The following is a 288,358-nucleotide window of genomic DNA, read 5'->3' on the forward strand; positions in this document are numbered from 1 at the left end:
GTGTGATGTAAATCCTTTTCCATTTGTACAGGTTATTGTTTGCACATATTTTAGACATACTCTTCACCAACAGATATTTTGTTTTACAATAGCGTTTTTCCTCTTTGTAAAAATGCCTCTATTCTCCTGTGGTTACCCCTCTGGAGGTATATGGGAAATGCTCCGCTTGCTCTTAAAGGAGAAGGAAAGTTGAAAGCACTCGGGGATGAGCCTGTGGTGCATACAGGCAAGCGTTCCTCTTCCTTCCTTCTCCTTTCGCTGCAATCCCTCAATGCGAATAAAGGAGATGGAAGACGATCACTCACCACTAGTGATGAGCGAATCTGTTCCGTTTCGCTTTGCCGAAAAATTTGCGAATCTTTCAAAAGATCTGCGAAAATGTTGTGCGACAAAAAAAATTGTTGCCCGTGGCTATTATTTTATCGCGCGGGTATTGTTTCGTCGCCCGCGGCTATTATTTTGTCGCGCAGCTATTGTTTCGTCGCCCGCAGCTATTACTTTGTTGCGTGGCTATTGTTTTGTCGCCCGCAGCTATTATTTCGTCACCCGCGGCTATTATTTTGTCGCACGGCTATTCTTTTGTCGCCCGCAGCTATTATTTCGTCGCGCAGCTATTCCTTTGACGCCCGCGACTATTCTTTTTTGACGCCGGCGACAATTTTTGGACGTGCGGCAAATTTTTTTTGCGAATTTTTTCATCCGTTTTGCGAAACAATCCGCCAATGGCAAAACGTGGAAATTCGCCACGAATCCATGCCGGGCGAAACATTTCGCCCATCACTACTCGCCACCATGTACCCCAGGCTGGTGCAGTTTTTTGCTTACAGGAGCACCAGCCTGGGGTATCAGGTAAGTGAATACAATCACTGAGGGGTGTGTAAAATTTTGTCACCCCCAGTGGTTAAACAAGGGACCAGAAAATTCTACCTGCTGATTGGTTGCTATATATTAGTGCTCCTGAGCAAATCTAGTGTATTTTATTACATAACCCCTTAAGTAACCCAGCCTGTCTATAGAACAAAAATGTTCTGTATCCCTTATGAATTATATGCATGCCTCTTATAGTTCCAGGATTTGCTATTCATAACCTGGAGTCCAAAATGTGTTTGCTTAATAAACATGAGACTTGTCTTGCTCTTTATAAATGTTTGAAGCTACTATTTTGTAACTTCTTATTATTATTATGTTAATGTGCTAATATATTTCCTAGTTTATTAATGTATCTAATGTACATGACTTACCAGTCACTTAGTTGGGAACAAGGTGTGGTTGTGTGTGCCAAGTGGATTCAATTAAGCCTGTTCAATATTTCATCCCATTGAGGGTATGATTGGTTAATAAAATTAATGTACACTTAAATCTTTCAACACAGAACTTCAGAGGAGCTGATTAAACAAATTACCATTCCACTGAGAAGCCCCTGATAATGATCCGCTCAAAGGCTGCTGATTGGAGAAGGGAGATGTTTGTTTCTTCAAGGTAGATAGGGAGCTCTGAACAAATTGCTCTGTTTATAAGGGAGAGGAAGGTGAGTTTAGGGACAGATATACTAAAACTGTCTAATTTTTTTTAATTTTAAAATTCAACTAAACTCTTTTCTTTCAATGTCTGACATTTACTAAAAATCTGATATGAAAAGTCAGTGTAAGAAAAACTGCTCGAACTCAAATTTTTCAAGTTGTCACACCAAACCTCTACTATATCGAATTGTCGCACAAAAGACCAGCATCAAATATCAGAAACCTTTAAAGTTTCAAGACAAAAGCTGGATCTTCAAGGAAAGGGAAGGGACCTCTGCCATTGACTTCTACGTGATCTTGGCAACTTTAGCTGGCAAATTGTCAGATTTTTATCTGTTTGGATGCAAAGTTCAATGGTTAGTAAGAGGGCCCCTGAACACAAACCAACTTTCAAATTAGTGCTTTATAATAGTATGGGCTGGTGAGGGGACTGTTGGGGCCTCTGTGTATTTAAAATACCTACGCCTATTTTGAATTCCAGTTTACATATGTTTTCAGGTAGCTGGCCTGTGGCCTGAACAACACTTTTTTATTATTACCTCCAATAAAATATTTCCCCTTAGCCTAGTTTTAACTTTTAACTTACTGACTGAACTCTAAAAGTTTTGATATACGAAAATCTCTACTAACTGCCATGTTTTCCTTTCAAAGTCTTTCCCCTGCTCTGCTTCCCTTCTACCTTTCTACCTCCTACCCACAACTTTTACTTCTACCATTGATAAAAACATCTTTAACTCTGTTATATTCCAATTAGGTCCCTTTCTCTAATCATCACAAGGCAACCTATAAAGCAGTGACATGCTTTTAAAGATAAATTGCTTTTCTCTATGGGAAGTAGAACTTAAAAAATATAAATTCAAAGCTATATTCCTCATTTTCTCGTAATGTCATGGAAAAGCTGAGTCATCTTCCTTGGCTATATCCATTTTTTATCTAAAATGATGTTTCCGCTATTTCTGAATCAATCAAGGCTAACACTATTAGTGCTGTAAAATTGCTTAGGTTGTATATGAAGAAAGGTTGCCATGTCATAGCAAATGGGCTGAGATATGATGGTAGAATCGGTACATTAATTTTCTTAGATTTTTTAATACGTATCTTACATTCTTTGGCACAACTTTTCACTTTGCAGTTTTCCATTTTATTTCTTAGCGCAGTGAATGACGTGGTTGTCTCCAGCAGTTCAGGTCATCTATAGTTTTTATTATACCTGTGGGTTACTGGGGCTCCAGTCAAACATTCTGACAGGTTTTGTATTAGAAATAGAAATAAAGAAACGAAATGGAATAAAAGAAGGAGGATAACTCACATACATTTGGAATTATGAGCCTCTGCAATAGGAAAAATAGACTTGCATCTTAACAATTCTCAGTATTTATAAAAACCCTTTTTTCCATGATAATGTTTTATTATTAAATAAATCTAAAAATTATAGAAAATGTTGACCCTAAATAAAACCTCTGCCAGTTAATTTATAGTGTTTCTCTTCACAATCTGTCCCTGGTTATTCAAGTATTTAACAGACAGTAGTTGGGACAAACTTCACAAAAATCTCCAGACACTTTCTCTCATTTGTGTCATGGGATCTGAAATACGGGGCATCAGAATTGTAGGGGAATGGGATCTATCGAAAATGATCCAGAAGTGAAAAGTCTTTTAAATCATTACTGTAACTACTAGAAAACCTACAGGTATGAATTGTGCTACTATGAAACAAGCTTTTATCAGAGAGGCCCATTTATCAACATAATTTTAGTGGTTTTAGAGTTTTTCGAAACTTTAGAAAAAAAAAAAAGGAATTCTGGGAATGAATTCCAAACAAGCTCCAAAAAAAATCCCATTTACATGGGTTTATCCTATAGACTAAGCTCACCCACTGGGTTTTTAAAGCAGAAGCCAGGATAATAGTTGATCAGATTCCCAACTACAGACTGGTTTCGCCTTTCTTGGGTTCATCAGTGTAGTGCAGGGTTTTCTGGTCAGCTTAGGTAGAGTCACCATGTGGTTTCACAAACAAATCATTAGGGTTGAGGAGACTGCCTCATATGGTCTGGGAATGAATCTGGGAATGAATTCCCTTTGTTTATTTGTATCTGTATGAGGCAGTCTCCTCAACCCTAATGATTTGTTTGTTGAAACCTTAAATAAACTCATTTCCACTAAAACCAGGACTGTCTAGTCATTTATTAAAAGATCCAAATATAAAAAGCACGAACAAATTAAAATGCGTAACAAAACCAAAAAAAAACACGAAAACCTAAATTTGTTTGCTTTCGTAAGAATTTTCGTGCGCTTACAAGTGAAAACTAAATAAAGATTGTTATAATTTGCCAAGGACAATTCCCATTGAATACTACATGACCCTGACAGCTTTTATATGGCATATTTTTACACAACCATTGGTAAATCTTCCCCTAACACTCATGGGTGACTTAGGTAGTTATGTAATAAGAGGCACTTAGTTGCCCAGGAGCAGTAACCCATAGCAACTAATCAGAAGGTAGAATTAACTGGTCACCTGAAAAAGCAAGCATCTTATTGGTTGCTATGGTTTACTGCTCCCGTGCAAACTAAAGTGCCTTTTAATACATTTGTTGATGCTTCCTGATATACTGTATTTTTACATCTTAAATATGCTATGTACATATTTGTACCCTTCCATATTGTGTTTTGTATGTTTTCGTTATAATACTTTTTCTTGTATATATATTATCAGACAGGGACACTGTCTCTTCAAGGCTTAGTCCCATACATTTTTCTAATCTGTTTCTTATTGGCTGTGCACCCTATAAATGCCAATTTTCTGTAGTACAGATTTAGCTCATGACTAAGTACCTCTAGGGCATGAAACGCATAGGGTTAATAGAGATATTTACTATTTTAATATTTATTATTTTATTAACGAATCTACTTATCAATGTGACTCTTATTGAATCCTTCGAATTCCTGGATGCCCACAGACACTGATGAATTATGGTTGTTTTAACTACACTGTGAAATTGTTTTGGAAGCACAAGGAGCACAAGAGTAGAAGTGTTCATAAGTTATGGTTCATTGCTATGTCTGGGTGTACACTGAGCTGGAGTGTACATATTCAAAAGTATCGGAGCTCTATAAGAAGCCCAACATGTGCTGTCTGTCAGGTGTTAGCCTTTGTACCCATCCCCTGGCTGCAGTAAATGAGTGCACACAACAAAGAGGTAGGGCTTCTACATTGGTGGATTCAGCTTTTCAGTGCCGGAAGTTACAGTACATCCAATTATTACTTTTAATAGTACAGAAAAGCAACAGTGAATGGGATTAGTTTGGAAAGCTGTCAAAGAAAGGCTCAGAAATCAAACTGCTCACACCTGCATGGAGAGATATAAAACGTACAGTAAGTAAAAAAAGGAAAGTATAAAATGAGAGGAAATACAATGAGGGCACTGCTGAACTTAGAAAGCTGGATTTAATTGTTAAATACAAGAGCCTGACTATAAAAGTCTCAATATAATAAAGTCGCAACCCTATTCCTACAAGAATTCAAGTTGGAATCTTTTTATTTTTAGGTCTTCCAGCCACAAGTTTCCCTGCTGCAATCTCTTAAATGCAGCTGCGTAGATAATATTGCAGACTGGTAAGCAATATCCCTTCTGCTAAAACCACTATCTTGGCTCACAGGCATGTTATAAATAAATTATATTTTTTGTCGATTACTGGTCTTTACTTGCTTGTTTCTTGCTCTTGGTTCTAATCTTTGTTGTATGAGAAGATAGTTAATATCATTTATGTTAGGTGAGGGCTATTATTTGTTTCCTATCAAATCAGTTATGCTAGGCTTTTTTTGTTATAAGGAGACCATTTTTGCCCTGAGGCAGCAGAGCTCAAGGATCACTAGTGTAGGGAGCACTACTGTATTCCCCTGTACAGGTATGGGATCTCTTATCCAAAAAAACATTATCCAGAAAGCTTAGAATAATGGGAAGGCCATCTTCTATAGACTCCATTTTAATCAAATAATTCAAACACATTTCCTTTTTCTCTGTAATAATTAAATGATACTTTGTTCTTGATCCCTACTAAGATTATGATTAATATTACAGAAAGACTCATTATCAGAAAAGACCCTACTTGAGTCCACCCAAGACAGGTTCTCACTGTGCCTTATAGCAAAAATGCCCAGGGCCTTCTTTCAACTTCTGCTATGATCCTATTCATCCCATAAACATTTTCATTGCTCCCCTTCATGCATTTTGTTGCTCAGTGAAAAGAAAATGCCATATTTGTCAGTAGTTATCATAGTTTTTCTTGATGATTTATCACAGAAAGAATCTCATGAGTAGGCATTCTACTTGTTGTGCCATCTGTCACAAATAATTCACACACACACAAACACACATATATATATATTAAAATATTGCATCTTTTGTATTTATTTTCCAGTCAAAAGCTCTCTTTAATTCCATGAAAATTTCTTCTCTTAATGGTATTAATGACACTTTGAATTATAAACAGATTACATTTTGGAAAGAACTGTTTGACCATAGTTAATTTAGTGAAATATATTCATGTATTATGTATGGTAACCTTTTCCTGTCACATCATGCAATAGCCCAAGTCTTAGTTCCTAATTAGTAGGATTAGTTTAGATTCTATTTATCACATTAAATCTGTTGATGGTCACAAAGATCACAGCTGAAATGAAAGGTCAGGCGGATGTGCTTTGCCATTTAATACCAGAAAGCTATCTACTTTGATGCCTCTGTGAAACCATACATTCAGAGGGGAAAATTAGGCACCAGGATAGATAAAAGGAGCTAGAGAATTTACACTAATCAATAGATGTTTCTTCACATACAAATCATTGCAAGAAAGCATCTGATTCCTAGTGAATTTAATTTTCATAGGCATAGGCACCAAACCAACAGAACTCAGACATGGCACCCATTATGTAAAATTTGGCCTCTTTGGCAACATTAATTTTGGTAGATATCATGGTTTTAGTGCTCCATCCCAATATTTTGCTTGTGATTTATACAAAAAATGTATTTCCATATCTGCCTACTTTATTATTATTAGTATCAACTGAAATAGGTTCACTGTGTGTGCCTCAATGATTTCTAAGTGAGAGAACTTGCAAAATGGCAGGGTGTTCAAATACTTATGTTCCTCACTGTATAGTATATATATATATATATACAGGAATGAGATTCCTTATTCCCAAATCCATTATCTAGAAAGTTCCAAATTACGAGAGGGCCGCCTCTCATAAAAATTCCAAGTTTTAAAAATTATTTCCTTTTTCTCTGTAATAATAAAACAGTACCTTGTACTGACAACATAGCAGTCTTAATGTATAGTGATATAAATTATGGAAAGAACCCTTATCTGAGATCCATTATCCCTAGGTTCCAAGCATACTGTATAACAGATTCAAGGGCCAGTAACACCAAAAAAATGAAAGGGTTTTATATGAATTATATGAAATATAATGCAATATTACCTTGCACTGGTAAAAATTGTATTTGCTTAAGAAAAACTACTACAATTTATAAGGATAAGATGCCATGGGGGCAGCCATTGAAGCTGAAGTGTTTACAGTGTAGATAAGCTGTTATAATAGAATGCTTCATTTCTTACACTGAAAGATGAATAGAGTTCAAATGCCATTCATGGATCTCTATCGGCTATACAATGAAAACCTTCATATAAAATAGGGACTTTGTTGCCAAGAATTATTGTATATGCAGGAGCTGGATGAACAGACTTACAAAAAAAATAGTTTTTAGTTGATGGCATTACTGGTTGTTCAGCTAAAGAGATGCATTGTTGTATTGTGGTTCTATGAATATACTATTCTGGGATAGCTTACCTTTGTGGAAATGAGGCAGCCCAATTAACTTTATGACAGCTTTAACTTAAATACTACAGGAACGCAAGCATTATAGTTGGCATGGGTTGTACAGTGTATATGTACTTTGTGCTGAAATGTCAGATTTCATATTGAGCAAACTACCCTTCAGCTATTCACCGCACCACTGTGACTTACATAAAGGTCAAGGGCAGTGCATACTGCTGTAAGGAAAACTGAATAAATCTCAGTTTTACCATCCTAAAATGGGTTAAACAAAACAGATGAAGAGTGTAGCAGCTTGTCTGGTTAATCATATTTGGCACATACACTATCAGTATAGCAATGTAAAACTAGATGCAGCATAAGCTTGGAGTCAGACTGCAAGTTCTCATTTGTTAAACTATAAACACCTCCGTGGACAAACAAATCCAGATTTGGACGTTCTCATCTACAAACCACCATCAGTATTTTACATACAGTAAATATAAAAATCAAAATATGGATGCACACAAGGTATACTTACTTACAAAAAACACCACTTTTATTCAGCATTTAAAAAGAAAACAGACCGACGTTTCGTTCCCCATCGCTGACCTTTTTCAAGACAACAATTTGATTTTTTGTACTATTGGCATGGATAGCACCCAGGTTTAATGATTAGTTTGCTTTTTGTTTGGCTTGAATCTTCAGATTCTCTCTCTCTCTCTCTCTCTCTCTCTCTCTCTCTCTCTCTCTATATATATATATATATATTACATTATATATACACTGCAGCATCCCCAACATATAGCATCTTCTATTTAAAAGCCCATCTCAATATGCAACTGGAGACCCTCCTTCCCACTACCCAAGTAAGATAAGTTTTTCCCCCCACAAATCAGCCTGAGAACAAAAAAAGTAGTAGAGAGAGTTAAAGGGAACTACATTATATAAGTAACTGCCGATACTGCAGAAAAGGAGCATGTGTGGCTGATACCAAGTCTGCTCATGCCCCATGTCTTATTGCGATTGGGATCTTATTGGGGAGCAGATTCCCTCTAAACCTGCTTTGCTGTTCTCCATGGTCTCAATAGGTAAGAAAACTGGGGGGCAAACAGTTTAGGTGGAAGTAGGTTGGGCTGTCTGTGAATTGAAAGATCCATTAAGTCTACTCAATAATCTTTTGAGTTTTGCCTCTTATAAGAGTTAATGATATCTTAGTTAGGATCAAGCACAAGGTACCTTTATATTATTACAAAGAAAAAGGAAATCATCTTGAATTATTTGATTTACTGTACTTGGAGTCAATGAGAGACGGGCTTCGTGTAATTTGAATAAAGAATCCTACACCTGTATTATAAAAACAAATTACATAATGCTTTTAGAGTTGCCATTGTATTACCCAGTTTCACCACAATACTTAGATGAATCATCTTCTTTGCTCCTTGCAGGATGTTTAAACTGTATAAAGCATCTGGCTATTGGAGGCTCCTCTGCCCTCAAGTGACATTTTTCCAATCTTCAAAGCATTTTGTAGCGCTTTGATTCTGCTGTCATCTTTGAATGATGCCTTAGGGAGTCATCCTTTGAGAAAAACAAAACCGCAATTAAAAAGTGAATTGCTTATTACAGTTATAGTGCACCCCCTGATCTGATATCTATTCCCCTTGTTTAGAAGCAGAAAGCTGACTCTTTGGAAGCCAGGTTGCACTGGTCACACCTGTAACATCCAGACTTAGGTACACATTTCAAGGGTTTTTGAACAAGTTACATAGTTACATTGGGTTGAAAAAAAAAACAGAGTCCATCAAGTTCAACCCTTCCAAGTAAACCCAGCACCCACAAACCCATACTGACCTATCTATACACTGACATACAGACCCACACTGACCTATCTATACACTCACATACAGACCCATACTGACCTATCTATACACTCACATACAGACCCATACTGACCTATCTATCCACTCACATACAGACCCATACTGACCTATCTATCCACTCACATACAGACCCATACTAACCTATCTATCCACTCACACACAGACCCATACTGACCTATCTATACAATCACATACTGACCCATACTGACCTATCTATACACTCACATACAGACCCATACTGACCTATCTATACACTCACATACACTCACATACAGACCCATACTTACCAATCTATACACTCACATACATAAACTATATATACAAACATTAATACTAACTGTAGATATTAGTATCACAATAGCCTTGGATACTGTGCTTGTTCAAGAACTCATCCAGGTCCCTCTTATAGGCATTAACAGAATCTGCCATTACGACATCACTAGGAAGGGCATTCCCCAACCTCACTGCCCTCACCATGATAAACCCCCTACGCTGCTTCAAATGGAAGCTCCATTCTTCTAATCATGCACCCTCGCAAGCAGCTTTTTCCAGAGAAACGCATAGGACCAACCTCAATCAAATGTGACTTTAACTCTTTTTATGATGGTGAATGGCTTTTTTTAATTTATGCCATTCATTGTCATGCAAACATCAGCACAGATTAGATCAAAAACCAAATTTAAGAATCTAGGGCACCAGCATTATGGCCTTTTTATGTATATTCTACACCACAAGCCACTAAAAGGGTCACGGTCCTCTTCTTCATATACACATATTAAAGAGGCTTATATATATAACTCCCAGAGGGGCTGGTAGTCCACAAGGGGCCCAGTTTAGTGAAGGAACTTATCTAATGTGTGAAGGTAGTGCCCAGAGGGCAGGATTTACTTTCATGATTTATGTTTTGTATGCTGAAATGGGTGCCCCCGTGTTAAATAAACAGCCTTAAAGTGAAGAAAGAATAGAGAGAGAGAGTATGAGAATAAAAGTCACGTTTTCTATTATACATGCATGGGATCCATAATCTGGAAACCTGTTATCCAGAAAGCTCCAAATTACAGGAAGGCTATCTCCCATAGACTTAATTTAATCAAATAATTCAAATTTAAAAAATGATTTCCTTTTTCTCTGTTATAATAAAAAAGTACTTTGCACTTGGTTTCACCTAAAATGTAATTACTCCTTAGTGTAGAATTAAACAAAAAAAAATCAAAATTACAGAAAGATGCCTTATCTGGAAAACCCCAGGTCCTGAACTTTCTGGATAACAGGTCCCATACATGTACCAAAGGAATAAAATAAAACATTTGTTTTGCAGAAAGCTATCAGCAATGTATACTGTATAGTGAGAGATACTGACAATCCCAACGCTATTTACTAGCAGTAATAGACCCTAAAGGCCCTTTGTTAATGCAATGGACTTGCTTTTGTTTTATAAAATTAATTTTATTGAAGATAATAAAAATATTTTGTAAGTCTGTCTAATCATATTTTAGAAATTAATGTTGAAAACATATTCCAGCAGCAGTATTTAAATAATAAAAGTCTAAACTGTTCTTTGGCAAATGCAATAATTGAAACAAATAAATCATCAGTTCTTAGTGTTTCTGAGAAAATGATCTCCTCACATGCATTCATTGGCAGCCTATGACTCCTATGTGTTCTGCTCACTGTTAACCTCATTTAACTGGCTAATGTACAGCTAATGACCATGTATATATATTTATACTGTGTCACAGCAGCTTGGAAAGTTCTAAAGGGAAAGTATATTCTATAAATGTGTACCATGAATCACTGTATATATATTATAATGTACCCCCTGTTGTAAATATAGGGATATTATAAGTCACCTCAAAAGTTCTATGACCTGTATAAAAGCAACAAACTCTTTGGGGTACATTATTCTAAAATATGTCATTTAGAAAATACCAAAAGCTTGTAAATAAAGTTAATTACATGATGACTGTATCCATTAGCACAAGTTATACCATGCTTAATAAACCCATGTCTTTACAAATGTTCCATGTTCCTTCTATGGGTACCTAAGGACTTTTCTCTGTAAAGGTATTAATTTATTATCCAGAAACCATTAGCCACCAAGTTTCTGAAATACAACAGTGCCATTTCCCATAGTGACCAATTTAAACATAGAACTTTTTATTTCTGACTGATTTGTTGTTTCTTTGTAATACTAACCAATAGGGGTCTTTGACATATGCCTTGAACACAAAAGTACTAAGAAATGCAAAATGGTGCCCCTTTCCGCTCACTTGCACAACACATGCTGACACTCATTGACATGTAAGGTAGCCACCTGTCCAGTTTTGACTTGGACAGCCTGGTTTTTGGTAGGGCTGTCTGGGTCAAAACTACCTACCCGGTTTTCCCAATTTGAAAAAACGGGCAGGATTCTCTAAGATTAATGTGGTATCATAGCCCTGCCCTTCGTGATGGGGCGACCTGCTCCTGTGACATCACTCCCCGCCTCCCTGCCCGGAGTTACCGGGAAGCTGAGGTGGCAACCCTACTGACTAGGCAGAAGAGTTGATGCCTATGAGCCACACACAATGAATACAGCACTACATAACAATCACAGGTAGTGCCCCATCCATGGAGGAAGTACAGGAATCGGCTCTACATTCTAAAGTACAAAGAACTTTGCCCAGGGTGCAAAATGTGGGACAGGGTGAGAAAAAGCAAAATGAAATGGCATTGTTAGTCTGATTTTTGCTCTTTGCAACTGACAGCACTCCATAAATGAGCCCTTTTGTATATGGATTTATGATTCCAGCTTATATTATAATATAGACTTTTAGTAGGCTTTAGGTATTGTATGTCACATTTCCTTCTCTGAAAAACCTGAGGTGTGCTTTATTCTCCTTACTAATACAAATTAGGCTTAGTTTTATACTGATTTAGCATAGATCATATTCCACTCAAACCCACCCAATTGCCAGTAATAGGTATAATATTTTTAGGAATTAGTAGCTATGGACATTGCTGTGTATCAGCACAACCTTACACAGAAAGTATTACTGCGCACCCAGAATACTTATAGGCTAGTACACTAGCCTATAGGGATGCTGATACCCCTTGTCTATTTCTGTTACAGGAGGCAAATTCCTATTACAAGCAAATGTACTGAACTCAAAGACCCAGTCCTGTGTTTTATATAAAATGACAGAAATAACTATGTCTAATAAAGAATGATACATATAAAACATTATACTAAACTTAACATACATATAAATGTTTATATATAAATGTATGAAAAGGTTTATACCAAACTCATAACAGTGGATGTGATCTGCTTAGACTTAGACTGTTAAAGCATTTGATACATTACCACACAGAAGGTTACTGGTTGAATTAAGGACATTGGCCTGGAACATAATATTTGTACTGGGATAACTGAGAACTGGTTAAAGAAAAAATTACAAAAAAATGATCATCAAATGGAACTATTGTTGTCAATGGAGTACCGCAGGGGTCAGTCCTTGGTCCTTTGCTATTTAACTTGCTTATTAATGACCTGGAGGTGGACATTGTAAATACTGTCTTTAATTTTGCTGATGATACTAAATTGTGCAAAACAATGGGGGTCATTTATAAAGTTCACGCAGCATATATTTTTTATTTGCAAATGGTTGCGCATGTTTTCCCCTAAATGCTTACATTTTGCACTGCTGCGTTCATTTTGCTTTTTTTGCGAACCCAGTGAAATGCGAATTGTGCACAAAAATTTTGCAAATGAGATTGTGATTTGCATGAGCATGCCCTCTGTGCACATTTAATAGGCGCAAAACTATAGCAAACATAAATTTGCAACTTGCGAAATCGGTTTAGCAAATATTTTTCCCTCCACTAAAGCCGTGGCGTAACTCGGACGCAGAGTGTGCGCATAAACATTACCAATTTGTGAATATGCCACATTTAAAAAACTTTAAGTATAATCACACTGTGAATGAAAAATTTGCAATTATGTTTGCACATTAAATGCACTTATCTTGTCCAGCTTTAAAAACACAGGCAGGGCAAATATGTTTACCGTGCAACTAATTCTGTGCTGCGTGAATTTTATAAATAACCCCCACTTTGTTCCATGCAGGATGTTGTTTAACTAAATTGGAGAACTGGGCAGCAAACAGCCAAATAAGGTTCAATGTTAATAAATACAAGGTTGTGCACTTTGGTAGAAATAACTTATATGCAAGTTAAAATGAGTAAAATGAGTAAAAGGTACAGTAGAACTCACCATTTGGTAAATACACTTCTAAAAATCCCATAGGAATGAATAAAACATAGGTGAGCTTTTATGTATTAAGCTCTAAACTCTCATGATAAATCTGCCATTAGATGATTGTGTTGGGGCCTCCTGAACTGAAGATTTGGGGATTTTTGTGGATAACAAGCTGTGTAACTCTAAGCAGTGTCACTCACTGGCTACGAAAGAGTACTGTCTTGCTAAAAACAGTCATTAACTTATGGAAACATAATTTTTCCTCATTATAGGTCCCCGGTAAGGCCTCACCTTGAGTATGCGGTGCAGTTTTGGGCTCCAGTCCTTAAGAAGGATATTAATGAGCTGGAGAGAGTGCAGAGACGTGCAACTAGACTGGTAACAGAAATTGAAAAATTAAACTAGGGGGCTGATTTACTAACCCACGAATCCGACCCGAATTGGAAAAGTTCCGACTTGAAAACGAACATTTTGCGACTTTTTCGTATGTTTTGCGATTTTTTCGGATTCTTTACGAATTTTTCGTTGCCAATACGATTTTTGCGTAAAAACGCGAGTTTTTCGTATCCATTACGAAAGTTGCGTAAAAAGTTGCGCTTTTTTCGTAGCGTTAAAACTTACGCGAAAAGTTGCGCATTTTTCGTAGCGTTAAAACTTAAAAGGTGCAAAGTTTCGCGTAAGTTTTAACGCTACGAAAAAAGCGCAACTTTTTGCGCAAGTTTTAACGCTACGAAAAATCGCCAGATTTTACGCAACTTTCGTAATGGCTACGAAAAACTCGCGTTTTTACGCAAAAATCGTATTGGTAACGAAAAATTCGTAAAGAATCCGAAAAAATCGCAAAAAATACGAAAAAATCGCAAAATACCGATCATTACGAAAAAAACGCAATCGGACTCATTTCGACCCGTTCGTGGGTAAGTAAATCAGCCCCTATGTCATTGTTGGGACTTGCAAAGGGACATGGTTACTCTTTGAAACTTCATTAGAGGACATTATGGACAGATAGCAGGAGATTTTTTCTCCCATAAGAAAGATCAAAAACTAGAAGCCATCTATTTAGACTTGAGGTACTGAACTTTCATTCTAAGCAGCAAAGTTGGTTCCTCACAATGCGGGAGTGACTTTGTTTAATGCTAGGTGATGTTGTGATGGCAGATTCTGTTAATGCATGTAAGAGTGCTTGGTTGATTTCTTGAAGAAGCATAATATCCAAAGCTATAGTTATCTTGAGAACTAGAATTGGTATATATAGGGGTCCATTTACTTACTCACGAACGGGCCGAATGCGTCCGATTGCGTTTTTTTCGCAATGATCGGTATTTTGCGATTTTTTCGGAAAATTATCGCAACTTTTTCGTTACCAATACGATTTTTGCGGAAAAACGTAGCCATTCCGAAAGTTGCGATTTTTTCGTAGCGTTAAAACTTGCGCAAAAAGTTGCGATTTTTTCGTAGTGTTAAAACTTGCGCAAAACGTCGCGCCTTTTAAGTTTTAACGCTACGAAAAAAGCGCAACTTTTCGCGCAAGTTTTAACGCTACGAAAAAATCGCAACTTTCGGAATGGCTACGAAAAACTCGCGTTTTTTCGCGCAAATCGTATTGGTAACGAAAAAGTCGCGATAATTTCCGAAAAGTCGTAAAAGCGCCGAAAAAATCGCAAAAAATACGAAAAAGTTGCAAAATGTTCGTTTTCCAATCGGAATTTCGTGTCTTAGTAAATCAGCCACATAGTGTAAATATGTGAGCATATAGATAGGTCTGCATAGGTATGTGTATTTATGTACACTAGGGTTCATTTGGAGGGTTTGAACATGATGGACTTTGGTCTTTTTCACACCTAATGAAAGTAACTATAGGCCCTACTCATTAAACCTATGTGGAAAACCAGTTATACTTCCCCTTTAATGAGAAAGGGTAGGATGAACAAATCATTATAAATGGCCATAACTTGGCTTTAAAGAAATGATGTGCACATTAGATAATGTAATGCAAATGCCAATAATGTGGGAAAAATGTCACACTGCCAGCAGGTGGGGAACTATTTATATTTTAGAATTTAAATCTCACAAGGATCAACAGGGAGCCTTGCCTTTTGCATAAATAATTCCAAGCAAACAAAGGAGCAATCAGTTCTTTGGAGAAGCTGCTGTACCGCCAAGTGATTTCATTATCGATCTTAACTGCAAGCCCTAAAATAAAAGTAATATTAGATTTTAAAGGGGAACTGTCAAACAAAGTATTTGATCTCTGTCTGAAATGCTTTTAGCATAATCACCATGATAAACCTTACGTAATAATTAAGGTCAAGTATACCTTTTTTTGTAATTGTTCTCTATAACTGTTCTATGGAAAAGATCTACTTCCTGTTACTACTTTGCAATAATTCTTAAATAAGGTGATACATCCCCAGTAAATAATGCAATAAAGCTTTTCAAATAGTGTATTTACTTTGTATGTTTACATGTGGGGACCCAATAAACCCTAAATTAGTAAAACAAGCGAAAGTAGCCTAAACTGCATAGTTGATGTCATAATAGCAGCCAAAGCTTCAATAAGGAGAGGTAGTCAAACAAGAGAAACAAAGTTTCAACAAAGTATAGGGGATTAGAGATTAGAGCTCACTACAGAAAAACTTACCCACTTATTCATTCCTATGGGATTTTTAGAAACATATTTAAAAAATGGTGAATAGTAATGAGCGAATCTGTCCCATTTCGCTTCGCCATAAAATTTGTGAAACGCATTTGTTGCGCCATTGTTTTTTGTCATCTGCGTATTTTTTGTCGCCTGAGTCTATTTTTTGTCGACCGTGCTTTTTTGACGCAACTGCGCCCAATATTGCCCAAGATCATTGCTCCTGAGGAAGCGTGCCGTCAGTACGTGAAACGCGTTGAGTTTGACTACTTGATTTTATTCTTCTGTATACTGATCCAGCTCCTACTACAATTAAAACCAAAAGTCTGGTGAGCATATATTGGATCATATGTGCAGTTATCACACTTGGTTATACCCTTAAGTTACTTAGCACTATTTGGTGTTGGTCCTACCTAGTAATTTAAGGAAAAGCAAAAAAAAATTTATTTTGCACTAGATTTTGTTTTTTATTTTTACATGCGCTTCCATCTACTTGATTGCACGCCCTTTTTTTAAGTGTCCGTGCCCAATTTGACACGACCGCGCCTGTTTTTTTACACGACCCAACAAAAAAAATGTTTTCAGCAGCGAATTTTCACGAAGTTTCGTAAAACAAATTTCTCCAATGACAAAATGTGCCAATTCACTGCGAATCCATGCCTGCCGAAAAAAATCGCTCATCGCTAAGAGTGAACTCTAACTGCAGATTTCAGGTCTTGGCCAGGGCACTCAAGGTATTCTTGCTTAACAAAACCATTGGGTTTTTGTGTGTGTGTTTGTGTGGATTGGATGAAATATGTGAATTTTCTTTCTGGTACCAGATCTTTACTAGACAGGAATAAGGTTTTATTTCAGAGTTGCTTCAGATTAAAGTAATCATTTTCCCTTTGACCGTCACAGGGGGTCTTTGCTGCCACTTGAAACTGTTGAAAAATTACATTATTTCTCAGCCAGAGCACTCTGTATTGTATAGTAATCTTAGCTATACAGTGATTTCCTTTGCACTTTCCTTATTCCACTGCTTCTGCATTATTAAGACAGTTGATTATAGTTATTAACTGAACCCCATTGTGTGCACTAGAAAAATATATCTTCAAATGATCTGTTTTGTCTGCAACCAGGTCCTGTCTCATAGCCTTTTGCTCACAAGGTAAGTTACAAAGTTAGCCACTAAGAAACAAGAAGGGTCTTTAATAGACGTTTGTAGTAATAAATGTTGTTTTTATCAAGTCTTTATCTAATTTTTCTTAAGAAATTTAAGAACTCTTGGCGCTATTTTTTCTTTTCAACATTCACATTATCAGCTTTGTGGGGTTATAGATTTTTTTTTCCTAAAACTAAGCAACATGAATACTGGATGAAGGGTTGAGAGCAGCGGTGACCAGGTATGGGACCTGTTATCCAGAATGCTCTGGACCTGGGATTTTTCAGAGAATGGATCTTTCCATAGTTTGGTCATCTTTTAAGTCTGCTAAAAATTCATTGAAACATTAGATCCATATGAAATTATAAATTTAAATGTAAAAAAAAAATCTGTGTGCGCTTTTGAAAAACAGGATTCTGCTGGAGAAGAACTCAAATTACCCATTTATGGATTCACTTTTTATCCAAGTATAGTATCCTAGTAACGAAAAATCTGCTTTCCTTCATCCATGTATAGAAATACTTTTTAATGTTGTATAAGTACAATAGTATATATTTGGACGTATGATAACCATTTATGATAACACTCACATACATACAAGAATGTGCCATGTATCCATAGTTACCTTGCATGTCATTCTCTTTTAGATAGCTTGTTACCATTTTTTTTACATTGGTAGAAAGCCCCAAGCTGAAATGTATGCAAGTAATAAGAAACCTGCACATTTCTGTTGTCTCAAAGCATAAACTTTATTATTCGTCAATGTCATCTGAAATGTTTTAGTCCAGTGCTGTCCAACTTCTACGGTGCCGAGGGCCGGAATTTCTCTAGCATACATGGTGGAGGGCCGCTAATGGAAGCCAGTTTTGACCACTCCCCTTTTTGAAACCACACCCACTTCAAACCACACCCATTTTATCACAATGGTGGTAGCACAGCAAAATCCCAAATGCTTGGTCCTTACTGTGGGGATATCAACCATCATTCATATGTGAAAGAATTACGTCATATTAAGATATACCCTTAAATTCCATATGCCTCCTCCTCCCCTGTGGATAGCAGAGCAACCCCCAGTACATAATTACACACCTTAGGGACCATTTAATGGCTATTTCCAACTGCTAACAAACTCCCACAACAAACCCCTGCCAGGTTCACCTCCCACAAGCAGCATAGGGCAAGCAGAGTATTGCACACACAGACAGCACTCTGCCTGTCCTATGCTGTCTGTGTGTGCCATACTCTACCTGTCCTACCCTGCCTGTGTGTGCCATACTCTGCCTTCCCTATGCTGCCTCTGTGTGCCATACTCTGCCTGCCCTACCCTGCCTGTGTGCACCATACTCTGCCTGCCCTACCCTGACTGTTTGTGCCATACTCTGCCTGCCCTACCCTTCCTGTGTGTGCCATACTCTGCCTTCCCTATGCTGCCTCTGTGTGCCATACTCTGCCTGCCCTACCCTGCCTGTGTGTGCCATACTCTGCCTGCCCTACCCTGCCTGTGTGTGCCATACTCTGCCTGCCCTACCCTGACTGTTTGTGCCATACTCTGCCTGCCTACCCTTCCTGTGCCATACCCTCCATGACCTATGCTGCCTGTGTGTGCCATACTCTACCTGCCCCATGGTGGCTGTATGTGCCTTACTCTGCCTACAGTACCTATGTCTGAGGTGTGAAGAAGTGAACAATGGGAGTGATTACAGTCTGAGCCTGAGGTGTGAACACTGCAGGGGGTGAACAATGCAGGGATTAAAAGGTGTGAAAAACACAGGGGATTACATTTTTAAACAATACAGAGGGATTACAGCCTGAATCTGAGGTGAGAACCATGCAGGGGGCCAGTTAATCTCAGTACTGATACCATTTAATGCTTACTCAAAGGTAAGCCATCAAAGCAGCCAGACAGGTGGGGGGCCACACAGAGGGGGGCCGCCAGTTGGACAGCACTGTTTTAGTCTATTAACCTATTTTGCATAAGGCTTTCAGTGCTAACAAAGGTTAAAAGCATAGTTTCATAGGAAGCTGAACTAAAGAAAACTTTATTTATTAAAAAAAAAGTCACAATTTTAAAATATAATCTTTTTACTATATGCCCTTTATCATTTTTGTGGCCAGATAAAAAAGTCTGAAGACACTGAATTAGGTTAGTAACATTAGATTCAGGGGAATATATTGGAATGCTCAGGGCTCAATATGTTTCAAGCAGAGATGTGTTGTGGAAATATTTCCTAGGTCATTTAAATCGACATTCTGTCAAGATATTAGCCAGCAATATATGCTTCTGTAACATAAATGACAGGTTCTCCAAAAATTTGGACATATGCAACATCTCAGTATGATATATCCACAGAAGAGTGACACCTCAAATTATAAGCCAAAGGTCCCCAACTATGTTGTGCCATTGCTGAAGTGGCCCAAAGTAGCAGATGGGAGGCCCAAACTAAAGGGGACTTAGGAGAACCTTTGAAGAGAAGAAATATTTGCTATACTGTTCACCTGAGTTATTACACTGTATCAGCATTTGATTTCAAAGCAGCTAAAGTGAGTGATGGGTAGTGGCATCTAAGCTTTGCAACGAGGTCTAGGCTGCTTTGGGTATTATATGTCCACCACATTATTGGTCTTAAAGTCAGACACAGTTTTCACACCACTGCAGAGGGTAATTTAGTTTGCCAGGGTAATAAAACTGGTAAGTACCTGGTTTATACTAAATAAGATATACTGTATAAATATGTGTATTAATGTTATTTTGCAGCAAGTGTTTTTGCTATAGGGTTATACTGGCATACAATAATGGCATAAGCTATAAGGAAGCCTTAAAAGTTGTCATTGCTATAAAAAGTACTATTTTCTGTGAATCTGGCTGGTCACACCACCAATGACAACATGGCACATCTATGGACTGCTAGTCTAACCCCCAAGAGGATAATAACACAATAAGAGACTTATGAGAGGTGATAAGCTTGCCTTATGGCCATCCTTCCAGAGAGGCTGTTTAGACAAAAGCTTAATTTTCAAATTGAGCCAGTATCACCACCAGTAAGCTGAGCAAAGAACGCAAATAGAAAATTAATGTACATTAATATATCCATTTGACAAATTCATAAGAAAAATTAAGAATGAAGGTGACCCTTCTGTCAGTCTAGACTTTGGGGCTGATTTACTAATCCACGAATCCGAATCCCGAATGGGAAAAAATCGGATTGGAAACGAACATTTCACGACTTTTTCGTAGCCATTACGACTTGCTCGTAAATTGTCGCGACTTTTTCGAAGCCATTACGACTTGCTCGTAAATTGTCGCGACTTTTTCGTAGCCATTACGACTTGCTCGTATATTGTCGCAACTTTTTCGTATTGAGCGCCGTAAAACCTTTGCGACTTTGCATGATTTTGGAAGCCTCCCATAGGACTCAATGGCACTCTGCAGCTCCAACCCGGCCCAAGGAAAGTCTCCCATAGGGCTCAATGGCACTCTGCAGCTCCAACCTGGCCCAAGGAAAGTCTCCCATAGGGCTCAATGGCACTCTGCAGCTCCAACCTGGCCCAAGGAAAGTCTCCCATAGGGCTCAATGGCACTCTGCAGCTCCAACCCGGCCCAAGGAAAGTCTCCCACAGGGCTCAATGGCACTCTGCAGCTCCAACCTGGCCCAAGGAAAGCCTCCCATAGGGCTCAATGGCACTCTGCAGCTCCAACCTGTCCCAAGGAAAGTCTCCCATAGGGCTCAATGGCACTCTGCAGCTCCAACCCGGCCCAAGGAAAGTCTCCCACAGGGCTCAATGGCACTCTGCAGCTCCAACCTGGCCCAAGGAAAGCCTCCCATAGGGCTCAATGGCACTCTGCAGCTCCAACCTGTCCCAAGGAAAGTCTCCCATAGGGCTCAATGGCACTCTGCAGCTACAACCCGGCCCAAGGAAAGTCTCCCATAGGGCTCAATGGCACTCTGCAGCTCCAACCTGGCCCAAGGAAAGTCTCCCATAGGGCTCAATGGCACTCTGCAGCTCCAACCCGGCCCAAGGAAAGTCTCCCATAGGGCTCAATGGCACTCTGCAGCTCCAACCTGGCCCAAGGAAAGTCTCCCATAGGGCTCAATGGCACTCTGCAGCTCCAACCCGGCCCAAGGAAAGTCTCCCATAGGGCTCAATGGCACTCTGCAGCTCCAACCTGGCCCAAGGAAAGTCTCCCATAGGGCTCAATGGCACTCTGCAGCTCCAACCTGGCCCAAGGAAAGTCACAATACTGAAGCGTACTCGGCGCGACGGCTACGCGACAATTTACAAAAAAATTGCAAAATACCGAACATTACGAAAAAAACGCATTCGGACGCTTTTCGGACGTTCGTGGATTAGTAAATGTGCCCCCTAGTGTATGTTCTCCTTAAAGCACATGTCAACGCAGAATTGCCTAATGAAAGAAAACAATTCGAAGCAACTTTCCAATATGAATTTATTACAAATTTTTAGTGCTATAAAAGTTATTTGTGATTTTGCTATTGATAGCAGCACTTGCTTAACTCCTGGTTCTGACTTCTTAAACAAAAGCAAAAAGTCAGTCTCTTTTTTATATAAAAATGCAGTAGGCAGGCAGATGATAGATACAGTATATACCAGTATACTATAGAAAGAGTAGTGATTGTTGTAGGTACAGTTTCCAATTCATACTGAACTCAGTTAGAATTATGTACATAAACAGGATTACTTAGGACAGAGTGCATGGGGTATTCAAGGCCAAATAATAGCAAGGAGCAGGGCTAAACAGCAAGCCATAGTAGAAGAGGTTGGCACAGATTCCCATTTATTGCATCCTGTTATTAAAACAGTGAAGAATCAAAATCAGAATCAAATCCAGAAAAAGTCCTTTAATGCTGTGTTTGCTTAGCGTTCAGAAAACACATTTGTAATGCCTGTACAAAGTGTTGGCAGGCTGTAGGTAGGCAGAGTTTCTCTCTCTCAGTGCCTTCGTGAATATGGATAACTGGCAGATTTCCAGACATTTCAGCATTACATTGATTATTTCTTTAACAATGGAGAGCTCCTGCCCAAACCCATTTAATCGAGAGGAGAGTTTCAATGTTGAATGTTAATAGGACAGTGTTATTGTTCTCTGCCTACGTTATTTCTTATTCCAGGATTTTCAAAATTACAGCCAAGAGTCTCATTCACAAGCTTCCTGTGTTTAATAAGGAGTTTAGCCCTTGCTAAGCACCCACTGAAGCAAAAATGAAAAACAAAAAATGTAATTGATGTTGTACAGAGGAGTATTTACAGTCTTGTTGAGTTTATTCCATATTCTATATCAGTAAGACTGAATAAGCATGCACTAATATTACAAATTATTAAGGTGAAAGACTAAGCATGTGCTATTATTAGAAGGTCAACTTCAAGTGCGATTTGCTATAGAACAGTAATTAACCTTTTACAATAGTCAATAACAATTAAATAAGGTGCATAATTATTTTGAAACTATTTCGTTTGGCTTGTCAAGCTAAGTTCCAAACTTAATTTGGGTCGTCTTAGAAAAAGGCTAAGAAATCCTGTCAGTCAAGAGTCCCAACTCTTGATCAACTAAAACAAATGCCAAGGCAACAAACTATTCAATTGTTTAAGTACTTTTAGTTGAAACATGCATTCTGAACCCAGTTTTCTTTACTAAAATTACTGTACATATGACACCCCCAGATTTGAGGAGATCCTATGAGGCCCCTTATGATGGCACCCATTACTAGAAAACAGATGACTGGGAAGTACATTCACCAGCTCTACATCAATCCCGTTAAATTGAAAAAGTTTGTTGGAGCCTTGGAAGCTAGGTGTTCCAAATGCCAACAATCAGATGCCACATTCCCCATATGTTTTGGAAATGGCCACTAATTCCTTAGTATTGGAGAGAAGTAGTGGACTATATGAAGGAGCATTTGGCTTTCCCAGGCGCCTGTATACAAAGAATATGTTTCCCAGGGGCCTGAATACAAATATGTTTAATAAGCAGAATCCAAAAAAATTGATTGCAATGAAAAGAATGGGCCCCAGAGCCCAACAATTCCTACTTGGCTTACACTGATAAGTATAGTACTTTTTCAGCAAAATAAAATTGACATATGAAGCGAGAGGCATCCCAGCTAAATCTGACAAGGTTTGGTGCCCAAGTACACCCATGCTGTGCCCCTTAACCTGCTACTGGACCCATTTGACACTTAGAAGGACAGATTTTTTATTCTAATTGATTACAAATGATTACTGTATCAAATGTATGTGCTCTGCTGACAGAAGCAACTTGGTCTGACACCAAACCCTGATCTATAGGTATGGAATTTGCTATCCAGAAAACCCACAGAAAGCTCCAAATTACAGGAAGACCATGTCCCATAGACTCCATTTTTATCAATTGATTCAGTTAAATTGATTCTCTTATTCAAAAAAAATATTTTTTTTTCTATGTAATAATAAAGCAGTACCTCAGTGATCCCAAATAAGAGATACTTAATCCTTAGTTGAGGCAAAATAATCCTATTGGGTTTATCCATGTCTAAATGATTTTTTGGTTAAGTTGTGGAGATCCAAATTAAAGAAATACCCCTTATCTGGAATATCCCAGGTCCCAAGCATTCTGGATAACAAGCACACTGTACTATAATGTCACACAGGGTGGGCACTTCCTCTTTTGAGCAGAGGGTTATGTTCCAGGGAGCCTGTACCAATTAGGCCAAGAAGCTAAGAGCCCTAGAGGAAGCAACCACTCTAGAGATATACTTATATGTCTAGAGTGGTATGAAGGCAGAGTGGTATAGCACCACTGCAGAGACAGATGTGGGAAAGTAGACTGAAGTCCCAAGGGTTTCCACATTAAATGGCACAGATCCCTACTGTCGACTTGAACAAAGGAGTTTACAAGGGAGCAGGGACTCCGTGAATGAGGGTAAGTCAATGTGAAAATCAGAAATAGAAAAGGCAGGCACTCCGGATTTTATAAAAAATGTTGAAAAATGCAGCAACAAAAGTAGTATATATTAAAAACGTATAATTTTTATTGGATCCATATGTAAAAACAAGAAGGCTATACATTTGTAAGAGCATGTTCTAGGAGTGTTCTCCCAAGGCGCCTGCTGCCTTAGTGAAGGGACCGCAGTAGCGACAGGGCTTGGTGTAAACTCCCTTGTTCGACACTAGGGATCCGTGCCATTTAATGTGCCATTCAAGTACTAGTTATTTGCATAGAGCCTCTAGTGTCCCAATTTTATTACTACAACCTTTGGCAGTGGAGAGTTGTAGCTACGCAACATCTCTCAAGTGCATTCTTCCCCTTTGTGAAGGCCAGTCCCAAGTGCTAGAGTCACGTGTCCCCATGCTTTGTACCATCTAGCTGGACATTGCTTTAATATCAGTCAAATTACAGTTACAGCAGTCAAGTACTGAAAGGTACTGATTTGGACGCGACTGACCATAGCTGACAGTTGCAGGCCAGACTAGCCATGCACCGTAGGCAACCCAGCTGCATTAGCACATGCGCACGCATGGTGATGACGACAGGTGGGGGTGTAGAGATGAGTGAACACTGGAGGAATGGCGGTGATCAATCACAGGACTGTAGGGACTCAAGAACCTGGATTAGGGGTAGGCAGATAAAAGGTACATGCCTAGCACGCCCCCCCCCTAGAGTTGTGTCCTAGGCACGTGCCTCTTTTGCCTACAACTAGTTCTGACCCTCATAGCTGAGCTGCTTTAGAGGAAATAAGTGAAGTGTATCTTCTGTAAGAAATATTTCCACTTCAAAGCACTTTATTTTAAGCAATGTCTACTCTAAATATGATTAACTATGGCAATGAGAGTGGCAATATATTATAAGTTAGTATCTTCATTATTCCTTCATAGCTAATAAACCTACTCCCTAAACTCAGCTTGCTGAAGCGTTTCTCTTTTTCAAAACTACTGCATGCTGCCCTCCCGAACCTTATTGCTCCCAAAATATGATCGATAAACCAACTCACTTTGTAGAACAATGGATCAATACAATACCCAGCCTTCTGTGATGAAATGTGCACAAACTGAACTTACACTTACCTAACAGGACTTTGTTATCTAATTCTTAGCTAAAAATATATTTAAATCTGAAGCACATATACCAGAGTACACGCACAATTATAGAATATAATACATGTTCCTGAAAGAATCTACGCTATTTGTAAATTAAATTTCAGTGCAGACAACACTACTGCAGGACAGATATAATATTCATAAGAAAAACTTTCCACCAGATTCAATAAAACAGGTGATTAGAATTTGGTACCTGACTGCATTTGCCCAATAATATTTTTTTCAATGTGAAATTACCTTCTTCTCTCAAAACGAGCTATAAAACAACACAAATAGCTTCCTGCTGTCACCCATTGATGACAAAGTGATTTATGACTAAAAACACATGAGAACTCATTGACATCAAAGTCAGTCAGTTTGCAATATTTTATTATCACACACTGGGGGGAAAAACATGATGGGCAACAAACCTCAAATTTCTTTTTTCACATATTTAAGTTTATTGCAGCTTCCATATTTAGAACATGCACTTTATGATAATATATAACAAATTCAAATACAAAATTTGTTGGGTATAAAATACGGTTAGGACTGCTACTTAGCTACAGGTACCTACAATATAACCGTCATGACTACCACCAATAGCTATGCCAGGGTTATCAGAGTAGTTTCTGTTAATTACTTTACTACTTATTTATTTCCAATAAATTGCATCCAGAAATAACCATATTGCTGCAAACTTATCAAGTTTGTTATTGACAGAGGATCATCAAGTAGATGTCTATGCTGTACCATTCTTTTCTGATTGGAGGGGTTGTACTCCCCCAGTGGATTGATATCAAGTAGGGATGCACCAAACCCACTTTTTTGGGTTCTCCCGAACCCCCAAACCCACCCTGATTGATTCTGCTGAATCCCAAACCGAATCCGAATTAGCATATGCTAATTAGGATTGCGAAGGGTTAAAATTTGCCCCCCTAAGGCTGATGCCACACGTGGCGTTTTTACGCTGCGTTTTTTCTCAGCCTAAAAACGCTGCACAAGCCACACAGCCCCTGACTATGGCGTTTTTCAGCCTAGTACTGGTGACGTAGCAAATCCCGTTTCCATGGTGCTAATAGTGCGAAATAGTAAAAAACTCTGCGTATTTCCGCTAGGTCTGGCAGCTGCCTTTGTGCATACATAGGAATAGCTTGCTGTGCAAATACTGGCGTATTTCGGCAAACGCTTGAAAAATCTGTGCTAAGGCGTTTTCTAGCGTATTTATGCTTTGTGTGGTTTGCTTTGAGTCTTTTCAAGTTATTTCTATGGATGATGATATTGTGCGTTTTTCAGCCGCCGAGAGAATTAGAAAATACGCAGCGTGAAAACGCCACGTGTGGCATCAGCTTAAATGTTAACCCTTTTTGGATGCTAATTAGCATATGCTAATTTATGCTAATTATGATTTGGATTCGGCCAGGACCGTGGATTCAGTGGAAACCGAATCCATCAAAAAAAGGCTGGATTTGGCCCAAATCCCGAACCGAATCCGGGATTATCAAGGATTAAACCTCAAATTTCTATAGGCAACGCAACCTTAAATGTAGACGATTACGAGTGGACATTATTGAAAAGATATAGTTTACATTATTGAGTAGAATAACAAATGACTAGCACTGTGTTCTGTTAGAGGAAACAGTAAGCCACAAAGGATTCTTACTCTATAAAATATGCTGCTTTAGACCCAGAAGGAATATCCCTCTGGTACATGAACTCAGTAGGCAGCTTCTGGCATAGAAAATAGTTCCTTATATAAATGACAAGGACATGTTCAGTAAAGGTGGTAAAAGTCAGTTGGCCAAGTAATTATCCATAAAAAGACAAATAATAATTTCCTTAGCTCTTTACAGCTGCCAGTAAATACCAGAAAATAGTTCTGAAAATAGCAGATATGAATATTTATTAACATTAATATTGGCGCTATGGAATCAATTACATGGAAGAAATGGTCACCTTCAACCTGTATATTTCTCATTGTAGATTAAGCAATAAGGGAATACAGATGTGAAAAAAGCAATAAGGTTTCCAAATAATTTCTTTTTTCTCCTAATCATTGTTCATCTGTGCCTGTAACTACAAGTCACTTCCTGTATGCTTATTTGGTGACCCTGGTAACCCTATAGTAGCTATAGTTCCAAACTGGAGAGTAAACAACCACAAAAGATGACATCAAGCTAAAATACAACAATGGCAAATTGTGCTCCTATTGTGACTGTTATACCACAGCCACAGTCCCTTCCCAGAGGCTATAATCCCAATGCTACTATAGGCACCATTTCTCCCTACTGTACCTGCTATCCCACAGCCCCAGTCCCTTCCCAGAGGCTATTATCCCCCCACTGCTACTATAGGCACCATCTCTCCCTACTATACCTGCTATCCCACAGCCACAGTCCCTTCCCAGAGGCTATTATCCCCCCACTGCTACTATAGGCACCATCTCTCCCTACTATACCTGCTATCCCACAGCCCCAGTCCCTTCCCAGAGGCTATTATCCCCCCACTGCTACTATAGGCACCATCTCTCCCTACTATACCTGCTATCCCACAGCCCCAGTCCCTTCCCAGAGGCTATTATCCCCCCACTGGTACTATAGGCACCATCTCTCCCTACTATACCTGATATCCCACAGCCCCAGTCCCTTCCCAGAGGCTATTATCCCCCCACTGCTACTATAGGCACCATCTCTCCCTACTATACCTGCTATCCCACAGCCACAGTCCCTTCCCAGAGGCTATTATCCCCCCACTGGTACTATAGGCACCATCTCTCCCTACTATACCTGCTATCCCACAGCCCCAGTCCCTTCCCAGAGGCTATTATCCCACTGCTACTATAGGCACCATCTCTCCTTACTATACCTGCTATCCCACAGCCACAGTCCCTTCCCAGAGTCTATTATCCCCCACTGCTACTATAGGCACCATCTCTCTCTACTATACCTGCTATCCCACAGCCACAGTCCCTTCCCAGAATCTATTATCCCCCCACTGCTACTATAGGCACCATCTCTCCCTACTATACCTGCTATCCCACAGCCCCAGTCCCTTCCCAGAGGCTATTATCACCCCACTGCTACTATAGGCACCATCTCTCCCTACTATACCTGCTATCCCACAGCCACAATCCCTTCCCAGAGGCTATTATCCCCCCCAATGCTACTATAGGCACCATCTCTCCCTACTATACCTGCTATCCCACAGCCACAGTCCCTTCCCAGAGGCTATTATCCCCCCACTGCTACTATAGGCACCATATCTCCCTACTATACCTGCTATCCCACAGCCACAGTCCCTTCCCAGAGGCTATTATCCCCCCACTGCTACTATAGGCACCATCTCTCCCTACTATACCTGCTATCCCACAGCCACAATCCCTTCCCAGAGGCTATTATCCCCCCCAATGCTACTATAGGCACCATCTCTCCCTACTATACCTGCTATCCCACAGCCACAGTCCCTTCCCAGAGGCTATTATCCCCCCACTGCTACTATAGGCACCATCTCTCCCTACTATACCTGCTATCCCACAGCCACGGTCCCTTCCCAGAGGCTATTATCCCCCCACTGCTACTATAGGCACCATCTCTCCCCACTATACCTGATATCCCACAGCGAGCGACAGTCCCTTCCCAAAGGCTATTATCCCCATTGCTACTATAGGCACCATCTCTCCCTACTATACCTGCTTTCCCACAGCCACAGTCCCTTCCCAGAGCCTATTATTTTAACAATACAGTGAAACTAGTAATAACAATACTTTATAAAAGGCAACTTCTACAATATGTCTAATGGCAACAAATCAATCTACAGAACACAGGTTATAATACAAAGAATCAGGCCAAATGGGTTTCTGTAAAGAATCCACAGCCATAATTCTTTGCTATATAGGCCATCAATTAGCAGAGACAATTACAGATGCAGAGTAAAACCCCTGCAGTCACCTCTGCTGTAAAAAGGAATGTGGCTGAGTCATTGCACAGAATTTTCATTCTGCTTTAGGTCCTTGTCTTAAAGATTAAGTGATTTGTTCTGGATTTGGAATAGGTTAAGAGCACTTTATCCTGAAGCACAGCTGCACTATTAATACGTGAGATGGCCGAAAAAAAACAAAAAACAAATAAAAGATTTTATCCTCTGTGAACCAAAAATTTACAGTCGTTTCATTGCAATTTTCCTAGCAATGGTCAAATCCTTTTCTTAAAGGTTTTAGCAAACACATCATTTTTTCTCCACTATGTAATAGTCTTAGGAACAGCCAAAAGTATTAGTGTTGGGAAAGATTAATGCTGATTTTGTAATACTTTTGCAAGGTCATATAAGGTAAATTGCTGAACATATTTTACCATAGACATATTGTCACACATACTACAGACTCAAAGCATTATTTTAGGGCAATTCCCCTGGACTTCAAAGGGCAGATTTGAAAAATGTCATATTATTCTTGGTTTTCCAGATTCAAACATTTTAGCGTTAAAATTACTCTGGATCTTGAAAACTAATATTTATTAGTGTAAAAACATTTGCACAAAATTCTTGGGAAAACGAAGATTTTGAGGATTTGTATTCGTATTCATACTCGTTCCGCAAGTTTATTTTTTTGCCCTTTTCATATTCGGATTTTATAATAAATGAGAAGTTGCTCAAGCATTTTTAAGTTAAGTGAGTTTAGTTGTGGCGTTCATAAATGTGCCCCTAGTGTGCCATTGGCGCTGTAACTAGAAGGTTCAATCAATTTTTAGAATGGAAGGAATTTACTTGTTTATCTGAGTACTATATTTATTTATTTACTTATTTATACCATATTCATAACACTATAAGATCTGCTTGTTTGGTGAGGTCGGCAAACAAGTGGATCTTGCCACTGACATGCTCACCTAAGGTGGGTGATATCGGAGTAATTCAATTATTTGGTGATCGTGAGGGGACATGAATACTCTGTACAAGTACATTAGAGGGGATTATAAGCAGATAGGGGGTGTTATTGTTTTCTATAAAAATGATCAGCGCACCAGAGGCCTCCCTTTTCCGTTAGGAATGGAACTTTTATTTAAAGTGTATTTCACAGTGAGGGCAGTGAGGTTGGGGAATGCCCTTCCTAGAGATGTGGTAATGGCAGATTCTGTTAATGCCTTTAAGAGGGGCCTGGATGAGTTTTTGAACAAGCACAGTATCCAAGGCTATTGTGATACTAATATCTACAGTTAGTATTGATGTTGGTATATATGTTCCTGGTCGTCTCCTCTGCTCCTCCCAGAGCTTCTGCCTTTTTACCCCATCCACACCCACTGCACTCTCCCATCTTAAACCTTTCTATCTTGCTGCTCCTTACCTCCTTACCTGGAACTCTATCCTTGAATCCCTCCTTAGGGAACACTCACCCACTCTCTTTAAGAAAAAGCTCAGTTGTTACCTTCTGGAGCACTAAAACACTACTTTGCTTTGTCCTGCGCTTAAGGGCAAATGCCCATACCTGGTGCACTCTTACCTTCCAATTTGTGCCTGTATGTTACCCAACCACTTAGATTGTAAGCTCTACGGGGCAGGGACCTCCTTCCTACTGTGTCTCATACCACATGGCACTTATTCCCTGTGCATTTATATATATTTACTGTATTTATTTATTAACACTTGTCCTCCCTGTGTGTAATTTGTAAGATTGTACAGCGCTGCGTATCCTTGTGGCGCTTTATAAATAAAGTTATACATACATACATATATAGTTTATGTATGTGAGTGTATAGATAGGTCAGTATGGGGCTATGTGTGTGCGCTGGAGTTCGTTTGGAAGGGTTGAGCTTGATGGACTCAGACCCACTGGACCAGATCTGAATCAGTCTGATGCGTCCGAATTAGCAGCTAAAATCTGAATGTGTATGGCCACCTTTAGTCAACTGCCCCTAATATTACAGCCCTGTGTGCCATAGCCCTTAAACAATTTTAATCTTCACATTTGTGAAATAGCAAATTTGAAATTATATTATGGACACAACAAACATTCACATTCAAGTAAATGAATCTCTTAGCTGCATGGTATTTCAGACTTGAAAATACAAATGATAAATGGTACTCCTTAAGTAGCCAGTGTAAAGAATTGCACAATTGATCCTGCACAGCCCTAAAAATGATTAATCCTACATGTCATGTGCACCTAAGGGGTTAATTAGAAGTTTAAATAGGCAAAAGAGATGGATGAGCCAGTTGGTTCCTTTTCTTAAGAGGGAATTGAAGTTTTATACTTGCAGAAAAAAAAGAAGTAAAAAAAATAACTTTAATGGTTATGAATGCCTTTTATTACTATTTATTTAAACATGCCCCTTATTGTACAACTTATTAGTTGCCCTGAGAGGTTTGTCTGTAGGACTGTGTTCTTTTAAATAACTTCAGGACTAATCAGTTCCAATGTTTAGTTGTTTTTAACTAGTACCAGGTAGTACTATTTTCTGACATGGTCCCCTAGGTCCGGTATTGTGTAAAATTAGCCAGAGCCACATTCCAGAGTATACCCAGTTTTACTCTTTAACATAAAGGGATAGTAATGTATAATTGGACAATATAATATATAGCTCAATTGGTAATGTGTACTAACCATGTGTCCCTCCATAAACTTTTACTTGTATGAATAATTGTGAAGATCAACATAGAAGTCAAATACACTCCCACCCTATAGGACCATACTTTAGCTAGTGCACTTGGTTCACCATAGTTGCCAACATCTGAAATTAATTTCCATGGTAAGTAGAACACTGAGCCACTGCGACAAATGAATGATGCACAGAAAGGCGCAATTTTGTGTTAAAGTTAAGCCCTAACTTAAGCCAAATATGTCCACTTCTTCTGTAAGGTTAACAAGAGATCACACTAGAGCTATTTTACTTGATTCATAATTGTCAATACCTGAAAATGATTTCCAGGGATAGTATATTAGGGACCATTGTGCCATACAAAGATACATGCAAATTTGGTATATTTTGCCATGTCTGGCTTATTAGACATTCTTGATGGATATGGTTTTATTAATACTTTTGTGTGTTAGTCTTATCCTTATTACGTGATAGCAGCCACAGGGAATTTAGCAGAAAACATGAACATATGTCCAGGCACAAAAAGTAAAACCAAAGAATAATGCTGGGATTTATAGACAGCTGGCAGCTATGAGTTCACTACCTGCCCTTTCCTGATGTGCCCTTAGACCTACAGCAGCCATATTTTCTTTCTTTTGAGCTCTTCATTACAGCTCACTGATAGAACTTACTGCAGAGAAACTGGCATATCTTCAAGAATGTGTTTTTATGATTATAATATGGATCTGGAACACTGAAACACTATGACCCTGCTGTACTCTGAGTTGTGACTTTGCTTTTCACTTAATACTTACCACTTAAGCATACAGCTCAATGCACCTTTACAAAGTTGCAGTGTGGAAATGTTTACTGACAGTAGCTTCAGAGCATGGGTCTCTATAGTTCATACATCACTGAGTACATGTTCTACTGAGATCTTGGATAAATAAGAGAAGAGGCCCACAGCAAAGTGGAGGCAAAATATATGTTTGTCTGGCCCAGGAGAAAACAGGAATAGTGATAAAAGTCAAGGGTCCAAAGTAGTAATTTAAAATAGGATCTGAATATGGCATGGAAATCTATTTTGAGCCAGCTATGGCAATGGGCATGCACTGTATATATGAGGGGTGCCACTATAATAGTTAATTATATGGTATATCACTGACCTCTTAACTCCACCCAGTATCCCCTTGCATTTAATACTTATTTAATACAGTTTCTGGCGGAAACCAGAATATATAAAACATTATTTAAACATAAAATTATACCTGATTATTTTAAAATCACTCCGAAAGCTATTCAATTGGCAGGGGTAGTCTCTAGTGATGGGTAAATCTGTCCTGTTTCACTCGGCAAGGGGTCACTTAGTTATGTGCTGTTAGTTAATTCTGCATATCACTGTACAGTAATCTTTCTTTGCCGATTGATTCATGAATCCCCTAAATACTGTAACTCGCAATGTTCACAACCATTTTCTCACATTCGCCGCTGCATATTTATTCTATAACAACTTTAAAGCGAGGTGATTCTTCGGGATTCTATTTGGAGGAAGTTCCTTCACACTTTCTTCTTTTGGGACATTCAGAAATAATGCAAATGAGCAACAAGCGAATCTTGTTATAAGTATAATGATTACGCACTTCATTTTCTGGTCTTAGAAGCAAAACATGGCTGCTCAATGATAACAGTTTGTAAGTTATCTACAGGGAGTCTCCATTCAGCCTGAAAAGGAATTCAGAGAATTGGAAAAACTGTGTTCTCTGAGAGGGATCTTACTAGCAAGCAAGAAGCTCTCTACCAAGACTAATAAAAATAAAGTTCCGGTTATGAGATACCATGGCTTACTACAATGCTGTAAAATTGTACACCTGTTTTGTGAAGTCCCTATTAGTGTTGCATCACAATTCCACAAACCAATAAGTGAGAGAAGCACTGGGTATCTGAAATCAAGAACATCCATTCCCATGGTCACAGTGAACACTTTTAAGCAAAATAAAAAATGACTACAATCACTGTGTCTTTTTAATTGCCTGCTCAGCTATAATGTAGCACAATGCAACAGTGACTGCACTGTATATGCCTTTACACCAATATTATAAATATATTACATGAAATCCTATATAGGACATGGGGTTCTCACATACACCTCTGCTCTAGGCAATCAGTGATATAACCGTGAATAACAGGTTAAATTGGAGCAGATGACCTCTGCCACTTTTAAAGGTCATTGATGGACCCTCTACACTAATCTAATTGGAAGACCCACCTACTGCACAATTTGAAAGAATACTAAGTTTTTCCAGCTTCTATGTGTAATTTATAACCATCCATGTAGTTATGTAAAGCTCTGACACTTAAAGGAGAACTAAAGCCTAACTAAAGAAATAGGGCGGAAATAGGGCTTCTGTACCAGCCCACGGCAACCACAGCCCTTTAGCAGGGAAGATCTGTGCACCCAAAGATGCCCCAGTAGCTCCCCATCTTCTTTTCTGCTGATTAACTGCCCATGCTCTGTGCTGCTGTCACTTACCTGAGCTTTGGTACTGACTCACAATATACTGTATATATTTATTTATTCTGCTTAAATAATATGCAACAATATGCAACAAGCCCTAAGCTTTGCTTCTCAATGGCTGTTTGGAGCACACTGAGCATGCGCAGTGTACCAGACAGTTCTAACAGAATCCAAGATGGCAAGCTCCTATGACAACTGTAAAGACCAATTTCATTACTGCTATAGAGATGCTAAAAATTTAAGCTAGTGAAGTCAGTTCAGTATATAAAATATGGCTTATAAAATATGGCATTTCTAGCCATATTAATATATAGGCTTTAGTTCTACTTTAAGCCCCAAGCTCCTTTATAAATTTATTTTTCTATTTTTTAATGGGAATTAGATTCTAGAACTGACGCAACCGGCAATACTTCAGTAACATCAGGTTTTAAAGAGCAAGAAAGCTCAGTGAGAATATCATCATTCTTGCTTGAGACAGGAATCACTGTAGCATCACTGCAGAAGGCAGATAAAATTGGCAACACTGAAGCAATTAAATGTTCTATATCCTAAATTCCATTAAAGGAGTACTTGGTCCAAGAAAAGAAATAGTAAGGGGGGTGATAAACTGTTGAGATAAGTGTTGGCACCATTCAGAATGATAAATTAGCCACCACATGTTGTTTCACTCACAGTCATCATAATCAATATAATTTAAAGAAATTGTCTGTTGGGTGAAAGATGCATCTTTAAGCTAACCAAGCATTCCTTAAATTTTTTTTAATGATAATCTGGCACCAGAACTCACATTAGAGCCTATGGATGGGTTTTCCATGATAATTAATAGCTATTAGCAAACACAAAGCTTGCAGGACTGTACACCTACAGATACTGTGGCTGGACACAAGGTTTAACATGATTTTTGGGACGTGTTTCCAAGACGTATTTAGAACAGACACCCTCATGGCAGGGATATTGCTTGTTTTGTCATTCAGGTTGATGAAATAAATGGCAATATCAACTTGTGTAGAATCAATATGGATATAATGATGGAGCGATAATGGTAAAGGAAGATATTCCTGACAGGTAAAATCTACATAATATAGCAAGGAGGAATGGAGAGTTTATGTATTATAATAATACTACTTGGTCGGGATTTTAGGAGTTTCAGTTCAATGAGACATCTTAACACTATGTAGGAATGAAGGCTAGGAAGAGCATACATATAATATATATTCCCAGGTCCCAGGTGTCATTTATCAAGTGCAGGGCAGGGTGCAAAGAGCAAAACAATAACATAATTAGCCATGTTTTCTGCACTTCGTGCCCTGCCCTGCAGTGTAAAAAAATGGAGCACAAAGACCCAAGTCCCTCCATGCTGCAGCATTGTATTGATGAGAGGTGGCCCCCTACCCAGTGTCAGCAAGTCTCTGGTTGTGCCTCTAGATGGTGTTCCCGCAAGTCTTCACGTGATAAGTTGTGTGCATGTACTTGTTGCTGAAGCATGGGTGTGTACATGGGTGTGAATGCACGTTGTGCACATGTTATGGTGCATGCTTGCATTTTGAAGTGCTTGTATCTAGACGCATTCATGATGTTTTTAAAAAGACGCCAAGGCCTGCAGTCCTTTGTGGAGTGATCTGCACTTGTGGGTAAAGGCTCATAGGGGTATATTTATCATGTTGTGTAAGAAGTGGAGTAAAACATTACAGGTGATGTTGCTCACAGCAGCCAATCAGATGCTTTGGTTTTCTAACTGTTGAAATCTACTTGTTGATTGGTTGCCCTGGGCAACATCACTCCACTTTTTACACAGCATAATGAATATATCCCTTAGTCTTCATAATCTGCCTGATATCCGTTACTGACCTCTGCCTGTGTAATCCTTGTGTCCTCTGGTCGTCCTTCATTTCACTCCGTCTGTGACCTTACACAACATCACTTCCGAGGCGTAGGGGGCGTAATTATGTCCTGTGCCTAGTGTGGTGGTTCACTCAAGTGTGCAAATTATGAGGTGGTAGCAGCACATACCGCAATGTAGCCCTGTACCATACTATGGGGCTTCATTTTGCCCATGTCTCTGCAAGTGCTGCTCCGTGAGCTGCATGGTGCACAGCATAGCCAGACCCAAGTGCACCTTGAAAAAGTGATGCACTTTGCTTCCCATTGGTTCTCTTGCACTTACTTCCAGGGTCTCTGTAAATGACCCTCATAATCTACACAAGTGCAGCACAGATGTACAAGAAGGTTGTAGGGTAAAAACACAAAAGGAAAATGCTTTTAGTTAGTGGTGCTAAATTAAAACTATGTAACTAAGCTCACAGGCAAAAGCAGAAATTGTAAGACACTAAAGCAGCTTGGGGCAAATTAGGTTATTTTGAAAAAAATATAAAAATGCAAGTAATTTTAGGTTATTAGTCTATAACACATTATTATTGTTAGTCTGTAAATGAATATTATTGTTGGTAGCCCATGTTTTATTCCACAATTTGTCAGTTGTAGTCTATAAAGGATAAAGAGATAACACTTTTCATTATCTTCAAACTCCTTAGAAAAAGTCATTGGAAGACTCATACAAGACATCTGAGTAGATTAGTTGTACATTAAAAAAATAAAGTCAATAACCTTGCTTTTCTTTTTGCTCACCACAATATTTGAACTTCCCAAACAATAAAATTGGCTTTAGACGTTTACTTGAAGAAAGTAATGTCTGTAATTTTAGTTTTGTTTAATAACCGGTTTTAAAGTCTCAAGGCAGAATGAATTCTCCTATTCTGCTGCTCACAGGAAAAGACAAAAACTGCTATTAAACTAGAATGCTACTATTATAACTCCTGTCCGGTAAAAAAAAAAATGTGTCCAACCAAACCTTTAATTTGCAAAGGTACCTGTATATAAAATTGTCTCAGCTGTCTGCTGAATCTTTCCTGAACACATGAAAAATAAAATTGCTATTCTCAGTCTAACAACCGGTCTTCAATGCTAAATTACTTGGATTCACTTAAACCAAACTTGTGAGCTTTACAGCTTAGTTTAGCCATTGAATTGAGATATTTGTTGTTTAAACAAAAAAAGATGATTGATTAGATTTTTCTCTTAAAGCCATGTTGGTGGCAATGGGTAAATGTTTTATACCAACCCTATGTTATGGGGTATGGTGCTCCCCATAATGGGATAGAGCAGTGTATAAAGTCCATTTATGCATGTCAGATGCAGTTGGATATTAAAAAGGATAGTATCTGCCTCACCTTGTCCAACTTACATTTGTGACTACTCGCTGGTGGAACGCCTTTACATTGGTGACCCTTTTTCTCAGCTGAGCCCTACAATGGGGATTGAAGGAATGATTAATGTTGTTTCATTACAATTAAAGATATATGGGTGCCAGCGGTTCTTAACCATGAAGTAGATATTTATTCAACACATTTGAAGTAAATACAGTAAATGATTGATATGAGGTAGCTAAAATGTAGGGATGTCCATATAAGACATGAACATGCAATCACAGGGGCTTTTCTGTCACTAATACCTTGTTCAAAGCGTTCTTGCACCCTGACTTCACTAAGGGGTTGGTTCCCAAAGGCCACTTTTTTACTGGGGTCTTCTGCTCAAGACTGCCTCCCATATTAAAGAAGTTGCTCACCTTTAAGTTAACTTTTAGTAGAGTGATATTCTGAGACAATTTGCAATTGGTCTTCATTTTTTATTATGTGTGGTTTTTGAATTACAGATATAGGACCTTTTATCCAGAATGCTCAGGACCAGGGGTTTTCTGGATAAGTGATCTTTCCATAATTTGGATCTCCATACCTTAAGTCTACAAAAAAATTATACATTATTTAAACCCAAATGGATTGTTTTGCCTCCAATAAGGATTAATACCTTTGTTGGGATCAAGTACAAGGTACTATTTTATTACAGAGAAAAAGGAAATTTTTTAAAAATTTAAATTATTTGCTTATAATGGAGTCTATGGGAGATGGCCCTTCTGTAATTTGGAACTTTCTGGATAGCGGGTTTCTGGATAAAGGACCTGTGTTGAGATTTATGTTCAGTGGGTCTTCAGTTTGAGTGAGAAATTGGAAAATAAATAGTGGAGGTCTGAATAGAAAGATAAGTAATAATAATAAACAATAACAGTAACATTGTAAGCTCTACGGGGCAGGGACCTCCATCCTCTTGTGTCTTTGACTCTTAACTTACTGCAACTGTATCTTGTATTTATTTATTTGTATTTATTTTTATACTGTGTATTTATCTGTTATTATCTTAATAACCCCGTTTGTATTAATATATTCTACTGTACAGCGCTGTGTACATAAGTAGCACTTTATAAATAAAGATATACATACATACAACATTGTTGTGTCAGTGTCAGTGACCCCCATTTTAAGGCTAGTAAGAGTTTGAAGAAGAAGGCAAATAATTCAAAAACTATAAAAGACAAAATAATACCAATTGAAAAATTGCTAAGAATTGCTCATTCTATAACTTACTAAGGGTTAATTTAAAGATGAAGAACCCCTCTAACTATGGACAGGAACTTATCGTAACATCCGTGAACTAATTAGGAAAACCTCCCTCCTAAAGGACATAGGTAGCAATTACTGGGACTTCCTGAGCCAGTATGGAAATTTAATCCCTACAGAAGCAAATTAAAAAATATCATGAATCAAATACATAAATTAAAATACATAAATTTGATTAATAAATACACTAAATAAAAGTGTTGAATTGATCCTATATTGATCCTGCAATGATTAAACTGAAAAAAGTTAGTTCTTAATTTTAAGTTTCTTAATCATTTTATGAAATGATCTGATTGCTACAAATGTCCTCAAATCAAAGTTCCATAAGTTCTTGCTTAAAATAAACAAAGTTGAAATATAAGAGCTTGGAAAACCCCAAGAGCTAGGCTCACTTCAATTATCCCTCTCTGTTGACCTCAAAGATGGGTAAGGCAAGCAAATAACTGCTCCCTAATGTCTCTTTAAAGGATAATGGATAGACCTAGAGCATCTAGAGCAGTTACAGAAGCAAAGAAAAATGCTGATGTTCTTCAAAAAGGGTTCAGATTGGTTGCATGTTGTTTGGTAACTATTAAAATAGTAACAGACCCTCATTTCACACAGTACTTTCTATTACCTTACCATTGTACGTTAATACTTTTAAAAACTTTAATTATAAATATGCATTATAAAATGTAACAGAAATCACACAAACATCGGTCAATGTCAATACAAATTTGATTCTAGTAGAATCTGTCAGACCCTTATTTTTTGAGCATAAACTAATTCTACCTGTTGAACAAAAAATGGGACTCACAAGAGCTGTCAAAGATGCATACTTTATATACAGCTGTGTGGTCAGGCATGAACATTATCATGTAAAAATTCTATTAAGCTATTGAAGTCCATTGAGAATTCAGGATCTGAAAAAGATGTGTATTTCTCATCTGATTGAATCTGGCCCAGTGTTAAAGAAGCTCTAGCATTAAAAATAATGTACAGGTATGGGATCGATTAACCTGAAACCTGTTATCCAGAAAGCTCTGAATTATAGGATGGCCATCTCCCATAGACTCCATTTTAATCAAATAATTCAATAATTTGTTAAAATTGATTTCCTTTTGCTCTGTAATAATAAGACAGCACTTTGCACTTGAGTCCAACTAAGAATTAATCCTTATTGAATGCAAAACAATCATATTAGGTTTAATTCATGTTTAAATAATTGTTACTAGGCAAAGTATGGAGATCCAAATAATGGAAATATTCTTATCCGTAAGCATTCTGGATAACAGGTCCCATACCTGTTTAACATTGTTGCTTTCCACAGAAGGAAGGTAGCAGTTATGTTACCCTAAGGGGCTGATTTACTTACCCACGAACGGGTCGAATGGAGTCCGATTGCGTTTTTTTCGTAATGATCGGTATTTTGCGATTTTTTCGTATGTTTTGCGATTTTTTCGGATTCTTTACGAATTTTTCGTTACCAATACGATTTTTGCGTAAAAACGCGAGTTTTCCTATCCATTACGAAAGTTGCGTAAAAAGTTGCGCATTTTTCGTAGCGTTAAAACTTACGCGAAAAGTTGCGCATTTTTCGCGTAAGTTTTAACGCTACGAAAAATGCGCAACTTTTTACGCAACTTTCGTAATGGATACGAAAAACTCGCGTTTTTACGCAAAAATCGTATTGGTAACGAAAAATTCGTACAGAATCCGAAAAAATCGCAAAACATACGAAAAAGTCGCAAAATGTTAGTTTTCAAGTCGGAACTTTTCCAATTCGGGTCGGATTCGTGGGTTAGTAAATCAGCCCCTAAGAGTACATGCCTTCCAAGATTATATTTCATTTTTTCAAATTCCAGTTTGTCTGGAAGTGGTGCATAAAAGGTTAAAAGAGCTGTAGCTTTCTGCCAAACTAATGCTGAACTCATGCATATAAATGCTTTCTATGCTGTTTTGCAAATAGAGAATATTAGTGGAAGAATTCTTTCCTAGTGAGCATATTGCATGATGTATCGGCTGCCTTTTGCAGAACATGCAACCTTGTAATTACTCTGCTTAAAGAGGGTCATTAATGGCTTCATGTAGAAGGGGATTATGAGAGGTCAGTTCTAGGAAAGCATCAAGGTTTCAGAGAAAATATTACTGAATCAGGATATTGGGTTTTTTATTTTCTAGATTTATCCTCACACAGCTTGGTTTTTGGATCATCCACAAACATTTAGGAATTAGAGATTAAAGCATGTCTAGACATAAGAGGGCATAACAATTCAATGCTGTCACAAAGTGCTGTTTAATATAGAATCTATGGTGCTGGCCCTAAATGATGGTACAAGCATAGTAAAGCTACATTTTTAGTTTACTTTGATCTACAGTATCTTCCACCAATGTTTACAAAGCAACACAGATCAAACATCACCTTTGGAGGCTGCTCTGGGTCAATAGGCAAGATTCAAAAGAGGGTCAAGATGGACTGAGTTAAAAGGAGCACCTTTTGATGCAAGTAAAGGCGGCCATACATGTTCACATTTTAGTCTACTTCTATCGGTCATTTGTTTAAATGCAACAATCTGAAACTAACATTCAGACTGAAATTGTAGGATAAGCCCTTAAAATACAAATCGGAGGATGTTCTGAACATGTAATAGATATCAGACACTAATTGTAGGAAAGTGGCTTCAATTGTAGGTCCCCCAAGGATATCGTCCGATACACAATACATGTGCAGATTTTGTCTTTATCCAACCAAAATTTTCTAACCTGACCTATCGACATGTAAGTCGCCGGCGGGATGACAGACGCGGCGGGGCGATTTGCGCGAAATCGCGCCGCCGCGTCTGCCATCCCGCCGGCGACTTACATGTTCGCCGGTGGGATGGCAGGGGTAGGCAACTCTGGGAGATCAGTCGCCCGCGAACAGGGAGTTTTGCCGCGGGCGACTAATCTCCCCGTGTGCCAGAGCCCTAATGGTGCTTAAAGCTCTCTCTGGGACTGTTACCTTGCTCCCCAAGCACACACAAATGACCACTTAGTATTCTAATTCTTATTAAGGTGCACTACTGTTAAAATGTAAAATGACATAACAGTCGACGTCAGAATACATTATTCTCTTTAATGGCATAGAAAATCTTAGTTTGATTTTGAGTCTATTTGCATTAATTCCAAAAACCAATAAAACAATTAATTAAAACCCATAAACCAATAAAAACAATTATTTTATTGAAAACTCCATCAGAAAATCCTATAGACTTAATGAAAAAATTGACTGGCTGTATTGCTTAGCTAATACACAGCTATACCACCTGCTATATCTTGCTTGTAGGTTGAATTCTGGCTATTTTTGAGAACATCTGGGCTTTGTTCTGTATATTGTTTTATTGACTTATGGACGTTTCATGCATCAGCAGCCAAAAAAGTTGAAAATTACAACTAATAATATCAAACTTAGTGAAAGTTCCCTCATTTAGGACATGAGCTCATTCAATTAGGTAAAAAAGCACATTAACACTATCTGAACAGCCAAACATAAATATAAATGTATTTTTTTTACATAGATAACTGATTCCATAAATTGAAACAAAAGGAGAAAACTCACACCTCTAAACTAAAACCATTGTGTTCAGCTCATGTCTTCCTTACTGCTGTGGCGCAAAACAAACCTGGTGCATTTGCCCATAGATTCCTTGTCTCTGCAGAATGTCAGGTGCTAGAGCTCTGTATTATAGACTGCTTATAAGTGGCACTTAGCTCTGACACACAGGAGGCACTAGTGTACCTAAACTGCAGTTCTTTGCTTCTGCCAGACCTGAGCACCTGCAACATACGATGCAGAAGTCACTACTAATGTCCAGGGAGTTACTGGGGTCCTTGCCACCCTGAGGCAGCCTTTTGGATGCCGCCCCCTTTGCACCTCACACTGAGTGTCAAAGAGGTGCAGAGGGGGTGCTGCACTTCTAATGCAGACAGTGCAACTGTACTCTCTACACTCACTAGCAGAGCCAAGATTTAAAATTGGAATTTCAGCTCTCAAAGTTACCAGATGAGGTTTTTAAAAGGAAAACTTGAACAATGTAGGTCTCTATAAAAATGCATTGTATCAAACAGACCATATGTAAAACCTTGCTTCATCTAAATAAACCATTGTCATAAAAATATACTTTTTTGGTAGTATGTGCCATTGGGTAATCCTAAATAGAAAATTGCCATTTTAAGAATTAAGGGCCACCACCCAGGGACCATACAATTCACGGTGCACACAAACAAATCAACGTGTGCATGCACGATCAAACCACCCCCCCCCCCCGTGCCAATGCAACATTTAAACTCCCATACGGATCAGTGGGGCTAAGTCCCCATTGCTCCGTATGTGTGCAAAATGTAAAAATTTGTGCCGCCCTAGGCCTTGCCACAAATCTGGGACTGGACAAAGCTCTGTCTTTTGCTCCCACACTTCTTGTTACAATTAGAGCTGCATTATTTCTTGTCAGGTGATCTCTGAGCCCCAGACCCTCACAAAATGGTGGATCGAGGTAAATATGTAAAAGGGTAATATTTACTTATATATATGTTCCTTCTTTAATGGGTCACTTAACATAATATACAGTAAGCTATCTGTTGGTTAAGTATTCATTCTGGGGATATAGTTTTCCTTCAATACAGTAGGATTTGTCTCACCGTGTGCATTCATTTTCTCTTGAACAACCAGGCTTTATAATCCTTTATCTAATCATACTGTAGGGTTGAAAAGGAAGGAGAAAGACAGGAAAGCACTGGCACAGTGCTTAGATATTGGAAGCAAACCATAAATATGATACACAAAGATTGGTAAGGTAGGTAAAACTGACCGATTCATTAGTGTTACAATAACCTCATTTATGTGCAATGTACTACTGTTTGTCAGATTTGTATTATAATTTACTTTTACTTGGAATATGTTTACCATAAAAGTTATACCTCAAAAGCAGAAAATAATGTATTCTTCTGCAGTCAGAACTGAAAATTCGGACCAAGATAAAATAGACAGTGGGGCTTTATCAATCCATTTGAAATAATCGAAATGGCTGCACTAGCTACTACCAAGTTTCCCTACTACTATCACCCAACAAGTGACTATAGAGGAGGTTTGAGGTGATTATAATGTCACTGTGAAGGTGCTTTCAGGCTGCTTAAAGGGGATCTAAACCCAAACAAATAAATAAATTAATCTAAATTTACAGTTTACATTGATTTTCTGTTTTTAGTAGTTTCTGAGATGTTTGCAGTTTTGAGTGTTAATACCAGGGTCTAGGCCCAATAGCATTCTCACAGAGAAAGCAACTCTAGGACTATACCAGAAGCACATCAAAAGTGTTGCTGATCTTTAAAGAGAGTCATTGAGCTAAAAGTATGGTATTAGCAGTCTAAAACTAAAAAGTGATATTTCACAAAGCTCTTAAAATAGATAGTTCTAGTAAGAAGACCAATCAGAGTAAATTAACATTTATTGTTTGTGTTTCGATCTTCTTTAAATCACCAAGGAAATAACCCCATGTGCCATTACCCTTAAAGCAGGGGTCCCCAACTAATGGGCCGTGGGCTGTGTCGAACTGGGGTGGATCCCAGTTGTTGTTACATGAGACATTCACACATCTTCATGTGCAGCGTCATACACATACAAAGCATCATTTGCTTCATACTCATCATAAAGGCAAAGAAGTAACTTCTCTCGATCTGCAGGAAAACCTGGTTAAGACTGAATTAATTTCCCCAATACATGGCATTCCAGTTCTGGTTATTTATCTTTCTGTAAAAAGGTATGTAACGATATTCCTTGCAGTATTTTAGTAGTTATATTAGGGTATGCCTCTGTGGATAGGTCCCGTCTTCTGAATAGGCCCCTATAGACATTTCTCATTTAAAAAAATCCATCTTAATACTGCAACTTCTTAAAACTATACCCCCTACAAAACAGTTTCTGGAAGCCACATCAGCTTTCCCAAAGCGCAGGCTTTAAATGAATCATCCTGGCTCACATTAAGCAGTGTATTTGGATCCAGAAACTCTCCCGTGTACTCTTGTTAATCACAGAAAGCAATAAATAAGGAAATGTTACTGTATACAGTAGCTGACATTTTCACAAATCATGACATTCGGCATTTAAATGCTGTTTTTCAGTTGCCGTGTTTGATGGTAATTTATAAATAAATGAAAGGTGGCATTTGAAGAAGAGTCTTAAATGCCGCCAATTATGTTACCTGCTTTAAAGGTAAGGAATTGATCTCATTCTATAGGAATATCAAACAGAATGGGAAATTGGCAAATGGGTCAGTGCTGTCTATAAGAAGTTTCAAGCAGTAGCACACATTTACTAAATGGTGAAAAAATATTGTCTGAATCAATATGGTTTTATCACATGATTAGCATTTTTTCCCATCATGCCTCAGGTCGGTTTTCAGTTTTCATGATCACTACTTTACCACAATAGGTGTTAATCTAGCAATACATGGTGAGATCTGCTTGTTTCTTGACAAGACCAAATGAGCAGATCTTTTCCCAATTTGGCCACTAACATGGTGGGTCAAACGGATGATCTAATTGTTTATTCTTGGGCAAAACAGTCAGCTCATAATGAAGGCCTACAGTGATGTTTCCTCATCCAATGGTTTTTCAAATCTGCCCAACCAATAGCTGTCCATTTTTCAGCCAGATATCAGTCAGACAGGACCTCCCAACACATAGCCCAATAAGTTCCTTACTTGGTCTGGAGGAGCAAAGTCAAAAGTTTTATCGGTTCATGTATGGGCAACTTTAGGAATGTAAAAACTGGTGCATTACAAACTACATACATACACAGCCGACAGGCAATAACAAATACTATGATGAGAATGTCAGAAGTAGTTAGAAAGAAAGTAGATTGAAAGAAACCTCAGCGTTTCAGCTGACAAGGACATATAATGGCACATGGCCGCATGTTTATTGAAGATTCCTGTTGTATCTGTGAGTCATTGGACACCACAAAGGAGAAGATGATGCCTTCTTGCTAGGAGCGACAGCAAATGTTTTTCTAAGACACAAAACCATCACATTTAGAGAGAAGCATTCTTAGAATAAAGAATCTTTTAGCATTATACCAAAACAGTGATAAAAATATGAAGGTTATTTTGATGTACTGTAAAATCATGAACAGAACATGTGACTACAAGAAAGTTAAAAACATTGTCTTGTACAACATCTCAGTTTCTTCAGTTCGAAGAGTTTATTCGAGAGGTGCATACTTGGTAGGACTAGAAGCAATGATATACTGTACAAGGCCTCTTATTTAGAATAGATGATCCTAAAGCATGAGAATCTCAATGATGGGGTATAAGGTAAGACTACAAGCAAGGATATACAAGGACTCTTAAATAATACAAGGTCTCTGACTGTACAGGACAAATGCAGTGGGAGATGAAGCAGGACAAACTTGGTTTAAGACCTCCTGGAAGACTAGATATGAACTCGGAGAACAGCATAGGTGCAGGCTCTATGCAAAGTCCAGGGCAGAGTATTAAAGAGCATTATTGATATATCTGTCTGCAGAAGGTACAAGCATATTGATAAAGCAACAAGAAGAAATGTTTACATTGATCACCAGTCATCCATGTTGTTCACAAATTCAGCTTTTTTTGGCAGTTATATCTTCACTAAAATGAATTTTCTCATAAACTTCAGTGATTCCAAGGGCCATCTGGTTATTGGTCAAAGCTATGTCCAACGCCTTAAACGCAAACACATACTCATGTGTACACATTTCACACAATTCAACCATTCTGGTAACTTATTTTCGGTTGCATTCCTTGTGATTTGAATTGAATGCAGGTGTCAGAACCTATTTTCTTCTGCCCAATAACACAGGCATACTTGTGGTTTCAAGCTGAAAATGCAAAAGGCAATGTCAAGCCAAGCTGGTCCGACGGGTAATGTCACCCACAAGCACCTCGCACTAGGCTGGAGGCTTAACCTGGAGATGGGACAGGAAGCACAGCAGTGGAGAGAGGCTGGAAGGCCGAACAGCGAAGTACCAAAGGAGTAAACAGAAGGGTAGTCAAACGGATCCGGGTCAAGGGCAGGCAGCAGAGGTTCAAGACGAGGTAACAGGCGTAGGGTCAAATTCGCAGAAATATTCAGAAGTAACAAACGCTAGGCACACCGAAATGATAACCGAGCACTGATGGGCTGTTGCAAAGGCTATTTAAGGCGTCCCGCGGCGTCATGATGCCGGCGCGCGGGCGTCAAATCGTGCGCACGTTGCGTCAGTCGCGCACGCGTAATGGCGCGGGCGTCAAATCGCGCGCGCGTCGCGCAACCGCTCCGCGCACGCCGCTTGCGTGAGTGCGTCAGACACTGCGCCGTTGCGTGCCGGGACGCAAGGCGGCCCGTGCGCTCCACACAGACCCGCCGTACACTAGGACCCGGGACTCGGCGCTGGTGAGTAACCTTACAGGCAAGAAGCAAATCTCCCAGAAAAGTAGGGATGGTGTATAATGTGTATCAGGTGTATCAGGTAGCAGCAGAATGGTGTGAAGAAGACTTTGGGTAACCCACGAATTCGAATTTGAAAAGTTCCGATTGGAAAACGAACATTTTGCGACTTTTTCGTATTTTTTGCGATTTTTTCGGCGCCTTTACGACTTTTCGGAAATTATCGCGACTTTTTCGTTACCAATACGATTTGCGCGAAAAAACGCGACTTTTTCGTAGCCATTCCGAAAGTTGCGATTTTTTCGTAGCGTTAAAACTTGCGCGAAAAGTTGCGCTTTTTTCGTAGCGTTAAAACTTAAAAGGCGCGATGTTTTGCGCAAGTTTTAACAGTACGAAAAAATCGCAACTTTCGGAATGGCTACGAAAAACTCGCGTTTTTTCGAAAAAGTCGCGATAATTTTCCGAAAAAATCGCAAAATACCGATCATTACGAAAAAAACGCAATCGGACGCATTCGGCCCGTTCGTGAGTAAGTAAATGGGCCCCATAGTGTGATGACAATAGTGTTATTTGGTTTCATTAAAGATCCACACTTGAACCATGAAGCTGCCTTTCCCTCTATGACAGTTATATTTATGACCAAACATCATATGTAAGTGGTGCCAAAAACAAGGTTTGGGTGAACTTTTGGCAATTGATTCACTGAAAATGTCATATAATTTATTGGCACATTATTCCCCCCAGTGTTCCAGAAAATTTCAGAAACATAGATGCATACTTCAAAGCCTATTAACTTCATCGTTTCCATGATGTCATTCCTTATAGACCATTTAAGGGTGGTTAATTAGTCCAGGGATATTATGAAGTTCCTGTCCATAGTTAAAGGGGTGGTTTAAGTTGTCAGGCCCAAGACTGAGTTGAATTACGTAAGAACAACACCCAGATCTGCTAACAGAAATCAGATAAGCCTTTATTACATCGGTGGGGATTCAACGTGCAATACAATGCTGTACATTAAACTTCCAATGTTTACATCTTACCATGCCTATTTATAACCCTCCATGGGGAATCCCCAACTACTCCCACTGCTCCCCCAATAAGTTGCCCAATCAATGTTCAGTGTTCTTTTTGATATCAGTTTATCTTCTATGACGCATGTTTTGGAGCATGATTTCTTGTGATAACAATAGTCTGGATTTTTCAAGACATCCTTTGACAGGGGTGCTTTGATAACATGGGGTGATGATGAATGATTCAGCATGTCCAAAACAAGTGCAAAACAGGCATTTCTATCTGTAAACAACTTATATAGCATGCCATAAACAACTTGAGCAAACTTTAGTCAGCTTAGGCCTAGGATGCCTAAGAAGGCCCCAGCATTAATGAATGTAAAACTTGAACCTAACCTAAATCTGTCCTTACATTCCATCTTCTTGAACCTGATCAGGGCCATACCTACATTTCCTAAGGCACCTATTTTTCTCTGCCTATTCTCAGAAATATGGACCTTTAGTATACAGAATGGCAGATTCTTAGTAAATTTGAATTGATCTTCATTTTTTTTCAATCATTTTTTTTAATTTGCTTTCCACTTCTGACTCTTTGCCAGATTTCAAAAGGGGGTCACTGACCCAGAAGCCAAAAATCTATAGCTTTTTGGGGCTACAATTTTATCAGTCATTGTTACTTGTTATTACTTATCCTTCTATTCAGACCCATACCTATTGTATTTCAGTTTCTCTTTTAAAACGCTGCCTAGTTGCTAGGGTAATTTGGACCCTAGAAACCATATAGCTGCTAAAATTTCATACTGGAGAGTTTTCGAATAATGAAAAATAAAGACCAATTGCAAATTGTATCAAAACTCTTCACAACATACTAAAAGTTAATTTAATGCTGAACGACCCTACAACCTGCTACAGTTCCCCACATCAAAAGAACCCTTTGCCACCACTATGACAAAAAGAACACAAGTCTGACATGGAGAAGTGACTGTTCAACAAGCTTATCAGTGATCTGGATTTGCATAAAGCCACATTCCAGTTTGACATTTCTCTCTTCCTTTATTGAATTACTCCTTAGGAGCGGAGCAAAACATCATTTAAAAATGAGCGGAAACACTTCTGTAAAGGCCATGAAATGTGTATTATCAGTGGAACAAAAACAAAACCAACTGCATCAAATAATATTAATCACAATATTGGACTTGTGATTGCTTCCGCATGTCAAGTAGGCTTTAAAGCGCTCTTAATATTCAGCTTCAAGCATTCCCAAGACTGCTGCAATTGCAGATGTTATACATTTCTCCGCATTAAGCTGCATTATGGAGTCATCAGCACTCTTCCCATGCATACCAGCTGGCACACAAGGAACGGGAAGGCACTTTTAAAATGCAATTCATTGCTACAATCACAGTGGCAGCCTGATGACTGCCTTATTCCAATATCCTTTTTTTCTGAACACACGCATACTTCCTAGAACTCATATCTGACAAGTGTATCCCCTAGGTGCTTTAGCAACAGTATGTGCTGTCTCCTTTCACTATACAACACCAAACTTGACTAATCCATCCATGCTGACAGCTGTCTGTTCTAATCCTATCAAATATCAGAAATTTCACTAGACTTTAAATTCATCTCGGGCAAATTCCAATGTGTAGATATTAAAGCCTTTTTATCTGCATGCCTATTGCCCAGCCTTCATAGTGGATTGACTGCAGAGCAGATGTTCTGCCATTTGTACAGTTTCCTGGCTAACTCTGCTCATTAGACTCCTCTCCCCTCTGCTGAAATTCAAGGTTTATTATTCTCTACATCAAATTCAGTGGGGAGAAATGTTTTTAAAGTAAACTTTGTTTGCTGCTCTAATATCCATAGGGGAGGAAAATGTAGAGCATTTAAACAAGACTTTTTAACTAGCTGATTATGTAATTTAAATGTCCTGTACAATTAAGCACAGCTTGAAATCTCTTTGCTTCTGCATATAAATAACACACCTTAAGGTATTAGGATATCCCAGGGGCTTGTCTGGATAATTTAGGATACAGAAAAATAAACATGCTTGCCTATCTCGGCAATGTAATAGGAGGCAATTTAACCCTTTAAGTGCCAGCCGAATTCGTCATTTCGGTTCCCCCCAGTGCCAGACGTTTTTTAAGCATTTTGTACTCATTCACTTTAACAATGTTTTTTGGTAGGAAAACCTCCATGAAACTAGGGAAATTATATATCGTTTTTTTCGTCACTAATTGGGCTTCGACATACATATCAAATTTTATAACTTTTCTGGAGATATGATGTGTATTTTGGGTGAAATATGTAAAAAAAAAAAAAAATTATGAAAAATTTCTGTATATTTTGAGGTTTTTTTCCATAGAAAAGTTAATTTTACACACTTTTTTTTGTCGTTTGTAAAAGCCCTGATACTCCCAAGTCCAACGATACCAAATATGTGGTGGTACCCCACAGTTCCTGTCCAGAAGTAACCCCCAAACTAAAGCAATACTTAGTACAATATCACACCAGAACAAAGCGGAAAAGCGCTTGTAACAGTTGATGCAGCATAACTTATATGTAAATCTAAAATATCCCCTCATGTTCGGTATCTTTAGAAACTACAGACCTTCAGGTTTCTAGGTGCAATGTAGTTTTCTCTCAAAAGCCAAATACTTTTTGTCAGTGCATTGTGCAATTTGGAGCTTTTTTTGACATTTTTTTTTTTTTTTCTAAAACGTAAACTTGGACGCATGATCAAATGTGGATTTGACAAAAAAAAATCTCATAAAAATTTTCTAACAAAGGCAAATTTGAAAGACAAACTTCTCCTGAATAAAATGATGCCCCATATGTATGGGTGCACATAAAGACATGGGCACCAAACACTCCAAAGCAGGGGCAATGCATAAAGGCAATTACAGCTAAAAATTTGGGGGCTGCGCTCTATGTGCACTACCTGCAGTTTTTCAGTGTTAACCCCCCCTACCTGTGAGATAACCCCCACAATCTATATATTTACGAAAAGTGCACACCTTCAGCTATTCAGAGATACCACTCTTCTCTTTCTACATGGAAAATTGTGGCTGCAGTCCCTTGCAGAAGTCAGCGCTTTGGTCAGAAATCAAGGAAAAACCAGATACAAACCTAGATTTCTCCCCAAAATCTCCATGGCAACTACCAAAAACTTACTAAACATCAATCTGCAAGTTCCCCTGAATAAAACGATACCTATGTCTGGTTGCACATAAGTACATGGCCGCCAAACCTGAAAATGCATAATATTGGGGCTGCACTCTATGCACCCCTTTTTTTTTGCCTGCACCCGAATGAATGGAATACGCTCGGGTGCAGGCACATGTAGCCGATATACGCATGAAAACGCGAGACTTTGCATTCTCGCGCGTTTTCATGCGTATATCGGCTACATGTGCCTGCACCCGAGCGTATTCCATTCATTCGGTTGCAGGCACAAGTAGCAGGCGTAGGGCTGAATTTTCGGCAAGCGTTTTTCCACTTGCTGAAAAAAATCAGCCCTACGCCATGTGTGGCATCAGCCTAACCCTTGGCAATAGAAACTACCAGAACAATCTTAGCCTTTCTAGAACAACTGAAATCAAATGAAGTTAAAATGGAATAAAACCACTAAAAGCAATCAAAGAACAATAATTGCAATGAAATCGGTGGTCAGAGCCCTGGATCCACCAATGTCACTGCAAAAGCAACCTTTTTGGGGGCACTAAACACACAATAAAGAACAATGCAAAGATAAAACACCATAAAATCAGTAAAATTCAATAAAACCACCTAAACCAACAGAAGAACAATAATTGCAATGAAATTGGTGGTCAGAGCCCTGGATCCACCAACGTCACTGCAAATTCAGCACCCAATAGCAATAAAAAAAGTTACAATACAATACAATAATAAAAAAACAGAAATCAATTATGAAAATGCCAAAAAAACACTAAAATGCAACCAAATAAATCAGATAATTATAGAGCAAGATCAGAAATAAAGTTTTAGTAAAAAAAAAGACTGCCAAAGAAAGCAAAGAAAGAAAGAAAAGAAAAGAAAGATAGAAAAAAAAAAAAAGTGTAAGTGTAAGTGTGTGTGTGAGTGTCTGTGTGTGCTTGGGAAAGTTGTAAATAAGTGTGTATGTGTACAAAAGTGTAATAATGACAAAGATAGAAGAAAAAATTGAAAAAAAAAAAAAAAAAAAATTTTAGACAGTTGAGATCGAAATAAGCAAAATAAACAGTGGTAGAGAGTTGTAGTTCAGCTTACCCAAGGCAGGCAGGCGATCAGGGGCGACCAATCTGGCAGGAAGGCAGCAGGAAGGCAGCAGGGGAGCTCCATCAGGTCCGAAGTGCGCAGCAGGAATGAGGAGCCGACAGTAGGCGGCGCTATTTAAAGGGACAGCAGTGGACACGTCATCATCGCGTGTCCACTGCTGTCATTGGCTGGCGACGCGATCGTGGGACCGGATCGGTGAGTATGACTGTCACTGCTCGTTGCCTAGGGGGTTGTGAAGGGTTTACAAGCGCTGCGCTGCTTTAAAAGCGAGCGCAGCGCTTGTAAACCTGATAGTGCTGTAGGACGTAGATTCTACGTCCTGTGGCACTTTGGTCCTTTGCTACCCAGGACGTAGAATCTACGTCCCATGGCACTAAAAGGGTTAAAGCCATTTAAAATTAGTTCATAATAAATAAACAGGCTGATATGCAAAGACAAATGTGCTATTGTTCTGGTGCAAAGTGATAACTCTTGTGAATATGTACAGCAAATACTCGAAAGAGCTTGGTCCTGTCAGGAACTGATGCATATCATTGATCCCCATTCACTTTAAATAGAGGGTATTTCTAGAGCTTTATTCCCCCTTCCAAGGAGCAATCAGGAGCAACAAAACTATCGCCAAGTAGCCTTAGGTGTTGTTCTATTACAAACGTTTCTAGTCTGTATATGACCAAGTGGGATGGTTTAATACAACTTGTAGTTAAAATAGGCTTAGGCTTAGAATGTCTCCTCCTCAAAAGTCATCACAGTAAAATGCCAAACACTATATATACAGCAACAAAGTTTGGTGGGTTGGAGAAGAAAATAATGGTTAATTACTGGGGGTGTCAATTTGTTAGAAGCCACCTAGTAATAATAATCACCTACCTCAGACTCTAGAGCAGAACTCTTTGCTTAAAAAAACCCACTGGCCTGGGGTAGTTCATGTGAGTGCCTCTCTGTCATCATCCCACCTGGCCCTGAGAGCTTTGCTGTGAAGCTGTGTTTGCATATTTGGCTTTTCTTCCAGTTTTACACAGCCCAGCCCAGGGCAGCCACAACGAGACAGAAAATAAGATGGTGGTGCTCACTAGAATAGTATCCTGGGTTGATGTGCTTTTCAGCAAGAGGATACCTGTATCATAGTCTGAGGTGAGAAATTATAAAATTATAATCACTGGAGGGCACCAATGGGCATCCCTGTATGATAAAGCTATTCTTTTCCCTTTAAGATGAAAATTGTTCTTAAACTTAAGCCAGACTTATGTGATTCTAATGCTTAAATAGTAAATTTAACCTAAGACTTGTATCAATGCATTGGTAATCCAGAACTGCTGCTAGTTGGACTTCCTTTGCCCAACCACTAATGTCAGCCTAGGGTTGACATAATAAAGCATAGAGTGGTGCAATTAATGTGCCCCCTAGTGGAGCTTCTAGGAACCTCAAGCCTACTGTAGCTGCATTAGGTTTCAGCGTTTTTCAACCGCTGTGTGCCGCGAGATGTTGACTGGTGTGCCGTAGGCAGGGCCGCAATTTTTACTTTCAAAGGGGGCCCGGCGATGCTACAGTTTTTCTTAGTAGCTTGGGCCCCCTTTAATAAAATCCGGGCCCTGTCATTGGTTGCGCCCCGTGTGTACGAGTGACGTCAGTATGCATGGGGCCTGTGCATAAAAGGGCCTGTGTGCGGTCGCGTGTAGGCAGAAGTGCAGAGGCGGCGCGCCTGAGGGATACGAAGATGCTGCTGAAGCCACCGGAGAAGCCGCCGAAGAGCAGAAGTAAAATGCTGCTGGGCACCAATGTATTAGGGGGGGCCACGGGGCACACTGACTTATGGGGGCACTGCTGCTGGGCACCAATGTACTAGGGGGGCTGGCTCTTGGCACCAATGTACTGGGGGGCACTGCTGCTGGGCACCAATGTACTAGGGGGGCACTGCTCTTGGCACCAATGTACTAGGGGGGCACTTCTGCTGGGCACCAATGTACTAGGGGGGCACTGCTCTTGGCACCAATGTACTAGGGGGGCACTGCTGCTGGGCACCAATGTACTAGGGGGGCACTGCTCTTGGCACCAATGTACTAGGGGGGCACTGCTCTTGGCACCAATGTACTAGGGGGGCACTGCTGCTGGGCACCAATGTACTAGGGGGGCACTGCTCTTGGCACCAATGTACTAGGGGGGCACTGCTGCTGGGCACAGAGTTAAATTTTTTAACATTTTCTAATGGTGGTGTGCCTCGTGATTTTTTTCATGAAACAAGTGTGCCTTTGCCCAAAAAAGGTTGAAAAACACTGTGTTAGATGAACCAATTCAACTTCATCCTCTGAATGTGCTCTACTCTGCCTAGGCTTCTGTCTTCTGATTCATGTTAGCCTCCTGCCCTAATCTTGGTGCAAAGTACTAACAGAACAAGAGGTTTGCCTAAAAAAGAACATCTGGTGGTCTTAAAAGAAATATGTACATGTGAACATGATTAAAGGGCAAGTATAATCAGAAATGACAATGCCACTTTTGCATTTACACCAGATGTTCTTTTTAGTTTATTCAACATCATTTCAATAAAGCATCATTTTTTAAAAACGCTTTTGTATCTATTTACATTGCATACTTATTCCTGTCATGAATATGTATTATTACAGTGATAATAAATGCAATAAACCAGATGGGGCTTTGTTTTGACTACAGATAAAAGATGGTTGAACTTGCAAAGCTGATAAAAAAAAAAAAAAAAACTTCTGCTTCACAGAGAACACTCCTACATGTACAGGATAGAAATATGTGTATACCAGAATGGGCAGAACATCATTTGATTTGTTATTTTTCCAACTTTAATCCTACAATTTGAATCTGTTTTTTGCATTAAAACGTACTATTGATATTGAAAGTTTGCCATATGACGATTAAATCTGAATGTGTATGGCCAGCTTTAGTCATTGCTTCACCAAAACACAAGACTTGACTTGTAGCTCACTTGTGAATTGCATTAAAGCTAATGCAGAAGGTTTGACTGCAGTCTGTAACTAATATCCCTGCTTGCCAATTAGTACCTTAAAGGAAAAAGAAAAGTAAAATCCAAGTTGTTGGAACCACTAGGCACCCCCAGTGATGCTAGCTGCTTGCACCACCCTTGGTACTGTGTCCTGAGCACCACAACTCCATCTTCTTCTTCAAGCCCTTGTCAGGCTTATGTGAGCACATATCCGGTACAGAACTTTTCTCAATCATTTTTGTACCGAGCAGGGTCGGACTGGAGGGTGCAGGGCCCACCGGGGCTGCTGCCCCTGAGGCCCCGCACCCCCCAAGGTGCCCCCACCAGCTGCATCACCTGCACCCCCAGCCGTGCCCCCTTACCCCCCGCAGGTGCCCCCGCCCAACGTCCTCCCCTGAGCGTGCATAAGTGAAACATGTCAGGGGAGGAGATCGGCGGCCAGGGGAAGCGGCAACAGGGATTGGGTTTGGGCCGCAGGGGCCCACAAGGACACGGCCCACTTGGTCCTTTCCTGGTGTCCCGGTGGCCCAGTCCGACCCTGGTACTGAGCACATATACCAGTTAAACAAATGCTAAGGCCCTGAAATGTGATCTTCAACAAACAAATGTGCAATATCCAATTAGTGAATTGTAGTCAAAATCTAAAACTACAATGAAGCGCACATTAAATAAAAACTAGTGTAGTAAGTTAATACAAATTGAGTGTTACAAATATAAGTGAAAAGTGACTGATAAAATCCACTTATAGTGACTTGTGCATTTGTATGATCTCTCCTTTACCAAACACCCAGTGAGTCAGCCTACTCACCAGATATAGATATATATTAAGTATTAAGCCAAATGGAAATAAATGATTGGTTGTACTGACCATCTGCGATGGTGCACTTGCTCAGACACCCACATCATTTGATGTTTGAGACATCATCATTTTTATATAACCTGGCCCTCCTACACCCTTTAGGATACCCACTGTCCTAGATATACCTAAGGATTAGCTTGAAGTTACTTAGGGTGAGAAATGGGATAAAAATGTATAATTTGACCCTAAATATTCTTGGATCGATGGCTGAATGACTGATGCACCAATGCTTTGCTATATCTGTAACCTGTATCTGAGCTATGTGGGGCCCTGGCAAAAAGTTGGACCTGAAAGAGGAACTGAAAAAGTCCAACAGCCTCTGCTGTACTGTCTAAAGCTCTCATACCTCTGTTGGACTTGCATTACATTATTATTATTCCTGGGGACATGTTTGCTTGGTTTTTGCGTTGGAGGCTAAATATTACATTAAAACAATAATCTCTGATTTAAAATAAATAGTCTTGTACAGTACAAAGTATAATTGTAGCCTTTAGGCAAGATGACTTGTCATGGTTTAATAGCTTGTTCATATTGCTGTATGTCATATTTGTTCTCATAATGACTTAATCGTCTTATGGGTGTTCTAATGTCTAGTCTGACAGCTTTTGTTAAACAAATCAGTCAAGAGTGCAGCGCTCACATGCATAACAAAAAAGTGTCACAGAAACACAGAGCTGTGCAGGGAAGATTATTTTAGTAATAGTCTTTTACAATACACAGGGACGGGGTAGTCTTATTGAGGTATCAGGGTCACATTATGCACAATAGCACACAGCGTTTTGTATGGAAGAGTGAAAACACATATTATACAGATAGAATAATTATAGAATGCTGTGGCTTCCCAACTAGAGCGCCGCCTGATGGGGTCCTACCTGCCTGAGGTGGCCAAGTTGATGCCTCCCCTCTCGCTTCCTCCATGTTTAGCTTTTTGCATTGGGGGGGGCGAGGGCGGGAGGACCGCATTGCTAGTGCAGAGAAGTAAAAATTGGAATTTTGGCTCTTTTGGCTTTTTGCCGCCCCTGGTAACTTGCCAGGCGCTGCCACGATGAGAGTTTCTCAACTTGCCTAATGGCAGCAGTGCCCCTGGTTGGAGTAGCCACCCTAAGGGGGCACAGAGCTGTGACTGGGGATGAATGTTGAGTCACATTCATAGATTCTCTTGGACACCCAGACTGCCAATTAAGAGTAAAATTTTAATGAACATTAAAAAAAATAACTACAACAAAACTTGTGCAATTTTAATTCTAGAATGCTATCTTATTAAAAAAAAAACACAACAGATTATTCCCGCATGCTTTTTGTCTCAGACAAAAAGTTGCACACTGCCAATAATCACATTGTTCCATTCCTTAATAAAGGTAAAATGAGGCTAAATAAATAAATAAAGTTGCTAGAGACAATACTTACTGACTTCTATTGAACGTCTCCAGCATTTACTTGCTGAGTTTTTTCTGGTGATTTTTCGTGGATTTTTTCTTTAATAAATGCCGACTATTTATGCTTCTTAAGAATATTCTCGAGTATATTTGCATTCACATTTTTTTGAATTATGAAAAAAACACAAATTCAAATTTTGATAAATTGGCCTCTTAGTGTTGGAATGACCCACAGGTAGAAGGAAAACTCCAGGTGAGCCCAGGTGTCAGTGGCCCTTCTGCTCCTAACCATTTGGTCTATTTTATGGTCATTCTTCATTTCTGTATGAAAACAAAGAGGCAAAATAGATGGATAGGTTGAATGGAAAGAGAAGTACAAATAATTTGGAGAGTGGGTCTATGGGCTAAGAGCCTGGACACACAGAGAGTTTGCTCTACTTCTTTCAACCTGCCTTTTTCTTCAGGCTGAAAGAAGCTGATCGCTTCCTTAAACAGCTCTGTGTATCTGCACTGAAAACTAAAGCTTCCGTCTGAGTGCAGGTACACGCAGATGCAGGCATTTTCAGGCAGACCTCCACCCTTTGTACCTGCACTTGATGGAAGCTGTACTTTTCAGTTGAGGTACATGGAGCTACATAAGGGAGCAGATACGCTTCTCTTACTTGAAGAAAAAATGCAGGCTGAGAAAATGTAGCCAGGCCCACAGGCTTTCTGGTGGTCCCCTGCCATACCAGTCCAACATGGTAAGATGATGAAAAATTAACAAATGAAGCTATGAGTTTAGTGGAAAAGTGAGTGTGTCTGTCTCCAGTTAAAGCCTGCTCAATTTCTACATGAAAAAGTACTGCATATAAAATGTAATTAAATGCATTTGAAGATATGAAATCAGTGGCGTAACAACAATGAAATTCCTCCCCCGCAAAAAATTTTTGAGGGGCCTGGTATGAACTGCAGCCCCTACTCACCTGCTTGCATTCCTGGCCGCTCGTGCCGAGGTAAGAGTGCAGCTGAGGCGGAAGTTTTGCCATCAATACTTATTAAATATCTTATTTGGGATCAAGTACAAGGTACTGTTTTATTATTACAGAGAAAAAAATGTTTTTTTTTTTAAATTAGAATTATTTGCTTAATATGGATTCTATCAGACATTGCCTTCCGATAATTCGGAACTTTCTGAATAGGTTTCCACAAAATTCATCCCATACCTGTACCATTAGCAACATTGTTTGCAGATTTTGCTTGCAGTTATTATTTTAAAACAGTACTTAGTAATGGTAAATAAACAAGAAAACTATAAATATTTGATCAACCACGGCTGGTTTCTCTCTTGCCCTCTCCAGTTCTATGATGTTATTTCCCAGGGGTGTTATTAAAGGAAACAAAGGCTATCCACTGACTGATACAACTGTTGGGATAATTGCTCTGAATTCTGGTGCCAAGGTGCCCTGTAATAACTTCCATTCCTCAGTTTTTAAATGCCTATTTCAGACAGAGCAATTCAGGTCTGGACTGGGAGTCAAAAATAGGCGCTGGCATTCTTACAGCAGCCCCTCAGGCATTTGCCAGAATCCACAGATTGCCAGTCCGGGTCTGGCTCTATTATTATATAATGAATAAAGTACTTCCCTTTGTAAAATATAAGAATATTATAGGTCACTGAGGAGTTTCATGACCATATAAAAGCACAAGGCCAAAGCCTGAATGCTTACTGTATATACAGGTCATGGAGCACAAGATGACTTCTAATATCCTCATATTTTTTAACAAAGGATACTTTATTTATTATAATAGACAAGAGTCAGTGAGTCAAATGACAGAAATTATATCACTAAGTACCAGTTATAACTAATGATATCACTAAGCACTGTTCATAAGAATATAATTTACATGATATTCATGGCTCTTGTTTACTATATATTTATAAATCACCTTCTTTTACTGCAGCACTGTAAAACAGATAGGGTGTATACATCAAACATACAGGGGCAGATTTATCAAAGTACAAGTTCAAATCCCGAAACAGGAAAAATTCGGATTAAATACGATCATTTCTGATGATTAGAAATGTCACGAAAATGCTTACTAAAAAATCGTAATAGTCACTATAATATCGTAATGGCTTTCCGAAAGTCACAAAATTTTCGTATCTGAATGATCGTAAACAGCGGGAAAACCTTTCTGACTTTGATCCTTCTGTGCATGTTTTTGGAAGCCTCCCATAGGACTCAATGGCACTCTGCAGCTCCAACCTGGCCCAAGGAAATTCACGATAACGAAGCTTTATTGAATCTTAAACTTTCGTACTTGTTGCGACAAATACGATTTTGTCCCACAAATTGTCACGCAAATTGTTGCAAAGTCCGAAAAAGTTGCACAAATTAATGCAAAAACGTTTTGTATTCGGAAACAATCATCCTTTGGAGAATGTGCCCCATAAATTGTACACAATACTAATTAATTCAGCAGGGTATAAAGGAGAAGGGGTATGAGGGTACAAATATAGTATGCCTTCCAAACTGTCATGGGAAAACATGATTTTTTTCTACCAGAACTCTGCACTGAAATCTGTTTTTTTAAATCTGTTTTTAAAACACATTTTTTTAATATTTAATTTTGAAAATTGACATAGGGCTAGCCAAGTGCCCACAGCCATGTGATATGTGCTCTGCTAAACTTCAGTCACACTTTACTGCTGCGCTGTAAGTTGGAGTGATATCACTTCCCCTCCCCCCCAGCAGCCGATCAGCAGAACAATCAATAAGCAGGTAATAGGATAGCAGCTCCCTGACACCTTTGCCTAAACTGATAGTGCCTCTATGGCACTGCCGGTACTGTCCTAAATTTTAGGGTGTGGATACACAGGCAAAACTGCCTATACTACCTTGTAATAAATAAAGGGTGGTTTCAGGCACTTCTCTGGCAGGTAAATTATACTGTGAAAAAACTGCCCCATTTGGCATTAGCTTGTAAAGTAGAGGATATATATATACACTACGCAATTAAATAATGAACAATAATTTCAGATAATAATTATATTATACAGGCGGAGCAGAAGTAGTGACACCCAAAATACATTAAATACAGTTAAAAGCAGTGGGAACTTTAGCCCCAAATAGATTAAATACAATGAGAGGTAATGATTTATAACACCCCATTTCTAACACCCAAGACCACCTTACTGGAGACAATTTCAGCATTTTTGAATATGCTCCTACGCCCTACCTGGTGGTAGACATGAGAACAGCACCCAAGAAAGCAGGGCCGGAACTAAGGGTATGCAGAAGAGGCACTTGCCTAGGGCGCAACGGTGGGGGGGGGGGCACCAGGGAGGTACCTTTCTTTCACCTGTCACTGGTTTCAGACCCTTTCCTTCCTTGCCTAGGGCACCTGGCCAGCTTGGCCTGGCACTACAAAAAGATAAGTTTTCCTATTATGCAACTTGGGTCCTATTGAAGAAACAATAGCTTATCTGAAAGCAGTTCTATTGTGTAGTGCTGGCTCCTTCTGAAAGCTCAGACTCAGGCACAATGCACTGACATGGCACCTACCTTACACACACTATTACAGCTAAAAAAATTTAATGAAAAAAATAATTTGCTGGTTCAACATTTGTATTAGTAGAGTGAATTATTTGCAATATAACGTGTAATTTAAAAATACAAATTACACCATAAAAATCAGAATCCCTTTAAATATCTGTAATGGTTATACTGCTTATCTTAACTCGTTACCTGGGGCACTTGCTACCATGGCTTAATACCTGCTGAGACTCAGATCATCTCTATCATTCAATACACTCCCCAGCCAGGGTCTGTGCTTATCCTCCAGCTCCGTGGAAGCTCAATAGCATATATATATATAATAAATGCAATAATAAAGAATGTACAGTGGAGCAACTTGCTCTAAAGATTAAAGGCTACGGGCATGAAGGAAATGATGAAGCAGGGTGGTAGGATTTTCAAGACTATTTAGTACAAGAACTTAATGAGTCGGTGTTAGTGAGAGATTCTGAATGATTCACTGAGCAGGCAAGATAGCTATACAGGGTGCTGAGTGAAATGTTGCCTGACAGACACTTCCAGTGATCGGTATCCCGCTCCTATAGCTATGATAGATAGGCTGGTGCGAATAAACTAACATGATTTAGATCGAGGACTCAGTAGGAGCAAATGTGATAGGGAAACGTGTGCATCAAAGTAAGTAATAATACAAGTCATATGCAAGCCTGGTTCCCTCCAGGAATCACATCTGGAGGCTCGCAATCTAAATTTAAATAAATGTCAAAATGGGTTTGTCACTTTGTTTGGAACGAAGGAGTTCCCTGCACAGCAGCTGAGTACTTATATGCGGAATTAAGGTTCACATACATTATATAATTGTGCTGGCAGGTTAATTAAATTATTCAGTGATTAATGAACATTATACATTTACAGTAATGACAGGTGTAGAATGTTATTTTCCCCATTGGTTATCCCGCTGGCTTTTTAATGAATGACTATATAAAGCTCAGCAAAAGGGTAACACTATTTTTGGGTGCAACACTTATGCCACAGTGTTTCTTAGCTTCTCTCGGGGGATGTCTGCCTTCTCAATGGCTGCAGCGTGCAGAATGCAGGGAGCAGAAGAACACAAATTGTTATTATTTTCTGTTTATATAAACACATTCTGCAGTGCTTTACAGAGATTATACATCATTCACATGACCCTGTAAGTCCCCTATCACATTCACTATGGCTAGTTTTATCAGAAACTGATTAACCTTCTTGTAGGTTTTTTCAGTGTAGTAGGAAACTAAAGTATGTGGAGGAAACCCATGCAAGCATGGAGAGAACATACAAACTCACTGCGGATAGTGGCCTGGCTTAAATGTAACCTAGGACCAAAGTTCAGAAAGGATAATCATTACACAGCCATGCTGAGCCAATATTATATTAAACTAGAGTTATTAATGCCCAGACAATAAGGTTTCTTCAACAAAACTCAACTTCAGATTTTTAGCAGATGAAACTCTGAATGGGAAGCAATGGCAAATTGGGAAGAATGTTTTGCCTACCATGATTTTCATAGATATTATTATGGTGTTTATATCACCCAGTGTCCAGTAGCCTTGCCTTGGCTAAAATTGCTTCAGGCTAGCTGGCCAGCCACAATATTTTTGTATTATGCTTTTCAGCTACTGTGATACAACCCCCTTATAAGGCTAATGCCAGATGGGGCTGATTCGTGGCGGATTTCAGCAACAAAATGGAAATTGTCATGTTTCAGTGCTGAAATCCACTCTGTGGGCCAACGGCTAATGGCAAAATAGGGGCTGATTCTCGGCCTAATCAGCCCTGTCTTGCATTAGCTTAAGACACTACAAGAGAGTGTGACCTAGAAACAAAAAGGTGTGGCAAAATCCAGCAGGACACTAAGATGATAGTAACCTTATAAAGGGCAAATAAGCATAATGATATGAAATATAACTAAGTAAATTAGGACTCATTTGCATCCACAGAGTCTTTTACATCCAACTTGTGCTTTTTCTCACACTAAGTTGTGTCTAAAACCACTTTCATTAAAGGTATTTGCATCCAAATGTGCTCTACACACTTCCATGAAGTTGTGCCCAGTGGCAATCAGTTCTTTTAACCTTCCTTTCTGAATCGAGTGCTGCTGTACCACACGGTGAGTGAACCCTGGAACTACCATCACCTCCTGACTAAGCAGGTAGCTCTACGGTTCCTTCAGTGATGTGTCAAAAGACGCAGTGTACTAGCAGCTAAAGAATTGGGGCACAGACGTTATTTACATACCAAACAACAGACCGGTTGCCAGGCAGACTGTAAAAATATTTGGCAACAGCACATACTATGGGGGCATTTAATAACATTTGGGTTTTTTTTATAATTCATATTATTTTGTATTGGCATTGTTCGTGTTTTTTCGGTCATGCTTTTTTTCAAAGGCTGTTTTAATAAATCACTTGCCATTAAAAAAAAAAATTTGATATTGAAAAAAATGTGATTTTTGTGGTTTCAAAAACCTCTAAAACCACGAAAATGAGAATGTTGATAAATGGCCCCCCAGATATCATTAGGGCTAGGCTTTCACAGAATTTCTAATGTACTTGATAAAGGAAATCCCCCAAAACTCTTTTGTATTAAGCCTAATCAATCAATCCTTTCAAACAAAATGCTAAGGACAAAAAGCCCGAATAAATGTTAGAATTAATTAATATAGAGCACATGATTTCCCTCTTTTTGTGCCTTTGATGTCTTGAGAAAGGTTGTGTATCTTCTATTCTAGCAAAAAATGCAAAGTTTACATAAAAGGACAAAAGCAAGATTCATATTATTAGTAAATACGTTTATTCTTTCTTGTAAATAGCTTTTCTGCTAAAGTATATTGACGTTTCTCTCTCCCTTCATCGGAAACATATCCCACGAATGGCAAAATGAATGTCTACTTTGTAACTAATGTCTCTTCCCCCCGGGGATTAATTGGAATCAAAGCGAGTGCCTTTCATTCATCAGTATTCCCTTCAATTCGGTCACTCCAATCCAATCAATTCCACTCCATTTGATAATTAAATCTTAACTCGGTGACAGTCATTTGGAAAATAGTGTTATGGCATTTACACAAGTGGAAAATCAAGTAAGCGACATCCCTGTGTGTCGCAGGCAACGGAATAAAATCTAATGTTTAACAGTGTATTTCCACTGTGATGTTGCTGTTTATTACATGAAAGGTGTTGTGCTGCGATTGGTGCAACCTGGTGATTTTGTGGTAGGTGCTAAAGTCATTGGGGCTCATTTACCAACGCACCGCAGTGCTATAATAGTCGCAGAGGCAAAACTTTTGCCCTGCGCATAAGCATTTTTAACAGTATAGAGCAAACACGGTCGCGTAAAGTTTCATGCGCTAGTTTTGACGCAAACTGCTGCGCCGTACAAACATGCACATATGATGTCGCAAAACTGCACACATGAGGACGCAAAACTTGTCATAAATTGTGTGCATAGATGGTACAAGCTAATGCTCTAATAAACCCCTACCAACTACATGCTTCCTAACTTACCAACCCAGTCAGTTAGTGTTTAAATGGGAAAAAAGATATAAAAGGCTCCATCACATTAACAAGGGAAACTGCCTTTATAGATAAGAACAAAGTTAAAAAAAGGGGTAAATGTTATTAAAACATTGTAAACAAATTAACAATTATATTTTTCTAATAATGCTAATCAACATATCATAAATTAACATTAACATGGTTTTATTAATGACATACCTAAATTAGTTTATTGTAGCGCAAGTCTGCGAATATACTAGCGCAAATGGTGACGAACACGCAGTCAGAAATACGCCACAAATGAACAGGCATAAAGATTTCAATGCAGCCGTGCCTGTGCAAATCTGCCCATATATACGCGCAAATAGCACATATATAGGCGCAAAGAGCGCACTCTCGCAAAAATTGAGCACTTAAAACACGCCCCTAGCCACACCCCCAAAAAACATGTCGTTGTTTGCGACATTATTGCCCAGTATTTGCGACATGCGCATAAAAAGAACTGTCGGAAAAATAAATGAACCAACGCAATGTAACGCATATGCAATTGCGTGTGCCCACAATATGGCGCATAATCATAATTGCGTCGGTTTGTGTGCTGCGATGCATTGATAAATGAGCCCCATTGTGCCCACACACCATCGCCAGAATCCGGTGTCAGTGCCTTATTGCAGGTCTTACTTCCTCGGTGTGCTGTTATGCTCTATTTTGTCTAATAGTCCAGTTATTAGGGGTCACTTACATTAAGGGTGCCCCCCTAAGTGCTCACTTAGCAGGCACTTGTTTGCAGGGGGTGAGCTGCAATCTGCTCTTTGTGCATGTGAGGCGCAGAGAGCAATATCAGAAGCTGCAGCCAAGCCCTTCCTTAAGGGCTCTGGCACACGTGGAGATTTACATATCCACTGGTGGGATGGATGGGGAGATTAGTCGTCCACAAACAGGGAGATTTGTCGCAGGCAACTAATCTCCCCGTGTAGGATTACCAAGTGGCACATACTACTTAAAAAAAGTTTATTTTTTTGAAAATGGTTAATTTAGATGAAGCAGGATTTCTCATATGGGCTGTTCTATGTAATATATTTTAAAAGAGACTTACATTGTTGGGGGTGCAGTTTTCCTTTAAAGCCTGCCTTAAGGTTGCGTCTAAAGGATGCGGGTGGGGGGGTGCACACATGGATCTCCCACGCCCCCTTTTTATTACAGCACTGATTAATCACTCAGCACTGTATTCTAGAGAAAAGTGTCATGTCTCTGACAGAGTATAGTTTACAGTGACACTGTGGCTATTTTCACAATGCAGAACAAAGTGTGCAAAGTGCCAAAAAATGCCAAAACACTGCGTTCTGCTTTGTAAATGACCCCTACTGATGCCTATCCTGTTCCTACCTATTGTGACCATCCCTTTTCCTAAACTGTGCATTAACTCTAACCAAGAATTTGATTAACCTTTTTGATACCACATCATGACCTGTTCCCCAGTAAAAGTTCCCTCTGTGGTCTTGTTTCATTTCCTGACAATATAGTGGCCCTCAGGTGTCATATATTTATGTCCTAGGTTCAGTGGTTTAACTTGCTCTGCCTCTCCAACCTTCTTTCCTTTCACACTCTCATATCTGAAGTCAATGTAAATGAGCATTTCCTGGGCCAGACTGGCAATCTGCGAATTCTGGCAAATTCCAGAGGGGCTGCTGTAAGATGCCATAAACAGTAACTATTTATGGGGCCTGTATGGGCTGTTTGGGCCTCTGTGTTCTTGAAATGCCAGGGTAAATTTGAAATCCCAGTTACAACCTGAGCATTTCAGAGCATAGATGATACGCCATTTAATTGTGAACTTGACTTGCCCTCTCCCAAGTGATTCAAAAACTGCCCCAAACAATATGTGGTCTATAATGACCATGGATGCTCTCCTAAAGGGTCTATACAGGCCCATATATTATGTATAGCAACCTGTTAACCTTAACTAGATTACATAATAATATACAGTGATTTTATGTATAAATGGATAATTCTTTATTTTGATAGAAATAGGATGTCCAACCTCTACAACTGCTTCATGGAACACTGGGACATGCTTGATTGAAATAAACATTTTTTATTTACATGCCATTATGTATAATTATTGTTTACGCCAATGGTGCAAAAGCAAATTTCTTGTTCTAAAGACAGCACTTGCTGGCATAGGACTCTGGCAACATATTATTTTGTACTGTCTAACTTAAGGCAATAAAGGCAGAGCAGTATAAAAATGAATAAAGCCAATTCAGCGACTGAAATCGTAATTAACAGGTAAAAATCTCCGCTCCTACAATCCGTAGAGTGAAAATATCCTCCAATGCAATTATTGATCCCACTATAGAAATGCTTTATGACTGCGCCATGGGAGCAGTTACACTTGCTAGCTAGAGTAGTGTTATGATTGCAGAGGGAAAGCGTTTAGAGCAGCGTTAACCATTTCTGCACAAACAGGACATTTATAGGGGAAACAACCCCCACAGCTCAGAGATACGGCCATCAAAAGCATAAAATAAGCCAAAGGCTATTAATAATGTTGCAGTATGGGACTTTTTAATGATATCCCCACTGGTCTGCGGATGTTTCCCTAAATCCAATAATTGATACTAATCAAGTCATGCTGTTGGCTGCTATCCCCCCCTCCTAGTATATCAGTAGGCTGGTGGGAGTCGTCTGCTGAGCAAGTCGCTCAATCCAACCAGCACAGGCTAACAGGCAGCTGGGAGGGATTAGGTGACATCCGCTCACTTGCCAGCCTCTGCCTTTTAAACCATGCATAATCCCTGTACTTGACGGCTTTAAGAATTATAATGAACTTCAGGAAGCCCCCCAAACTGAAGTGGATTTAAATGGACTTGAAGCATCAATCCTCCTTAGCACAGTGACACCCAGGGACTAGAGCAGTTCCCTACCAGTTCACAGCTGGCTCTCTCTTGGAGGTTTATATATAATGCACAGACTGGAAAGGTCTGCAGCTCGCCTCTAGCTGTGACCACAGTCCGTCTCCCCTCTCTCACAAGTTCAATGAGAAGGAAGCCTTCTGTCTGCACTCAGTGCCAAGCTACTGACCTGATCTTCTGCACTCCCCATTCTTGCATTTTTACGCGCACAGGAAAGACCCCCGGATTATATCATTATAAAGCAGCTCAGCCAGACACCCAAAGCAGCTGCTGAATTTTTCATTGGTGCCACACAACAGGATGCCCCGGCGCACACTAGGCAAGTGAACAGCAGAAAGTAAGTACAATTATTTATTTATGGATTGAATCATTAGGCAGCAAAGCCATTATGCTCTATGGATAATGGATCAGCTGTGAAATGCTCTGGAGGCTTTTATAAATCACAGTTCAGCTACACCAACAGCAGAATTATGCGACTCAGTAGGAGTTAAATGGCTATGGGAGCAGCATTAAGATTCATTAAGTAAAATGTAAATGGTGTGGCAAAATGTATTACTGGTTATATGACACACGGGACCTTTCCCTAAAGGGACTTTCTGTGTCTGGGCATTAGCGTGTCCCTATCTAACAGTCCCTATTCTTTTCCCAGAACTTTAAAGGTTGACTCTACAGCTTTCCAGTATACACTGACAAATACATTCCAATGGGGTTTAAAGTTATTTGTAAATGGATATGTTTAATTATACCTTTCTAGTCGTAAGCTCTCCTTCAGCAGAAGTTGAAAAGCTGCTCATAATAAAATTTTCTTAATTTGTGCCAAAAAGACCCATTTTTCTGGTGGAGTCCCCTGTTAAAGTTAAAAGCAAAAGATAAATCAATATCATAAAAAATCAAAACTGTAGATATTTTATAAGTGTATGTTGGTGCCCCAGACTGAAGTCTATGCAGTATAACTTTGTTCAATCTGAGTTGCTCCTAAGGTAGGAAGGGACAGTTTTTGGGTAAGGTGGGAAATGGCATTTGCCCATGGGGCATCCAACATCTGTGGGACCCCTAGGAGGGATGCAAATAAAAGCAGGAGGGACATAATATTTGTTAAATATACTCAGTATTTACAAGATGGATGAGCAGCGTGCAACCCAACCCAATCAGGGATTTGAGAGTTGTATTTTAGCAACAGCTGCAAATTTGACATCCCTAAATCATGCGGTTAACTCCCTCCAATGGGAGCTTGGTCCCCATTTTTTTTAAGTTGCACCCATCTGGGTAGCTGCTATCACTTTCCTTTTCAGCGGCTGTATCTTGTCTATTGCTGGGTTATCTTGTAATCGTTTCGCCACTTGCCAGATTCCGCTACTCTGCCCAGCGCTGAAATGTTTTCTTGGTTATTCAGCAAGTCCTGTTGCTTTAGACTTATCACTACTGTATCACTGGATAAATGGGAACCTTCCCAGACATTTCCAGGGACACATTCAGGTGGACTAGCACATACAGTACAGGAGTACAAAGTACAAATAAAGGAAGGTTTGGTTGTTATATTTTTGGTGGGAGAAGGTTATTTACCCATGCACAATTTCATTATCCTACTGATAAGAGATGACCAAGAGGGGGGCCAGGAGAGCACCCCTCCCACAATACAAGTCGCAGAAGGGCAGGAGCTCCGCACTCCTTTCCCAAGGGCCACAGGTCACACAAACTTAAAAGTGGTTTCTCCTTTATGGAACCCCTGTATAGCTATTTCCATGGCAGCCCCTGGAGGCTCGCAATTACCCTATGCTTGCCTTGGGCCACGGCCACTAACAGTCTTCTGTGCGGGTTTCTAAGCCCCCAACACTCCGCCACCACTTTCCATTCCAACTGGACTCGGCCAGCAGGCGGAAGGCACTAGCCCCTGAGCGGCGCAGCGATATGTCCTGCAGCCACGCCCCGCCAGTGCCAAGTACATACATAGGGAGGAAAGATTCTCCCGTGTCACAAGCTCCCGGCAGCAGCAGCAGCGATGGTTTGTGCCTGAGAGAGGGCAGGCTATATTAGGGCAGTAACTGATACAGTGGGACGGGAGGCTGGGCTGGGCACTTGAGGCAAGGGATGGGATAAGGATAAACGCTATACCGGTGGGACTGCAATACCGTTCACTGCGACGAGGGGCGCACTTTTTAGTTTCTACTTGGCACCTTCAACTCTCCGCAGAAGGAGTGCAGCCTGTCTGTGCCAGTGAGTGACAGGACTGTGGTACCGGTGCCAGTAAATGGCAGGACTGTGGTACCGGTGTCAGTGAGTGACTGTGGTACCGGTACTAGGTGGGCTGACGTTACTCCCTATGGCTCATCTCTCCTCGCAGGTCGCAGCCACTTCTTCCTGCGGATGCCGGCGGCTTGGGAAGTGACCTTGCCCTGAGTGCCCTGGCATGGTACCCTGAGAGCCCCCGGACATGTGGCCGTCTGGAGCTAGCAGCAGGTTCCCCTGCTCCCGGGACTCGGCGCTGCGGAAGGCGGCTTTCTCCGGGAACCTGTCGGCTCTTCCCTCTCACCTCATCCCGACGGGCAGAAGCGTCCGGGTGTTTATCAGTGCCAACCCTGAAGGTAAGCGCTACCCACAGGCTCCCTGGCACTGCATGGCACACACTATCAGCCCTGGCACTGTATGGCACACACTATCAGCCCTGGCACTGTATGGCACACACTATCAGCCCTGGCACTGTATGGCACACACTATCAGCCCTGGCACTGTATGGCACACACTATCAGCCCTGGCACTGTATGGCACACACTATCAGCCCTGGCACTGTATGGCACAGACTATCAGCCCTTGGCACTGTATGGCACACACTATCAGCCCTTGGCACTGTATGGCACACACTATCAGCCCTTGGCACTGTATGGCACACACTATCAGCCCTGGCACTGTATGGCACACACACTATCAGCCCTGGCACTGTATGGCACACACTATCAGCCCTGGCACTGTATGGCACACACTATCAGCCCTGGCACTGTATGGCACAGACTATCAGCCCTTTGCACTGTATGGCACACACTATCAGCCCTTGGCACTGTATGGCACACACTATCAGCCCTTGGCACTGTATGGCACACACTATCAGCCCTGGCACTGTATGGCACACACACTATCAGCCCTGGCACTGTATGGCACACACTATCAGCCCTGGCACTGTATGGCACACACTATCAGCCCTGGCACTGTATGGCACACACTATCAGCCCTGGCACTGTATGGCACACACTATCAGCCCTGGCACTGTATGGCACACACTATCAGCCCTGGCACTGTATGGCACAGACTATCAGCCCTGGCACTGTATGGCACACACACTATCAGCCCTGGCACTGTATGGCACACACTATCAGCCCTGGCACTGTATGGCACACGCTATCAGCCCTGGCACTGTATGGCACACACACTATCAGCCCTGGCACTGTATGGCACACACTATCAGCCCTGGCACTGTATGGCACACACTATCAGCCCTGGCACTGGGGAGGGGGCATTAGTTCTGGCACACAGCCCAGCAGCCCAAGCACCGCAGCTGCTTCACAATCTCTTTGGCCATTGATATTGGTGACTGAATGGAGCAAGTGAATGATGTTCTGCAGCAGCTGAGGTCATTCCAGCAGATGTGATGGGTTCTGGGAGAATTCACTGTCAGATCCGTCTGTAGCTGGCACACAGCTCAGCATTCTGCTTACTCCCACTGTGCCTCTGGCACTCCAACACCTCAGCTGCTGCAGAACCGCATTTCTATTGTCATTCAGCAGCACCAATGTATATACAGTGTGGTACTGTGGCACTTACACATTATTCTTTCTTCTGCCATCAGAACAGTTCCAACAGAACAGATCCCTTCAGGGTGTGCAGCCCCATTCCAACACAGTCCTGGAATGATCTGGTGCAGATACAGAGCCACCTGTCAGTGTTATCAGGGCTTTCCTGCAAAGTATCATTTACAGGGAAGTCTTCATTGGTGACAGGGTTCTAGGCAGTAGCAGGGACCATTTATTTATATAAATTAGCATATATAAACCTTCAGCTTATGTCAAACAGTTATTATAGGAGCCCTTACAGCCTTCATCACAGGGCTGGAACTTAAAGGCACCATCTCTCCCTACTATACCTGCTATCCCACAGCCCCAGTCCCTTCCCAGAGGCTATTATCCCCCCACTGCTACTATAGGCACCATCTCTCCCTACTATACCTGCTATCCCACAGCCACAGTCCCCTCCCAGAGGCTATTATCCCCCCCACTGCTACTATAGGCACCATCTCTCCCTACTATACCTGCTATCCCACAGCCACAGTCCCTTCCCAGAGGCTATTATCCCACTGCTACTATAGGCACCATCTCTCCCTACTATACCTGCTATCCCACAGCCACAGTCCCCTCCCAGAGGCTATTATCCCCCCCACTGCTACTATAGGCACCATCTCTCCCTACTATACCTGCTATCCCACAGCCACAGTCCCTTCCCAGAGGCTATTATCCCCCCCTGCTACTATAGGCACTATCTCTCCCTACTATACCTGCTATCCCACAGCCACAGTCCCTTCCCAGAGGCTATTATCCCACTGCTACTATAGGCACCATCTCTCCCTACTATACCTGCTATCCCACAGCCACAGTCCCTTCCCAGAGGCTATTATCCCCCCACTGCTACTATAGGCACCATCTCTCCCTACTATACCTGCTATCCCACAGCCCCAGTCCCTTCCCAGAGGCTATTATCCCCCCACTGCTACTATAGGCACCATCTCTCCCTACTATACCTGCTATCCCACAGCCACAGTCCCTTCCCAGGGGCTATTATCCAACTGCTACTATAGGCACCATGTCTCCCTACTATACCTGCTATCCCACAGCCACAGTCCCTTCCCAGAGGCTATTATCCCACTGCTACTATAGGCACCATCTCTCCCTACTATACCTGCTACCCCACAGCCACAGTCCCTTCCCAGAGGCTATTATCCCCCCACTGCTACTATAGGCACCATCTCTCCCTACTATACCTGCTATCCCACAGCCACAGTCCCTTCCCAGGGGCTATTATCCCACTGCTACTATAGGCACCATGTCTCCCTACTATACCTGCTATCCCACAACCACAGTCCCTTCCCAGAGGCTATTATCCCACTGCTACTATAGGCACCATCTCTCCCTACTATACCTGCTACCCCACAGCCACAGTCCCTTCCCAGAGGCTATTATCCCCCCACTGCTACTATAGGCACCATCTCTCCCTACTATACCTGCTATCCCACAGCCACAGTCCCTTCCCAGAGGCTATTATCCCCCCACTGCTACTATAGGCACCATCTCTCCCTACTATACCTGCTATCCCACAGCCACAGTCCCTTCCCAGAGGCTATTATCCCCCCACTGCTACTATAGGCACCATCTCTCCCTACTATACCTGCTATCCCACAGCCACAGTCCCTTCCCAGGGGCTATTATCCAACTGCTACTATAGGCACCATGTCTCCCTACTATACCTGCTATCCCACAGCCACAGTCCCTTCCCAGAGGCTATTATCCCACTGCTACTATAGGCACCATCTCTCCCTACTATACCTGCTACCCCACAGCCACAGTCCCTTCCCAGAGGCTATTATCCCCCCACTGCTACTATAGGCACCATCTCTCCCTACTATACCTGCTATCCCACAGCCACAGTCCCTTCCCAGGGGCTATTATCCCACTGCTACTATAGGCACCATGTCTCCCTACTATACCTGCTATCCCACAACCACAGTCCCTTCCCAGAGGCTATTATCCCACTGCTACTATAGGCACCATCTCTCCCTACTATACCTGCTACCCCACAGCCACAGTCCCTTCCCAGAGGCTATTATCCCCCCACTGCTACTATAGGCACCATCTCTCCCTACTATACCTGCTATCCCACAGCCCCAGTCCCTTCCCAGAGGCTATTATCCCACTGCTACTATAGGCACCATCTCTCCCTACTATACCTGCTATCCCACAGCCACAGTCCCTTCCCAGAGGCTATTATCCCCCCACTGCTACTATAGGCACCATCTCTCCCTACTATACCTGCTATCCCACAGCCTAATCTAATCTGCTTTTTAACTGGTCTTCAGTATTTCATTTGAATAGTTTCTGAATAATTCTCATTCCTTTTCTGTCTATTTCTAGTCTGCAACATTGCTGTCTTGTTGTCAGGGTCATTGACCCCATCAGTCAAAAAATCAGATTGATAGTTACGGTTCAGTTGCATTTTTAATTGTATAGGTAATGAAACTCTTATCCACAAACTTAACAAATAGAAATTTTCAAATTAAGGGAGTTCATTTTAAGATAATAATTGTAATTACTAAAAAAATCCTCTTATCCAGAAAACCCCTGGTCCCAAGCATTCTGGATAATAGATGCCATATCTGTATATCTTTCTTTTCAGGCTCTCTTCAGTCAAGCTTCCATTTTGAAACTCTGACTGGTTTACTGGGGGTAATTATGCCCTAGCAAGGCTGAGGGCTGCAGAACAAAAAAAGTATATATTTTAAAAAAACATAAAAAAATTAAGCCGAATTACAAACTGCTTAGAATGCCAATATCTGCATAATACTAAAATTTCATTTTAATGTTAACTTCACCTTTAAACATACCCTTAACAGATTCTTTTTTTTTTTTTTTTTTTTTTAAATGACCATCATGCATACACATGTTCTGCCAAATGACAAATGATGTGTTCAGGCAAAAAGATGACATCACTGGCTGCAAAAAGCATTTGACATTATTACTTTCATATGAACCAGCAGAGGAGCACAAAACTGCCATTCAAAGGAAAGGAGCCAGAGACATCTGGCAGGACCACAGCTCTTCATTATTTCAGAGCTTATCTCTGACCTTGCTGCTTTTATATAAAATATCTGGGGATCTTTGCTTTGCCATATAAAGCTGCACAGCTGAATCTCGCTGTAACACAGTCTACTGCTTAACATTATTGTTATTCTGCTGTGTATCTGTGGCTTGGGCTGAGCAAAACTGGAAATGTCACAATGTACAGCATGACAATGTCTTGCCATAGGTGCTGAGAAATCATCTACCAAACTTGATCACTTTATTTCTTCATCTACCCATAAACAGCTTTTTTCATGGTTGTTTATATTCCCTCCATTCCTAGCCATCTGGTCTATAACTGATGTATGCTGTATTGGTTTAGGAGTCAGAACCAGAGAACAAAAAAGGGACAGATTTACTTTTATTCGGTGGGAATCTTCTTTAAAAGGGAAGCACAACTTAAGCTTTTTACATAGTTACATAGGGTTGAAAAAAGTCCATCAAGTTCATCCCTACCAAGTAAACCCAGCACACACAAACCTATTCTGACCTGTCTGTACACTCACACACAGAAATTCATAGATACCAACATCAATACTAACTGTAAATATTAGTATCACAATAGCCTTAGATATTTTGCTTGTTCAAGAACTCATCCAGGCCCCTCTTAAAGGCATTAAAAGAATCTGCCATCACAACATCACTCGGAAGGGCATTCCCCAACCTCACTGCCCTCACCGTGAAAAACAACCATCTAAAGGAGTGGCCTCTGGTGCGCTGATTGTTTTTATGGGAAAAAGAACATCCCCTATCTGTCTATAATCCCCTCTAATGTACTTGTAGAGGATAATCATGTCCCCTCGCCTGGATTTAGACTACTTGTTGTCAACAAAAATCCCCAGATCCTTCTCAATTAAGGATCCCCCATCACACTACAATTTAGTGTATAACTTACATTTATATTCTTTCTACCAAAGTGCATAACTTTGCACTTTTCAACATTGAACCTCATTTTCCAGTTTTCCAATTTTGTAAAATCGCTTTGCAAAGTGGCAGCATCCTACATAGTTTTGCACTATAAGATTTGCAGTTTAGTATCATCAGCAAAAATAGAAGCAGCACTTTCTATGCCCACCTCCAGGTCATTAATAAACAAGTTAACAAGCAAAGGACTGACCCCTGTGATACTCCACTAACAACACTGGCCCAATTAGAAAATGTTCTGTTGTAATCTATCCTTCAGCCAGTTTTCAATCCAATTACAAATATAATGTTCTAGGCCAATATTTCTCAATCTTTCTGTGCAGTTCTGTATCAGATGCTTAAGCAAAGTCCAAGTAGATGACATCCACTGCCTGGACCTTTGCTTACCTTTACATGTTCAAGTCTCTTTTGAATTTCCTCCTGACTGACCCATGTATCAGTAGTTATATTACTAGAATCGGGTCTATTAAAAGGGAAGCCTTGATTAGCTGGCTCCTCAGTTGTATATACAGATGAAAAATAAGAGTTCAAAATTTCTGCTTTTTCCCTGTTCTCATCAACAAAGTGACCCCCCCTGTGAAGGGTCCCACCTTTCATTTTTTTACTATTCACATAATTAAAAAATAATTTTGGATTCCTTTTACTCCTAGCTGCAATACCCATTCCATCTCTATTTTAGCTATTTTTTTTTGCATGCTTTATTTGCTTCCTTGTACCTGATGAAAGTTTCCGCTGTGCCAGCTACCTTGAATGATTTAAAAGCAAGTTTTTTCCTCAACACTAACACTTTATTTAAATCAATAAAAGTTTGGCTTTGCAATGTTTTTCATTGCTTACAAGGGGAATATATTGACCTGTACACTTACTCCCTTATAGAGTTGTCTCTGCAACATTATCTCAAAATTATGTTGAAAAGTAAACATAATTTTAAGCAACTTTGCAATATACATGGATTAAAAAATATGCAGCCTTTTTAACGCAATAATATAGTTCCCCTGCTGATCTGGCTGACTACTTTAAGACTCAAAAAGCTAACAGTAGTCGACTGTCTTCAGCATGCATCCTCCAAATCCCACATCCCCTGCAAATGTTATGTCATGTTAAATTATGGAGATCCAAATTATGGAAAAATTCCTTATCCAGAAAACCCCAGGTCATGAGCACTCTGAATAACCAATCACATACCATACCTCCCAACTGTCCCGATTTTCATGGGACAGTCCCAATTTTAACAGCTCATCCCGCAGTCCCAGATTCTTACTGAAAAGTCCCTAATTTCTCTTTGATCTCCTGCACCGACCGCTAAAAAAGATACAATGTTTCTAAAACTTAAAAAGGTAGCTTTTGGCAGAGAGCCCAGAAAACTTAACAAACTACACCACTTTGATACAATTGCAACTTCTAAGCTAAATAGATATTTTGGGGGAACTGAGACTTGCAGCTTAAAGGGCAATTTCTATGTATACCTTTTTAAGCAAAACTGTAATAACACATAAAACAAGACCCCCAAACCCCCAGAAATGTGTTTAAACTTTAAATAACCTGCCAAATTTTGTAAAACTGCGAGCAATATTTAGGGGGTGTGGGCACAAAAATGGGTGTGGTCAAAAATGTTGTTGCACTACACACAGCATTTCTTTTTGTCCCTCTTTACACTTTTCAAATGTTGGGAGGTATGCCATACCTGTATTTATCTGTGATATGGGCGTGTATAATGTGTACAAAATATGGACTTCATTTTGCCCTTTGGGTTGATATACAGTATAAAGATGAGCTAAGGTTAATATATACATTATGATATTGTTGATAAAGAAAATATCCTTTGCCAAGAAGTCTTGCCACTTTACATGTCGCAAAACTAAACATTTGGAGTGCTGGGCATATATCACAGTAATAACTGTAAACAGAAAAATATTCTTTTGCCAGTACAGGTATGGGATCCCTTATCCGGAAACCCGTTATCCAGAAAGCTCCGAATTACGGAAAGCCTGTCTCCCATAGACTCCATTTTAATCAAATAATTCAAAATTTTAAAACTGATTTCCTTTTTCTCTGTAATAATAAAACAGTACCTTGTAATTGATCCCAACTAAGATATAATTAACCCTTATGGGATGCAAAACAATCCTGTTGTGTTTAATTAATGTTTTATTGATTTTTTAGTAGACTTAAGGTATGGAGATCCAAATTACGGAAAGACCCCTTATCCGGAATACCCTTGGTCCCCAGCATTCTGGATAACAGGTCCTATAGTATTTGTTTATGGTCCATGGGATAAATAATCCAGCACTGGCTTTATATATTAATATAATTTCTCCTTTTAGCATTTTAGCTAGTCCATGCATGGAAGGCCATCTCTTACAGACTTCATTTTGAATCCTTATTGGTGGCAAAACAAACCTATTGGGTTTTTATTTAATGTTTACATGATGTTTAGCTGACTTAAGGTATGGAGATTCAGATAACAGGTCCAATGCTTGTAATTGCTTTTCATTGCTCAACTTGTAATAGACTGCTTGAAACTAATTGCTGATTGGCTGGATGCTATTTTTAACACTTATGTTCACAAATGAGTACCTTATCCTCAGTGAGTATCTTCAGGAGACCACCGGAGTCAATTTGCATTTATCAGTGCACTTATGAACTAAACATTTGGTCTACTTATATCTGCGGCACACCAGGAATGTTTAAAAGTATCCCTTTTAAGGGGGAATAATAAAAAAATCAGCACTTTGACATTCTAATAAATGAATTTTCCGCTTAATCATTTTGCAGTGAAGATAGACTTAATAGAGAGACTCTTCTTAATAATATTATTTCATTTTCAAAGTGACTTCTTATTTAACATCAAAATGTGTTAGGACATATTTCCTTTGCAGAGAACCTGTCATTGCATTATTCTGTAATCCTATTAAACTGTAAATATTGACTGTTGTCATATAGTGTACCCTGCCTATTCATGCGTTGACTGTTTTGCAGTATCACTTTGCTTTTGACATTAATCTTATTGGTTGATGGAATTTTCTTTCTTTGTCCTTGTCGCTCTGCTAATGACTTGGCTTTAAGGCAGAGCAATTCTAAAAATTGCCGGTTTTGACAGCCTTTTCCACAGACAATTCGTCAAAAGGTAGGATACTCCTTGTTATGTTGTGATTATCATGGAAAATCTGCAGTGATTGGCTGGTGTACTGCATACTGTATGACTCCCAGCCTTTGGCAATATCTCAGATGAAAAGGAACATGACAGTAACTGCAACTTCACAGAAATCTCTGATAATTGTGGTGTATGGCAGAATGAGGCTCAGCTGATGAAGTAGTGTAAGATATATTTGAGTTATATTTGAGATGATGTAGGTGATTCACCTGTGTTGCTTAGACTTTGTCAGAATTCATTGCAGGAACCACCTGATCTGCCATTTTTTTGGCAAGGGTGCCATGGCAGGATATATGTGATAAATCCAGAAACAATGCAGCAGTAAACATATTTCTTTTCGATTTAAAAATCAAAAGTAGCCATGACAACACTTCTGATTTATCTCCTCATGACACCCCAACAGCATGCCTGAACTGATATCTTGCTAAAAATCATCTAAATATCTATGGGTTCAGAGTAGAAGATCCTGTTGGATGAGGACCAGATAATAAAGTCAGCCTGATTTAGCCAACCACATGGGTGTATCAAAAAGAGAGATCCTTTCTGGGCAATCAAAACGAACCAAAGCGAATGGGACACAGCCCCCAGATTTAAAGGGCAAGCCAAACAGCAAAGTCCAAAAGTATCTCAAATATCACACAAAAGTTCAAAAAATAAAAATAACATTTTATTCAAAATCATTATTAAAAACATATCCTCCAAAAAAAGCAGCCTTATGCGTCTCATACCCTACCGGTACTTAATCATAGGCAGTTGCAAAGTAGCGTACGAGGCGGCATTTTTGAGGGGTTTTAATAATGATTTTTGAATAAAATGTGGTTTTTATTTTTTTAACTTTTTTGGACTTTGCTGTCCAATCACATGGGTGACCAAATAGGAATAAGATAAGCTTGTTTGGTGATGTCACCAAACTAATATTTATGTGTACGATTTATGCATTTTGGGGAGATCAGTTAAAGGTCAAACTTGATGAAGTGTCTTTTTTAACCAATGTTACTATGTAAGATATCTGCATGCAGACAAGGCTTCATACAAATGAACTACTTTGAGTTTAGATCAGTAAAGTTAATAGTGGTTTATGGAGACTCTGCTATTGCCTCATTGTGGTGATTCCCTGCTAGTAGGCACTATTTTGCCTTCAATTACATCAAGACAATTTGTTCCTTTTTATGCAGTTTAGAGGCAGCCAATTAACCCTAATAGGTCCTCAGATGTTAGATTTCTGTGATTGATCTTGCAATGTGAAGTGAAGGGTCACTCAGGATAGAGTGGCTTGGTGATCCTCCCTGTAAGCAGCATGACACCCAGGTTGATGTGAGCCATTGGTCTGGCAACCTTCAAACTGATTGTCTTGGGAGCAGATTTAGTGTTAGAAATTGTAATTGTACACGTGTTTGGTCAGGTTAGGAACTTGCTGCAATTGGCAGTCTGTGCCCATTAACAGTATTCTGGCCTAGCACCCCAGCTGCCCAATATGTTCATCAATGCAGAACTCCTGGAATCCATTGTCATCACTTGCACATGATGCCACCCAGTCGCACACACACTGTCACTATTTGTAGATGGAATTCTCCCTGCATTTAATGTTCATTCTTAGATAAGAAAAGTGATGACATTTCTTCTGCATATGTGTATGCATGTTCTTTTTTATATGTACAAAGGAAATGAGCCATTCAATAAGATATCTAACCATACCTATGTACTGTATATGCTGCCAAAAGCACTGCTCATTTCATTTTTTGTAGTGACGAAGGTCTCTGTAGGGGACTGAAATGTTGAGTCTGTACCTTAAATAAAGCTGTGTAATTTAGCATTTTTAGAAAATCCTGCGAGTGCTGACGTTTTATTTTTGTTTTTTTATATCTATATATATTTATTTATTTAAACTTAGCTTCATTTGGTTGCCACAGGTAATCCATCTTTGTATAGTAATAATAGAACTGAGAAGAGAAAACTGTAATCAAGTTCTCTGGCAGTCCACTAAGCCATAAATAGTGAGGACACAAAGAACACATGTGCCCTGGAGGATATTTACTGAATGTCAGGCGCTGGTGAAAATAACATTTGAAGTGTTAAACTAGAGCCATTTCATGCATAGCTGTTTATTTTCTTTGCCCCGTGTAGTTAATACTGAGTGTTGAAAGGGGCCTTCAACTACGATGAAAAGGATCTTTACTTATCAATTCCCTGACATTTTCACAACACCGCATTTGAGTGAGCAAAAAGGGCAAAAAGCCTATTTTCAGAGTTACAGACTCGAGCGTCACTTTTCCATTGGATTTGCTTTTGCAGAACCAAAGTAATACTGCTCTATTTGATTGTAGAGAGCTTTTACAGACATGGCTAAACACATCATTGCAAGACTATTTCATTTGCTGCTAAAGTCTTATTTCTAAATATATCTGCACATGTTAAAGAATTTGGATCTTCATTATTCATGCTATTTACCATCCGTCCCTGGGAGAGTTTTTCTTTCATTATTCCACCTTCCTAATTTTCTCCTTTCAGATCAGATTCCTTCCTCGTCCGATTTCCTTGCTGTCCACTCTATTATGCATGTCTTCAGCAACCTGGGGGCACGCTGAGACCCAGTTCTGCCCTCACCAATCACCCCACAGAAGTACGGGCAGGAATCCACTGAAGTGTGAACAGTATTTGTGGCAATTCCACAGGCTTGTTTATATTTAGCCTAAGAAATTAGTCATAACTCTTATGTCTTATAAGGTTTTTCACTGCCATAGTTAAAGAATATAACCTGCTTGTCCCACTTACACTGACCATTAAAGGGGAACTCCGGCTTCCAAACCTAAATTTGTTTAACTGCCCCACACCGCACGAAACCCTTAATATACCTATCAGTGTGAAAAATATGAATAAATATGCTGAAATCCAGCTGCAAAACAATTCTTCTGTTTTTGAATCATTTAACTACATGCAGGAACAACACAACCTCAGTATATCGAAATTGCAGCACTTTCATATTCATAAAACCACCTTTATTTCACATATGGCACAAATACATCAACGGACCTCTTGGTCCTTTCTCAACCTTGAGAAGGTCCAAAATGCTGCTGTATTTGTGCCATATGTCAAATAAAGGTGGATTTATGAATATAAAATGGGAGTGCTGCAATTTCGATATACAGGTATAGGACCCATTATCTAGAATGCTCGGCACCGAGGGTATTCCGGATAAGGGGTCTTTCTGTATTTTGGATCTCCATACCGGAAATCTACTAAAAAATCAGTAAAACTTTAATAAACCCAATAAGATTGTTTTGCATCCAATAAGGATTTAATATATATTTGTTGGGATCAAATACAAGGTACTGTTTTATTATTATAGAGGTCAATTTAAAAATTTTGAGTTATTTGATTATAATGGAGTCTATCGGAGACAGGCTTTCCGTAATTCAGAGCTTTCTAGATAATGGGTTTCCGGATAACGGATCCCATACCTGTACTGGTGTTCGTAGGTATGTGGTAGTGAACAAATTATGCTGCGTGCATCCCTTTAAAAAACTTTTCACAAGTGTGCTGGAAATCCATTGTGTTTCGAGGAACCCACAATGCATTGCGCTGTGACATCACATGTGTAGGGAATTGTGGGACTTCAAGGATACAGGCTAAAGGCAGGCTGAGGACAGTCAACTAATGATACATTTTTTTGAGTCTCAAAGTATCTGGTCAGATCAGCAGGGGACAGGGGAGTTCTGTTTTAACCTGTAGCGTAAGTGTAGATCTTGTAGTGTAGACTGAACATTCAGTCTAGTTGCATGCCTGCTATACAACTGGGACTTGCTACGTATTTTTCCTAAGGATCGGGTTGAGATACATTTTCCTAGAAACCAATATTAAAAACTGACACAAGTATAACAACAAGCGCTTTGTATAGGTATAACTTTATTGTTCTAAGGCAGGATAACACTACAAGGGACAGATTTGTCTACATAGGTTAAATTTTAAAAGTGCTGTTATTCATCATCTGCAGGCCCGGATTTGTGGAGAGGCCACAAAGGCCTGGGCCTAGGGGCAGCATGCCGCCCCGCCGCGATTAAATTTTGAAATTTTGCCCCCATATGGAGCAATGGGGACCTCTCCCCACTGCTCCGTAGGGGATTTTAACATTTTTGAGCACTCGCGCCCGCTGGCGGGGGAAAGGGGGGGGTTCGTGCATTCGCCCATGCATGATCCGGGAGGGGGGGGGCGGTGTTCAACGGGTCCGTAACACAAATTCGGCGCTGATCATCTGTTTGAGTCAAGGGAAAAGACCCATAAAATAAACCAGGAAGCTCTCATGGGTATTAGTGGGAGAGACTGGGAAAAACAGTACCTGATTCATCTGTTCCTGATTTAGCTTTCCAATAGATGTCAGAAAAATGTATCTACTGTATAATCAGCCAAATGTTAGGCATCCCCAGTGTTTATAATGGCTTATTTAATATCCTAGGTCAGGGGTCCCCAACTTTTCTTACTCGTGAGTCACAGTCAAATGTAAAAAGACTTGGTGAGCAACACAAGCATCATAAAAGTTCATGGAGGTGCCAAATAAGGGCTAAGATGGGCTATTATGTACCCTCTATGCACACTATCAGCTTACAGGAGGCTTTATTTAGTAGTAAATCTTGTTTTTATTCAACCAAAACTTGCCCCCAAGTCAGGAATTTAAAAATAACTAGGGGCACTGAGAGCAACATCCAAGGGGTTGGTGAGCAACATGTTGCTCACGAGTCACTGTTTGGGGATCACTGCCCTAGGTCAATGCTTCTCTTCCCTGAAAACCGCACCAGCCGAGGTACTTCTGCAAAGCTGTATTTATATATAGGCACCCGGGGGCCTGTGCCTAGGGGGCAACCATCGTGTGCCTATAAAAAAATATAAAACCCTCCACAGTCACAGATGTACCTGCTGGCCAAATGGGCTGAGGCTTCAGAGGAAGTGATATCACACAGTGGTGTGGCGCATTTGGGTCCCGTGGCGCATTTGGCCTAGGGAGGCACTGAGGCTAAATACAGTGGTATACTTCTGTAGGAGCCGCAGGTTGCAATTTTTTTTTTTTGCCTTCTTAAATCTTTTCTTTGGCTTCAGGCCAGCGTGAATGCTTTTTGGTCCTTCTCATTCTACTGCACTTGCGCACCTGGACTGGACAAGAAGATCCAGAAGGAAAATATAGTGGCGCTTCAGCAGTAGTACCCCAGACCAGTTCACTTTTCAGAGAACAAAAGCACCAGCCCATGGTATTAAGTTAGAGATTGTAAACACTGGGAGTGGGTTCCTAGCATTTTGGAACCCACTAGTGATGCTACATTTTTCTAACACAAGTATGCAATGAAAATGAATGCATTTGAATACTTATATATACGGATATAAACAAATGACTACTATCATGTTTCTTTTGAAAAGATTAGGTTTAATCCAAGAAGATGAGACGCACATACAAATTTATGCATTCAACATTCAGAATATTAATGATTGGTTGGCTTCAGTTCCCCTTAATCATCAGATAATCAATAAATGAGTTCTGCAAAATTATTCTGGTGATTACAACAGAATGAACAGAATGAATACAAAGCATTCTTCATTATGATTTGTTTTATTAATGTAGAATTCTGGATTTGCTGTTTATTATGCTTTTTCTAATGATCAAAATGCAAAAGTAATGTTGTCCCCTGGATTTAGTTTTATCCAGACATTTATAGAGATTGGAGATATGGATTGGGATCTGAAAACCCGTTATCCAGAAAGCAGAAGCACAAGCATAGATCCATTTTAAAGGAATAGTTCAGTGTAAAAATGAAACTGGGTAAAATAGAAAAATAAAAAATGTTTTCAATACAGTTAGTTAGCCAAAAATGTAATATATAAGGGCTGGAGTGGGCAGATATCTTGTACTTTTTGGTAACTAAGATGCTTGAGTCCATATTGGTATCAAAACTTCATGTATACTTCATGTATGGTAATCCAGATTACAGGAAGTCCCAAAGCATTACCTGTAATACATTCAAATTCATTGATAAATTTCAAATGAGTCATTACATTAGTGCAAAATGTGAATATATTCCACAAAATATAAAAAATTAGGAAATAAAAAGAGTATAACGTATGGGAAATCTAGTAGTTCCAACTGAATTTGGACCTTCAACTTTTGGGATAAATGACCTAGCAAGTTGTACCAATGAGAGAGTCAAGTAGCATCTAAGCTTATCTATACTATAGCAAATCATTTATACTGTAATACTGAGGGAACTGGTGCTGGTAAAAAAGGCAAGTTGGTGATGTGTTCAGTTGGACATTTATGGTTCTAATGGGATGTAGAGCCATAAGAGTGAAGACACACAGGGCGATTAGTAGCTGCAACTTTAAAAATCCGCTAGCAGCGACTAATTGCAGAGCTTTAACTACCATAGACTAATATATGCGTCGCTGCAACTAATCATGCTTTGTTTGTGCTGTGGCGACTAATCCCCAGAGTGTCAGGTCATGTAACCGATAGAAAAATCTGTTGGGTATACTACATAAGAAGTTGCTATCTAACACAACACGCCCATTGGAAGGGAATGCTGCTCCAGCATCAATAAGATAAAATCTGATGGTGCCTCAAAGATCTTTTATTCTCACTGAAATACATTGACTGTCGGATGTAGATGTATAGACAAAACACACCATCTGACTTTATCTGATCCCACTTGCATTAAGGCAGGCAGGGATTAGATATTGTAGCATCCCACAAAATCTTGTGCTGTTGCATAATAAAGTCTTACCCACAAGATCTGCTCAAAATATCCAGTGTAGTTTAGCTCAGTTTATGTCACAAAGGTACAATGTTACCTGAGTGGTTGGACTTAGCCTTATTAATCTTTTACTACGATATCATCATACATTTATATTGATATGAAAAAGTATTAAAAGAGCATTCTATAATGTATGCTATTTATATGCAATTTATCATTTGTTTATTTTATATATAAATAATTATTATATATATAATGTATGGCTCTCCCAGACCACTGTAGCAATAAAATAGCACTGTGTGCCATCCCTCCACACCCCCACCACACACACACACAATTCGCTCTCTATGCTAGTAGAGCAAAAATTCTGGTTTAAAAAATTGAATTTCAGCTTTTAAAGTTGCCAGGAGTTGTGTTGGGTTTTTTTTGCAGATCCCTGGTAACCTGCGGGGTGCTGCCATCTGGGGCAAGATTCTCAACTTGCCTCTTGGCTGGAGTATCCCTGTGTGCGCCTTTAGCCTTATAGTGGGCCATGCTGTGTATTTCTGAGAAGTGAATTATTTCTGTGCTTTTCATAGTCTCTATAAGTCTACAGAGTTCAAGCTGCCTCTAAGTATAAAGATAAGCCATGGTATTGTTTATTCAGTGTAAAATCAATTAGAGATATAACCAGTTAATAAGCAGGGTGTGCTAGTCATTTAATAAATCTAATGTTCATTGTGCCCATTATTCATTTGGCTTGGAGGAATTGGCAGTGTTGTTTTGTCATTGTGTGTGTGCGTGTTTACAGTAAGCCTGTAATCTCAGCTGACAGGTGATTTAAGCAAACTTAATTGAGCCGCTTTAATCATTATTTATCTTATGCTGCCTATGCATAAATTGATGTGCAAATGCGCAAAGTAAAAATGTAAACATTTATTTGTGGAACTCAACAGACTTGTTTGTTTGCCTGGCATTGTAGTATGCAAATGTCTGCCTTGGTGCTGAGAGTGAAATGATATTTACATAGCATTGGTGCAGATAAAAAACCTAGCACTTGAACTTGCTTATACAATGCTCTTAACGTGTAATTCATATATTGCTTTAGGGTCATGAAGCTTTGTGGCATTGCGGAGCCTAGTAATCAATTTGATTAGTACAATATAAGGTTCAGCATAACCCTATATCATGATCAGATGAACCTCCTCTAGGAATGCAACCTAACAATATAACTATCTGGGGTATCCTGAGGAAAAAATATTAATACATGTATGGGACCTGTTATTCAGAATGCTCATGACCTTGAGTTTTCTGGATAAAGAACCTTTCTATAATTTTGATCTCCACAACTTAAGTCTACTAAAAAAGCCTTTCACTCTATAAAATAATTCCAGATTTTTTATATTGGGTTAGTCAAGCATAAAAAACTTCACTTACACAATATAAATTATATAAATCTTGTTTCCTTCAGTCTTGACATTACACAACAGCAAGCAGGCAGACACCATTTTGTTAGTGAAACAAAACAATTTTTCAGTGTGAATGAAATGTATAACCCACTCCAGATACCTTGTGCTTCGGTTTAAACAAAAAAAATACTTAACTCTGGAGCGCCCTCCTCTGTCCAGACTTCTCAGATGAGGTCTTATGGGGTAAAGTAAAATAAATAATAAAAAAAAAAAAAAAATAGCGTAATACAGTAATGAGATATTAATAATCACCCCTCTAAAACGTGTTTATATCTAAAACAAAGCTAGTGAACACCACTACTAAATTTACTTCACTTTTCTGTGAAAACACATAAATACAATCCACCGCGAAATGTTTAAAGTTCGTGTCTATTTAAATAAGTGAATTTCCGTATTTCACACTCTTCCGTGACTTCTTTTTATCCTTAGTCAATTGTGCATATACTTACAGACCAACACTGTGGTCTTGGAGCTTGTAACAAATTCCCTCGTGGTTGAACTATAACCCCCAGCTTCTCTTTTTCCACTTTCTCCTGCTGCTGGACAAATATACAACGGACATGTGTAAAATCCTAAAACTTTATTCTAAAACATATTAAAAGTTTAAACTCACAAACGCCATAAAAATTGCTTGTCCTTTTGTAAACAGCGTCGGATCCTTGCTTATCAGTCTCTTTATGCGATCTGCAGTACTCGCTTTGATCCTGGCTTGCAAACCTCTCCGTTCGCGTTCTCCCTTTGGCGTCTCTCTCCACCATTTTGTTAGTCATCATGTCAAAATCTTGTTTATGTGCCAGAATGGTGGACCTGATGCCCATCCCATGCATTGGCTACATAATAAGACAGTGAGGAGGGCAGTGACATATACGAGGTGCTGAATGGAAAGTGAAAGTAATTGTCTTCCCGCATCTATGCCTAAGGCAGTTGGAGCTTTCTGGATAACAGGTTTCTGAAATAAAGGATCCCATACCTGTAGTATAAAACTATACTTTTTGTCAGAAGGATTATCACACAGTGGACCAGAATTAATTTGATTAAAAAAATGTTATTTTATGGTATATCAAGTTACCTCAACTTATTGGTGAGATTCATTTTGAGGAGAAAACACTTTCCTCCTAGTTCAGGTCCAGTATTTTCCATAGACTTCAATAGCGCTTTCATGTAATAAATAGTGAAATATGTTTTTCTCATTGAGCTGCATCTGGCTCTATGTGAAAATCTGGAACTGGATGAGGGAATTTTCTCATACATGCTCTTGTACAGTTTTGTTTTTTTCAATCTTGCTGTGTATTGTAGGCATCATCTTTTGTGGGTTGTTTGAGTATAAATTGAATAGCTGCAACAATAGTTGCAACAAGGCCCTTGTCTGTCTTACAAAGCTGAGATTATTCTTAAAAGGTGAAAACTCCATTCCAGCATAATTAGCCTTTTATACAATTCTATACATTAATGGTAGCGCCCTATGGGTGGCGGGCAATTCTGTTTGATATTTGGATGCACTAAATCCCACAATAACCTTTATTTGTTTACTAACCTAGTGCAGGTCCACAAGGGTTTTTGTTCCATGGTGTCTAATTAGAAGATTTTAATATTTGTACTGCATGGATAATTTGGTCATTTAGAATACTATCAGCCATATGAATCTTAGCATTATAGAAGCATGTTTTTATCTTGCCCCCGAGTAATTTCAGCAGCATGATGGGATTTACGGTGATCCCAAAGCAGTATGGGATGCCAGATATCTGCAGTAATTAGCCTTTAGACAAACGACAGCATAATTACCTGTCATCACATATCCTTCTGGAAACCATACAAAAGGGATACTATCATGATTTTTATGGTGTACTTTCTATTTCAAAATTGCACTGTTTACATAGCAAATAACTCACTCTACCATTTAAAATTTTATTCTTGAACCAACAAATAATATGGGACAGCCAAATCTGTATCTCTTTATGCCCTTAAGTGTCAGTAAAAACTGAAATGAGCCAACATACAGTAATACAGAAATGCAGATATAAAGGCAGCAGCATTGGCGCAAGAATAAAATAATGGGACTGGTAAATGCAATGCATACACCAGGCTAATGTATCACTATAGGTTGCAGTGGTACAATCTAAATCTACTTGGGTGGGGATACTGGTAGCTGAGCTACAGACAAGAATACAACAGACAAAAGGGTTATTGCATAAATTGAGAGCAGTGATATTGAGAGGCTGTTGCTAAGATAAGACAAAGCTTACTTTGGATTTTGGATGTAAAGTAAGTACGGTAAGTGAGGCACAAGGTGAGGTACTGGACAAGCAAAGCAAGCCCTCTTTGAGGGCAATGACACAGGGAGCTGCTTGTAGATAGCTATTTGTCGCAGCTACAAAATAGACTTATAATTGTCTCTACATGTGTTTAAACAGAGACAATTCTAAGTATTGTCTATGGCAGGGTATTTTCTGGTGTTTTGTAGCCACAACAAGTAGCTCAGTGTTTTATAGCCCTAATTGTGGCAGAGAAGTGGACTGGGGCACATAATTGAACCAGTGAGGCACGACAAACTCTTGAGCCAGGGGTCCTTTATTGTGCAGGTGTGTGAAAAGTGCAGTCAACTGCCATGTCAGTGCAAAGTCGAGCATGATGGAATGAACTGAAACCTGCTGCACAAGGATGGATTTAGTCTAACATGCCAATTTTAATTTGAAATGATATATCTTTTGGGATTTCAGATTCAACACAATATTGCAACTTTTGCATTTAGGGAGAGTGGTATCGGGTAACACCCTCCATCAAAACACAAACTTTATATAGTATTTTCTGGCTAGGGAGAATCCGTTGTGAGGCTTCATTTATTTGTTCAATTTGCTTCTGATCTCAGCTCATTATCGCTGCTTATTGGATTAGTGGTTGTTACCTCATTGCTTAGAGCTGTGCAAATTGCTGCCAGCTGAATAAATGAGAATACAGTGCATTATTATGCAATAGTTTTTATTTACCACATTATATTTTGTATTGTATTGTCTATGGCATAAATGCCATAGATTGGTTTTTACTATGCCGGAAGCTATTTTGTTACTAAATATAACTTAGTATGAGTATAATAATTCATATTATACATTTTTCATACACATTTGCTCTAGAATTTAATTTATGATGTGCAAATAGTGTTTAGATATCAGAGTGGGGAGACACAAGGTGAGACATACACATGATTAAGCCATTTATAATTTAAGGGAATGGTATAAAGAGTTTAATCCAGATAAAGACAACCAATAATGCACAAATTGCATCAGGTCTTAATCACAATTGATCATAGAGACCATTGATTTACTCCCAAACTAGGAGAAGGAAACTATTGAGGCAGTTTATTGCCAATAGATTTTTCCTAATAGTGCTAGAACGCTATATTTATTCAGTAAAATGCTTTACCATATCTGAGAAAACAGCCCTAGAAGCTCTCTCTGTATGTTAAAGATTACTCTGCCATTTAAGCTTGGTCTGAGCAGAGGAGCAAGCTGAGCAGGCTTGTGCCATGCTGACACAGTAGGTCATGTGTACAGAATAGAAGAAAGGGAACGCAGTGTTTCTTTTCACAGAGCAGCAGTACTGTAAATATTTATGGCTGTATTTACATAGTCTTTTTTCTAAACCTTAGTTTTAATCTTTACTTCTCCTTTTATAAAAAATAATAAATAATTTGAATATATTGAGTGTTATAGTAAAATGTGTGCATTTCAGGATTATGTTGGGCATACAGTATAAAAAATGTGTGGTCAGTTGTTTTCCACCAATTTCATCCAAATGTCAGCCTCCGTGCCAAGGGTCAGGCAAGCACTTAATAGTCTTTACTAACTTTGCTAAGTATAAACAGTGGCCTTTATATTAACACATTTTTGAATAACATTCATCAGTTTAATACCTGTAATTTACTTATTTTACCGCAAAAAATGTCGATGGCATCCTGGCTATCAGTAGTATTACCATGGTCTAAGAATGTTCTGCAGTAGAAACAGTTAATGTAAATTAGAGGAAGAAAAACCACAAACAAGTCAGTTCAGTAAAAGAACTGGTCTCTATTGGCCAGATTCATTTCTATGAAAAAACATTATTTTATGGTTTATCACGTGAAAATGTATTGGCTAAGTTTAATTTGAGGAGAAAAAACTTTTCTCCAAATTCATTTCCATGAGAAAATGTTTTTATGGTTTATTAAGTGAAAACCTATAAATGAGATTCTATTTGAGAATAGAAAACTTTACTCCTAAGGGTGAAGACACAGAGTTACTAGTAGCAGCTACTTTTTCACGGCTACTAAATTCCAGAAAATACCCTGCCATAGACAATACTGAGAATTCCCTCTGCTAAAACACATATAGAGAAAATTATCAGTATATGATCAGCATTGTCTATTTTAGTAGCCATAACAAGTAGCTGCTACTAGTAGCTCTGTGTGTCTTTGCCCTTAATCAGATCCAAGCCTTGGATATCAGTCTCGCTGATCAGACAGGATGAAAATATTTTATTGTGAGCCCAACCATCGGCAAATCCTTAATGCTGAATCATCAGAGAGAGGTAAAATTATTTTGTATCTGCCTGCATATCTGACGACTCTACTCTTAAAGTTAGTGGAGAAAACGGACAATATTTCCCAAACAGTGGTTTTCTGAAGATCGTAATTGTAACATGCATGGCCGCCTTAACTGTAGACTTAGAAGTGTTTGCAGTTTTTAAAAAATGTTCCAAACCACTCTGCTATCATTGCCAGGTGCCAGTAAGTAGTAATTTTACACCAAGTTTAAAGTACATTTATTATATACTTTATTACAGTTGAAAGTATAAAGAAAGATTTTAAATGACGGATTCCTGATATTCATGTGCATTGAGAGTTATAACAAAAAAAGTTTGTCATACTGAATTAGATCTTGCCCTGTAGTTAAAGGAAAACTCCAACCAAATTGTCAGAAAAACTAAACATTCATAATGAATAAAAAAGGTAATTCTAAGCAACTTGCCAATATACATTAGTTACTTGCATATGCAATTACTGTCAAAGCTCAAAGCCAGTATGAATCTGCCCCATACTATGTACTTTTGCACTTTTCATACTGATATTACGTATGAGTAAGGCATAAAGTATGTTCTTTTTTAAAAATCTGTAACAGCACCTTTTAATAGATTGTACTTTGTTTAAACCAATCCATAAGTAGGGGAATCCTCCTATTGGCTGGAGTTCCCTTTCAAAGCAGTGACAGTCAATTACAACATGTTTCTAATTGTGTAAATCAGCCTTTCTTTTTGGTGTGGAGCAATTAGATTTTGCTATTAGCACTTAGGTGTAGCACATTTGTGGAGCCTTACAGATTTTTGAAGACATTTTCAATTTGACTTTCAAAGTCTTAAGGTGGCCATACACGGGCCAATTCTAGATTCCGATATTGGTCCTTTAGACCGATCAACATCTGACCTGAACATCTGACCTGAAATGGACCAGATCTCGATCGGGCAGGTTTGATTTTTCCAAGTGAGCAGATCTTACCGTGACTGGCCAGCTATGCTTAGTGCAATTAAGGGTGAAGACAGGTGCCGTGATTTTTAAAAATTAATGTTATTTTATTTGTTTCTGTTTCAGCTAACTTCTCTTAACTTTCTTGTTTATCTCAACTGGTTAAAGGAGAACTACACCCCCCCTCCCAGCTATAAAAGCCCTCTTAACTGTCCTGCCTCGACCCCCTCACCTCTCCCTTATCGCATACTTTGTAACTTAAAAAACTGCCCCTGTCGCAAACCCCAACCTTAAAATGCAGAGCAGCTGTGTACCTGGGTGCCATCCTCTGTTCAATTGTAGAAGCTTTGGGTCTTACCACGGACACGGATCCTGCTTGCTTATGCACAGCTGGGGCTATCAGGAAATCAGCTTCAACTGCGCATGCTCAAGCAGGGTCCGTGTATGAAAAATGAAGACACATTGCTAATCGTCTCTACATCTAGTAAAAGTTCATTTTAAGGTGGACAACCCCTAGAACCCCTTTTAAAAAAACCAACTACTGCATGCAGCTTGGTTGGAATTTAATAGTGGCAGCTCAGCTGTACACAGAAGTATAGGAAACAGAGTTGAAAGCAATGTGTTATGGCGGGACTACATTATAACAAGTATAAAGCATCAAACCTTAGGCTCATGCCACACAGGGCTGATGCTCGGCCTGCCCCTCCACTGGCATCTGCCTCCTACCTTTCCTGCACCCGGTAGCATTGTGTCCGCCCAGGTACACGCATTGGATATCGCCCAAAAAACGAGTTTGCATTTTGTTCCAATATCTGCCATGTGTGGCATCAGCCTTGGTTGTACAGTATCCTACTTAATCGAGGCAACTCAGGCAGCAGAGGAAAATTAGCTTTCCAAATAACTGTATGCATGTCCCCATAAGGCCACAAATTCAACCTCTTATTAACAGCTGCTTCTATGGGGCAATATTTGATGGGAATAGTTGGTAACTGTACATGGAGGACATGATGGTGAACATTGCTTTACTGAAATGGCTGCACCCTGTTGTCTCTGTTTCACTTTGAAGCAAAGCTGTAAGTAGCTGAATATCAGTTCCTTTTTCTGGGGAGGCAAAGAAAATTGTTGTAGTAAATGGGTAGTATAACATATAGTAGGTATTGAATCCCACTAGTAAAGACTGGGATGAAAAGCTAATTTCTTAATGGCAAGTAACATATAGTAAAAAAATGTATCATATAGAGCTTCTGCTAGATCTCGTTCCCACTACAAAGTCTGTCCTTGAACAACCTTAAAATATGTGAGATGAAGCATGCAGTGTAATGTACATAATAGCATTAGCTGAGGAACATCTGAGACCCATCCATTGTGCTGGCATCCCTCCTTTGAACATTTGAACAACAAAATTGGGTTTGACGTTTGACGTTGTGCTCCTGGCTATGTCAAGACTCCTCATCTATCTAACTATGCCCTGCTTGGTATACATTTATTACCATCATATATACTGCAGGATAAAAGCTGATTTCATGAAATATATATTTTTGTTCTGACCCAGCAAGAGCTTGATGAGGTGTTACACGCTAATTAGAGCAGCATGAAAATCTCATGCCATCTCCCAACATGAATTATGGAAATACCAAATCGGCATATTGAGTTCCGTTAGCTGTAAATCCCTCTGTCTGACACAGCATACATGGATATACGAGGTAGTAGTAACTCATAGCAACCAGTCAGCAGGTAGCATTTCCCAATCACCTGTTTGTCAACATTTTTTCCTGTATAAAATATTTCTGCGTTGAACAGAGAGATTTACAGCTAATGGTACTCAATATGTAAATTTTATAGAAGTCAACCCAGGGTTCTGTTGAGCATTTTATAGAATGGCCCTAGCATACTCAGTAAGTTCAGTAACTAACTTGTAAATGTAATAAAAAACTTAAAAGATATTATTGCCATATGTAACCCACATATCCTATTCCTAACTGTTCCTGAATAAGTACCATCTTCTCCAGCCAGTGTTATCAGCCAAACTACAGAACATGTTGGCAGGTAGGTGTATAGAAGGGTTCCAACGGGAAGCATTCATTTTGCTATGCAAACCTATTAAAAAACATATAAACCCTACATTTTTCTACCGGTTATTTAAGTTGGGCACTTCTCCCCCACCCAAACCACACCATATTATTGCTGTCATCCCCTCAGTTTATCAGTACCATCACATTTTGCTAAAACAAATAGCACCATTTTCCCTCTCACACATTTTCAGTGACATTTACATCTGCAAACAGCACATGTGCGCTGTAAAGTTTTTTTAATGGACAATGCAGGCTTACACAGGCAGAACTTAGTTTGATAAATATTTCTGCTTAGATTGTGCCCTGTAACGGTTAACTTAGTTCGGGAGTGGAGGTTAGGGTAAAAAACATGTTTCTCCTTTGGCTGCTAGTAGGGATGCACCGAATTCAGCAGGATTCAGATTCTGTCAAATCCACACTCCTTAAAATCAGGTGACCTTTTGTCTTAAAAACACGGAAGTTTAAATATTTTCAACACACACAGTTCGGTATTCACCCCCGAATCGTTTGCAAAGGATTCAGGGTTCAGACAAATCTGAAAATAGTGGATTTGGTATATCCCTAGCAGGTAGACTGAAGGATGTGTTTGGTAACTTGAGTTTATAAGAATTGAGTGTGCATTATAAGCCGAGAACTAATGTCATTTCTTAAGGTCAAAATGAGTTAGAGGAGGAGAAGGAATCCAAAGTTATTTAGGTAATTAAGCTTTAAGCTGTCCATACCTGTTCAGATTTTAGTCCTCTTCCGACTAACGTTCGGATATTGGTTGTACGTTTAAATGCAACGATCTGAAACTAACATGCAGACTGAAATTGTAGGATAAATTGGATACAAATTGGAGGATGTTCTGAAAATGAAATAGTTGGCAGGCACCAATCGTACGAAAGTGGCTTCCATTGTAGGTCCCTGAGGATAACGTCCGATACACAATACATGTGCAGATTTTATCGTTAATCGAAATGTTTTAACCTGCCCGATTGACTAAACAACCGATCGCCATGGTACGAAAAAAATTGGTACAAAACTAGATTTCAAGAAATGTTATCGGTACATGTATGGCCAGGTTTACTATTAAATCTTTAAAGATTTCAAGAGGGTGTTCGCTGATTTTTGTGGGGGGTTTACATGTCCTTTAAAATAAGACAACCTTCATAAACATGGTTTTTGACCAATGAAAACCCCAAAGAATATTAGAATTTAATATATATTTTGTGGCAGTATCTCTTATCAAGTTTCTATTAATAATTCAGCAGTCTCTAATTGCAGTAAAGCCATAGAATGTAGATAGCAGAAGTGGGATGCATTAGTCGTAATCAGCATTAGAATACATTTAAAAAAGAATGAAATGGATGAATGAATGAAAATGACCTTTAAGTAACATTGCTAAACCGAAATACTGTACAATTTTTGTGAAGAATGGAATATAACATTTCTTAATTAGTAAAAGGGGTTATTTTGGTTTCATTAGAGGTTATTACATTATTATATGCATTTAATGTCTGCCTTTTTTTAGTTTAATTAAGCTTTTCCAGTCTGCTGTAATTGTGTATGTGATGGAGCAGACCATACTTTCTGCTCTTTGCGACTGCCAACATGCTTAAAACTCTTGTTGATATTTTGGATGATAAGGATAGGAAACACTAGTTGAAAAGTTATATTGTTTTCATCCAATAAATTACTGGAAAATCCATGTCCATCTAGGATTTATGAAGAGAGAAATTAGCACATTTTATTTAATTCTAGAGGATCTGTTTAATATCTATAAATGCACAAACACACTCTAGAGAGGACCAGTCATTATACACAAATATAGGCTCACTTGATACATGTATAGCTAAAGATCACTGAGAAAAAAGGGAATACATCAAGACGATTTTCGACTATAAATATGATCCAGTTGGATTTAGTTTTCCGTTCCCTATTATGTTTTATATTCCTGCCCTAGATCTCTGCACTTGTGCTACAGTCACCTCTTTTTCCTGGAGTTCTCCTAATCTTTCAGTTCAGTGGTGGGCTTGAAACCTAAAGAAAGTCCTTTTAAAACCATTTTCTTTAGGCAAGTCAGTATACTGACTATATTATACACTATGTTTGGCTCCTCTGGATAAAGCACATCTAAGGCCAAAAGCAAAAATCTCATGATAACTGAAAAAAAACAGCAAGCCTTTCTCTGTCTCAGCTAATTCAACATGATAAACAGAGCAGCAAATTGATTTGGCCAGCACACATAGCAACAGTTTAGTTCCCTAATGATCTTTGTGTGCTTCTATTCCCATAACAAGCTGAAATATTGACTAATTTTCTATTCTTTTGTATTTTCTGAGGTTTATGATCATTTAGTGATTCCATGGCCTGTAATACCGTTTTCCAAAACAGACATCTTCCTTGCAGTGATAGATATGATAAGACTCAACCAGATTGATCTCCTCTCTCAGTCTCAATCCTATCAACTGATATGGACTTTAATAACAAAATATCAGTATTTTTTTTGAAGAATTTCTTTGAAGAATTTGTATTTGGACAGTTCCTTGTTTCTAAGTAGGCTCTACAATTATCCTTTGAAAAGTAAAGATATTGAAAAGTGGAAGCTTTTTGGCATTTTGTTGCCCCATAGTTTTTTCTTTTGCTAATGTGCTATTACCTTTATCACCACCAATATATTATAATTACTATTTATAAAGATTAATGTAAAGTCTAATTATGAAGATTACCTCTTACCGTTGTTGTTCTGTGCTCATCTGAATATTTGCATTTGTTTCTTTATAGGAGAGGAATAAAGACTTTTGTTCTTTGACAAATGGCACTTTTTCAGCATTCAATAGAACATTCAATAGCTCCAATCTTGTTGGGTTTTGATGATATTCATACATACATACATATTGGCATTTCAGTTCCTTCCTAGAACTAGGACAGTATATTACCCAAATATGCAGTATTTACATTCGTTGGTGACTACTGTACATTGAGCCTTCCCTGGCTATAGGAATTATGCATATATTACAGTAGAAAATCGTGTCATTCCTCTCTTTATAACATGTGTTAACATTCTTATATTTCCTCATTAATCCTGCACTCTCTAAAATTTTAAATGATAGATCTGTACATGTTATTAAGCATTGGAGGGCAATTATTTTTCTAAATGCTGGATAAATAGCGCAATGAAGTGCGTGAATCCAGCTATGTTTTGCTTATATTGGTTACCATGACAACTGGTTTTAAGCTGTAAAATTGACTAAATGCCCTATAGATGCCACAGACGTTGATTCGCTTGATGTTGCAACAAATTGAGTTTGATGTCACTACAGTAATTACAGGGAAAGGCACAATGAATAGCTCATTTACTGTGATATTCCAACATGTCACGTTGGGTTTCCACTTACACCATCTGTACCATCTCAGTGTAAACATTTTTTTAAGGAACTTTTTGTTTAGGATAATGCCATTATATTTTAACTTGATGGAATTATGTTGTGTTTTGTGCAGTTATAGTAAACAGATCTTGTTTGGTTCCGTGAGGAAATTAGTAGCGGCTGTAATTGCTCCAGTCGAGACCAAGGCACGCAGAGCTTCTTCTCAGTATGAGTTTACTGCATGAAATGAAGACATATGGCCTAGTAAAGCAAATCTCTGCATGAGTAGAGATAAATTACTGAGGAACAGAGAACAAAGAGCTGATTAAACTGGGCTATTATGATGTGTAGCACCTTGTTTGATAGTGATCCAGTTTGTTGAAGAGCTGGAAGTATGTGTGAAAAGGAAAGCATCTGTGCAGATGGCTCATAGGCTATCAAAGTAATACACAGAGCTAGAAAAAATGTTGCAGTATTGTAAATGGAAGAAGAGAGTTTGTACAATAAAATACTGTATAAGGGGATGATTTATCAACTCTCAAATTTTAATTTTTTTTGCACAAACCCTCAGAATTATGGTTTAAAAAAACTTGAATATTCAATATGTATTAAGCAAAATAATCCAAAAACTTGCGTGGAAAACTTCAGCATCTAAAAGCTTGTACATTTTTTTGAGGGTTTTTAGACCCATTGAAAATGATGGGTAGAATTCAGATTTAGTGTGTTTGAATTGTTCTTACAGGTTAATTCTAATAAATTTTTGAATAAATACGCAAACAGTCATGTCTGGTAAAATTTCTAGTTTACTCGAACTAAAAAAAACCCTTCTTAAATTCACAAATTCGCTAATTGATAAATAAGTGTTCTTCCAAGAGCATATGCATAAAAGCACCTATTGACAATTTTGAAGAGTGCATAAGCTATTAGAGGACAACCCATGAGATGAACTTTTTGCATGTATTGATTGAACCCATTACTTGGCACAGAACTTTTTTTAAAATGATTTTAAAATGTTGATGTCATACAATGGAGCCTATGGAGCCTGTAAATAGGCTGGGGTCATATAAATGCCTTGGAAAAACACACACAGCCCATGGTCCTTCAGGTGAAATTGGCCACTACTGTCATGTAGTTTTTTCTAAAATTGATGTGTGTCTCCACATCCAAGATCCATGTCTGGAGTTCTCATTTGCCTAGTACTGCTTTGTCCATACAGTAGCATAGCCTAGACTAAATTTCAGACTGGATGACTTTTCGACCTTGTGTGGGCTCTGAATTACCACAGCAATAGGTTGTTTAGTCCATCAGACAGATTAGAACATTTTGGACTGATAACAATAATATCTGTGTATGTATTGTGTATCTGAAGATATCCTTGGGTGACCTACAATGCATTTCCGGGACATCCCTATTGTATGATTGTTGTCTGCCAATTAATATGGTCAGAACATCCTCTGAATTGTTATTTTTAGGACTTTAATCCTACAGTTTTCAATCCGAATGCGATTTTTTAAAGTTATAGTGCAGCTGTAGCATGTCCATTGCAGTTTTCCTTTGGCACTGCTTAAATGTTATCTATTATAGTGGTTGTAACATCAGCTGTCAAGGGCCACAATCTTTATATCAGTACTGAAATAGCATAGAGAAAAATGACTGAGGCAATGATTAATCCTATTGTGTTCCAGCAGAGATAACGGGAAATCATTATTTGTCGGAGGACACTGTGAGGGATGAGAACTACTTATCTAGAACTACAGTACAGTACAGAAAATAAGCACATTGTGTTTCTGGGTTACAGGGAACATTTTGTAAGCTGCATTTATTCATTCATATTTCCAGTCCCTGTGTCATTTCACTGACCCTTCCTTGTATACCCATTAAGGCAAATGCCACACCGGGAAGCCCCTATGCTTGTATCAGCCCTCTATGTTTCTGCACCCAGAGTCACTGCATTGGGCTAGGTGCAGGCACACAGAGAGGATTGTGGTGGTATTGTCATGCGTTTGGTGCCAAATATGTTCCGTGTAGGCACCTGATCTGACACAGTTGCTCTGTGTGCAGAAAAAACACTAAGTGGAGGGGAGCAGTCAGGCTGCTTATCAGCATTTTGACAGCTGCTGGCTGTCCACTCATCAAATGGGGATTGCATGGCATCCTACAATGTGCAGTGGTTACAGCTTTGGAGAGCATGGAACTTCTAAAAGCTCATACTACAGTCTGTTCTTGACACTATGGGGTGGATTTATTTAAATTTGAGGTCTGTATTTTGCAGCAATTTGGGAAATTCACAGCAAAAAAATCACAAGCAAGGCTTTTCTCATGAAGAAAAAAAAGCAATGGAAGAAAATATTTTCTTTGCCAGATCCAGGCTGGCACATTATCATTATAAAGACAGCGCAGCTACTATAGCATCTTGATACATACATCATATATACAGTATAATATCCCAATATGTCATCGTCAAGAATTCTTGTGCGCAATTGCATAATTACAATTTTGTATAAATACACAATGTTGCCATGAAAATATGTCTGACATATTTATGCAAACTGTGGTGGAGTTAGACAAAGAGAAGTACAGTGCTACTTCTATACAGAGGACCGTACATTCGAACAAGATAGATACTGAAAAGATCATCAATCAATGGATTAAAATATAATAAATACATAGATATATATGGTTAATTAGATCATGTTAATTACAGTGCAATTAAAGTTATTTGTTCTCTGTATTACAATGAAGTATATTTACAAATTGAACTAAATACAGTACCAGCTAAATTTACTAAGTTGCTGTGCATTATCTTCTTGATGTGATACATTTTTAGCTGCCCTACTTTTAGCTTCTAGTCACCCCCCATGGCAGAATTACTATTTACATCAGATGGAACAAGGCTCCTAATTAGAGTACATTTCACAAAACACTGGCAAATTGTTTTTCCCCAGACGTCCATCTCCCCTTTGCGTTTCTGATTAGGAAACAGCAAGGACTGCACTGAGCAAACATCTTTTATCCCACTGATATTTTGAGTGGCTTCTTTTTTTTGTCTTAATAATAGATATTTTTAGTCTAATTCATTTTCCAATATAGTTTTATTTTTTCAACTGTTTCAAAGAAAATTAGAAATAAAATTCCCATTTGAAACAGTACTTTAGTCACTTTTTAAAATATTTTTGTCGCTGGACCACCTTGAGGGCCCACTGCCCAAGCAGCAGAGGACCCTACCCCCATTGGGATTGCCTCCACTTACCCATGCATATCTCCTCTTATTATCCTATCATGGGGACCACTGGGTTTTCTCCTGATGTCCTGCTGGCCAAGTCTGACCCTGATTCTTACCAAATAACCTGGAATGTAGCTCCAATCGACATAATATGTTTCAAATGTGTGTTGTTTTTGCTTTAGATGTAGGTATACAGCTGAATCCTGACCAAAGGAGCTGGCTCTTCTGTGCTGCACCATATGCTGGTGTAACTGTTGTTTAGTTTTTCCCACATACAAATCAGAGCACTCCTCACTGCACTGCACTGTATACAAGATGTTACTCTTCTTATGCTTTGGGATTGGGTCTTTTGGGTGAAACAGCTACTGTCTCAGCGTGTTGCTGGGTTCAAAGCAGACTGCTTCTCCTGGTATTAACAAAGGTCCAATCTGGATACTTGCAAGATTTAAGGGCCCCTCTGAGATGTTCCAACTCTTTCTCCTTAGCCTCTGTGCTGGTGGGGATCTTGTCTGCTCTGTGGTGTAGGGTTTTAATAACCCCAATTTGTGATCTAGTGGATGGTAGGAGTCAAACTGCATATACTGGTCTGTGTGGGTTGGTTTCCTGTGGACCCCAGTTTCCAGCTTTCCACCCTCTTACCATGCAGTCCAAAAAAGCCAGTGTGTTTACTTGCATATCTTCTCTTGTAAACTTCATGTTTTGGTCCATAGTGTTGATGTGTTCAGTGAAAATCTATACTTCTTCTTTGTGTATTTAACCCAGGTGTCATTCATGTATCTGAACTAATGACTGGGTGTGATTTCTTTGAAGGTATCCATGGCCTTTCTTTCACCTTCCTCCATGTACAGGTTTGCCATGATGGGCAAACTGGACTGCCTGTAGAATTCATCCTTTACTTGATGGTATTCAGGTATAGGTCCAGTAAAAAACATACTTGTTCTAGAATAAGTTTGGTTCTGTTGCCAAAGGTGTCTTTTAGCAACCACTGTTACAACTGCCTATGTGATGGGAATGCACGTAAAAAGGGATGTAACATCATAGGACACCATGTTTTTTTTTCTTTGCCCAGTACTAGCCTTTGCATTGTATTTGTAAAAATCCTAGGAATTCTGGATTTTTAGCTCTGTATTTCCAACCAAAGGAGCTAGGATGGTGGCTAGGTATTTTGCCACATTGTAGGTCACAGAGTTAATGCTGCTGACATTTGGTCTGAGAGGAGCCCCCTCCTTCTGTCCATATATACTGTACATGGAGGGGTTTCATCAAGTTAGAGGTGGTCTACCCTGGTAAAAACCCCTATTGTCTGCCACATGCAATGCTGTTTTGACACCTCTCACTGGAATGTTTAATAATATCTCATAGCTCCAATCATGCTAATACAATCAACACTTTACCTTTATGAGATCCCTGACCCCATGCTGAGTCATTCTGAATTGAGAAAGCCAGTTTGATGACTGGAGACACGTCTTCAAGGAAAGCACAGCAAGTCCAGTTAATTTGACTTATTACTACAGATGTTACTACATGTTTAAAGCTTTGTATTCATCATGGCATATCTTAGCTTCAATGTTAATGTGTGCCATGTTGCCCTAATCAGCTTCAATGGTTGACCTTAGGGCTAATAAGAAATTTAGCCGGCACAACAAGTGTTTATTGAAGGAAGCAACGTTTCAGGGGCGTACCCCTTCGTCAGGGTACACCCCCGAAACATTGCTGTCTTAAATAAACAGGCAGGGGCTAAGCCCCTCTTGCATCACACTTGTTGTACTGGCTAAATTTCTTATTGGACTGTGTTGGGAGCGCCGACTCTCTGGGCCGTGCACCAATTACTAAGCATAGAAGGGAGGTAAGGGTGTGCTGGTGGAACTTTTCTTCTGCTGTATGACCTTAGGGCTACACAGAACCTTATTTACATAAACTATGGGGCTGATTTACTAACCCACGAATCCGACCCGAATTGGAAAAGTTCCGACTTGAAAACGAACATTTTGCGACTTTTTCGTATTTGTTGCGATTTTTTCGGCTTCTTTACGAATTTTTCGTTACCAATACGATTTTTGCGTAAAAACGCGAGTTTTTCGTAGCCATTACGAAAGTTGCGTAAAATCTGGCGATTTTTCGTAGCGTTAAAACTTGCGCAAAAAGTTGCGCTTTTTTCGTAGCGTTAAAACTTTGCACCTTTTAAGTTTTAACGCTACGAAAAATGCGCAACTTTTCGCGTAAGTTTTAACGCTACGAAAAATCGCAACTTTTTACGCAACTTTCGTAATGGCTACGAAAAACTCGCGTTTTTACGCAAAAATCGTATTGGTAACGAAAAATTCGTAAAGAAGCCGAAAAAATCGAAAAATACCGATCATTACGAAAAAAACGCAATCGGACTCATTTCGACCCGTTCGTGGGTAAGTAAATCAGCCCCTATAAGTCAGTTTGTGAAGCCCACAGACACATTTTATACCAGTGATGAGTAGTTGTACACAAAATAAAATGCACAATAGAAAAATACCTTTTATTTTTGACTGCTGTTTAATACACAAAAATAAAATGCTGCCTATTGAAAAACAAGGTAATACTAAGTAACCTTCCCATATACTGTACATCCTAATACATTTCAATGGTCCTGATTTTTATTGCTTTTGAAAGCATTATCTGTCTGCCCTCCAGTATTGTCTGTGCCACGGGTTCTACAGACACTACAGTCAGTGACAATTACACTTATGAATACATGTAAAAATCACTAAACTTTGTAATGACTGTATATTGCATAGTTACTTAGAATTACATTGTGTTTCATTAGGCAAAATTTTATTTTATTTTGGTCTAAACTGTAAATGCAGAACAGTGAAACAGAAAGAACTTTCATTTTTCTCATGATCCCACCTCTTAAGTTTTTCAGTTATTGTGGGAGGAGAAAAAGCAGTTTTCAAATCAAATTATCAGTAAGGCCAATGTCAATCACTATGTTTTCTCTGCCAATCCGGTTTGATTTGCACTGACAGACATACAATTCCTATGTCAGTGCTCACATGGGGTCCATTTTGGCTGAAAACGTGCAAGTGTTTTCACAATGTACCATAATTATTATTATCATTATTAAAACTTATTTCTAAATTGCCAACGTCTTGAAATCTTTCTTATCCTTAAGCCTGAGACACAGAAAGCAATTGGGTATAAGGTGTGGCTCATTTAGACTGAGATCCTTATGTATTTAAGATCATTTTCATGATCGCATTGGGGATGGGATGTAACTTTAATGGGTTTAAGTGAAAGTAAATAAATATATACAATATGGATTGTTTGGATTAAAAAACAAGACAGATAGCGATGAACAAATCTGTCCCATTTTGCTTTGCATTTGCCAAATGTGAAATGTAGACTTTTGCCACAAATCTATACCTGGAAATAATTTTTGTCATCACTAAAGGCAGAACATATTTTCAATAAAACCTATATTCATTGAAAAAATAGTTTGTGTTGCCCCTTTAAAATACACAGAATAAGGGTTGTGTATATAGAGGCAGCATACTGCTGTAATAGTTAGGCTTGCAGCACTGGAGTTCTAGGAGTTTTTTTCTTTTTCCAGATGCTTGCATTGGTTTCATAGTGATAGGGATGCAAGGGATAGGGACCATAGATTGTAAGCTCCACTGGGGCAGTGACTGATATGAATGATGTAGAATCTGTAAAGCATTCCAGAGTATGTCACATTATATAAAGACTAATAATACTGATGAAAGTTCAGTACTTGGCCCCTCATGGAACAAAAATGCATCATTCAAGTATATTAGTTACCAGTCTGGCTAGCGGAGACTTGGAGAAAAAGAGCCCCCTTATAAAGTGCCATATTATTTGCACCTTCCATGTACTCTCTGCACACAAGGAAGGCAACCCTGTTCTTTGTGTTATTTTAATATTGCATGAAATACTTAGCTGGCATATTTAGAAAATTATGTCAGTTGTGAATAATAGAATAACAGTTTATCCTCCGTAGAATGTGTCCATTTCCAGGGTTGTGTCAACTGCAATTATCACCAAAGCATCAGCGATTATTCACTGGAGGAATAAATGGGAATCATTGATGTTAAGGACATAAGTAGATATTGCACATAACCTTGTTCTGGGGTGAGATTAGGATGGGAGAAAATATATTAAGCATTATCACTAAAATACTGGCATTTTATACATTTTTTAAATAAATTTTGATCTCTAGTTACTGATACAAATATTTTTCTGCAATCCTTGCAAACCCTCGTCATTTCATCCTTGGATACACTCCTATTAACATGCTTTCATGCACATGCAGGAGCATATATATTGCAAGGAAGCCACCAATGCAATAACCTAGGGCTGCATTCTGCAGTCTCATGGGAGCCCAAATTTGTTGCATAGGAATTAGTTGAGCAACATCTGCTAGTTGCGTATACATGTATAATAGATGTATGCACAGGTTTGAAGTGAAGCTTTTGAAGTCATTGTGGATTTTCCCCTTGGGAACTGTCACAACAATTAAATTTTGGCAATAAAAACAACAGCAGTGTGCCTTTACCCTACAGGAATGCGGCAAGAGCAGGTCGTTGTATTCGCTTGGCCTCCATAGCCACCTTATTCTAAATTCAGAGACTCTCCATTATACTTTAATTTATATACTTAATATATTTCCTTATCAGCCTACACTTGCACTGAAGAAACAATGTGATCAGTTTCCCTTGTACCTCAGCAAATGTGAAACAGCAAGAGAACCAACCATTTTTATCTGATTCATTATAGTAGCAAATGAGAGGAAAAAGAGCTTGTATTGGCCAGCAATTCTTAAGTTTATAACAGGAAGTTATAGGGTAATAGCCAGCATTCAACAGAATATCAAAATATAGTTATACATTTAAGATTAATGCAGATTTGTTATTTTAGTTTTTTAATGTTGGTGTGGATCTTAACAAGTGTGTATTGCTGTATGTGTGCGAGGTTACTACTAACTCAGTGCTACATGCCTTGTAAGTACCTTGATATATTAAGCATTGTACAGCAGCTGCTGTCTGACTATGATGAATGGAAAGGCCATAAGAGAGGAGCAGAGGTATAGCGCATAAGCTGTGTGCTGCCCAATTACTGTGAAAAGAGTGCAGATGTTATTTGAAAACACAATGACTGGAACTGATTGTACATGAAGGAAAACTCATACCAAATACCAATAGAGAAAGACAATGGAGAGGATATGAATATCCCTGCACTAACTCTAAGACTCACTTATACTACTGCTCTGGTGCCCCATGCTACCCATACAGTGTCATGGTACTCCTATAAAAATATAAATGGGCTATGGGAGTAGTCAAAGGCTAATTAAAATATAATGGATGTGCTGCTAATTTGGCCACAATAAATAATAGGGATTTATTAATACACATTCCCTAACCCCAGTGGGGTTTTTAATTAAAAATTCATATTTGTAAAAGTACAATTACTAAGACATCATACCCATGTCAAGGTAAACTCCATATGCGATGAGACTGCAGCTATTGTCCTGGCTTCAGCTTCAAACCCAGTGGGTGAGCTGTAGCCTATAGGATAAACCCATGTAAATGGAATTTTTTTAAGAGTTTGGAATTCATTCCCAGAATTCCTTTTGTTTGCTTTTGTCTGTATGAGGCAGTCTCCTCAACCTAATTTATTTGTACTGAGAAGTAAGTACCACAGTGGCCGAGTGGTGGGCACATTGGTGGCTGGGTGGTGGGCCATTAAGTCGAGCACCCCAGTTCAGCTTTTATACATTGTAACTTTTATGTTACAATGCACATTTTGCATGGTCCCTGAGAAGAGCTGCTATATTCTAAGCCCTTGAGCCACTTGCACCCCTGACAGTAGTACATTGGCCACAAGGCACAGATCAAGTATTTCAATCTAAGTAATACACCTTGTTAATACTCAGGAAATGAAAATTTAATAAGAGCCAGAAGCCACCTCATTTTGTTTGTGATTAACTTATCATAAAAGTCCTTGTCAATGTCATTGCATTTCTAAATTGAAAAAAAGTATAATGTATTGTAATCAAGTGACTACAACCCCATCTTCATTACTGAGAATTTAGTTGAGCCTGATCCTCTTAGCTAAAAATCTTCACTAATGCTGTAAATGTAATTGTTTTAAGCTGACATTTTGCTTCTATGGTAAATATAATGTATATATTTGGATATATGCACTCTACAAACCCCTTTTGGGTCTTTATTTGTTACATTCCACCACTGTTTTACTATACTCTACATATCAGACATAGTAAAATCCAGCTTTATGCTGCCTTGTTACGCTGTTTTTTTCATGGATGCTTCACAATCATTTTGGATAATGATGTAGCACTTATAGATGCTAAGGAGATGATGCGCCATGATTTCCAGCATGTTTAGTAGATGATATGGTGTAAGGAGAGCCGCAGCGTGCATGCAAATTGCTCATCTTCACAAGACAATCAGGGACTTGATTCAGAGATTGTCTCTTGGGTTTTAAAACTATAAAAGAAAGGGCTAAAATTAAATAAACACAATTAGAGCATAAAGTAAAGTTTTGAATTGAGAAATAGTGTAGGCATGAGAATATGAGAATTTCTCTAATTTTTACAAATGCTCTTGCTCTTGATGATTTTTACTATATATGCAGACTCCTGAATGGAAAAAAAAAGGTATCATGGACATAGTTACATAGCTAAGTTGGGTTGAAACCCCTCCAAATGAACCCCAGTGCGCATATACACGCACACTCTTACCAACCTGTCTATATACCCACATATATAAACTACATATACCAATATCTACACAATATCTTAATATCACAATAGCCTTGGATATTATGGTTGTTCAATAAGTTATCCAAGCCCCTCTTAAAGGCAGTAATGGAATCTGCTATTACAACATCACCCCACAGGGTATTCTACAACCTCACTGCCCTCACTGTGAAGAACCACCTACACTGCATCTTCTGCTCTAATCTAAAGGGGTGGCCTCTGGTGTGTTGGTCTTTTCTATGGGAAAAGAGATCCCCTGATATCTGTCTATAATGCCCTCTAAGGTACTTGTAAAGAGTAATGTCCTTCACAAGGGCTTTTGCTCCTTGACAGTCTGCCCTCATAATCTTAATACTCCATCTCTTTTACTGATTTAGTTGCATGTCTCTGCAGACTCTCTAGCACATGTATAGCCTTCCTAATGTGGTGGCTCACCTTTAAATTAACTTTTTGTTACTTTTTATAACTTATTTTTCTATTCAGGTCCTCTCCTAATCATATTCATGTCACTCATTCAAACCACTCCCTGGTTGCTAAGGTAATTTGGACCCTAGCATCCATATACAGTAGCTGCTGAAACTCCAAACTGGAGAGCTGCAGAACAAAAACTGGAGCTGAAAAAACTACAAACTAAAAAATGAAGACCAATTGCAAATTCTCTCAGAATATTACTCTCTACATCATACTAACATCATACACATCATATGTGTTATGGCAGTTGTAAAAAAATGGTTTAATTGCTGGTGTCAGTATCTCTTTAAGGAATGGAGCCCAAAACTGCACTGCATACTCAAGGTGACGCCTTACCAGGTACCTATTAAGAGGCAAAGTTATGTTTTCATCTCTCAGGTTAATACAACAGTTTATGCAAGACAGCACTTTATTTGCTTTACTAGCCACTTAATGACATTGCCTAGAGTTACACAACTTGTTATCCACACAAATCCCCAGGTCCTTCTTAATTAAGGATACCCCCAACATACTACCATTTAATGTAAAACTCAGATTTATGTTATTTCTGTCAAAGTATGCACTTTAATCTTGCATTTATCAGAATTGAACTTCATTTGCCAGTTTGCTGCCTAAGTCTGAAATTTTCAGGGCCTATTAGGTAAGTTTTTTTTTTACAGTTTTCACCAGTTGAGAGAATGAATTCTTACTGATTAAAAGCAACAGTTAAGCATGAAGGAGGGAAGCATGTTAAAGAGAGCATTAACATTTGGGGGTGTTTTATTAGCTGGGGGAGTGAACCTTCAGACAAATACCTTTAGTCTTTAGCAATGTTCCCTCTAATTCCTTCTCGGCTATGTGCACAAAAAAATCAGTGTACTCTGGTCAGAATAGAGACAAAATGTTGTGTTTTCACACAAAATTCTATGTGCGCGCCACAATTGGTTGTGTGCACTTGCACAAGCACATACCAGAGGAAACAATGTAATGTATTTGTTTCCTTTCTACCTGTATTTCAGTAAATTTCTCAGGTTCTTATACAGAATGGGTTATGTATTATATACGGTTGTTAAAAAAGTGAAAACAAAACAGGCATTTAAGAATAGAGAGACAAAATATAAACCACTGAGAGCATACGGTAGCAGAGACATTGAATAAAACTCAGTTTTGAAAAGCAAAAGACAGTGATAATGTGAGGCAGAAATAGAGAAGGAGATATGTATAGAAATGATTAAAATTCAGTGCAGGCAGTATTAACAGAACTAAATGTGCCAAATGCTGTCTCAGATAACATCCGTTCCACCATATGCTCTTTCTGAAGAACCCCAATACTACAGTTTCTCTTTAAGTAAATGCAATGGTTCCCAAAGCCTGTACTTGGCATTATTGCTTTATGTCACATTGACAGAAATGATTTCAAATCCTATTGCAGAGAGGATTAGTGATTCTTTTTAAAGGATTTGTCTGTGGAGTGACCTAGAATTCTATTTAATGATCAGAACTATATATAATATTTGGGGGCGGGGGGGCTTTTCATACTTTTGAGCTAAATGAAGTGCAGAAAGTCCTGCAGCTGTTTTCTCTTATATATGTTTAAAATGCCATAACTATTACCAAAGAAGCTTAAAGTGACTGGCATTAGAAATGAAGCATGCCATAATGTGCAGAAAAACACTTTCAGTGGCTTATAATTATAGCAGAAATACATGTTCCATTGCTAAATTCAGATAATAAATTCCTCCCACTAATTTGGAACTATCCATTTCTTGCGTGTACACTGGGAAGACTCCAGCTTGCCTTAAATATATGTAGGTCACAGACTTCATAGTTACTTCCAGTACAGTACACTCCAGCGTCATCCCTAAAGAAAAGGCAAAGCTGCTCTGTATGCCGAATACGGAATGGAAACTCCTCAGCCGGATTTCTGTACTTTGCTGGGATTTTAAATGTCAGTTGAAAAATATTCTGAATTGTTGACTTACAAGAAATGTGTGCTACTTTAAATAGTGATTGTAACACAGATATTTACTGTATTTCTGTGTGTCTCAGCCTGTAGTAAGTGATATTGGTGTTTTATCTACAGCTACAGTACCTTGAAGCCAGGGCTGGTTGAGGAAAGGACAGACAGGGAATTTTGGATTTTAAGCTCTCATGAGCAGAGTCCCTTAACGTTTTTTATTCTGTATCTCTTGTTTTTGTTATAAATGATTGTAAAGTGCTGCCTAATTTGCTGGCACTGAATAACTAAATGAGGATGATGAAGATGAATTTGCAATCAGCATTACAATGACTAGTGATGTGTGGGTCAGGAAAAACTCAACCTGTACCCAACCCTAGCACACAAAACCTTAACCTGCACCTGTCCCTTACCTGCCATTGTAGGACCAGCACCCAACCTGTACTTGCGTCTTTCCACTCTATGATACTTCTGTGAGCCTTTTAGGTTCCAAGACAGGGATACATTCGGAGCAGAAGAACTTCCCCGCTCTAACCTGCACCCAGCCCAAACCTGCAAAGGTCACCCAAGTTCAACCCTAACCGACCTGACCTAAGGGTTAACGCACGGGTCCCACAAGTTTCAGGTTAACCTACACATCATCAACAAAAGGACAACTTGCAGCGCCGGATTTCTAATGGGGGCGCCCTGAGGCTGCCCCCATTCTGCGCCCCCCCAACCTTTTCCCATGCGCATTCGCGAACAGTAAAAGTCCCATACAGAGCAGTGGGGAGAGGTCACCATTGCTTCGTATGGGAGCAAAATTTTAAAATTGTGCTGCAGCAGGGCAGCATGCCGCCCCTTAGTTTGTTAGGTAACTTTTATTACATATGGGGTAAAGAGTTTAACAGCATTCTGGAAGGTTGTAAGTTTGATAGCCTGGGTTCATGCAACTTCCAAAAATAGGGACCCCAATCACCCGCATTGGCAGGGGCCTTTTTGTGTCCTACTCAGAGCTATGCGGCTTTTCTAGAGAAACATTATTCTCTACTATGGTATAAATGCATTACCCATTTATTCCCCTAACACAGATGATGTTACTGAGCATTCCAATACTGGTCATAACATCATACTGAAAATCAGAAAAATGTGCTGAGCCTTCATGTTCTGAAGTAAGTTACTGAAGTGCTACTAGAGGTACGAGGAAATTTTATGAAGCTTTCTTTTTTAACTTTAACTGTTAAGCTTTAGCCTGTAGGAGGATCTTATTCAAATGAAGATACTTAATGTGACTTTTAGGTGCTTAATTCTAGCTTTTAGTAGACTATTTGCTTATTAGGTGCTACTGGTAATGACACTAGTACAATTTAGCACCTGTTTTAGCTGAGCCTTCAGGTTCTGAAGTAGGTTACTGAAGTGCTACTAGAGGTACGAGGAAATTTTATGAAACTTTCTTTTTTAACTTTAATTGTTAAACTTTAGCCTGTAGGAGGATCTTGTTCAAATGAAGATACTTAATGTGACTTTTAGGTGCTTAATTCTAGCTTTTAGTAGACTATTTGCTTATTAGGTGCTACTGGTAACGACACTAGTGCAATATAGCACCTGTTTTAGTAAATTTGCTGTTATATTTGTACCTTGGGAGGGGAGTCAATATAACCTAGTATGAAATGGATACTAAATAGAAGTCTTTAGTACTGTAAGCTGCAGGTTCATTTGCTGACACATTCTATAGTGTTGCTGGCTTTTCCATTTCACATTGCCTGTTACCTTGGCAGATATCAGCTTACATTATTCTGTATAGTAATAAGATAAAAGTAACCCATATGTGATCCTGCTTAAGGAGGAGGTATAAGCCAAAAAGAAAACCAATGCACAATGGTGGCACATCCTCTAGTTCAGTGCTGTCCAACTTCTACGGTGCCGAGGGCCGGAATTTCTCTAGCATACATGGTGGAGGGCCGCTAATGGAAGCCAGTTTTGACCACACCCACTTCAAACCACACCTATTTTATCACAATGGTGGTAGCACAGCAAAATCCCAAATGCTTTATCCTTACTGTGGGGATATCAACCATCATTCATATGTGAAAGAATTATGTCATATTAAGATATACCCTTAAATTCCATATGCCTCCTCCTCCCCTGTGGATAGCAGAGCAACCCCCAGTACATAATTACACACCTTAGGGACCATTTAATGGCTATTTCCAACTGCTAACAAACTCCCACAACAAACCCCTGCCAGGTTCACCTCCCACAAGCAGCATAGGGCAAGCAGAGTATGGCACACACAGACAGCACTCTGCCTGCCCTATGCTGTCTGTGTGTGCCATACTCTGCCTGTCCTACCCTGCCTGTGTGTGCCATACTCTGCCTTCTCTATGCTACCTCTGTGTGCCATACTCTGCCTGCCCTACCCTGACTGTGTGTGCCATACTCTGCCTGCCTACCCTTCCTGTGTGTGCCATACCCTCCCTGACCTATGCTGCCTGTGTGTGCCATACTCTACCTGCCCTATGCTGGCTGTATGTGCCATACTCTGCCTACAGTACCTATGTCTGAGGTGTGAAGAAGTGAACAATGGGGGTGATTACATTCTGAGCCTGAGGTGTGAACACTGCAGGGGGTGAACAATGCAGGTATTAAAAGGTGTGAAAAACACAGGGGGTTACATTTTTAAACAATACAGAGGGATTACAGCCTGAATCTGAGGTGAGAACCATGCAGGGGGCCAGTTAATCTCAGTACTGATACCATTTAATGCTTACTCAAAGGTAAGCCATCAAAGCAGCCAGACAGGTGGGGGCCACACAGAGGGGGGCCGCCAGTTGGACAGCACTGCTCTAGTTTATACATACATATATATTATATACATACATATATATTACTTGTTGCTAAATAGATGTAAAATATAGGCATTTTTAGATTATTCCTTTTTGTTAGGCTCTTGTGAGCAGGTTGCGTCCCTTAACCCTGTGACTCAAGGGAAACACAAACAGAACACTGTTTTATGAGCAAACAACTATTTTTGTTTTTGTTGGTTGCCTTTTTTATCTAATTTGTTCTGAGCATCTCCAAGGGCTGGTTGTTTCTCTGTTCAATGTTATTTCATCATCTGAGCTATCTATCATGGATTCTAATTACTTCATTCCACCCTAATTACAGGGACTGTGTTCCTCTACTGGCAAATATGATAAGCGCAAATATAAACTGAGTCATGCTGCCACATAGACTGGCCAGAAGTAAAGTTCCCTTGGCAACCCTTGAATAATGATGTCACCTAAAGAAACGTAATTTTACATGATCTTCTTCATCGTCGCTGCCCAGCCTGCAGCCTTTCAACTCCCGGTATGCTCCGGCATCAGCTAGCAAGCTTTCCTCTTCTGCACATGCATTAGTGTATTAGTTATTAGTGATATTCTGCGTTGGAGGTGTAGCAGCAACAGGATATTTATATGTTCTCCTGTTACTTTATATTCAGATCAGTGCTGTTTTTGGATATAATTACCCCAGGCCTGTGTTTTTGTGGGGCACAGAGCCTCATATTTAGGCCTGGGCAGGGTTGCTACTCGGGGCAGTATGTATAAAAAGAAATACAGTAAACATACAGTTAATATAGTTTCCAGTAATATCCTAATTTTATCACAATATAACAATTAGAGCAAAAACTTGAAATTGCTCCCCCTAAAGCTTCAGCAATTTCACTGGAAAGCCTCTAGCTTCATATGTTAAACTAGTTATTAATAGAAGCCCAATATAATTACCTCAGGCTATTGGTTTGTAGGGTAAAAAGCCTCATATTCGGGGTCCAGGTAAGGTTGCAATCTTGGGCAGAGGGTAAAGGGAGGATGTATAAAAAAAGCACAGTAAGTTGTCCCATCATTGTAAATCTAAACTTAAGGTCCCCATACACGGGCCGACTATAGCTGCCGATACCGGTCCCTTGGACCGATTCGGCAGCTAATCGGCCTGTGTATGGGCAGAACAGAGCGGCCTGGCCGACCGATATCTGGCCTGAAATTGGCCAGATCTCGATCGGCCAGGTTAGAAAATCTGGTCGGATCGGGGACCGCATCGGCTCGTTGATGCGGTCCCCGAACCTACTGCCCCATAACCACAAATGTAATCCGATCGTTTGGCCCCAGAGCCAAACAATCGGATTATTTTTTTTTTAAGTTACTTGCTACTCGATATCGCCCACCCGTAGGTGGGGATATCTGGTGAAGATCCGCTTGCTTGGCAACATCGCCAAGCGAGCGGATGTTATAGTGTATGGACACCTTAAGGCATCAAGGTACAGTTAAGATAGTTCACAGTAATATCCCAATTTCATCACAGTATAACAATAAGAGCAATTTCACTTGGAAGCCTCTAGCTTCCTATGTTAAACTAGTCATAAACAGAAGCCCAACAGAAAGCAAAGGACAAACTCTAGTTCCAGGTAGTGGTGCTAGCTAGATGATGACTATAAAGTAGTTGACCGAGGTACACGTGGATGTTTGAAAGCCTGCAAATTCACTGCCTTCAGAGGTACAAAAGTGCTTGTACTTTCTGGATACGTAGATCTACACGGGTCAGTAGCGCAGGCTAATGTGTCAGTCTTACTGATCTCCTTTTTCCCACATCAACACAGTGTTTGCTACTTCTCATAGTCAAATGCTTTCCATGTATAAAACATTTTGTTTGGCAGAATGATAGAATCCCTAATATAATATTCAGTATGCATGAATACAAAGGAGTGTGCCGTGCCAAAGTGTAAGTGTGCAAACAGCATGCATAGAAAGTGCAGCTATTTGCATTCATCATATTTAGCCAAAATAAACAAGGAGTATTTAGATAGTTGGTGCTTTGGATGCCGTGATATCTTTATGTAATGTTGTTAATTCAGATTTAATTCAGTTATCAGTAGGAAAAATAAATAGTGTTAATAAAAGTGCTTTCTTGTCCTTCCCTAGATACAGAAGCAGAAAGAAATGAACTGAGGGAGCATGTGTATCCGAAGCTGAGAGAATTCTGCAGAGAAAACTATGGAATGGAGTTTCAGGTAATGCCAAGTAAAAAATCCAATAACCTAAATTGGTTGAGTTTATTACAAAGATTTTTTTTTTAAATTGCAAATTCATTGTTGCTATTGTAATAATAGTATTTTTAGAACAGCAGACAATGGGGGTGGGGGATTTACTACACCACCAAGTAGACTACCAATACCAAGTAGTCCGTTTATAAAACAGGCTTCTTGAGCCTAGTATTAAGCCTTTTTATCCTAAAGTAAGAAGGCCATACTTCAGGGTAATTGCAAAAGGGAAGATTGGTGGTTAAATCTTAACTATCATGGGCGACATCTTCCTGAAATGTTTTTCCACCCTCAATAAAGTTAATAGCAGAAGACTTGGGGCAACATGGGAAAAAAAAGCTTTATGTGTGCTTTCCCACCGGAGATTCAATTTATTGCCAGTGGTAAACCATTTGAGGGAGATTTGTTGCCCCTGTGCATTTGAAGCCCCTTTACTTCTCTCTGGATACATGGAGGCTCAGTTATTGTCAGTAGGTCAAGATCCTTATTAAAACTAAGCAACCAGCAGCCCTTCTAAAGAAACAATGTAGAAAGTCAATAGCTTTATCTATACAACTGGTTTTTTTTTCTTGCCACTAAATGTCTAAATCAGAGGTGACTATAGTGCAGTGTTTTTGTTGCTGGATTTTTATTAGAACTGACAGTGTAATAGGTTTAATATTTGCTACCAATGTTCTAGCAATATAACCCATATTGTATCTAAATGTCATGGCTGAGGAGGGGTTTAGAAAGTCACAGATAACCCATTCAGTTGGGTACTTTGTTAAAATTGGCATGACTTATTCTGATCAACAGTCTAACTTGGCACTTTTAGAGTGGAGGTTTTTGGTCAGCACTTCTGTTTTAAATCATAAGTGTACATATCTATTTACTATGTTATAACTCCCTCTGCTCCTATTGTTCTAGGGGTATTAGCCCAAATCTCACCTTAACAGTTCTTGAGCCAAGGTAACCTATTCACTGCTTGGGCTTCACTGTTTGGGAAAATACGACTTAGGTTGTCAAACAACTGCTTAAGTGTACATTTTTATCAGATAGGTGGGTGCCATACATTTTGCTTCCTACGGACAGAGGGTGACCGTATGCAGTATTTTACAGTAGTAATCAAGTTTAGGTTATAAGATAGGGAATCCTGGATTTGGTTTGGGATTCGGGCCGAATCCATCCTTTTTTTGAAGGATTCAGTTTCGGCCGAATCCACGTTCCTGGCCAAACCAAATCCAAATCCTAATTAGCATAAAGGTTTAAATGATCAGGGGTTAGCGCGTGCAGCGCGTGGCAATTTTTACCCCCTTCCGATCCTAATTAACATATGTTTCGGTTCTGGATTCGACCAAACAATCTTGTGGACAGTCTTGTGGAATACAACATGCAGGTTCTATGCCAGGAGTAGGTTTATTTTGGACTTTTCCCATATGTCTGGTGAGAAGATTTGGAATTGCTTGGCACTAAACACATGTTAACATAAAGAATATCAAAACCCCCCATATGTTAGCTTCTTTATTGAAAGACAGACACTTTATTCATAGAAAGCTACTATATTAGGAACACATCTGCATACATTTTGAAGAAGCCTGTTCCCATAATTGTTCTAAGCGGATGTCAGTGAACAGTGTCAGCTCAAACATCTTATATATATTGCAGAGCATTCAGAACTGAAATAACACTGGGACCTTTTGAGATACATAATTGCACCCTTGATCAGCTCTCTGGCTGTGCATTGCTGCAATAAATACAGTTACTGAATACATTTTGCTTTTGACTAAAAGCCTTTGTACAGACCACATTTGTATTGTTTTCTGGGTAACACTGCCACTTGGCTGGCATTTTTCATCTCAGCTGCTAAAATGCTTGATGCTAATGTTATGGATAGGAAAGGGACCTACTGTAACAGAGATAGGAAGGTTAATGTTTATTTCTCTAATCTGCAACTGTATTATATGGTCACATCAGCCAATTAATGGACAAAGTTCTGTTGTTTACTCCCACACTTCTTCCTGTTACAGTTAAGTTGTTTTATTTCCTGTCAGGGGATCTCTGAGGGAGCACACAGCCCATCACTAAATGGTGGCTCAAGGGAAAGATGTAAAAGGGCAATATTTCCTCATATGTAGATTCCAGTTTGGTAAGATTATTTAATAGGCAACTTAATTTGATATAAATGGACTGTATCCTATTGGGGGTATAGTTTTTTGTTAATATCACACTTCTAATTTCTGTGACCAACCACATTCCACAGCCATTTATGTGATAAAGTGGTTGGGTTGGGTTGGACTGGGTGGCCACAGCATACCTGGGTATCCAAATTGATCTTAAAAATACAGGCAGCTCTACAAAGAAAATCATTTTGTGAGGTAAAATTCACCCAAAAGCAATGGATATGATTCAGTGTGGTTTGTTGCAGGGCAAGTTCAGAGGTTTCTTGGGGGGGAGCCCTTTATTCATAGGTCTGTGCAGGTGGTTCAGAGCCACTAAAGGAAAGGGGATTTAAGCCTTGCCAAAAGAAGGGACTTATAGCCTGCAGATGTTGTTATGGATGATTCTGTCAGTACCTTTAAGCTTTTGCTTCATTGTTTAGTTTGCTTTCCGTTAGATTAATGCAAATGTGAGACCCATGTTTGCTTGAGCTTGATAGACCTGTGTTTTCTTCAGCCTCAGCTGCTATGATACTATGTTATGTATATTTTAATGGCTCTGCCCCTGTATTAAGGAGATGTTGCACAGCGAAGCACAATTTATTGTCCTATCAATTTGTTTCCATATTTAATGGATGGTGATTTATTTATGTACCATGATCCGTACCTTCCATTAAAAGGTGTATTGGATTTTCCGCTTTTCCATCTTCACCGAAACTAACTTGATTAACATAGCTGAGCGATTTCTGCAGTGATTTATAAAGTAAATGACATAAAGGAGCCCAGCAGTAATGCCGTAGGGTGCTTATTCACCAGAAGATCTTCTGAGAGTACACAAGGGAATTCCATGAGATTAGAAGAAAGTTCTAATACTGTAAGAACTGTAAGGCTGTGGAATTCTCTCTGTGAATCAGTTGCACTGGCAGATGCAGCACAGAGTTTTAAGAGAAGGTTGGGTGGCTTCTTTTAGCCAGTATGAAAGTGCAGTAAAGTGTAAGCTGTAATAGTATAGTACCATGTTACTAAAAGGGTACATTCTAGTTGATCTCTTGCTATAACCTTGCTGCAAGACCTCTATGAGTGGGTTAAAAGAAAATGCAATTTACCAAAGCCAAATATGGCAAATCAGACAAACACCTACAGATTGATGGTTCTCTTAAACTACAGCAATATGGGCACTTGATATTTGAGTCAATTGAAAGTTTTTTGGGAGCACTTACCAACCACTACATAATACCACGTGTAACTCGTGTATAGCACTTCGGGATCAGGTGCTAATAACCATCATCTGTAGAAAAGCAACGGTGCACCGTGGAGTTTAAGATAAAAATTCGAACATCTTAATTGTGTCAATTTTAAAAGCACTGCACATTACATGGAGAGATAGAAAAGGAGTTTCAGAAGAGATAAGCCCCAGGCTATTTCCTAGATCACTTCTGAGAAAGTAGCCTGGGGCTATGAGATACGTAAGGCGTATGATCTCCTCTGACATGCCATGGTGCACTGTTGCTTTTCTACAGAAAATGCAGGTAAGGAAGGATCCTGAGAGGTCATAAATATGTAGCACTATGCATCTCTACATACATTAGGCTTCTCAGTGGATGCTTCAAGACTTAACACTAATTGTAGCGATGGCAAACCTAACCCTCTGTGACATGATTCACTGTAATATTGGAAGCAGTAATGATACTGGACTTTACTGTATTCAGGTGACTTGGTTTATTGCCTGCCACTGTGTGGGTGGCACCAGGAGGGGCATTAGAATTTTTCATTGCCAAAATATCTTGTATTCTTAGCATGCACCCTCAGTACTCAGAAGTCCTGTAATTAACACTTGTTCACCATGGAGATTATTTACTAAAAACGAGCCCACTATGAATTCAAATGCAAGATAAATAAATTGGCTGTATGGGGGAATTGGGCTTGGAAAAACAGTGACCTTCAGAACTCTAAATATTTAGTCTTTTTTCTATACAGTTTAAGGAAAAGCAAACACAGGGCTGTTTATTTTTCATCACAAACGTATCAATTTGACACAGCACAATTTAATATTTTACATGACTCAGGATCTTTTTATAGAACCTCAGGACTTTCCTAGCTTACATTACACTCATGGTAATTATCATAGAAATAAAACTGCTGAAAAGTGTACAAAACCAATCAATAATTCCTATTAGCCTGCCACAGAAGGAAAGAGGCCTTACATGACATGTATTATTGAGTGATCATATGTAGACGCCGTTGTTACGCTTATCTCCGGGGAACAGATGGAGCACGCCGGAAAAGTTTACGGCCTGAATCTTTGCTTTGCTGTGGATTGTTGCCTTTCTCCTGCATATTTGAAAAACAGAGTTATAAATTAAGTTATAAATGTTCTGCCAAACAGAATGTGGGGATGAAGGCAGGCTTTTCTGAAAAACCCAGGATCAAAATGAGACTAAGGGGCACATTTACTAAGACACGAATCTGAACCGAATTGGAAAAATTCCGATTTGAAAACGAACATTTTGCGTATTTTTTGCGTTTTTTTCGGCGTCTTTACGACTTTTTCGTTACTAATACAATTTGTGCGAAAAAACGCGAGTTTTTCGTAGCCATTCCGAAAGTTGCGCAAAATCTGGCGATTTTTTCGTAGCGTTAAAACTTGCGCGAAAAGTTGCGCCTTTTTCATAGCGTTAAAACTTAAAAGGTGCGACGTTTCACGCAAGTTTTAACGCTACGTAAAAATCACAACTTTTTGCGCAACTTTTAACGCTACGAAAAATCGCCAGATTTTGCGCAACTTTCGGAATGGCTACGAAAAACTTGCGTTTTTTCGCACAAATCGTATTAGTAACGAAAAAGTCGCGACAATTTTCCGAAAAAATCACAAAATACCGATCATTACGAAAAAAACGCAATCGGACGCATTCGGCCCGTTCGTGGGTTAGTAAATGTGCCCCTAAGATTTCATGAAGAAACAAAAACATATAATTTTTCATAATGTTACTAGTAAGAAAGTACAGGTATGGGACCTGTTATCCAGACCTGGGTTTTTCTGGATAAGGGATCTTTTTGTAATTTGGATCTCCATAACTGCTAAAAATCATTTAAGAATTGAATAAAGCCAATAGGCTTGTTTTGCCTCCAATAGGGATTAATTATAACTTAGTTGGGATCAAGTACAAGGTCCTGTTTTATTATTACAGAGAAAAATGAAATCATTTTTAAAAATTAGAATTATTTGCTTATAATGGAGTCTATGGGAGATGGCCTTTCCATAATTCGTAACTTTCTGGATAAGGGGTTTCCGGATAAGGAATCCCAAACCTGTACAACTTCAGAACTAATAATTAACCCTTTTAACTAATGCCACATATACATTATAGAATCACATCCTATGTAAAACCTAAGGCTTTGTTGTCCCAGGTATACAGGTGTGAGAATGAATAACTGCTTAAAGAGGACCCTGTGGGAAATTGCATTGCCATATTTTAGGGCTTTTAGGGTAATGGAATCCTGAATCAGAGATGCCAGTATACATAAAGAATATTTAAGAAAAAAGCAAGTGTTGAATATCTAGCTATTATTTTGTACCACTTAGAAGATATAAGGGGTTGTTTATCATTTTCTCACCTAGTCAGGGACTGAGCAGTTGTCACTTCTTAAGAGTGAAGTCATTGCTAAGCGCAGATTTGGTTGGTGGCACTGGAGGCTTTATACTGTAGGTTATGTAATAAAATTGAATCCAAATATTACTATTGCATGATGAACATACCAAATGAATCAGATATCCCAAAGACAGGGTGTCTAATTAATAAACATATACTATTGAACCTGAATTTAAATGGGACTTTACCCCTGCTTTGATCACTGAGGCAACAAGCTAAAATCTTAATTTCCCCACTACCAACACCTAAAAAATATTTTAAAATGTACACACCCTATAAAGACAAAGTGGCAATAGTACAAGGAGGGCCCCTCCATGTTGTATTAATCACCTCTTAATAAGCAGTGTAATATGCATATATGTCCTTATAGCACATCAGTAAACATGTATAACACATAATTATAACAAAATAACATGCCCCAAATTATAGCAAATATATGATAATTGTTGTATTAGACTGGGCAAAAAATGTCCAAAGTAAAAAAGATGTGCAAAAGTGCCGTAATCTAAATGAGCTCTAATTTGTCCATAACGAGGTTATTGGTGTATTAGACACCCAATATGGTACCTGACCGTCTTAATCATTTCAAATGTTAGTAAAAGTTTAAAAGGAGTTTTTTTTCCCACAGTTCAATGGAACAATGAGTTAAATATGATAACGTAGCTGCTCCTGTGCTATTGCAATCTGATTGCAGACTATAATTACTGAATACTAAATTACTAAATACTGAAATGTTGCTTCTTTTAAGGGGTTCTAATATAATCCCTAATCTTTCTGGGAAGCCTTTACCTCCCCTTAAAAAGTGCCTATGAACAGAGATACTGTCTTTGTCAGTGCATATAAGGCAGTGATCCCCAACCAGTGGCTCGGGGGCAACATGTTGCTCCCCAACCCCTTGGATGTTGCTCTCAGTGCCCCCAAACCAGGGAGTTATTTTTTAATTTCTGACTTGGGGGCAAGTTTTGGTTGAAAAAAAACAACCAATAAAGCCCCCTGTAAGCTGATAGTGTGCATAGAGGCTGCTTAATAGTCAATCTTAGCCCTTATTTGGCTCCTCCATAAACTTTTATGGTGCTTGTGTTGCTCTCCAAGTCTTTTTACATTTGACTGTGGCTCACGAGTAAGAAAGGTTGGGGAACCCTGATGTAAGGTATGGGTTCCATCAATATGGAGCAAATGTGTATTCGTTCCATACAATTTAAATTGGATGTACATAATTTTACAAATTTGCACAACGTTTATATTGTCTTTGCTAAATGTTTGTTGTTAAAGGAAGACTAAAGCATAACTGAATTAGTAAGGCAGAAATGTTGTACATTATTTTGTGCTTTTGTTCCAGCCCAAGGCGACCACAGCCCTTTAGCAGGGAAGATCTGTGCTCCCAAAGATGCCCCAGTAGCTCTCCATCTTCTTTTCAGCTGATTCCCTGCCCATGCTCTGTGCTGCTGATCTTAGAGACCCACTCACAATATACTGTATATATAGAATATAAATGTCAAAATATAAGAATATAAGGCTGATTAGTAATTCATTCAGATTCACATTACAATGAAGCTCTAAACCCAGTGCAATTAGAATCAGAATTTAATAATCAGCCCTGTAGTATCAGTTTATATGACAGACAAACTTTATTTTCTGTTTGATGATTTGCAACAGCCCCTAAGCTTAGTTTCTCAACAGCTGCCCAGAGCCCACTGAGCCCGTGCAGGGTCACTAATGCTCCTAACAAATGGGGAGATGGGGAGCTTCTGTGACAAATCTAAAGTCCTGGATCATTACTGCTATAGAGTTTCTGAACCTTTAGTCTGGTGCAATAAGTTCAGTATATAAAATATGGCATTTCCAGCTATATTAATTTTAGTGTTTAGTTCTTCTTTAAAGGAGAAGGAAAGGCTAATAAAGAGTAAATCTCAAGCTGCAGGCATACCTTCAGTTCTCTCAATAGTGCCCTTAAGTCTCCCCATATTTCTCCTGTTCAGATGATCAGAAGCCTCATAAGAAAAAAACCCTGAGCTCTGTAAAGTTCCCATAATGCCTTGCTCTTGCACCAAGACCCAGGCCCTTGTACATGCTCAGTTTGTAAGACTATGAGAAAGCTTCCTGCTGATTGGCTCAGATCACACATTCCAAAGGGGGGGAAGGGAATTCTTAGCATTCTTATGGGAGGGGGAGCAAGAGAGGGGAGAGAGAAGAGAACTGCACAGGTTTTGGCGCAGGAATTACGGAGACAAGGAAGGAGACAAGAAATCCTGTGTTTCTTTTCATAGAGAACTCAGTGCAGCTTTTCTGTGAGTTCTGGCTGTATTTACATAGACCTTTCAGATAAAGCTTACTTAGTTTTTACCTTTCCTTCTTCTTTAAGCCCACTTGTAGTCCTTTAAGCATAAAATCTAAACCTTGGGTAAACCTAAGCTGATAAGTCTGCTTAAAAATGGTTGGCCATTCCTAAAGATGCTTATACTTTCCTTAAAATTAGATGTGTTCAGATTCAGCTTTAACATGATTATAATACTGAGCTACCTTCATTTCTAGGTTATAGATTTATACTGGGGGATACCTGAAGAGGATTGGGATAGCCCTGATCTCCAGAAGACTCGCATGAGACTCTTGGAAGAATGCTTGAAGACATCTGCTGGTCCATGTTTTGTTGTGAGTATAAATGACTTTGACCAGATGTCAGTGTTACAGAATGTTATATGCAATAATCACCCGTAGTCATAGTTACCCTCTTACGTAGGTAGGCTGTGTGTGATGGGAAAGCATTTTGTGAAATTATACATGTTTCATATGAAATTTGCTGTCGACATCATGCTTTTCTTGTTGTGTAAAGGGGAGACCCCCTGAGGAAGTGGTTGCTTACAAAAGAAACGACTTGGTAAATCCAAGCAGGTACTTTATTGTATACAGTGGCGTAGCGTGGGCTTTCGTCGCCTGGGGCCGACCGGAAATTTGCCGCCCCTCTATTTAGTTATACTTAAAAAAAATAGACAAAATAAAAAAAAGCAGCATTAAATTTTTTTTTTTTTGATTGAATTTGAAATGCGGTGCGCATGTCATAATTGTCAAAAGTGGATTCAGCTGTGCATCCGTGGCTGCCCATGGTGGCAGGGCCGCCATCAGAAATCACGGGGCCCCTCCCATCAGTACAGGACACACAGACATAAAAAGTATTAGGGTCACTGTACCACAGTGCCCCCTAACGCTATTCTGGCCACGGTCCCCCCATACAACTGCCCCATAGACAGTACCCCCATACACAGTGCCCCCAATTGCCCCATACACAGTGCCCCCCACACACAATGCCTCCAATTGCCCATAGAAAGTGCCCCAATTTCCCCATAGACAGTGCCTCCAATTGCCCCATACACAGTGTCCCCATAGACAGCCCCCTCCACACAGTGCTCCCAATTGCCCTTAGACAGTGCCCCCAATAGGAAGTGCCCCCATACACAGTGCCCCAATTGCCCCATACACAGTTCCCCCAATAGAAAGTGCCCCCATACACAGTGCCCCCATAAACAGTGCCCCCAATTGCCCCATACAAAGTGCCCCCAATAGGAAGTGCCCCCATACACAGTGCCCCAATTGCCCCATACACAGTGTCCCCATAGACAATACCCCCCAAAGACCTTGCCCCCCAATAGAAAGTGCCCTCATACACAGAGCCCCAATTGCCCCATACACAGTGCCCCCATACACAATACCCCACAAAGACCTGGCCCCCCCCATGGAAAGTGCCCCAATTTCCCCATAGACAGTAGCCCCCACACAGTGCCCCCAATTTCCCCCATAGTACATACCCCCAACAGACCATCGGCGGCGGCTCCTTCTCTCTTACAGGCAACAGGCGCTTCTATAAGGTTGCGCCTCGTCGCTGACGTGTGACGTCATACGCACGGGCGCAACCTTATAAAAGCGCCTGTCGCCTGTAAGAGAGAAGGAGCCGCTGCCGCCCCTTCTGATACGCCGCCCGGGGCCATGGCCCCCTCGGCACCCCCCTCGCTACGCCACTGATTGTATACAGTGAGCCATAAGGGCAGTCTGTACATTTGGGGGCATATTTATTATGCTGTGTAAAAAACGGCGAGAAAATTCGCCACACATCGCCAGGCTTCGCCGTGTAAAAACGACGTAAAATCGGCGTAATTCTTTTACACGTTTTTTCTTCCACCGGAACTTATGGAAAATAACGGCGTAATATCTGGCGTTCAGATGGTGATCTTTTCCATTTATTTTACACAGCTTTTTACTCCGTTTTTTCGGCGAATTAGTTTTACACAGCATAATACACCCCTAGCTGTATGTGGCTGGAATGAAACCAGGGCACCCCCTGCTCACTGGAACCTAATGCATGTCAGCAAGTATTCTCAAAACTTACTGGTAAGCATGTACAGAAGAATAAAATGAATGCAAGCCCCACTTGTATACAGGGAATACTTTCCCTTTAACATTTATACCCTTCTATGAAGGAGATAAGATTCTCTGTCCGCTACAGACTCTATTTTCAGCACCAGACGGCTAAGTCAGGCATACTTTATGACTGTCTCACCGTTTCTTTTGTATTATTTGTCTCTATTTGTGTCACTGGCTGAACTGAGGCTGAAAATTTTATTCTCTCAGTACCTCCAGCAAAAAAAGGGCATTTAAGTAGAGGTGTTATTAAAGCTAAATGGGTGAACAAATGGCTAGGATCTTGCTAATGGGGTATGTATGTATATGTATATATATATATATAACATTGTCTCTGTTATAGAGTGAGCATTATGTGATGCTTCCTGGGAGCCGTCATTTCAGCATAATCTGATACATGCAGCTACAGTTACCAGAGTCTGTGTATTCTAAAGAATGAATTGGGTGGAAAATCACACTGAAATGTTGATGTCTATATAATGTGTTAAAAAGAGGCAAAGTAGATATTTTTTGTAAATAAATACAGTTTGTATATACAGTTATGGGACCGGTTATCCAGAATGCTGGGGACCTGGGTCTTTTTGAATAAGGGTTCTTTCCATAATTCGGATCTCCATACCTTAAATCTACTAAAAACTCAGTTAAACATTTAATAAACCCATACCTGTATTACAAAAGATCTTGTCTTGATATAAATGTTTTTATAGTAGTTACATTACCAGCATCAATATACTGTATAATACATATGTATACATACATAAGGTGGCTGGCTGGTGTGTTTCCTATATTTAATCCAGTGAGTGTTGCTACTTTTGTTTTCCTATTGTAATCAACTGGGAAGGGATTCTTTTACAGATATGAGGAAACCTTGAGCTGCATTATACACAAAAAAGTGTGATGCTGCAATTTCTAGCAAGTAGGGATAGAGACTCAACCGTGGGAACTTCAATTCAAAGAATTAGAGGGACAGGGGGTCCATGAATTAATATTTTGTACCCAAGTATAGTGACCCACAGCAGCCAGTTTGTTGTTTTATTTCAGTATTCTACCTGTTGCTGTCTAATCAAAACAACAGGGGCAAATTATTTTTTATATTTCAAATGAACTATCATGATCGTGGCAAGGACAAACACCTAATTTGGACACAGCTTTATTAAATAACAAGTTACTTCTAGGGGTAACAAGTTACTTATACGGGGTAATCCGTCATCAGAGTTGTTCAAGGCAATTACATTGCCGGTAAATTTGTAATTCCGGCCCTAGCTGGTGATTTACTGACTGGGGCAGTTTGGTACTCTACCTTCAAATCATACAAAGATGTTGTTTGTGATACTCCCTGCATTGTACCACCCACATCAATGTCCATACACCTTATATGTAAATTATATAAAATATAATCTTCAGAGGTTTCCCAGAGATCCCTTGGGGCTGTCCTCAACCATTTTCCATGCTCAGTATAGTAAAACTGTAACATAGAAAACAGGCACCAGGGATCTCTGGGAAATCATTGAAGATGGTGGCTGCACTGTCAGAGGAGTGTGTTTCTTTGTCTTATCTCTTAAAGTCCCTCTAAAAACATAACAGGGGTTTGTTTCATGTTTTTCAGTATAAGTTGCATATTTACTGTATATGCCACCACCAATAAGTCCTGTAACATGTAAAACAATAATAATAACTATGATATTTATAGGGAAAGACATTTAGGGGGGAATTTTAACCTGCAACTTTTTCGGCTTGGGGTCATTGACGCCGAAAAAATTGCAAACCCACGAGAAAGTTGTGGGAAAAAGTTGCAACTTATTATGTGACTTTTCTACGACAATTCAGAATCCGAAAACTCCCCATCTAAAACCTGTTTAGGTCATGTACAAGTCAATGGCAAATGTTTTTTCTTTGCTTCGTGGTCTTCAAGGGTTTCGGGTATTTTGACTCTGTCTCTGTGCGAAAAGTCGAGAAAGTTGAGCTTATCGCACAACAAGTAAAAAAAAGTCCTGCTTTTCGTGACTTTATAGCGACTTTTTCCTACAAGTGCTTTTTCACTTCAACGAATGTCAGTCATTCATCAAAAAATCTGAAGTGAGTTTATCCGTGGTTTAAAAAAAATGTAAATTAATTCAACTTTTTGTAAATTTGCACCATAGATTCCGAGCCGTGACTGAGCATCTTTCTATATCATTTCATGATATCATTTTTCTCTCTGATCATTTTCAGATCCTAAACGCTTTTATTTTTTTTTTTAGCTTTCTGGTAAATTTCAGAAAATATATTTGCTGCTTCCCCTTCCCTAAAATCCCACACTGTATGATTTAGAACAGATGGGGTTTCAGCATCTTATATAATCAGCTCGTGCAGCAAAACAGAATGTCTGGTTTTAAAGGGCCACTTTGTAAGCGAATGATTATAAACAAAAATGAGCGAGGAGTCTGGAAATTGCTCATTTATATTAAATGTGCATTTTTTTTCTGGCTAATTTAGCCTGATTGCTACTGAAAGCAAAATGCTTTGTGTTTTTGTTTCTCCTTGGAGCAAAGATTCAAAATAAAACAGAATAAAAGGAAAAAGAACAGCTATTTTTTTATCACAATCACAGAAGGTTTTATTGTGTCCTTAAGAAGGGGTCATACTCTGTCTATATTTCCTTCTTTTTTGAAATTGGCAATGGATCAGCAGGAGCCCTAAGGTAATTTTGCTGGGGGGCTCAGTAACTTCTAGTTATGCCACTGACTCAAACATTCCAACTTTAATTCTTCCTCACCACTATGGTTACTACCTTTCATGTTTCCAAGTTTGTTCCATCCAATTGCAGATGTGTGACATTATAGCCAGTCCCACAGCATCATACTGAATGTCACCGAATCACCATCTGATTGCGGCTCCACCCCTTACATCACACTTACTACTGGCTCAGAAAAGGTCAAGAGGACCTCTTTCTATCCCTGGTATAGTTAAAGGGTTAGTGTACAGCACTGTTAAAAATTCACCCAATTAATAGTAAAAAGAATGTCCAAAAAATATTCAGGGGTCTAAACCCAGTTATTTAAACCTTTCACTGGTGTATACACTGGTAATATATATTATTTTTACTTTTAGCTAGTGTGCCAAATGTACATCCCTTCAATCTAATATCTAGAAATCTAATAGATCTGGCCTGTGACCCGTGGCAAGCAGGACTTAGTTAACTGTAGTGAGGTTAAATGACTAGTACAGCTTCACAACGATCTGATATTAATCATGTCTGCTTTATGTATGACTGTGCAGCATCTCTGACCCTCAAAGCACGGAAATTAGTTTATAGCAGTGATGAATTCTATGTTGAATGCAAAATGAGAGGTCCTACGGTGCCTACTTCTATTCTCAGGAAGGAGAAAAACATTCATATGCTCTTGTGACCTTCAAATATGGAGGTTAACTTATGTGTGTGTGTGTAATATGTTTTTCCAAATTAGCATTTTAGGTTCTGCAAAGTGACATGGTAGATGGGCTGCTACCACTGAAATCATGTATATATTCTTTTATACCCTTAAGGTGGCCATACACAGGGCGATTGTAGCTGCTGATATCGGTCCCTTGGACCGATTTGGCAGCTTATCGACCCGTGTAGGGGCGGGAACGAGGGGCATCCCCGACCGATATCTGGCCTGAAATTGGGCAGATATCGATCGGGCAAGTTAAAAGATTTAGTTGGATCGGGGACCGCATCGGCTCGTTGATTGCGGCCCCCGAACTGACTGCGGCCATTGCTTCCGTTATAATTCGATTGTTTGGCCCCAGGGCCAAACGATTGAGTTAGCCTACATTTTCCCGATATCGCCCACCCGTAGGCGTCAAGCGGATCTTAACGTGTGTGGCCACCTTAACAGTTATTCTAACAAAACACAAATAAGCAACACTTGATATGTCATCAGAAACACAGAACAATTTAGTGCTGCCATTGTAACTGTCATGGTCTACACACTGCAACTATGAACCAGTGGCCAAAGTCAGGATGGACACAGAGTGTCACAGCAGATATACTATGTACTGTCTATCCTTTGGGATTAGGCAGGTTTTTAGTGGATGCAATGGCTTTGTGGCAGCAGCCTTCTAAAGAAAAAAGCATTGCTAAAAGATAATGACAGTTAGGGGCACATTTATCAAAGTCCGAATGAGTACAAATAAGAAAAATTCATATTTTCAAAATTTTAGAACTATTTTCCACAGTATTTTTGTTAAATTACGCAACTTTTTCTTGCTTTGCGTCTGTTTGTGTGACAAAACCGTATTTGTCGCAACGACTACAAAAGTTTCGCTATTCATTCAAGCTTCGGTATCGTGACTTTCTTTTGGTCAGGTTGGAGCTGCAGAGTGCCATTGAGTCCTATGGGAGGCTTTCCTTGGGCCAGGTTGGAGCTGCAGAGTGCCATTGAGCCCTATGGGAGACTTTCCTTGGGCCGGGTTGGAGCTGCAGAGTGCCATTGAGCCCTATGGGAGGCTTTCCTTGGGCCGGGTTGGAGCTGCAGAATGCCATTGAGCCCTATGGGAGACTTTCCTTGGGCCGGGTTGGAGCTGCAGAGTGCCATTGAGCCCTATGGGAGACTTTCCTTGGGCCGGGTTGGAGCTGCAGAGTGCCATTGAGCCCTATGGGAGACTTTCCTTGGGCCGGGTTGGAGCTGCAGAGTGCCATTGAGCCCTATGGGAGACTTTCCTTGGGCCGGGTTGGAGCTGCAGAGTGCCATTGAGCCCTATGGGAGACTTTCCTTGGGCCGGGTTGGAGCTGCAGAGTGCCATTGAGCCCTATGGGAGACTTTCCTTGGGCCGGGTTGGAGCTGCAGAGTGCCATTGAGCCCTATGGGAGACTTTCCTTGGGCCGGGTTGGAGCTGCAGAGTGCCATTGAGCCCTATGGGAGACTTTCCTTGGGCCGGGTTGGAGCTGCAGAGTGCCATTGAGCCCTATGGGAGACTTTCCTTGGGCCGGGTTGGAGCTGCAGAGTGCCATTGAGCCCTATGGGAGACTTTCCTTGGGCCGGGTTGGAGCTGCAGAGTGCCATTGAGCCCTATGGGAGACTTTCCTTGGCCCAGGTTGGAGCTGCAGAGTGCCATTGAGCCCTATGGGAGACTTTCCTTGGGCCGGGTTGGAGCTGCAGAGTGCCATTGAGCCCTATGGGAGACTTTCCTTGGGCCGGGTTGGAGCTGCAGAGTGCCATTGAGCCCTATGGGAGACTTTCCTTGGGCCGGGTTGGAGCTGCAGAGTGCCATTGAGCCCTATGGGAGACTTTCCTTGGGCCGGGTTGGAGCTGCAGAGTGCCATTGAGCCCTATGGGAGACTTTCCTTGGGCCGGGTTGGAGCTGCAGAGTGCCATTGAGCCCTATGGGAGACTTTCCTTGGGCCGGGTTGGAGCTGCAGAGTGCCATTGAGCCCTATGGGAGACTTTCCTTGGGCCAGGTTGGAGCTGCAGAGTGCCATTGAGCCCTATGGGAGACTTTCCTTGGGCCGGGTTGGAGCTGCAGAGTGCCATTGAGCCCTATGGGAGGCTTTCCTTGGGCCGGGTTGGAGCTGCAGAGTGCCATTGAGCCCTATGGGAGACTTTCCTTGGGCCGGGTTGGAGCTGCAGAGTGCCATTGAGCCCTATGGGAGACTTTCCTTGGGCCAGGTTGGAGCTGCAGAGTGCCATTGAGCCCTATGGGAGACTTTCCTTGGGCCAGGTTGGAGCTGCAGAGTGCCATTGAGCCCTATGGGAGAGTCTCCTTGGGACAGGTTGGAGCTGCAGAGTGCCATTGAGCCCTATGGGAGACTTTCCTTGGGCCGGGTTGGAGCTGCAGAGTGCCATTGAGCCCTATGGGAGGATTCCAAAAACATGCATTTAAGGTTGAAAGTCAGAAAGGTTTTTTGCGCCGGTTACGATCATTCGGATACGAAAATTTCGTAGCTTTCGAATCGCACCACAATATTTTCGTACAACCACGATACGAATTTTCACACAATTAACGCACATCAGAAATTATTGTATTTACTACAAATTTTTGCCAATAGTACTTTTAGGGGCAGATTTATCAAAGTCCGAATTTCAGATAATTAAAAATATGTTTTGGAAAACTATGGATTCAATACGATAATTTTTGATGTGCATTAAAAAAGCAGTTTTCTGTATATTTTTTTCAAAGAAACATTTGTTAAAATTGAAGTAAGATTCACATGGTTTCAGCCCACCATTTCTGCCACATTTTAGCTAAACCATAACAGTCCTAGACTGGGAATCTGGGGGTTTTGGCATATGCTAGAGGGGCTGCTGTAAGATTCCATGGATGAGGCCTGGACTGGGCTTTAAAAGAGCCCCTGGCATTTCAAGTACACAGAGGCCCAAACAGCTCCCCACAAGACAAATAAATAGTGACTGTTTATAGCATCAAACAGCAGCCCCTCTGGCATCTGCCAGAACCCACAGATTGGCAGTCCAGGCTTGCCATAGACAGTAAGTATTTAGTGGGCTGGTAGGGTTTGTTTGGGTCTCTGTGTACTTGAAATTTCAGGTCCTATTCTTAATCCCACTATGGGCCTGATCCATGGGAAAACCGTTAAAACATTCAAGATTGAATAAGAAGTTGTACTTGTGGTGGGCCAAGTTACACAGTCTCTTGGACTTTGCTTAAGAAAATATTTAACTAAAAGTTTGACAGTTTTAAAAAGGCAAGTGGGCTTGGTTCCAAATTGAGTAACCTGTCTTCTAATTATTTGGCAAAAGCCCATAGGTACGTCTGCAAGTGCAGGCGCAGTTCCTGCTCTTTCTCCACAGTCAGTTGCCACTAAAACCACTTTCATTAAAGCTTTAAAATGTGCTCCTTGCACTTCCCTATAGTGCCCCACAAGTTGCATCCTTCCTGCATTCTGTTCCGAATTTAGCGCTGCTGTGCCTATTGAAGCAACCACCACCTCTAGACCAGGCAGAAGCTACAGAGTACCCTCCGTGCGATGTCTCAATCGGTGCAGTTCAGTTGTAGCAAAAGAACAGATGCACATGTTACTTGCACGTCAAACACCTGAAATATCAAAAATCTTCCCACCACTGTACCTAATTTGCAATGAAGCACGCACACAGTTGTGTAAGTTTTGATATATTGCATGTAATTGTATTTATAACATTGTCCCTTTGCAATGACACCAGAATTCTGGGAAAAACGCTGTATTGTGGAAAAAACAATGGCGCTTAAAATTGCACTTAGCTCACTGCACTTGCAAACATACATGTGCCCTAATATAGAGATGACTTAGGCGTGCATATCCATTTCGGCCCCATAAACGATCAGTTGAGCTGTCCACTTCACCGGGAGCAGCCAAGTTGGCAGCCAATACTGGACAATGCACAGGTACTAAACCCTTTCTTCAAGATATTGTATGTTGCCTGCTCTTAAAATAATACAAATATTTTCACATATGAGGAGGAAACTTGGATGAAACAAAATATAGCTCTCTGAGACAATTCCAAGGGGTGTCCATGGCCCCACTGCATGTGTAGCAAAAACACAGTACCTGGGGGTTATATGATCATGAAATGTATAGAATATGAACAAAGCACTAACCGAAATCCCACAACTGCTACTAATAGAGGTTAAGCAAAGAGAAATTAGTTTTGTTGTGAAACATTGAATGAGAATGGAATAGATTTATGCAAGCTAATAATGAAATCTACAGTCTTCTTCTGTATTCAGTTGTTGCACAAATACAAGATGGTTGGGGTTATTGAGAGATGTAGTTCTGCAACAGATGGAGTACCTACCCTCGTCATTTGTATTAGCTATCTGCCAAAAAAGAGAGATAATTAAGAACCATTTACCATATTCACAGCAGCAGGGGACAGAATGAGCGCAGAGTAGAGATGTAATACAGCAAATCACAGGGTCATCTAATGAATGGAGCCATGAAATCATTCAGATAATTATCTTGCACTCTTTTCATGCATTCCATGGAAATCATTTATCACTCAGTTTATATGTGTGTATATTGTGGTCATTTGTTTGGAATTTCAACTGCTAGTTCAGTTGAAGATATAGCCAAAGTACAGGTGTAACTGAGAGGGGCAATACACTCACACAGGTGAAACTGAGAGGGGCAATACACTCACACAGGTGTAACTGAGAGGGGCAATACACACACAGGTGTAACTGAGAGGGGCAATACACTCACACAGGTGAAACTGAGAGGGGCAATACACTCACACAGGTGTAACTGAGAGGGGCAATACACTCACACAGGTGAAACTGAGAGGGGCAATACACTCACACAGGTGTAACAATGAATTGCCTGTCATTCAAAAATCAGATCAAGTGTGTCATATATGTGGTGGGTTGTGGAAAAGCACTAACTGTGATCAATGATCTGTGACGTTTCTGGCCTAAGAAAGGCAAGGTGATAAGAGTGAAGGGTTTTTTCCCTTTGGCATGATGTTCTGCGGGCCCTGGCCAACAACCCTTGCTTAAGGTCTCCTAAGGACTGTATCTCAGTGCTGGGAAGACTTGATTAGTGTGGATCAGCTGTGGGCTAGATTACTAGCTCATCCATAATAGAACAATTTTGGATTCCCACTGAATAGGCTAGTATACAGTATTTTACTGCTCCAGTGGGCCATTTTCTGAGAGAAGCTTAGTACATCGCTAATGTGAAACAACACAGTACAATAAACAGATGCATAAAACAAATGCCTAGCAGCAGCCAGAGGATATTTGGCCTGCAGAAAAACAGACATCATGGGGCGGAAGCCCATAAAAAAAGCGAGCAGCATCTCTTGGGAAGGTGTTAGCAAGAAAAATGAAGTCTGGTCTTCTGCAGGGAAACATGGCCAAGTGATGGGCTTGTTAAGCATGTAGTCTTCTTTTTCCTAAGCTGTCAATTCATTCAGTCTCATAGAACAGAATAACTGATACAAGGAAAGGCAAGGGGTGCTGTGACATGGGTAAGTTAAAAAAAAATGAAAGGCAAGGTTTTGTACAATATTATTGGTGCGTGTATGGCCAACTTTATATTAATTCATGGCTAGATTGCTAGGTTTGATTAGAGTAACCATAGATAAGTCACTAAGGGTGGGACCATCTCCAGTGTAATGGGGTACAGCAGCTTGAGGAGGGGCCAGGAGGGCTACATGACTTTGAAAAAAGTTGGCCCATGTGTTCCACAATTGGTGGAAGCAGTTCCTGTTCTGGATAGGAAGATTTTAGATTTTTAGGCTTCCTATCTTTCATATATCCATGAAATTTCTATCTATTTGACCTTTTCAATCTACTGTTTAGCTATTAGTTCCTGTTCTAAAAATAAGGTTTGTGTTTGCAATATGAAAGCTGGCTTGAAACCTGCAGGTTTACCCAGAGTCAAAGGAGGGTACATAAGGAATGGTACAGGTTGGAAGAGGGTGTATTAGGGCCTCTTGTTTGTGTTATTAGTCCAAAGTGTCCAGGAGGCAGTGTGCCTGGTCAGTTTGCAGCTGTCAGTCTGTTGTTCTGCTCAGGCTGCTATTCACTTTGTAGAATCTAAATAATTTGTAGCATTCAAACCAGACATGCACCCCAAATCCAAAAGTCTTCGGCATATTTGGCACATTGTTGCCGTACTGGAGTATAATAAGCCTTAACACTGTAGCATTGTTAGTTGTACAGCATTGCACTGCATATCCATTGCCACCTTTATGCGGACTGACAACTCCTTTTCTTATAGTACATGGAATATGAGAGTGAACCAGGGCTGTTTGTGATTTTAATGTAAGAGGGGCCCAACCCATTGTCTTACGCCAAATAAAATCCCACCCCCCCCCCCAGCCGCTCTCCTACCTGCGGGCAGGGAGTGGCTGCCAGGGGGCCTCAGAAGATACCTATGCAGGGGACCCGGCTCAGATTCATTGCGCCACTGCACCTGGCATATGTGCTGGGATCATAAAATGCAAAATGAAGTTGGGTTACTTTCTTCAGGGCTATTTTAATAAATGGGCAAAAAGGGCAATTGCCCTTACCTTGCTTACCTTCTAAGTGCTGGAGCACTAAGGGGCGTAAGGAGATGTGCACAGTGTCAGGAGGTGCAAGTTCACTCCCTTGACGGTAATCACAAAATGATTGGGGTTTTGGAGGCCTGTAATTGATATCTTTACCCTGGGCCCATTGGTACCTTAAGTAGCCCTGACTTAGCCTTTACATGTCTAGCAATATTTAATACAAACATATGAGTGTACAGGGGTGCTTCCGTCCTTTTTGCCTCCACCCATGGTTCCCATACTGGAATTTATTTCAGAGCAAATCTAAGCGTTGCAGGTGAATTTCCCTTATGTTGTGGGTGTGGTTGGAGAATATACTGTACACATGCCCTGAGGGAAAACAGTCCAGCATGTTAAGTATTGTTTCCATTTACAACTGGTATTTTCTCTCTTGATTGCTAATCACGGCGAATGTATCACCTTCTAAAAAAAAGCAAAGTGTTAGATAGTGGGTAGTGTGAATTATTTTATAATTACTGTGAAAATGTATTTTTGTGTTTTATACATATATCTACCCAGCATGGCATAAAAAATAAAGGAAAGGGTTTTGCTACTATAGCTGCAGTTTCGCCATCTAGTGGTTAATGAGTGTGCTGCTGATACAAGCATGGAAAGGTACTGTACCTGGAATTAAAGCACCAGCAGCAGCTCTCTGAGTGCAGGTGAATATTGTCTTATAATATGTCACACAAAAAGATAATAGGGGTCATTTATAGTGATGAGCAAGTTTTTTTCCCAAGTCTCGCCATGAAAAAACTCCCATAGACTCCATTGGGCGCAAAAAAAAAGTTGGGTCGTAAAAAAAGTTGCACAGTAGCTACAAAAAAACAGCCATTGATTTCAATGTGCTTCACAAATTTTTTTCGATTTTTTTGGGTGAAGTGAAACAGGAAAGATTTGCTCATCACTAGCCGTTTACTTACTAACAACACACATTGACTGATAACACATAAGAGTCAGAAAGTAAAATTGTCCCAATAAACCACAAACTCTTTTATACTATTATAGTAGGTCCAGCATGGACAAAATCAGATTTGAATTCAGCCCTACGTAAAAAACTTCAGCAAAAGTGGCATGGCAGCACTTTAATCCTGCTCTCCCCCATTGCTTGAATGCCGCTTTTGTTAAATTGTAAAGTTGAGTGAATTTTATGGAAGGGCTGAATCTCTTCCCATACCCATGCGCTAAATTTTCTAGAAAATTTATACTATACTAGCCTCCAGTTGCGGTATTGGTATGTAATGTAATGTAGGCTGGCTCCTTATACGTTAGAAAAGGGCAGGCTGTTTGATCTGCATCTCACAAATAGACACCTTCAAGCTGCCTTCCTTTTTAGCTGGAAATTAAACCACATTTCTATAAACTACAGGGAAGTGGCAATCTGTGGCCAGGCACTAAGTACAGGTATAGGACCCATTATCCAGAATGCTCGGGACCAAGGTTATTCCGGATAAGGGGTCTTTCCGTAATTTGGATCTCAATACCTTAAGTCTACTAAAAAATCAATAAAACATTAATTAAACCCAATAGGATTGTTTTGCATCCAATAAGGATTAATTATATCTTAGTTTGAATCAATTACAAGGTTCTGTTTTATTTCTACATAGAAAAAGGAAATCAGTTTTAAAATTCTGAATTATTTGATTAAAATGGAGTCTATGGGAGACAGGGATTCCGTAATTCGGAGCTTTCTGGATAATGGGTTTCCGGATAAGGGATCCGATACCTGTATAGACCAAAGCGTGAATATACCTGTGTGATCTATAGTTCCAAGTAGCCCACTGGGCAATGTAGTATAAGAACAGCCAAGTATTCCTGCTGGTGGCTTTTGTACCTAATGATATTCAATATTGTACCTAATGAATATGATATTATTTATTGTTCTAGTCTGTAACTCTGCTACCTTGCTACTTTTTCTCATCTCCTGCTTGGCATGTGTATGACCTCTTCATAAAATCTTGCAGGGCGGTGGCCAGATTCTAGAGGGATGCTTGGCTGCACAGTCATTTCCTTAAGTGTTGTGGTTGTTATGGAATGTAAGTTATTATTTCAGAGAATCAAATTGTGATTGTGGATAAAGGCATTGATATAATCACCTGCAAGTTAGTGCTTATAGAGTCAAAAGAAGAAACTGGACACTTTTTGGTATTTAGCCATGGTCAACAAACCAGGAAAATGCATAATTATTAGTAAAGGTGCCAGTGCCTCCCTATAAATTCAATAGCCAATATGATATCTATCTGTTCAGGCCCTCTTCTATTTATCTTACATTTGGACTTCAAAACTGCTGCCTGGTAGCCAGGTTATTAAGCCTTGGTGCTATGTTGGAGGGCTGATTGTGGGGATTTCTGTGCACAGTGTAGGATGCAGCCAAGATAAGAGCAGGTTGCTGCAAGTGGTGATCAAAAGGCAGGTTGTACTGAGTCCATGTTATCATCAGAACCAATATTTGAAAGTCAGGCAGTGGAATTCTCCAGCAGTCAATAAGAGAACAGTTCAGAAGAAAGGACAAGTAATGCAAAGAATTTATTTTATTGGAGATGGAATTTGCAGCTCACTCACATGTTTAATTAAGAACTTTTTATCATTATAAAAATTATAGTATTGATGTTGGAATATATGGTTTATGTATGTGAGTGTATAGATAGGTCAGTATAGGTTTGTGTGTTCTGGGTTTATTTGGAAGGGTTGAACTTGATGGACTCAACCCTGTGTAACTATGTAACTAATATATTTGTGCCAGCATTGTATGGGCAAGTGGCAGGCAAGTAGGACTTGCCCCCATATATATCTATACTTAGAAAAAGACTGCGCCAAAGACACTCTATAAGGAAATGATAGTTTCTATGCAGTTGTGTTTATTGTTTAGACTGCCTGATTGTATCAAAATACGTACATGCTTGGTTTTCAGTCATTTCCACTATTATGGTGCTCCCACTTTTATGTGTATTATATTTCTATGGTGGATTAAGCAACATACACATTAAAGGGTGCATTTTTATTACTATACTTTATTTATATCGCACTAACATGTTGCACTGTGCTTTATAAAGTGTGTTCAGCCTCCTGAATCCCTGTCCAGAAGAGCTGACTGTTAAATTTCCATTTCATGTCATGCAGTCACACATACAGTAGGAATATGTTTTTTGGACTGTAGGAGGTGTCAGAGCACACAAATATTTCAAGGCAGAAACCTTAGTAAAGCAGGATTACTCCGCAGGGTGGTTACTCTCTTGTGTGCTTTATCTATTTTTAGAACTTGGGTTCTACAAACAAATAAATTAGGTTGAGGAGACTACCTCATACAGACAAAAGCAAACAAAAGGAATTCTGGGAGTGGATTCCAAACTCTTAAAAAAATCCCATTTACATGGGTTTATCCTATAGGCTACAGCTCACCCACTGGGTTTGAAGCTGAAGCCAGGATAATAGCTGATCAGATTCCCAACTACAGACCGGTTTCGCCTTTTTTTGAGGCTCATCAGTGTAGTGCAGGGTTTTCTGATCAGCTTAGGTAGAGTCACCATGTGGTTCTACAAACAAATAAATTAGGTTGAGGAGACTGCCTCATACAGACAAAAGCAAACAAAAGGAATTCTGGGAATGAATTCCAAACTCTTAAAAAAATCCCATTTACATGGGTTTATCCTATAGAACTTGGGTTGTGTGTTTTGGCTTTAGGGGGACAACACTAACATAATACAACACATTATTTCTGGTCTTCAAGCTATTGGATTTTGCATGGGGTGTGCTTGATTATACCCCTGAGTCGCCAATGTGTGTGGCTCATATAGCCATTTCCACTAATTAGAGAGATGCCTGGGTTCCTTTGGCCATTGTTTTTTGTGCATGACTTCATACTGAAGCCTAGGAAGCCTGATGGGGTTTAAGTGCAATAGCACTACCCTACTTAACAGTCTGCTAGGTATTTGGAGGTTGTTTGATTTAGGTTAGTAATAAGATCAGTTTTACAGTATGTGGGGGGGGGTGCATTTTCCCTGGGCCTAGAGTGACCCAGTCTGGGAGAGCGAGATAAAGGGAGGGAGATACGTAGGTAAAACCACCACAATCATCAGCATCAATTGTATAATCTGTACTAGTAGTACTGTACTACCCTGCAGCCCTACAATTATTGTTGAACTTCAAGTTGTAATTTGAACATCCCTGATTTTTTTTATCATCCCCCAAATATTTTTACAATGGCATGAACCCCATCTCTTCCTGCTACAGCCCCCACCTAAAGACTATATACAATATCCCAGTTAAACATTTGTATTTTCAATAATCCTCATTGTCTGGATATTTATATAAATATGGGTTTTATAATTGCAGTTATTTTGCCTTTCCCACAGTTTATAACTAGTGGGTAGACTATAACCCAGCAATTATACCTAATTGTTTATCAATGGGAGGCCTACACACTGCACCTAAGGAACTTTGTGCAACACTGCCGGCGGCGGTACAACATGGCAGTCTCTAGTAATTGGCTACAAGCCGAAGAGGGAGCCAATTGCTGGCTCTGTGATGTCACTGAAATACCATTCTGTGGTTAATTAGTTCTTCTATTTGTTTTTTCTCAGTCTTCTAATGAAAGCAAAGGAGCCAGTGTGTGAGATGTTTATATATATATATATATATATATACCGGCTGAACAGGTTCTCATGCTACCTTGTTATTCAAATATATATATATATATATAGTTATTGTTCTCTAAACAGATGAATGGCATTTCCATCCAACAACAAGATGATTTTTCCTCAACACAAGCCAGTATGAAACTATATCCATGAATATGTCTCCCCCTTGTAAAAACATGAGTGCAATGAATAGTGCTTGTGCTGAACATAGTTTTCGTCTATTGTTTTAATCACAAAAATATTTCTGTAAACACAGCAAATGGGGAACTTGATAATTGGATAACCAGGGCTCCGAGGTTCCTCTGCAATGAAGTTCTGCTAATAAAACAGTCATAACAAAGAGTGCAGGTGGGAAGTTGTATGCTGGGAATCTAATTAGGTGCCTCGCACGGACCAAATTTGGTGTATCTTCAGTTTCCATGTTTAGCTCAAGAAGTAACAGAAAACATAGTTTTTCATGAATAAACAAAGGGCAAAGCGTGTATTGAGCACAACCCCTATTTATTGAAGCAGTATATTGCTAATTAAAACAAAAATTTGAGCTAGGGGTCCATATTCTAGTGCCAATATAGGGTCTTTCCTATACAGAGTGGAGTCCAAACAGGGGAGACTATGGCAGCAGCTGTAAGTAGATGGTGAAACAGCAGGAATATTAGGGTTATATGTATAACATAACATCCTATATTATTGTTTAAATTAGGTACAGTTCTGTAACAGCAGATGGGGCAAATGTATCAAAATGTGAGTTTAGAGCTTAATACATAAAAACTGCTTTATTCATACAGACTTGTTACATGAGCAGGAAATGTAGTTGACACAATAAGAGAGGATGGTATAGGCCTGACTTACAAGCTACAGTAAGCTAGGCTTAACCCCTATTAGATTTATCCCAGATTGCCAGGAGTAACTCACTGAGTTAATTTAAACAAAATGAAGCACGACTAGAAGAGTACCTCAGGGATCTATTGCTAGTCTACTGCTCATTAATATTTTGGCAACATTTCATATTTACTGGGGAACTCTGCAGGAAGTTTAATGTAAAATCTGCAAACCATTTGGCAATTAAAGGCAGTTAAAGCTTAAAATAAATGAAATAGAAAATAGCAGAGAAAAGGTGAGCGCTACAGACAAGCATGAAGAGCTTCTTATATCCATGCATAAATGTCAGTGTAATCCAAAGATATTGGGAATCTGCAGGGCTTCAGAGCTTGGAGAAGCAGCAGGCTATACAGGGGCAATGTCTGTAGGAGGGTATGCTGCCGGAATCACTCTCTAACTCCAGTTGTTCTCATCTTAAATCTTTAGATGGTGGTGAACCCCATTAAGAAATTCCAGGTGTGTGTGCGCATTGGTGTGCATATTGTGTACAATGATAACTAAATAGAGGGCAGCAGAAATATGCCTTACAGTGGGCCAGATTCAATTCAGTGACAAAAAGTTATCTCGGTTTAAAAAAAAAACTTTTTTCCTAATTTAATTCCAGTTTTTCCCATAGACCAATTTCAGGTTCAGAGTTTTCATGAGATAAACAGTGAGATAAGTTTTTCTGAAGTGAATTGAATCTTTTCCATGAGTTTTCACATGATAAACCCTTTTCTCACTAAATTGAATTCTGCCCAATATGTCTTTTGGGGGAATCTGTTTAAATCGGTTTTGGTTTTCTCAGTTAGTAACCAGACAAGAAATGAAAACAGTACAGGTATAGGACCCATTACCTGGAAATTCATTATCCAGAAAGCTCAGAATTATGGGAAGGCCATTTCCTGTAGACTTCATTTTAATCAAATAATTCAAAATAAATAATAATTCTAAATAAATAAATAAAAAAAATTATTTTCTTTTTCTCTATAATAATAAAACAGTAACTTGTACTTGATTCCAACTAAGATATAATGAATCCTTATTGGAGGCAAAACTCCTATTGGGGTTCCCCTTTAAAGTTTAAATGATTTTATAGTAGACTTAAGGTATGTAGATCCAAATTACAGAAAGATCCCTTATCCAGAAAACCTTAGGTCCTGATAAAAGGAAAAAAGATGCAAGCTCAATATAGAAATTAATAGAGACTTTATCTCTACTGACTCTGTTTCTTTGCTTGACCCCAACTCCCTGCCACTCCTTGATAACCTTGCATGACACTATTGTGTCTCTCATTATAAGTATTCCCACTAATAAGAGTATTTTTGGTGTGTCATGTGACATTATCATCAGTACTCAGCCAACCACCGGGCCAGGCTGGCAGTGGAACCATAAATCATGTAATGTAATTGAAAGCACAATGAAGTTCTTGTCCCTGGAGCTAGAGCAGCACAATGTATTAGATTATGGGCAGTTTACCCTAGGATTACCCTGTTTGCTTTATATGAGAATTTAGTTAGCAATGCTATAGGAAGTAAAGAATAAATACCTGAACTGTAGACTGGAACAATAAAAACACTGGATCACCATGTTTGCACAAACTTAGAACAGTAAGTGACTTTGATCCACATCCTGAGCCATTTCTCTATACAATGAAAATAAGAGCTAAATTCCTCAAAGGTAGCTCAGTGAGAAGGTAACGCTCAGAGAACTTTGCAGGTTTTCCTGGAATATACAGTATTTACACATACTCAACAGGATATACTTCATGATTAGCATTAGCCAGAGTCTGGGAAACTCACACAAAAGGAAGTGTAAAGCTGGCCATACATGCAGCGATATCCGTACTGTATTCAGACCGTGTGTGGGTAACCGATAATATCTGTACATACAATGAACAACAAATTAACAGTGAAACATGCAAACATTTAATGGTTCTAATTATTTACAAAAATTCAAAAAACAAACCATGCTATACCAAATGACATACAGGTGCACCTGGTATAGTATGGTTTGTTTTTTGAATTTTTGTAAATAATTAGAACCATTGGCACAAGGAATAAACTGTAGTGCAGCAGTTCAATGTTTTTTGTCATTAACATTTTGATGAAAATGGATAAATACACTGGATTATTGATTCAGAACATTAATTGGTAGCGCATGGCTAGTGTTGGATTCTGTATGATGTTCCACTGGGAAATCAATAAACACATCACTGGGCGATGGTTTTCTTGTCCCAAGGGTAGAGCATAAAATTCATCTGATATTTGCATAAACCACAAGTCAATTATGTTTTCCATCAGCTTCTTCACGGTTTGAGGGGTGGGGGTCCCCTATAAAGATTTTTCTGTGGAACCCAGTTAGTTCCACCACCAGCACCAATGACAGAGAGTATCACCCTTATCATTGAACTGGGTCTACTGATAAACCTATAGGGGGTGACCCCACAGAAAACTTCTGTAGAGTAACTGTACTATTGCTCATTCCCAGGGTTTGCTTGGAGAGAAATATGGAACCATCCGCATCCCTGGGGAGGTTGAATCCTCGGAATTTGAAATGATTCTGGATGCGGCAATCGAAGCCAAGCTGGAGACAAGGACCTTAGAGGAATGGTACTGCAGGGATGAAAATGCAGTGCCCCCCGCTTATTACCTCAGGCCAAAATCAGAAATGCTGAAGAACCACCACAATCCTGTAAGTTTCAAGTGTTTGTCAGCTTATAAGGGGCTGGGAATGGGGCAAGGTGCAAAGTTTTGCTCTATAAATAGTAATAAACAGTGCAAAGTCTGTTGTACCCATTATCTATCCTGTTTTTTATGAAGACATCCTTTTTAAAATGGCACAGGGTTATTTGAGTATAGATGTGTGGGGTGGAGTAGCAGTAGCGATTACACCTCTGGCCCTGGCAATAATTGGACAAGGGGCCGGCAGATGACATCATGTGTGGCAGCCACCACAACTGCAACCGAGGCATCAAAATGAATGCCATTGTACATGCGCTTGATTGGTTAGAATGGTGGTCCAAAGTTGCCCAGTGTTAGCGTCAACGCTTGCACATTATTTAGGAGAAGAAGCAGTAAGCCTGAGAGACAGTGCTCCTCTGAGCACTTTTGCAGCGGCAAAAGAGCGTTAATTGCAGGGCTGATAGCCCAGGAATAATTTCCTATGCAGATGGGCTCTCCAATGAGAAGACTGCCACGTAATGAGCCCTCTTTCCCAGTGTGAGCAGTGTCATCAAGTGCAGAATTTTATCAGCTTCTGCTGATTTCTGATGTCTGTACCATGTTCCTGTGAGATCACTGAGGGGTACTTTTAAAACCTATTTTTTTATCAAAAGCTGCACGTGTACAAAATGAAAATGAACTGAAAAAGTGCTTAAGGGAGCAGTTTGTGCATATTGACTTTAATCTTTAGTTCCCCTTTAAGCATTTCTGCATTTAAGCATACTGCCGTATGATACTTTCCTTGATCAAATCCATGCCGCAGAGCTTGCCTGCTACAAACAGATATCTTACAAGATAATGAGCTCCCAAGAGACATATTTGTTATTGATATTCTTATGTGAGCACTTACGGGGGTGATTGATGCCAAGGCACTGATGCACAACTGCCCCCATTTAGAGACAGATACCCTGCAAACTACCATGTTGGGGCATGTGAGGATGTTTCGGTCTGATGATTGTGTTCCATAAAACGCCAATTCCGAGAGTGAGGGTCAAGTCCACTCAACCTGGTTCGTTTTACTCTACATGCTGCCGCATAGTCCCTTTGTGTGTTTTTCTAGAAGTCTTACAGTTAGTGCGCTTAGATGACCTCTGTGTTGATGGAAATGGTAATGAAACACCCAAAGGGTGTAGGGATGGGGATCACTTCACAATAAAAAAAATATATTTATATTTATTTAAAAATAACGAAGTGGCCAATATCTCATTTATCAAATTGACTAATTTTTATTTTTAAATCAAATTGTATTCTCTGATCCCTAAGCCATCATCCCTGATTTATTTCACATAGGAGTGACATCGGTGTCTCGCTGAGCCAATGTATGGGACACTATGGGCCAGATTTACTAATCCACGAACGGTCCGAAGGCGTCCGAATGCGGTTTTTCATAATGATCGGTATTTTTGCAACTTTTTCGTCACCGTTGCGACTTTTTCATATGTTCCGTGACTTTTTCGTCGCCGTTGCGACTTTTTCGTATACTTTCCGTGACTTTTTCGTCGCGGAAAAATCGGATTGGTTTTTCCGCTGTTTACAATCACTCAATACGAAAAAATTGCGACGGCGACGAAACAGTCGCGCAAAATACAATAAAGTCGCAACGGCAATGAAAAAGTCGCAACAAATACGAAAATTCGCGATGGCGACGAAAAAAATCGCAAAAATTTCATTTCCAATACGATTTTTTCCCTTTTGGGATTCGGATTCGTGGATTAGTAAATCTGCCCCTATGTCATGCCCTAAGGCAGAAACCATGCACACAGAACTACACAGATAACACAAATTTAAGGGAAAATATAAACTACCTTCAGTTAAATGACATCAATTTTTTCCTTTAAAATTCTCATTAAAATGATAACAACCTTGAGAAAAGCATAGAATTTGACAGCAGAAATTATCCAATTGGTTCCTCTTGTATGCCCATAAGGGCGCTGGCACACAAGGCAATTGAGAACTGTTTAGAACATGCAGTTTAAGTGCTTAAATCTTGTTTTGATGCAATTCATTACAACTATAATATTATGCAACAAAGCCTAGCAGTGTTCATTCAGCTGATCCTAGCAGCTACTAATCTCTCTGTTCAATGAACACTACCTCAAGCATTCTTATCAGCCACTTTAAAGAAGCAATGGCAATTCATGGGAATAAAAACATTATTTGCACAGTCTCCTCTCTCGTTCCTGTGGCCAATATGGGGGCGCAGAGAAGCTATGGTATTTTGGGGAGAATGATACTCTTCGAACCTTTTCATGGAATGGGCTAAAAATACCTTTCCCTTACTTAGTGATATCACCAAAACTATATGTCAGTGAATGCATTTTTTTCTTCCTGATGTTTCTGGTTCTAGGGGGACTCTACTACTGGTTCTGCAAACGAGAAGACATGGCGCACCGTAGCGGAAGAGATAAAGCATATATTCAGTACTTCTGTTAAACTGCTTCAAGAGAAAGGAAAACTGAAAAACAACCAAGTAAAGAGATATTTATCTTCTGGTAACCACTCTTTGTTATTTATATATTTCTCTAACTAGGAATTAAGCACTGCAGGAGGGAACTGGGGCAAAACCGTCACATTTAGCTTCAGAAAATGGCAAACAGAGGGTATCTGTAGGTCACTTTGTCTAGAAGTAAAAATGTCACTGATATTCAGATCATGCCTTATGTATATAGTGACTTTGTAATGAAGTCCCTTGCTGCACACTGGCACGTGATGGTTCTACATGCCATGGCTTCCTTTTCATTGGAATTTCAAGTGAACTCTCAAAGTAAAATGAAGCTGCATCTGTAAGATAGAACAGAAATCAAGAGTCTAGTCAAGTGATGCAGGAACAGCTGATTCTGCTAATAGTTTCCTGAATGTAGAGATGTGAGAGCAGAATGGAAGATAACTTGGAGCTGAGCATAGGCAATGCATAGGTAAATCATCCTGGCATGGAGTCATTGTGGGCTATTTTTTTGCCCTGTAGGAATAGGGGCATAGGGCTGGTAAAAAAGGGTAGTCTAAATGCTGTGAACACAATGGTCAACACAAAGGACAATTTAATAAATGTATTAAATTCAACAATTTGGTTCAATTAGAAATGTTTTTTTAAACAGCTTAGCAGAGGCCCATCTCAGAAAGAGAAACAACATAAGTGCATCAGGGCTGACCAACAGTCAGTCACATTGTAGAGCTTTCCTCAAAATGAAAGCAAAACATCATATTAAAGTGAATATCGGCTTTTACATGAATCACACATGAGTTGCAGTCAGTATTTGCACAGTGGTGATGATGTCCGTTCTGGTGCCCAGACCCAACCCATACCTAATGCACCATGCTCTCTTCACTATTATACCTGCTTCCAACCTGCCCATCACTGGCAGCAATTGAGGAACAGGGGCAGACATGAGTATATAAGCGTGTGTTGGATTATGTACAGTTTGGTTGGGCTTGGGCAGGGTTGGACTAGTCTGTTGCAGCTACTGAAGCAACCTATCAGGGTAATCCTGAAATTAACAACTCATTCAGTGTTACGGTAATTCCAGGGTTCCCTTGCATCCTGCAAGTAACTGGCACTGTGAGGAGCATGTTTGGGCACAACTAACATGTAAATGGTGTCAATGACCCTTGAGGTTGCATTATTATATGAGCCTGCTAATATTAACATTTTGGCAATAAATCTCAAGATTACAGATTGTTTAGAGGGCAAATAACATAGTGCAGGTAAGAGAGCTAGAGGAGTTTCTCATGTCAGGCAGGTTGTACCAGGGGTGTAGCCAAAGAAAGAGGACTGAGCAGCATTCTTCAGGTTGTTTAGAATTGCACTGACATTTGCATGAAAAAGAACAAAAAGTTATATTGTAGCATATAACAGATGCAGTCACATGGGTTAGTGTCTGCTGAGCCACTGACTACATGGCACTGGGGGATACTGCTGACTGGATTCCATGTACCATGCATGTTCCTCTTAGAGGGTACGCTGAGGAGCTGATTAGATATGAATTGAATTACTATAATAATATACTATATTGCTGTATCACAGTGAGTGGGGTTTCACCCTAATGCAGCTGCTGAATGCAGTCCTGATACTGCTATATGAACCTATAGTAACTCCTTACCAAAGATATCAGATAGAGTACCCTGGTTGGCTTATTTACTTATATGCCTCTGGCTCATTCACTTACCCTAAGCAAATTTGCACAAGTACGATAACAGCTCACCAGTAAATGCTACCTGACATATACATATTTAGAAAATTGGCTTTTAGGAGAATGATATGACAGTTTCTCCAGGCAACAATAATAATTGCCATTACTGTATTAGAACAGCCAAATATAATACATAATGCAATATTTGCTGGGCTGTACCCCAACCTGCTAGCACTTTATACACAGAATCAAACAAAAGTGTACACAAAGAAAATGTTTGTGCATATATCCTGAATATACAGGATAATAAACAATGGCATCCCCTTTGGACACTATTTATGTTAGTTTTCAGTAAAACACATTGCATTTCATATTCTGCCCAGGGACCCTTATTTATATGCAATTCCTATTCAATAAGCAGGAGCTAACTTATACCATAGGTTGGTTCAGCTACGAATCATGGTAGGATCACAGTGGCATACCCTTACGATTTTCCTTGCTGCTATGCCATCTTGATTTAAAGCTAATTTGATTTTAACATTTGTATGGGAATGACACATTCTAATATAAAATTGAATTGTCCAGTCTGACCTAATGCACTGTGATCAGATATGTATATATATATCAGTTTTGCACAGAATGTGTTAATGTGCTTAATATATTGATATGGGCAAGTACATAGGATCTTTTATCTGTTAAGTTACACTTACACTGTTCCAATCATTGAAAGATTGTAACAAAAGGTAAGTGATAGATTTGCACTTAGTACCTTGCACGTCTATAATGACTGAAAGACAATGGACCTCTAATAAATTCAGTGAGGTTCAGAGTTTGGTTTACAGTACGGTTGAGCAGTAGGTTAGGAGCAAATACTTGTTCTACAGGAAAGAGATGGCCCTCTTATGAATTTAATGAGGCTCAGAGTTGGACAAAACTGGTCTACGTTGAGGCAGAGGAGTCAGTATGGAGCACATACCTATTCTACAGGAAACAATAAGCTTCTAATAATTTCAGGGGCTCAGGGGGGACATACTTGTTCTACAGGAGAGAGCTTGACCTCTAATGAATTCAGTGAAACTCAGAGTTGGACAAACTGGTCTATATAAGGAACAGCAGTAGGTAAGGAGCACATACCTGTTCTACGGAAAAGCAGTTGGGCTTATAATAGTGTTGTTGAGGCTGAGAGTTGGACAAAAGGGATCTACAGTAAGGCATAGCAGAAGGTGAGAACATAGTTACATAGTTAAACTGGGTTGAAAAAGACCATCAAGTTCAACCCCTCCAAGTGAACCCAGTGCACATATATAAACTTATACCGACTTATCTATACACTTAAATATATAAACTATATATACTAATATCTATACTAATTGTAGATTTTAGTATCACAGAAGCCTTGGAAATCATCCAAGCCCCTGTTAAAGGCATTAACAGAATCTGCCATCACTCGGAAGGGCATTCCCCAACCTCACTGCCCTCACAATGAAAAACCACCTACGCTGCTTCAAATGCTTCCATTCCTCTAATCTGAAGGGGGGGCCTCTAGCCTTACCAGAGGCCTATAGTTAATAGTCAGTGTCCTTTTTTATACAAGACAGTACTTATTTGCTTTAGTAACCACAGAATAACCCTGCCCGAAATAAGACAACTTGTTATCTACAAAAATGGCCAGATCCTTCACAATTAAGGATACCCCCAACACACTACCACATATTTGTTCTACAGTAAGGATTACATACCTGTTCTACAGAAAAGCACTGCAATAGGCAAGGAGAACATATCCATACACAGTCCAACCTTGTGTGGTATCCAATTGAACAAAGAATGGACAGATACCATACAGGGGGTCATAGGCGGCATGCCTGTCTTTATAGTGTTTATCCTCTCTTCATTTCTTTATTTGCTGATGTACTATACACAGGCAAATAAAGTACACAGGCAGATTGCATTTTAAAACCTGCCCAATTAATCAACCACCAATATCTAGTACATGCATAACAGTCAGGATTGTTGGGCCAGCATGTATGTACTAAATATTTTATAATTATAAATGTCTTTAATTGGTACATGTATTGCCAGATTAAGGCACGACAGGAGGTGCGGAGCAGATACCTAAGCTATAGTAAGGCACAGCACTAGGTAAGGACCACATACCTACTGTATTCTACACTAAGGCACAGCAGGAAAGGAGCACATGCCTAAGCTACAGTAAGGCACAACAATAGCTAAGCAACACACATCCATTTATAGCAGTACTGTAGGTAAGGAGCACATAACTGTTCTTCAGGAAAGCAAAGCAGTAGGTAGGTCACTGGAACACCACCTTTAGTGACAAATAGTCACAAATGGCACAGTACTTTACCTGAACTTAAATAGCATTCACCAGCACTGAGCATTCAGTTTTATAACAGACACAGAAAAGTTTATTGAGGCAGACGTATTTTTCATACCATGAAGGCTTCCCTGAGTTGTTTGTCTTTTTTCTGGATGCAGAAATGCAGAATATTTGTCACAATTTATAGCAGGTTTATTGGTACTTTACATTCTTTACATTTCTCTGGAATAAATTGCTGTTTATTAGCAGCGCAAAAGGTATAATTAAATGGAAACCAATGTAAGGCATTTAAAAAATGCTAAATGTATTTCAGTAGCACCAGCCAGAGTAATTCTAACCAAAAATGCATAGTGCTTTCTTGCTGCAAACCCTGCTAACGCTCATTAATATAATAGTACAATTATATATTTGATGGTGATTCTATTGATCTTTAGAGGGCTCATCAAATTGTAAATAGTACATTTTGTTTATATGGCTTTTGCTGCCATGTTGAAGCAGGTGAGAATGAAGGGAACTGTTCTGCTGGTGCTTACTATTTACAAACTTTAGTGTCCTTCTGCATTGCTTGCATTAACCCTTATGTACCAGCCTGTTATACACTACTTGTGACTGGGCTTCCAAAGCAATCAAAGTGCTGCAATGATGTTTTAGCGAAAAACTGGACTCCGGGATTTAAGAGTTTAAATGTCCAGCCTTTGTTCAGACCCTGCTTAGCTTATTAGAATGTTATAGATATAGGAAAACTTTGTTTTATGGGTCATTCAGCCATAATTTCAATATTTAATACAAGTTTTCACTCTAATTTCCTTTCAAGCTTGTCTTTTAAATGTATGTAGGACAGCAAGTAGGAATTCTGTGCCAAATCTCACCCTAACTGGCCATCAGGATGAGACCCCTACGCTGCTGCTCCAAGCTCTCTCCAGGGAGGGGTAGGCAAACGGTTTGGAAATCACTGTTCTAAGGGGTTAGCTGGCATTAGTGTTTAGACTCCAGTTCTATAATACTGTCTCAGAACACATCACATTTATAAAAGCATTTCAATTTGATTGATACTTGGTGACTCCACTACTATAAATCTCCAGCCATGTGCAACTATTAAATACAACTACTAAGAACTTAACTCATAAAATGTAACTGCTTATTTTAGGAAGGTTATGCACCCAGCATCCAGCATACATGAACGTTTAATCCTATGCTTTGGCCTAGCATGACCCCACCTCCCTCTTCACACCCCCCCCCCCCCTTTATTTCTTGTGTTATGTTTAAAATGTGAAGTTGAAAAGTTATATAATGCAAAAAGTGTATTGGACTCTACAGGCTGGACTGGGGTGGTAAAGTAAAGTGCGGCCCTGTGCCAGTATAAGTTTCACTGGTTCTTACACATTGGTCCTTTGGGGCAGTTCATGTACATTTTATAGAATCATATATATGTGTGAAACAATTCATAAAGTGGGCAAGAGATTTGAAGACAGAAACCCTTAGTTGGAATAAGACCCTTAGGAAGACAAAGGGGCTGATTTACTAACCCACGAATCCGACCCGAATTGGAAAAGTTCCGACTTGAAAACGAACATTTTGCGACTTTTTCGTATGTTTTGCGATTTTTTCGGATTCTTTACGAATTTTTCGTTACCAATACAATTTTTGCGTAAAAACACGAGTTTTTCGTATCCATTACGAAAGTTGCGTAAAAAGTTGCGCATTTTTCGTAGCGTTAAAACTTACGTGAAAAGTTGCGCATTTTTCGTAGCGTTAAAACTTAACGCTATGAAAAATGCGCAACTTTTCGCGTAAGTTTTAACGCTACGAAAAATGCGCAACTTTTTACGCAACTTTCGTAATGGATACGAAAAACTCGCGTTTTTACGCAAAAATCGTATTGGTAACGAAAAAATCGTAAAGAATCCGAAAAAATCGCAAAACATACTCCATTCGACCCGTTCGTGGGTAAGTAAATCAGCCCCAAAGAGGTGATCAGTGACATATTGTAGGTAATATTTGGTCACTCTTGGACCAATGGCACAGTGTTCCACTGTGTCATTTAATGTGGGTACTACAATTTTTTTTTGCCATATGGGGTATATGAGTAAGTACACCTGGCAACACTCTACTTTCAATGCCTGGTCCAACGCAGGAGTAACTTACAGGGTACCCTTGCGCCTTACAGTGCTACAGTGGGATACAAGGCAGGATACATGCACAACTTTGCATGTGCTTTGTGTTTGCAGTTAGTAAATTGGGCCAGTGAGGTGCAATGGTAAGTGTTCCCTCATTATATTGGAAAAGAGCACTTAGCATTTTAAGTATGTATCTTTAGGTCAGGGTACAGATGTAGGCAGAGTGATCCCAATAGATCTCTCAGGCCATCCTACAGATATGTCTGCAGTCATATACTTAGCTACATTCCTAGGTGCAGCACAGGTATGAGTGACATTGCACAAAGTGGTTGGACAGCAGTGGCTATAGCTGGTTAAATATCTGTGTAGATACAACTGTAAATGTTTACTCCCTTATAAAGGAGCAGCTGAAACTTTTAGAAGAAGTTTGAAGTTCCATGCACTATTATACTGTATACTATGAGGCTGTGTATTACTACTCTGATGGTGATGGCTTAGGATTCCTACTGCAGAACTGACACATGATTATGTAGTGGAAGCATGGCATGTGATTGCTAACGCTTGATTATATGGATGAGCACCAATCTGGTGATTGGCAACATTCATAATCAGCATCAAGGCAATTTCCTGTAAGCACTTTGTTTTCTGTTTAACATATGGCTTGGCCCGTGCTCACTGGCAGGGATAAAACAAAAATCCCTAGAAAACAGTTTAGTGTGTGCCTCTCTGTTATCTGAATGGACATTCCCTCAAGCAAATGGGCTCATATAAATCACCCAAGCATAGGGATGTCAGGCCCACGGCCCTGCAGCTGTTAGGGATTACTCTACATCTGATAATAGCTGGCTATGTGGGTGGCTTACCTGCTGCAAATCTCATTTGTAAAACAGGAGAATCAAAAAAGGAGCAAGCAGGGCACCAGGCCAAGTAGTATTGCCTTCGGCATCAGTACTCCCTGCCCAGCTCTGCTCGCAGGCTTATGACCCTCAAACTTTCTTTCTGACACCTCTAGAAAAAGCAAATTCTGTATTTAAATTCGCCATTCAGGGCAAGCACAAGTATTTCTTTCTAAACAAAATTTAAAAAGAACATAAGAATTAACTATACGTTAGCGGAGTACAAGGTACTCTTTTATTTTACAGAGAAAAAGGAAATAATGTTAAAAAATTTAAATTATTTCATTAATATGAACTCTATGGGAGATGGCCTTGCTGTAATTTGGAGCTTTCTGGATAATGGGTTCCCATACCTGTATAGTTAAGCCTTATTGAAGGCAAAACTATCCTACTGGGTGTATGTAATGGTTAAATTATATTTAATGGTTACTTTTTTTTTATTAGACTAAGTAGGTAAAGAGATCAAAATTACATAAAGACCCCTTATCTGAAAAACCCCAAGTCCTGAGCATTCTGGATAACAGGTCCCTTACCTGTACATACTGTGTGAGTAGCTAAAACAGTAAATCCAGTAATTATTATATAACCATCATTATATTTAAGACTCATTATATATGGATTGTGTCACTTTCTTAGATTCCCGACATTTTGTGTTTGTTTTTTAGCTTTGGAGGATGAGTTTGACTTTGCTCTGGGGAAACAAACGGCAGCATTCCTAAAGAAGTGCGTCTGCTACATTCGGAAAATCTCCAACATCGAGCGGCACGTCAAGATTCCAGAGATGGCAAGGTACACCGATGTCATCAAAGTGGAAAATAAGTACATCCGAGACCCAGAAGCTCTGGAGAAGTTAGCAAAGCTCAGGGATGAATTCATTCCAACAATCGTTGCCTCTTCTAACTTGCGCGTCTATACGTCTGTGACACATTGTGACATGAAGTTGGGATATTCCCAGGAGGTGGAAAATCACTATGTTGATGGACTCGGGAAGCAGTTTTACGAAGACATGATCGATATCATTCAGGCTACAGTTCAGCAGAATTTTGAAACTGAGACTGATCCACTTTATGATGAGATCTTGCAGCACTTATCTCTATGTAAAACATACGCATCCTTTTATGAGTACAGATGTGAAGCTCTAAACTTAGTGAATAAATACCTGCGACCTTGCAGATCAGGACACATTTACCCTCTGATTATTTATGGAGGTCCATGCACTGGAAAAACCCTTTTACTAGCAGAAGTAGCAAAAAAGGTAATTTATGTTGTGTTTTTGCCTCATATCAGGAGAGGTAGCCTATACATTAGGGGTTTATATGGGAGATCCCAATACTGCTAGTGCATGTGGTGAGAGAAAGCATTTATTCCTGAACAGTACACGGCTGCTTGCAATACATTCAATAAGACATCATTCTAGGAAAGGCATTTTTCCTACATTCACATAAATTCAATCTACACAATGGGGAATTTTTCAAAGATCAAAGATCTGGGAAAAAAAGCCTTTCCCATAGACTTGCATGGTGATAAATTTCCCCAACAAAATGAAATTTACAACTGTTCACAGAGAAATTGCAAATTTTTGGCCCAGAGTATAAAAGCAGTAGAATACATTCTGGAAAAATAGAAACAATGGTAGAAATGAGCCAGATTGTTCAAATATTTTCGATTCTAGAGAAAAGTAATGAAAACCTATATTTTAAATAAAAAATAACATCTAAAATAAATATATAATAAATATATACTGGGAAAAAGAGTTCAAACGTTGCTGAGTCTGCCCTATTATGGTAAAGTATTGAAGCACCTTTGCTGTTGGGTGCAGATTACTTATGTACAGCACCACCAAAACTGGCGAGGGCATAATTTAACCAGGTGCATACAGCAAATCAGAAAGTTTATACAAAAACGAAGAAAGAGCAGTCCCTGAATGACAGACCATTCTCGGTCACCCTGTTACATACAATTAAGAAGGACCTAACAATTCCTACTGTACCTTGATAGCGGTGCTTAAATGAGTCCCACAGCAGTGGAGTCATCCCTACAGTGATGTTCAGATGTGAAGTTTCCTTCAGTTCTAGTTACCAATAGTGACCAGTAAATGCTGCCTTCATATTGGTTGGTTTGGGTTATTTTTATGTTACCCTCAGAAATTCTTGTGCTGCCCTAACGTTATTCAGTAGGTCAAGCTTGCCTTACATGCTCTTTAGCTGCATTGTGAGTTTAGGAACTGGGATTCTGTAATGAGATGAGTCAGTTAGACATGATGATGTGAGAATGATATGAATTTATATGGATCTTTTCAACCTATGAGTACACATATACTAGCCATTCTACCAGTGGAAAAACCCCTTCTAACTGCCACCTGCCTTTCAGAATCACAGTCTCTGCAGCTATATAGATAATAGAATCCTGCAAAGCACAGGTAGATTGTTAATAGTTTTAACATTTAATGAAACTTAAATCTGCCTAAGCCTTATACGATACAACAAAGTCCACCTGGATGTGTTGGGCTGGAGAGTGATGTCAAATGAATGCTACTAGCTAACTTAGCATATTAAATGTTCAATAATTCACAGTTTATATTGTTTTATTAAGCCAAGCTGATTGCTAAGAAAATATACTGTTTGAACACACTATATTTCTGTATTACAGGCCTGTTCATGGCTTCAGGAAGAAATGGGACCAGATTCAGATCCTGTAGTCATTGTAAGATTTTTAGGGTCAACCGACATGAGTTCTGCATTAAACTGTCTGCTGCAAAGCATATGTGAACAACTGGCAGTGAATTACCGATGTTTACTACAGAGTCGTCCAAAGAAGATTCTGAACCTCCATGAGCTCTTTCTGAATTTGTTAAATGAGTCTTCATTTCACAGACCCCTCGTCATCATATTAGATGGTGTGGAACAGCTTTCAGACAGCGACGATGCAAGGAAACTTTGGTGGCTGCCAGTTCATCTCCCCCGCACAGTTCGCATCATCATATCAACACTGCCAAACAAACATGGAATCCTCCAAAAATTACGGTGCCTTATACACAATGAGGATAGTTACATTGAACTCATCCCTAGGGACAAAAAAATGTGCAGCCAAATACTCAAGCATCAGCTACTCAGAGTCAAACGAAAAGTAACATCAGGGCAACAAATTTATGTCAATGAAGCCTTTTCAAAGTGTACTCTGCCAATGTTTGTAAATCTAACATTTAGAGAAGTCAGGAACTGGAGATCTCATAAAGATGTTGATGGTTCAACTCTTTGTGTTACTGTCCATAGGAACATAGAGCAGCTATTCTGGTCTCTTGAAAACAAATGTGGACCAAGGTTTGTTTCAAGGGCTCTTGGCTACATTACAATGGCAACAACAGGGCTTAGTGAGGTAGAATTAGAGGACATCTTAGCACTTGATAACACTGTAATGAGTGAAGTATTGTCTAACATGAAACCATATATTCCATTAAGAATACCATATATAATGATTGCCCAACTAAAGGAAGACCTTACTGGATATCTTGTAGAGAGACAGGTCAGAAATGTTACCCTTTTGGTTTGGGCAAATAGACACCTGCAACTTGTTGCTCAGAAGTTCTATCTACAGAATGCTGATGATTTACAAGAGATGCACAGCAACATGGCAGAATATTTTTTGGGTGTTTGGGCAGGTGGCATAAAGAAACCTTTTTACAATGAGCCTCAATATTTTGAAAACTGCATTCGCAAAGAAACTAGAAGCATTTTAGATGAGAACAAGCATTACAATGAACAAACTTCGTTTGATAGGCAACCACCAGAGCAACCTTGGGCATTCCAGTGCAACCCCTTAGAGCCTGATATTTTTTTTGTCAACCATAGAAAAATGACAGAATTGTTGCATCACCTGACAAGAAGTGGAATGATGGAGGAGCTGATGACTGGTATTACTATGAACTTTAGTTGGCTTTACACAATGATCAAAATAGGTCAGTTTGAAAGGGCTCTAAGCGATATTGCAGTAGCTTATAACTACTCGCAACAAAAAGAACTGAAGTTTCTTGCAAGCACCCTTCAAAGCATAAAACATAAAATATTAAAAAATCCAGGGTCACTTTCTGCTGAATTGCAACAAATCCTTCTGCCAGTTGTAAGTTCCTTGCCTAAGTTTCGCAACCTTCTCGTACAATGTGACAAAGACGGCCCTAAATACTGTTCTATTGTGCCCCTACATTCTTCCATGGATGTAACATACAGCCCAGAAAGAATTTCCTTGTCCACTAGTTCATTGCATGTCATGGAGATTCTTCCAACCTATAGCCCAAGTATAATTATTACTGCACTTGAAAATGGTTCTATTAGCACGTGGGATGTGGAATCGAGGCAGCTTCTCAGACAAATCACAACAACCCAGTTTGTAATTATAGGTATGAAACTTACAGCAGATGAAAAATATCTTGTTGTATCTACAACCAACAACACCCTATTAATCTATGACAACCTAAATTCATGCCTTTTGGCCGAAGTAGAAATTAAAGGTTCAAAGCACAGTGGGCTTAGCGGAGGATCCAGTGTTATCCATGGCTTTACATTGTCAAACACACATGCTCTTGGTTGGCTGGAATCAAGCAAAAATGTCAATGTCATTGATTTGCTTTATGGGTGGCCTCTGTATAACTTCCACTGCTGGTATGAAGTCACTTGTATACAGTGTTCTTCTGATGGAATATATGCCTTTTGTGGGCAGTACCTCAATACTACTACTATTTTTCATTTAGGAACTGGAGAAAAGCTATGTACAGTAACATCCGAGTTTTCTGGTGGTTTTGTGAAATCTATCCTTGTTCTTGAAACAAGTCAAGAAATGGTTATGATTGACAATGAAGGTAGCCTTTCTGTTTGGAGCACTGAGGACATAACAAATCCCCAACTAACTGAAGAGTTTGATTGTACAAAAGAGGACAGTGAAGTGGTCAGCATTGAGCTTTCTGAAGACCAAAGTGCAATCCTTATCTGCAAAGCATCAAGCATTGAACTTCTTGACACACGTATGTGGAAGGTCTCCGAGAAGTTTCGGGCTAAGCATAATGAACGATTCATATCAGCTGTGCTCTCCAAAAATTGCGACTGTATAATTGCTTCCATGGAAAATACCTCATCTGTTTTTGTTTGGCGTAGAGACACCGGTCAGTGTATGGCGAGTTTACAAGAAATCTCAGGAAACATAGTAAAATTAGTGAAATCGAGCCATCATAACTTACTTCTGTCACTGACTGTCAGTGGTGTTCTTTCCATTTGGGATATTGATATTTTAACAGCGATGTCTAATATTGACAAAACCGGAAGAGCCGTTCACAAGGTTATATTGTCAAACCGAGGAGACTATATATACTCACTGGATGGATCGGAATCCGTACAGAAGTGGAATTTTAACACTGGTTTTATTGAGTCCTCCTTTAAGCATGAAAGTATTGTTGAAAATTGTGTGCTTACAACGACAGGCGACCTAATGGTCACATCAGACGAAAAATGTGGCCAGTATGTATGGCACACTGGCACAGGAGAAAATCTCTTCCGAATCTGTGGGCAAAGAATATCCCAGCTACTGATTACCCATAATGACCAGTTTATAGTCTCTCTCTGTGAACAAAATGCATCCAGGGTGTGGAGGTTAGCAACAGGACATAAAGTTTGTAATATCCTAGCTGCCTTAAAGAATGCACTTATAACAACTGCAAATACATTTTTGGTTGGCATGACCCAGAACAAACTCTTAGCTGTAAGTTTATGGACAGGAAGCATAACAAAAAAATTCTGTTGTGATGATGGAGCAACAATTGTGAGTTTTAGATTAATCCCCGATTGTCCAGATTTTGTTGTTTTTCTTACATCTGCTGAAGCTGTGAATATCTGGAGCCTTGCAGAAGAAGCGATTTGTCGGAGAGTTCAGCTTCCATGTAATTTTCTGAAACATCTTGAAGATTTTGATATTTCCCCAAATGGAAAGCTAGGCATCATCACGCACGGTGATGAGAAATTTAATGTCCTGGATTTGCACAGTGGCAAACTTCGGATTGTTCATGCATCAGGGGTGATATGGAAGCAGAGCTTGTCCTGCGATGGACGCTACCTTGTCTACATTGGATTCCGCGGTGAAGATGATGAGGATAATTCTGTCTCCAGCTTAATAGTGATGAGGCTTGCAGATGGGAAAAATATTGGTGCTTGTTCATTATATAAAACTCCAACCTTTTTGGCTTTATCACAGAGGCACCTCAACATTATTGTTGGATTTGATGATGGGAGCCTGGGCACTTACACGGTTGTGGACCGTGTTGATGCCACGTTGAAAATCAAAATCGCCACTTCAAACAGCAGGCAAATCTTCAACAACAAGACGCATATATACAGACCTAAGTGCAATAACTATACTTTTAAAATCACACCTGACTGCCTATGGAGAGAATCTACTGAAGTGTTTGCCAGAGATAGTCCAATCACAGTTTCTGACTCTGGAGAAGGGACAGATACAACTCCAACCAAAAAACATAACTTTTGTTATGAGAAAATGTGTGCTGCCATTGACTGTAGAGGACAGAGCTTTGCTGCTAACAACTGATAACACATTGGAGTGCTAATTATGAAAGAATGTTTACATATCATTGAGCTGTAAGTAGATAAGGCTTCTGTTGGGTTGGACTCGGTTGAATTTTAATATCTCTGGAAACATTAGTAACAGTGTTTTTAATAATAGGCAAAAGATTAAGATCTTGGTCCAAGAATTAAACAGGGGGGGTATGGGTAACACAATGAGCAATATTTTGGTAGTCATGCCAAGCTGAACATTTCTAAGAAATGTCTACTTAGCAGTAACAGGACTATATGTGTGACTGTATGATACCTTATCTGTGTATGGTCTCAGTAGTCTCCAGCATAATACACAAACTACTAATACTGCGTGCACTGTACCAAAATCTATTCCAGTCCATCTCCTTTTTCCTCGGGTTATTCTTTCATGCAATTTGATATTTGCAAATTCCAAGTGTAGCTTTCCAACTGTTGTACATGTATACCTCCCAGCACTGTCTGCCATTCACATCTTGTTGGCTTGGAAAAAAAAAATGTTGGGTGTAGTTGTCCAGTAATTTCTGGACTGCTACAGGCTGCTTGTTTCTACTAAAAGCAACTGTCTAGCTAATATACATAGGAAAATGTAGCTTGTATCTCTCAACATATGGTAAACAACAAGTCTCTTAAGAGCTATGACACACTTAGGGGCTAATTCATCAATGATAAAATTCGATTTTTTACCACAATTTGCATTTTTTGGCACTAACACTCATGAATTTAAATTATGGTTCCCAAAACTTGAATGTTCGATATTTATAAGCGCAAAAATATTTTGAAAAACTAAAATGTAAAACTTTTGCATCTAAAAGTTTGTAGACCCATTAAAAATCATGATTAAACTGCAAATTTCATGCATTCAAGTTTTTTTTTTTGTTTTTTTAATCAAGCTATTAAGATGCAAATTTTTAAATAAATAAGCAAACATTTGAGTATGGTAAAATTTTACAATAAAAAAACACAAATTCAAATTTTCATAAATAGGCCTACCCCTTAGACCGATTCGGCAGCTAATCGGTCCGTGTATGGGCACTACCGACGGGCCTGCCTGACCAATATCTTGCCTGAAATCGGCCAGATCTCGATCAGGCAGGTTAAAAAATTTAGTCGGATCGGGGACCGCATCGGCTCGTTGATGTGGTCCCCGGACCGACTTTGCCTATACCCGCCGTAATAATTTGAACTTTGGCCCCAGGGCATAGGTGGGGGATATCGGGAGAAGATCCGCTCACTTGGCGACATTGCCAAGCAAGCGGATCTTAAGGTGTATGGGGACCTTTAGAATGACAAAACTTAGGGGCAGATTTATCAAATGTGAGGTTAATACATGAAAACTCACCCAGGTTCTATTCATCCCTATGGGATTTTTATGAGTGTATTTATCAAAGAGTGAAAGTAAGAACTTGCCAATTGGTAACTACACTTCTTGAAATTCCATAGGAATGAATAGAACAAGGGTGAGTTTTAATGTATTAGGCTCTAAACTCGCATTTTGGCAAATCTGTCCTTTTCTTGGTAAAGACAACATGGGTACCATAATGGCTGCTTTTTCCAGGCTCCCCTTACGATCAAGCTCAGACCCCAGCAGAATGAAATAGTAACCACATGTGGTGGGACCTGGCAGAGATTGTTGCGTGTTCTGTAGACAAATTTTTTGCTAAAGAGGAAGTAATCTCACTGAAAAAGGTAAAGTAAAAATGCACTATGGGTTTCCCAGAACAGGTTTAGAATGTACTTGTTTTTTAGCTGTTGGGTTTTTTTGGGAGCGGGGGAGGCTTTCAAATGTATTTCCTTTTACAACTCTTCAGGGCCAGCAGCACAAAACTTAATTTTCTATGCTGGAAGCTACTTCCAAGAAGCCGCCCTATGTAGATTGCTCCCTGGCTAATTCACTAGATTTACCTGGATGTAAAGAGGAGCAGCCCAGTACAAACACAAAAATCCATATAGTGACATATCAAATGATGTTGGAGATGTAATATAGAAGGTACATTAGGAACCAACCAGTGCTTTACCCAGGGTCTCATACTGAGGTCACAACAGCTCAGACTCAATAGACATGACTGGTGGTGATCATAGAAAGCTATGCTGGCCTAGGAGAAACTGCACCTTCCCTTCACAACCATGCATACCAACTAACACAGGGAATACCCTATGCAAACCCTCTGCATTGAAAAGTAAATAAATCTTGTGCTCTTGGCCCTGCAATGAAGCTTCTGTTTCACAAAAATAACTGGAAATAAGTGTGCAATAGAAGACCTATAGGGTGTGTATCCTCTTTAATGCATTGAAGTTGTTGCAAAACACCAGTAGCCTTTCTGCATTTAGCTTAGTGATTTAGTCCATCAGTAACAGAAAGGAGAGCTCAAGTGCATAAGCTGATGTCAATAAAGCTATGGTCACCTTAATTATATGGTGTTACATTGGTTGCACACCTGAAGCAGATTCCATAGCACCTTCTAGTCTAGTAAAGTGGCTAAAATATAGCAACTTGCCCCAGTGCATCAAGACATGCAAGTAACCGAGGGGAAGAAGGATGTAAGCATGATTCTCGTCACTATAATAAAGCATGACATTATTTATTTATGACATATTGCCTCAGCAAATGGGGCAAATCCAGCAGTGAAAAAAACACAACAAAACATTTGTTTCCACCAGCATTAAAATCTGAATCCCAAAAGGTCTTGGTTTTGATTTTGTGCTTGATATGATAAGAATATCAGCCTTGCACTAGCATGATACAACTCTTCCTTTGTATCCATCTGTTGCTAGAACTTACTTGTATTATATGTCTCAAGCAAGGCCCAGAAATATTCTTGTTAAAGGCATGCATTGTTTTGGGGTTGACACCTGCCTTACCATTCCAGTTATTGTCTGTGATGCAGATCATTTGACCAACAGAATACTCTGGGATTAACATAATGCCTGCATATTGTCTGAAACAATTCTATAAAGTACTATTATAAATATAGATATACTGTATATGAAAAGGTTCTACACTATTTTGAATGAATAGTAAATTTCGTACTTCACTTGAACGTTACACTGACCATTCTGCCAAGGGACTGTTCAAAACTTTTTTTTACAACATGTTTGAATATGATGTTACTAAATGTTTATGGCGAGAGAACACCCCAAAAGTCATATAATATTTTGTGAAATGGGGAAAGCTTGAATTAAGGAAAAATTAAGAGAAAATTTATGAAAGGATGAAAACAAAACTAATTACTTCTCCAAAAAGGAATTCTTCAGCTCTCCATTAAACCGGAAGGGTAAGAACAGAGATTACTACTTCAAAGGAGAGGAATTTCCCTGCCCACCACTAACTTATGTAAGATATTTAATGGCATATTTATCAAAGGGTGAACTCTGTTTACTCTTCGATAACTATACCCTCAATAAACCATATAAGTAAATAGAAAGCCAGGATGTTTTCCTTCGTGAAGTCTATTTTCACTCTCTGATACCTATGTCCCAATATGTTTATTATACATCATGTTCTATTTCAGTTTACAGTTTAAAAGCACCTCCTGTTAGCAGGCAGGAGCATCTTTTGTCACTTATGCAGTTTATTAAAGCTTTCTGCTTTCATTTTAACATTTGAATATTTGACATATTCTATTTTCACCCATTCATATTAGTTTTATTTTTATATATATTTTTTTAGCTCTACATTAAAGAGAAGGAAAGGCTAAGGGGCTGATTTACTAAGACACGATTTAGAATCCGAATTGGAAAAATTCCGATTGGAAACGAACATTTTGCGACTTTTTCGTATTTTTGTTGCGATTTTTTTGGCGTCTTTACGATTTTTGCGTAAAAACGCGAGTTTTTCGTCGTCTTTACGATTTTTGCGTAAAAACGCGAGTTTTTCGTAGCCATTACGAAAGTTGCGCAAAGTCGCTATTTTTTCGTAGCGTTAACACTTGCGCGCAAAGTCGCGCCTTTTTCGTAGCGTTAAAACTTAAAAGGCGCGACGTTTCGCGCAAGTTTTAACGCTACGGAAAAATCGCGACTTTGCGCAACTTTCGTAATGGCTACGAAAAACTCGCGTTTTTACGCAAAAATCGTAAAGACGCCGAAAAAAATCGCAAAATTACCGATCATTACGAAAAAAACGCAATCGGACGTATTCGGCCCGTTCGTGGGTTAGTAAATGTGCCCCTAAGTCACTGGGGGGTGCCAAAACGTAAGGGACCCCCCAGTGACTTTAATCGCTTACTTTTTACCCCGGGCTGGTGCCCCTGTGAGAAGAAAACCCCACCAGTCCGGGGTAGCTGCGAGCATCTCCTCTTCCTGCTTCAGTGTTCATGGACTTGCGCATGCGCAGTAGAGTGAAAAGCTGAACTTAAACAAAAAAAGACGCTTTTTCACTCTACTGTGCATGGGCCGGCCCTGGTATTATGTAGACAGATGGAAGAGGAGACACTCGCTCCAGGTACCCTGGGCTGGTGGGGTTTTCTCCTAACATGAGCACCAGCCTGGTGTAAAAAGTAAGCGATTAAACTCACGGGCGGGTGCCTAACATTTGGCACCCCCCAGGGATTTTTACCTTCCCTTCTCCTAAACTGTGACAAAAAGAGCTCACCACCATGTAGGACATTTAGCTGCATGTTTATTAAAGAGTGAACTCTGTTTTCACCCTCTGAAAACTATACATTTAAAGGGAAAGTTACAATTGCGGGGGGGGTGCCAAATATTAGGCATATCACTCTGATTGCAATCACTTACCTGATATCCCTGGGCCGGTGCTCCTGTTAGTAGAAAACTGCAACGGCCAGGGTTCATGCCACCGAGTGATCTTTTGCCTTTACCCCTTTATCGGTAGAATCCTGGGGCTGGTGCTTGTGCAGTTGAGTGGAAAAGCCAACTTTTTGGTTTAAGCTCAGAATTTCACTCTCCTGTGCATGCACAAGTGGCATGAAGGCAGAAGGAAGAGTATCTCCTGGTGGCAGGTATCACGGGCCGGTGCTCGTGTTAGTAGAAAACTGCTCTGGCCCAGGGTACCTAGCGACCAATCAGGTAAGTGATTACAATCAGTGGGGCACCCCCAGTGATTACACCTTTCCTTGTCCTTTAATAAGAGTGATAAGCGAATCTGACCCTAAAAAATTAGCAAAATGGCAAAAATTTGTGAAGTCAATGTTTTTTTTTACCACATGACTATTTTTCTGCAGCCATTGGATTTTATGGGTGTTTTTTCTCAGTGAAACCTATGGACAAATTTCACTCTTCACTATTTAAAAACCCTATACAAGTGAATAAACAGCATGGACTTTTCCCTCTGGTGAACTTTATTTTCATACTTTGATAACCATACCCCAATATGTGAAGGGTGAAAATAGAGCTCACCACTTTACCATGTAGAATATTTAGCAACATGTTTATCAGAGCATGAATTCTGTTTTCACACTTTGAAAACTATACCCTTAAAAATCCAATACAAGTGAATAAAAAGCTTGGGTATTCCCCTCCGATGAAGTTTATTTTCACTCTTCGTTTTACCATATTCGTTTTCACCATTTGAGTCTTCCTGTGAAGCAAGCAGGAGCATCTTTTGGCACTTGAGCATTTCAACTGAAGCTCTCTGCATTAGAGTAGAGGTTTTGAAGTTCCATAACCACCTAAAGGTTGTCTAATAGATTGTTTGTTGGAAGTCAGATCTGTGCTGGACAACCTTTGCCAGTTGAGAATGCCCAGCTACAAATTAAGGTGACAAGTCTGTGTTCTGTGTATAAGCCAAAATAGTCTATATATAACAAGTGACTTGAATAATTTTTTTCCTATCTTGTTTGCATATGGATAGAGGAGAATGAATGTTTTTATGTAAACTTTGTACAATTGGGAACATTTGCCCAAGAAGAGATTTATATTTTCATAATTGTTTAACTTAGTTACTTTTTGTTACCGAGTTAAAACTAATGCAGTCTTCAAACAATATAGTCCTGTGTATGCATTGTTTGTATGAATAAAGCAACCAGCTTATATTGACCACTGCTGTCATCTGACTGTTTACAAAATGAGCATCTTGGCTACGGAATAAAATTGTCTGAATGAGATAGAGTTGGGACCCGTACCACCCAAAGATGGAGAAATAGCTGTCTAGCAGGGTAACATCATACTGATCATCATAAGAGGCATCTAGAAAGCTTCAAGGAGATACCAGCCAATAATTAAGGCTATGTCACACTGGGAGATCTTGAATGTTGCAGCACCTTGTTTTGCCCTCTATTCACTTATATGTCAATCATCTGCAAGTGTTGTACAGTTGCTTTTTCTGACATCTCTTGGAAAAAATGGCAGCCCTCCATGCTTCCTGAGGAAAACATCAATTCCACCATATATCTGTAAGCAGTGATGTCCTTGGTATCCACTAAGCACACTCAGGAGATTTTAACCCAAAAATAAACACTTGACACAAGCATGGGGGGGGGGGGGGGTTGACAAGCCATATATTTAATAATGCTCAAATGTATAGCTACCACTCCCTAGGATAGGTGACTATCTGTGCCTTGTGCAGATCCTGCTGATTTCGTGCCAAGACAATGTGTGTACCATTCCAATGCCGCTGATGTAAAAGCCTTACTTATTCATTACATGGCTCTAAGGATGCTGTGGCCTCTGAGACCTCAGCCTAGGAGGAAAGAGTAATTGAATTGGAATAAAAAGAAATAGGGCTATATCTGAGTGACGGGAAGCAAGGAAATGCTGTTTCACAAAGTCCCTGGAGAGGTTATGGTGTCCTGTGAAACTGCTGCAGTTAGAGTCAAGGCTGCTTAATATAAAGGAGCAAGCTTTAGAAATAGTGGAGAATACCAAGTTGCGTGTACCCTAAAGTGAACTCACATAGTGAAGAATTAGGACATGTCATGTATTAGTCAATTTCTGACACTGTGAAAAGTCCACAAGCCATCAATCTGACTGCTTCACTGAGGCTGGAGAGCTCTGCACAAACAGGTGTCTCCTGATGCTCTTTTGGGGGCCCCAGAACCTATGTCTCATCTTGGGACACCACACGAGTGTAACAGCAGATACAGTAGACAAGTGGAATGAAAGTTCAGGACAGGGAGAAATTAGAATCCATAAGACAAGCCAGGGTTCAAGGCAGGCAAGTAAGGTTCAAGTCCAACATCTGGGCAAGAGGTCAAGGCAGGCAGCAAACATCATAATCCGGATAACGGGCGTGGATGAAAACCAGAAAACCAATCAAAATAACCACAGAAACTTGAGCAGGCGCTGCAACAAAACAGACACAGCTTATAAGGCACATTTATTTAAAGGCACCTTGTTCCAAAATAATATGGCGCCTGCTCCTGAGCCCAAGCAAATCAGACAGCACCTGACCCAGGATAGAGCCAGTGCAGCTAGCAGGGCATTTCTGAACATGTACCCTGCATATGAAATTAATCTGCCCGTCTTCAATGTATTGGGTGTTGGAAGTAGAAAACACCTAGTTTTATAGGGGTATGAACATTATTGTAGAGGGATTCTCCCTTCCCATGACAACTGTGTGTGTGGGGTACAAAACATCAGGCATGCATTACACCTTACCCTGTCCCTTCTCTTTTCTGCAGAGCTAGGCCAAGTAGCTCTGCCCACTCAAGGCAATATTACCTGGCCAGGTGCCCCATCAGCCTGCCCATTCTCTCTTCCTTCCCCCACCACGTTACTTACTCAACTGTAAAAGTTGCATCTGGGCCCCCTTCTGCAGAGCACCACCAGTGAAGGATATTGCATCCTGCTGCAGTGCTGCATGGAGGAACGGGCCCTGGTGCTGTGGAACCCCTCCCCTCCTAGTAGTTACACGACTGACCTTGCATATTCTGCAATAAACAGACTACATAGTACAATCAGGAAAAGCCATTTAGGTAGAGTTGCCACCTTTTCTTATTCGTAATACCTGCCTTTCAGTTTGGGGACAGATGTGGTGTCATTTGGGAATGGGGCTATGATGTAAGGGGAGGGAAAATGGGCACAGTGGGTCAGGAAAAGGTAAATGGGGCCAGGGAAATGGATGGGGCAGAGATGGGCCTGTGATTATAAATGTTGATCGGCAGCAGAGAAGGTAATGAAAAGGTGAGATTTATAGAGTGTTACAAATTTACTGGCAAGTATATTGCAGGTAAAATTGTAATACCGGTACCAGCCTTAGCTGGTGATTTACCAAATGGCAACTTTACCTGCAGGGAATAAAATTGGCCAAATATATACTGCTTTCAGTAGCAATAACATTTACTGATATGGATAAAACCAATGAAAATGATTAATTACTGCTGTAATATTACTTAGAATTACATTTCATTTCATTCTAAAAAAAATTTAATTTTCTTTCATTATTTGGCTGAAATTAACCTTGAAACCTAAGTTCTGCTAGAACAGTGTAACCCTATATTGGCCCAGAAAGTATTTCCTAGTTTAGGTTGGCAGAACATTGGTTACACATTGGGCCCTTAAGAGAAGAAATGGAGAGGGAGTAGTGAAACTACACCTCTAACCAGGCTCCCCAAGCACACACACACCTTGGTCAGAAGATGGAGGGCCAAAGAGAAGAAGCCAGGAAATGGCCATAGATAACCCTGGGCCAGTGGGCAATACCATCCCACCTAGGCACTGGAAACAGAGGGAAATATAAAGTAGAAGATTCCCAAGCCATAGGGAAAGTTACCCCTGTAAGATATTACCATGATGTAATCTCCCATGGTGTCTGTATGCAAAAGCTCATTACTCCTATGAAAGAAACCAAGTGCAGCTCACATAAGCGCAGTGTATGGATATACAGGCCCACTGTACAACTATAACATTCCACTCTAGCAAACTTTGAGAGAAGCTCTCCGGACAGCTCACATATCAGTGCAACTGAAGAGAATATGTAATACCCATCACACTATTCACGTATAACTTGTACAATCCCAGTGTTTTGCAAACCTGTTGAGCTTGCCTGTATATATTGCGGCCAGACCCGGTTGCGGCTATCCCGCAGGGAAAGGGTTTCACGCACATGCGCACTAACGCTCCAACTTTCCGAGACTTTTCTGTACAGGTGCGGTCACGTGATCGCTTAACTGTCTGAGCGCTGCGCCCCGCCTCTCCCCACAGGTGCTGCTCCCGGCTGCCTGCCTTACCTGCCCGCCTACCTACCTACCTACCTGCCTGCGGGTTGTACCGGGACACAGGGACGGGCGCATCTCCCATGAAGGTCCGGCAGCAACGGGACGTTCTCAGGAAAGGACTTGTGCCTGTGTGAGGAGCATGGAGCGGAACCGGTAAGGCTCCCCCGCTGTGTGTGAGTGTGAGAGTGAGTGTGAGAGTGAGTGAGTGGCCGGGCTGCCTCAGTAGGTACCATGCACCTGGCGCACCTGTTCCACAGGCGGAGAGGGCAGGGCGGGACACGGCTCAGTCTCTGCTTTGGGTTTCTTATCATGGAAAATCTTTCTAATACCGTGTATATCCGGATATGGGGTCCAGGCTTCAGTGTAAAGCTCATATACATCCACTGCCCTGTTATAAAAAGCTTAGGAATCATTGAGCCAAGGTACAGGTTCCCAGCCTCCAACAGGGATGCCACCAAGGCAGGGGGGTATGAGGGGCTACAAAGTGAGTCTGAAGGGATTCTTCTTTGCTGCCCAGTTGTGTATTATAAATATATATATATATATAGCAGTTGTCTATAAGGACTTAGGGGCAGGTTTATTATGCTGTGTAAAGAAACAGCAACAAAATCTGCCACACATCGTCAGGCTTAGCTGCGTAAAATCAATGTAATTTTTAACATATTTTACTGGAATTTACTTAAAATAACAGCGTAACATCTGCCGTTCGGATGGTGAACATCTCCATTTATTTTAAACAGCTTTTTCCACCGAAATTCATTTTACACAGCATAGTAAATAGTCCCCATCATGTGCTGCCTAGGGCCACCGGCTGTGCCAGAGCGTAAGGGCCGTGCCGCCTGTGGCTTATAGCAAGCTAACCGTATAGTCCCTGGTTTTCTATGGGAACAGTCAGTGCTGCAGTTGTTACATGTGAGGGACCCCCATAACAATAACAGGAATAATTCTGCCAGTGTGACTCAGGCCATAGTTGTATTGTTGGAGTTTGTGTCCAGGTCCACTTGCACTTTACTAGTGTTTTGGATAGAGCTTGAGCCCTTACTTTGCACTCCTTTATTTGGATATGGTTCAATTTTGAAATTCCTCCTGTTCCACCAGAATCCATTTTTCCCCTTTTCCCCATGTTTTCAAAGCAACCACTGCCAAAATGGTTATTCCAGCTCACCAGAGGGCCCTGCTGCAAGTTCCCAGAAAGAAAAATGGGCAGCAAACCTGACCTGATGATTTGGCAGTTTGAACAAAAAGTGCCCCTTTCCCGATGTACAGAACCAATCTACTCCCATGTATGCCTGATTAGGGATGCCTGCACATAAGCAGCATGTAAGTGGGTATTTCATGGTGAATGCCAGGGTTATTTTGTACCCATGCTTGGCATGTACATGTTTCCAGTTCCAGTACTTTCACCTTTACAATATATCTGTGTCTCGGAAATATTTAGTAACCCAAAGAACACTGGGAATTGTTGGAAAAGTTCCTTGTAACTGAATTTGTTTATACAGTAAATATACAAATTGTAAACATCACATTTGCTGGTTGAACAGATTCGCCATACTCTGCCACGCAGCGCTACAGTGTGCCATGCAGACTTATCCATATAAATGGGGAATTTCCATTCTCAATTGTACTTTTTTACATGATTATTATATGTATTTAATTTCTACGCCTTTCCCCGGAATGTGTCTGTGTACTTAGGTGTCATGAGACTGTGTTGCTTCTTCTATTTATATTAAGATGTGCAGAAAAACACAGTGGCACTGACGGTTACGCACAATGAAGAGTTATTTCTATATTGTACAAGCGCATTGTCCTCCTGCAATGCGTAGAATTGTTATGTTTTCCATTCAGTTAAAATGCCGTCATCTGCACCAGTTTCTAAAACCCCAGCATGAGCAAGTTTAGCGAAACACAGGCCTATTGTCAACAGGCAGTACCGACAGGTTTCACTGCCATGATAGGGATCCGTGTTGTTTCTGTAAGGCAGGGCTGCCACCTCATCCAGGTAAAGGCAAACACCTGTAGAATCACACGCTGAAGGGCTCACTGAACTGCTCAGTTAAAAGTTGCCTGTCTGCATAAAAGTTGCATATTCTGTCGGATGCAGCACAGTATAAGCGCATTGGCTGCATTTGTTTCTATATGAGAACGTTGAGGCCCAAACTTACCTTCAATCTGCCCTCATAGGAAGTAATGGTCACTGTTATTAGCCTTAGCAAGTACTCAAGTTTTGGGGGTTAAGTCCCAAAAAAGCAGATGCAAAACGTAGCTGCTCCAGCATTACAATGTTAATCAGAACCCCAAGTGTATAAGTCTCAGCAGTGGCTTAAAAAAGGTCTGTAAGAGTCAGTGCAAAACTTTGCTTTTAAACTTCTTCCTTTCAACCCATGCCTAATCACTAAAGGTTTCTAAATCTCACCCCTTCTATCCTCCCCCCATACAAATCCCCAAACCCCTACTGTAGAGGGAAAAAAGCCCATATGTCGGGGTTCACACTTTCACCTTGAATAAACAACTTTGTAACTTAATAACGATACTAATGGATATTTGGCCAGAAATATTTTTCCTCCCATTAAAGGGAATGTTTATTATAAGTATTTAAGTCTAGGAGCTTGTGGCTTGCACCCATGGAGTCTACATGTGCGTGAGAGGTCACAGAAATTCTTGCAGAAACAGCAAGCGAGCTTAGGAAATTTTGAAAGTTGTTTAAGGAATTTAGGATTTTGAATGCTTTTGTGTTTTTGTCAGTTTTTTATTTGTACTCTGGATGTTTTCTGATACTGTCAGGTATGTCAGAACGGTGGGAGATCAGCTTTAGTGGGGGACACCTCCTGGCAGCTGGTAGGACAGGCCTTCAGACTCATTTTATTTGGACCCTCTAAGGAAGAAGAACTAAGAGCCTGCTTCAAGACAACAACCTTATATTATAATTGTGAAGGATTTTTTGCCATTTTCTTATTTTTTTTCATCCATTTTTTTTATCATCAAAAACTTTATTGAAGCATATTTTGTTTTCCCCAGCCCCATAATCATATACTATTTTATTACTGTTTATTTTTAGCCAAAGCAGGGCATCGATTGTTGGCTAGTGTAATTAACCTGTAAGTCCTGGGCAGTCTACATTCTATGACTGTCTCAAGGCATATACCAATTGCACAAGCCACATACGTACGTATATATGTATGAATATTATCTGACTCCTTTGAAAACTAAATCACAAAATGTGTATCGAAGAGGAAATATTCAATTTCCCCCCTCAGCTTTTCCTTACCAGATCAGCAGTAGGTTGATTAGGATCCTGTGGAACATAATGTGCTAACCTTCAGCTTTCATTATAAAATACTAAAGTATCCAACGGTTCAGAGCGGCAGTCCTTGCTAAGGAAGCTGGAGGTTTCTGGGGCAGTGGCTTTTGTACAGAACAGTCTGAAATGTTCCTGCCCATATCCCATCCCTTTCTTTCCCTTCCTTTTCTCCCATTACCTATATCTTGGCTCAGCCAGATAAACCATAGACAGCTTTTCCTACTGGAAAGCTGTCTATGTTCCCAGCAATGTTCCCCTATGGTTGGCAGAAGAGCCATGTTTGGCTGCCTAGTCATCTTGTGGTCTTAGCCTGAAGGGCACCTATTGGGCTTATCAAAAAAACCTCCAGTGAAGTTGTGGCCTTACATGATCTACACCAGGGGTGGGCAAACTTTTAGGCTCAGGGGCCACATTGACTTTTAAAATTTGACAGACGGACCGGGCCAGTGCCGTCTCCGCTCGTCAGTCCCCTAGGTTTTGCGTTGCTGCGCTTACATGCAGTTTTGACGCCAAGTCTGGTGTGATGAGACTTGCGGAGTCAGGATTTTCTGAAAGACAAAAGATTGCAGACTGTGGTCTCTGTTAGGAAAAGCAAGACACATCAATGCTCAGTGGGCCGGATTAAAAAGACCAACGGGCCAGACGTGGCCAGCGGGCCGTAGTTTGCCCACCCCTGATCTACACTATAGTTATGTACCTTTGGTGGTTGTCTGACCACCACTGTGCTCTCTCACTATGTAAATAAGCCCTTTGTTCATGCAAGTTTCATCATCTGGGTGACCCAATCTCTCTATTGTGTCAGCAGGTCCGGTGGGCACCCTTAATGCAAACATGTGCCAAGCTAAAGGGCAGAGGTGGCAGTAGCTAGTAAGCAAGGAGCGTGTAACAGTGTTAATAATTTGGCATGAATGATAAATACAATGTAGTATTGCCTTGCCCTATATATTGGCATTATATAAATAAATGGAGTACAGTGTAGCACCAGAACAGGGTCTGTGTGTATGTCTGTTAATGGCATTGCATTCTGGGCACTTGCAGGTGATAGTACAAGCTGATAGATGTGGAAAGGTCACTCGCTGGGTGTGCTCATTTACATACAAATTTCACAGAATTCCACATCGCCAAGAAAGCAGAAAAGCCTGTTAAAAGGAGGAGCACATAGAAATAGAGTGCCGGTGCCGGCATATTTAGAGAATGAGACCAGTTATGGCTAGAGAAGAGACGCACTTCACTTGAATGGTACCTGTTGCTTTACGTCAGTGCATGCATTATTGGATTTACCATTATTATCTGATTGGAGCTTAGTCACATTTCTTGCTGCACCCCTCAGTGCTTCACTGTTGCAACGTTCATAACCTCAGATAATAAAATATTAGTGATGTCACATGTTATCTTCTCCCAACCCTGCCACCACTGATTTGACCAGTAGTTCATAAAATGGGTGTGGCCAAATGTAACGCCAGACCAATAGCAGTCAGTTCACCTATTCCTTGTGCATTGTGGTTTGTGTAGTGCGACTTTTGTGTTGTCACAGTTTATTTATTTATTTATTTATTTTTTGTGTAATTATAACTAAGGGAGGGAAGAAACTGACTTCTGCCATTGTACAAGGAACTATAGTGTGTGGTAAAATGAGTTATCTATATTTTCCATGATAAAAAAAAATATTCTAAGTAACGTTACAATACACATTAACTGCAAATGTTTAATGGTTTTTAAAGTTATTTGTTAGTATTATTGCAGCTGACCAGCATTATCTGTCCATCCCTTTCTGTTCTCTGGTTTAAAAGAATTTATCAGGAGTCCATTCTCCTCCTGGTCTGTTAATCAGCTGCTACAATGTTTCAAGAGTCAGAGCCAGGAGTGCAGACAATATATACAGCCAGATACTGCATTCAATAGCAATTCCATTTACAAATCATTTTAAGACAATTGAAAATGTGGACTGAATGTATATTGGCAATTGCTTAGAATCCCATTTTCATAAGGCAAAAAACACTTTTGTGGGTGAAGTTCCCCTTTACAGCAATTTAAAAGGAAAAAAAACCTGCAGTGCACTTTGTGTTATTTTTATGATGACAATAATATTACAAAAGTAATAATCACATTCCTTTAAGAATTGGCTCCGTAAAGTGGAAAAACTTGCTTGAACAGTAGCAATGTCAACACTGAACTGATAGTGAAATCCAACACCTGTGTGTGCAGTTGCACTGTCCCCCATAAAGGCCAGTTCTGTGCTGACGAGGGCTCGTTTGGGCAGCGTTCTGCAAGAATGTGGTCAGGCTGGGGTTGCCGCCTAGCTTAGGGCCAGTATTATTTTTTTTTTCCAAAAAAGGTGTTAACCTTACAGAATACCTATCTCATTAGGTCAAAACTACTGAAGTGTAGTAAAAACCACTGATATTGGAGATAAATCTAACCTTAGCTACACCATAGTAGGGGAGGATCACACACACTTCTGCCCCTTCCTCACAGACTAAACAATACACATACTAAATAAAAACAAAGATTATAAAAAGCTGAAACAATGTACAAAGCCTGCAACATATTCATTGCATTACCATACCCAACTCCTGGACATATTGGCATCCACAAGGCTACATGGCTTATAAGATGGTCATCAATCTAAATACAGTTTATGGAATGTAACAGAGCAACAATCATAAATGACCTGTTATTTCCTTCAAAGCAAATTCACTGGCATTGGGTCAGTGCTTATTGGAAACTTATAAACATTAACTATAATGCATTGTTTCACCTGCTTTAAGTAGAACTGAATCTTAAAAAAAGAATTAGGTTGTGGACAACTTTGGAGTCCTGGATTGTTACTGTTATAGGGCTGCTGCATTAAATTCAGCATATAAAGTGATTTGTTTTTTTAAGGCTCTAGTTGTCCTTTAAAGGCTAAAAAAGACTTTTTTCTCTAAATGCTAAAATATCCATGTACATGTACTTGCCTTTGGTCCATCAATTGTTTAGTTTTTAAGTCTGTACATTGTTCAGTTGATGCCCTTCATATTGATGGAGAAGGTCGTGCTGGTGTGATGCAGACTGGCTTCATTGTTGGGCTGCCCATATTATTGCTTGGAGGGCACAAAGGGCTGGGTACCTGGTACAACACGGAGGTCATAGTGGGGTATCTTTTGCTTCCAGTGACCCCGCCAATGTTTTCCTCTTCCTCTCGAGATTTCTGCCCATATGACTCCATCCCCACCATATTGCTTCTGGGGGACATGACTGTGTATCAGGAGAATTTATGAACCGCCTTGGCCTACAGCAACACTTGGATAGAAATTGCACCATCTGTAAGTGATGGAAATCTACAAAAAATGGTGTTAGAATAAGGCATTAAAATTAACTAATCTAGAATATTAATACATACAGTGTATTTTGTGCTGCTTTAGGTGCTGTGATTGAAATGATGCAGTGAGTATGAATTAGATTAATTACTGCACCTAATCTAATGCCATGCTTGGGCTGGCACTGGATCCGCGCCAGTGTTAGGATTAATATCGGGCACACAGTGGATGCATTTAAAACACTAATTGAAGTTAAGCTCTTTTAATGGGGAGAAAAAGGTTCTGGTGCTGAAGTGCCAGAGAGCCATTTACTAGATGGCGCCATATGTGTTCTTAATGGATAGTGGCCAATAAGAATAACGATAATAAAGAAACTGACGCACACAACGATGTTATCTATAGAAGAACAGCTAATGATATTCCCGCTTGGTATTTACATAGATCCTGTGGAGCCAGTGTGTCTCTAGTCTTTGCCAAAGTAAGTACAATTCATTTTGTTTCATTTTTTTTCTATTTTTTGCAATTCATCTCCTTATTGTCTCAAAAGGGGCCTGGCTGAATTACTCCTACTCTTCCTGTATTGTATACCAGGAACAATACTAACTGTAGACATTAGTATCACAATAGCCTTGGATACTGTGCTTGTTCAACAACTCATCCAGGCCCCTCTCATAGGAATTAACAGAATCTGCCATCACAACATCACTAGGAAGGGCATTCCCCAACCTCACTGCCCTCACTGTGAAAAACCCCCTACGCTGCTTCAAATGGAAGCTGAAAACATGGAATACCCTTAAACAAAGTCATTCAAGATTTTGTGCCCAAGTTAACCTGTTTTTTTACATATTGAAAGAAAATGATAAAATACTAATATACAGCTTTTCATTTCCGTATATACTGAGTAAATAAGCCTTCTTTCCAATGATCTTCCTATTTTGGGAGCACTGTAAATTCCCTAATTGATATTTAAGGTAAGTAGCCAATGCTATATGAGAAAGCTAAGAGTTGGATAACATTTGCACATTGGAAGTTTACTGAAGGCATGTATAACAAATCAAGGCTGTAATTAATCATCGTTAAATGTCACATCAAGTCACCAGACTTGTGATTAGCGGAACTCTGTAAGGAAAGGAATGTAAGTTGATCTCTATTGGAGATTAAAGTAGCTATTGTATGTATTTAATTCACATATTATCTTGCATACCACTATGAATTGCTCACATTAAATATAGCATTATAGCTCTGCAAATGTTATGCTTGAGGCACTGAGATAATGGAATTTGAGATACAATGCACACACAACCTCAGCTTCTTGGCAAAATAAGCCTTTTATCCTTTCAGCATGGGGAAAACTGGAAAGTGTCCTAAACCAGTTCAAGTACATATAAAAGGGCAGTATACTCCACGGTTCATGAGTTAAATGACTAGAGCTTGTTTTGCAAATTCATCAAACTGTTTTAATTACCAAAAATATATGGTTATTTTTGAAGCTACTCCATGTTTGTTCCTTGCAAGGTAGATAAATAAATTAAATTACCAGTGCACAGATGCCCCCTGCGTAAAAGTATCCGTATAATAAAACCATCCCAACAAATAGAAATGGGTTGGGGTTGTATACTGGTAATCTAATTATTGCCTCGCAAGGACCAGACGTGGAGTAGTTTCAGTTTCCCTGTTTAGCTTAAATAATAACAGAAACCATAGGTTTGTGTTTGTGATTAAAACATCACCTTATGTTGAACAAAGGGGTAAACATTAACTTTGGGAAACACATTCATTTAGTTCATCCTTTTATGTCTAAATGAAAACCTGCCTAACCGTTGGTTGATTCGGTTGATTCAGATGTATATTGCCTCTTTTAATGCTTAGAACTTTATTCATGTCCTTATGACTTTCAGGGTCTGCCAATTTATCTGTTGAATGTAGGTATACCATGATTTGCTAGGGCAGTGCTGTCCAACTTCTGTGGTACAGAGGGCCGGAATTTTTCCGACCTACGTGGTGGAAGGCCGATAATGGAAGCCAGTTTTGACCACTCCCCTTTTTGAAACCGCACCCACTTGAAACCACACCCATGTTATCACATGACCATACCCATATTAATGGTTGTAGTACAGCAAAAACCTGCCATACTCTGCCTTCCCTACCCTGCCTGTGTGTGCCATACTCTGCCTTCCCTACCCTGCCTGTGTGTGCCATACTCTGCCTTCCCTACCCTGCCTGTGTGTGCCATACTTTGCCTTCCCTGCCCTGCCTGTGTGTGCCATACTTTGCCTTCCCTACCCTGCCTGTGTGTGCCATACTCTGCCTTCCCTGCCCGTGTGTGCCATACTCTGCCTTCTCTGCCTGCGTGTGCCATACTCTGCCTTCCCTACCCTGTCTGCGTGTGCCATACTCTGCCTTCCCTACCCTGTCTGCGTGTGCCATACTCTGCCTGCCCTACCCTGCCTGCATGTGCCATACTTTGACTGTGTGTTGCCAAAAATGTATATATTGCCTAATATATATAACATGCCATCATGCACCCTAAGCACGTTTCTTCTGCCTTCCTCTAGTTTCAGCCATTACTTGTATAAAAACATTTAATATGGTCATGGAAGTCTTAGGACTTATAATATCCTTATTCTACAGTTTGTGGTACATTTTTAAATATCTAACTAATACTAATAATCTCTTGCTGCCAAAAGAGAAGCAAACTGACAGGTGGGACATAGTGCACAGCATTTTCTGGTAATTGTTGGGGATTCCTGGTGTCCTGATTATCTGTCCATGGTGACAGACTGCCTTTTAGTTACCTGAGGCACATACAGTGGGTTATTTATAAAGGTTTATATTGATAGTTATGCTGCATCGTTGTTAAACTTTTGCTGCAAAGCTTAAGACAGAATATACACTATCTATAATGGGTCTTCAGTGCCTATGATAACTGATTAAGCACATTTTTTGCCTTCAGGAATATTATCACATTCTGTATAGACCTACCTTTTACCTAATGCATCAAACCTAGTAATATAGTTTGATAAATTGGTGTGTTGTTTCCTTGTGTATTAGAACAAAAGGAATTTGCCACACAAGGGTGGGGAGGACTTGAACTAATTCCCAGAATGAGTAATTTGTGGAGAGAGGTGGAGGAAGAAAAGAAAAATATATGGATGTTATTGCAAAGACAAGTACAAGGATCTTGTTGTATTGAAAAATAATTATGGCGCTGAGTTTAGTTCATTACAGATAAGAACTAGTTCACATTCTTCATAACACAGTTGGGAACAAGGCCGAAGAAGTTGCATGTTGGTTATTGTTTCCTCATGAGTGCACTATGCTCATAGCTAGCCATGCAGATCAGGGCCGTCACATATAATGGCAGACAAAGTGTAGGGAGTCCATTTTATTTGTACATTTGGTACTTTGCTAAAGGCAGGCACTGGTATTCATAACAAAGTACCAACTCTTCACTTAGGAAAAACTTCAGTTATCATTTGAGTAATCTTCCAGGTCTTTCTGTTTACCATTAAAAAAAGAACCTGCTGTGACAGATTATAAAGATAAAGGAAGTTTGTTAAACCAATATTGAAATGTTATATGGCCTGAGTAAGCTATGGACAACTGTATTAATCAATAGGAATATCTCTGACCTGAGAACAATTGAATATAATGTTGAAACAAGGGTAAGACTTGCCGCAGTCCAGCAACCAATAACGGCTAAAAACATTGCCAGGGCTGACTGGACCAGGTGTGATAATGGCCAAATGTGAGTTCTTAAAGTGTGGCCTTCCTTGTACCATTTAACCGCAGTGGCCAAGACCATAGCAATTAAATCTCCCAGCATAATTTGCATGTGAATAAGGGCATACAGGGTTTGTCCCCATATCCCACCACTGTATGAATTCTACCTATTGCAATAAGCCTCACTGTAGAGCTGTATTAACTACACTAAATAGGACCAGTTGGTAAAACTTTGTAGCCAGGAGAGGTGGCTCAAAAATTCCAATGCTGTCACAGTCGCGCTTCTCTTTTAACAAACCTGGTAATGGTGCTAATTCCCATGAACACAAACAACATCCCACTTCTACTGTATGTACAAATCAGGATTTCACACAGTTAATAACGCTTAGGGCTGTGGCACACGGAAAGATTAGTCACAAATTTGTCGCGGGCAACTAATCTCCCTGAAATGCCATCCCACCGGCTAAAATGTAAATCGCCAGTGGGATGGCATACTCGGCACCGCGATCGCCGAAGTTGCCTCTCAAGGCAAATTCGTTGACTTCTGCTAATCGCCGCGCCGCATATGCCATGCCACCGGCGATTTACATTTTAGCCGGTGGGATGGCATTTCAGGAGAAACAAGGGAGATTAGTTGCGCGGCGACTAATCTCCCCGTGTGCCACAGCCCTTATGGGAGCTTAACACATTTATCCTGACAACCCACAAAATGTTGATCTTGCGGTTTACACTGACACAATAAATGCTCCTATAAGCAACCGTATGTGATCCTCTGTTTTGTACATACACGTATCCAAATTTCCACATCTAGACAAATTGCTGATTTACTTATGTGCTATATATAAAAAAAACTCTTCTGTTTTTTGACAAAACAAGCAACTGCTATGTAAATCTTACTGACCACTAACATTTAGTATATTGTGATCAACAATGCATCTTGTCTTGGGGTCTTCCATATGAATTGGTAGAAATGTTATATTCTGTAGAGCTAAAACAGTAAAATAAGCACAGCAGAATCCAGTCAGTGTTTTATGCAAATATTTTTATCCCATAAATGCTCTAAAAATAACCTTATATGAATGAGGCTGAACTCTGTTTACCTATTGGGAGTGTTTCAAACTGCGTTCCTGGTGCCTTTATTTTTATTAGTTCCTATAAATACGTCTGATTATTAATACAAATTGCACCACACAATGGCGTTTGAATAAATGCAAGAAGAGCAGACGACATGCTTTATTGTTATAGTTTATTTATTGAATGTTGTACAGCGCTGCGGAATATGTTGGCGCTTTATAAATAAATGTTAATGTAATGTAATGAATGTCGCAGCAGGCAGTACTAAATAAAAAGGGCAATATAAAGGGTAAACAGTACCCCAAATGGTCAGTGCTCTGCAGGAGAGCGATGACTGCTGTATGTTACGCCCCCCCAGAGATTTGTAAATACATGGGCATTATCAGAGCTTTGGAGCAAACAGTATCAGAGCTAGCTTATCATTTCTGTGCACTCTATTATAGGGGTTGGCCCTTGACAATTAGAAAACCTGTATATAACATTCTCATTGCATCTTCAGATACAGGGAACCATGACTGGAACTGAGCACCTTGAGTTCAGCCTCATTGGGAGTCACATATTAAATTTCTGGCGAGTTTCACAGAGTCAGGATAAACACATGGATCCATTGCCGCTTGCTTTCATTAGCCCAGTTGTGTCCCTTGATAATGATAATTTTTTTTTATTGACAGTTTTTTGCATATACAAGTTTAACAGTCAAGCTTTGCATTATATCTACATGTTATCTACATGTATCTCAAATATTGAATGTGTCTGTATGTGTTAAGACATACAATCACAGGAAGAGAGAGCATAGAGAGGAGAGGAAGAAAGAGAAGGGAAGAGAACAGGAGAAAGAAGAAAGGAAAAAAAATTATAAAGAGCAAATAATATAAATTATTAGCTATATTTCCTGGGTATCAGCCTCAGTAAAGTTCATTGACACCCATTTTTAATTCTTGTAGTGTATAATGACCTATACAGCGGGCAGGTAAAAACATGGGCTGTCAGCCCCCGAGTGCTTTAGAGATTTTGGGGATATGAAGAAAAAAGTGTGAAGTTGGCTATGATTCTGCTCACCTAGTCAACAACAACAGTTACCTCTCTCTGGCCAAAGGGTGAGGCTGTCCCATACCCCTGAGTGCTCACTTAGTCAATTTAAACATATGGTATAGGCTCATTTCAGCCATTTTTATGAAAAAAGCAATATAGTTGAGCTGAAGGACATTAGGCAGACATTTCTGTATCTCATACTTTATCACTATGAAGCATTCACCTGTTCAAAAGCAAAAATTGTTTGCTATGCACCTGGGCAAACTTAATGCCCTTTATTACATATGGGGTCCTGTGTAAAAATGAATGCATTGCATTTTCATTACATAGATCACTATTTTTAGTCCCTGTTAGTTTAAATCCCTTTGACCAAAGAATGAGCGAAACATCACTTGTTTGCAATTGGTTCTCTTTCTGCTTCCACCCTTTCATTGTACAGATCCGAGAATGTGGCTTTGCTATGTAAATTGTACCAACAACCTTTTTTTGTCTGGTGGCCGCTCCCAGCTTTTATGTTTTTTGTATGGCACTTTACATTTGCTCCTACTCTTTAGTCACTAGAGTTAGACAAACATTTGCACAGATAAGGGCTGGCTTGTGGTGCAGCTGTATTGTGTTGGTGCTGTAAGTGCAAATTATTCCAGCAGTACGTGGATCTTGCTATAAATACCCAAACTCATAAATACTGAGTCACGTTCTTAGCATGTTGCCACGTTTTCTGTAGCTGAAAGGCATTCAAGGTGAGACTTGGGGAACGGAATAGGATCAGAACTTACACTATTGTGTTAACCAGTAAAGCCCTCTGATAAGGTCCCCAAGTGGCGCATGGGGGATTCTATGCCGTTTATTCCCTCCTTTTTGTGACTTTAGCTGCCACCTAATTCTTTAAGGCTCATGTCTTCCTGGTGGACTTCTGAGGATTGTTATTTCAGAAGCAATACAAATATTTGAATTGTTGCTCTTTGTGAAGCAACACACACATTAGGGTGACATCCTGAACATTGCACCTCACTGCACCACTTTCTTGTCATGTTAAGGTGCATCCTTGCACCTTGTAACCTTCGGAGATGCTACTAGTAGCTTTGCGGGGCATCAGCTGTCCTTCATAGTGTTCTTTCCCATGCCATTAGTGACATATGATTTTCTGCCTCCTGGATGCAGGCACTCATTGATGTGTATTCACTTTCTACCCTTTAAATCCAATAAGGCTATAAGGGAAAACCACTTGAGATCCCGATCCATCAATGGACATGACAATTTTAGTTTGTGTCCTTATTTATTTGGTAAAATTGACATGAAATAGAAGATTGTTGTCCCAAATGTATCAGTGCATGACAGCTACAGTGATGTCTGTGTTAAGCATTTCAATCATAAATGTGAGCTTGTGATTTTCATGTGAGTTCCCTTGTGACTGCATCAGTCTAAAACTACGTATCCCATTTTGTTTTTCTCTTGGTCTTTGTCACCTGTGTCAGATGAGTTTCGGCTTTGTTCATGTCTGCAAGATGAGTAAAGTCTTCCCTGACCCTGCAAATGTGCAAAAGGTTATGTTATAATGGGAAAGCTATATTCCAAACAATCAGCACTGATATTATTATTCTTATTTTTAAAGGGGAATGCAACCGTATACAACTATTTTGTAACCTCCATAAACGGTTATATCAGTGACAATAACCATTAATCAGGCTGTGAATGGGAATGCTTTTTATCACATCTATCCTTTCATTGGAATATTGCTGATCCAAGGACCCAGGACCTTCACATAGAGCTGTGCCTGGGAAATTGCCCCTGTTTGCGCTTCCACTAAAGGAAGCTCTCCCTGTACTTTCCATTTAGTACATTGTGCATATTTATTTGCATCTCTTTATCCAGACTTAAATGCAGTTTATGAGCCTAACTACTGATAACCCTTGGCAGCCGTTTGCATCAGCAGTTTCCACTTCATGGATTTCCCTTACTAGAGTTAAGTGGGAAAAGCAGTGATAAATGGAGGCAGATTATAAATAGCTCGTACTTTGTTTTTAATCTGGAAAAATAAAGCATGAAGTCATTGCTTCCTGTCTGTAAAGAAAATAATTTCTCTGCATATTTTCAACAAATATGTATATTATAAAATGCATATTACCTTGGCTCTTGGCTGTGGCATGCAATATGGCAGCAAATACAGAGAAAGATGTTTTTTAAATTCATTAAGGTAAGTTGCCAGTGTAAAGGAATCTAGAATATAAATACTATTAAGTACCAGATATAATGGGGAATATTGTTGCTTCACTGACACAGTGGAGAACACTAGAATAACAATACTCCAGCAAGTGTCTCAACAGTCAAAACCCGTAGCATGGGCTTATTTCAGCCAATGTCATGACTACCAGTTAGAAGTTTGATCTACAGGACAGTAGACAAACACAACCTCTGCTTTTCTTTGGTCAGTAGATTTTGCTGGTCAACTGTTCAAAAGCAAATATCAGATGTGTTGCTGTGGGTTACTAGACCTGGTGCATAGTTTATTTGGCTAAGAATTCTGTACATCCTTAGAACTCATGAGCCTGCTCCTTGGCTATGGGGCATCCATAACAGGGTGGCATCTCGGGATATTATAGCAAATGCTATTCTTCTTTTGTTATCTGCCTTATTTTTGTTTGGTCCTTGTCTATTTCTTAACCATGATGCTAAACTATTCTCTAAACACGTTTTACTCTCTTATATGTCACTTTCTTGACTGTCAGGTACATAGAATGAGCAGGTTCTGTGCAGGCCACATGTTTTAACTGTCATTCGTTTGCATAAACCCATTCTAGTTTCCATAATCCAGAGTTCACTGTATTTATCACTGTAGGAGCAGAAGGTGCATAGTTGATGAAGGGGGACAGATTTTTGTATCTACCCCATTAAAATCTGGCTGCTAGGTGGGCCAATATGCTATCCCTGCTACACTACTTTTTAGAGGAAGGTATGTTTCTGGATATGAACTTGTACATAGAATGGGCTACATCAGAGTAACATTGTAAATAAAGGAAGCAAAATAATCCTTTACAAATGAAGAGGCTAATACACAAGTTAAGTCAACCCTTGACTACCCACGAGATTTAAGGGCCCCCTCAAAGTGAAGTAGTTCCAAGATACCCGATCTGCTACTCTTTACGATGGCTAAAAATAATACTGCTTATTTTGTTATATAAAGTTATGACAAAATACTGCTGCCATGGTTCATATCAAACCCTGCAAACTAACTACCCCATGTAAACATGTTTGTTTATATTATGCCAGCTGATGATACCAAGGGAATGGTAAATCCAAATTGTATCCCAACAGCTAAAGAATTCTGTTCTGTATAATTCGGACATTAACAAAAAAAAAAAACCTTTAATAATTATTTTATATTTTAGGTCTTGTGACACATTTGTTAAAGGGTAAGACAATCTCTTTTGTGCCACGTCTGCAATGAGTGCTGTGGCCACTTAATGTCCTCCCAGGTCAACTGAAGCTGTGCATGCTTGTAATGTGGCATGGGAATGTGGAGTTTTTGGATCAGAGAACATGGGTGTTGTCTTTAAACAGTTTCTGCACTGTGGGTACAGTAGATAGCTGTCACTGTAAATTAAAAACCTCCCAGCCAACCAAATGGGGACGAGTGACATTATAGGTTGAGCGGATTCCAGATTGAGATTGGGCTAATCCAGGGATGCCCAAAAGGTAGATTGCAATCTACCAGTAGATCACTTTAAAGTTTCTGGTAGACCTCGAGGTGGAATGCAGTGGGATGACATCCCCCCACTTCATTTTCCCCATCCCCAGCATACTGGAGCTTTTGAGTGCGGCTGCTCAAGCCATCCGTATTTGTAGTTTCATCCCAGCATAGAAGATTGTCCCCACCGGGCCGCTGTATATATTTGTTCCCACTTTATATATGTTTCTGTGTGCAGACTACAAAGTGGGCCATAAAGAATTGGAGGTAAAAACCTACTACAATCCTTTCACATTAAACTTGAAGTTGGCACTTGAATAATGTTATGTGGGCATTAAATGTGAAATTGGCACTGCATTTATATATTGCTATGTGTATTTGTTAAACATCAATTGATACTTTTTCTTGCTTATTGCACCAAATGATAGACGTGGCACTATTTTAACTGTGGTAGATCTCATGACGGAGGCCAGGTGGCAAGAGTAGATCACAGGGTGACAAAGTCTTGGCACCCCTGGGATAATCCATGAATTGACGCCATATTCTTGATACTTATTTCTATGTACAATTATAAAACTTGTGTTTTATAGTTATAGTGGCTGTTGGGAGAGGAACAACTGCACACCTGAAATCCCTGCTGTCCTAGAAAGCACAATTTAGGTCATTTTGGGGACTGCAGATTACGAAGACATTAGTGTGGACAGAAGGGAGGTAGTTATTAAACAGCAGCAACCATTGGAAGGACTGAAAGTGAATCTGAGACTTAACATTGCAGCCAATGAAGACAATGGGGTGTGTATTCTTGAAAAGAAGGTAAAATAAACGCTGTGTACTTAGGGGGTGCTTTTCATGCTTGCTTTATTATAGACAGTTTCTGCACTTTTGTTGTTTGCAGGCATCTACTGTGGTTCTTCCAGAAACTCTAGGCGTGCCACTGAAAGTTTGCATGTTAGTGTTTATAGTGTTAGGTTTGCTTTGTGTTTTAGAAATATGTGACCAAACACCTGCCCGCTACAGGTGATGTATGCATTTTTGTTTTGTTTTGTGTGTCTTTTTGTTTGCCAGCAGACAAAACAGATAATAGCTGCGGAGTTCATGGGAAAAGTGGCAAAAATGCAGATGGTTACACCGTGACTACATAGCGACTAGAAGAAAAGCAACTGCCCAACAACCCTGAATCAATTGCTACAGAAAGTCGCTAAATCAGGTTCTTTATGTAGATGCAGTGTTCCATTAAAAAGCTCGGAAGTTGAGAGGTGTGGTATTCCATCTGGTAAATAGTCAAGTAAGCACTGCTTTTATATACACTGCGTTCCTATGTAACTAAAGAACTCTGTCCAGGCAGAACCCCTAGAATAATTATGTTAGATGATCCAAATGTATTGGCTAGAGAGTTCCATCTGCAAAAAAAGGCTGTTGGGTTCTACAATGTCCAAACAGAAACTCTCAAATGAAATATTATTCTCTGACCATGCTACAGCAGTAGTGTCAAAAAACCACAAGGTTTGGATCCAGTGTGTCGGCAGAACACCATATAGTAACAATGGAAATACCATGAGAGCCATCCGTACGTAGCAATGGGTGCAGTTTCCCACACAGAAGGTATGCTAGGGTGTTCCACTGCAATTTTCAACTCTAATACTGGTTCAGAATGTCGGAGACACTGGATTTTACCATAATGTCAGGAGGTAATGGTTCTGGTGCTCTGTCAGTAGCTCTAACGATAATGGCTACAGCATTCCATATTCAGGTTAAAAAGATAATTACCATGGATTCCGTAGCCATTTCCTTCTATGGCATGATCCTTAGCAATAGCAATTAAGTTCCAAGGCCGCACCATATGTCATTTGGGTATTGCTACATCAGATGTCTCGGTGGCAGATCCAATTTTAAGCAGTACCCCTTTATTATGGGAAGGCAGTCAAAATATATTTATATCTTTATGACAGAGATTTGACCCTAGAAAAGGGCAGCTGGGATATGATCAATAGAGATTAATAGAGAGTAGGGTTAAAAAAAACACAAACATTTCATGCATTGATGGGCACTCGTTTATGTATTTATGCATTGACGTATATATTTAGGCAGTGCCACGACCACAGATCCCAGAGTAAAGCTTTACAGTTAAGTGATGTATGCTGTTGAATAGGCACCACTTCAGTAAGCAGCAGAGAGCAGCAGCTGGCTAAATATTAACTCCAATGTGGCAAAATAGCACAATGGAGATTATTTTTAACTCCACAACGCAACCCAAATACTGTCTGGAGCAATTGTATGTACAGGAATAATTAGTATTACTGAGCAGCCTGCCTCAAGATATGTTCTTAGAACTTGCACATTCTCCAATGTGATGCTTCACATAGGCCAAGGTTTGGAGCTAGCCAGCAGAAATACAACTTTTTGAAGCTCATCCCTTTTATATTTAGAGGGGAATAACGCAGTTATGCATTCTTGTTTTTTACACTATATGTGTCCTTTGAGCAGTTACATAGATGAATGACTGATGTGGTTCCTCCTGCAATTAGTTGAACTAACATCACTATAAGAGGTAACTCTCCAGTGGATCTCAAGACAGGTCCCAGTTCTTTTAACACAAAAGTCCACAATAATAATGAGTGCTTCCGGGCTTACCCTAGGGTGGTGGAAACATATGATGAAAAAGTTAAGAACTCACTCAAGGAAATAAAAGTTTATGCAAAGTGTATTTATTCATTAAGAGTGAGAGGAGGGAGTCAAACACACCGATAAGAGAACCTTTATGCAAGTAAACTTTAGCAGTCATAAAAAAAATATTTCCACAGCATCATAGTTACTCACTTTTTTTTTTTATTACTTTTATAACAGTTGCGGAACTTGGCGGTGGAGTGAGGGGATAGTGCTCTACCTGCTTACTGACAATTCCTTATCCTATTTGTAAGCCTTTAGCTCGCTCTGATAATTAGCGTGACTTCTGATGGGCTATCCGTTGGGTTATCTCTAAGCTCCAAATTGCACCTGAGCAATTATAGACACCTCAGACTGTTTACCTTTGTAAATACTATTAGCCCTTTTATGGATCAGGGGAGATTAGTTCTTATTATATGCTGAAATCACATGAACTGACTTGTGACAAACAGTGACATGCTTTGCAGTATACAGAATAATATCACTAAAATATGACGTAATATAGGATTTGGTCTGTTCCACTGATAGGAAGGCATTGCTCGGAGCTTTTAGTGAGAGGGCACATTTTGGGTGATAAAAGCCAGCCAGGAAGTTAATTACTTTCACTGCTTCTCAGAATACCAGCACTGTGGCCATACATGGGCCGATTCTAGTTGCCGATATCGGTCCAGCTTATCTGCCCGTATATGGTCATGAACGACGGGCCTGGTTTGAATTTTCCGTCTGATCAGCGACCACATTGGCTCATTGATGCGATCTCCAAACTGTTGGCATCTATACATGGTGTTCTAATCCAATTGTTTTACACCAAGGCCAAACAACCAAATTAGCCCGATATTACCCACCCGTAGGTCGCTTGGCGATCATGTATTGCCAACTTTAGCCATAGACCAAGGACAAGACTGGAAAATGTTGCTGTGCATAGAAGTCAATAAAACTCTTGGACACAAAGATCTTTTGTAGAGCCATCTCTATCACATGGACCTCCAAGAGAGACACCTTGGGTGAATATAAGCTTTTATGCACAAGTCATGCACAATCATAAGATTGATTTCTCAACTCACTGAGGGGATGACAGACATGCTCATGAAACTAACATTCACTATATATCTGGATGGATTGAGTCAAGGTAGTGTGGGCCCTCGTGGTCTTAGCGAGTGTAGTTGTGCTAGGGTGTTTTTGTTGACATGTTTGCCTTTAGAGGAAGAATAGGTATGGCTCCTAGCCAATGCCATTAAGCACTGAGAAGATGAAAGAATTGGCTGAAAGAGCATATAATGACTCTGTAATGACTCTGGGTGTAATCCATTTGGCCCAGAAGCATTGTTTACATTTGCATTGTTGTCCATTTTGTGGACAAGGTTTTCCATTGAAGAAGAAAATCTTATTTGTTATAGGCATTCTGTATTACTTTGGAAGTAATTGCTCTGGGTGCTTAAAGGAAAAGCAACACTAAAAATTTTTAAGTAAAAAATCTATTCTACCCTGCTCCAATAATTGCCCTATCCTGCAAACCATTTAGTATTTTGAATCGATTGATCGAGCTAGCCTGACTCCTTCCTATACAGAAGGAAGGCTAGGCTCAATCAATCGATCATCGCATAGTGGATGCTGCTCCTGCATCGCTGTATCGCCTTATTTTAAATGACCGGAAGCCAAGTTTTAGCAGGTATTTTCTAATAAAGCATTCAAAAAACTAAATGATTTGCAGGATAGGGCAATTATTGGTGGAGGGTAGAATAGATTTTTTTACTTAAAAATTTTTAGTGTTACTTTTCCTTTAAAGAAAAGAAAATACTTTGCAGGTTTTCTTCTTCTATGTTCTGTTACCAACAGGCCCTACAGACATGTCCTTTGTAATTGTGCAGTTTGCAAGTCCTTAGTCAGGTGGTCAGCGAACTTAACTGCTACCTCCTTACAGTCTGTAAAGGTCACCAACTAAATGTCAAACACATATTTAATTCTAAAGAATTGGTTGCTGCAGTTGTATGTGTCTGCTAGTAATGGTACCAGCAGCTCCAGTCTTTATAGACTCCATGTTGTGGGCACAACTGCTAGGTACAGTGGCTGCAGGCCCTTAAACACTTGTACTGATGGCTGACCCTAGAAAATTCTTCTTGCCAATTCTTAACTCGCTGCCTGTCTGCAGAGCTCATTGGTAAAATTCTGACAAGGCATTTGGTCCACATAAATTGCAATGTGAATTTCATTTAGCGTAGTACCCAATTTCAGCACAATTTCAGCTTCGCTGCAGTAAATATCGAGGTCTTTACATAAATAACACCTCCTACACTGGCCCATCCTTACTTGTGAAGAATGTTGAAGTTTCACTGCCACGTTGAAATAGCCATCAAAAATCCCATGTGTCATAGCAGTGTGAGGTGAGATACAACGCCACGTACAGTGTCTTAGCTGTAAGGCACTTTGTCTACCATAACTATGTTCTTATGCTTGAAAACCACTGTAATATACTTGAGCGCTTGCTTTGTTGAATGGCTCCAGTTGTTTCAGTTGTAGATTATACTTCATGCCGAAGTGCATTTTTGTGCTGAAAACCACTTGTCGCACGCAGGCAGCATTATGGGGTGTTTGTAGGCCACACGGTATATAAATAGGTATTTTCAGTGCATGGAACACAGAGGGCAGTGTGCATGCGTGTGTACTAAACTGTGCCCTGGATTTATTCAAACTGCATGTAAATAATATCTGTAAGAGCCACACAGCTTGTTATTGTAGTTTTACAATGCGCCGCCTTGCAACACACTGTGCATATTGTGTAGTTTGCCTTTTGTGATGCAATGTGTGCTAAGGGCGGAATGTTTACTATCTGGTTACAGAGAGGCAGTTGGTTTGTGAGCAGGCTTATTCACAGACCGCACACTCTGCCCGCTGATTCACAGTCTCGATTTGTCATTGTTTTTAAGCAGTAAAAGAAGTATTATCTGGGGCACATCTCATTTTTATCAAGTCCGTGGCATTTCACCGCTTGTTTTCACCAGTGTTTGACTGAGATGCCAGGGGCCCACAAGAAACCTTGGACGACAAGCCCACTTTCTAAACTATTTATATTCCTCTCTCAACCACTTTATTATCTCTCACTTTATTGTCTCTTTTCTCTATGCTTCCATCTCTTTTTTTCCCCATACAGGGAATGACCATGCAATTGGCCAAATAGTTAGAAACAATAGGGCCCACTGACACTTGATCCCCCCGAAGTTTTCTTGGTATTCTGGTGGGCCAGTCCGACACTTTTTTTTTTTTTTATTTAATAGTGAAAGATAGAATGTTTGTGTCTTCACACACTGGCAGTTAGTATTTATGGGTCAGAGTTTTACTGCCTGACCAACTGGCCACCTCAGAATGCCAACTAACAGACTTTTCTGTTGTCAGGTCCCTCTAGACTAAAACTTTAATCGGTTGTTTCCCTCGCTTGTTGCGTAGATGGGAAATTGGTAGATGTAAGAGCTCCCTCTCATTTCATTTCATGCCCACTGGTTAGTGCCATTGTGTGAATACCCAAATGGAGCAAATGCAGTGGCATATCTGTATGATAACCAGAAGTTGCCATGTTGGGTATGGCCACACAAACTCAAATACATACATCATAATTCCATTTAAATCGAGTTTACATAAACTTTAACCGTTCTGCATTATATTCTACTATTTTTCTTATATTATTGGTTATATATTTGTGTATATTGAAAGGCTGGGCAGAATAAACTGTCCCAGGATGTTTTGCTAGACATTTAACAACAATAAAGAAATGACACTTAAATGCTACATGGTTATTAGTTTTTCTTAAAAACAGACCCCTGTTGAACAGAATATTGTAAATATAAATGTCATAAAAACACACACACAGTAAGTGGCTTGCCCTGAAACCAAGATGTAGAAGGAAAGAGGCAAAAAGCAATTACTTTGTCTTGTTGAAGCAATTCACTTGGGGCACAAGGGGGGAAAGGAATAAATGAAACATCAGTACGGTTACGTTAACTCTTATAAGGCACGAGCATCCTGGGATGTATCCGCAAATACATTGTTTTATACATGGGTGCCTTGCTGGGATAAATGGGCATTTAAGTGGCACAATCATGAAAAAGAAATGAATATTATTGGGTAAAAAATAAAATTCTTTATTTGCCGATATTGTATGTGTTTCACCCTTGCTATATGTACTGATAAGCCTAGATAATCAAATCATAACATTTCAATTCAAAATCTCAATTTTTAAGATAAATGACAGGCCAAGTGAAACATATGTATTAGTATTGCTACACATTTATTGGAGACTGTATAATTTATAGAAGGCAGTATATAATATAGTCATGTATATAAGTGTCTCTGGAGATTAGATCCAGCTATTCCATCCATCATAATGCATTACCATAACAGTTATTTTACCTGCACTGTACGGATTCAATTAAATGAGCAGGTTGGAATATAGCATTATTTCTCCTCAGTATCACAGTTTTTTTGCTAAAACTACTTATTTTTATGTTTTCAGGGATTGGATTGTAGGAAGAGTGTCTCCTTATGCTGATATTTAATGGAATAGCTTTCAGGTAAGCATCTTTTCTGCCTGTGGCATGTCAACTAAATGAAAACATGTCTGTATAATATTATGTTGTATATAATTGTACATACATTGTTGCTTTGCTTTGCCAATGCTGTAAAGGTGCCCAATCACAGGCAGACACCGGTTTCATTGGTTGGTTGGTGGAAGCTAAAGAGTTTGCCAACAACTGCCCAGGCTCCTCAGATAATGATCAGGGAATTAAGAAGTCTGTGGTCAACGGCACTGCCCAGACATTGATGTATTGGCATTATGGCTTGGGCATCACTAGGCGCTATTGAAGGCGCACACAGAACAAGTTGGCCGGTTTGGGCAATTGTGACCAATTTTTGGGTCCAAAAGGAGCTGATCCTTTTCAAAAAGGACATTTAGCCTATAATCTTATTGGCGTATATAAGCAGCCAAGTAACCTTGAATGTGTTGCTGAGAAATCTCCTCATTAATCAGATGAATGAAGCTGAATGATCAGATCTGTGCTTCGTTGGCCATTTTGGGCCACAATTTGTGTTGCAAAATTGTTTTACCATCCATTTGTTGGTTCAGATAAAGCTGGCTATAAATGCTAATCCCGGTTTGGGAAATTAGGGCACTACATATATTTATCATGTTTTCAGTACACAACTTTGGTAAATTAGAAGGATGTCAGTACCACAAGCAAACATTGGGGCAGTAACACAGCATTGTTCTACTATAAGAATGGGAATGCAGTGTAACAGGCACCAGATAAACAAATGTTGCCTGTATGAATCTCACATCTAATCCAAATTCTAATTTGCTTAAAAAATGTTCATCTGAAATGTGCTTTTTATAAACCTGTAGGCTTTACTAGTAGTAAATAAACACCCCTAGGTGTAGCAGCCAGTACAATACCCAGCATTCTTCTCCCGCTCTGCATGACTTCCAATTTAGAATTTGCCACTCTTTGTGCTGTAATTTGCTACAGAAACCTGTCTGCCATCTTCCTGAATAATTGCTTGGGGAGCTGTAGGACCCCTCCTAGTGCCCCCAATTATGCATCCTATTTTAATCATGTGTGGAACTTGGCACAAACACTGATCAGCCTCTAGCTGGGAGATGGTACATCAACAAAACTTGAGGCTACGCCACATGACGCACGAGTAATCAGGAGTGATTGCATATAAAGTGCTTAATGCTTGGGGTTTATCTCACGCCTCAGAGCCAAGCCATGCAGGGATCATATCTAACACTCACATAAACCCTACTATACTAGAAGTGGGCATTTCAGAAAAATTAAAATATAGATTTTATATTTTTGGGAAAATACTAGGGGCGGTCTAGTGGTAACTGGTCAGCTAGCGGCGGTGTAGCGGTAACTGGTCAGCTAGAGATGCTATTTCTTTGTTTTCATGGTTTCATGTTTAGCATAGCCATATATCATTCCTTTCTTTTATAATCATTTATTTAACAAACAATAATTAATATTTTCTTAATATTTCCTCACAGGTATAAGGCGACACAATCCAGATGGGGTGCAATTGCTGTAGACTGTGTCACAGGTGGGCAGTGCTAAAATGCTTCATTTTATTTATTAATTCATTTATACATGCTTCATTTTTATTATTTTAGACTTGCGACTCCATTGCCTTTCTATTTTTTTGGTCCCCACAAGCATATATCTAGTTATTCTATAATAAGCCTGGTTTTGTTTCTACTTTTGTCTACATAAAATAAAGGTAAACCGTGTTCATTGTGGGAACTACCAATATGACAGGCAACACATGTACAGGAAAAGCCCCTCAGTCTTAAGGTGACCATACACCTCCAGTTTTTAGTCTTCTTCCGACGAACGTTCAGATACGGGTTGTACGTTTAAATGCAACGATCTGATACTAACATTCAGACTGAAATTGTAGGATAAAGCCCTAAATATATAAATCGGAGGATGTTCTGAACATAAAGTAGTTGGCAGACACCAATTGTACTAAAGTGACTTCCACTGCAGGTCCCCCAAGGATTTTGCATGATTTTTTATTGGCCAGTCTAAATTTTCTAACCTGGGCGATCGACTAAATGACCGATCATGGTACAAACATTTTCGGGACGATAATTCTGAGCCCACACATGGGCCCGAAATCGTACAAATTAGGTTTCATATGATTTTATCGGTACATGTATGGCCAACTTTAGGGGCCCACTGAGCCAGGAATATAGAAATGTACATTGGTTTTTTTGTTTCTGTCAAATTAAATGGGGTCAGCATAAAATCTTTCCCCGTAGCTTCCATTTACATTGCATACATTCTCAAAGGATCATTTGTGTTATATGCAGTTGATTGTAACCCTATCATTTATACTTTGGCCTGCACCAGGTTGACAGTCACCTGTGTAGTGTAGTGCAAAACTGATTCCCTCATCCCCACTGCCCGTTGAACGTGCTACATTTCTACAAAATATACCTGGAAAAGTCCATAACATAAATTTGAAATAGAAATAATTATGCGAGTATGGGATCTAGAGCCCACACTTCAGAGCCTGTCCGCCACTTAGGACCCACTAAACGCAGCCGTTTAATCATGGGGTTGTTGGATGCCATTTTGTGCCACTTCAGGTCCTTTTCTCGGCAAGCTTCTAACAGGAGCATGTGAAGCAGATGGGGACCTGACTTCTACTGGATGTACTTGGTGTCACTGATAAGCAGTCTGGAGCAGTGCAAGATGGTGCCACCCATGCTGTGAATCTCTTGTTTTATAGAGGAAGAGGAGATTGCTGCATATATTGGGTTCTAAGTGGTGCATTTTTGTAGTGTTAGAAAGGGGTTTCCGTTATTACTAAGGATTTCATTCTTAGTAGAGAGAGCAAATTAAATAACTGGAACTTTTGTTTTTCTTCAGTTATGCAATTGAGACAGATGGAGTGCAAGGAAATGGATACGTGAACGAAGCACTCAGCTGCCCTCCAAGTGTGAAGGACTGGTCCAGGACCCAGACTATAACAATCACTGATCTTCTGAATGAAGAGCAGAAAAAATTAGAACGTGACCGACTCAGTGGATTACAGGATCCGCATGCTGGAGAGGAGAAGAACAATGAGAAGAATTATGAGATTGACCCTCCCACATATATCTTGGACTTGAACTCACATGGAGAAAACAACTACTATTCCTCACCCACAGACACCCCTCGCCAACAGGACAATGATATAAAACGGATCTCAGAAGAGCCTGAATGTTTTCAGCACCAATTCATCAATTCTGCACAAAAGACCAGTTCCCTAACTGAAAGTGCTATCTTAGATGTGCTAAACGATGACTTATTGTTGAAGCACAGTGATCACAAGTCAGGTTCTCCCACCAGTAACCAAGAACATGCACAGAAATCTCATGGTCATCCCCCAGAAGTGCCTGTAAGTGACCACAAATCAGTCACTGTATTGATGTGTGAGGAACCAATTGTGAAGGATAAAAGTTCTTTAGTGGCCCTCATGCTTGCTAGAAATTCACTGAGAGGAACAAGTGGGTCTACTGTGCACCCCCAAAATGAGGACCTGGATCCAGATGTTGCAGAGGCTTTGGCTGCCTTAGCAGCTGCTCTGGCTGGGGAATACTTTGAAGACAGCTAAATGGAGAATCCATTTGTTACATTTGTGTTTATTTGCTGACAAGTGTGACCTTGTCAAGAATTGAAGGTTTGATTTAATTATATCAAGGGGCAAGACCCAAAAATCTGCAGACATTTTGTGCAAGAATGAAGTACAGTCAAGTGTGGCCAGAAAAATCATATATAGAAAGCACTACCAAGAATGCTATGAATGTGAATTTTATTATATGCATTTTTAGCCAATAATGTTACATTTATACCATGATATTGGTTATTAGCTTCGGTAGACCTGCGTTCCTGGATGTAAATTTGTGTGTACAGGTTAGGGACCTGTTATCCAGAATGCTCGGGACCTGGGGTTTTCCGGATAAGGGTTCTTTCCATAATTTGGATCTCCATACTTTAGGTCTACTAAAAAAAAAAAAAATCATTTAATCATTAAATAAACTCAATGGGACTGTTTTGCCTCCAGTAAAGCTTAATTATATCTTAGTTGGTTCTAATTTATTATTAGAGAAAAAGGAAATCTTGATTAAAATTGACACTATGGGAGATGGCCTTCCTGTAATTCAGAGCTTTCTGGATAACAGGTTTCCAGATAACAGATCCCATACCTGTATTACCTATATATATTATATATATATATATATATATATATATATATATATATATACACAGGGTTGGAATGACAGCACACGCAGGATGTTTTTCAAGAAGAATCACAGAGGTTTAGATAAATAAATGTGAGGCTTTATTCAGTCCGACGTTTCAGTTCCTATCTGGAACTTTCATCAGGGACAGTCCCTGATGAAAGTTCCAGATAGGAAAGTTCCAGATAGGAACTGAAACGTCGGACTGAATAAAGCCTCACATTTATTTATCTAAACCTCTGTGATTCTTCTTGAAAAACATCCTGCGTGTGCTGTCATTCCAACCCTGTGTATCTACGCTTTCAGCACTGGCACCCAGGTATTATCTTGCTCTTATGGTGTGCAGCTTTCCAGCAACTCGTTTCTATATATATATATATATATATATATATATATATATATATATATATATATATATATATATCTCTTGGTGCATGCTGGCTTAAAACTTAAGTGAAAACCAGAATTGAAGAGCCTGCGACAGCAGCACCACACGTGCACCTTTATCCTCTGCCATTATACAATTATTGGGCCAGTGATCAGCCATTTCAAGGCTACTTATTGTAGATAGCCTAAATTATGCCTTTATCGAGGTTTTATATTATAAAGATATATATAGTACCCTACTTTCAGATGATTATTTAGGGAATCTACTTGACATATAATCATATTAATAAAGGCAGAAGTTTCAGACTCGTGGTCCTGCCGTTAGGAACACACAGAAAAGTGATGGTTAACATTTTACCAGCCAAAACTGTAGCAAATTCAAGGGGAAAGTGATCACTTCCATATATACCAACATAAAATGTTCCAGTTATTCTATGGAACAATCACTAGGTACTGAACCAGGCCCTCCCTGCCTTCCCTTTCATTCATGTATATTTATATTTGGTTAATACCTGCTTTAACCTGATTTATCAGATTATGTCTAGGTTGAATTATGACAACACATTCAGATAGGTCAAAAGCCACTGGTTTCGCATGTTACACACAGGCATGTACAGTGTAAAGTATTGGTCCATTTTTATAGAAAATTCTGTGTTTTCTGTTCAGTTCTTTTTGCTGATTCTCTTAGTAAAAACCTCATGAGATGACAAATGTGCCTCAATATCTGCCCTGAAAATACAGCCAGCTTGCTTATGGAAACTATGACCAACAGCTCATTATATTTAATACCAGATCTTATTTGCAACTGAAACAGTTGAGTGTGTAGGTTTATTTGCAGTTATAATATAATGATGCATTAGGCATCCAGGGGAAAAAGGCATAGGCAAGTGATAAGGAACCTTAACATCAAGCTTATGAAGTAAGTCAGTGTGGTTCAAGAAGCAAGTAAGTACAGGTTCTAGGAGGCAGAGGGGTTCTAGGTTCTATATGACTTATAATCTAGTCACTGCTGAGAACCATGCCATAATTAAGTTCTAAACATTTGTTGTTTTAGTTTATCCGTGTAACAGCAAGTCAGAGGAGTGGGAAGCCCTGCTTTATAAGCAAAATCAGTCATTTAGTGCTCGCACATAGAACTGAATGCATGGTGTTTATGGTTGCTCCCTGTGGTCCTTTCATAATGTGAATAAAAAAAAAAGTAAGGTAATTAAGGTGCATTATTCCAATGCAATTCTTGGGGGACAGACAAAATGAGTCCCAGACAAGCAAATGGGTGCCTTGAGAAAAAGATTAAGGAACCCTGATCTTGCATATAATATCTGATAGGAGTGCGCGCTGGGGCTCTGAACACTTGAATTCATAAATTTGCCTTAAAGAAAAACGAATGGTTTATATCGTATAAAAATATAGAGAGAGAAGGATAATTTATAAGTAGATCCCAAACAGGAAGTGCTCCAGCAGCCATTTTAGGAGCATTGGTGCTCATTTTTTGAAAACAATGTGTTTTCTACTTCACACAGTTTCAAGTGAAACAAACAGTGATGGGATTAACTTCCCCTTGAAAGTGTGTAAAATAGAAAATAATGTGTTTAACTTCCCCTTCAAAATGTGTCATGGATGGGCTGTCACTGACTATTCTATTTCTCTACTATTCTAAGCATCCATAGGATTCCGTAGGACTCTCGGCAGCTTCAACCTGACATACTTTTTGTAAGTCTAAAAAAAGTCACAAAGTTTTATAAATTTCGAACATTCATGGTTTTTAAAAGAAATTTTTTACATTTTTCAAGAATGTAAGCAGAATCATATGCTGCCAAAAAACGTGTATGTAAATCTAAAAAAAAAAATGTGAACATTTCCCAAAAACCCTTGGTAGTTGGCCCCCACAATGTTGCCTGTGTAAGTCTGTTTCTCTGAGGATCGAGTGTGTCCCTCTGCTTTCCAACAACTTACTCTTGGGGCGGCAGGGCTGACATTGGGGTTATAGCCATGGGCTAGGATTGCTTGATTGTGCATAAGGGGGAATGATATAGATATACCCCCACCCCATACATTGATAGCCGCTTCACTCAAGTCCAGACATGCCCATAAGTGTAAGGGGAAGGTTCCCATTATACACGGCAGTGAGTATAGAGTTGTGCCTGATACTCCCAATACCATGGTAGTCAAGGTAAGTAATCACCTTCATCCTGCCATTCGCAGCAATAAGTGCCCCTTTCATTCAGGGTGAAATCAGATCTTGGTGGCACTGTGTAAGTCTGTTTACTGGAAGTGATAAAAGCCACACAAAACCTTATTGTTGGCAGTGTATAAGCTGTACCTCACTACACCGAGTGCGTAATGTCTCCTAGTAACCTCTTGAAAGTGATCCTTCCGCTGTGCTTCTCTCTCTATATCTATCTATTTCAATATGTCCTTATATGTCCTTATTTTGGCCAGCACCTAAGGCATTTAAACCTCTATAGGGTGTGCAGTGGATTATTCTGGGGATGAAGTGGTGTAAAGTAATGGTGTAATATAATGGGTTTATGGTCTGAAAATGCTCAGAAAGCTGCCAGGGAGTGCAAATGGGGCTATTGGGTATTTCTATGCCAGCAAAGAAAGCCTATGGGCCAGATTTATCAATTTATATTATAAAAATGAGAGCGGACTACAGAAAAACTCACCCACTTTCTATTCATTCCTTTTATCAGTGGGTGAAAGATGGAGTTCACCATATGATAAATATGCTTCTGAAAGTCCCATAAGAATGAATAGAAAGGGGGTGAGTTATTCTGTATTCTGCTCTAATTTCACACTGATAAATCTGACCCCAGTGTTTTATAAGCCTTATAATATGTTCCTACAAGTCTTACAACTAGTCTAACGCCACAGGCTGTTTCTCGGCCTCTATGCACACAGAGTCACTGCGTTGGCCTGCATGCAGACACTCAAAGAGCATTTCAGAGCCAAAATCCACTCCGTGTGTCGGCACCCAGGCCAATGCACACCTTTCCTACTGGTTTTACCCCACTAATAAAGTATGCTGATCTGAGCCTAATCTCTAAGTTGTTTTTGTTTATTTGCTAAAGTAAGCTCTAAACCGTGCCGCCATGTTTCTCTGGCTGATAATTATTGGTCCCTTTCCCATCTGAATATGTATGTAGTGATGTCCCCTCCTCTGTGTGTCCCGACTCCACTGAAGGGATGTCACACGGATGAGCACAGTCTTGGCCTTTCTTGGAGAGCTCAGGTACGGTGCCTGAGTGTGGAGTAGATGAGACAGCGCTACTGAAGGTATCAATGTAAGGCTTTTATTATAGTGAATAATGTACCCCCTACTGTAATGTATAAGGATATTAAAAGTCACCAAAGAGTGTTCTGTGACCATATAAAAAAAGGCAGAGTGCTTTTATACAGGGCATGGAATGCCAAGGTGACTTTTAATATCCTCTTATTTTACAACAGGGTACATATTTAATATAATACACAAGGTTTAGTGAGTCATGTGACAGGAATAAGATTACTTAGCACCACATCACAGAACATTGCTTATAAGGATGTTATGTACAAGATATTCATGGCTCCTGTGTATTATAAGAGTATATGTCCCCTCAACTTTCCTTGTCCTTAAAGAGCAAAAAGTGACATGCCCTCTCCCCCATGTATATGCACCCTTGGGTGTGACGGAACAGGGCGGGTCAGTCTGTATATACACACAACTGCACCGTGACGTTTGCTCAGGAACACGGAACTTCTCTCACAGCCGGTGATTTATTAAAGCTGCCGCCGTACGCGCCAGGTGCCCAGTGTTTCACCATTGTGCGGCTTTAAGCAAATGAGGCTCAGTTCCAGGAAATGAATGTTACTTGCATATATGTGAGAGCTGTTTATTAAAATGCATTATTTATACCCAGTGGGGGTGTATCAACCTTTTTTTTTTTTTCTTCTTCTCCCCAAATTTCCATTATAGGATGCTGTATGCTTCATTAGTGGCTGACCTATATCCATGGGGATGTTTTTTCATCATCACAAGCCTGAACATTCTCTAAATATCATCAATGTATAATTAGGGGAACGAAACAGAACAGTATCAGGCAGCGAGGCCCTAGGGCCCTCCGCAAAAGTGAAAATAACAAACCCCTACACTGTGCAATAGCTGGAAGATAGCGGTGGTATTTCTGACAGTCAGAGAGAGACCCCGCCTCCAGCCATTTGGCACTGGCTGAACATGACAGCATGAAGAAAGACTGCTGCTCAAAGCTTTGACATAAGGGCCAGGGGATATGTGAGTGCGTATAATTATTGTATATATATATATATATATATATATATATATATCCCCAACCTTTTATACACGTGAGCCACATTCAAATGGCACAAGTTTCTGGGGGTGCAAATAAGAGCTATAATTGGCTATTAGGTTGTCTGGCAGAAGAATTAGTACCAATCGGTTTTCCCTTCTGAAAAGGAGCTACCTAAATATTCCTGTCACCCAGGCTCAGAAAGTTCTTAAAGAATAAGTAAACCTTAAAAAATGTAAAATTGCTCGGGGTGCTTTTCTGAGCACTTTTGTAATTTACATTCATTATTTATTTTTTATGGTTTCAGAGCTATTTAAGTTTCTATCAACTGTCAATATAATGAATGTTGTAACTACAGCACCACCTGCTGGTCAGGCCTGTAACTGTACAGTCAAAGAGATAAACCTTCAAAAGGAAAAATGTTTTCTGCCGTTGCTCTGCTCAGGGACGAGATGGAAAAGGGCATCTGAGTATTTTGCTCTCTTCCCTGAACAAAGGAACATCAGAACACTCCTAGTATCCTGAGGTATCTCTCATTGCCTGTGTGACGTATGGTTGCAGGAACTAACCAGCAGGTGGCACTGTTGTTACAAAATTGGCAGTTAATAAAAACTTAAATAGCTCCAAGGCTCCAGGCTCCTCCAGGAGAGAGGTCTGTTAAATCTGCTGCGGTTTGTTACATTGTTTCAAATACCAGAGCCCCCAGGGCAGGGAATAGAAAAGGACAGGCAGACACTGCTTTTAAATAGCAATTATATATACAAATAGCTCAAAAACCATTACAAATATGTAATGGACGTATACTGCAAAGTTGCTTAGAATTAAGGTTTCTTTTATTAGGAAAAACATTATTTTGGGGTTGACATGTCCTTTATGGTTCACTTATCCTTTAAATTGGACAGAGTAAGAAGGGCACTAACTGTAAGAAGTTTGAATGTTCTTCCCATGTCTGTCTGGGTTTCCTCCTGGTTAATTTAGTTTCTTTCTACATCCCAAAAACATTAATGGGATTTAATAGGCCCCTGATAAAGTTGGCCCCGCTGTGTACATAGACAATAGTGTAGGAAGCCATTTTATCCATGTGTGGCCAGCTGAAGCACAGTAAGACTATTGGCAGATGGGGCTGATTCTCCATCTGTATTGGCTGGGCGCAGGAAGCACATTTGGGCACTAAAACACGCGAGTATGCGTTTTGGCACCAACAGCCCCGTCTGGCATTGGCCTAAAAAGCAAACTGAACAAATACATTTTAAAATGTGATTTTTGCAAAACAAGACCATCAACAGGGAAAAGCGGAGAGCAAGTTCAGTGAGAATAAACAATGGGGATGTTAATGAGAAGGGGCTGCTAAACAAAAAAACATAATATTCCTTTAGTATTTATTGCTGGTATGTTGGTACAAAACCAGTTTTAGTGCACAAATCACATTGGCTTAGAAACCGCACCGGGCAGGGTACAAGATACTGTAGAAGTCAGCAGAGCGCAGCTATACGATAGCGACATGGGAAGCCCGACGGGAGCTTTCTGGCCGATCTGCCCAGTATATATAAAAGGACAAGGCAAGCCTCCATCCACGTATTCCCACCGTACTAAAAAGAGCAGTACAGGTACTTTTCCTTTACAATCATTTAGTTGGTACCTGGTGAGGCAAATGGAATGTACCATATTGCTATAAACTTAATGCACTTTTTTTTTTTTTAAGCCATAGATGGTCCATTTGCTGAGGCCATTGCTGTTGGATCCTCACTTACTATTGTCACTCAGATTGATAGTTTTATGGCCCCTTTTTGATGTTGGATGTGATTCACCTTGTACTATCAGACAAAAGCAAGGAAGGATTGTATGTGATCCAACCTGACTCCATTAGTGGTTCTAATGTTCTCCATGTGGCACATGGTTCAGTGAAATGACACCTGCTCCAACTGCACTTTCCATGTGAGCATTAGTCTAATGAAGCCTGCTATACACAGAACTAAGCAGAGCAACATCACAGGATGTTTCTTGTCTCAGAAAACTGATTTTCAGCCAACTTTAGGCAGTAGGCTGAAATGACCAGCAGATGGCTCTGTTGCTGCACATTCATAATATAAGCTATTTAAAAAGCAAGGGGCATGTTTACTAGCATTGGAGACAAATGCCCATAGCACCCAATCAGATCTTTGTTTTGAACTTGCAGGTAATCATTCATATCTAATGCTGATCATTTGCACATCACCAGTGATATTTATCTCCTCTGATGAATTATAGGCTGCACAGGGCTAAAAAGAAAAGTCCCAATATACCCTTGCATTGACAGTAATCTGAATCACAATATCAAATATTACAGGCAATTTGATGGATTATGCACGTGTGGCAGGGTTCCCCAACCTTTCTTACTGGTGAGCCACAGTCAAATGTAAAAAGACTTGGAGAGCAACACAAGCATCATAAAGTTCATGGAGGAGCCAAATAAGGGCTAAGATTGGCTATTAGGCAGCCTCTATTCACACTATCAGCTTACAGGGGCTTTATTTGGTAGTAAATCTTGTTTTTATTCAAACAAAACTTGCCCCCAAGTCAGGAATTCAAAAATAACTCCCTGGTTTGGGGGCACTGAGAGCAACATCCAAGGGGTTGGGGAGCAACATGTTACCCCCGAGCCACTGGTTGGGGATCACTGATATATGGGGGTTTTCAAACTGACTTCAATAAAAAGGTTTTTTTTGGATGTTTTGTTCCCCACGCTAGAGGCCAATTTAGTGCAGGTAACAAAACATTCTGTGTGTGAGACCCAAAAGATACATAATTAGAGCAGTGCAATTGGGCCATCTATGGGTGTGGCCTAGCAAAGATTGTACAGAACTACAACTCTCAGAATTCACTAAAATAGAACATTGCATTCTGATTATAGTAATGTATAGGGAGAGTATTTGCATGACTCAGGCTCAGGCTCTAGCTATCAGCAGAAGGGCTGTTCAATCTTCTACTTATTTCCCTGAAACAGACAGCAAAGTAGAAAAGGAAGCCTACTGACCTCTAGTTATTAGATCTTTTATATTCCCCATTAATAGCGACCAGGGTAGTTACATAGTTACAGCTGACAATGGGTCCCACTAAAAGTGACCGGGGTAGAGCTGCGTGCCCCGCTGCCAATGGGTCCCAGTAACAGTGACCGGGGTAGAGCTGCGTGCCCCACTGCCAATGCGTCCCAGTAACAGTGACCGGGGTAGAGCTGCGTGCCCCGCTGCCAATGGGTCCCGCTAACAGTGACCAGGGTAGAGCTGCGTGCCCCGCTGCCAATGGGTCCCGCTAACAGTGACCAGGGTAGAGCTGCGTGCCCCGCTGCCAATGGGTCCCGCTAACAGTGACCAGGGTAGAGCTGCGTGCCCCGCTGCCAATGGGTCTCGCTAACAGTGACCAGGGTAGAGCTGCGTGCCCCGCTGCCAATGGGTCCCAGTAACAGTGACCGGGGTAGAGCTGCGTGCCCCGCTGCCAATGGGTCTCGCTAACAGTGACCAGGGTAGAGCTGCGTGCCCCGCTGCCAATGGGTCCCAGTAACAGTGACCGGGGTAGAGCTGCGTGCCCCGCTGCCAATGGGTCCCAGTAACAGTGACCGGGGTAGAGCTGCGTACCCCGCTGACAATGGGTCCCAGTAACAGTGACTGGGGTAGAGCTGCGTGCCCCGCTGCCAATGGGTCCCAGTAACAGTGACCGGGGTAGAGCTGCGTGCCCCGCTGCCAATGGGTCCCAGTAACAGTGACTGGGGTAGAGCTGCGTGCCCCGCTGCCAATGGGTCCCAGTAACAGTGACTGGGGTAGAGCTGTGTGCCCCGCTGCCAATGGGTCCCACCAATAAAGACCAGGGTAGGGTGCCAGGCAGACAACAGTAAGAAGCAAAAAGGGACAACTCCTTGCCGTGTAACAAAAGACACCGCTGCCAGACTTTGCTGTTCCGTTGAAGGGTATAGTCACCGGGGACTCTAACATCCGTGTGTGTGACAGTCTGTCCCACAAATTAGCAATTACAGAATCCCGAGCCCTCCAAAACCCGAATGCACATAAATATTCTCTCCAAAATAATGTAACCTCCTTCTGCCAACGCTGTGCAAATGTGCGACAGATACATCAGGTGCAGAGCCCAACCTGGGGGGCATTTATACAATGAGGCCACCAACATCTTGCGTCCCTAGAGGTCCACTTGCTGGAATGATGGCAGATAACACATTCCAGCCCAAATCTTTCTCTTTTGTGTAATTTATTTATTGTGAAATATTTTAGAGCAGAAAATGTGACTACTGGGTGCCTGGGGATCAAGGGGCCCCTTTCCCTCACTAGAGCTGCTAATTACCATGAACTGCTTGGATCAGAGGCACCAGAGTAGAGTATGACCCCCTACCTGCTCTAGAGACTCCCTGTAACCAAGAGTCAGCAAAGGACCAATAGATTCCCAAGGGACTCGATGGTAACAGACAGCTTTTCCTTCCAGTTGTGATGTTTAGTCTTGTTATTACTTTATCCAATGTTTCTATAACTTAGTGTGTAGGAAAGAGGCCACAGATTCCCACTAATTCCCACAGATCCCTGTGTATTGGTTCTTGTCACCCTGCAGTGAACCTGGAATTAGTGAGCAGTGCAGGAGGAATCCGCCGTACATCACTGCCCGGCAGCCAATAAGATGATCCCTGTGCAAGTGAATGAATGCAGTCTGGGCACGTGCAGTAGTGAAGAACAACGTGCAGTTTATACAGGAGAGTCAAACCTGCTGATTGATTACTAATAAAACAAAAATGATTTCTGTTTCAATATTTGGGGAAATTATTTGTTTTGCAAAGCCCTACCACTACGCCCACAAATCTGCCCATTATATCCACCATTAAAGGGGAAGTTTACCTTGATATTACCTTTTAGTATGTTATAAAGGGGCCTATTCTAATCAGCTTTTCACTTTGTCTTCATTATTTATTTTGCAGCCAACAACTAAGAATTATGTCTAGTTGTTGGGGGGGGGGGGGGGTAAAAGACCCCAACAAGCAGCAGAAAAAATGAACTGCAAGGCTTCAGCATTGTTGTCACTCTTATTTTTTATTGTATATTTGTCTTTTTGAGGCCTACTCCTATTTCTGTTCCTTTTTGCAGCAAAGTGAAGTGGAATGGGGGGGCAGTGAAGCAGAGGCTGGGGGTGGGCCCCTGGTACCGCAGAGGCTGGGGGGGTGGGCCCCCGGTACCCCAGTTCGATAGTGTTCCTACTGATCGAATCAATGGTGCAAAGAGCCAGAACAATCAGAACAGCAGGGAGTGAAGAGCAGCGGTGGCTCCAGATACAGTGAATCATGGCCCGGAGAAATGGAAACCTGAATGGGCCTCTAAGCCGCAGAGAAGAGTTTGTCACATCGAGCAGATAGTTGGTGAAGAACAATATGGTTACTGAAACGGCACCCATGGCTGGCACTTTGGGGGACAAGATCTGTCAGTCTGTTGGTTGGTCCTTCTGAGAATCACCGATACCCTCAGCTGACAAACAGAAGTGTTATACAGCGTGGCTTTATTTACAGCAGCCTTCACCCTATTCTGAGCAATGGATTGCACTGTGGCCAGGGGGTCCCAGGCACCTGTTACTATGGGGGAAGCCCCCAGCACCTATAACATTAGCCCTCGCACAAACAGGCACAGTCAGGACACCTGCTGGGAGGTGAAATACATATATATATATATATATATATATAACCATATCTGGCATACAGGGCCAGTCTACATATACACATGTTAAAAGTTCACCAGAAGAAAAATTCCACTAAAAATACAAAATATAAAGGAAGGCAGTTCTTGTTGTTTGTATAGAATGGAAGATCCATACTTTCACATAAAGCCCGAACCAGTGGCCAGCTCCTAGGTATATCTGCCGCTCTCCATAATGCCGCTTCCTTATCTTCCATGGACCCAGATAAAATACTCACAGCTTCTTGCACTGAAAAACAGATGGTGAATCCATTTTAGATTTACTTTTTCTCAGCCAAAGCAACCAATCAGCAGCTAGCCCTCATCAGTCTATTGAAGTTAGAATAATGAAAAAAGATCCCTGATTGTTGGAAATGCCTTTAATGCACTAGAAAACGATCCATGCTGTGAATAAGCTTGTAGGGCAATGACCCTGATAGTAATAATGATCTAAATGGGAAAATGGAGTCACATGCTGCCCCCTTGAGGCCCATAAAGATATTACTAACTGGGAATCTGGAATTGAGATGTTACACAATCAGAAAGCGCTAATGGAGCTGTGGTGGTACCAGAGTAGCCAATGGTGAGAATTTTTTGTAACAATAAGTTGTGCATTAAAGGTTCAGTTGCTGAACACACGGCAATATCCCTCTCAGCACATGATGGTACCAAGGGAATGTATCTGCCATACTAATCGCTGTCACATATTGAGTACAAAACCTTAGTGCTCAATGGAATCAGTGATTGGTACTGACAGGCCAGAATGCTCACACAGATGCCATCTGGGTACCAATCATGCCCACTAAGCTTTACTAACAGAGGCAGAAGCTATTAATATGCTCAGAAGCAGTTCATGTTTAAATTATCTCTTATTATGACACAGATGGGAATATTCTGAGACAATTTGAAATTAGTCTTTATTTTCTTCTCTTTTTTTTAGCTTTTTTTCAGCAGCTCCACATTTGGGGATTTTAAGCTACTGACCAGGAAGTAGACAGGCACCAAATCCACTATTTTGAGATTCAGCAGAACCCCGAATCCTTTGTGAAAGACCTGGGCGAATATTAATTTTAACCCTGAAGAGAACCCTGCGCACAGTAAAAAAATTTTCAACTTTCATGTTTATGTGACAAAAAGTCACATGATTTTAAGGATTCTCTTTCAGTTCAGCCAGGCACATAGATACAGCTGAATCTGAATCCTGCCAAATCCTGGATTTGTTGTCTCCCTACCAGGTAATGGCCTGAATAGAAAGATAATTAATAAAAAAGTAACAATATAATTGTGACCTCACAATTGTGGGGGGGTTTTCTTGCACAAATTGCTTTTTGTTATCGCTTCTGGTAACTTTGGGGGCGCTGCCACCTGAGGAGAGTTTCTCAACTGGCCCCATGGTAGCAGCGCCCCTGGTTGATTTTGAACATAGTTTGTAATAAGAAAAAAGTCACGAGAATTTTACATTTTCAATAATACACCTATTACAATATTCAGACTGGCCACTAGATGGCGCCTCGGTTACCCTGGGGCAGGGGTCGCCAACCTTTTTCAGCTGTGAGCCACTTTCAAATGTAAAAAGAGTTAGGGAGCAACATGAGCATAAAAAAGTTCCTGGGTGCCAAATAAGGGCTGTTATTGGCTTGGTAGCCCCTATAAGGACTGGCAGCCTACAGGAGGCTCTGTTTGGCAGTACACCTGGTTTTTATGCAACCAAAACCTCCAAGCCAAGAATTAAAAAATAAGCACCTGCTTTGAGGCCACTGGGAGCAACATCCAAGGGCTTGGTGAGCAACATGTTGCTTCTGAGACACTGGTTGGAGATCACTGCCCTGGGGTCTCAAAACGATCATATAGCAGAAATAGTTCTACTACAATATACATTTCACTCCAATATAAATAATGCAATTCAGCGATTTGTTTATCCAAACATTGCCCTTATCATAGCACTTATATTGCATGGCTCTTCCCTCGGCACAGGGCTGCTGTAAGATAAAGTACAGCAGCACCCAGCTTCAGCTTTGCTGTAAAGGAGATATAAACCCTTAAAACAAATTAGTGGCACATTAAATTAGCAATAACAGTGGCCCTGCTGCTTATTTCGACCAACTGGCTACAAAATGAATTTCCCCATAAGCAAGCAAGGAAATATCATCTGAAGTTTTACTTATCATAGGCAGTTGGCCAAAATGACCAGCAGGTGGTGGTGTTGCTTCAAATTCATTGTATTAGAAGTTAGAAGTTTAAAAAGTGCTAGTACAGGTATGGGACCTGGAATTTCCTGGATCCTAATCTTTCTGTAATATGGATCTCCATACCTAAAGTCTACTAAAAAGTAATTTAAACATTATTTAAACCCAATAGGGCTGTTCTGCCCCCAATAAGGGGTAATTATATATTAGTTGGGATCAAGTACAAGGTAAAGTTTTATTATTACAGAGAAAAAGGAAATAATTTTACTTTTTGATTAACATTGACTCAGTGGGAGTTTGCCTTCCCATAACTGAGCTTTTTGAATAACAGATTTCCAGGAGCATTAAAGAAGCATTAGGATTTAAAGCACACAGAAGTAAAATAAAAGTATTTTTATTATAAAGTCTGACCTATTATCTCAAGCAAATAAATAAATACCTTAACTCCTCAGGTTTCAACAGGACTTTGAGGCTGGAATGAAATAATATAAGTACATTTTGTTAATATATACACAAATAGGAGCACAAAAAAGGCTTTAATATAAGCTCTCATATAACACTGACATAATTTACATTCTGACATAATTTACAGTACATGTTGCTTTTGGGGGTATTGGGAAGTACATGTTGCTTCAGGGGGGGGGGGATAATAATTTTCAATGAATGGAAAATATATGGTGCAGAATGCTATCACCTGTAGTTTCTATTCCGTGGGGGACAATAACAGAACCATCTTGTGCACCATATAATGTTACAATGCACTGTACCATCTTCTACACGATATATGTTATATGGGATTATAATGCTCACACCTGTACCCTGTGCTTCATGTGGTGTTGGAATAGAGACCCATTTCCTGCACCATATGCAGGTTTGAGATTTTAGTGGTCTCCTAATGTTCCATATGCTGGCCTCATTGATTACTGCTCTGGCCAATAGCCATTGTGTGCATCGGCAACTACTACAAGCCGAGTATACTGTACTTCTGTGCTTATCTTATAAACCCACAACTACCATTCAGTGCTGAAGAATGCCCTCTCAATTGCCATTTTAACGTAATCATAGACAATTTCAATTGAAAAGAGGTCAGATGACAATTTTCTGTACAAATGATTGAATTCCCAAGGCAGAGCAAATGCGGAGCAATGCAATGGGCTCCATTAAGCCAATAAATGAGTGCAAACATGTTCTGCACAGATGTACAACAGGGCATTCTGTGCATCACACCAGCTAGCAAATCAGGAATTTACTGAGATCAATTAAACACCAGCATGATATGAGTAACATGTGATTCTTGGAACGGACTGCAATAATGCATGTGGGTTCCATTAGTCCCATGACACTGGGTGGCTTCTATTTAATATAACAAGTCAAGTGAATATGCAGTGCTATAGCTGCCCTCCAGCTATCATAGGACTCTAAGCATATAGCTGGGCCAGCAAGCTGGGCATACAAATATGGTTATTTTGCCTACTCACCTCGGAATCTGTGCCACTTCTCTGCCTGGTATCCACTTTAACTGGAGTGGCAGGGACCTCACCATTAGTACCTTCCGTCCTTTCAGCCATTAGCCTCTTTCTTTCTTTTGACTTGGGTTCCACTTTGGTGACCCTGAACCTGTGGATTGTGTTTGGAGGGATGAAATGTTTCATCAGTATGACTGTAGGGAAACAGCTTGCCACTGCAGCTCTATATTAGCAATGGACTAAAGCACCTACATTTAGCTCTATGTGAGACTGCATAGGAATTGCTATGATTTATGTTGTGTCTGGCTCTGTCGCTGACTATGAATGTTAATTTTGTTATATGGTGGATCCATATATCTGTAGCTCAGCTAGGTAACCTGTTATTTGCCATTTTACCCCTGTTAAAGGGTTACTTCCCCTTTGAATTAACTTTTAGTATAAATATAGACATTGATATTCAGAGACAATGTTTAGCAGCTCTACAGTGTGGAATTTTAACAGGTATCTGGTTGCTAAGGCTGCTAGGTAGCAACCAGGCAGTGGTTTGAATGAAAAACTGAACAATGAATAGGAGAGAGTCTGAATAGAAAGGTAATTAAAAAATAACAAGAATCATACAATTATAGACGTACAACCAAGTTTTGGTTTTGGTTGCCAGGGTCAGTGACCCCCATTTAAAAGCTGGAAAGAGGGAAAAGAGAAAGGCATTCTAAACATTCTAAAATAGACTGAACATTGACTTAAAGGAGAACTACACTTTACCTTGATATAAGAAGTACACTTCCGACACATGGTTACACACAGGCCCATTATGAGATTCATGACAGGAGAAACCTTACCTTCCCACAGACAAAACAGTCACTGCTCCTTGGTGGCTTCTTCGTGGCTCTTTATGTTTTTGGGGTGACCTTATCAAGTGCCACCTTTTATTGGTGCAGCGAGTGCACACATTTTTTTCAGCCACTCCCCCAACGGTGTGAAAATGGTTCCCATGGCAGGAATGCTTCGACGGCGTTTCAGTTGGGGAGATAGGACTCATAGGAGTGTCAGGACTGGTGGGACTGGTCGGTGTGTTTGGAGTAGTGGGACTACAAGGGAACAGAAAGAAATATAAATATGATGAAATGATAAATATATCTAAGGCTCAATGGACAATGTAACTAATGCTTTCTCCTCCCACACTTAATCCAAATGACAAGTTTTTAGTTTATCAGTTATACTCTACATTGGGTTTACTTTTCACCTCCACTGTAGAGACTGCATCATAAACCTGTTCAACCAAATAAGGATTTAGCATTTAAGACATAAAGGCAAGTAATGTGGCGCCTAACTAACAAGCACAGTTTACACAAAAATATGAAGGGACTTTGAAAAATGGGTGCAGATTTAGACTGTACTGGATATAGAAAATGACTAGCACAGTGTATGTCAGTGTCACCAAGACCAGCCGGAAAGTGGCAGCCAAGGAGTATTCAGCCCATTTCAGCCATCTGATTGCTAACAGACACAGTGATCTCAGCACCCAGTGACAAGGAACAATGGCTGCCAGCTGCTGCGCCGCTTGTGTGCCACAAGGTAATAACACAAAGGAGAAATTATTTATAAGACTAAACAATTAAAGCTTAATAAAGAATTAGGCTCTGAATGTGAAGCTCTGTGTCTCTGTCCCTTCACAGCTGCTGTTACAGGCCGCCATGTCTGATGTACTAACAGTAATAACCAATATATAGCCGCTGCCAAAGGATCATTTGATATCATATACCATGTATTTGATGACACTTTAGATTCCTATCTTGGGGGCAGTGTAATGAAAATACAATGAATCTGACCAAATTGTATTATTTATCTCACAGAATTTTCTCTATCACATTCCTCTATGGACATTGTTGCTTCTTGGCATATGTCAGAATTTCACATTCTTCAAATGATTGAATACATTTTTGTAACAAGAATGTGATTTATGCAAAGATATAACGGGTCACTCACCAATCCTTCCATGTGAACAGCAAAGGGAAGATCAAAAGAGAGGTACATAATCAATTGCAACCGATGCAAACAAATTAAACCCCACAAACACAATAGTAGTGCTTCCCCCATACTCGGTGCAATGTATAAAGCTTGCTGCTAAGAAATGCCACGGGGAGCACTGTGCTGGGTGATTATAATGTTTCCCCTAGCAATGTGAACTGTCACACAATACAAACCTGGGAGCTTGAACCATAAAAACTATTTTACTTTAACAGTATTAATCAGCCTTCACAACAGCAGGCAAGATATTATGCCAGTGGCATAATAATGCTACTCCAGGCCCTATTTCCCCCCCCAAAAAAAAAAATCTTCGAAGGGGCCTTCACAGAGGTTTATCAACAGAATGTAAACCCAGCAGCTGATGTGAAAGCCAGTGGTATATTTGCATCCTAAGGGTAAGCCTATAGCCACATGGGGCTGATTCTCGGCCTATGGATAAAGGCAGAGCATCCACTGATCAGCTGGTCTACATTTGGAAATATGATTATGCATTTTTGTGCCCAAATCTGCTCCGTATGTCTGCACCACAGCTGACACAGTGCCTTTTGGTACAGACCCAGGAGCTAGCACAGGCCACCTGATTGCCTGATTTCCAGCCTGCCAATAAACAGTGTGGTACTAGCCTTAGGGTAGGGGATATCCCTAAAATTATTTTGCAGTAGGCACAGTAATTGTTAGTTAGCAAATGAAAAGATTGGTGTCAGTTTTTTGCCTGCTATTAGCACATATAGCCCTGTGGGTAACAGATCTATGTGAAACAGGTCTTTGTACAGTTCTACTTGCCCGTCAGGGGATTGTGTGCAATTCTAGCAGTCATGTTACTATTCAGAAGACATTGTTCCCTGCGCCTGATCTGGTCAGATGAGAAACTAGCACAAGGCATGTGAGACAAACAAAAGCTTGGCTAATAAGTAACAGCGACATCTTACCTCTCGGGATCAAATACACTTGTCTCCCCAATGACTGAGTTGTCTGCCACCATGGCCTTTAGAACATCAGCATTAGCTGCAGAGAGAAAGCAGCATTTAAATCAATGTTCTGTGATACAATATAAGTTTTATATATTTACACTTGTTCTTCTCTGGGATATATTTATTTCAAAGAACATAACCGAAAAACTTAGGTTTCTGAAGTGACATTGATTAATGTTAGAAGAATAGCTAAAATATGCAGCAAAAACCCTTGGGCTGGACAAGAACTGCATTGGGACAGGTAACTTTCTTTTCTTTAATGCCCTATTGAATTAGGGTTTTCTTGGCCTATAACTAACATAAATGTCATTTTAACGAAAGGAACACCCAGGGGTGTGCAGTCTCCCATTTTCCAGGACAAAGGCTGAGATTTTTTTCTCCTCACTGGAGTTCATGTTTGCTTTTCTATAGTCAATATGCTTAAACGCAGGGAGATAACCCTACGCAAAGGAAGTTCAACCTTCCAAGCCATGCCACTTTACTCCTATCTGTCATGGAAATAGTTTATCAGGTACATAATGCTGAATATTTGTTTTAAGGCGCCACATACACATGACTGATTAGATAGATAGATGATACTGACGCATTTTTATCAAATATAAGAATCAGTTCCTGCCTGCTCTAGCCTGGAATACTGTCAGGATGCTGGTATTGGCCTTTTACTCCATGCAGCGAGATGCTTAATTATAAAGGTGTGCAGATCTGTTTATCCAGAAAGTGCCAAATTACAGGTAGGCCATCTACTATAAGCTCCATTATAAGCAAAAGTATTCTAATTATGAGTTACTTTTTATTTCTACCTTTTAATTAATCCCAATTAACATAAATAATTCTTATTGGTGGCAAAACAATCCTATTGGGTTTAATTAATATGTAAAATATTCTTCAGCAGATTTAAGTTAGAGATCCAAATTATGGAAAGATCCCTTATCTGGAAAACCCCAGGTCCCCAGGTATGCTTGTTCAAGAACTCATCCAGGCCCCTCTTATAGGCATTAACAGAATCTGCCATTACAACATCACTAGGAAGGGCATTCCCCAACCTCACTGCCCTCACCTTGAAAAACCAAATATGCACTACAACTGAAAGGTCCCTTATCCGGAAAGCCCCAGATCCTGAGCATTCTGGAGAACAGGTCCCCTGCCTGTACTATTTGAGAATTAACTTTTATAAAATATAGGTTGTGGAGGTATATTTTAGAATGTATGGCCATGCAATCTAAAGCATGAAGATTTGCTTTTGTACTGGTGTGGTTTTGTGATTTATACAAGTCTGAAACCCTATTAAAATTATACATATACAGTGTATTTGGCACTGGTGTACTAAGGGATACAGAGCTTTCAAGATCAGTTGGGCTTTAAAACATATAACATAATATGTTTACATCATATTCTCTGTATTGTTAATGTTATTTTTTCAGTTTTTAGGTAATTCAAGCCATATACAGAGTTGTCAACCAACCCTATGTCATAAGGAAGATAATTGTCCAGTACTGTATTTTTTTTAGGCCTGAATTCCAATTTACACTAAATGGTAACATGAAATAAGGTCTCAAATAAGTAATACAGGTATCAGGGAGCTGCTATCTTGCTCCCTTCCCATTGTTCTGCTGATCGGCTGCTGGGAGTGGGGGGGATATTACTCCAACTTGCAGCACAGCAGTAAATTGTGACTGAAGTTTATTAGAGCACAGGTCACATGGCTGAGGGCACCTGGAAAATGAAGAATATGGCTAGCCTCACATCACATTACAAAAGTAAATATAAAAACGGATTTCAATGCAGGATTGTGCCAGAGAAGCTATTAGCATGTTTTCCTGTGACAGAATCGCTTTGAATGTAAATAGTACTATTAGAGGTAAAGCTCTGTTTAGATTGAAGGAAAATGTTTGCAACCCACCTTCGTTCTTCATAATGTAGTTGACAATATGACCAACGGTGTCAGTATTCGTATCCCCTATGCTTTCATGCATTTCTAATAACAGGGGGGAAAAAAAGCAGAAATCAGCAAGAAGCTATGTTTAGAACATTTGGCTGACCATTCTTGCAGCTGTACATCTCAATGACACTATACTGCACAGCCCAGATCATGATAGGGCTTATTTATATTGCATAAGAAACGGTTGTTGAACAAACTGCAGGAACCTGGCAATAATAAAAAGGAATGCATTTACACCACAGACTTATGTATAGTCTGTATTTATTTAAGATTCCAGCAGTAGAGATCAGCCAGCTGCTGGTACAAGTGTTTATTAGTAATTGTGCTATAACCCTGAAGTGTATAAAAGCGCTGCCAGGGATATCTATACAGCAGCCTTGTTAAACCCTGGATGCTTTCTCTAAACCAGACCTCAACTATTCCTAACAAGGCTGTTCTGAAGGACAGTTCAATTCTATCAAGGTGCAGGAGATGACACTCTGCATCCCACTTGATTTTAAAACAAAATAATCCAGCAAGTGGTCTCATGTCTAACTGCACTGTGCAAAGCCCAGAAATAAAAACCCCTGCAGCGGATTCACATGGAGCCTCAACCCTCATGGATAACTACATATACAAGCAGACTGCGACTGCAAGGGTCGTGGGGGGGCAGCAGGGGGTCCAGACCGCGGGGTCTGCTGTACCTTAGTTCCCCCTCCCCATCCCCTCTCCTACCTTAAAGGAAAAGTAACACTAAAATTTTTTAAGTAAAAAAGCTATTCTACCCTGCACTAATAACTGCCCTATCCTGCAAACCACTTAGTATTTTAAATGCTTTAATAGAAAAAACCTGCTAAAACTTGGCTCCCTGTCAATTGCACTACGGCCATAAGGCAAAGGAAGGAGCTGCATCCACTATGCGACGATTGATTGATCGAGCCTAGCCTGACTCCTTCCTATACAGAAAGCAGGCTAGGCTCGACAATCGATCGTCGCATAGCGATTGCTGCTCCTTTCTTCGCAGAACAGAATAACATAGAAAGCAACCAATGTAACAGGTGAAGAGGGCCTGGCCCAAAAGAGCTTACAATCTAAAGGTATTGAACATACCGATTTTTTCTCCTATGATTTTCTCATCCACTGGAGGCTCAGCCTCAGTAGTACAGCGATACCCCTTCTTCTTAAGCATATGGCAGATGAACACTCCGATAAGACCCATTATGAAAAAAATGGGCACCAACACAAAGGCTACATATTGCGGGTTGGTGGGGTTGTTGTCGACAGTTGTATTTTCAACGTCCGAATTCGAGTTTTGAGGGTCACTAGAGGTGTAAACGTCTATAAATAAAGTTACATTGATTATTAATAATTCTTTATATGGTTGTAAATTAATTTAAAGAAAAACTTTGCACTCAGAATGAATACTTAACCAATAGATAGTTTATATCATATTAGGTGGCGTATTAGAGAAGGAAAGGCAAAGTCACTTGGGGGTGCCAAAATGTTAGGCACCCCCAAGTGACTTAAATCGCTTACCTTGTACCCCAGGCTGGTGCCCCTGTTAGGAGAGAACAGCACCAGCCCGGGGTACCTGCAGCGTTTCCTCCTTCCTGCTTCTGTGCATGCGCAAGCGCAGTAGGGTGAGAAGCGGAACTTTAACAGAGAAGTCGGCTTGTCACTCTACAGTGCATGCGCCTGTCGTGTAATCGCAGCTAAACGAAGGCGGAAAGAGAAAGCACTGCAGGTACCCCGGGCTGGTGCTGTTTTCTCCTAACAGGGGCACCAGCCCAGGGTACAAGGTAAGCGATTTAAGTCACTTGGGGGTGCCTAACATTTTAGCACCCCCAAGTGACTTAGCCTTTCCTTGTCCTTTAAAGAATATTTCAAAACTGAAATATACAGTATATATCAGTAAATATTGCCCTTTTACATTTTTTCCCTTGAGCCACCATTTAGTGATGGGCTGTGTGCTCCCTCAGAGATCACCTGGAAGCAAAATACTTTGTCTATTCATTGACTGATGTGACCTAGCATGTATATGTGTCCTTGGTTTGTTTGTTTGCACCATCAAGCATATCATCCCAGGAGGTAGCCCTTAATTTTTGTAGGAATTCCCAATGGCACATACATGTAAAAATATATATTTTTATGAACATGGTTTATTTAGATGAAGCAGTGTTTTACATATGAGCTGTTTTTATGCAATATATTTTTATAGAAACCTACATTGTTCAGGGGTATAGTTCTCCTTTAACATCATAGGATAGAACAAAAGTGAGTGATGAAACTGAACAAAAGTTATATGGGTTCTCCTCTATAAAACTTCCATTTGCTTCCCACACAGAAGAGCTCACACTTTAGCCTCTGCTCTCTGCAGATTGATACATACAACATAGGAATATTTTTCAGGGCTGTGGAGTCAGAGTCGGAGGCAATTTTGGGTACCTGGAGTCGGAGTCGGCAAAAAATGAACCGACTACGACTCCTACTAAATTTAAATGGGAATAAAAAAAAAAAATAAAGCAAGTTTAAATGTCCCAATTCACAAACACTCATAATTAATTACTTCTCTGCTATAAGAATAAAGCCCAATGCACGCAGTGCATAAACGAACACGTTGAGTGACCATGAAGCATGCTTTTCATTGACTGTATGAATGTATAAAATACATTAGCATATTAAAAACAGAGGAGTCGGAGTCGTGGAGTCGGAAGTATCAGAAACTGAGGAGTCGGAGTCGGAGAATGTATCTACCGACTCCACAGCCCTGATATTTTTACCCAGTTGGCAGTTGACTCGACAAAGTTCTACATGATGCTACGTAGCAATAATTTGTGTTAATACGCACGAATCAGCAGGACTTACTAGGCTTTTCAGTGTTTAACCTTATGTGAATACAATCTGTATCCATTTCAATGAGAAATATTTGAAACATCCACCACCAAAGCCACTGAGAATTGCATGTATTTTCTTAAGTGACAGACACAAGCCCTTCAAGTTTGTGCGCTGTTTTCTATAGTAGCAACATGCCCCTCAGCTTTCTGTTAAAAATATGTCACGTAGGCGTATACTTCCCAAAAGGGAGTTGCAATGTCCTGGAAACCCCAGATGTATTATATAGATGTATTATATAGATATATATATATATATATATACACTCTAGGTATAAAAACAACAGGAAGGTCATTCATCCATAAAGCTTTAAGGCACATTTACCCGATTGTGCATTATTTCCTGCCACCTAGGGCGGCACACAGATTGCTGTCTCACTATAATGTTTTTAAAAGACTGCTTTAGATTTTAGGGGAAAACTATATTTTACAGATACACATTAAGCATCTTACTAACTTGTCTTTTTGCCAGAGCTAGCACACTTTACGTAATATTTCCCATTATCTCCAGGCTTTAATACTTTTTATTCCGACAAGTACAATAAAGAATCCCTTTTAAATAGAATGCTGCATGATATTGTGGTGGGTGAAAGAATGTGCTGCAATGGCAATTAGTGACTGCCAATTGTACTGTGTATATTGATAAAACACCCCTTGTGTCACAATATCTATTGCTGGGTCTCCTTTTATTCTCTACCTCCCTTTCTGTACAGCTACCAATAGGGACCCTAGCGCAGGATACATATGGAGGGTACCATCTGTGCTACTGAGCCGCTTAGCCAATTTCAGATGCTCACTGGCAAGTTCACAGGCAGCAGCAAGTCACCCAAGATAGCCCAGCCCTAGGTTATAGAGACCCACTTTCCAAATAGTCATTCCAGTGGAATAATCTTTTTGCTTCTAAAAGTCCAAGTACTGAGTGGTATAGCTACAGCTGCTCCAAGCAATAAAGATATGTCAACTAACCTTATGTTGCTGTGGTAATTTTTTTTATTTTTTTTTTTATTTTAGTATATGGGAGTTTTTTGGGAGTTTGCTCCCCAGGGAGAACTGACCCCAGAAAACAGTCCCACTAGTCTGTATACATTTCTGATACTAAAGAGAGTTGTAAGATAGGAGAGTCTGCTAAATATTCACCCATAAACTCTTTGCAGATTTTCCAATCCCAGAGCTCTGCCCAGCACTGTATGTAACAGATTCCATTTGGTCAGTGCCGCCTTTAGTAAGCTGCCTGCATCTTCCCTTATGTGTGGAGAGAGCATTCTTAAGAAAGGAACATCAGAAGACACAACTGAAAAATGAAAAAGAGGGGAGCAGAGTATTAGAAGGTCTGAGATTGCAGGTTAAGGCGTAAATAACAAAGAGACAGTAAAAAAAAGGAGTGAAAGACAAAAGAAATTAGAAGAAAAGGCATTATGAAACAAGGAAAAAGAGTAAAATTCTATGTATTTCATGAGTATCTGTACAGAGCTATGGGCCTGTGTCCTGGGGTATTTGTACTGCCAGTTACTGTATCTAGGGGGAATTCTATCCCAATATATTATGTTACAGTTAACCCAATCGCTCAACTTTAGCTGCTTCCAGGGATCAACCTGTGTCCCCAAACTGGTATTTTAGTAAATAGAGCTCCCAACATCTTCAGCCAAAGAGATTGGGATTTTCTCTGAGAATGATGGGAGTTATAGTTAAACAGAAAGGTCTGCTGCTCAGTGATCACTACAGAGCTCTAAAGGTTTATATAAAGAGAGGAGAGCGGTTTATGGGGCAGGAACAAAAACAGACATAGCCTAACTATTTTGAGGCTGTTGCTGAGCATTTTTCTAATGTGTACCCAGATTTCATTCTCCTCATCTGGTAACCTTAGCATATGATATTTTTACCATTGACTGCCGTTTCAAGAAACTATCACTCATATAAGTTTGCCCAGGTGTTGTAGCCCATAGCAATTATTTTTGCTATTAAACAGCAGCCAGGAAATGTTACCTGGATACATTTATGATTGTTTTGCACACCAAGTAAATGTTTTGTGTGCAATACTGCCTACTACTTGTATAACTTTATTGTTTATTCAGGGTCTAGGGCAGTATTCTCATGTGTATCAGGTGGCTTATTCTTAAGCACTTTTTAGAATTGATTGCTGTGTTATATTAAACAATTGCCTATATTTGGTTTCTTTCTGCAACCTAAATTGTATGTTCTTGCCTTTCAATGGCAATTATTCAAGGGTAAAGTGACCAGAGCTGAGAAAGGGCATATAAATACTAACCAGAAAAGCTGCATTATGTTCCTGTATAATACACTAGCACTGTTGTATTCCCGGGCAGTTAAAACATTGTGGAGTGTTGTGCTTATTGTAGTCTTGGCTGTAGACCTGCGGCTGAATGAATGGAAATAGCAGCACAGGGATTAATTGCACACGGTGCAGGGTGTGTCCCCTCTTTTTGCATTTTTCATTTGTGTTTTACTAAGAGATACATTATGGCTAAAGTACATTGTGCTATAAAGTGCAAAACAGAGTCCTTTATGGATCCATAAACTGGGATTCAGCCAATTCTCATGATATTTTTGCAAGTACTGAACTTAGCCAACTCTTAAGCACTCTGTCAAACCAAATCCAAACCCTTGTTAATAGTAAAGCTAAAGACAGTAAAGCCAAGACACAACAATTTTGCTAATTTAACCTTTAAAGGGATTGTTCACCTTTAAAGGAATCTTTAATGTGACATAGACATTGATATTCTGAGGCAATTTGCAATTTTCATTTTTGTATTATTTTTTTGTGGTTTTTCAGTTAATAAGCTTTTTGTTCAGCAGGTCTCCAGTTTGGAATTTCAATAGCTGTCTGGGTTAAAGCTGTGAGGGTTAAATGAAAGACTGGGCTATGAATTGGAGAGAGTCTGAATAGTAAGATAAGAAATAAGAAGAAACAATATTAACACATTTGTGGCTGTCGGTGGTCAATGGCCCTCATTTGAAATCTGTAAGAGTGTATAAGTGGAAGGCAAATAGTTTGAAAACCATAAAAAAATAAATAAACGAAGGTTATAATCACATGATGATGTTGGACACAGCGTCGGTGGAACGTTTGAGTATGCCGGGGCTACAAGAATCTATCGCAGGACTACATCCTGCACTTGGACCTCCAGCTGGGCAGCTCTGGTGGCCATTGTCTCATCAGTGCAGTACTGCCTCTACATGTGTCTAACCCTCGCTATTTGGTAACCTCCTCCCTATACCCAGGGAGAACTAAACCCTAAAAACCAAATAATGGTAGAAATGCTGTATTTTATATACTTAACTTACTGCACCAGCCTAAAGTTTAAGAATCTCTATAACAGAAATGATTCAGGTTTTCAAAGATTTTGCTAGGAGTGTCAGTGACACTGCACATGCTCAGTGTGCTCTAAACAGCTGTTGGGAAGCTAAGCTTAGGGGTTATGGCAAAGTATCAAGCAGAAAACGAGGATGGCCTGTAATAAAAACTGATGCTACAGGGCTGATTATTACATTCTGATGCTAGCTGCACTGGTTTCTGAGCTGCCATGTAGTAATTATCTGTATTATTTACTAATCAGCCTTACATTGTGACATTTATATTCTATATATACAGTGTATTATGAGTGGGCCCCTAATCTCAGGTAAGTGACAGCAGCACAGAGCATTGGCAGGGAATCAGCAGAAGAAGATGGGGAGCTACTGGGGTATCTTTGGGGGCACAGATCTTCCCTGCTAAAGGGCTGTGGTTGCCTTGGGCTGGTACAGAAGCACAAAAACATAATGTACAACATTTTACCATAATTCTTTGCTAAGAGACAGTTACTATAAAATAATCACACTTTTCCCCCAAAAAGTGTCAACAGAAGAGTAACCTACCGAAATAAATACAGATACAGAAAAATTAGACTTTTATATAAAATGATTTCATTTTAAACAACTGATCTTTTTAGTAAGCGAAAACTGCTCAGCACTATTAGCATGCATAAAAGACAAAGTGTGTGCCTATAAATGAAGGAAAACCAATGCCTTTAGGGGAAAAGTGCAATAAGCACAAGTCAGAGCAGGAGTGCAGAGATAGCACTGGGCAGCGGGCCCAACTCCATGAACGGAACACCTGCCTGTACCTTACAGATAGACTGAAACCTTAAACAAAATCACGTGAAACATGTGAATAAATGTTCCAGGAAGAGGGAGAGGAGTACATTATCCTGGTATGAGGCCCTGGTGTAAATGCTTTACAAGAACTAAACAATGAAGTTAGCCACAAATGCTATATTTTCTGGGCCTTTTCCTACCCTAGCAACTACAACCCTTGAGGCTTATGTCCCATGCAGAGAAAACTTTGCACAACTTCAAAAACCCAGAGAGAAGCAGAGGTCTTTCCACCAGCAATTCCCTTTGTTGCCAGTTGAAAGGCATTTAGGAGAGATTAGTCGGCCACGGTGGCAGAGATCTATCGCAGGCAACTAATCTCTGTGTGGGACATCAGCCTGCAGTAAATATCAGTGCCTAGAGGGCCCATATACATATAAGGGGTCTATTTACTATAGTTTCTATTGGAAAAATAGCAATTATAGTTATCACTCTGTAAAAAGCTGATCCCCACTTTGGGTTTGCACCGGGGATCAGCGATTCAGAGGGGTGTCAGGCCTTAGCAATGCTGCCGAGCTCTTGCACCCCATAGATGAATATGTGTGTTCAGCGGCTCCAAACAGGCGGCACACAACCTGCTGAGTTATGGATCTGCATCAATTAACTCATTAACGCTTTACTCACTGTCAGGAAAGTGTTAAATCTGACCAAGGTAATGCAAACCTTAGTAAAGATGCATCCGCACGGTCAGTTTAAAGACTCAGATACATTTACAATTCCAGGGTAGAGTAGCTAAAAAGTAAATTACTACTTTAATACTTATAAATACACAAATTAGAAGCTGTTTACTAAGACTCAAAAGGTACATAAAAGCCTACTCACACACAGGGTATATCCTCCATTATGTGCTACTGTAACAGGATTGTGGGTTGTCTGGGAGAAAGGCAGCACACTAGAAAGAACATTACACAAGAGGAACAATCTCAGATAGAGCCACTGTCCTCTAATGAGCAAAAATCTCTACAACAGAACCAGTTTACAAACAACACGCATGATTCATTTACTAAACACAGAACAGAATATCCACACAACAAACTAGAAAACACTCAGGGTTGCTAGAATGGATCATAGTGCAGAAGTCATTACCTTTTGTGCACACAGGTATAATAATGTATAATAAAGGTAATGCTTTAATACCAAAGGTCACCCTTTGACTTACATACTAAAGCCATTGGAAATGTTAAGCTGCAAAGGCCAAACCTATTATTAAGGTGGCCATACACTGGTTTGGATAGATCAATCAAGATCAGGATCATGGATGATCTGCTGAAAATGACAGCCAGCTGAAATTCACCAAACTGCCCTGCCAAACTGGGTAAGTATGGTCAGCTTTACTCTCTCTCAAAACATAACTGTGGTGGTGAAAAAGTCTGAGCCCTTACCCAACAGCTACTTCCCAATAATCTGGAAAACATGCTGTCCAAACCTTAGCTTTTGCGGGCAGGCAGAGGTCTCTCAAGAATGTTGTCTAACAGGGTCCTAAGCAATACCTGTCTACTAATCCCCTGCATATACACTGAAATACATAGGAAACACCTGTCATCAGAAATAAGTGGACTGTGTAAACAAAAATGCCACTGTTATATGTCTTAAAAAGGCAATACACCCCCTTACTTACATAAATGTACTGAATAGGGTTGTGCTGAACATACTTATTGCGGAGTGTTTTTAAGGGGAACTCTGCCTTCCAAAACCAAAATTTGTTAAGAGCCACAGAAACCCCTAATATACCTATCACAGTAATCTGTTTCTTCAAAGTCCTTACAGTCCTTTTTTTCCCTTTGAACAGCTAATATGAATAGAGTGAAAAGGCTGGTAATGTAGCTCTTTTGTCTGTTTGTACAACTAACCAGCTGTACTGAAACTCCCTTAAGGCTAGCTTTGTTTGAGCTGAACATTCCGAGCTACCTTCTCTTCTGGGGAATTTCCCTCACTTTTAGAGACTTAAGGTGGCCAGGTTTGAAAATCCTGTGTAATCACTGTACTCCTGCAGTATGATCTGGCTCTGGGCCTAAGACTGGTTCTACCGAATTTGGCCAAGTGTACAGGCAGCAAATTGGGAATTGATGAGCATATCTCCATGTGTGGCCAGCTTTATCCAGACCAAGGCAAATACCCGCCATATTGCCAAGATATCTTCTTTTTCTGCCTCCTGTGTTTATTACAGGGTAAACCTATGCTGGTGTAGCATTTTGATATGTTCCTGTACAGCCGTGAGAACACTAAAGCTGGCAATACATGGGTCAATAAAACCTTTCAACTAGGCTCCTCCAAATTAAGCCAGCAGTCTGTTGGCTCAGGTATAGATATGTATCAGGCATGTTTAAATACCATTAAATAAGGACTGCATTGGTTGTTCTTGCCCAACAGTTCCCCCCCACCCACTTAGGCTTGCACTATGCTCCAATCATTGGTCCCGAGTCTATAGATAGTAAATATAAACTGCAGCAGACTGTGTTGTGGCCCAAAATAAAACAAAAAATCCCTATATTTCTGATATATCACTCAACACAAGGAGAATAGAACTAATTATATGCAGCAAGGGTGTTCCAATCAAAGACTGAAAATAGCATTTTTCCATTCTATGGGGCAAGTAAAACAGGTGTACCACTTTATGCTTTGTTCCTTTTCAAACAGGGATGTCACACTACAACTCCCAGCACCTTGCGAGAGCAGAGAACCTTCTTATATCCATGCAAGTCTCCCACTGTACTATCTCAAACATTAGCTAAAATGTCCACTGAACCACACAACACAATGTCTCCTAACCTGTGCGATCACAATGCCACACACTGCAGCATCAGCAATTTCTCTCTGGATCAGGCAGGCACAAAATGGTACCATCAGGGAAAGGCATGGATATCCTTTTATCATAAACAAACATACACAGAAATATACAGCTTACTCACACAACTACAGGCCACACACAAACGGAAATGCTAATCTCAATCACATGCATGCTACACTGTGGAGGTACAGTAGCCTCGATCAATATTGACCTTTGGTCAGACTACAGTAGACTAACAGGAGAAGATATTTGATTGGCTGCAATGAGTAACAAAACTAGAGCTGCAATGAGTGTGAGTTTCCCTTTCAGTGATGTATAGGAACAGCATTTTTTTTGTGGTCACATGATACCCGGCTGCTGGAAACATGGAAAGTATGCAAATATGCTGGGAACTAAGAGGGGAAAAGCAAGTCAAGATCTTTTAAAATAAATATTTTACAGTTAAAAGGGAAATTAAAAATAAACAAACCGGGGGTGTCAGGGGGAACTTTCACCCCTGTGCAGAGTAGAGATGAATAAAGACATTCTGTACTGTACATGCCCTCACCTAATTAGGGAGAGCCAATGCCTAAGAATGCAAAGAAGATGGTGCTTTATTTTCATTGGTATTCTTATTAAGGTCCTCTCCTTTTCATTTTGAATTCTGACTTCCACACCTCTAACTGGTTGCTAGAATAATAAGGCCTTAGCAACAACACAGCAAAATTTCAAGGTTGGCAGCTACACACCAATAAATGTAAATTTTACAAATAAATAAAAAAAACTGGTAAAAACTGAAGCTAAACTGCAAGTTATCTTATAATTCCACTATCTGCTTCATACCAAAAGTTCATTTTAAGGGTAAGTAAATAAATTAGACAATGCAAATGTTGCCAAAAAGGGGGTGGGGCTAAAACAGATAAGACAATATAAACTTTGCAAAGCCAGCAGTAGTATGAAAAAAGATAACATAGACTTCATAGCTGCAGGAGCCGATATTGTACAACAGGGCGAGCCTGAAGTGTAAATGTATTGATGTGTCTGCACCCAGAATCACTGTGTCGGCCCTAGTGCAGGCACACAGAGCGCACATCTCCACCTGGGCCAATGCAATGGATACGGGTACAGGCACATCAGTAAGAGTGCAAGGGCGGATTCTTGGCCTGCAGGCTGAGAATCAGACCCGTGTGGCAGTGCCCTTAAACTGAAGAACTTGCAGCAGAATATAAGCACAGAGGTGCTATGTATATGCATATCGCAAGTACTCAGATACCCCTTAGTGCTGGGCGGTATGACCAAAAATTTATATCACGGTATTTTTCAAAATTATATCGGTATCACGGTATTTGACGGTATTTTTTTTTCCCCATGCATGATTAGGTGACCACCCCAAACACCCGCCACCCGCACCCCCCCCACCACCCCAAACACCCCCCCACCACCCCAAACAACCCCCCATCCGCACGCAGCCCCCCCACCCCCCCATCCGCACGCACGTCCCCACCCCACCCCAAACACCCCCCATCCGCACGCACCCCCCCCACCCCAAACACCCCCCATCCGCACACACCCCCCACCCCACCCCACCCCAAACACCCCCCCATCCGCACACACCCCCCAACCCCACCCCAAACACCCCCCATCCGCACACTCCCCCCCAACCCACCCCAAACACCCCCCCATCCGCACACTCCCCCCCAACCCACCCCAAACACCCCCCATCCGCACACACCCCCCACCCCAAACACCCCCCATCCGCACACCCCCCCCACCCCACCCCAAACAGCCCCCCATCCCCTTCACATAAATATAACCCCCCACCCCATCACAACCCCCCCATCCCCTTCACATAAATAACACCCCCCCATCCCCTTCACATAAAATATAATTACTTGCCAGGCACCCGCACCCCCACCCCCGACCGCTCACATTGGTATCCGACTCTGAATGCGATGGCGCTTTTGTAGAGTGTGCGCGCTGACGTCACGTGCGCGCTGACGTCACGTGCGCGCTGACGTCACGTGCGCGCTGACGTCACGTGCGCGCTGACGTCACGTGCGCACCCGGAAGTATTCAAGCACACCGGTATGGGGGTATGTAGAAAATGCATATCGGTTTCAAAAAAAACACCGGTGATCGGTTTTTACCGGTATACCGCCCAGCACTAATACCCCTTGGTCTGCACTGTGGATCTCACTCCTGAAACCCATTACAAATTATTTGACTGAAAAAGCATACATTTGTCGTATGTTACCAAACACACACAGAAATTAACATCTGTTACAAAACGTATCATATCGTTACAATCCCATGGCAAGTTAGGGAAAAAGATACACAGAACTTGGGGACTTGGGGATGTGAAAGAGAAACCAGAAGGCAGAGAACATACGTTGATATGTAAAGTAAAACCTTTATCCCCTGAGGCCTACACTTGTGATACACTGCCTTCACGTAGAACTGGATGAGACTACATGAAGGGGCACAGAGTGCTCACATTTATACTATCATACTGGAATCACATAGAGTTTTCATTCTGTCACTATATGCGTTTACCACACATACACTTGCTTTTCTTAATATTTTCACTATGCTTTATAAATAAAGATATACATACATACACTAAGCTAATTAAAGTTCATGTATCTTTGGGCGCTATTATTATTGTGCTGAAAGGACAGCAGAAGGTAGAATCACAGAGGGGTGACAAGTTGTTAGGGACCTCCCAATGGTTCTAGTAACTTGCTTCCAATCTTGGGCCTCCTCTTTTTCAATATCTGCAATGTGTGGCCATATAGTGTGGGCGTATACAAAAAAGAGAAAACAGCAGGCAGGCACTTCTGGTATCCACAAAGTATCAAAAAGTCATAAGAAGCAGCTAATCGTATTCATAAAAGTCAAAATTTATTTAATCCATAAAAACAGACAGAAGCCTTGCGCGTTTCATACCTAGGGGTACTTAATCATAGACCCCCTAGGTACAAAACGCGTAAGGCTTCTGTCTGTTTTTATGGATTAACTAAATTTTGACTTTTATGAATACGATTAGCTGCTTCTTATGACTTTTTGATACTTTGTGGATACCAGAAGTGCCTGCCTGCTGTTTTCTCTTTTTGTGTACACCCACACTATATGGGCTCCCTAAGCTGAAGGTCTGGGGCATGAGCACCTGGACCCACCTGATTTGGGGGTAAGACTCTACAATCAATTGCTATATCTGTGATAAATATTTGTATATTCAGCATATAGTGTGGGCGCCCCAGGCATCCTTGGGTCACCACATAAACAGGATCGAACTTTCTCACCACACATGTGCCTTATTATGCACAGGGGATGCCTGGGGCACTGGAACAGAACTGCGACTCTTACAGGCAAAGTACGATGGGCCGGTGCATTTTATGAAGAAGAGGAGCACAAGCCTGGGGTAGGAAGTACATGACAAGAACGATTAAGGGGATCATGATTTTACTTTTTGTTCTCCTTGAAGCAGAATTGTACTCATCACAGGCCAGAATTTTTACTTAGTGTAACATTAGCTTGCTTAATATTTAAAACCAAGTATTCATATTTTTAGCTTATATTTGTACATGTAAGATTTATTCTGATTTGCACAAGAAAGGTGTCTTATGAATCATCCCCACAACGAACTGTCATATGTCCCTGTACAAATAACCCTCTGTGCCGGAGGAATAACTTAGGGAAATACTCCTGCTCACAATGCCCTGACGCATTATTTCATACACTTCTAGCTGCAGGATTTTGCTAGGAAGCAAGGAACTTGGTTACCTTAGCCTCACTGTATTGTTCTTGTTACAGACTGATCTGAAAGATGAGCTGGGTTGAGCAGGGTTGTGTGGGGCTGGTCAGGGTGTGGGGCAGGCTACAGACTCACAGCAATGCAACTAACCCTACAAGTGACTGGGGATAGTTATCCTTTATGTTTATAGTATATATTTTTTTGACCATTGGAGGAAACAAGTACAGGGTAAACATACAAACTTCTTGCAGTTAGTGACTCCCCCTTCCTTCCTTCCTTGCAGCACCGGGAATTTACCATGGATCTGCACAGACAATACATACTGGCTGGGGGCTACAGGGTCAACAAATCCAAACTTCAAGGTAATGCTGAGCTGTAGGGCTGAATTTCTTCAGTCCCCTGTAAGCTAAATAAACACAAGAATGATTAAAACTATTCTAAAAAATGTTTTCTTTCTGCGTTAGTGCTTAATTGTCTCCACTGAACCAGAACAGAAACTATGTGGCATTACAGGGATCAGCAACCTGTTCTTATACAGATACACCCACAGGTTCTGAAAGCCAGGGGCAATAAATAAAGTCAACACACCCAAGTGCTTCAGAGCAATAAACTGGAGACACAGTAAGGTTTAATGTCACGGAGTGTAGATGAGACAGTGTGTGTGTGTGTGTGTGTGTGTGTGTGTATATATATATATATATATATATATATATATATATATAATTACTATAAAACAGGGCAGATCACAAAACAGTTCAGAGGAGCAAGCAGGCACAGGGACTAGCCTTCACTTTCCCCTTGCCTGTTCTATAAAGCAAAGCTGCCATGCAGTAGAACTACATCTCCCAGCATCCCACCAAATGGAGACCTGCACAAGTCAATAGAAACTCAGCAGATCCAGTTACAGAGCAATTATAGCAATTAAATTATACAGAAACGGGACTAAAATGTTTAGTAGAATATATGGTGCAGTCAGTGACCCGTTAGTTGAACAGTGCATCCCACTGCCCACATACATCCCGATTCAGCATCCCGCCCACACACCATACCCCTATGGAAACCGGGAGGTACCCAGCCCAACAACTCTATACACCCCTAACCCACTTACAAGCCGGCCATTGGGCGCTGCTAGCTGCACAGCCCCACACTTTCGGTTGCACTGTATAGCCCAGCCGGGGGAGCCCCCCATGTTTGCTCCCAAGTGCGCAGCTGAAGGGACAAGCACCCGGCAGCAGCCGAAGTTCCATGGAGAGGCCGCCATTCCCTTCCCGCCCCTCCCGGTTACTCACTGACGCTCAGGAGCGCTCTCCCGACCCATTCTGCGGATTCAGCCACAAGTACAGGAGCCATCGCGGCTGCTTCACTCCGAGCTCTCACTTTGGCACCCAAAGCAGCGGGACAGGCAGGCGGGTCTCCGGGGAGGGCTCAGCTGAGCTGCGTGACGTACTCAGAGGGCGGCCGCCTGGGTGGGCGGGCATAGGCAGATTTACAGTAAGGCTAGGGGAGGCTAAACTACGCTTGGAACTTTAGAAAAATAAATCCTCACTCCGTTTCTACACTGTCCTGGAAATCTCTTGCAAGCCAGTTCTGCTATGCTCTGATTGGATCTTTCTTCTTGTGGATTCTCCAATCAGAGGACAGCTTTCTTGACAGACAGTAAAATTGACCAATCAAGGCACAGATGCAGGCAGGGCTGGGAGATATTAGGAGGCAGTGCAGAAATGAAGATTTACAAGAAGAATCTGCAGTCTGTAAACTTTGCCTGAGAACCAACTCTCAACTTTTGCTGACATTTATAATATCCCTATCACTTATCCTAACAGATGGATGTTAAGTTAACTCTTTCCCCCTGAAAAATAAAAGTGCATTGTGCTTTTATATATTTGCTGTTGTTGTTTTTTGCACTTTCTGTTTTTTTTTACTTTTGTCATTGTTTTGTTCATTTATAGTAAGTTACAGTGGAGCCAATGTTGTGTATCAGTGCCAGTGTTATAGTGCCAGGGCCTGAATATCTGCCATCTGTACCCACAGCATATAATGTGCCTGAGGTGCTAGTACCCACTGCATCTCACTGCATATAATGTGCTTGTACTCACTGCATATAATGTGCCTGGGGTGCTGGTACCCACTGCATCTCACTGCATATAATGTGCTTGGGGTGCTGGTACCCACTGCATCTCACTGCATATAATGTGCCTGGGGTGCTGGTACCCACTGCATCTCACTGCATATAATGTGCCTGGGGTGCTGGTACCCACTGCTTCTCACTGTATATAATGTGCCTGGGGTGCTAGTACCCACTGCATCTCACTGCATATAATGTGCTGGTTTTGTAAATACAGACTGCGTCTCACTGTATATAATGTGCCTGGGATGTCAGTACCCACTGCCTCTCTCTCTATAAAACTAACTAAAACACATCTAAAGTGGTGGTTAATTTTAGTATGTTATAGAATGGCCTATTCCTAGCAACTTTGCAATTAGTCTTCCTAATTAATTTTTTTATAGTTCTTGAATAATTTGCCTTTGTCTTCTGCCTCTTTCCAGCTTTTAAATGGGGGTCACTGACCACGGCAGCCAAAAAGTATTGCTCTGCAAGGCTACAATGTTATTGTAATTTTAGGCTGATGCCACATGAGGCGTAGGGCTGAAATTTTCGGCAAGCGGAAAAACGCTTGGCGAAAATTCAGCCCTATGCCTGCTACTTGTGCCTGCGAGACTTTGCATTCTCTGGCGTTTTCATGCATATATCGGCTACATGTGCCTGCACCCGAGCGTATTCCATTCATTTGGGTGCAGGCACAAGTAGCAGGCATAGGGCTGAATTTTCGCCAAGCGTTTTTCCGCTTGCCGAAAATTTCAGCCCTAAGCCTCTTGTGGCATCAGCCTTATATTACTTATTTTTCCATGCAAGCCCCTTAACTATTCATATTCCCATCTCTTGTTTAAACCACTACCTGGTAGCTAGGGTAGCCCTAGCCTAGCCCTAGCAACCAGATAGCTTCTGAAATACCAAATTGAGAGCTGCCAAACAAAAAGATAAATAACTAAAAAAACCATTAAAAATAAAAGAGCACCAATTGCAAATTGTCTCAGAATATCAATGTCTACATTGCAGTATCCCTGGAAGTTAGTGAGAACCGTAAGAGCTAGTTGGAAAGTTAATTTTTTACACCAGCAGCGAATCCAATAAGCCTCACATTAGCTTAAGGTCAGTCTATGTATGGCCCATCTTTAGCCTCCCCAAACAAAAAAGTCACCCTCCGCTTATGTGCGCAGGGAAGTCAGCGCCTCATATTATGGCCCAACTGTAGCTTACAGGGTCCATCCGATTCCCTGTAGGGGGAAAAAAATGCAGGCACCTGTGCTTCCCCCCTTCTTTCTCAAGTCTCCAGGTCTCTGACAGCAGACCCTCCCCCCTGCCCCCAACTAATACAAATAAGTGCGGGACAGCTGGGCACCCTCTAAGATCATAAGATTTTTTTTCAAACCAAGGGGACTCTCCAAATCACAGTCTGAGTCCCTGTGTCTTTATTCTGTGTGTATTCCACTTCCCATAAAGTCTCTTATGTTCTGGCACCTCCCGCTGATTGGCTGCTCCGTTCCTGTTTGCCCGTCCTGCTTCCAAACCATCTACCAATATGTCTGTTTATATACCCATTTATAAACCAGAAAACCTACGTGATACAATAGTGGCCAGCCTTCTATAAAAAGGCTCTTATATTACCCAGAGAGGGTGGATTTATTGGGTCCAGCTCGGACATGTTGGCTGCCCTGGAGGCATACAACACACTCTGAAATGATGTACATTTACATCTTTGGTGCAAATGAACCCCAACCTTTTTCAATTCCCATTTCAAGTAAGGTTACCTCTAAACCAGTGGGACGATGGCTTACACAACCCCCATTCCTTTTGGGAGAATAACCAGAAAGTGCCATTGGCAAGTCCCTTGCCTTGGTATTATAGCACAATAGATAAGTGTTTAATGCTGGGCAGACTATAGGCAGCATTAAGACCTAACTAGAGGGTGAGGAGAGTATTGCAAACCATGAATCATGCAAATGGCACTGAATACTGAATAAAATATAACACATTTGAGCTTATAATATGCATGTATTATTATTAATATAATAATGTACATCCAATAAACAAAAACCCTCACTGTGTACCTATCTGATCATTTTTGTTGAACAAGCTCCATTTAACTCCAAGAAGCCATCCATAATCCTCCTCCAGGGTGGAACTTCTCTTCTTCCTCCTTTCTAGTTTAGCTAATTCTTGCGTAGGTGGGAAGTTATACTTATACTTACCCATTAATACACATCTTCTGTATGTGCACAGGAAGCCATTTGTATGTGCCATGCTTATGTAGGGAAAATGCTGGAAAAGCTGGTTTAAAAGGAAAACTGAGCCTGAAAGATCAACGATTTTGTTTTAATATGAAATATAAATGAGTTATTTTGAACAGCATGTTTTTGCTGGTTATGAAAGTATATGATTTATATTTCATACTGTATGTATATTTTCATGTTAATTAGAAGAGGAGAAACTGAAGCTAATATAGAATCATCATACTGAACATGAGTATGGTTTCCCCAGAGCTTGCCATGTTCAAGGACAGTGTTATCATACAGTCATGTTGTGTGACTCATATTCACTTCCTCATAAACATTCTTCTTTATCATCAGAACTGCAAGTGCATCACCTGCCAAGTGGATCTTGTTGCAAGCGGCAGGCTTTTTAGCCAGCATGTTTTATTCACACAGGTAGAATACGCCAACTGCTCCTATGCAACAGACAAGAGACAAGGAAGAACCTCCCACATTCAGCAGAGGGAGGATAGCCTAGTGGCATTTATCAAAAACAGTAAAAAATATAACATTTTACTTTTCTTGTGCATTGGTAGATGTGTGCTCCTTTTACCATATGATCCTCATAAGCCATTGTTCTTCACAACACCTAATCCTATTGCCTTCTACATCCCTTAATTCCATTCCTATCCTGTCCCCAATTTTCCACTCTTAACATTTCATCCCTATGTGAATTTTCCCCCACTACCCAGAAAAAATGCACTAAGTTTGCCCAGGAGCAGTAACCCATAGCAATGAATCAGCAGGTAGCATTTGCTGGTCACATCTTGTGTGTTTCCGTCAGTGAGCTGTAGGCCACATCTAACAAGCATCACCAGGGCCATGAGCAGCTTCACTCTACCTAATGCCCCATCTGTGTGTAACACTTGTATGGGATGTGACAGAAGGCGCTGTTAAAAAATAAGACACAGTGGCCCTGCAAAAATGCACTGGGGAGATCACAGGCCCCTGATGAAGCACTGGCATAAGATACATATTGTGCATATTACCACAGCCATTTCTGTAGTTTTTGGCTCTGTCTCTGGTATGCAAAATCAATCATTTATAAAACGCTTCCTTCCTTAGCAGCAACACATATCCCCTTTGCATTTGCTCCAATTTATATCATTAACAGGAGAACCAGCCTTGGGAATAAACTTAATGATCTTTTTCACTGGGGGTGCCTAACATTTTGGCACACCCTGGTGAAATAGACTTTACATGTCCTTTAAAGTCTGAATAACAGCAAACTAAAAGATAAACTTTCTTGTGGTGGACATGCCATCTGGGCACACAATAGGATGTTATGCCACAATAGGGAAAAAAATTACACAGTACACACTGTTCAGGGGTATAGAATACACAATGCCATCTAGTGTTGAGAAAATAAATAGCAAATAAGTGGAGATGCAGTATTATAGTACTTATTATATAGTATGATTACCTAATTATATTATTATTAATATGTATGTGTCAATATATTTTGCAGTGCTATACAATAAATATACAATTATGTTAAAAAGGGGAGGGTTCTTGCCACTTCTTGCCACAGGAAAACCCTTTTCACTAGACAGTAGCTGACAGGTTCTATGATTATGCCCCTCAGCAGGCTAACTGGGTGTCAGTCCCAAATACAGATTTGCCCCGGGACCCATTATGGTACATTTGTGGCTGTATGTATCTGTTTATAGAACCTTTAAAGTGGAATGCATTTCACATATGAGTCAAGCATGTGTAACGGAACCTTAACAGAGACACAATGTTCTGTTGCAGTCAGCACACTGCACTGAAGACAGGAACCAATCAGCAGCTTGGCTGACCTGATAGGTAACTGAAGACTATTTTTGCTTGTGTGCCTACTAAGCTTCTGGCAGAAACCACTGGAACACAACCACCTCTCATCGAAAACACATGCAGGGACCATGGCAGTTTTATGGGGAGCTATAGGGATTAAGTTAATTAATGATCCTTTTTAGCCCAAAGTAAAGCCAGCACCACATATTATTCATTATTGCCTACAAGATTAAAGGAGAAGGAAAGGTAAAAACTAAGTAAGCTTTATCAGAAAGGTTTATGTAAATACAACCATAAGCACTCACAGAAACCGGATTTGTTGTCTCTTTGTTTTCCTGTGCCAGAGACACATAGTTTTCTCTTCTCTCCCCTCTCCTGCTCCCTCCACCCTCAAGAATGCTAAGAACTCCCTCTCCCCCCCCCTTAGGATCTGAGCCAATCAGCAGGAAGCTTCCTCATAGTCTTACAAACTGACATGTACACCAGTCTTGGTCTGGGTGCAGGAGCAAGGCATTATGGGAACATTTTTTTTTACTATGAGGTTTCTGATAATCTGAACGGGAGAAATATAGGGAGACTTAAGGGCACTATTGAGAGAACTGAAGGTATGCCTACAGCTTGAGATTAACTCTTTATTAGACTTTCCTTCTCCTTTAATGTTTTGTGATTTATGCTATATTTCTCCTTTAATACCAGATTTAGTTACTTTAAATCACTACACAGTGCATTATTTCCTTTGCAATCGTATCTACTGTAGGGACCCATAGGGTTAATAGCCCCTAAGGCTTTGAATCCCTACACTTCTTAAAGCTAGCCATACATGCACAGATATAATCATACAAAAGATTTTCGAACCATGGGTGGGCTCCAAATTATCGTCCCGATAATTTTCGTAACATGGTAATTGGTCGTTTAGTTGGATAGGTTCGAAAATTACAGTTCAATAATGATAAAATCTGCGCATGTATTGTGTATCTGCTGATATCCTTGGGGGATGTACAATGCATTTCCAGGAAGTCACTTTTGTACGATTGTTGTATGCCAACTATTTAATGTACAGAAAATCCTCCCATTTGTTATTTTTAGGGCTTAATCCTACAATTTCAGTCTGAATATTAGCCCTAGATTGTTGCATTTAAGTGTATTAACGATATTCGAACGTTCGTCGGAAGACTAAAATCTGAACCTGTGTGGCCACCTTTATTCATTAGTTACTTGGCAGATACCCATGGATCTGTTTTTTCTTATTAGTATATCTCTTTTATTGGCCCTTAGGCTTATGACTACTTCCTGACAAGCTTTAATATAGTGTTTGGTGAAGGGTGGTTCTTTCTCTTTGGTCTTCAGTTGCTGATCCGGCTGGATGTGATCCAAGGAGCCTGGGATCAACAAGGCCCAGTAAGTGTTCTGCCCTAGAGGCAAACCAAGCAAACGTGATTTTAGTCAGGGACAGGTTGTTGTCATAGTACTTTCTAGGAAAGCAAGTCAGATTTAGCTAGTGAAAGCAACAGCCAGGATTGATAGCAGGGAGTTGCTCTCCCCTAGGCTCTGCTTGCCTAAGTGAAGAAGCCACAGTACTGATGAGGGAATCAGGCTATCTCCCTAATCCATGTCTGCTGCATGGGATCCGGACAACACGAGGCACTGAAACCCTAGACAATGAACCTTAAAGAAGGAAAGGCTAAATCACTAGGGGGTTCCAAATGTTAGGCACCCCTAACTGCACCAGCCCAGGGTAATGCGGGCATAATATTGCCTAATGCCTAATATTTTGGCACAAAAAGTGTTTGTTAGGTACACAAAAGACTTAAGGAAAAGGGCCACAGTCAAATTTTTGTTATATTTTGTATAACACCTTCTAAATATATTGGCACATCATTTACCACAGTATATACCTTTGTTCCCAAGGTCTTTGCTTTTATTTCCCTTTCCTTATACCTTTGTTTTCTCTTCTTCCAGTATTTATGTTATGAGCATTTCATTTGCATTTTTCTTTTGCTTTAACTGTTTTTTATGGCTCAGCCAAATTGTAAGTGGGGGACAATACACAAGGCAGAGTTTGGAGAGTAAAGGGATAAAGTGCACACAAAGTGGATAAGGAAACACTGCTCATCTATTGCAGTACATCTCTTCATTCCTGCACACAGCCAAGCTCAGCCAGGTACTGGCTACACTTCCCCTCTCCAGACCAGCTTCTGCATAAATCCACCCCCCTTTTCCATAGCCATGTGAGCAAGCACAGCCAATGGGGAAAACCAGTACCTTTCCCTAGCCATGTGAGCAGCACAGCCAATGGGAGTCTTACAATCACCTTTTCCTGCATCTACAATAGTGGCCGGACGGCATTGCACGTCACGGTGCCGCCTACTTTGTGGTGCTGCTGGGAAACACGGAGCTGTGGAGAGTGAGGGGTGGGGGTGTGACGCGCAAGCAGTCAGAGTACAAGGGACATGGCAGGACACACACACAGTATAGGGGACGCACGCCTGGATAAGGCTGTCACTGACTGGCTCACATGGGACAAGGTGAGTGGCACAGAGTGCTGCCTTTTCCCCCCAGCCCCATTTATTTAACCCAAAAGCATGAATTAGACCATTGACACCTCTGTGGTACCCATCTCTATCCTAAGGTTCCTTTCTGCATTTGAGCGTCACAGTATGTCAGATGTACGTTATCGCACCGCTCGTTTTCCAGGGTTGTGCAAATGTGCCCCTTTTGCTTTGTTTAGACATATGAAGGTAGTGCACTGACAGGAAAAAATGATTGGTTGCCTAAAGTTACTGCCCAGGGCAAATTTGTTCTGGATTAGTAAGTGAAGCTGAATCACAGTTATGTCATTTTTGTATATATATATATATATATATATATATATAATTTATTTTTTTTTAAATTGACCCTTTTCAATTAAATACTTAAGGGCGAAGACATATTGAGCAACTAGTAGCAGACTTTTTCATGGCTACTACACAAGAGAAAATACAGACAATTGCCTCTGCTCTGTTTTAGCAGAGGCAATTCTCAGTATTGTCTATGGCAGGGTATTTTCTGGCATTTAGTAGCCTTGAAAAAGTAGCTGCTACTAGTAGCCCAGTGTGTCTTCACCCTTATTAGCCATGACAAGTAGCTGCTACTAGTAGCCCAGTGTGTCTTCACCCTTATTAGCCATGACAAGTAGCTGCTACTAGTAGCCCAGTGTGTCTTCACCCTTATTAGCCATGACAAGTAGCTGCTACTAGTAGCCCAGTGTGTCTTCACCCTTATTAGCCAAGACAAGTAGCTGCTACTAGTAGCCCAGTGTGTCTTCACCCTTATTAGCCAAGACAAGTAGCTGCTACTAGTAGCCCAGTGTGTCTTCACCCTTATTAGCCAAGACAAGTAGCTGCTACTAGTAGCCCAGTGTGTCTTCACCCTTATTAGCCATGACAAGTAGCTGCAACTAGTAGCCCAGTGTGTCTTCACCCTTATTAGCCATGACAAGTAGCTGCTACTAGTAGCTCCCTAAATGCCTTTTCTATCTTTCCTGCAGTTGATAGCTTACCAGTTAATCATATTATTAGCTAATGTCAATGAAAGTAAAAATGAGTATAATTGTCAACTTCATAACTAATGATTCATTGTAATTTGAGCTTTTCAAGTCATTCTGCCAGTGTAGGCTACGGCTGCCTGCCATTTAACTGAGCAAGCAGTCAGAAGGATCTAATGCTGACAGGGAACTGATCAGCAGATATGCAATTCTCAATATGTTTTTTTCTATAAGCACAAATACCTTTTATAGGACATTTTTGCTATTTAATGTTCGAAAAAAATGACATGACGGGAAAGTGTAAGGAAGGGTGTTGGCTGTGTGCGACATGTTGCATAGGAGAGAGCACCGCCATGTATAATAAATGATATGTACCAACATATGCCAGTATTGCATACATTTCCTTTGGGATTGCTCAAGTCATTAGCAATAAAGTGCAAGCAGTCCTGTTCTTACAGTAAGAGCAGCGAAATAATTTCTCTCTGGCCCTTCTGAATTTTGGACATTGTTACATGGGGTGTTTTGATCTTCTTGACAACTCTTTACACTTAATATTGACAACCCTTACTTCTCATCACTGACAACCCTTACTACTCATCACTGACAACCCTTACTACTCATCACTGACAACCCTTACTACTCATCACTGACAACCCTTACTACTCATCACTGACAACCCTTGCTACTCATCACTGGCAACCCTTGCTACTCATCACTGGCAACCCTTGCTACTCATCACTGGCAACCCTTGCTACTCATCACTGGCAACCCTTGCTACTCATCACTGGCAACCCTTGCTACTCATCACTGGCAACCCTTGCTACTCATCACTGGCAACCGTTGCTACTCATCACTGGCAACCGTTGCTACTCATCACTGGCAACCGTTGCTACTCATCACTGGCAACCGTTGCTACTCATCACTGGCAGCCCTTGCTACTCATCACTGGCAGCCCTTGCTACTTCCCAATGACTATAAAATGTGCCAGGAAGGTTCCTTCCTATTCACTATTACTATCCCAAGATATGTGCCAGTGCACCTTACCATGTAGTATAAAGCCAAATCATCAATGCGTTTTGTACTGAAGGTGGGCAGTAAAAGTTAAGTTGTTATCGTGATTGGCCATGCCTCAAAGTGGGATTGTGGAAAACTCTGCATTGCAGTTCATGAGACTGTTATCTTGTGCTGTTATCTTACAGAGACCTCTGAGCAGCACAAACAAACAGCACCAAGTAGAATAAGGCACCAATGCCCTTACAAGCATGCTCCCGCCAATGGTCTGTGACCCACAGCAGCCACAACCCATCATACCCAACACTGCCCATGAGCCACCCACTCCCTCACAAGCCACATTCCCTTTGCTACATGGTCCCTGACTGGGGTACCCCTCTGATGATGGCCCTGCCATAAAACCACATATCATGGTAAAAGGCAATTTAAATGCAGTATTGTGCTGCTTTGTATAAAACCAGCTACTTTGCTGAACATTGGGAGCAGGGGGGATTTGCCGGTTGACCTCACAGTCTAGAGAAACTTTAACCTAGAATATGTCTTGTGTTTTTGTCTTAAAGAATCCCAAAACATTGGAATTAGTCAAGCAGATGGTGGCTGATGGGAAGAAAGAAGATCTGCAGGCATGTTTTGGTTCAAGAATGGAGTTTGGTACTGCAGGCCTACGAGCAGCAATGGGCCCTGGGATTTCTCAGATGAACGACCTGACTATTATCCAGACAACACAGGTGTGTGTTTATCTGTATTTACTGTATGAATGGAATTCATTGCATACACAACAGTAATCAGAATCATAAAGCCTTTTGCTCCTGATGATTAAGCAGTGACACTGACAGTGCTGAGGTACTGAACTTTTGCTCTCATATATTCTTCCTAAACAGAGTCTTATTCCAGCCTAACGCTCACCAGTTTTTAACTACAATTTACAGCTTATAACCTATATCTGAGCTTGGAAATATTGTACTTAATAGCATATCCGCATGTTTACAGAATATTTGTTATAAAACTATTGTGTCTTTAATTACGTTATAGGCCACCATGAGCCAAAACTACTACCAGTATTGCAGTAGTTCAGCGACCTTGTCTTTTTTTCAAGAACAAAGAAACAGTTAAACAGGAAGCATTTTGTTGCTCAGGTGCAAGCACACGTGGTGGATATTGGATATTGTCTGTCATGTGTGCCTGCACCTGGGTGGACACAAAGCTTCCAGATGCAGGCAAGGTAGCAGGCTGGTGCCAGCAGAGGGGCTGATTCTTGGCCTGAGTTTTTCCGCCCCCTTGTGGCATCAGTCGTGCAAGTAGGGCCCTCTGATCATATTTTTACTCTGTAAACCATGTTTGTTAGTTAGGAAGCAAGAAGGGATCTGTTTGCGCAGATAAAAAGTAACAACAGCTTTTAAAATGTAGCCTTAAAGAGAATAATTTTTTGATTACAGGGGTCATTGATGCTGACAACCAGAAAACATTTTAAATTGCAGAATAGTAAAGCAAATAATGTAAAAGCCATAAATCATGAAGACCATATCTACTTCCTGTTGACAGAGCATTTGTGACTGTGGCTCATGTAGAATGCTTTACATTTAGCTTAAAGCTATGTATGTGCAATCAGATCCTGCAAATGATCCTGTTATATGTGTTTGTGTGGACCAGTGCTTTGAGCGTCCAAATTGCCCAAACTGGCCTTTTGGCTTTTTCTCAGCAGCATCTTGTTTGGCAGCCATGCCTGCACCATTAATGGAGTGCATAATTGATGATCTTGAATTGTTTTCACTTTGCTTGTTTCTGGATCTCGGCTACATCACTATAGCCATACACTGGCCGATCCGACAATATCTAAAACATGCTATGGCACCTATCCTTTGTTAGAATCAACAGCCTAAACAATTGGAATGGCAGGAATTGAACAGGAGTTGTGCTTGCACTTCTTGATCTACTGATGTACCTCCTTGTGAGTTATTCCCTCCAGCTTTTATAATTACTAGATACACTGTATATCCAAATGTATGTGAACATCCCTTGTAATTATTGGAATTGGCTACTTAAGCCACACCTGTTGTGTCACTACAAAGTGAGGTCCATACAAATTGGGTTTACAGAGATGGGAAGAATAATTTGCTGGCAAATTCAACACAAATTGGCAGCTGTGGGATGAATTGAAATAACCTGTTGTGATTCCCAATGTGAGCATTGTTGTCAGTGGCTTTGGATGTGCCCTAGATGGGATCCAGGAAGGAGTGTTAGTGTAGATAACTGTCTAATTCTAATTTCTAATATAATTCCTCTTGACTTTTTTAGGGATTCTGTAGATACCTCGAAAAGAATATCAATGATCTCAAAGAAAGAGGAGTAGTGATTGGATATGATGCCCGAGCTCACCCTGCAAGTGGAGGCAGCAGTAAAAGGTATTTCATTTTTTACCTTTTGCTAAGGTAACAGTATCACAGAATTCTGTGTTTGTTTAAATCCTCCTTAGTCGCCCACAATAGATCTTTGCTACCGTGGGCGACTAATCTTTCCTAAATGCCTTTCCACTGGCAACAAAGGGAATCACTGCTGGAAAAGCCTACACATTACAAGTCGTTCGGAGTTGCCTACAGTAACATTAATCACTGGTGGGAAAATATATGCAGCTCTTTGTTTTTCTTAAATCACTCAAAGTTTCCTTGTGAGGAAACAACTGTGGACACAATTTTCTGTTATAAAGATATCTAAATCTCAGAAATAAAGCAAAACAAAACTTACCTATGAAATGCACAAAGAAGCCTACAACTAATACTTTTAAGTATTAAAAATATTTTTCCCAAATTGTTTACAGACATCCATACAAATATTTAATGATATTGTCACATAAATACTAATGCAAAAGTCCCATACAGGTCTGGTTTTTTTTTTATATACAGGGAAGAAATATTAATCGTACACAGACAGAGCAGTTATAAGTCTCACAAAGTGTACCTTTTTCTTCTATTTTTGAGGCTGTTACACAGGTGTGTTTAGACATAACTAGCTCAGCTTTGTAGGGTCATTTGAGAATAAACCTCTGTTAAATAGAAATTGCATGAGACATTTCTTGACTCAATATATTTCTTTTAATTCCCCAAACTCTGCGTTCCCTGTTGATACACAGAGTGGAATAACATGACAATTCAGCTAGGAAAAAAGGCATGTATTATAAATACCATGTATTTCAAGGAATATTAAGAGATCAAAGTCAAATCCTAAAATTACATAAAGAGTAAACAGTCCCTTTAAAAATTAAGTTTACAGGCACCTTAAAATGCATTATTGTGTTATTTCTGTAGGTTTGCAAGACTTGCTGCTACAACTTTTGTGAGTCAAGGAATCAAAGTCTACATGTTCTCTGACATAACACCAACTCCATTTGTGGTAAGAATTAATAGTGAATCAGTCTGGTATTTATTTATAAGCAATTTTCTCCACTGACAGATCTTCATACTTACATCTTTCTTAGAGTTCCTTTTTTCCCAAAGGATTTTTATCTACTGGTTTTGACGAAAGGATTTGTCTGATGTACAACTTTTTAGACTTCTACTTTCCTTCTGAACCTGTGCTGACCTTTTTATTTCCTTCTCTTTTCTTTTTGTCTACCCCTCCTATTTATTTGAGTGTAGAAATCTGTACTGAGTGGCTGATGTACCATTAGCTAATATTTACCACTTTGTATAACGTTAGCAGAAACGGCGAGAACGGTGATGTGCTCGGACTTCATTTGATCTTTTGAGCGCTAGTATATTTATTACGCATGTGGTGCAGACATTTGTGCAGTCACGCTGGTGTTCTCTCCTTTTAGGTGGGAGAAGTAGTAGAACAACACTAAGCTTTTGAACCACAATAAGCAATGTGTCAAATTATTGGAGATCTGTTTGTGTGCGCTCAGGGATCTGTGCACAATTGATTTCTGAAGCAATGTGTGAGCCCTACTCTATGTGACTGCTTGATAACTTTTTGGCTCTCTAAAAGGGACAGCTCCTGTGTTCCCCAATAAGTGCTTGCTCCTTTGTAATACTGGACTTTGGTCCAGTATTACTTCCTGCATGGGAGTATCACACTGTTGGTCACCTACTGTTGCTACTTATATTGTAATATGGTTCTCACAGCTTTGTGATCCCTTGAGTAACTTCGAGTTTTGTTCTAAGTATTTGAGGGGGATGCCCCTCTTGTTTATATTTGCACTTTACATATGGTATTTTAAGTAGGTGAGGAGAGTGTCTACAGCAAAGGATTCACAAAAAAAAATGATATCCAGCTTTGGTTAACTAAGAACTGAGTGTGCCCTATGTTTTTCCCCTGTAAGTCTCCATATTTTATTTGTAAAATAATACACTGTAAGGGTTACCTAGTAAAAGGTACAAAGTTCTCTACAGGTCAAGAGATGCCATCTTGCACCTCGTATATATGGGCTGCATACTGGCCATCCCCATTTCTGATGTTCTTCAGTGGTAGTGGTTAAATCATTCAGGTACAAATTACAGGAAATGGGTGACTGTGATAGTTTAATAATCCCCTATTTCAAAGCTAAAATCTAACTGGCTGATATTGATTATTAGCCTGGTCATTGGCCTTTTTATTACATTACCCCACATGTGCTATAAAGTCCACCAAGTGCACAGAGTGCATTTTTTATATTTTTGTAACAATACTCACTATTAACTTTTTACTGTGTTTTAAATTGTTTTCTAGCCCTATGCTGTTACTCACCTTAAGCTGTGTGCTGGAATCATGGTTACTGCATCGCACAATCCAAAGCAGGATAATGGGTACAAGGTATTTTTCTCTTTATTATATAATAAAAAAAACTGCCTATCCCTTCTGCCAAAGTATTCACATATAGCAAGCATCATTGACCAGCCATGTAGGATGCTTTTCAATTGTGTGACTTTTGCAAAAAGTGAATGGGCTTCACCTCAGACTGTGCTTTTGAAGCTATTACACAGTGGTGCTTTAAAATCACATGATGTTTTAGGATTTTTTTAGGGTTCACAAACTTTCAAGAACCACTGTAAATCCCCACACCTTCCTGTTCTGCTGAATAAATTTCCCGATGTTTCCTTTATTCCCTGAACTTACATCACAAGTACCTGCCTTATAAAACCCATGGCAGAGAGCTTACTTATATGTGGCATGAAGTATTTGTGTACTGGAGAGGTGTGACATCCAATTTTAGTGGACATTATACTGACATTTAAACACAATAAATTGCCTAGTTTTCCCATTTTTGTATAGGTTAGTAAAACAAACACACTGTTATTTAAACTAAAATCCCTATAATGCTTGACACCTCTAATAGATTCACATGTGCACATCAGCATTTTGAAAGCTTTTAGAATATAAAGCACATGATACCCTTTGAACTGACATTGAACATTGGCTACCTAAATAGGTAAGATCCTATCAGTGGGTTATTTTATTCTCTTGTGCAGTCATTCAAACCATTTGAGTAAAATAGTTACATTGTGTGTTTTTATAATGTACTTTTCTGTTAAATGGAACTAGTACTTTAAAATTAAGATACATAAGTTTATGGACATAAGCAATAATAAATATATATTCTAAGACACTTTGCATGTTTTATTATTTTGCAGGTTTATTGGGAAAATGGAGCTCAGATCATTCCTCCACATGACAGTGGTATAGCTCAGTCCATTGAGGAGAACCTGGAACCATGGCCCACAGCTTGGGATGATACTGTAATTGACGATAGTTCCCTTCTTCAGGATCCTTACCAGTCAATTAATAAGGATTACTTTAAGGATATTCAGAAGCACTGTTTCCACAGGTAAGCATAAAGAGCAGCATAGAAGAGTAGGCTTTCTAAATAGCAGGTATGATCACAATATGGCTGAATTCTAATGCAGAAATGTGGACCCAAACATCTCCAGGGAAGTTGATGCCCCCGTCAACCCCCCAGCATAATCTCAATGAATTGCGTCATCAGTTTTCTTTTTGGTAACTGATTTAGTTGTACCAAAATCTGAATGCCAAAATCATTTAATAGAGAGTCCACATACCTGTATGCGTTCATGTTCATACATTGTGGTCAGAAATAGATAGAATTATGTTCATGTTGTAGCTGACCAACTACTGTAAGTATATGTATTTATTTGTACAGCAAATTGCTTTGGTTCTAAAGTTAGTTTCTTGTCAGTTTTACAGTACTTTAAGATGGAATTTAGTAAACATTTATAGGTCGAAAAACTAGAACAGGGTCCCAGTTGGTTACCCCAAGCTATTCAACTATAAATCCCAGAATCCCAATGTCCATAGGACATTATATAGAGTAACATCATATGGAGTATTAGAGCGATATGCTAAGGGACACATGGGACTACTTACCCTGCCATAGACAATATCAGTAAATTATCAGCATGGTCTATTTTTGTAGACAATTAGCTGCTACTAGTAGCTCCATGTCTTCACCCTTACATATGATGGTAATAGTTATTGTTATGCACATACTGTAGTCTCACAAAAACCATCTGCAAATGCCTCTCCACTCAAACAAAACGGTGTTCATTTCAGAGATATAAACAAGGCTTCCAAAGTAAAGTTTGTCCACACGTCTGTGCATGGTGTTGGCCATAAATTTGTGCAATCTGCCTTTAAAGCATTTGACTTCAGCCCTCCACTTCCTGTTGAAGAACAAAAAGACCCAGACCCAGAATTTACCACCGTGAAGTATCCCAATCCTGAGGAAGGTAAAGGTGTCTTAGTAAGTATATGTGCATTTTCTACTTACAGTCATGCTAATTGGATTAATAATGTGTTTTTGATAAAGATTTTGCTGCTGGAGGTAAAAATGACATATATTGTCTTGCAGAAATTATCTTTTGCATTGGCTGAGAAAGAAGGTGCTAGAATTATCTTGGCTAATGATCCAGATGCTGATCGGTTAGCAGTTGCAGAGAAACAAGAAAGGTGAATGGAGATCGATATATCTATCTATTTATAGATACATTTTTTAAATTTATATTTAATTTGTGTAAAGTTTGCCTTTGTATCGCTCAAACTTTCCCATCTTCTTTAAATCAAATGGATCACTAAAAGCTCAAAGAAACTTTGCTTGAGGCTTAGTATAAAGACTTATAAAATAAGTAACTAATATGCCTCCTTTTATCTGTCAAAATCTGACTACATTGTACAAAAGCCCATTTTTCTTGCAGCAGTGTGTGTAAATAAGTAACTACCCAAACTACTGCTGTGTCCTTTATCAAAAACTGCCTTTTCATGAATTCAGATTCTATAAAGTTGTGTATTCCTTTGTGTTACCGTATTGATTATTGGGCAGAATTCATTATTTCTAATTGTTCATTTTTAAATCCTAGGATTCTAAAAGTTGTAGTTTAACAACACACACTGGGCCCCAGTGTTATGTGCTCTAAAATCTTTATACTTTGTTAAAAATATGCATATACATTTGGTCTATCATAAAATCTAAAAGGTTTTAATCCTTTTCCTTTGTCATGGCTAACATATTTTCATACCCTTTTCTTTGTCCAGTGGTGAATGGAAAGTTTTCTCTGGTAACGAGCTCGGGGCTCTCCTAGGCTGGTGGATCTTCACTTGCTGGAAAGAAAAAAATCAAGACCCAGAAGCAGTAAAAAATGTTTATATGTTGGCCAGCACAGTGTCCTCCAAAATCCTCCGAGCCATTGCAGTAAAGGAAGGTTTCCACTTTGAGGTACAGTATAGCAGTATTTTTTTAGATACTTTTATGTTTAGAAATCTCTATCTGCATAATGTTGAATATATTTTTTTTTATATATATATATATAGGAAACACTCACAGGGTTTAAATGGATGGGAAATAGAGCAAAGCAACTGATTGATCAAGGGAAAACTGTGCTTTTTGCCTTTGAAGAAGCCATAGGTAAGATCTGATTGTGTGGTTTCTGTGAAATTAATAGACATATAAAGGGCTTTGCAGTTCAAAATGGTTGACTTAAATGTGGCTAATGGCTCACCAATGAGTACCAGGAGACTGATCTGGCTCCTATGAGATTTGTCTTCCTGGTATGTGAATGCAAATGTCATAGGTGCAAACACCCTGTCCAGAAAGATAGGTAGGCTGGAGCCCATGTGTTGGGTATAATGATGAATCCAGTGATTCTGTAAATAAATTGCATTCCAGATTCCTATAACGAGACAAAGGGCAGGCTAAATCCATTAAACATGTCAGCGTTTGGAACAAATACAGACCATAAGGGCTCTGGCACACAGGGAGATTAGTCGCCCGCGACTAATCATCCCGAAATGCCATCCCACCGGCGAGAATGTAAATCGACAGTGGGATGGCATTTCGGGGGGATTAGTCGCCCGCGACAAGGGAGATTTATCGCGGGCGACTAGTCTCCCCGTGTGCCAGAGCCCTAAGCAAAGTTTAGGACAAAGGGCATTCAGGTCAGAGCAAGTTCAGAAACACTACTATAGTTTGAAATAAATAAGCTGCATGTCATATTCATTAGAGGAGTGCAATAGAAATAGAATAGTACTTAAGTAACAAGACATGAACGCATGCAGTAGGTTTCATAGTGCAACGCAGATGGGATTTTGTTAAAAGAAACACAGGCTTGACAATTCCCAGTGAGTGCAGCGTATAGAAAATACTAATTGTTTTCTAGGTATCAGTTCGTTTTCTTTCAGAAAACTGTATATTTTGCGATGCTTTCTTTAGCAGTGACACATTGCTGCTTGTTTGTCTTGTTTATAGATAATCTTTATTGTTAAGTTGCTAAATAAACTTTACAAATGCTTGATTTTTTCTTGGCATAAAGGGTACATGTGTTGCCCATTTGTTTTGGACAAGGATGGAGTAAGTGCTGCAGTGATTGCCGCGGAACTTGCCAGCTATTTGGCCACAAAAAATGTAACCCTGACCCAGCAGCTGAACTCTATATTTAATAAGTAAGTGATCTGGAGCATTTTGGCTGATTGGATTAAATGTTGATTTTTTGTACATTAAGTACATGTACATATTTTCAGAATTACAATGGTGCTTCTTATAAATCTGTTTGACGAGGCACATAAAGCCATATGTAGCAGGCATGAACATAAATGATATATGGCAGATTTAGTAATCCATAGCAACCATTCAGGTGTGCTATCAAACTTGGCCAGTTAATGCTACTTTTTACTTTAGATTGTTTTTCTAGTTAAACTGGTCTATGGACAAGGACAGGACACATGTAGATCGCTTCTCTCTTTCTGCATTTTGTAGACCGGAGGAGAGAAGCTGATCCACTTCTATACACTCCTGTGTGTAGCTGCACTGACTGGTGCAGTATTAGCCTGAGTGCTGCTACACAGAGCTGAAAACACATGTTTTTACCCTCCATTTTTTGCATAGATGGATCCTACACTTATGTGCCCTTGCCCTAAAGCATTAAATCAGGGACAATACTCAATTTTGGACTGATTTATTAACATAGATGCTAAATTGCTGTTACTTGTAGCACAGATCAGATCTTTCATTTTCAAATTTGTAGAAGGCTCGCCAGAACTGACTTCTTGCAGGGTGAAACAGCCCTGGTACAAACTAATACCTGTTTTTGTAACTTCACTTTACAAAGAGGGACCTGCAGTATAGCTTGCCGTTGCCAAGAGGTTGTATATACAGCCATAAAGTAGCAACCCAAGTGATTAAGGAGGGATCGTTAGCCAGTATGGTATTTCCCAGCAATTAACAGACATCCAAACCTGCTGCAGCAAAATATTCCACATGCACGATAAACTATAAAGCTGAACCTCAGTTGTTCTATAGCAGTTTAGTTTAGGAATCGCTAGGTTTAGTTGAAGGAATCACTAACCGCTTATTACGTAACACTGAAACATGTTTTTTTTTAATTTGAACAGGTATGGCTACCACATTAGCCAAAACTCTTACTTTATATGCTATGACCAGAAAACAATTCATGACCTCTTTGAACACCTGAGAAATTATAATGGAGAAAAGGCTTATCCAAAGCTTTGTGGGAAAATAGATGTTTCCAGCGTGCGTGATTTAACGACTGGATACGACAGTAACCAGCCTGATAACAAAGCTGTAAGTATTCTTGAAACCAAGCTTTACTGTATAGTCAATCCAGCATCACAGTTTCTTAATGTCACATATATGCCATCTGTGTAATTAGTGGTCCCAATGATTCTATGCCCACTGATAATTTTTAATTGCATAGTTTTCTGCTAAACAGTAATGAAAAGGGTTTTTGTCACCTATATTGGCATATGACACATTTATAGGGTTTAGATTAAATGAGTAAATGTCAGGAGAATGTTGGATCAGTACAAAGAAGTCTTGTTCCTGGAGCAGATGCTGGTATATTGACTTTGAATCCATTGCTGTGTGTGACCAAGACTTTGGTGTTTGTTGGCAGTAGAATGCAGTGCTGTATATAGCTTTTCTTCTGACTGAGGCTTAATTTTACACTATCCGCAGATCCTTCCAACCAGTAAGAGCAGTCAAATGATAACTTTTACTTTCGCCAATGGAGGAGTTGCCACCATGAGAACTAGTGGGACAGAACCAAAGATTAAATATTATGCAGAGTTGTGTGCTGCCCCAGGAAACAGGTAAGTTCTGTACTTCCTTTTGTTGAGTAAAAATGTTACTGTTGGTGCAGTTGCCACTTCCCAAATATCTACATGTCTTGATTGGAGGTTAGTTGAGCCAATCAGCAGGGTGTCAGTGATAGGTGTTACACCCATCATCAGACAGCAGGGAAATTTGATCCTATGCCTTCTGGCAAGTTTCTGTCTCCAGTAACACTGTTCCATTTTGTTTTTAGTGACTTTGACATGCTGAAGAAGGAGCTAGACGACCTTGCTGATGCCATAGAAGAATATTTCTTTCAGCCAGAGAAAAATAAATTGCAGAGAAAAACTGAGTAAACTCAGTGTGACAAGACCAAAACGTTTACATACAAAGCCAAACTAGTAACCACATTTGGTACTTTTACCTTATCTGTACCAGCTGCTTTGCTTAATGCCACCGCAGTCAGCTCTAAACTTAGAAACACTGACCTTTTAGGATCAGTAGATTACCCTGTTCATGCCCACATGGGAGTTTTTTTGTGTATAATAATCCCTGAAGTAAATGAATGATATGATGAGCATATGGAAATAATGGCAGTCAAGCAATGGAAATGAAAATTGATACTCATTCTACACAATGCCATGGAAATGGGATGTTAGGATGAAAGCATCATGTATTGGGAAATAGTTGATCATATCTTAGTAGGTACTTACCTATATCCTTCCAACACATCACCATATGTTGGCACAATCTGGTTTGAGATATTTTTTATTAATTGAAATAATGTGCTATAGGATTAACTTGTGTTTTCGCATTGCTAATTTGGGGGAGCACAGAATCTCTTGTTTCTGTTGTATCTGTCCAGGCTTGCAAGCTTCCAACACTACAAACTCTCTTGAGGAACTCAACATCTGCCTAACTAGGGCATAGCCTTGCTTTGTCTAAGTCTCATATAAACCTAATAAATAAAACCTAGAGCTACCCCAGTTGAGAACTTGGTGCATCTGCTGCCTGACCAGGCTCAGGTACATGGGACCAAGTGGTTACACCAAGGGTAAGAGATGGACAAGCCCAAAGTTATGCTGAAACAGATAATTGTATGTACCATACATTTACACAGTTCAAATATAGGACCATTTTATTAAACTAGACCACTTTACTCTATAATGGAGCTGTACTGTCTGTTTGTAATAAAATATACACCATGCATTGTTCTCAATCTGCTTTGAAATGTAAATGAATACCCACATAAAATCATAAATGTGATGAAAACATTGGAATACACATTTCCACATTTCCAGTGCTCCCAGTTGTATACTGTTGGTTTATTATAAGGGATCTAAACTCAAAAAAAAATTGGTGTAAACTTATTCAGAATGCTCCTCAGAGCACTTTCGCAATTTACATTCTTCTGATTCTAGAGGTTTCTGAGATATTAGCAGTTTTAGACAGTTATGTACTGCTATGCAGGCTTTAGCTCAGCAGTTCTCTTTGAAGGCCAAATGTGTCAGTCTGTCTATGCACTTCCTGGATATAGTTAACCCTAGGGTTGCTGACTTTTAGCTGAGCCACTCCATATAAAGCTTTAGAATGCTCATTTCTAACTAGATGGACTTAATTATGTATTGTTCTGGAAACGGCAAGGACCACACTCTGACTTCCTGGCAGTTGTAAATTCCAAAGTGAAACTTTCTAAAGTATCCAAGCTTTCCTGTGACTCTTGTCCCTGTGGGCCATTGTAGCATGGATATTTTTATTGGAAGGTTGAATAATGCAAGGCTTTGTCACAGAGCTGGGAAGGGCCGTTTCTATGAAACCAGGCGGCAAGCTGATACTTTGTGATTACATGGCTTATGCTTGTCCTCAGTTCAATCAAGGTTTTCCTTTAGAAATGACACTGTATAGAAGATTATATTGCATTTCAGTTATTAACAGGTATGTTTAAAGGAGAAGGAAAGGCTAGTAAAGAGTTAATCTCAATATGCAGGCATACCTTCAGTTGTCTTAATAGTGCCCTTAAGTCTCCCCATATTTCACCTGTTCAAAAGATAATAAGCCAAACAGGAAAAAAAAAACACTGAGCAGTGTAGAGAAGATTCCCATAATGCATTGCTCATCCCCAGACTCCAGGACTTAGAACTGTAGGTGGCGCATGCGCAGAAACAGGAGGCTCCCCCTTGCGTCGGCAGCGGCAGCATGAGACACAGGCAAGGGGACACAAGCGGCAGTGCTGGTAGGGGGGAGAGGCAAGGGGGACACGAGCGGTGCCGGTAGGGGGGAGAGGCAAGGGGGACACGAGCGGTGCCGGTAGGGGGGAGAGGCAAGGGGGACACGAGCGGTGCCGGTAGGGGGGAGAGGCAAGGGGGACACGAGCGGTGCCGGTAGGGGGGAGAGGCAAGGGGGACACGAGCGGTGCCGGTAGGGGGGAGAGGCAAGGGGGGGACACGAGCGGTGCCGGTAGGGGGGAGAGGCAAGGGGGACACGAGCGGTGCCGGTAGGGGGGAGAGGCAAGGGGGATGCAGCTCCAGACAGTTGCTGAGGAGAGAGAGGCACAGTGAACGGAGAAGCCGGCGGCGGCCATGTTAAAGATGGCGGCGCCGTTCACTGAAACAAGTATGTAGAATGTAGCAGTGTATCTCTGTAAATCTTTCATTAGGCAAGCTAGAAATATAGTGTTTTTACTCAGCAATAGTAGTACTATTTAATAGTGTGGCTAATAGATTTTGACTTTCCTTCTCCTTTAAGGGATTGTTTATTCGCTGAAGGATTGGAGAAAGTCTGATGGATTGTGGAAGGGGATTTGACAACTCTAGCGCAGTCTTGAATGCTTGTGAAGAAAAAATAAGTCGGGTGTTGAAGTAGAGGATTACAAGTTATTATCCTTTAATCATATATTGCTGACATATTTTGCAGAAATTTACAGATTATAGGGTGTGTTTGCTAAGATTAGAGATAAATATCACCAGTGATGTTGCCCAAAGCAGCCAATCAGCAATTCGATTTGAACAGTCATCTACAAGTTAGAAATTAAAAACAATGATCTGATTGGTTGCTGGGGGCAACATCAGCGGTGATATTAATCCCCCAATCTTAGTAAACAAGCCCCCATACCTAGTTCTTCCCGTGGAACTTCCAAATCAATAGTTACATATTACACTTTCACAGGTTAAGAATAGTAGTAGTTGCAGGGGTACTAAAGCCCCTTTGGTATAGATCAGTCAGAGAGCTGTACACTGCTGTATCCTACACAAGTTAAGCCCCATTCAAAATGTAGGGCTATAGCACACATCATTTGATTGCTCTGTGTGAGGTGATCAGAACTCTGCTACCTGCCATAGTCCAATACAACAATCTGAATAACCCATGCACACCGGACTTATGATTAAAAAATAACTTATTATATCAATTAAAATAGGTAGATGTTTCAATCCTAATTAATATATATATATATATATATATATATATATATATATATATATATCAGTTCCTATTCATACACAGGCATACTAACTTATGTTACCCTCCTAATAAGAACACTGTGATTTCTCCTTCTGGATTCACTACTCCAGAGGATTTAATTCAGCAAGTAACATTGTTTATGAAATTGGATATTAAATACAGTCAGTCATCACCCAAGCACCATAGTTTATATGGCTGTCAGGCAGATAAAAGAAGGATGCCATCTAACAGAACTGATTGAATGATTGTCACTCGTGAGAGGAACCTTAAAATTTTGTATTTAAGTGTTTGCCCAATGCTAATACACTACCTATCTGATCCCCCATGTTCCTCTATGAGGGGGCAGCCATATTTGTGCAGCAGGAGTCCCTTAGCATTAGAAGCTGTAACTGACAGGCTGAGAAGGGACAGTCAGGTTGGCAAAACAATCAGGTTTAGGAACCGGAAACTACACTAAAAGCAACCTAACAGCGAAAAATAACCAACAAGACCTATAGGTAACTTTTAATGTATATTGATATTTTGAAAAGTAATTTTTTAGTGTCAGTATCACTTAAAGGTGCCTAACCCGAATTAATAAAGAAGAGTCCCTGATCTTTATTCCTCCACCACCAAACTTTACATTTGGCCCTGTTCATGAATGTAGTGAGTGTACTCTCTATCCTGTGCCAAATGCAGATTACTGTAAGTAACTTATTAATGCTATCATGTTGACATATCTGCATATTTCTCCAACGACCTAGCAACCATATTATTATGAATTTAGTGCACCTTGTTTTTGTCTGCCTCCATCACAGTAATAATATCATTGTATATACACTATCTGTAAATTCGACAACTTTGTGTCAGGGACAACGGGACATGCTGTGTCTCTTGTTATTTGGCAGAAAGCAGCAACTTCATTCTTTTCATTTTTTAACAGTTTTGTACCTCTTTTATGATATCACACACTTCTGGACATATAAGACTAAGGGGCTGATTTACTAATCCACGAATCCGAATCTGAATGAGAAAAATTCGGATTGGAAAACGAAAATTTTGCGATTTTTTCGTCGCCGCTATGACTTTCCCGTAAATTGTCGCGACTTTTTCATAGCCATTACAAATTTCGTGAATTGTCGCGACTTTTTCATTGCCATTATGACTTTCGAGAATTGTTGCGACTTTTTCATTGCCATTATAACTTTCGTGAATTGTCGCGACTTTTTCATAGCCATTACGACTTTCGCGAATTGTCGCAACTTTCGTATTGAGAGCTCGAAAAAGTCGCGACAATTCGCGAAAAAGTCGCGATCGTGGATTAGTAAATGTGCCCCTAAGTATAAGAGACACCATGTACTTTACTCCATTTTTACATATTCATGAAATTCTAGTGAATCATGAGATAGTGTTAGCAATAATTAATTTAAACTATGATGTATGGTATGGTTCACCCTAAAGATAACTCTCAGTATGTTATAGACGACCATATTCCTAGCAACTTTTCAATTGCTTTACATTATTTGTGTTTTATAGTTCTTGATTTATTTGCTTTCCTGTTCTGCCACTTTCCAGCTTTTACATGACCCCAGTAGCCAAAATGTATTGCTCTCTGAGGCTAGAATTTTATTGCTATTGTTACTCTTTATTTCTTATCTTTCTATGAGAATTCCGGAATGTGAGATGCAATCTTGTGCTTTTTATTCTACACAACCAATTTAAGCAATTATTTTAGAGTAGAAATGTCCAACTGATGGCCCTGAGATTTCTATTACCCCCAGCTTATCCAAGGTCCAAACTACATTTTAGGACTTAATCATTTCACTGTAGTCTGGCATCTGTACATGAAGGACATTTAGCCTGCACAAGGAGGAGAGAGATAGGATTATATTAGCCTTCCAGTTGGTGGGACATAAGGTTACCAGATTCCGCCGCCGGCTGATGAAAACAACAGAGCAATACATTACTGTTAAAGAGAATTATATCCTTGATGATTATTTTCTTGAATACAAATTAATCTACAGTTTTAATATTTTGGAAAATATATATTCCAACCAATTTCCTAGTAGTAACAATTACTACGAATATCTCTGTATGATGTGAAGAATTCAGGCTGGGTAGGGTTTCTTGCTAGTCTTTGTGGGTAACACAATTCAGGCTGGAAGGGATTGAGGTGGGGGGATGTGAGGCTATTAATATACACCAGAGTCCAATTACACAACCATTTATATTTTCAAGCCAACTGAGAACGCTCACTTTGTCTTGCACTTCCCTATATATATATTTATTTATTTAACACTTTTACTTTGTGTGTATAGCTTGCGTGATCTGTCCTTCAGCCTTTAGCTTTCACATTGGGAATTAAGTTTAAGGGGTAGTTCACCTTGACCATTTGCATTATTAAGTTTTTAGTAATAACTCAGTGCCCTGTGGACTTGTGGACCCCTGTCTAATCTGCCCCCGCTCCAATCCATCATGAACACTGCTGCCAGACTCATACACCTGTCCTTCAGCTCTTCAAGTGCTGCCCCTCTCTGCCAGTCCCTGCAAATGCCGTGTTTTAAATGGCAAACAGGAAAATGAAGATGATGATACTTGGCAAAACAATTAATAACAATACAAATCTGGGGGGTTGCTAGGGTCAGTTATTAGCATTTTATACATGAATAAGATAATGGCATTCTATGCTTGATGTAAGAACATATATACATGCCCATCCACCTTTTATTGGAATAGTCTAAAGATGGAAGCCTTTATCTGTATTTTATTGCAAAACTTTACCATTGTCACAGATCTCAAGTAACATTGGCAAGTAATATTTAGTGATTATGAGAGAACTCATAGCATGTATATGTTGGCTGTTTCCCATTGCCAGCTATAATTATAGTGTGTTTCTGCGAAGGAACAGAGTGAGAGCATAATGTCTCTGAGAGAAAGGCCATAGGGAAGACAAGCCATGCAGCTGTTGTTTGAGTTTGATGAGCACTGGACAGTTCAGCCCTTCTCAAGCATTACGGAATGTTCTATTCTGTTCCTTGTTAAATGCTGCCTGATTATTCCCCTTCTGTGTGTTCCATAGGGCTCCAGTTAATGGGGCAAACTACACAAGTGAAAAGCATAGTTACAACAAGGGAATTTGCAGGTCATTCCAGTATTTTCTAATGAGATCATATACATTAATTAAATGACACAATAATTGGAGGCTTTCACAACATCAGGACCCAATTTTCTGGTAATCTGGTTTAATGGATTACGCAGGTATAATTGTAAATTGTGCAGACTTTCTTATACCTTATGCTTTGCCCATACGGCTACAATGTAGAGAAAGTAGCCACATTTGCACTCTATTAGAGTAGGCTGAGTAAGCCATGGCCTATTTTTCCAACATAAAACATACAAATATTGGCACCTAAGACTTTTGACTGTTTTGATTTGAAAATTTCCCATCAGTCACCACACCCATTTCTTGTGTAGAGCACTGTTATTGGTGTATGTTGTGATATCACAGGGTTAGCCCATGCAATTATATGTCTGTAGATATGTTCTGCTCTGAAACTCACCACTCTTTTCCTCCTGAAGTAGTACTACAGCCTAAGTAATAAAGGATGAGCAAACATATTGCTGTTGCCATAGTTCATTTTTAAATGGCTTTAATTAACAAATATATACAGTACCTGCTGCTGCCCAAACTGACCTGCAGGAGATTTTGCCTCTTATTTGCTACTCAGTTCTTACAGGATAGCCTGTCCAGGAGGTAGACCAGATTTTTTTTATAGATTATAAAAGGAACCAAACTCCACCCAGCTCCCCATGCAACACACAACACAAGGGTTTCAGTAATCAGAGCTTCCACAAGTACCCAAACTTGTTCCAGGGGTAACGTTAACCCCAAAATATCACTTTATTTATTATTTATTTTTTTTGAGCCAATTTATCTCTTGTTTTGGGACCCCCTTATAGGACCTGCAATTTGTGAACCTCTGACCTTGCACAGTGTCCTGAAAACATCCAGTTAGAGTACTTTTAGCTGCCCACTGCCACCATCACTTCTAATTGCATGTCATTTCTGCACTATATAGAATATATATACACCATGTAAGATGAGAAGCACTTTGCCAGACATTCTGGTAGAAAATGAATGTTTTGTATGTATATGGTGATACCCTGCCAGTTAGCCAGGGAACTTGTGCGCCACAGCTTATTGGCATAAAGCAAGTGTGCAGGACTTTATTTTCTTTACTGGATCTTTTACCTGTTCCACCAGCTATTGCACAACTGGCCTCCTTTTCTGTTCACTTCTGGAACACACACACACAACCACACACACACACTTCCTATTGTGCCTCATGCAGTACATATCCTTTTGCAGTACATTTGTGCACAGTCACACTGAGCTGTCCTCCTCTCCTTTTCACACAGACTTTTTTAGTAACAGCTTTTCTTCCCTGTGAAGCCGATGTCATTCCCCTGGCCTGACACACATGCTCTGTCCCTCTCAGATTGATCTCTCCCTCCTCGGCACTGTGCCATGTGTCTGACCAGACGGCTGGGTATAGAAACCTCCAAATTCCTCTTGTCACAGAATGGTCTGGCCTAATGCTCTTCCCTGGGAATTGTCTGCCTTTCTCTATGATCCAGAGCCTTGTAAACAGGTAGGTGCTCCCTCTTTCTTCTCTAGGCTTACTGAGTGCTAGACCTGCAGTATCAGAGATCATGGATATTTCTGCATTTATTTAGTATTTATTAAGCCATTCAGAATGCAGTTACTCCTTATAGATTGTATTTGCTGATAGCCTGCATTAATGATTTGGGAATGTGTAATGTATGTATTATTCTGTGCATCAGGGAGGGTGTGCCTGAAAAAAAGTACTGGACTTCCTTTATTTTTTGTTTTCCCTATTAATAACATTGGAATCAAGCATAATTGTAATGGTAAAATACCAGCCAGCATCAGGTAGGATGGCACTTTCTATTTAAACATTGGGAAAAACACAAAATGCCAGTATGTATTCAAGCAACACTCTGACGTGATAATGTCTCTACATTCTCAGAATGAAATATGAAAGTTTTGGCTGTATGCACAGTCTGTTGCAGAGAAGAGACGCTGCAGTACAGCAATGACGGATGCAGGGCTGACACTGACTAATGTGGATCCCCAGTACTGAATTACAATGTGCAGTGCTCAATTTAGAGAATGAAAGGCATTTTATTATTGCTTTTACATTGGCATGTCCACTTTGTGGCCCATGTAACAGAAGGCTGTCTGCAGGGTGGTGGGAATTATAGTTCAACATTCAACATTATAAGCAACTTATAAGTGGTTTTAAAGTTATTCGGAAATGTATTTGCTAGTCTCTGCACTGCTGGTTCTCACTAGAGATGTAGCGAACTGTTCGCCGTCGAACTAATTCGCGTGAACATCGGGTGTTCGCAAGTCTGCAAATTCGCGGACTTTTGGCGATGTTCGCCATTTTGGGTTCGCCGCGGTTTTTTGCCTCGTTTTTTTCCGCCGCGTTTTTTGGCTTCGGTTTTTCGCCTTTGCGTATACATAGGAATAGCTTGCGTTTTTTTTTTGGCGTTATTTTTTGGCGTTTTTTTTACAAAGTATTTTTCAGATAAATTTTTGCCCTTGATCCGCCTCCTGCATGTCACTGTCCAGGTCGTGGCACCCTTTAAACAACTTTAAAATCAGTTTTCTGGCCAGAAATGGCTTTTCTAGGTTTTAAAGTTCGCCTTCCCATTGAAGTCTATGGGGTTCGCAAAGTTTGCGAATATTCGCGAGTTTTGCCGAAAGTCCGCGAACGGGTTCGCGAACATTTTTGGCGATGTTCGCTACATCCCTAGTTCTCACTATTAAATCTGTGTAGCAGAAGCCAGGTGATTAACAGGATTGTGAAGAAGCATGCAAGGCATTGCGGAAATTGGAATCTTAGCTGAAGTAGGGCTAGTTTCTGCTACATTGTTTCAATAGTTAAAACCTGCAGTGCATTGAAAGGATAAGAAAGAGGGAGAGAAATATGCTGCATGCAATAGCAATGACATTTACAAATAACCATGAAACTACTGAAGGGTGTAAATAATTCATACTGGGAAGTTGCTTAGAATTACAAATGTTTTTCAACATTTTAGGTTTTTTGGGTAATGGTTGAGTAAAGGTTTTTGAATTACATGTAATGTGCTGCCTCTGCTATTAGTAGCTTCCATAGCTACATAGGTTAATGACCCTATCTGCTGCTAATGTTTACATTTTGTGCATTCCGTCAGTAGTAACATTATTCATCTGCCTATGGTGCTTTACCATGCAATGGGCCAGTTATATTTACTCATACACAGGCCAGATCATATAGTAATGTCAGTCATGGAGATCTATTGGGTTGATGAAGAGGATGGGTGGATTAGAAGCCACATGGAGGGCTGAATCCAGCCTCTAGGCCTCCACTGGAAAAGCCCTAGATTAGAGCAGTAGTGTGTTTTTAGTCTACTTGTATGTTTTTTTAAATGATAATTTTCCTCTGATTTCATTTATGCTACTCACTATGAAGCTGTTACTGGCTCAGTTTGTAGTCTTACCCCTGGTTATGCTGCCACTGTGTCTCTGCCTGGCTAGCCATAACCTTCTCTATTACCCCCCCAATGACCCTCCTGTTTTGTTATAACTGTTTATAAGACCACTCACTGTCTCCATTATTATTTGCTTTAGCCTAGAACCCTTAGCAAACATTACAAGGCCAGTCTTTACTTGGATGACCTATACCTCACCATCGCTAAACCCCTGATGATTCTCCCTAATTTATTTGATGTCTGATCATTGCCATCAGGTTTCAGGATTAAGAGACAGTATGGTTGATTCACTAAAGTGCGTTAATTTTTATCGCATGCTTTTTTGCATTAAAATAGATGCGAAAATTAACGCGTGATTCACTACAGTATTACCGCGTGCGTTAAGTCGCATATCGCATGCGTTAAATTTCACGCTACCGCATGCGTTAATTTGCGCGCAGAAATGAATACTAACGCATGATTCACAAACACTTAGATGCGCTAAATATCGCATTAGGCTATGCGAAAATGAACACCCACTTGAGGCAGGCGGTAATTATAGAAAAGTGCAGTTAATGAGCTTTTGGCAATAAAATATGGAGTTTGCAGTGGGATTTATTCAATCTGTGTTGGCCCTAGAGTGATGCAGCCTCCAGTTTGCAGGGAAATGGGCATTTTCAGTACAGTAATTTTCCGAAAGCAATGGCGTGTATGCTTAAATGGCGTGTGTTTTTTTGCACGCGGCAACTATTTATACACGGTGAGTTGATTTGAGCTCATTCCGTCAAATACCGCATGAAAATAGTCTTCGCAAATAAAATAACGCAAGCAGTATCGCACGTAAATTAACGCAAACATCCTTTTAGTGAATCATGCGTTAAGACGCGAAAAATTAGACGCGATAAAAATTTTAACGCATGCTATAAATAACGCACGTTTTAACGCACTTTAGTGAATCAGCCCTAGTATATCTAAAACAGAAACCCTGCCATCAATATTCAATTTTCCCAGGTTACACTTTTTAAACTTACTTTTCCTTTTTAATGGAAGCACTTTGGTTGTCTGCTGGAGTTTAGATAACCCAATCTTATTCAACAACTGAGTAAAGAGCCCTAGAAGCTTTCTCTGTTTGTGATTGCAGCTGCCATTTTAGCTTGGTCTTCATAGCTTCCTGCTGTATAGCTCTAGCTGTTATAGCTCAGACTACATATTTCTAAGCGTGAGGGGGTGAGTTTTATGAATTCTTATGGTAGGGGGGAACAGGAGAGAGGAGAGAACTGCGCAGACTCTGGCCCCGGGAATGAAGGATTTTTCTGAGAGAGAAAGTCAGATACCCAAAAACATGTTTACAAAACAGGAGACAAGAAATCCTGTGTTTCTTTTGATAGAGGACTCAGTGTAGCATTTCTGTGAGTGCTTATGGCTGTATTTACATAGACCTTTCTGATAAAGCTTACTTAGTTTTTGCCTTTCCTTCTCCTTTTAGTTGACCAAAAGCATTGTATTCTACACAGTTTGCCATTTGTTTCATTACCAGCAGTAATGCAAGTAGTCTATTACAGTATAAGAAATTTCAGACATGGATGTGGCCCTGATTTTATAGCCCTTCCATGCCGTTAATCTACATTACACCCCTGGCACATACTGACAGGTCAGTGACTGATATGTCTGGCACTGGTTTAGAACACACAGATGTGAGTAAGGGTGACCTGCAACACACTAGCCCATATGCAGGACTGAAAGGACTAGGTGGCTGCTTATGTATATCAGCAAGCATCAGTCCTGATCTTAAAAGGAAAATATACCCTCTTTTTTCACATGTCTGAAAAGAGGCTATGTTACGCTAATAGACCATTTCCCAGCATGCTTTAGGCTGACATCCTTGCTCCATGGTGAAGTGATGGATTCTGGGATGTGAAGTCCCTTTGCTTTCCATAGAGGGAAATAGACACTGTACAGTTCACCTATAATATCCGAATTGCTCTTCGCTTCACTTCACATGTAGGATTAAAGTTTGTTGCAGTGCAATGGTGCATTAACATAATTAATCGCATTAGCAATAAATCATATACAATGCATGGCTCCACCTTCTTTCTCCATCACTCATAAGTAATGAAACCAGCAAGAACATCCATTAGATTTTATCTTCCACTGACTCCATCCCCCCATCCCAATGTATAAATGTGAATAGCAAGGAATAAATAATGATAATGGGTGAGTGTAGAGGACCTCTTGTTGCTGTCTGTATGAGTTTTCTGGTCACAGCCTGATTAAAACGTTTAGTGGTAAGCACAAATTTCCCTTGTTTGCTATTTCAATGGGTAGCAACTGTGTTAAAATGACATTAGATGGTTAGCTCCAGTGGTGCACTAATTGATGCATAATATGTCTAAAACACTGTGTAAAATGTGTCCGTGCTATATAAATAGCAGATAATAAAAAATATTATGTTGGAATGTTGATTTATGCAAGCACGCAGAGTATGCCTGGGGTCTATGTCTGTGAAAAGTCCAAGTAATATGATCCAGTGGGAGCCTGGGAGCACTGATGGGCCAGCAACACTTCCATTTCTGTTTCGGTGACCTTGAATGAAACCGTTAAGTGTGGCAACAGGGTGACAGAGGGCACAAGAGACCAACTTCAAAGTAGTTTATTCCTGCCGAGGCAGAACGTGCCAGTGCCAAGGTCAGAAATCTTCTTAAATGAGCAACTGGGATTTATTTTAATTGACTTATTTTTGCTAAATACCATTTTAAACTCCTATTTAGTTTTATCAACATGGACAAGTAGGGGCCAGAGTAAAAAAATCGGGGGTGGGTATTGTTCACAGAAAATGTTTGAGAGGTTAGATCTTAATACATACCCAAAAATTCAGATTTACTTGTTTGTATGTATTTGTTATGACCCTAGTACAGGGTGTAGCAAAACTAGAAAAATCCACACAATTGTCAGACTGCAGGGTAGAACTTGGATTTATTCCTGGCTCTTTTCTCCACTCCGCTTGTGCCATCCACTCGCTTCCTTTTCCTGTGCCACAGCCTTACTCACTACTCCGCCCAGTTGCTAGGCAGATAATACATTTAAAAATGAACATTTAGCATTTTACAGATACGGAAGGAACAGCATTATAATATGTATAACTTTATTTATATGGAAATGCAGCACTGTATAATCTTACAATGCAGAACAGTACACACAGGTAGGACAAGCATTATAATTATACATTTATGTATAAATATACAGAGATTACATTTTAAGAGGTGGTAAGAGAAACAGTAGGTAGAAGGTCCTTGCCCTGTATAGCTTACTAGTTGGATAAGTAGGTGGGTAACACAAAGATAAAATACAGGCACAAATTAGAGGGCAAAAGTGCACAAAGGTTTGGATACTGGCTCTTAAGTGCCGGGACTGGACTAAACACAATAATGTGCTTCACAGGTGAAAATCTGAGTTTCTTTTTGAAGAGGTCTCCTAAAGAGAGAGTGTGTGGGGAGAACATCAGAGTACAGAACCCTGAGGCTTTCCCACACTAAGCTGAACCAGGGAAGAGATATGAGCATGTGTGCGTATTTGAGCTGTATACAGATTGTGCAGGCCCCTGGACAGGTCAACTAAGGTGCAACTCCTGACCCTTAATACCACAGCTTTACTTTATCTGAATTATGTAAAAGTACATTATGCAGCAAAGCTTTGCTTGTGTTCCCCTCCTAGGTATGCCATAGCTGAAATGGAAAAGCAACACCAACATTCTCAATTCAGAAAACACTGATAACAAGAGAGAATGGATTCTGTAACATGTATTACTCCTAAATCTCCTGGAGCCAAACAGGCTGTGCTGGAATTTAGTCTTCAGCTGATTGGCTCTTTAACAGTGAACTCGCTGACTACTATGCCAATGTTACCGTGGGTAGTGGCCGAAATCAAAAAAAGAAATTCAAAGACTGTCAAGAATTTGCAAAATGCCCTCCAGATTCGCCTGTACGTGTCCTCCACAAGCATCCTGTGTGAGCCAGATCCAGGCAAGTGCCAACAATGGGATCCTTTAATTTGCTCCAGCATCTTTGACTGCAAGCCCCAGCTGGTCCAGAAACTAATCCACAACAGCCAAGACCCCAGTTATTTTGCATGTCTCCTAAGGGAAGAGAACCTTGCAAGCCAAGAAAGCACCTGTTACCTTTTTCATTCTGCTGATCCCTTAAAAGTAGGTATAGCTTTGTATCTCAAAATGATGCTGTTATTGACAAATCTAATCATTAAGAGTGACTTGTCTTTGGTGTGTTGGATGTACTGCCCTTTCCATTTAGTTTGATTGCTTTTAAATACTTCTAGATGTGTAAGAAAGTATTTGTCTATGGCAGACCTCTTGGTGACAGACAGGCCACCGCTTAGAGGCACTTGCTTCATTGCAATGTCAACCATATAAACATATAACCATATAAGCTGCCTTTCTCCTGTGTATGAAAATATGACATGTCCCTTTTACATAACAGGTCATGCACATAAACATTTAATTTGAAAGCATTGCCTGTGATCAAACTGTATTTGATATCTATATAGGGTTCCCCCCAACCACAGCCAAATCCAATAAGCAAAGAATAATATTAAAACTTGATACACAACTGTATCTGATTTTCCGCATTTAGCAACTCTACATTGATAAGGTTTTTATACGCTGGAGTGCAATAAATGTTTCCAGGGCTGCTATTTCTCTGAGTTCTCAGTAAATGGAAGCAATCATTTGTTTGTTTTAAATAAAAAGGTTGCATGATAAAATGATCATTCTCAGCAACAGTATCAGTGTTTACTCATTGCAGGATTTATCTGTTAAGTAAAACGACATGCTACAGTTTCCTGCTATGGAAACAACCATTGTCTCACTATCTGTAACTGTACGGCATTAGCACCCACGCAGTGTGATGGGGGTCTGCAAATTTGACTATATAGTCACACTGGGACTTATCACTTGTAGAACCTGCAAAACCCACAAATGGGGTGAATACATTATAACGCCTTTATATAGCAGCTACACATTTTACATTAGTCCTTGCCCCAGTGAAGCTTACATTCTAAGGTCCCTATCACTTTCATTCACACAAATGGTTGGTGCTCACTGTAAGGATATCACCCTTCATTCATATGTGAAAGAATTATATTATATCATATTAAGACATACCCTTAAATCCATATGCATCTCTTCCCCTGTGGATATCACAGCATCCCCCAGCACATAATTGCACACATTAGAGACCATATAATGACTACTTTCAAATGCAAACAAACTCCCAGAACAAACCCCTGCCAGGTTCAGCTCCCAGAGACAGCATAGGGCAGGGAGAGTATGTCACACACAGGCAGCCTGCCTGCCCTACCATGCCTATCCGTGCCATACTATGCCTGCCCTATGCTGCCTGTGTGTGCCAAACTATGCCTGCCCTATGCTGCCTGTGTGTGCCATACATACATATACATACATATAGTGACACAATCCTGGCACTGCTTGTACAGTCTGAGGTGTGAACAGGTGAACAATGTGGGGGCTTACAGTCTGAGCCTGAGTGGTGAACAATGCAGGGTGAACACGGCAGGGACTAAAAGGTGTGAGGGGAATTACATGTATAAACAATACAGTGAGTTTGCAGCCTGGATCTGAGGTGTGAACAGTGCAGGGGGCCAAGTAATCTCAATCACAGCAGCCAGGCAGGTGGGGGGGGGTGCAGGGCCGCCCACAGGGGGGACAGTTGTCCCGGGCCTGGGCGTTTAAAGGGGGCCCGGCCGGGCTCTGTTACTGTTATTGCTGGTATCCGCTGTGATGTCCCGAACTCCCTGCTGCGTGTGCGCTTTTATAAGGTTGCGCCCTGTGCGTACTGACGTCACACCCACGGGGCGCAACCCTATAAAAGCGCACATGTAGCGGCGAGTTCGAGACATCACAGCGGATACCAGCAATAACAGTAACAGAGCCCGGCCGGGCCCCCTTTAAACGCCCGGGCCCTGGACAACTGTTGCAAAAAGATGCTGGCAGCGGGGGGGGGGGGGGGGGGGGGAGAGGACTGGAGGATTCTTGGGGGGGCCCTGGGGGAAGGTGTAGGATGTTTGGGGGGGGCCTGGGGGAAGGTGTAGGATGTTTGGGGGGGGCCTGGGGGAAGGTGGAGGATATTTGGGGGGGGCCTGGGGGAAGGTGGAGGATGTTTGGGGGGGGCCTGGGGGAAGGTGGAGGATGCTTGGGGGGGGCCTGGGGGAAGGCGGAAGATGCTTGGGGGGGCCCTGGGGGAAGGTGGAGGATGTTTGGGGGGGGCCTGGGGGGAAGGTGGAGGATGCTTGGGGGGCCCTGGGGGAAGGTGGAAGATGCTTGGGGGAGCCCTGGGGGAAGGTGGAGGATGTTTGGGGGGCCTGGGGGAATGTGGAAGATGTTTGGGGGGGCCCTGGGGGAAGGTGGAGGATGCTTGGGGGGGGCCCTGGGGGAAGGTGGAGGATGCTTGGGGGGGCCCTGGGGGAAGGTGGAGGATGCTTGGGGGGGCCCTGGGGGAAGGTGGAGGATGCTTGGGGGGGCCCCTGAAGGAAGCAGCAGGATGCTTGGGGGACCCTGGAAGAAGCAGGAGGATTCTGTGGGGTGGGGTGGTGGGGGGGGGAGCGGCAAGAAGCAGTGGAGAGCGGGCCATTGTATGGGGACACTGGGGGAGGACCACCAATGTTTTAGGGGGCCCTGGGCAGGCTAGCAATGTTTTAGTGGCACTGGCACTAATGCAAAACGTAATCCTTGGCCACAAATGTTTTAGGGGGGCCCTGGCTACCAAGGTTTTAGTGGGCCCTCGCTACCAATGCCTGTGTGTCCCTTGTATTGATGGGAGGGGCCATTGGGGGTGTGGGAGGGGCCATTGGGGGCTTGGGTGGGTGGGGCCCAGAAAATTTTGTTGTGAGGGGCCCCGTGATTTCTGATGGCGGCCCTGGGGGGGTGCGCCAGTTGTACAGCGGTGTTTTACAGTATTAGGGTTCTGTTCTTGTCCACTGTTTAAGCATGTGTATTCTTCATTGTTACACAATAGTCTGACTCCTGATCCATACATAAAAATGCAATATCATTTTGAAGTGTTGTAATGCCTTTTATATTTGTGCTGACACTGACATAAACTGGCTCACACTCATTCATAGGCTATTACTATTGCTATTATTATGCATGTGTATTTTACTATGTTATTGGGAATCACAGCAAAGTCGTCTGGGTATAATTTTAGAATTCCTTGAGATAAATTAGACACAAATTAGTCCTATTTTATAGTTTGCTGTGTTGGTAGCCACAGAGACAGCTCAGCTGAAGCCAAGTACCACTAAACTGTTTTGTGGTTGGCATCACTTGACGGAATACTGTCATGAGAAAGCATGTTTTTTTCACATCAGTTAATAGAGCTTGTCCAGCAGAATCCTGCATTGAAATCTGTTTTTCAAATTTTACAATTTCACATGGGGCTAGCCATATTCTTTATTTCCCAGGGTGCCACAACCATGTGACCTGTGCTCTGATAAACTTCAGTCACATTTTACTGCTGTGCTGCAAGTTGGAGTGACATCACCCCCCTCCCAAAAGCCGATCAGCAGAACAATGGGAAGGGAGCAAGATAGCAGCTCCCAGTAGGTATCAGAATAGCACTCAATAGTAAGAAATCCAAGTCCAGCTTGGGACTCCTCCAGTTATATGGGAGTAGGAGAAACAATAGTTTACCTGAAAGAGTTCTAATGTGTAGTGCTGGCTCCTTCTAAAAGCTCAGACTCAGGCACAATGCACTGAGATGGCTGCCTACACACCAACATTACAACTAAAAAACATACATTTGTTGGTTCCAGAATTACATTTTAAATGGCAAAGTGAATTATTTGCTATGTGACGAAATTTAGAAATAAAAAGTATACCATAAAATCATGACAGTATCCCTTTAAGTTAGATACAGCAGGAGGGCTGCTACTATGATTTATACTTTCAAAATATTTATATGCCTTTTATACTTTTATTTGTTATTGTTATTTATATGCTAGGGGTGGGTTTACATGCCACGTCTGTGTGTGCCATGCAGCAGCTTCACCCCATAGAATGCTTGTCACTTATTTTTAACTACAAGAGAAGCAGACTTTGGTCAGAGGCCACAATGCTGCATTGTTTGCAGGGATCCAGTGTCCAGCAGAAAAATAAATATCTTGCTTTATCCTGGGAACAAATTCCAGTTATGACATGAATATTTCTAGTTTGAACTCCCAGGGCAATTTATTAGTGTAAGTGCAACATAGATCTAACAAACTGTACTTCAGAAGTACTCAGATCTATAAATGGAATGTGTTTGTGGCAGCTCACTCTGATATTCCATTCACAAGGGAACCTGAACATACAGAAGCCATGCCTAGGTGCTAGGGTAAGTGCCAACTTGGAAGCCATATAACTGGAGAGAAGCAGAACAAAACATGAAATAAATTCAAAACCACACTTATCAAAAAGATATATATTTAGAGTTCACTTTACTTTTTGTAAAACATTATGAACAAGATACAGCAGAATTGTCATTGGCTGTTTGGTCAAGCCATAAATGTTTGTAATTTAATCTTTGGGGTGTAGATCATTTACTGAGTGGGGGGCATGGGGAAAATGGAAGCAAAAAAACATGTTTTTTGCACTTTTGCACTTTGCCCTGAATTTAGCACCCATGAATACTGTCAGGCTGTGGGCATCTTCTAGTCTTCCCCTAACATTTGTATAACTCAGGTGAGTAGATAAAAGAAAGCCGTGGGTGCAAAGTGCAGCATAGCCCTATACTTATTGCCTGCCTAAGCCTGCCTTGTGTCCTTGCTGCACCATGGCCAGGTTTGTAATCACAGCAATGCCCTGACACATGCTCTTACATTTGTATCCACTTTATAATATGTTATGTTATTATGTTGCCTTAATACCTTAAGGGCAATGACAGTTGAGGCAATTTGTTGCCTATGATAAATCTGTGAAGTGTTATATGTGGTAATCCCAATGTTAGTTAAGGGAAAGGTATTTTCAGGAGACATGTCACCCACTGGCAGTGCAGATTAAGCTGTGGGTGACAAAGCCCCTAGTTTGCAATTGCTTTAAGACTGAATAGTATCTTGGTTGCTGCATTTGCAGCCATGTAACATCCCAGCAATATATTGCCAATCTCTAGGCTATTAAATGATTCTGTCCCCTGGGCTTGTCTGTCAGTTACACTAAATACTAATTTCTCCTTCCCATGACTCCTGAGATGTATCGTTCTTCATTCCCTGTAATGACATGAGTGGTTCATATCCATGCCTGTAATTAAAATCCAAGCTAAGCAAAATAATAAGGTCCTGTTCACCAGAGTGAATCCATACCCTAAGGGATGCTCATTCTATCATAACTCAGCTCTCTATTGATTCCTTATTGCCTTGTGGATGATAAAAGGATTTCATTTAGCATTAGTATAACTTGGTTTGCAGAAGAAGATGAGTAATCATGTTGCAGGCTGCTAGGCTTCGCCATAATAATATCCAGGATTTACAGACTGATACAAAGTATAATTAAAATGTGTATTGCATCTATTGACACCCCAGTGAATCTGCTCCTTTGCAATATGATAGTGCCCAGTAGGTTAAAAATTGGAGTTATTACAGTTTGTATGATAAATCATGTATGCTCTTAGGAAAAGGCCTTGTGAGCTTGCCTGAAACATGTTGTGTTATCATTAATACAATCTAATTTAAGGCCAAATATATATTAATATTGGATAACAGAAAGGTAAATGTAGATGCATTCTGCTTTCCCAAATGTAATTACTTCCCTGCAGCTGTCCACCCTGATATCTGCCCTCAATCCCTGTTTTTTATTGGAACCAACCTCGTTCTATTTGCAATTTTTGACTGTCTTGCAAAACATGGAACATTTAGTTGGATTCTTTAATATGGGTTACTAGACCTGGAGCAAACTTTGCACTTTGTATTCCATTACCCCTATGTCTGTACAGCAGTGGGTCTATAATTAGTGTTGTGGATGGGATTCTGTCAAGGCAATAGATAATTTTGGGGTGCACAATAAATTTGTACAGTTACATTTACTGATATCTCATTAGCAGGAAGTCATCGATTCTGTTAGAAAGTGGCACAGATAGCAAAGTCTTTCTAATCATATGCTAAGTGGCATCATTCAGTGGTTAGCTCCATGCTGGGAGACTTTATAACAACTAACATATTGACAGGATACTAACATCAATGTCACGGTGTTCATGCACAAATAGAGAGAATAAAGGGAAGGCTGTTTCTAAGAGTGTCTGTTACAGCAACAGCCGTTTGTGTGCCAGAAGACAGAATGTGTGCCAATTTGCAACACTTGTAGTGATAGAGTGCCACCTAGTGTTAATGTACTGTCAAGTAAAATAGCTCTTAGACAAATGTGTGTACAAGATCTCAGTTGTTTGCCTTAGTGCATAATAATAAGTATTATCTTTCTGTTTGTACAAGGACACGCACATCCAAATACTGGAATAAGTGTAGTTAAAGGGTTTTTGTGTTCTGATTTGTTCCTCCTTTGTTGCCAAATCAAGCCCTTAATTCTCATTTAAAGAACAGTTGCATGAAGGCTCTCCCAACAGTTGTTCATGTTATTTTGTACACAAAAGGTTAATCATGCCAGCATCTCTAGGCTGCCAGTCTCTATGGTGATAATGCCAACCTTTTTGGACGGCAGTCTCTTCTCCGAGCACTGGCATTTCTCCCGGCTTAAACTCATTTAAACAGCACACTTTCATACAGGCTGTCAGATCTCTTCTCAAATATGGCAAGTGGTGTTATATACAAAGATGTATGTACAATTCCCTAAACTGGGCACCAAACTCCTCTTTAGCCTTTCTCTTTTCCCAGTACTACTGTGTATATTTTTTTACGGCCCCTGCTTCTCTCAAACTGGGAAACAGGAGCTTTCTGGTAGCCAGGGTGGATGCAAACTAGTGGTCAGTAATCATACCCCCATTACTGGTTGCCTATGGCTTTTTAACTTCTGCCATTGAAAAAATAAAACACTTGATGAAATAAAATATAGAGCACAACAGAACTGTTTCCCTCTTTGCACAATTGAAGGCATTACTGTGGCTATTGAAACACATTGAAACCCTGAAACTACTGCCAATTCCAGGGTTCCATAGGATCGATGTCTGTACTGATCATCAGAGAAGGCTAGGTGGGCTCATTGGCACTTCCTGCAAATATTCACAAGCACAAGGGTATAATGAATGGCATTAACGAGAGCTCAGTTTCATGGTCATTTTGGAGTGGAGTTTGTAAATAAGCCCTACATTGTTTCCCCTTGCTCTTTTATGGGAACAGTAACAGTTGATTAAAGGCAGTGGTCAAAACACCATGTCCATGAGTCTTTTTGGAGTTTACATTAGTTTCAAAGCAGCCCTGCTAAATTATTGTATTCCAATAAGTACTATGTATTATAGAATGAATGGTGTTTTTCTATCCAGTAGAGTAAAAGAATAGATTCTTAACTGCAATGCCCAACAGTCCCCATTATCACTGCTTTTGTATTTAATGTCATTTATGTGAACTGATTTGATGAATTTTCGCCATGCTAAGTCTGTGGCCCCTAGGTTGTAGCCCCAGAAGCATAGAATTGTCCCTGCATCCCTGATACTTGCTATTAGTTACCATTAACTGGACTTTGCTAATATCCAGTTTCCCTCTACAGTTCTGCTTCGTTTGCTTATTACAAGTGACTCCATTCAGAGTTCCCTGAATACTGAGAAGGATTAGCACAAGTTTCACTAACGGTTAGTGCTCACAGGAGAATAGGCCTAGTGTAAGGAACCTTTCCTGTAGGTCTGACTCCATCTGGTACACAAAACTGTACCTCTGTGTGGTAAATATGTTTGCTCCATAGGTTTGTTTTCATTTGCTGGACACTGGACTTATACAGGCCCCTGTGTAAAGACAACTGCTGTATGTGTGTATATATATATATATATATATGCACTAAAAATTAAGCAAAATATATTTCTAATTCATAGCAATTGTGTATAACACTTAACAGAGCTGCTTAGGCATGTTTTGTGCAGATTTCCATGCTACCCAAGCCTTCCAATCAATGGCATGTTTTTCAATTCTCCCCCGCCTATTCACCCATATTCATTAATCCCTATCTTTGTTCATTTAAAAATTTTTATTTCACTGATAACAATAGACTTTCTCTTTTTGGGCTGCAAACATAATCAGGCAGTCAGGAAGTGAAATCACTTTCAAACAGTAATGAGGTCACTTCCTGGATGCAACAGGAAGGTTTCCATGTTGACACTCCCAAAAAGTAAAATAAAACAATATCATTCTTTGCACAAAGTCCTGGTAGCTGTAGCTTATGGGAGATGAGTTCCAATAGGTCTTGGGGTAGTGTGGGTTGTTCCTGTCCATAGTTTATATAAGAGGAGGAGCATATAGTTCCATCTAGTGCTGGAGCTGGATGTGTCTGGGGCATAAAGTCCCAGTATGAAGCTTAATGTTTTAAAGAAAACCCCTTAGTGGGTCAGGGCAAAGGTATTCCTAACAGTGTAGACAGTAGATAGGGGATCCTGTAGCACTGGTGAGATAGACAGGGCAGCTACAAAGAATAGTTTGTGCTTCACTAAGGGTATTTAGGGTGGGGAGGTTCCACAGGTGGTACTCACCAAGTGTAGGTACTCAAGTGGTAGGGATTCTGTTTGTAATCCCTAAGAGCACCTTTAGGCAGCCTGAATGTCAGGGCCTGCTCGGCTCCTGCTGGGCCCAAGGAGGAAGATGAGTTCAGGCAGGCAAATAGTCCACAGCAATTTCAAAGCATCCAGGAACTTGTAGAAGAAAGTCCTATACTAGGGCATTGAACCTGGGCCCTCAGTGCGTGTTACTTTATTGTGCAAGCGCCTCGACCCATGTGGGGGCCATGGGAGTCACTATTTTTGATGTGGCACAGGCGGATAGTGGAGCGACATTGGGCATTCCTTACACTGAGGCACTGGAAGACAATACTTATGGTGTGTCAGTAAACCCTAAGAGAACTCTGTGTGTTGCGCTGCTGTGTCTGAATTATCATTATTCTGCTCTTGTTAAAGAGATCTCTAGATCAAGAACCACTGGTGCCCTTTGTTGTTTCAAACAGATGTACAGTGTACAGTTAAAGCTCAGCCTCATCTGATCTTTTCTCCACCTTTGCGAGGGCTCATCTGAGAGAGAGGGTGGTAAATGTAACAGTGTTATGCCAGAAAAAAAGCTGGATTTAGGCAATACAGCCAATACATGGGTGGATTGTAGCATGATTGGGCCTGATCAAGGTGCATACCAAACTGTCAAATTCTTTAAAGCCTATTGGTATCTATCTATCTATCTATCTATCTATCTATCTATCTATCTATCTATCATCTATCCTCTATCTCATATAATTGCATTTATTATATTTATTGTAATATAGTGCCACTAGCTGCAGCTTTGCTGAATACCCCTTTATAAAGACAACAATGATTTTTTATATCTTTTCTGTATTACAGTTGGAGCTAAGCATAATTCTTACTAGCCAGGCCAGAAAAATACCAGCCAGGTAGTAACCCTAATTGTACATCACAAACAGAAATTTACTTTAGACCAATATATAGAATTAATCCATTCTTTCCCTGCATTAAACCTACACTTTTAAATCAGTTCCTGTAATGATAAAGGCTTGTGTAATTATAGAATTCCTATAGAGGATTTCCTCCCCTATAATGCAGACATGATAGATGTAGTTTATTAAATGCTTCCTACACAGGCATCCTTCCCTTCTGAGCAGCTGCCTTTATCTCTAAACCAAAAGGCAATCTTTATTCTCATTCTTGTCCTATAAACCTCCAACAAATCCAAAGTACATGTAAAAATGATTAGTGTAAGCTTGTTGCCTTAAATGTTTAGAATTCTGCATTTCTGGGTTTCCTGCATATTAGGAATACTTTTATGAAACTTAAATGTCCCTATACATATATATTAGGTGCAGCTCAGTCTATTTGTCACTGAATTTGCAGCCCACTGGCATAAAGGTCAGATTGATTGTTATGCTTATTAATATGGAATTGGCCTCATTCAGTTATAGATTGAGCATGGTCGAAAATCCTGTTGAGCAAGTGAACTGCAGCATTCTGTATGGCACTAAACTGGTTCCCCTCCTGATCCAGTTGCTGCTCTGATGGACAAACTTTTGTGTGAACCACTTTAATATTACCACAAAAATGCACTTGATTTTCTTTATTATACATAATGCTTTCGCAGCACAGTGGTAACTAAACTGTAGTGGTGCCTCCCTATCCCAGTCTGATATGTGGGGAATCTCTATGTGCTTTCCAAGATACTGCTAGGAGCCCAGCCTGAAGGTTAATTGTGGTGAGTTTTTTCGCCAATTAAAACCAAGATTGGAAAAAAGCCCAATAATTTCTGATGTGCAAAAATTGCACGAAAATTCTTTTTTTGGTATGAAAATGTTGCGATCCAAAAGTCATGAAATTTTCGTATCCGAACAATCGTAAACAGCGCGAAAACCTTTCTGGCTTTGAAACATCAATGCATGATTTTGGAAGCCTTCCACAGGACTCAGTGGCACTCTACAGCTCCAAGCTGACCAAAAGAAAGTCACGATACCAAACCTTGAATGAATTCCGAAATGGTTGTTGTGTTTGTGAAAAATACAATTTTTTGTGGAATTTAACGAAAACCACTAAAAATATGTACTATTTTAAAAATAATATCGTGGTCAATACGAAAAGTTCGAACAATTAGAAAAAATACGAATTTTTCTCATTCGAGGTAAATCGTGGTTTAATGAATGGGCCCCTTAATATGTGTAACCTTACAATAACATTAAACCAAATGGTGTGCCATAAGATAATGAACCCAAAATTTCTCAAAACTCATGCCATGGACAAAGGAAAGTCAATATCCAGTTGCTGCTGGACTAGTGAGAAAAGGAGCAATAAAAGCAACCGTGCCATTACGGCCACATTATCATGAAAAATGTTAGTAATTATAATGGCCTTTCCATTGAATTTGTTAAAATAAATTAAGGTTCATTGCTCAAAACTATTCCCACAGTTATTATACATTACTGATTATACATGAAAAATGTTATTTGTGTGTCCAACCTTTAAACCTTATTTAGTTTTGGAATCACATTTCTAACTGAGGATTGAGAGTATGCTCAGCTCTGTGACAGGCAGTGCAATGGTACATTCCAGGTACTTGTAAAACTTGATTTGAGATTGTGCATAACCCACCAGGATTTCTTTTTGAATGGTTATTTTAATGAGTACAGAGCCTTTCTGGATAATCTGAGCAGCGTCATCATAAATCTCCTAAAGATCTGTATTAGTATGGCGGCTCCCACTCCCCATTGCTTAGCCAGCACAGTCAGATGGTTTACATTTTATTCCCTTTTAAGATATTTGTCTGTAAAAATTGGAACTTGTCCATCAAAGACTGGTACACTACATTGTAGGTTTATTCCAAGAAGCTCAGATATATAGCTATACTTTAAGCCTAGCTGTACCAGATATTCCAATGATACTGACACTGTTAACTGTTTACATTCCTGGCACAGAATACACACACAGCATTTTCTTCGGTCGGTGGAGAAAATCAATACTGTTTAAGTGGCTTATTAAGGAGCAGTAGAAGTGACCAGTACCTAAGTAACATTTTTTAATTTTTTTTTTTATTGTTGCTTAATAGTTGCCTTAAAGGGACAGTGTACACCCCTTTTCAATATGAGTTCAATGAATGGGGCTTGTCCTGAATCTGCATTTGCCTGTTCTTTTAATTAAAAAATATCTATGGTTTCTGTTATTTTTGGCATTAAAAAGAATATAAAGTCAGTTTCACTTAAGTCCTTCCTTCTTCTTGAGTTGATAAATCTAATTACCAGTCCACTGAGGAGTCCCTGATAATCAATTGCTCAAAGGTTTTTTTTTTTAGATAAGGCATGGTTTATTTGTGCAAAGGTAGACAGAGAGTCTTATTTATTGTGTTCAATTTTAGCAAAGGTGTTTTTGGGTATATACTGTCCCTTTAAAGGGGTTGTTTACCCTCAGGTTAACTTTTAGTATGTTATAGAATGGCCTGTTCCTAGCAACTTTGCAATTGGTCTTCATTTTTTATAGTTTTTTAATTATTTTCCTTTCTCTTCTGACTCTTTTGAGCTTTCATATGAGGGCCACTGACCCCAGCTGCCACTGTGATGCTACAATTTTAATTTTATCACTACTTTTGCTTATCATTCTGTGTAGGCTGTCCTCAATTCATATTGTGGTCTCATTTGCATATCACTGCCTGGTTATTAGGTAAAATTGGAACCTAGCAAGCAGATAGCTGCTGAAATTCCAAACCGAGGAGCTACTGAACAAAAAGCTAAATAACTTAAAAAAACGCAAACAATAAAAAATGAAGTCCAATTACAAATTGTCTCAGAATAGCAGGCTCTACATCATACTAAAAGATAATTTAAAGGTTAACAATCCCTTTTAAATAAATTAATTTCAGTTTACACTGATGGAAAAACAGCAGTGGGATTTACATATAATATGTTATTATATTGAATCTGTAATATAATAGTAGGGGTATTTTTTCGTCTGTCTCTGTAAGTATGCCAACTTGTATTTCTATTCATTCAGTATTATGGGAGCAACAATGAAAACATACAGAAATGTAGTTTTGTAAACCTTGAATACAGTGTAATGAACACCTTTTTGCATGCTTTCAAGAGGCCTGGAATGTACTACAGTCTATTGTTGTACATTCACATAAATATTGATAAAGACACTTTAGCTGCTTTCCCTCTTGGCCCTGTAGCCCTGTGTGTTTAATCCCTCACTAACATGAAACAAAACTACGCTAAGAATGCTCTGCCTTTATTTGGTAACAGCCTTCTGAGATCATCAAGCTGCTATAAACCAGAGATGTGGCCAGAATCCCACTCACTTACTCCCCCTGTAACTTTCATCCCATTGTTTAGTACCCATTATGTGGGGGCCACATTGACCATTATTCTTTTCTATAAACTTGTAAAACACAGTATCAGTAACTGGGCACTGTCCTGGAACTATTTAGGTGGCCCACTGTACTAGTGTGCGCAGGCTACCCTGGGGCCCGCTCTTGTACAATATATTAGAGATTACTCAGTTGTTAAGGCCAAACATTGGTCCTCCCCCAATCTCTATACTTGGTGCCAAACCAGATGTTGTTTGCTAGAGCATCTGGGAACCCAATACATTGGTTCCAAACCAGAAGTTGTTTGCTAGGGCATCTGGGAACCCAATACATTGGTGCCAAACCAGAAGTTGTTTGCTAGAGCATCTGGGAACCCTATACATTGGTGCCAAACCAGAAGTTGTTTGCTAGAGCATCTGGGAACCCTATACATTGGTGCCAAACCAGAAGTTGTTTGCTAGAGCATCTGGGAACCCTATACATTGGTGCCAAACCAGAAGTTGTTTGCTAGAGCATCTGGAAACCCTATACATTGGTTCCAAACCAGAAGTTGTTTGGTAGAGCATCTGGGAACCCTATACATTGGTACCAAACCAGAAGTTGTTTGCTAGAGCATCTGGGAACCCTATACATTGGTGTCAAACCAGAAGTTGTTTGCTAGAGTATCTGGGAACCCTATACATTGGTGCCAAACCAAAAGAGCATTGCTAGAGCATCTGGGAACCCTATACATTGGTGCCAAACCAGAAGTTGTTTGCTAGAGTATCTGGGAACCCTATACATTGGTGCCAAACCAGAAGTTGTTTGCTAGAGTATCTGGGAACCCTATACATTGGTGCCAAAACAGAAAAGCTTTGTTAGAACATCCGGGAACCCTATGTATTGGCGCCAAACTCTGGTACCAGGAGTAAGTAGGAGAGAAAGGCATTTTAAACCAGATTTTACCCTAGTTGACATTTTATCTGGGACTTACTCCCCATCCAAGGTTTAGGGCTTAAAGGAAAACTATACCCCTAAACCAGCGTTTTTCAACCACTGTTCCGCGGCACACTAGTGTGCCGCGAGATGTTGCCTGGTGTGCCGTAGGCAGGGCACCAATGTACTAGGGGGGCACTGCTCTTGGCACCAATGTACTAGGGGGGCACTGCTGCTGGGCACCAATGTACTAGGGGGGCACTGCTCTTGGCACCAATGTACTAGGGGGCACTGCTGCTGGGCACCAATGTACTAGGGGGGCACTGCTGCTGGGCACAGAGTTAAATTTTTTAACATTTTCTAATGGTGGTGTGCCTCGTGATTTTTTTCATGAAACAAGTGTGCCTTTGCCCAAAAAAGGTTGAAAAACACTGCCCTAAACAATGTAGGTCTCTATAAAACTATATTGCATAAACAAGCTCATATGTAAAACCCTGCTTCATCTAAATGAACCATTTTCATAAAAATATACGTTTTTAGTAGTATGTGCTATTGGGTACTAAATAGAAAATTGCCATTTTAAGAATTAAGGGCCACCCCCTGGGATCACAGGATTCACAATGTACACAAACAAGCCAAGGCATATGTACATGCTAGGCCACATGCTAGTTCTGCCTTTTGCTTCCACACTACTTCCTGTTACAGTTAGAGCTGCATTATTTTTGGTCATGTGATCTCTGAGGGAGCACACACGCCAGCACAAAATGGTGGATTAAAGGAGAAGGAAAGGTAAAAACTAAGTAAGCTTTATCAGAAAGGTCTGTGTAAATACAGCCATAAGCACTCACAGAAGTCCTCTATCAAAAGCAACACAGGATTTATTTTGTGTATACATGTACTTTAGTATCTGACACCCGTAATAGAAGCAGTAAAAACATTATTTCAAGCACATGCACTTAATTTTTTAACACCCAGCCAGACTTCGTCCAGTCAAGACTCCTTTAATAAATGAGCAAAAGAGGCATTTTTTAATAGAAGTGTATACAGTTCCTTTAAAGGAGAAGGAAAGTCATTTTGGCATTTTACTGCCAATAGATTTGCCACATTAGTGCCACCTAGAACAATATATTTATTCTGCAGAAACTACAGAAACCACCATAGCTGAGTAAACAGTTTTATAAGCTTTCTTGGTTTGCTTAAGATAGCAGCTGCCATTTTAAGTAGCTTCCTTCCTGCATTCTCTAGCCATTATAGCTGAGATCCCACATTCCTAAGGGAGGGGAGAGGAAGTTCTTAGCATTCACATGGGAGGGGGGAGCAGGAGAAAGGAGAGAACTGAGCAGACTCTGGCCCCGGGAATTAAGGATGCTTCTGAGAGAGGAAGTCAGACACTGGAACATGTTTACAAAAATAGAAATCCTGTTTCTTTTGATAGAGGACTCAATGCAGCATCACTGTAAGTGCTTATGGCTGTTCCTTCTCCTTTAATGGCAAAAGTTCATCTTTGCAAATCCACCAAATAGCCCATACTATAAGAAGGAAGCCCAGACAGTGCTGGGGCCCATTGCCTTATCCACCCCATGCACCCAGTGCCTGCAGGCCAGACAGAATGAATTAATTCTTAGTCTCAGAGGATGCACACACAAGGCACAGTATGGATAGATCAAAGTAATAATGTTTTCTTTTAATGTCTTTTTTAAGGATTTGCTCTTTTCTCTGGCACAGACATATAAGAGTATGAAGGCTGGAAAAGGAAATACTGCAGATTTATAATAATAACAATAAAGCACCTAAAGTAGATTCAGCTTAGCTCATAGCACACCTGGATCAGACAGCACTGATACTTTCCTCCTTATCAGGCATCACTGTTATAAATATTTATATGTGTATGTGTTAAACAGCATGGGGACACTAGTGGCATCCAGTTTGTTGGGTGGACTAAATAGAACCATTAATAGTATCTGTGCCCTAGGAGAGAAACCCAAAGAATAACATGGAGGCCTTAGCCCAATATGATGGGGGAAAGGAGGACTGGCAAAGCCCCTGGATGCCCAACCAACTACCATTCAGCAGTTCTTAACTAATTGTTCATGAGGCTCTGATGGTGGCAAGTGTTGTTTTGCCCTACTCTGCCTGTCACTGCTACTAATGTCATTTATAACTTGTGCCTCAGCCAGGGTACTTGCCATTAAAGTTCATTTCATGTGGCCCAGAGGGGCACTTTGACTCTTTTGACCCTGCAACACTTCCCTGCGACTTACACTTGAGCATTGGGAAGCGCAGGTTGTACATAGGCATTCTTGCCAAACCAACCCGACGGTTTGGGAACCACAGTCTTATCCTTGTATAAAAATAAGCAATTTTACACGATATTTGTCCCCAGTGGCCCAGAGCAAGAGCCCTATCTACCACTCCCTACAAGCGCCCCCCGCAGGAAGCAATGCAGTAGAACATTCCATTTCCACACGGAGCTGTGTTCGCTTTCAATAGCCCGCGTTTCCAGCCCAGGCAGCGGCTTCAGGAGTCTGACACAGGGCGTTCCTTCCCTGCCCGCCCTGCCCAATGGGGAGAGGCAGAGCCCTGCGAGTCCCCCTAGCAGCTCTGCGATTGGTCGGGGCGCCGCTGTTGGTGCTTGAAAGCGTTAGGAAGTGAGAGCTCCCACAAGCATGTTCGGGAAGGAGCAGCCTGGGCACTGGCAGCCACTTCTAATGCATTGTATTAGTTGTGTACAAGTTACTCACTCGCTGCCATGAAGGCCAGGCTGCAGAAACTCATCTCCATTCACCTGGATACAGGGCAAGAGAAAGAGCTGAAGGTACCTTTCCTATTTCTTATCTCATTGTACATGTATTTCTATGGGGTTTAGCTGTCTATCCTTCTTGAGTTGGCTGTAAACAACCCAGGTGTTTGTAATGCAGGGATTTGTAGCCTGATGCTGAAACACAACTCCCAGCATTCCATGTAGTCAGAGGGGAAGCTGGGAGTTGTGTCTTGGCAGCTGCTTGAGATCTAGAGACTCAAATGATCTGTGTTTATTTTAAAAGGTACTTCAGGAGCTGTTGCTAAAATTTGGGAGTGGTTGGGTTCCCTAGAGATTGTGTTTTTTGTTTTTTTTTTTTTTTAAACAAGAATACCAGTTCAAATATGTATGTGTGATTAAAATTGTAACTTCTAATAAACACTATCACATCTCCAGAAGTTTATGACAGCATTAGGAGAGCCTCGGGGTTCATGATATCTCCTTTGGGATTGTTTATGGCAAATCTGTCAGACTGGCATTGATATTGTGTCCCCTGTGAAAACTTGAGTTGCTATTAATCATGAAGAGATTGTACTTGTAGGTGGGAAAAGCACATGGCCTTCACGTTAAAACTTTCTTTGGACTTTTTACTTGATTCAGTTTGATCCAGAGGAAGTCAAAACAAATCTGAAGCTCTGGGATCATTGCTGTTTTGGTTTTCCCCTTTGTATTGTTACTGTGTAACTGTCTTTAACTGGACTAGTAAACCATTCACTGGCAACATTACATCTTTGTGATGTGCAGTTGCTACATAAACTGTGATTCTCATGATGGTGTTTATCTGACATAAGTCACATTTGGGTATCCAAAGACTCAGTGATCATTTTCTGTTTCAAAAGTCCAATTTCTATACGAAAAGTTCATTGTGCCCATAATTATAATCAAGTCATCATGCTGCCAGCCTGTTTCGGAGTCTATTTGGGGGCCTATTTTTTACTGTGTCATAAACTGAAATGTGCATTTTTATTCCACAAATGATTTTTTTCCTGTATTTTTGCATATTTTGCCTATTTATGAATAATCGCATTCAGGGTAAAATTATTTCTGCTGAATGTTTCCTATTAAACCTGATATTTACCAGTTTGCATCTTTTAATGCTTTTTTTTCTCTTAAAACTGTTTGCTGGACTGAAGGAAGCAAAAATCATTCCATGAAAAGATTGTTTCATTTGGTATTGTACTTTTTGAACAATGTTTATCATATGGTGAAATGTAAGAAGAAAAAACTTTTACACATGTATTTTGGCAAATCGTATAATGTATTGAAAAAGTTCTGGCTGCCAGATGTCTGTATATTTTTATTTATATAGCGCTAATTATGTATTCAGTGCTGTGCAGCAGAACAATAAATTAATACAACAAATGAGTTCATTACAATAATGGATAAACACAGTACAATAATGAATACAAACAAAATTAAAAAGTACAGTTGCATTAAAGATCCCACAGAGCTAAGTGATAGAGACAAGAGGATAGAGTTCCCTGTCCCATAGAGCTTACAATCTAAATGGAAAGGTAACTTACAGACATAAATAGCGGGGTATTTAGTGCCGCAGGTTACAGTGGGTGCTTGTTCCTAGTTCAGTTGTTATGCAAGTGCCCAAGAGGTAGGTAGCACCTAATAAATCAAGGGAAGAAAGAAAAATGTTTTTGGGCAACACAAAATGTTGGGTGGACTATCCCAGTATCTTTGTACCATGTATATTGGTCTGTTCCTCAAAGGGGGAGGTATAAAATTTTAATGTGCTATGTTGGCCAATGCATGATGGATCAGCAGATAAGGAAGAGTGAGGATGTGCTGCACCCAATTTTCACTTCCTGTTCTTTTGCTTTCTGCTGAACATAACAGTGGCCATACTGTGTACATCCAATCATATGGTATCTGTTTGTTCCTCCCAAGGCCCAGCATATGCACACATTAATAGATTCATTTCTTTATTTATATTGTGGACCTTTGGTGACCATGTAGCAATCCATTTGAGAAATCGGAATGGCACCCATGGAGCAGATGAGACTATGAGCAAATGACTGACCATTTCAAACTGGGCTTGCAACTGCAAGACAGACTAGAATCAGACACAGTATATTTATTTATTAGAAAGTCATGCACCGATATTGCTCTCCCTGTGCGTAACATAAACCCACAATCCCATTTATACTTGAGCATTGTCTCTCTAGTTATTGGCAGGAAAACTCCTTGTTGCAGGGGCAGGCATTGCTGTATACTATACCAAAGAACATCCATGACTTCTGCATTAAAGTTGTGGGGACAGTCAGCTATCTAAATCCTGTCAAACAATAGCATTCAGTAAAGGTGGCCATACACACGTGGTGAGGTCGTCAAACATGCAGATCATCTCCTAATATGCTCACCTACAGTGGGCGATATCAGGCTAATTTGATCGTTTGGCCCTAGGGTCCCTTATCTGATGGGAGAATCAAACCTGCCCGATCAAGATCTGGCCAATTTTATACCAGATATCAGTCAGGTAAGCCCTGGGGGTCCCCATACATGGGCAGATAACTCGCCAAATCTGAAGGACCTGAATTGGCAGCTTACATCTGCCCATGCATGGCCACCTTAAGTCCCCACAGGAAGACCTGTATTTAATGTCATGGCACCTTGATGGTGTTATTAGGGTGAGGTTCTCTGAGTTGTGCGACGTTACCCAGGGAGGGCTATGTATGGAAGTGATCTCACTATCCAGGCATTTGTATGACTGCATGATAATAAAATGTGTTTTAGCCTCTTTCATTTCTTTGTGCATGAAGTTATCTCTGTGACTGACCTCTTTTGGCTGAGCAAACTCTTCATATTCATAAAAGTGGCCATGTGCTGGTTTGCCCATTAAGGATTTCATCAATCGGGTAATTAGACTGATATGTCTGGTCATACGCAGGAAAGGTCAAATGTTATGGTTTTGATTTCATGGATTTTGTGTAGTTGGCCATACACCAAATAGGTGGTCAAATTATATTGTTCTGTATATTAATACACAATGCACCTGTAAAAAAGGGACATTGGCATACAGAATATTACTGCTGCTACTTTTTACTACTGCTATCCAACAGGACTGCAGCATGGATGACTCCTGAGCCCCAGGCCCAGATTGACAATCTGTGGATTCTGGCAAAGCCAGGGGCTGCTGTAAGATGCTATAGAAACTCACTATTTATTGGGCCGGTGGGGCGGGTATTTGGGCCGCTCAGTAACTTATTTGCCAGGGAATAATATGAATCCCAGTTGGGACTTGATGAGACTCCATGGCTGGGATGAAACTCGGAATGAAAATGCAGTTGAAATGATAACATTATGGCCTCATATAAGTGGATGTACATGAGGCTTAAATATATGTTTGTAAGCAGAATTTTTTTTCATTGAGTCTGTATTGATTTAACCAAAATGTGTTTTCTCCATGCACCAATTCCTCTGTCCTATCTCTGACTTGCACTTGTTAGGGCTGAGCTGCGTGGGAGCCATCATTCCTTGCATACTGCACAGCTGAGAGATTTCTTTGCTGAAAATAATGCTAAATCCCTAAACTGGCAGAATAAAATAGTCAGCTCTCCTCTAACTGTAGGTTGTTTTTCTAATTTAAATGTACACAAAACCTCCCCCCCCCCCCCCCCCCCATATGGATAGGGCCCTTAGTATGAGCAGAATGTTGAGATTATTTCTGTAAGGAAATGTCACGTAACACAGTTATGGAGACAAAAGTGGCTTTTATTGAGGTATGCACATTTATTTTGATTTCAGTAAGACTGGGATAAGAATTGGCTGACAGAATAAACAGTTCTGTTATTTCAAGTGAGTAAAAAAGGTCACTTTGGTCTTTCATGATTCAGACAATACAACTCTTTGTAGGCAGAGAGATGGCTGATGAGGATCTGTTTGATACTGAGGATGTTGTACCCTCCTCCCCCGTTATGACTTCATTGCCTATGATTTATTGAAAGATATTGTAAGCTATTTTAATTGCACTTGAAGTAACAGCTGTTATACAACTTATAAAGGCTCTAATCATATAACAGCTTGAGGCCCGGCTGGGCAAGGGGCTATGTTTGAAACCTTGTGATAGTTTAGCATTGAAAGTTTCATAGACCTAACTATATACCCTTCATTATCTTGAGAACAATGTATTATTTCATATACATAGATTGTGCAGTAGGTCTGTTGCATTTGCAGTGTTCTACTATTAGGTCTATGGCAGAAGCTCCAGTCTGTGTACATTGTGAGGCAACTCCAGGTGTGCTTGCTCCTTATGTATGTGAGAAACTTGCTATGTCCCTGTTAGGAAATTATCTACCCTAGATGATCCGTGGGCAGCTGGGTAATTGGCTGTGCCCCTCTCAGGGGTAGTATTTCTGTCCTTGTGGGGCTAATGTCTAAAGCTGGCCATATACTGAAAGATCTGCTCAGATGGTAGTCACTAAAAAAAGTGGTTATTTCATCAGTGATGGGAATGCAGGCCCTTGGGGGCCTGGCCAATATAGCTCAGGCAGGCCAGCCAGAGGGTCCCACACATGGCCAGATAAGCTGCTCATGTAAGACTGGCCACCTTTTAAATGGGGTGGCTAAGGGGAAAAAATATATCTGTTCAACCCAAATTTGCCTTGTGTCTTCAGACAGTGACAGCAATGTCCTGCTTACACAGGATTACACAGGTTAAAAACAATTAACCCTTATCAACCAATCAAATGTTATACTCCGACAACAGCAAAGCTCTGACAAGCAGTGTAATATACCGCTGAGAGACCAACAACTGGCAGCCTGACGCTGAATGTTATTAGGAGCAGGAGTAGTAACTCCCAGCAGCTGTAGTGCTTGGCTAAAGGGGCTTTAAAATTGTGCCCAGGTGCATTACTCTAGCACTCCGCAGTCATTTCACAGATACTCATTATTCCCTTTTGTTATTTCTCTCCACATTACTGCATTTTTTACTTTTCCTATACAGTGTAACTTTTTCTTCATGGCCATCATTACTTTTGTTTCTATTTACAAGGTAAGGAAATAAATATTTATTTTTATAAATAAAAATGTTACTTTGAATTTGCTATATATGTGTTACTTTTTGTTTGCTAACCTTGCTATAGCTTAGACTTTCTCCATTTTATATTTGCTTGTTGCTTTCCATGTTTCCAGTAAAAAAACAAAACCTACACAGGGGGTAAGCACTTAATGATTATACTGTGCCAGGCAGGGCAATCCTGACATTGCAACCTGCAGCGACTGCCTGATGTGAGGCTTAGGGCACATGAAATTCTGTCTAGTAGAGCGCTTGCTGTGGACTCATCGCAATTCAACAAATTTAGCCTCCAGTTAGTTTGTTTATTATTGCTCAAAGTACATCATTGCCTCTAATGTTCCTGTCACCCCGGTATTCTTCATTACAACGCCTGGTGTACCATACAGAACACATGGATAGTTCCCTGGAATTATGAGGTTCTGAAGGCTTCAGTGTTCCTGGTCTGACTCATTTCCTCAGTTACGCAGTGTGTTCTGGAAGGATCCATTTCATTGGCTGTGGCTCTTACTTTGCAAAATGCTGCAGGAAATGAATAAAGGAAATGTAACCTGGATGAAGTCACTGTTCCTTCTATAGTTCATGTGAATGCATCCTTTAACGGACTGTACATCTTCTGGTTGGTTTATTTGTGAAATGTCAGGCTTAAGTATTCCCGCTTTTGAGCAGGATACATTTTTCAGAATTAAGGGGTGTGTTTTTTGGTCTAAGCACACAGTACAGCTGTTGTGCCCCTGATATGTTACTAATGCTTTACTATTATTTTATAATAATAATATAATATTTCCATAATATTCTAATGTTCTCTGGGGGAACACTGGAAGGAAGGTAGGCTTGATGGCTTCAATAAACTATAGTAAATATTTGTAAGCTCTTTTGGGCAGGCCCCTCTTCACCTCTTGTATCGGTTATTGATTGCTTTAAATGTTACTCTGTATGTCCAATGTATGAAACCCACTTATTGTACAGCGCTGCGGAATATGTTGGCGCTTTATAAATAAATGTTAATAATAAATACATGTCTTTTTCATGCCTGCATAATCCAATATCTTCACAATGTCTGTGTCAGTTTCTTCCAGGATCTTTGCTTGTCTCCAAAAACATACTGGCAGGTTAATTGGGGTTATGTCCGTTAACCCTGACATCAATGCTGCTGTTTTGTTTACTTGCAGACTTAGGGGTATATTTATCATGCTGTGTAAAATGTGGAGTGAAGCATTACCGATGATATTGCCTAGGGCAACCAATCAGCAATTAGATTTCAACAGTTACAAAACCAAAGCAAAGCATCTGATTGACTGCTATGAGCTATCACCGGTATTGATTTACTCCACTTTTTATACAGCATGATAAATATACCCTTTCTCTTGCCCTTAAATACAAGGCTCCTTTCCGCCTTAGAGAACCCCAAGTAGTAGATCGCTGCTACTACAGGTGACTAATCTCTCCAAAATGCCTCTTCGCTGGCAACAAAGGGAATCCCTGTGGAAAGGCCCATGCATCACTTCAGCTTTCCTAAGTCCCACAAAGTTTCCTCCTGCAGGCAACTTTGCACAACTTTCAATTCTCTTTGTTGTATGTGGAAAGGCATGACGAGTGATTCGATGCCTGTGGTAGCAGATATCTATCACGGGCGACTAATCTCTGTGTGGGACATTAGCCTCAAAAGATCTGTGTTATTATATAAAGCTGACCTGATGTACTGTTTTTTTTTTTTTAGTCTTAATACATTTATCTGCTAAACAGACTGGGCTCTAAAAAGGTTTATTTATGTTTTTTCAAGTATTTTGAATATGTGCACAATGGTGCTCTTAAACGCCTCATAAAGGGGCTTTTTGATGAAAGAGCAGATGGAATGAGGCAGCTGATCCTGGTGAGTAACTGGTTTGAATGTATGTCGGTCAGTTTTTTTTAATGTTTGGCATCCAGCATATTGCTAGTAGGTCAGTAACTGTGTCCCAGTGTGCGTTCAGGAGAGTAAAAGAATAAAAACCCTTTTTTTTTGTGTGACAGCAGTTACTGATTAGGGTGACCATCTTTATCTGCAAGCTTCCTGTGTCTGTCTTTCCTACTGACATTGATTTTGGCTTTCATTTTTTGAGATATGAATCTATCAAGTAATTCTGTTTTAACATTTTTCTGTTGCAGCCAATGCAAAATACTTGCCTCCCACCTGGTGAGAAATGGTACTGCAAGTGCTAGGTTTATTAATAATCTCTTGCACCTGCAAAGACTTCTGGATGAATTATATCGCAGAAATGAATATTTTATAAGAAGCTTTATCTCTCTTTAAAACTAGAGAATTCTAGGACAGAAAGTTAAAAATTCAAAGACCAAAAAGAATAAACGAGAGATTGCAGATTATTTTATATCTCACTTTCCAAATTATATTAATGTATTTAAAGGCAAACTTCTGCTTCATGATGGGCAACCATTATGTAACACAAGGTTCCGTTTAAATTCTTATTTCTGTCTCCTTATGAAAAAGGACATTCCGTGTAACACAGGCTATCCTAGTG

At 40.1% G+C, this 288,358-nt stretch overlaps 5 protein-coding genes across 11 annotated transcripts in view; 4 read left to right on the forward strand and 1 right to left on the reverse strand.

Annotated features, from left to right (window-relative positions):
- The first annotated feature begins 67,584 nt into the window (after positions 1–67,584).
- nwd2 (NACHT and WD repeat domain containing 2) lies at positions 67,585–160,666 on the forward strand. Its single transcript, XM_031895361.1, has 8 exons — positions 67,585–68,114; positions 70,119–70,359; positions 115,159–115,247; positions 123,595–123,711; positions 143,447–143,650; positions 146,027–146,171; positions 153,820–154,409; positions 155,804–160,666. Exons 2-8 carry the CDS (start codon positions 70,209–70,211, stop codon positions 159,737–159,739), a joined length of 5,232 nt encoding a protein of 1,743 aa, XP_031751221.1. The 5' UTR covers positions 67,585–68,114; positions 70,119–70,208; the 3' UTR covers positions 159,740–160,666.
- An 8,059-nt stretch (positions 160,667–168,725) lies between these two features.
- On the forward strand, positions 168,726–196,232 carry LOC100493503. Of its 2 annotated transcripts, XM_002938647.5 has the most exons (5): positions 168,726–169,010; positions 175,896–175,932; positions 192,137–192,194; positions 193,670–193,722; positions 195,057–196,232. In XM_002938647.5, exons 4-5 carry the CDS (start codon positions 193,691–193,693, stop codon positions 195,781–195,783), a joined length of 759 nt encoding a protein of 252 aa, XP_002938693.1. In that variant the 5' UTR covers positions 168,726–169,010; positions 175,896–175,932; positions 192,137–192,194; positions 193,670–193,690; the 3' UTR covers positions 195,784–196,232. The 2 variants fall into 2 exon arrangements, with proteins under 2 accessions (XP_002938693.1, XP_002938692.1); XM_002938646.5 differs by lacking the exon at positions 175,896–175,932.
- Positions 196,233–206,585: 10,353 nt separating this feature from the next.
- Positions 206,586–230,356, reverse strand: rell1 (RELT-like 1). Its single transcript, NM_001113093.2, is given in 8 exon segments — positions 206,586–207,024; positions 209,400–209,432; positions 210,439–210,577; positions 211,266–211,514; positions 213,384–213,459; positions 215,326–215,400; positions 216,454–216,681; positions 230,194–230,356. Coding segments are annotated over 7 exon segments (852 nt in total). The 5' UTR covers positions 230,255–230,356; the 3' UTR covers positions 206,586–207,024; positions 209,400–209,408.
- A 7,059-nt stretch (positions 230,357–237,415) lies between these two features.
- Positions 237,416–251,338, forward strand: pgm2 (phosphoglucomutase 2). Its single transcript, NM_001016701.2, is given in 14 exon segments — positions 237,416–237,573; positions 240,143–240,310; positions 241,878–241,984; positions 242,885–242,969; positions 244,284–244,367; positions 245,186–245,379; positions 246,123–246,312; positions 246,421–246,518; positions 247,101–247,281; positions 247,377–247,470; positions 248,375–248,504; positions 249,453–249,642; positions 250,036–250,169; positions 250,385–251,338. Coding segments are annotated over 14 exon segments (1,833 nt in total). The 5' UTR covers positions 237,416–237,498; the 3' UTR covers positions 250,488–251,338.
- Positions 251,339–258,043: 6,705 nt separating this feature from the next.
- tbc1d1 (TBC1 domain family member 1) overlaps positions 258,044–288,358 on the forward strand; it is a 103,728-nt gene continuing 73,413 nt past the window's right edge. For 2 of the 6 annotated variants that reach the window (XM_031895364.1, XM_031895365.1), the window contains exons 1-2: positions 258,046–258,221; positions 263,821–264,310. In XM_031895364.1, coding sequence (XP_031751224.1) covers positions 263,891–264,310 — 420 coding nt within the window. In that variant the 5' untranslated portion in view covers positions 258,046–258,221; positions 263,821–263,890. Of the gene's footprint in view, positions 258,222–263,820; positions 264,311–280,654; positions 280,832–288,358 lie in introns of those variants that run through there. The other 4 variants (XM_031895363.1, XM_031895366.1, XM_004910931.2 and 1 more) reach the window with 4 other exon arrangements.

Source organism: Xenopus tropicalis, chromosome 1 (genome assembly GCF_000004195.4).
Source record: "Xenopus tropicalis strain Nigerian chromosome 1, UCB_Xtro_10.0, whole genome shotgun sequence".
NCBI classification, from domain to species: domain Eukaryota; kingdom Metazoa; phylum Chordata; class Amphibia; order Anura; family Pipidae; genus Xenopus; species Xenopus tropicalis.

Coding starts and splice junctions, on each gene's coding strand:
- nwd2 (XM_031895361.1), top strand. CDS start 70,209: ATGTGGCCGTCTGGAGCTAGCAGCAGGTTCCCCTGCTCCCGGGACTCG. Junction 143,651..146,026: donor TGAAGAACCACCACAATCCT/GTAAGTTTCAAG, acceptor TTCTGGTTCTAG/GGGGACTCTACTACTGGTTC. Junction 146,172..153,819: donor AAAGAGATATTTATCTTCTG/GTAACCACTCTT, acceptor TTTGTTTTTTAG/CTTTGGAGGATGAGTTTGAC.
- LOC100493503 (XM_002938647.5), top strand. CDS start 193,691: ATGGGGTGCAATTGCTGTAGACTGTGTCACAG. Junction 193,723..195,056: donor TGCTGTAGACTGTGTCACAG/GTGGGCAGTGCT, acceptor GTTTTTCTTCAG/TTATGCAATTGAGACAGATG.